Here is a 243,793-nt window from a genome sequence, read left to right on the forward strand (position 1 = left end):
TGATGATAAATCCTAATTTTCTGGTTAGCTGGAAGAGAATGCCACATGGCATTGAGCTCGTCTGTGGTACCACTATTTATTATAGTGTGCAAAATAAAGATTTTAAATAAATAAATGTCATGCCAAGTTACCCAGATTGACTGTAGTCAATCGTATCGATCGTAAAACAGATAATTTGGTATTTTAGACATCCATTATATTCCATACACGTGCCCTTTAAGCTAACTCCATGGCAGACTTATTGGATGAGTTAGTATAAAGACATTTTCTTCCTTTAATGTAGCTCACTAAAGCTTATTATTATGTTCTCTCCACTACCGTTTTAGAGAGCATAACAAGCTTTGTAAAACGAGTTCTCATTCAAGCACTAATCGGCACTGCGCAGTACTGTACGAAACACGTAAAGCGTCTAATCATGACACGATCTAACGTAACTTTCTAGAGCGAGATACTTCAGTGATATAAGCGTACAGTTAACTAGAATACCTACGAGTACTTTGCAAACTCATTTGAATAGAATTAGTTCTAGAGGCAAGCATCGCCGACAGATAACGCGAGCGTGCGTACTAATTGGAGCCACACGGACCGCGGAACGTATATAGCATTTCACATAGTACAATCAGCTCTCAGATCATAGAAGGGAATAGATGTGAAACGGGGGCGTGGCACGTGTCTCCGCGATATGCCCAGAAACGAACATCGCCCGCGACGCCAGGTTAGTCGCGATTCAGTCGTACTGAGGAAATGTTCTCCGATATTGTTGGATAATGCGTCGTAACGTGCAATAACATAAGTGAAACGAAGAACTACAGGAACAATGAAGTCATTTACCACATGTAAGTATTGCAAATCCATTGGTATTTTGCTTATAAATAAAAAAAACTAAACATTTTTACGAACGAATTCAGTGCCGTGACATTTACTGCGATATCGAAATTAGTGGTGATAAAAATTCAAACACGTTGTACATTGACGATTTAGTTAGCAACCACTTTATGTCATGCGTAACTACTGCGCAATGTATTTTATTTCTTCCGATATCCACTGACGCGTGAAAATACACAGTACGGCCGCATGTGCCGGTCGTAACATAGTGCAGGGCTCGTGTTCTAATACGGTTTCCTATTATCGATAAATAGAAGTAAATTATTATTTTCTATTTTCTAATTTTGAATGAAAAAATCATGAGTTGCTTGCGATTTTTAAGTTTTTACAAAAACAATAACAATAGTAGAAGGGATTAGTAACTGTCAACTATGTAATTACTATAAGAGCTAGTTGAAAGCCTAATATAGGCATTATTTTTGATAAACATAGGCGGTACGAATTTCGCCATAATTAAAAAGTTAATGCGCGATAGTATTTAATAATAATTACAGTGATCCTGTTATTATTATTAAAGTAAATAATAATATATTACCAATATTGTAAATACTGGTAAAAATCGCAAGTACCTACTTAACCCATGACTTTTCATACAAACTTTGTCAGTCTATAACTTCTATAATCCATCGATAACGACATTGAGCTTTGGTTGGGGTAAATTAATTTAAGGTAACTTCATTTTAGTCCCAATAATTGATTCTGAGTTTTTCGTCCATACAAAATGGAACTGACTCCTTTATGCAAAAATCGTTAAAGAACATAATAATAACGTATAATAATAAAAAGGTTTTCATACAAGCATTTTTTAAACCAATTTCGAGCCTTGCCCCCAGGATTTAAAGTATCGATATCTTATCGACTCCATTTTATCTTTCTTCTCTCTAATTGCTTTTTTCAAAGTGTGCGTCACATCACGCGGCCATTGATTGGCCATAAGGCACGCCTTCTGGCCAATCACAGCACTTTTAAGCCGGTTGCACATGTTGTCGTAGACTCTCAGTCGCTTTGTTTTTACACAGTTGAATGTGTGTGTGGGAGCTGTGGTGGGGGAAATGTGGGGACACTGGTTCTCGTTGTAGTTACGCGCGACTTCATATCTATTCTCTTTCTATGATCTGAGAATCAGCTGGATTAAAATCGTCCCCGATTACTTAATGTGACGAATTTTTAAAATATTTTCAACCATCATGAGCTGTATGTAAGACGTGGCACGTTCAATATATTATACTCGTAAATAAGAAGCCTGGAGTTGACATTGTGAGCAGAAAAATGTCGACGCCTAAAAAGTACACCGGTCTTTCAGTAAAACTGAAAGGTTATAACTTGGCAAATGACATTGGGAACTTTTTGCCCCACTTTTCGAAAAGTAGCGGACACAAACGAAACCTATCACAGATGATACATACTAATATCCAATGAATTTCCGTGCATTTTTTTTTCTCTCTTATATGGGAATATTGAGAAAATGAAGTTTTAATATTTTATTTTATTTTACATTTAGGTAACATTTTTGACGACCTCCGTGGCGGAGAGGCGCACACACCGGTTTTCAAGGTGTGCCGGGCCAATCCTGAGGTCCCGGGTTCGATTCCCGGCCGGGACAATATAGAAAACGATCTTTTCACATTGTCTCTGGTTTGGGTGTGTTGTGTTCCCGATTTCCATAACACAAATGCCTTACAATAGTGTCTAGACAAACCTAAAGAGGATTTAGGACGCTATTTGGATCAAATATGTAACTGCTCAATAATGAATAATAAATAAATAAATAAAAATAAATAGCTACTTATTTTGTGTTGGAGTAATATATGAGATGTTGTCTAATATTAATTTAAGTATTTATAATATTTTATTTATTTATATTATTTTATTTATATTTTTTATTTATTTATATTATTTTATTTACTTTTATTGGTTACTCTGCAATGCCAAACAACATAACATGTAAAAATATCAAATCATTTTAGACAAATATATTTTCAACTTAGACTCGTCATATCTCAGAATTCCCATATCTCACAACATAGCGCTTTAAGTGAATATACCTACAAGTATAAAGCTTTGAAATAAAATACGTTTCATCTTTGTCCGCCGTGGGGCATTTTCTCATATTAAAGTTCCCAATGTCTTTTATGTCATCATGACCATCAAATCATTAATTTAGGCTAAGTTGCACCACCTAACTTAATCGTAACTATAACCAGTGGTTTTTGTATGGATTTTGACAGATTTTTGACGTTTGTTAAAGTCAAAGTACGATGGTGCAACCCAGCCTTAGTATCTACTGCAGGGGCATCATGACCTATTATTTATTCCCTGAAATTATTTCGAACAAAACATTTTCAACCCTGACTGTACGTCCATATGTCGGGCGCGACATTATTGTGACTGTAGCAGGAAGTTAATTGCATGTTCCTTGTCAGGCCAGGGCTGCGGATGATTTAGGGTATTTTAGGCCTTCACATACGCAACTGAAATGGACACAGAAAATTCATTTTTGCACGAGAAAATTTGCATTTTTGTACGAGAAATTTTGCATTTTTGTACGAGAAAATTTGCATTTTTCCACCCATTTGAATATTACATACAAGTAGGTACAGTTATTTAGGTAGTTTTATTATGGTAAGTTTATATCAACATTCCACGACATTATTTTGAATTTTGAATCATGGTCAAGCTTAGATTAATAAAACCTAGATGGATAGTCTTCATACAAACGCTTCGTCAAGAGTGAGGCAAAAATCTTATGTCATTAGTGTCAATTTTGTTGGAGAGTGTAGACAGACAGTGAAGGCGATTTTCCCGAATGTTCGCGCCTTGCAGACGCGATGGAATTTTCAACCGACTTCAAAAAAAGGAGGAGGTTCTCAATTCGACCCGTATGTTTTTTTTTTATAAATAAAACTCGGAAACTGCTTATTTCGTTGTATTCTTGAGACGTTACAATTTTGATGTTGTTCAATCGGAATCCAAAAGAGAAGTGATTTTATACAATGGTTCTCAATATAAAGTATTGACTGACAAAAGTTATGTGACATTTACATTAGAAGTAGATTTTGCTATTAGAATATGACGAGGCGCGAGTAGGGCCGCAACACCGAAAGTAGGGAAATTTTTAATACGTTTTTAATTATTTTATAATTAACAAAAACAAAACGCATCATGTACTTACTTATTTATTGAATTCAAAGTACCTACCTAATTACAATAAGATAAATCGACTTAAGTCTCGATTTCATAAAAAAGGAAGTGTATTTGTACGGCGAACAATTGGGAAATAAATTTTCTTGTTACTGGTATCATTCCCGTATTTAATTTTTGAAAGCCAAATTCAAGAAAATACGCGTCGAATCAGAGTACTTACTTATGATATGTAACACTGGTCACTTTCTTTCGATTTTCTGATGTATTTAGGTAGACTCCCTTTCACATCACAAACCGTCTTAATTAATTAAAAGTCGTCGGACGTGTTTACCAATTTTTCACTTTGACAGTTCATGTGACGTTTACGAGTGAGCCATTCAGGCTCACTAAAATCTGCCTCACCTTTCGTGCACTGACTATCTATCTAGGTTTTATTAATCTAAGTGGTCAAGATAGACTGGTTTTTTTCAAGTTATTTATAATTTTCAAATTAGACTGGTGAAATTCATCAGTTTGAAGTAACTAATCTACTGGTAACTGTACTATTTTCTAGTTTGTTGTGTAATCTGTAAGTAAATAGATCTAAGAAAGGCTGGACTGTTATGAGTTAAAATGTATTGTCAAAATGAACCACACTGAGATGTGGTAGAACAACATGTACCTACCTATGTGGTTTTTCTGTGTCTTTGTATATTATTTCAGTCGGCTCCGTTTCACTTAGTATTAAACTTTCCTTTTCCCGCCTAATTGACTTTTCAACCGACTTCAAAAAAGGAGGAGGTTCTAAATTCGACCCGTATGTTTTTTTTTTTTTTTTTTTTTTTTCTATGTTTGTTACGCGATAACTCCGCCAATTATGAACCGATTTGAACAAATCTTTTTTCGGCGTATAGGTAATACCTCAAGGGTGGTCCCATTTAAATTTAATAATAAAAAAAACAACCCCCAAGGGTGGAAAATTGGGGATGAACTTTTTTATACGCAATATCTCCGCCGATTATAAACCAATTTGAACGACTATTTTTTTGTTGAATAGGTATTATCAAAAGGGTGGTTTCATGCGAATTTGAAGAAAATATTTCACCCCCAAGGGTGGAAAATTGGGGATGAACTTTTTTATACGCAATATCTCCGCCGATTATGAACCAATTTTTTTTGGTCTCAGTGTACTGCCTACCTTCAGTGGTAACATCAAGGTAATAATTAGTTAACTAAAAAGCAAGAAATAAGTAAAATTTTATAAAAAAAAATAAAACCGACTCCAAAAAACCTACACTAAAACGTAAAAAAATAATTACTAATTACCTACTTATTTATTAGGACGAATTTTATTATTAATATTTATGTAGGTATACCATGATTGATACTTTTGGAGTCGGTGCAGGCAAACTTTACATGTTTCATAATCTTGGCACCGACTCCAGAAGTATCAATCATGGTATACCTACATAAATATTAATAATAAAATTCGTCCTAATAAATAAGTAGGTAATTAGTAATTATTTTTCTACGTTTTAGTGTAGGTTTTTTGGAGTCGGTTTTATTTTTTTTTATAATGTTACATTAACCCTTCCGAATGGAATGTGACCTTAACCCTTAACCGTTTTTTGTATTAAGACCTAATCAGTTGTGTACTTTCGGTATGGTAGATTGGTTTTATTGACCTATCTACAGAGTGTAACAAGTGAAACAAAAGTTAGTACGTTATTTACACAGTTTAGATTTAAAAATATCAAAAGTGCTACGAGTTAAAATCCAAACAAATTAATAATGGAGTCATACATTTTAATTTCAATCTAAAATATTTTTTGACAATTACCGAAAATGCATAAAATCGTTATTTATCCAAATTATTTTATGTGTGCATGCTGTTAACGCTCGGTATCATTGGCATCACCTAAATTAAGAGAATCATTGGTAAACTTTTCTCGAAACACATTCAGAAAAAAAACTTGTAACTAAAGAAAAGGCTGTTAATTTTGTTGGCTGTTACTGGTTGTATATGCCTTTGCCTTTTTCCAAGTCTAAATGAAACAAAAACACAAAAAAACGAATTTCAAATTTTTTAATATCGAACTCCTGGTAAGTCTCCCAGTGGGTGCAGCTGCCTCTGCATGCTCCTAGCCGTGACGTGGATGGGGCTTTCCAAAGCATGATGTAACATTTAGAACCCTTGCCTGTGCCAAGTGGAAAAAAAAAGAAAAGAAAGACAAACATTTCAAACTTTAAATTCAAATATCGAACTCCTGGAATCCCAGTGGGTGAAGCTGCCTCTGCACGCCCCTAGCCGTGGCCGGCTGCTGCGTGCGCGGTATGATGGACATTCGGCGGTTCGTGGGCGCCTCCTCCACGCGCGTGGCCGGCATTATTGAGAAGCGCCTGCAAACGTTTCGCTCGTTAAAATTGTTGCTGGCCAGTATTTGGTGGTCCGGAAAATTGGTTTGCTTCTTTTTTAAAAAATAAATTAACTGCTTTTGTATTTTAGGTGGCTTGGCACGGTTTGTAGCAATTTAGTTGAAGATTAGCTACCTACATGGAGTATTAAATAAAGTAAGATAGAACAAAGTGGAAATCTATTGTATTTTCTAAGAATATAAATAGATTTTCCCCCTGCGAACTAACTGTAAAGTAGGTTAACGGTACTAACAAATGAACAGAATGAGTGATTTCAAAAATGAAATGATGCTCTATTAACACTAGAAAACATTTACTTTTATTAACAACCTTTTTCTGTCCTAAATTTTTCCAGAGCTCTAAAATGTCACCCACATTATGTGGATCATTGTAAATGAACCTAACACCGTCTGTGATAATTTGTAACCGTGCCAAAATACATTGGCCTGCTCGTATGTCTAGACTAGACGTTTAGTAGGCAAATTAGATATTACGTAAAAGTGCCTTATAATACACTCGTATATTATGTATGCTTTTTGCGAGAATAATGTTGAAATTAAAGTACTTTAGGTACATTTTTGCAAATATAATTTAACTTAAAATGCCGAAAAATGCCTTCACTTAAAAAAGTTAGTCAACATCAGCGATAAAAATTGTACTTTACAAGACACAGTTATTGTCTGAAATAAAAAAATAATATTATAGTATCGTAATTTCAGATTAATAAAATTTTATATCAGAGAGAATATGATAGACTACGATTATCAGCAGTTTTCAAAGACCTTTACATTGTTTCTGTTCCGTCGAATTACTTAAAATAACATGGAGCCCTAAAAGAGAGTTGAATAGCGCCTTTTAAATTCGCCTGGCAATGCGACATGGCATTAAGCCCAGTGCCCAGTACCCTTTTTATTGATAAAGTGTAAATAAATAAAAAAAGGCTTGATATTTTTTTAAGTTAAAAAGGCTTAATAGAAAATATAAGTACCTACTTTTCTTTTTATATTCATCTATACTTATAATAAATCTGTAGAGAGGTCAATTCTGTACATGAAATATATTTTCAAAATAACTATCAGGGGGTGATTAGTGATCGATACTGATGCCAAAAATGCAATCAGTAAAATTTTTGTCTGTCCGTCTGTCTGTCTGTCTGTCTGTCTGTCTGTATGTTCCTTATAGAAACAAAAACTACTTGACGGATTTTAACGAAACTTGGTACAATTATTTTTCATACTCCTGGGCAGGTTATAGTATACTTAGGAATTCCCACGGGAACGGGAATTAGCGGGAAAATCCTTTTGTATGAAAAATCTAAACCGCTTAAGTTAGATGCTTGAAATTTGGCATGCAGGTACCTTAGTAAACTTAAAGCTTAGTTACAACAGGATATTGCAAAATTCCCACGGGAACGGGAGTTAGCGGGAAAAAGCATTTGTATGAAAATATCTAAACCGCATAAGATAGATGAAGGGAGTAAACCGGGATCCACGCGTACGAAGTCGCGGGCGGCCGCTAGTTGTAAAATATTTAATACCTTTCAATATAACATCAAAAAGCCTGCCAAGTTCTAGATGAACATGAAATATGAGGGTTCCGTATTCACATTTATTTCTCTACATCTTTTAAGGTTCGGTTCGGCTACTAAACCGACGCGTCCTGCCTGCGTGTGCGATGGCAATGGCGATCAGTAGAAATCAGTAGGATCGCCATCGCCATCGCCATTTGCGTGCGATGGTATTTTTTCTGTATCAAAATAATTATAACAGCTAGAGACTGGAATTCGTTGCCTGCTGCTGTCTTTCCCGAAAACTATAATCCGGGCCTTTTCAAGGCGAGAGTGAATAGGCACTTACAGGGCAGATATGTACCATCCTAGATTGCATCCCACTTAACATTAGGTGCGATTGTGGTCAAATACCTGCCTGTTCTGCATAAAAAAAATGTAAGTCAACTTGAAATAAAAGTTTTCCCACAAAATCTAACTGCAAATGATCAATTTTCCATTATTATTTGTATTTATTAATTTGTGATTCTAGAATCCTAGAAAGACCTAGGTCTTATGACCAAAGCTTTTGATTATATGTATTATCGGGGTGATCCTAATTTTGTATTTTCCTTACCTTTAGTAGTACGGAACCCTAAAAAAACAATAAGCCCCCTAGCTGAAGATGGAAGATGAATATTATGAGAAATCGCATTATAAGGGTATCTTCTTATAAGGGTTTTGTTTCATTGGAAGGATTTTTCTTGTCCCTTTTCAGAGTATCTTTTGTGTGATGTTTTATTTTAGAATTATACCACAAAGCGATTGAGCAAACTGACCATTTTTGCCATTGTTTTACTAATATAGTAAGCAACAAAGACATAATATTTTAATAGTTTCTGAAATTCTTACTATAGGTTTAGGGCTTAACTCAGTCAGTGCCTGCAGTACAAAAAAACAAAAAACACAAAACAAAACAAAAACAAATAAACCGCTCCCGTGAGCGGCACGGTAGAGTTTTTTTGTTACGTCAGAAGTCAGCGAGACTTCAGGTTTGTATTGTATGATCTGTGGGTCTAGACAAAGTGAAAATTATAATCGCAAACCAGTCGAAAAGTGGTCGAAAAGACCCTTTTTTGTATGGAGTTTTGACGGATTCGATTTTCGATTCGATCAAAAAGTGCGTTTTGTCTAGGGGGGCTGTTACTTCATGTCAAAATCACCCCTGCCGTGCCGCTCCCATACCTCAGTCATTGACTGAGTTAAGAGCTAGATCCAAAGACAATTGAAAAAAAAAAAACTAAACTATTACCATTAGGTCAACATCGATTAGATAAGCCTACACCGATTTGCTATCGGCCGATTCTTCATACAAATTAAAATCGGGACCAACTATCGGCCAACTTAAAATCAGTGGCCTGCGCCTAGGCTTAAAATACAAGTACTTAAGCTGAGTTGCACCACCTAACTTTAACGGTTACTATAACGACAACCGGTGCTTTTTGAATAGAGTTTGACAGATTTTTGACGTTTGTCAAAGTTAAAATAAGATGGTGCAACCTAGCCTTAGTTTCCACTCATGCATTTCAATCCTAATCATAACCGGGCTTCAAATTCACATACTCTAATCATAACTCAGCTAAAACTTGTCCGCAGTGAACTTTGCCCAAAGTTTAAATTGTTTTGCCGGTGGAAATCGAACAAGTTGTGACGTGCTGACCACCAATCCTGAATTGTACGATAACCTTTTGTTTACTTTATGAGTATGACCAAGTCAGAAATCGGTTAATTGTTATCTCAAAAAGGATTATACTCATTTCTCTTTTGTCTAAAAACACAAATTGATATCAAGAAACCATTTTAGTTTAGATTGTTTAATTAATTAACTATTTTCCTAGCTCTGGTGATGATGAATCTACACAAAAAGTATGTACCTAACTTCAACTTAGTACCTACTCGAACAAGATTAAGTCTTATGGAAATTTCATAATGAACACTTATCCGACGTGAAAAAATCTGCGCGGCGAAGACTAAAAAATGCGAGAGAAACTTCAAGCTGTTTTTTGCTGCATAAGTAATAAGTAGGTAGCATTCTTGGCAAGAACACTAAAGCGCTAAAGCGGTTCTGTAATCGAATTATTCAGCGCTTTATTTATTAAAAGCGCCAAAGTTAGCTTCAATTTGTGGCTTTGCTCACTCGAAATAGGGTCAGTCTGTCACAGAAGCGTTTTATTTGTCTCATGGGCACAGTTAACCAATCTGCGGGAAGTGGGTCAATTTTGTTACGATCACAAACGAGTAAATCGACACAGAAATAATTGAAGTTACTAGAATACTGCGATCTACTCCGATACTCCGAGAGAATTAAAATAAAAAATCTCGTAGTTGCTGTAAAAAGAAGTAGGTTACTCTTGAAAATGTGAACTCTATAGTCTACTATTCTTATTATTGCTTTTATACTTTTTATCGCGGCTCGCATATTTTATGGCCAGTGACAAGATTATTTTCAAAATTCAAATTCATTGGGTACCTAGCCTACCACCGACTGTAGGGTTACTCGTACTTCGAACTCCGGAGTGACTTTGATAAGAACTTCCTTGGTATGGTAGATTATAACGCAAATACATTATTATCCGAACGCACCTTGCAATTTTTTTTAAATTGGTAGCGCTTATTGTCAAATTAGTAGCGAAATTTCCTCGGCGTGTTACGTTTTAATCTCACAAAGAAGTTTTTATCTAAGGCACCCCAAGTTTCAAAGTAACCCCAATCCACAAGCCCTTTACTATTCAGGTACAGTCGCGGAATGAAAAGGTTCGTCACCTTAGTGTCGGTTTTCGCTTGCACTAGGTACTGTAAGAGTCAAACCTGCCAACATAACCGTGCAAGAAACAGTGCTGCTAACATTTAAATAAATATGACGTTTGCTAACAAATTAATAAGGTTTTGCTAGTTTATTTTTCTATCCCATCAGTGGAATGTTACAAAATGTAGCTTTTTTATTTAATAGATGATGGCAGGTTGAACCAACAAGAAGGTTTTAGTTTATCAATCATAATAATCTTCTTGACAAGTTAAATCGTCAAACAACTTTGATCTGAATAATTTTGAACTTTACTGACGAACAGTTAAAGATTATTTTCTCTAACTCGAGATTATTCTGTAACATAGTTTCAAAAGGTAATATGTGCTAGCGATTCGTTGAAGGAATCAATTTGAAAACTGACGAACCTTTTCATTCCGTGACTGTACAATAAAAACAAATTATATTACCTGGCAGCCGGGATGACAGACATACGTCTGAACAGGTGTTCTGCTGCACTTCGAAGGTCGTCATCTTGCATCAGACTGACCATCGCCTTTTCACGTTTCTCCAGTATCGCTTCCGTGGTTCCAACCTCGCCTTCCAGTGATATGTTTACGCACTATAATTAAAACATCTATTTATACTTACTGTAACCGATACCTTTTTACGATTCTGAGAATGATGAATTTTAATACAGACCCAAAAATACTAAACAAATATAACTTGAGTGCTGTTTGCGTATCTTCATAATCTTTCCTGGAAAACTACCTAAATAAAATACAGGTCCGATCCAAAAACTTAATCCGCTTATTTCCCGGCACCTATAGTTCCATTAAAAATATATCTGCGCATACAAATGTAGGGTTAATAAAGAATAATAATTTTGCCGCTCCCGAAATTCTGACGCTTAAGGCTAAGAACTCACGGCGCGATTTTCACCCGCGTCCGCGGCGGTTGTAGAATTGCTGTTTTATTTCAAAGCTCTTGAGAGCGGTTATTTGCGGGGTTATTCTAAGAACTCACGGCTCGGTTTAAAATCGCGCCACGTGCTAAGTCACTGGTACAAAATGGGCGAAAACCGCCGAGCGGGACCCGAATACAATCGCGCCCGCTGCGGGCGGAAACCGCGTCGTGAGTTGTGCACTCAGATCATAGATATGATCTGAGGTTTTTACATATCTGCATTCTACAGAAGCTGCGAGTGAAAATTGCGCCATGAGTTCTTAGCCTTATACCTCGAGTCCTGCAATATAGAACGGGGTCAGATAGGCGCAGAGGTCAAATTTATGAGAGCTCTCAAGTACGGCTCAAGCACGGCCGTGCGGGTAGACTCGCTATTTACGACTCGGCGTTGTCTAATGTAATTCCCATAATCCCTATTAAGCCACGTTTTCACGGGCCCAAATTAGAAGGAAAATTGGAGTCACCCAATCTGGAGTGGTTAAGCCATTTCGGTATTATTTTTTGGCCGAAACGCTTACGGTAAACGTTATTCCGCATAACGTCGCTTTAAAAACCACTGAAAGTGTTATAGGACTGCTGGCACATTTTGCGAGCGCATAAATATTGTTAATCCGTTATTAACGTTTACTTTTTGCCCGTGGGTTAACAGTTTTGCTCGTTAGCTCGGGGTGGAGTTGGAAAGAGAACAGCAAAATGGGTCCCATTAATAAATTAGGCCAGTGTACTATATTTTACTGTATGACATTCTCTGCGAGCTGGTAGCTTTTATATGACGTGGCCTAATTAGGTATTATAGAAATAACACAAGATACTCGCTAATTTTGTGCCTAATAAATGGAGGCAACGTTAATTTGATTAAAGCTTTATGAATATTAAAGATTTCACTAGATTTCCTAAATTAACGTTGAAAATGTAGTACCAAATATTCAACCTCTTAAAATGTCTCCTATTATTTTGAACTACAATTTTATTGGCAATTACGTAGGTACAATCAGCGTTAAATATTTTGTGACACCCATTGACGCTGACTGTACTGTGTTAAAAATAATTTTTTGTCAAGGATTTCGGCATCCATATTTCTCTCAGAATTAAAAATTATTTGTGAATTGTAAACAACCCAAAGATTAAAATCATCATCATCATAATATACGAACCGTGTCAAGAAACCCAGCAACATCTCCAAAGCCGTACGACCGTGAGAGCCCAACTGCTTCTAACAACGCTGCGCGTGCTTCGGGTCGGTTGTTCTGGAGCAGGTGACAGCGGGCCAGCAGAAACGTCGAGTTCAACAGCCAAATGTGCTGACCAGCGGTGCGCGCTTCTGTATACAGGGTGGAAACGATAAGTGATCTCACTCGATTATTTCTAAACTATACAAGATATCCAAAAACTGGTTACTGATCCTGAAAGTACTTCACGAACTCTATCTAATGGTACCAAAAATAGGTTACAAAATAAACTGGATCTATCCGAAAATTCAATGTTTCCAGCTTCCATACATTTAGTAAAACCACATAATATTGAAAACTATACAAGATATCCAAAAACTAGTTAATGATCCTGAAAGTGCTTCAAGAGCTTTATCCAACGGTACCAATAATAAGTTACAAAATAAACTGGATCTATCCGAAAATTCAATGTTTCCGGTTTCCATACATTTAGTACTACCACAATCATGGCACTCGTGTCTTGATAATATTATAGCAAGTAAAGCCTAAAACCAATGTTTTCCATTAATAAATTTAAATAAGAATGCAATTTATGAGTTAATTTTAAGTAATTTCTTGTTTAATAAAAATAATTAACACTTCTAATAGTGTTTCTGGCATACATTTAGTATGGAGGTTGAAAACATTGAATTTTCGGATAGATCCAGTTAATTCTGCAACCTATTACTGATACCGTTTGAAAGAGCTCGTGAAGTTCTTTCAGGATCAGTAACCAGTTTTTCGATATCTTGTATAGTTTAGAAATAATCGAGTGAGATCACTTATCGTTTCCATCCTGTAGGTAAGTAGATTTAATTACTTAGGCTGAGTTGCACCATCTTACTTTGAATATAACAAACGTCCAAAATCTGTCTAATTCCATACAAAAAACACCGCGGTTATCGTCAAAGTCACTGTTAAAGTTAGGTGGTGCAACTCAGCCTTAGAATGTTCATCATCATCATCATCATTTCAGCCATAAGACGTCTACTGCTGAACTTACGCCTCCCCTAATGATTTCCAAAAAGGCTGATTGGTAGCAGTCATAGGAATTAAAATTTTATTTATATCTAAAAAATCCTCACTTCCGTCTACCGTCACACGGACGAAGGATGAAAATTGTTACACAATTGTATTTTCGTAATAACAAAACGTCCAAGCTACAAATTTTTTTTGACTAAGTTGCAGATTTTGTGAAGGTAGAACTTGTAGAGTGATAACACGTGTAGCGTAAAAATTTGGCTTTACATGAGATCTCTTAACTTTTTGCCAGGACGACGAGCATACAAAATTTCGAATCGATTAGTTTTAATTTATAATTGCCACTACTTCTAACAGAATTATTCAAATTGCAGCCACCTAAGCCAAATCTAATAATTCAACACTGGCACATTAATAATCGAGTTTGAAACGTCTATCGTTGTTAATCACATACAATAGCTAGATCGATCACATCTAATTATGTCCCTATAGACTGAATAATCGATCAGGGAGCGACGGATCTGCAAAGTTGCTGGTTGATACGTCTTAATGATCGCTATTGACATTCAGTGACACCTTGGGGAGGACGCTCTTGCTGACAGGACTAAACAAGGTGATTGATTTACTTAGGTGTCAACTCAAGTTTGAGTTGTGTAGATAGGAAATGACGGAAGCGTGACTAATGACGCCTTCAATTTTATGGTGTAATGTTGGTGAAAAGTTAGGTACCTACCCTCGATTTAAAGGTCCTAAGTTTGATTCCTAAATGTAGTTCGCATAGTACTGAAAATGACTAGAAGTTTAGATTAGTAGAATTCATTCGATTGAACTAAAATCGCCAGCCAAATATACTGAGGATAATTAATAAAATTGCTCGTCGTTTTACTTGTAGGGTCGTTCCACCGGTTAAGAAAATCACGTGTCCGTGGCCAAAAAGTACCCGAATATCATAATATTTTAGTAACAAATATTTTTATCTAATAGTATAACTTTGGTTCTTGTTGTTAAACCACAGAGATAGTTAATAATAGTTAATTAAGTAATTAAAAAAAAAATCGTAAGTCGTCAAAAATTGATTACCACGACGTGTCCGCGCTCCGGATTTCAGAAAAAATTCGCTCGTATAAATTAATCCGTTAATATTACCGCTTTCAAAGCTTATGTAATCGATTACTGATTAAATAGACATTGATAAAATATATACGGTATAACGATATCACTAAAAGGTTTTGTAAAATAATTATTTGAAGTTGTGTCCGAGCGTTAACCGTGATTACCCCGACACGTCGCTAATGTGCGCCTACGTCCCTAGCTACGCAATTTAGGAACGAGCTCTATCCTCCTCCGTGAACCTTTAGTGGTGGCCTGCGTGCCGAGGTGACCGGTAATGCAACTCGTCGCAGGATTTCGGAGTTATCGAGATAAGAATATGATTACCCCGACCTTGGTTCAGTGCACGATTGATTACTCTATCCTGTTTTTTTAGGTTTCTTTACATGGAAAGTTCTTGAGAATGTACAGGAATAATGGTCCATGTAACCGCATTTTTGTGTATTAAAACATTATGGGATTCAACTTACAGATTGGGCAGGGCTCAGGATAAACCTTAATTTTTTGACTACCCCGACCTTGATTACCTCGACTTTTATCACCGGGTAATCAATAATACTGTAATTTTACTAATTAATGATTAACTAAATAACGTTTAATAAGCAAAATTACCCTTTACTAAAATGAAATCCTATCCTATTAATACATTATTATCCCTCAAAATTGGCAAGACCCCTGGACTCGATCTTATCACCGCTGAAATGCTGTAAGCCGATGTAAACTCCGCCGTTAACGTTCTGACACCTGTCTTCGAAAACATCTGGATGGAAGAGGAACTTCCAGATGACTGGCATAAGGAGCTTCTAATTATTATGCCGAAAAAAGGGTAAAGCAAGGGTATCAGTGCCGGAAGACCCAAGAGATGCGATCTGGAGTGTGGAATTGCACACCGTTGGTGCAGAAGATGTCCAACGAGTCCACAATTTCACTTACCTCGGGAGCATCGTTTCAGAGCCTGGAGGTACCGAAGAAGACATCACTTCGCGCATTGCCAAGGCCAGAGCTACCTTCGCACAACTTCGAGCCTTATGACAGTCACGGAAATTGACCCAAGCAAGATCAAAATATTCGGGTCCAACGTCAAACCAGTTCTGCTCTATGGGCGTGAAACGTGGAAGGTCACTAAGGTTATCTCGCACCAGCTGCAGATCTTCTTCAGCCGCTTTCTTCGCCGAATTCTCCAAAATCTTCAAACAACGAACTTTTGGAACGCTGCCACGAAATACAGATCGTTCAGCAGAATAAACGCTGCATGTGGAACTGGATCGGCCACACTCTCCGAAGGGACCCCGATCACATCCCTAAGCAGGCTATAGATTGGAACCCCCAGGGAAAATGCAAACGTGGTTGCGCCAAAAAAACATAGCGGCGCACTGTAGCAGACGAGGCGAAGAAGATCGGCAAGACTTGGAGGGAGATCAAACGCGAAGCTCAAGACCGAATGCGATGGAGGACTGTTGTGGACGCTTTCTGCCCCATATAGGAGACATAGGACATTGAGTCACTAATATTATATTATGTATAAGCAAAAGTTTTTTACTCTTTTACGCAACAACTACTCAACAGATTTTGTTGAAACTTTACAATATTTTCGTTTATACATCAAAATAACAAATGGCTAGTTATAATAACATTTATTTTACCATAACTTAAAAAAAAACCTTAGAAAATAAAATATTTTTTATTATTTTTGATTACTCTGACTCTCAACTTTGATTACCCCGACCATGAAAATTTTGATGTCACATAACTTTTTATTCCTGCTTGTTACAGATGGGCCAATATAAAAAATATGCTCGTAACAATGTCTATTTTGAAATGTTTTACCTAAACTTACTCTAAATTCAAAAATAAAAAAGGTCGGGGTAATCAACTAAAGAATCCAGATCCGGAGAATGACCCTGTAATATTAATCCTGTGCCTCTACCATGAGTTTACCTACCGAGCATCTCGCTATCGAGGGCGTAAAAAAATGTATGGCAAATTGTACAGCGCCTCTAGCGGTTACCCAAGTAACACGCAATCTGTATATTCACTGAAGTTAAGATTGATTTACGTTTTAAAGTCAGACTATCACTTTAAATCAGTTTTGACTTAGTTTAAATGCTTTTGAGTAGAATGCGGTAAAATTTACAATGCATGAAGCTATTATATGGTCTAAAAAATTAAGTTAATTGGCTTATAATCATACTAAAACATTAATTACTTTTAATATACAGCACCTTTAACAGCATTTACACTAACACAAAGGTTAAAACCGTATATTAGTAAATAAGAAAACCTAATGCATTAAATAAACGTTGTCGAAATATTCTATAGTGCATTCAGATATATTAACACATTTTACAGATTGAACGCATTTTTATGATCTTTTCTTATACTTATTTACTGCTCAGCATTAGCCAAACATTTACTAAAGTTTTAGCTCTGTTATCTTCTTATTTTATTGTTACTTTAAAGCTTTTAGCACTATTTAGATAAATTAAAAAAAAAAAAATATTACTTTAGGTCATAATTTGGCCATAAAACCACGAGCCGTATGATTATATTCATTTGTGCGTTAGTAGGTCCTGTATATTCATTAGAAAATTTATGTCGAACGTGTCACGTTATTGACATAAATAAACAGTGGAAAAAGACTTAAGGCCGGGTTGCACCAACTTACTTTAACAAACGTCAAAAATCTGTCAAACCCCATACAAAAAACATCGGTTATCGTCATAGTTACGGTCAAAGTTAGGTGGTGCAACTCAGCCTAAGAAAACAGGTGGAGTAAAGAGAAAGATAAAGACGGAATATTCAAACTTTATATTTGGTTTAAGAAATGCAAAACGTGTTCCAAAAAATGATACACCTCATACACAAAATACAGTACAATCGGTTGTTGTGTGAGTCAAGAAGTTCCGTAGAACATTCCTTCATCCCTTTCGGTCGTTTGCACTATTTTAAAAGGCATCTGAAAAAAAAACAAATAAGCTTATTTATGACTTAATAGAGAAGTAGTTACCTGAAAACTAAATAATTACCCGTATAACGCATACCCTTAAAAAAACGACTACAGCAACACTACTAACTAGTTACAAAAAGTTCCTTTAAATTATTACTATTACAATGAGCGAAAAATAAGATAGGTAGCTATATCGTGTTTTATTACAAATTACAGTTGTAGTGATAATGATTTTATACTTAACACTTGTCAAACTAGGTACCTACCTAATTGGAGACAGATAAAATTGAAAGACGTGGAGTAGGGGATCATGACGTGATTAAAGGATTCTAAATTATTGTTTCGGTACCCTGATTAACACTAAAGCAATCCATTTTTATGACGTTTAAACCTAATGAACATTATAACATACCTAAAAAGTGTTACAGTAATGCTAAAGATATCACTTAGATATTTTATATGTAGGTTGAATGACTTAACCATTTTCTTTTTACTATAATAAGACTGACAACATTAAAAGACACTAGTTGAAAGTTTAAAACATTAATATTATCTGACGCCATTTGCTTTCTGTTTTCTCTAACATAGAAAATAAAATTATAATACACATACGCATGAAATACTACTTATTATCCTTTTCTTACAAGCGGAGTATCGATAGAAGCAATTTTAAAAGTTAAAATTAATCAAATCGTTAAAAAAATCACAAAAAGTGTCATATGTCGATTCTAAATTTGTCCCTATTTTATTAAAAAAAGGATTTCTGTGAGGGCGCGTGAATTATAAACCACAAACATATATATATTTTCACATAAGACTAATACTCCCAGCTCATTTTCATTCTTGAAACAAAAAAAAGATACTTACCTTGTGATAAATTATTTTAAATAAAGACATTAAAACATCTCCTCACAACACCATTGCACTGCAATACTCTAAATAATCAAATCGGACAATAAAATGCGATAAGTTTTTTCGAATACTTTCAAACAAACAAAATAAAACGTTCAGCCTTAGAATAAAACGTAACTTTGGCATTGTAATTCTGAAAGCTGTTTCAAAGCTGTACTAACAACTAATAAAATGCTTTTTACATTAGAATATGCTGTCTAACAACTTTACTAATGTCTGTCTTCAATAACATTATAAGCGCTGGTTAGCAGCACTAATAATATTTAATAATGCTCAAAGCCGTATTATTTGGGGCCCAAATTGCGCTTACAAGACACTTATAGACTTTTATACGGCTGATATAGTGCTACATATGCTGCTCATATACTGCTCTGCACGTAGGTTCATGCTGTTGTACGCTTCTTATAATTGTGTTTTGTGTTACTTGGGTAGTAGCTGAACCACAGCAAAACTAAAAACACTACCATGAGTTCATCTCAAATCGTTAGGTAAAAAACCTATCTTAATGAATTCGATAGCGACTAAAGTTTTTATTAAGTTTCATACAAATAACTTACCATGAGTTGCAATTTTCAAAGATGTCATCGAAAAATACCTTAGCTGTCACAGTAACGTAACTCACTGGCTTATTGACGTGTGAAAAGCAAAATAAAATTAAGGTTTTAGGTCATTTTAGGTGTTTTCTTTATTAAATTATGTCGGAAAGAAGTTTATTACGATGGAACATGTTATCAGCATGTGGGCAGACCTCCCACTAGGTGGACCGACGATCTGGTGAAGGTCGCGGGAAGAACCTGGATGCGGGCACATTGTGGAGATCCTTGGGGGAGGGAGAGGATGCTGCGTTTCCCAGAGATATGCGAGGGAATTGTGTCGTGCGAAGATGTCTAGCTGTGCTGTGAAAATGTGTGCGGGTTTCCACCAAAGCTGTGCGAGGAAAATGTATCGTACGAGGATGTGTAGCAGAGATTTGAAAATGCTCATTAGTGTTGTACAGCCTGAGCCTTTTCCACCAGAGATGTGCTGACCGAGGCGAGGTAAATGAAGCGATTCTACTGGTTCTTTACAAACACATCCTTCGCTACGCATCCTCGCACATCTCTGGTGGAAACGCAGCCTTACGAGATCATGATAGAAAGCTAATCCGACAATGAATATGTATTTTCAGAAGTTGAAATTTACTTTTGTTTTTAATCAGTCTGTGTATTATGTATTATGTTTTGTGAAATAAATAGTCAATAAAAATTTATCATTTTATTTTCAACTAGCTTTTGCCCGCGGCTTCGTCCGCGTGAAATTTAGTTTGTCACAGATCGTCATAATTATAGCCTATATGTTAATCTGGGTTATAAACAATAATACTGTAAAGTTTCATCAAAATCCGTTCAGTAGTTTTTGCGTGAAAGAGTAATAAACATCCAGACATCCAAACTTTCGCATTTTTAATAATAAGTAGGATATGTATTTACTTAATTATTATTACTGACGAGACTGCTACCATGTATGTTTAGTGACCATGAAAGATTAAAACAATATAATGTATTTAATTAATTATAATATCTTAAGTTTTACAATAACAAGGTAGGTAGGTATATCCAATAATATCCATCCAGTTACCCTAGGTCTTTATTATGGATTTAATTTACAAGTAGTTATTTACAAGCACTCTGCTCTAAATCCTTTGGCTTCAGGGAAGAACCTGGACCGCCACCAGTCCAGTGTTCCCTTGGCAGCTCTGTGTATGCGAGTTGCCTTCTTCTTGCTGTTTAAAGTCACTCCACACCTTAACAAATAAACATTACAACTAATAATGACGAAATAAGATAAAAGCAATCAAAATGAATATACCTAGTAGTAGGTATTTATACACACTTTTCTCAATTTCTCAGTAGTTTTCGTGTCGCCGGTGGCATCAGCATTTCACGTTCGCGTGTCCGTTAGTTCCACCCACCGTTGACTATTGTTGGCTCTTTCTTGGGGCCCTTCAGTGGGCATACTCAGATCGCCATATCTATAGAAAAACAACTTTATTGTATCTAGAAAATATAAATCTAGCACTCATATTACTGAATCTAGGCACGTTACTTAGCTAGGCACGTGGAAGTTATGCTGGAAAGGTTGTATTTCTCCAAAAAAACCAGCTCAAAATTATTCGTTTAATTTCGAAATTCCTCCACCACATAGTATGTTTATTTTTACTTAACTTCCCTTTCCATAAATTCTACAATCGGTTTAAACGGATAAGCGCAGGTTCTCATTTTCCTATCCTGGTTAAAATCCAATTTTTTGTGGAAAATTATTCATCAATAATCCTTCAACAAAACATGTTTTGTTATCTGTTGTCATGACAACAGCTGCGTCAAAGTCGCAATGACAAGAAATAAACAATACAAATTTAAAATCATCATGTTAATTCAGCTTTAAGCACTGTTCTAGGACACTTAAATTTTGCAGTGTTATTTTTGACATTTTCGTTATTTCCTACTCTATCTTTTCTATATAGTTAGAAAGGAGCGGCATTCGTTCTTTCATTCATCCATTCATAGAGTGTGAAGTTGGATACGTTTACATGCTCACCAACATTACATCACAAAACCATCGAATTATCGCTGGCGAGTAAAGTATACGGTAATTGAACTCATGGTATGATTTTAAGGCAAACTTCATCGATCCACGTTTAAACTCTATCGACTGTAGTATACGAATACAAGTTTTCGATGGCAACTCATGGTAGAGGCACTGAACTCTTTTAATACTTACTTTGTACTGGTATAAACAAGTAGGTAACAGGTAGGCTACAATTTATTTTTTATTATTGGTTTGGCGACAGCTCAGATGATATTTTATGTAATAAATAGGTATGCAAATATACTCTATTTATTTCAGTATTCAACAGCCTGATGCTTTTTGAACTTAACACCTAAAAATATTATGCACCTGATTGACATTTCAAAGCGAAGAATCGGGCTCTATGCGCTTGCTTCGTTTCCATTAGGAGCCTCGCCAGTTCGTGGAGAATGTAGCAGCGTTCTGGCGCCCGTGTGCTCATTGCCAGGTTCCTTTCTAAGATGCGTAGGCGCGACCTAGACAGGTAAATATGCTTAGAGTATGTAGACAACTAGGTATACCTACTATAACTATAAAAATATTTTCGCCAAAAGAAACACCCCAGAACGCAGTGCCGCTAAAGTATCTACACAAAAAGATTTTTTTTTCTTATTAGTATGTAGATAGATCCCTAGATCAGGGAACATAACACAAGATGTGTTAATAACAAAGTCCTAAAAAGAGCCTAATACTGCTAATACTAAGTTACGATGTTTTTCCTAGCAGGTGTTGTAATAATATTAATCTGCACTGTATGTACCTACATGGAAAGGCTGACAGGACGTAGCTATAGTGACGTCACATCACGTCAATCGTCACGTATCATGTTCAAAGGCGATGTTCAAATAAATGCAGAGGTAGGTAATAGTAGTTTCACTATGGTCGCAAATCCGCAACATTATGGCTGAACAAAATCTCATTCATTGAAAGGAATAACTAATTTATTTAAAAATCACATAAATAGAAACAAACCGTTGATACCAACTAATGCAAATTGCATCGCATCTGTAGTTTCCCAGAAACTAGCCGTTTGTCTAAAAATTTCACTTAAAATTAAATTTTAAAATTCTCGCAGGTAGGACTCACGAATAAAGTTCGCGTGGAAGTTTTTAAGTGAATTACGTCTTACTTTGCGTCTCGGGGTGGGGCTTGCGGCCGGGCCCGAAGCACTGAGTCTCTGCTTGGTTCCCGAGACATGTACATTCCAAGCAGTACGAAGGCCCGCTTCTCCCGGTCAGACTCGCTCATTGTGTCTTTGACACGTTTCTGCAGAAATAAAGGGGACGTTTATTGCTGGAGGGATACTTTTATTTGTTGTAAGTTATTTGTGTCCACTTAAGGCTGTTTGCTTAATAACAATATTTCCTTTATGTAGTAAGGAGCTTGGTTTATTAAGACACTGTTGTTTTTGTAGCTAAGTAGGCCTATTCAAACATTCTAAAAGGAATACTGTGCCAAAACAAGCGATATAAAAAGCGACAGTAGGTACGTGCTTTGTGGTGTTGCTTGGAGGAAGCTTACGTCCGGTATTAACTGCCTTGCCGAATGATTATAATGATGAGTGATAGAAAATGATAAAGTTGATAATAATATACCTAATGTAGTTTACACTTCTAACCTGATCCAAGAACGCATTCGCTACGATATCATACAGCTGCTGCAAAAACTTCTCTTTAGCCGGCAGAAGATTGCTGTTTTTCTTTGCGATCTGGTCCATCGCAAACTCGGCGCTCTCCAGGCATTTAGCTGTGTCTCTTTCTTCGTAGGCTATCTGCGCTGCTCTGACTAGGCGCTTGGCGTCGACCGCGTGTTGCTTTTGCGCACGAGTGAGTTGTTCTTTTCGTGCCCGGGAAAGACGCGCTCGCGCCGCTGCTTCTGAAGCGCGTGCGGCGTAGAGGGGACGTCTCTCGCGAAGGACTGCCTGGTTTTAGACATACACGTGACATAAAATGAATGAGTTTAATTCTGAGTTCCACAAGCTTTCTATCCATCCCTACGATTCATCCTGAACTACCGAAGAGTGCATGCGATTATACCGCGGCGTAGGTTTCGTACAAAATACAAATTCAAAGTACATATTAAGTAAGACACACAGAGAATGTTTAGAGTTGCAACGAGGGCTATCACAAAATTTAAATAAAAACGGTAAGACGCTAAGTAGCTTCTTATCTATCTTGGTCGACTTTTCACCAAAGTAAGCTGGATTACACCTTTAAACGTTTTTACTCTTTAGGTATACCTCAAAAGTGAAGAAAAAGTTATTAAAAAGTCCATTTTTTATCAAGCGCGGCAATTTTCCAAGTTTTTCCATCATTGCTTGTTAATTTTTTGGTGGCTAACCAAACCATTAAAAGACATTTTTTTAAAGATAAATATCCTGTATATTAGTGTTTATTTATTTCGCTGGCATGCTAGTACTAATAATGTTTGGTAGATGTCTCTTGAAAGAATTGACACCATTTTTGAGAAGACTTAGGTAAGTACATAACCGTAGCCAGTAGCAGAGTAAATACAAATGAGTAGGTCATCTTCATAGAAACGCCCGAGCGCGGTTTGTATGTGAGCGCGCCAATACGTATGCGGCACGCACGCACACACTGACAAAATTTAGCGTTGATTAGCGGTGAGTTGCCCCGAATTTTGTCAGTGTGTGCGTGCGCGCCGCATACGTATTGGCGCGCGCTCACATACAAACCGCGCTCGGTGCGTTTCTATGAAGATGACCTACTCATTTGTATTACTCTGCCAGTAGCTTCAACATCAATAGACAAATTGAAATCAATTCTTCTCTTTTGTCTAGTTTCAAAAGTGCACTACATCTGCATACCTGTCTTTTCTCCACATCAGCCAACGCCTTATTGGCAAGCTCCTGCAGCATTTTCGAGCCTTGCTTATTGGCTGAGATGAGCCGCTCGTCCTTACTGAGAGTCGTGAGGAAGTACTTGTCGTGAGCCATCCTCTCCAAATATTTTGACGCCATAAGCCGGGATATTTGCTCGGCCCTCTGGCTCTCTGCACGGGATATTTCTTGTACCTGGATGAATGTAAACAGTTATGAGAAAAGTAAAGAAAAACCATTGAGACAATTATTTGCTTTGGGTCCCAAGCAAAATACATGCAAATAAAGGGAATATTTAAATTCTCTTTGGGAATTATTCCGAATTATATTATGCACTTGAAGAATACCTTATTTAAGTGTCTAATATGACTTTCGTAATTAAAAAAAAAATACTCGTGATTCTAGCAAATTCAATTATGGCACAAAGTTCTTCATAGTACCATCGACAGCTCATAAGGCTGAGTTGAACCAACTTACTTTAACCGTAGCTATGACAATAACCAGTGTTTTTTTTTTGGAGTCTGACAGATTTTTGACGTTTGTTAAAGTTAAAGTATGATGGTGCAACTCAGCCTAAGATTATAGATTTCCTTGCTGCAAAATAGTACTTATTGAAGCGACTTCAATGTCTTATTAAGCTTGATGTACCGATATCCACTTAGCAAATGCGAGAGTGCACGAAATATTTTTTCCTTAGTAGAAGCAAGTAGCAGCCTTGTAAATTATTGCGTACTTCTCCCAGCTTTTTATCTGGTTCTACAGGAATACCGGGAATAAGACAAATAGGAATTCCAGAACCCTTCCACGTCCAAGGTTAAGGTAAGTTATGTATGTACTTAGCGGGGGCATGAGATGGGTACGTGACGCCCATAGAAATATCTTCAGGTGGATCTCTGACGATTTATGAATAGTTTAACATGTCGGTTATCATCGGATAAGGTGGTAGAGACAGAAAGTATACTTAGGCTGGGTTGCACCATCTTACTTTGACTTAAACATGTCAAAAGTCTATCAAAATCCATACAAAAAACACCGGTTAGCGTTATAGCTACCGTCAAAGTTAGGTGGTGCAGCAACTCAGCCATATAAGAAACAAAGTTGTTGAGAAATAGTAGGATTTCTTTAATTTGTTTCTTAGCTTTCAAAGAAGTGTATTTCATTTGTTTTTAATTGCGTGTTTTTCTGAATAATTTAATAAGGCACGTTTTACTCTCAAACGAATGAAAAACAACTATTCAGTATAATAGGTGGGATTTTCTCATTTTCTCGGGAAGATAGGAAGATTAGGTATTTAAGTGGAACCGATTTCTTTTCAAAAGTGGGTCTAATGTACCTTTTTACTTTTTTTTTGGCAGCGTTGTGTGAATAGCTAAATCTATACCTATTTAGCTTCTCTAAGCTTTTTAAAACGTTTATGTCGGTTTAATCTAGAAATCTGTGTACTAGATTGAAGTCAAAACGTTGGTTCACCCTTTTAACCGTAGTTTACACGAGCTTAACGACGCACAGCGGGAAATTAAAAACTAAGTACTCGAGTAAGAACAAGCCGACGATATTACACGACTTTAAAAGTCTGCTGCTAGCTGCAACCAGAGCGAAGCATTGCAAGGAATATATGACTCCATTACATTAAGTCGTTAGATGCATTCGGGTAGCGTGGGCAAAGCGAACACGCTGTTGACATAGGCTAGATAGAAAAGCCTGATATCTTTTGATATAGCTGGATGAAGTAGACTAAAACTTTTTGACCACAAAAATTTGTTGAATGTTGACATGTTTTTGTTGATTGTGTAGGGAAAAACACGCGCTGGAGACCCGGCTTAACATCTTAGAAAGTCCTTAGTAAAATGTTGAGGAACTTTGTGTGATCTGCTGTGGTAGTAAAAGTATTTTTCATAATTCATTATGAATTGTTGAGCATTAAATGTGAGTTTTTTGGAACAAAGCCCTGTCAACCAGGATTTTGGTACCTGTGCCCACGTAAGCTTGGACCTCTTACAAGGTTTAACTCTCATTATTACACGCATTGAATTGGTTGCAAGTGTAAAAACGTTCGCCTTTAAAGACTTATCCTAAAAATGAGTGGAACCAGTTCCACGCTCAATTTGTATTTGAAAGAGTCTGTTGTAATACTATTCACGATATGAATTGAGGTGGCTTTATTCCCTTTTATCTGGTCTTCTTCGTGTAGCCCGTGGAGGCATTAAGACCATTTGGCATTTTTGCTCAGACACCGAATGCAGTCGTCTCGACGTAAAACTACACATTTCCAACATCTGCTATTGGAGAATGTTATGAAAGATCGTCTCGTTTTACTTTGTTGGTTATGAAACATTTTTAAAAACATACCTTAAGGGAATTTTGTCCACATCAGTAGATGTAAACACGGCTTAATTTCATACTGAATGTGTCTAATGTGTCTATGCCTTATTTTTATGATTAATGTTGGCAACACTAAAAATTATATCTCTCTTCCTCATCACACTCTCACCAACTCGTACTGGTTTTTGTAAATATTGTGTTTTTATAAATAAAAGTCAAGATTAAAGTACAAAATCTTATTATTTGTATGTTCCACGAACATAAATGGTGCCGAAACAGTATAAACAAGCTTCGACAATAAACTTCGAGCAACGAAACCACACCTTCGCCGGCCGGCAAGAAAAGTAAGCTGATTTCACTGCATATTGCTGAACATACACTTGCACAAGAATAAATAAATCGAAGGCCAATCAATACACTATTGTGCCATATTGATTTGCAAGTCGCAGTAGCCAAAAGTGAACAATTTTATTCAACTTTGCAAGAAAATAACCGTCCGCCATTTTGGTTCCCTTTACTTTGCATCGAGAAAAAATATCACCACGCCCTGCCATTTTTCGCCATGACCATGGATAGCGATTCGGCTGAAAAGGAAGTGGACAAGAACGCAAGGAAAGGTATCATAAGAAAAATCGCACAGTGTAAAGCGTCGTTGACAAAGGCAGAAAATTTTATCCGCACATTGGAATCGCCAATCAACAAGGACGTGGTATCTGCGCGGCTACAACAACTGCAGGAGGTGCTGCCAAGGCATGAGCAGCTACTGATCGAATTAAGTACTTTGGACGACACCCTTGATGAAGACTATTTCGGAAACGACGCGTTCGAGGACCGGTATTTGGCGATCGTGGCGAGCCTTCGAGGCCTACTGGCGCCGCAGCCGCCGTCACCGGCTCCAGCATCGGGCGCGCAGCAGTCTACAGACGCGTGCGCTACCAGCGTGAGGCTGCCAGAAATAGACATTCCTGCGTTTGACGGCAAGGACTACACAAAATACCACTCGTTCATCGAACTCTTTAGTGCAGTGATAGATAATAATTCTAAATTAGCCGCAATTCAAAAGCTTTTTTATCTTAGAAAATACTTAAAAGGTGAGCCATTGTCATTAATCGAAGGATTACCCGTCACCGGGGACTCGTATGGAAAAGCTCTTGAATTGTTGAGAAATAGATATGACAATAAGTTTCTTATTATCACTAACCATGTACAAGAGCTGCTAGACTTCAATCCACTAGTAAAGGGAGCGGCTACCAATTTAAGAGAGTTAGTGTCACATGCTCGCCAGCACTTAGGTGCACTGAAAACATTAGGACAACCGACTGACAGCTGGGACATGATAGTTTTACCCATTTTGTTGCGAAAGGTCGACCAGTTTACTTGCAGAGCCTATCATTCGGAGCGTGACACCACAAAGCTGCCCCTACTGGATGACTTCTTCGCTTTTGTGGAGCGGAGAGCTAGCAGCTTCGAGGAGAGCCAAAGAAGTGAAGGTAAGAGCAACAATAATAATAACACTTACAAAACTAAAGTGTCAAACTATGCAAGCAAAACTGCCACACAGTCGTGGTCTTGCAAATATTGTAGTGAGCAAACACATAGATTATTCAAATGTGACAAATTTCTAGCCATCTCACCAGAGGAAAGGCTCAATTTCATTTCACAAAATAATTTATGCAAAATATGTTTCAATTCTCACACAAATAAATGTAAATTTCACTTCAAATGTGAACAGTGCAAGGACAAATCGCATAATACTCTCTTGCACTGCAATGAAAAAGTATCAATGCACAGTAATTCTAATGTTAGCACAATATTGCTGCCCACCATCAAGGCCAAAGTGCTCTGCCGGGATGGCAAATCACACAAAGTAGTCCGGGGACTAGTTGACAGTGGCAGCCAAGTGTCATTTATGACAGCTGACTTAGCAAAAGCATTGCAATTATAGTTCCAAAATACTGAACTGTCCTATGCATGACATTGACAGTGGGGCGCCACCGTCAATACCGGATCGCTAGTTCCGATTTTTGCCATGTTGGAAACCATATAGTTGAACGATGGTAGCGCCCCCCTGTCATTGAGTTTGGCGGGACAGTTCAGCGTGGGTCATCTATACCGCTAATTGATAGCAATTTAAATATCACAGCCTTGGGGAAACAAAACAAAACAACCTCAAAAGCTGTCAATGCTGAATTTGTGTCACTTCAAAATAATTATAAGTGCCAAGTTAATTATTCCATAGTGGACCAAATTATAGCCTGACCAGGAACATAAAAACCCTCGCCATGTTGCGGAAAACTAATGGAACTAATTTCTTTTAATGGCAACAGTAACTGAAAACTTCATTGTCATGTCACCTTGCATGTCAGTCTATTGCTGTCAAAGTGTAAACAAACTTTATTTTAAATGTGCGCAATTGATTTTGTGAATTAAATTGCTAAAATCTTTTTATAGTCGTGAAAGAAAAGTGGTTCACAATGTGTTAAAGTATTTGTCGAAGAGAAATACTAAGGGTTTGGACAATATTTTCATTGAATAATGTTTTCGACAAAGGTTGTCAAATTGACTGACATGTTTATCGTATAGTACAGTCCACTATGAAAATTAGCTGTGGTTTGTTTCAACTACCTATTTTAAAATTTTTGTCACTTTCTAAGTGTTGAATTTTATGGAATTGGGAAAGAAGTACCGAGTTTGAAGCGTTCATGAGCAGGCATTTCAGTTGAATATTCAAGTTCTGAATTTGATTATTGATGAATAATAAAATAAATCCTACTAACTCGATTGATGGTTTCATTTAATTTATTTAAACCAGGTTACCTATAATAATATTTTTTCGTTAATTTATGAAAATATCAAATTAGCCCGTAATCCTGAATCCTGATACATAAAGTTAGCCTATTAATTTAACACAGGTACGACTGTACTCAGTGTTGCACTATCAAATGCAATTGACGCGCCTCTATGCCAGGGTTTTTATGTTCCTGGTCAGGCTATACAACCAAGCTGCCACAGCAACAAGTAAGCTGGCAAAATATACAGCTGCCAGACTCTGTGGTGCTTGCAGATAGTGATTTTGACACTCCGGGAGACATTTCATTTCTGCTGTCAGCGGACATATTCTTCCAAATATTGCTGCCTCGCAAAATCAAGCTGCAAAATAGTAATTTGTATCTTATTGATACCCAGTTTGGTTCAATATTGTCAGGTGAAGTAAACAATAGTGAGTTTTGTGCATCCAGTCACCACGTCACCTTGCATGCTATATGTGACAACAATGTTGATCACCTCCTACAAAAGTTTTGGGAGACTGAAATGGTCCCTGAAACGAAATTGGAGGTTACAGCAAAGCAGGATGCCTGCGAAGCCGAGTTTAAAAGCTCGGTACAGCTCACCAGCGAGTTTCAGGTGTCCCTCCCGCTCAAAGTCCCCGTAGATCAGCTAGACCTAGGAAATACATTTCCTATAGCATCAAAAACATTAAATGCCATCGAAAAAAGGTTAGCCAAAGATGATCAATTAAATAGAAATTATAATGACTTCATGAATCAATACATAGAAATGGGTCATGCAAAGGTCATCCCACTGCGCCAGTCAAATTTAAAAAATGCATATTTCATGCAACACTTGCCAGTCATAAGGAACGATAAAAAGACCAATAAAGTAAGAGTTGTTTTTAATGGTAACACAAAAGCTAGTTCGCAGCATCAAAGTTTAAATGATGTTTTGCTGAATGGCCCTAAGGTTCAAAAAGATCTCTTTGACATTCTGATTTTATTCAGGTCATTCAAGTATGTAATGTTAACGGACATCAGACATATGTACAGAGCTATAAAAATTGATCCATCATTTAGGCATCTACAAAATATATTATGGAAAGATGAAAATTCAAAGAATTATTCTGCAATTACAGACAGTCACCTATGGACTCAAGAGCTCAAGCTACCTGGCCACCAGATGTCTCCAGGAGTTAGCAGACCGGTTTGGGAGCAATATGCCGCTGGCTGCTGAGGTCATCCGGACAGCCATGTACGTTGACGATGCTCTTTTTGGAGCACAGACCATCGATGAAGCTCTTGAGGTAAGAGATCAATTTATAGACCTGCTAGGACGTGCCAATCTGCAGCTGCATAAATGGGCTGCAAATGATGACCAATTACTGGCTGGCATACCAGCTGACAAGCAGCTTTTCGAAGAGCATGAGCTCTGTAATGAGGACCTCTCAATGAAAGCTTTAGGGGTCTCATTCAATGTTAGAGATGATGTTTTTAAAGTGTCATGTCCTATAAAGCAGGTGCAGTCCTGGAATAAAAGGTCCATTTTGAGTGTCATAGGCTCTTTCTTTGACCCCTTAGGGCTCGCTGGGCCAATAATAGTTCGAGCAAAGGAATTTCTACAAAAAGTGTGGAAGGAGAATCTCGAGTGGGACTCGCCCATACCAATGTCATTGCTTAAGGCCTGGTTAACATTCTATGAACAGCTAGAACAAATGCCTATAATTTCTGTACAAAGAAACATAAATATAAATAATGCGCAGGTAATACAATTGCTAGGATATTGTGACGCTTCTAGCGTCGCCTACGGCTGCTGCATATATATAAGGGTTATTCAAGGCAGCAAAGTAACCACAACACTTTTGTGTTCAAAGTCTAGAATTGCTCCAGTAAAAAACGCCTTGACTATACCTAAGCTAGAGTTAAATGGTGCAGTGTTGCTAGCCAAACTGTATTGCAAAGTCAAAGCAATCTATGCTAAAATTAACTTCAATGCTGTACATTTATTTTCTGACTCCCAAGTTGTTCTGTGTTGGTTGAAGTCTAGCAGAAATAATATACCGGCTTATGTCAAAAACAGAATAAATTTAATAAATTCAAGTACTACAGAATGTAAATGGTTTCACATAGATGGAGCTTCCAATCCAGCTGATTGCTTGTCTCGAGGCTGCAATCCCCAAGACCTGCCATCGAACACCTTATGGTGGCATGGGCCTCCTCAACTTGACTCACTGGAGTATGAGCCTTCACCATCATTGGCTTCATGCAACCACTTGCTTTGCGAGAGGGGACCTGCCGAGAGCGAGCAAGCAGCTTGTTTGGTTGTGACACAAGAACCACAATTGTTTGAAAAATAGTCTTCATGGTTCACTATGCAAGGAATTGTAGCTTGGATATTAAGGTTTAAATTCAATTGTTTAAATAAACATAATAAAATTAAAGGAAATTTGACTGTAAAATAATTGTTAAATGCTCAATACAGAATAATTTCTATAACGCAAGGCTTGTATTTTCCTTCGGAAATATCAAAAATAAAAAACAATTTGCCAATAAAATCTAATTTAAAAGCCTTGGCTCCATTCATAGATGGAAATGGCATAATGAGGGTTGGTGGCCGGTTGCAAAACGCCCCAGTGCCATACACGCAAAAGCATCCGATTATTTTGCCCAATAAGTGTCATGTCACGAATTCAATTATTCGAAATGAACACTGTGTATTAATGCATGCTGGTATCACCCTCGTATTAAGTAGTCTGAAACTTAAGTATTGGATCATTAGCGCCGGTCGCGAAGTAAAGAAAATCATTAACAAGTGCTTAAAATGTTACAGGTTTAAGGCTCAAGTAGCCAGCCAGTTTATGGGATCCCTGCCCTCCGATCGCGTCACCGAGAGCCACCCGTTCGACAAGGTTGGAATCGACTTCTGTGGTCCGTTTCAAGTAAAACAATCGGGCATGCGGAGGGCCGTTGTCACCAAAGGCTACACACTGGTAATTGTTTGCTTCGCCACTAAGGCTGTCCACCTTGAGCTAGTTTCAGACATGACAACTCAAACATTCTTAGCAGCCTTAAAAAGATTCATTGGCAGACGCGGTATTCCCGCCATTATTAATTGCGATAATGCACAAACGTTTAAAGGAGCCGACAACGTGCTCCACGACTTGTATAAATTAGTCAATTCCAAAAAGCATCAATCTCAAGTGAGTGTGGCTGCTGTAGAGAAAGGAATAACCTTTCGCTACATCCCCTCCTACTCCCCCAACCACGGAGGCCTCTGGGAGGCCGCCGTTAAGAGTTTTAAGTTCCATTTCAAAAGAGTGGTGGGGGAGAATAAATTCACGTACGAAGAATTGACCACTATTTTATCCGAAATAGAGGGTATCCTGAATTCCAGGCCCCTCACGCCGCTTTCAAGCGACCCTGCAGACCTAACAGCCCTAACCCCAGGACACTTCCTGACTGGTCGTCCACTCATATGTATCCCTGAGCCGGATCTAACCGATATCCCTCTAACTAAATAGACTAAGATTCTGGAGGCGCTGTACTCAGGTCAAGCAACATTTTTGGAAAGCCTGGTACAGCCAATATTTATCGCAGCTAAATGTTAGAAACAAGTGGACCAAACAGTTACCAGATGTGGAAGAAGGCAGTTTAGTTTTACTAAAAGGAGACAACGTTCCCCCGCTGCAGTGGCCCATGGCGCGGGTGACGCGGGTGTTTCGGGGAAGCGATGGGAGGGTAAGGGTCGCGGAGCTCAAAACCGCTACTGGTCTAACCTGTAGGTCTATTAATAAAATGTGTATCCTTCCCATAGATTATTAAGTAACAAGCCATTTTAAAACTGTTAAATAATTTTTAACCATAGGTTTTTAAGCAAATGTTAACTTGTAGTTATGACATGCGAATTTTATTAAATATTTATGGCAATTTTGAGTCTGTAAACTGTGATAACTAAGTAGTAATATGTATAGGGTGTTACTTAAACTTAAGAATAAAGATTTAATTAAGATATAACTTCAATTGTATCATGCAAGTCATTACTAATGTAACTTCATGACTATTACTGTAACTGCATAACTATTAATGTAACTGCATAGCTATTTTTGTAACCTTTTGCCCGGGAGAATGTCCACATCAGTAGATGTAAACACGGCTTAATTTCATACTGAATGTGTCTAATGTGTCTATGCCTTATTTTTATGATTAATGTTGGCAACACTAAAAATTATATCTCTCTTCCTCATCACACTCTCACCAACTCGTACTGGTTTTTGTAAATATTGTGTTTTTATAAATAAAAGTCAAGATTAAAGTACAAAATCTTATTATTTGTATGTTCCACGAACAATTTGATCACTAAAGGATTTCACATCCTTGTTATCTTAAAATTATATTCGCTTAAATCATTCTCTACATTTGGACGGTTGGACGGAATTCAGGGGACGGAATCTGATACATTTTGCCACCCTCATTATTGCTTATTCAGTAGTACTTTTTACTGTTAATATAATTTGTAAAACTATGTGTAAACAAACAATGTACACTTACTGATAAGTTATGTTTTTGTTGTAGTAAGAATAATGGATGGCTCAATAAAAATATTTTTGATTTTGATTTGAGTTAAAATGGTGGTTAATCATTCTTAGAAATTATCTTTAAATCTCTTTTTAAATCTCTTTCAGACGTAATCACTAATTAGGTAATCCATTTTGTTTTATGAGACATGTTTTCACCATTACAAATACTTTTAACTCTTTAGGTGCATTTTGTAATTCTGTAAAAGCGTCAATCCAACTCTAAAAATGGTCAAGCCTTTCCAATCGTGTAGACAAAGTCGCAAAAATTCGCAGGAACTACGCAAAGGCTCACGAGCTTCGATGTCAAAAACCAGGCTGAAAACCGCGAATGCAGTGAAAAGTTTGCACAATCATTTGTCAATGTCATACTGCACTTGTGGGTTCATGTATTCGGGTGAATGTGAGTGCTGGTTTAACCTTCTACAAGTCTGGATATTTATACGAGTATACGAGGCTATTAGCGTGGAAAAAAATTCCAATTGAATTCAATTAACCTTAGCCAAATGGCGTCCAAAACTGGACAAGAAGCAATATCTCCCGCAATTTCCATCCAGTTTCTTCATGAGGTTACTTCTCTATTGAGCAGGGAAGATTATTTGGTGCAGACAGCCAACCGGCCAATATGTAAAAAATATGGGAAGGCCTTATTCAGCAGTCGACGTCCTGTAGCTGAAGTGTTAAGATAATGGTAATGAAAGGGCAGCAAAAGCAAGCGAGATTATTTGAAGTAAAGTACCCTAGGTAATATAATTTATAAACTTCATAAAGAGAAATAGGTACTAAAAAAATATTTTCTAGTCTTTGTAGAAGGCAACATTGAAATAATTTCATAAAGTTCAAGGAGAAAAACCTTGTATCCGAGATAAAATATTACATCAACATTAATTATGACAAAACACTGCTCTTTGTCTAATAAATATGCCTCGAGCTAGATAATAGCAAAGATTTTATCATACCTTCTTTAATTAGTAGCTGATAATAGTATAAACATTTTCATTATCTGAAGACAATATCTACCTGTATAGGTTAATTCAGGTAATTTTGTTTTCATAAAAGATTTCAGCAACCTAGACAATATCGTAATTTCCTTAGCTATCTTATTACTATCATAATTTTTGTAAATTATTTTTAAAAAACATTTTATGATAGCGAGAGGAATGTACTATCTAAAAAGCTAGAGGATTAATAATGTGTACGTACAGACTTTTCTAACGATTAGGTAGGTACAACCACTTACAATAGAATATCTTAATAATAAACCACGATGATGAAGCTTTAATACTTAATTATTTTATAGAACGTCAATTTAAATGACTGACCACTGTCCAGTCATATCTGCCTACTAACGCTTCAGTCACCTATTCTGCCAAAAACACCACCATTATACAGTGACATTTAGTCAGTGAAGTCCCATCAAAATTTTCAGGAGCCATACGCCATATCTTTTTTTCCAAGAGTTGAAGTAAGGTTCTTTTTGAGGTTTTCTGTATTGCATTCATTGTAATCCCATTTGGCTTACCTGATGCGTAGGTTTCGGCTGCATACGACTTTGGCGCACTATGACCACAGGTGCGTTAGCGTCCATAGACTCTCTCTTCAGCTCCACACTACGGTATAGAGACGCTACGGATGAGAGCATTTTTCCAGCGCTTTTCCCTGCACATTCACGAACCTGTTTTGGAAAAAAAATAAAGTTCATAGAGGTATTAAAATAAATAATTAAAATAAAACTGCTTGTTCAAATAATAAGATTTATTTGAACAAGCAGTCTCTTTCCTTTCATATTTGTGAAATGCACCATGTATCATGGTAAGAGTCTTAGTTTAAAAATATGCCAACAATTTAAAATTCAACCTGTATAATTCATGTTCATTTCGCTTGTGTTCTAAAGACATAATTAAGAATCCAGTCTCTCTGTATACACTTTTTAAGGGGGTAATGAAAACTGTATACTCACGGTCTCAATGTAAAGCTTAATGTATTATCTTATGAACATTGAGTAATAGTTTAATAATACCTGAAAGTGCTTAACTTACTGAGAGCATTCACATGTAATGTAATAAAGCAAAATTAGATTTTGAATATAATGGCATGCCGTAAAGCTCAAAATCGAATCATGAATATTATTACATTTACACACGAATGCTCCCGGAAGCACCTTATGGGAATTCCCGACAACATCAAAAAAATCCGCCTACGAATATAATGTGCATTTATTTTTCTCATGTTTTATGTTTTATAAGGTGTAATGGACATGATAATAATGTCCTTAAAGACTTTTGAACTATTTTTTTAGATTTTAAACTCAACTTGCAAAATAATTACTAATTTGAGACTGTCTATGTGTCCAAACAGCACAATTTCATAATAAAAAGAAAAAATCTTACAGTAAAACTCTGATAAATCTATGTCACATCTTCAAAAAAAGCTTATGAATTTCTTCAGAAGTTTTCGGGAGCGTGCCAAACAAATTAAATTAGATTTTGTTTTACTTAAACGTTCGGCGCTTCGTTAGATATTTACGCTAACGTTTAGAAGTTAATCCGGGGTTTGAAATTGCTTAGTATTCAATAGATAGCTAATTGAATTCGCCTCCAATAAAGGGAAATTGCTTAATCTGAGCTTATATAAGTTGTCGAAGGGATATGCCGGAGTTAACTGTGCGTTAGAAAGGCCTACACGAAGGGCTAATTTTGTTACGCTTGTGTCAATTTCAGATATTGAACAACAAGATTCTATCTTGTGCTTTTCTTTGTACCTATTTAGAAAACACTCTTCTCTTTATTCTAAAACTTACACAGTTTTCGTTTATGTGAATAAATAATACATATTTATTACTTACTACTTTTTCGCTATGGGAAGAGCGCTTGCTTATCCTAAAATACAGGGCTCTGCCCTAACTTAGGAAGCAAAGCTCAATGTTTTTAGAATCATAATATTTTGTAAGATACATTAATGTCTGTACTTAAACATTTGTTGCTTGTTTTTATATGCATGTACTTACTTTTGAATAAATAGATTTGTATTTGTATTTGTATTTGTATTTGTATTAGACGTCCTTAGGAAAAATAAATACTTTTTTACTTACTTAAGTTACGCTCAGTTTTTTTTACGCATAATAAGGCAAGTATTTGACCACAATCGTATCTGGCGTTAAGTAGGATGCAGTCTAGGATGGTACATATTATTATCTGCCCTGTAAGTGCCTATTCACTCTCGCCTTGATGAAGCCTGGATTATAGTCTTCGGGAAAGACAGCAGCAGGCAAAGAATTCCAGTCCCTAGCTGTTCGTATTATAAAAGAGTCATCGAAACGCTTAGTGCGATTATTAAATTGAATTGTTTAGCGTTTTAGAATTAAAATTAATATTTTTTCACGCAAAATATTCAAATTATGTAATTCAATATTTTCCTTTATTCTCTCAACCCTTAAATCTTTTGTCTCGTAAAAATTAGATTTATCCGAAAGTATCTATAAACCAATATCTCGGGAAAACAAGGAAAATATTTTCTCGGCAAGTTATAAGGAAAAAGATTATTTTTACTGACATTTTCACTTTCCAATGTAAATAAAATATACCCAAGATGCTACAAACACTCCTACTCGTATATTTATACTTTATACAAAGCCGTTACCCGGTGCCCGTACTATCTATGTATAACAGATAAATAACAGAGTAATCAAAATAAAACTGTGGTGATAATTAAGTTGTCGACTGTAACAGAAGCTTTGTGATCTATGACATCTTATGTCGTCGTTATGGGTGCTATTTTGCAAAAAAATGTGTCTGATATATGAAACAATGACAACATTTCCTTTATTATCTGACTGCTCCAGGAGAATGGTTAAATGGTTTTTTAATTAAATCGATCATTTGTTTCAGCCGAAAGACATCCACTGCTGGACAAAGGCCCTAACGATTTCCACAGCGACCGGTCCTTTTTTTTTACCCAGGAAAATGGCCTATCCATACCTACCGCCGGGGGACGGCAGGTTATGAGGGGCTCGAACCCACTAAAAACCTGGGGTGTTCCCTCTGCCGCATAGTGGTCGGCGCCTTGGGTACTAGAAACGACCAAGGCGCCTTCCGCGGACGTCCCGCCCTACACGGCGGGACCCAACACGCTCCCACCTAGTGGGGGGCCGACAGGATTAGCCGGGACCACGAGGCCAATCCCGTCCGACGGCGGTGGTAACCTGTGCAATGCAGGGGGAGGCGCCCCCGCGTCTCCAACCTGCTGGCCACCACCAACAACGACCGGTCCTGCACCGACCGCATCCAAGCACCTTCACCAGATCATCGTTTCACCTAGTGGTGGGCCTGCCACACCACATCTTTCGGCTCGTGGTCGCCCCTCGAGAACTTTAAATTATTTTTCTTAAATTACCCACCGTTTCTTCAGCATGCCTGGCGCACTCGGCAAAGTTCGGTGGCAACCTGCGCAAACGCTGCCCTTGGTGAGCCAATACCAATGCGCGCTCAAAAGCACATTTTTCGTAGTTGGTTTGCGCTCGGATTTGCAATGCTGAAAGATTCTCCGGCTCCAATTCTAGAAATAGAGAAATTCGTTAAATGTCGTTAATACGAGGCACCCTCCGACTAAGTGGTGTGCTTTCGATGCCTAATATAGGTACCGTGTAGATTTTTACTTACTTTTTTGACAGTCGATAGTTAAATAAGCATGAAAGTAGTCACAAATAATACTAGCCAACCAAACTATAGGCCGATAAAAAGTCTGCAGTCTGCCGGGGCTCTTAACCCTTTATATGGTAGTGGGAATATAGATCCCCACCATATTTTGAACTTTATTCCCTTGTCTTAAGGTCCAAAAACTAGGAACAATTTGGACTTATTATGCCCGTTATAGGTTGAATAAATTATTTATACCTGCAGCCTTGGCAGCATCGTCTAGCGCCTGGCTGTAGTGAGTAGTCTTGACGCGCGCCAAACTACGGCCGAGCAGAGAACGGACATCTGAACTCTGAGAACAGAAATTGATAAAGGAGATAATATTTTAGTAACATTTCTGTCAGATAAACTTCTACTTTTGGTTTCACAACTCTCGGATTTGCCAAATGAGGTCACCAGAAACCAACGGTATTTTTAGTAAGCAGCAGGAATATGCCAGATAATTTTGTACAGTAGGGAACCAGTGAGAAGGCTCATTTCGTCGCTTGCCTCTCTAACTGACGTAACCGACATTTAGCAAAATTTTTAGGCGATTAGACAGATCGATTCGTCTTGCGAAATTGATTAAGATGGTGTAGATAACTCAGTTTCGAAAAAAATGTCAGATACGTCAGTTAGAGAGGCAAGCGACGATTTTATAAGAGTCACATGAATATTAGTTTTATTCTATTTTAGATGGAAAATGGAAGTAGCAAACCTCTATAAGTTTCAGTTCGTATCTACGAATAAATGCTCTTGCAAATCATATTTGATCCCTTACCGATTTGACTGAACGGTAATAAATGGCAGTAACAGATCGATTAATGCATAGATTAACTCCTGAAAGCTCCCCAGAGCTATGCAATAATGGCTATTGTTTATTAAGGAGACTCGCAAGACATCAGTTAGCGAGGTCCACATTAATCTCCAAGGTAATGATCGTATTGAAACCTATTTGGATATCAAGATGGGAATATAAGCACAGGTTATAAATTAAGGTTTAGGCAGACAGCCGATTTAGGCTGCGTTTCCACAGAAGATGCGTCAGAACGGAATGTCGTTATGGCTTCTGACGTTTCGCATACTTAATGTATGAAATCGATTTCATTCTATAGGTCTAGCTCTTAACTAAGTTATTTCCTGAGGTATCAGAGCGATATATGATGTGATAGAGCAGTGTTTTTCAACCTTTTTCATGACACAACCCTCCTAGTATGAAAAAATAATTGGCGACTCCCCCGGCTGTTCGCTTTTTTTTTCATGAATTTTATAATGTTAAAAAGATGTTTGTAGGGACCGAATACTTCAATCCATACAACATTTTAATGCATTTGCATAATTCGATTTTGGATTTTGTCTTTAGTTATAACTAATGATTTTTTTTACTGAGGTAGTTTTTACGACCTCTCGCAACGCGACCCATAGGTTGAAAAACACTGTGATAGAGCATACAAATATGAAAGAGATCTGAAGTTTCGCTGACGTTTGACGTTTCAAAAACACCCTCCCGCGCCGCTCCCATACCTCAGGCACTGACTGACTTAAACGCTAGACCTTTAATTCATCGTATTATGTCTCTTCGTTTGTGTCATTAATCAAGAGAGACATCATTACATTAAGTTAATAGCCATTTTTCAAATAAAACAAGATTAAAAAGAGATAAATCACTAGTTGGACAGCTCTTAAGTCAATTTGTCTATTCTGAGACTTCGTTGAAATTATTGGTTTAAAGTCACTGAAAAATTTAAATTAATCTTTGCTTTAATGTTCTTTGTTTGCTAAGTAAGATATTTTCTAAGTACTGGCAATAAACGTGCCTAAAATTGTTTGGGGCATGTATCAACATGTCCTAAAGATAGCTCTACCACTGCAGTATCAAGAATAACTTTAACCATGCCTTCCAAATCACAGAGAGTTGTTTGAGGATGCTTCTAAATATAGTCGGCTTCACAACCTATTTTAACTTTCCGCTGATTTTAGACTAATTTTATTTCAACCAATAGTCACTTCCGTGTAGTCCAGTAAAGAATTGTATGTAGTACTATACGATAAATATTTAAAAATGTAAAAGTAAGGCTGAGTTGCACCCTAACTTTGACCGTAACTATAAGAATAACCGGTGTATTTTGTATGGAAGTTGACAGATTTTTGACGTTTGACAAAGTCAAAGTAAGCTCATGTATTCGTAATTTTTAGAGTCTAGTAAAGGGTTTTGTAAAGCACCAATCGGTATTTCTAAAACAATGTAATAGAAACATTCGTTAATTAAGATATTCCCCAATTACCGAATGGTGGTCGTACCACTTAATCGGGTGATAAATTGCAACTGTTTGCGAGAGAAACTTCAGCAGGGATCCGTTTAGTTAGAGGACGATAACGAGGTGTGTGCAAACATTATCAACGTTTAGGCATCGTCTAATTGCCCGTTTGTAAATTGAGACTGTCTGTGTTTACGTTAAGGGCTCCTACAGTAGGTAAAACATCGCTAACAAGGACTTAAAGCTGCACAAAGTCACAGCAAAAAGCTCTAGCATTACAAATAAGACGCATCTGTCAACATTATTCTTTGAAGATTGAAAATGAATTCAATATTTTGCTTTTGAATGTGGAAATGTAGAGCCATTACCTAATTTGATTTGATAGACCGCTACCGTTAGTTCGAGGTTGAAATTCTGCAATCCCACTTGCACTTTGGGAGATACGTCCATAATAAATTAGTTTTTACCAAGTTAGTAGTAGCTTTTGCTTAATTTAGAGATATGACTTTTCTTCTTTTATTGTATAAGTGCTCTAGAAAGGGCCTATGTAGTAAAAAAAAATGTAGAGCTGAACACAAGTCTATTCTGACTTATTAAATCACCAAAGGTATCTAATTCCCGTTTTCACCATCAATCCCTAATTTTTAAGTGACCCCTATGGTAACACATAACTAGAATTTTGTTTTCATAGGGGTTGCTTAAAAAATAGGTATGGATGGTTAAAGCGGGCATAAGACAACTTAATTAGACTGACAGTTTAACTTGCCATCAGAGCACGAAATCTTATTTATTTTATCTGTCAATCAAGTAGATTCCAGCCTTCAATATTCTAACCTAACTAGGAACAAAATTATATGAATTGTTCGACACTACACAAAACATTCACCTGAAAATCCGAGTTCACAAAAAATAATTCTATTGGACCAGGGAGACTATAGAGTATAGATAGCTAAAGAAAAGTGTAGCTAAATGTACACACGGCCACACTGTTAACTATCCATTACGTTTTTGCTCTCGCTCTCATCAAATGGTGATTCTTTGCTATAGAACGAGATGACAAGACTGACAATGGGCATTGGGCAGTTAACACTGTTGCCGATAGTACACTACATTTAACTACATTAACTATGATTAATTCTATTCATCAGTATCTCACTACTATTATTACCATGATTGGACATCAATGACGTCATTAACGATCGTTGATGGATTAGATCATTTCTAAGTGCTGTTTGAATGTAATCGTAAAGCAACTATCTCATTCTACATCTATCTAAATCAAACCAATCAATCTTGAGCTTGTAGATAATCTATGTAAGCAAAACTAATTAATTTGATTATATCGAACACTGGCAAGTACTCACTTATTGCTATGTAAGCTAAAACTAAGTAATTGGGCTATTAACCAACTCTGTAAACGCATTACTCACTTATTAATGCTAGTTAAAAGAATTGATTATATAATTCCAAATTATTTGCTGGCATATTAAAGTATTATATCTACAACCAAAGTGTGTTTAATTTTATGATTGCAATATTTTCAATCCTTCTAATAAATAAAACACATAGCATTCACAATACATCTTTTACACTGACGATGAATAAATAATAACTTTCTTTTTGAACATTCATTACGGATTAAAATAGCAAAGTAAAAACAATACCTACCTACATTGCGCACAAGTAACTGAATCTCAGATTTAAAGAACTTTTTTTGATTTTGTTTTGATTTGAATGAAAAATATACGAAAAGCATTCTATCAACATTCAACATACAGATCTAATTGCACGTTTGCGAGCACCGAGACTATTTGCTTTAGGGTTCCGCAGTAATTGTACAAACGGAACCTCTACTTCGCTTCTATCTTGGCTGTAGAGGAAATGCTAGTAGTATCTATGGACTTATTATACCACTGCATGTATCGCAGTGTACAATGTGTATGCATTTCCTTGATGGTAATGTAAGGGAAATCTATGCATTATGTTGTGCCCGCACGACACATATTTCAGTTATAAAAACCCATTAAAGCAAATTTTAAAAGTAATCACAATATTACAACAACAAAATACAGGGTGACTGGAACTGAACCCGCCATAGCTAATACGCGTATAGAGGAGGTCATTTGCTAATTGTTGAACCCTACTTTCTATGACTAAAGTTTTATAGTTTAGGAGATATGTCAATTTTTATACTTTTTTTAGATTTTTCCGAAGATCATTGGCAATCCATTATCACCATTAGCTTTTTTTTAAATCGAATTCGAACTTTAATTTTTTATCGTGGTTTGTACTTTTGTTGAACTTTGGGGGCTCGTGGCTAGTTATTCAATCATTATCTGGATCTGAAATTTATTTTATTTAACTAAAAGTTTATTCGATATTAGTATCAAATAAAAAAATCGGTTAAAATCATGCGAGAAAATAATTTAAGCAGTTTTAGGTAAAATTTCGGAAAAATCTGAAAAAAGTTTAAAAATTGACATATCTCCTAAACTATAGAAAGTAAGGTTCAATAATTAGCAAATGACCTCCTCTATACGCGTATTAGCTATGGCGGGTTCAGTTCCAGTTACCCTGTATAGTGTTCTGTGGTTCACAATGGACGAAGTGTGGATTAATGATTTTGATTGGACTCTATCAAGCAATTTTTTTCAAATTACTTTAATAACTAACAATTCATGCTGCTCAACTACTAGACTTGTGTGTAAAAACTTAATTTTAATAATGATTTTTTTTAAATATTTTTCCTGTATTTTAGACTTGATCCTGGACTAAAATGCTCATAACCTCTATCTGCGTGAATTTCTAAATTTTTAATGATATTTTTAATGTTTTTTGTATTTTTTAGTAAAGCTTCATATTCACCAGAGGGCATGTAATATCTCGCGGCATGTGACATTAAAAATGTTCTGCCTAGTGCGACTAAGGCTGATATTTCTTTAACCCTTAACTGGTATCGTGGGGGCCGCGCGGCCCCCACGCATGACGTTTTCTTTGATTTCTAAGAGGCTACGCATCGTGGGCAGCCAATATTTTTGGTATTCTCATAACGGCACTACTCGCGTCTGGTGCAGGTGTTTCAGCACTGCTTCATTCACTAGGACGAAGTTATGCACGTGTTGGGGTCCGCGCGGCCCCCACAATACCAGTTACAGTCCTATCAACTTAAGCTGAGAATTGCATTTGTGTGAGTGATCGCCAAAAGTACCGTTAGTAAAACACATACAAATAAAATTAATGTTTTATTAAAAGGAAGTCTATAAAACACTTGCTACCAATTGGGCCGATGTAACGACACTTGACACACACATCCTTTTAAATAAATAAATAAATAAAAACAGGTCCTCGCTCAGCATATGCCAATTGCCAAGGCACGAAGTACCTCGACGCTGATATTCTGCGAGCACCGTTTATAGAGAGGGCGTCCAGCCAGCCTTACAAAATACAACAAAAAGACAAACATTTATAAAATTACAAAATTAAAACAGACTAAAAACTTTTCGTTCACACCTTTAAAATACGTATTCAATTTGCATGAAATTTCTTTCACTTGGCTGCTTAATGGATTTCGTACAGGAAATTCACTTACAGTAGGAGCCATTTCACTAATATTTGGAACACAATAACATAAAATTACACGTCTATCTGCTACCAGTACCGGGGGTGAAGTGAAGTATGTGAGCGTCAGGGAAGCGGCGCGTGGCGGACGCGCCGCGCTTCAGGCCGCTTGCTATAAATAAACCGGTTTAAACCATGCGCGGGACGCGCCGCGCTTCAAGCCGATTGCCACTCTACACTATCGGTGTGCACTCACACAAATGCAATTCTCAGCTTAAGTTGAGAGGACTGTACGTTAGTTTTTTTTCATGGTATTTTTATATGTTTTTTGTTTTTTCGGTATTGATTCAAGATGCCATGACTTTTAAGTGATAAAACAATAGAAGATACCTAAGAACGACGTTTTTGATTCCAAATTAGCATGCCAGAAGAAGGATATAGTGATAAAAAAATATCGGTCATTGTGAAGACCTAGTAACCATTTTTCGGTCGATAATGAGGAAATTGATTCTGATTCTCAAGTTATTTCTGCATAGAGTGAAGATGATGAAGTTGTAGGACCTGGTTAATCCAGCTGTTATGATAAAATAAATACAATTGGTCTGATAATCCATCATAAAATTTACATTTTTATTTTTATGAAATGCTAATTATTTTTTATAAAACATTACTGTAAAACTTTATTTATTATGAAGTTCACATATTTTGGATTAATTAAAATAATAATATTTTTGGTTATGACTTTCGAAACGATGGGTTTCATGGATATTTGTAACGTTAAAAAAATATTGCGTAAAAAGTTCTTACTATTATGTAATCTCTTGTAGTACATACGTAAGAAGGTTAATATAAAATAAAAACTAAATGATTACGTAGAACTAGCCTGATATATACCATTTATCAACATTTATTATTCAAGTATATGGGTAAAACATGCTTGCTGGAAGCAAACATAGTATGGGGGCCGCGCGGCCCCCACGATACCAGTTACGTATGTCCAATTTACGATACCAGTTAAGGGTTAATAATACGAGGTTCATTCTAAGCATGTCATATGAATAGGTATGAAGCTGCTGCTAGGGTACTGTACTCGTATATAATGTAGCTTTTAGAGGGTTCATTATCACTGCTACGGGATTTTGCAACAAAATAATTTGTAATAAAGGTAAATATTATAGAAAATGCAACATACCTAATTGTTAAAAATATTTTAGAGGGTTTACCGATATCAGCTCACTGCTCTAGTGATAAGGCCAAAGAAACCATTGAACCCAATTTTCGGATATTCTTCATGAATTTAAGGATCTCAAAATAATTAATTGCACTACACACAACAAGGACTAAGAAGAGCTGCTGCTATTTGCCAACTTGTTCGATAAGGGTACCAAGAACGCTCCAAGAAACATACTTTAATAAATGCGGAACCTTGCCGCAAATGTGCTAAATAACATAGTTTTCGCACTCACGTTCCATCGCAACGCCTCGTTGTACGCCTGTATCGCTTTCTCGAACTGCTCCAAGCGCTGCAAGTAATTCCTGCCGACAATAAAGCGCGTCAGAGGCAGACGTTTCTCTTAAAGGATGATGGGCACAAATGGATGGAAAGTGGTACCCGCTCCAATAGCCATAACCAATATATATTTTAAAAGGCCTTTAGATGTAGGAAAATGTCTGCTATGGGGCCAGATCTAATTCACGTTTTGAAAGCAGTAATTCCACTAAGTATTATAATGAAAGTATAACACAATCATCCATGTATACGAGTATGTATTATGACTACAATCTATTAACATAATTATAAGAAGCATTGAAAAGGAAAGGATTATACCTACGATGAACTACCCAAGCTATTAGACCTTTATTCGCTTTCATCATCATCATCGTGATCATTTTAGCCATAGGACGTCCGGTTGAACATAGGCCTCCCCCAATCATTTCCACAATGGTCGGTTGGTGGCGGCCTGCATCCAGCGCCTTCCCGCTACCTTTGTGAGGTCGTCGGTCCATCTTGTGGGTGGACTTGTTGGGTCTTGTGGGTTTATTCGCTTTAGCAACCCATAATAAAACCCTTAAGAAGAAATAAAACTTTAACCCCTTTATTAATAAAAGTTACACCCTAGTTGAACTCTGGCTTAAATTGTCATTTGGTATGGAAATGTCATTTTAATCCAAGGTTCTTCCTAGGTGTAACTTTTTATTAATAAGGGGGTAGTACTTCTTTAAATAAAAATATTTATTTCACAATCATCCCCATCAATAAGTAATTATAGAGTTAAGGAAGGATGCTGGAACAGTAAACCCTTCCTGACTCGCATAACCTAAGTACCATACGATGGACACGTATGATACTTCTTCTTTTTCTTCCTCGGTCTCTTCCTCCCTCACTGATGAGGACCGCGACCGCACGATGCAAACTCCCGCCCACCGTCTTCCTCACCGCGTCCGACCATCTCGTCGGTGCCCTGCCCCGAGCGCGTCCCCCTTCATACTGTATGATACTTAGGTTACACAAAAAGTATCTTTATCTTCGAACGCAACCAGATCTGAGACAGGTGGCCATAGTAAATGTTGTTCGTCTTGGTAAGACCTTTCAAATGACACTACAAACATTACTATTGGAGCCGGGTACCATTCTGCAAAAAAGTATGTATATCTTCGTACACAACCAGATCTGAGGCTGGTGGTCATAGTAAAAGTTGTTCATCTTGGTAAGACCTTTCAAACGATACTAGACTCATATCTATTGGAGCCGGGTACCATTTTGCCCATTGTCCTTTATCGCTAGACTATTTGCTGTCAATTAGTCTGCGTGCTAAGTGGTATTTGTTCTTTGCGAACGTAATATTCGTACACTTATTAGTGACATAAATATCAGATTTCTTGTGCTAGTAATGTTTGTCTTATGTTATCGAATGGGGTCTTATGTCAAGAACCTAAATTATAACGACGCTAAGAGATGTTACGTTACTTTGTGATCACATTAATTTTGGAGACACATTCCAAAAAGAAAATATCCAAGACAAGTTGTAAATATTAGCGATTTATAGCATAATCACAAGATAAATAGTAGATTGTCTTTTGTTATTAGAAAACAATAGTTAGTAAAAAATTCCTGCTACAAATAAGATTTACGTTTCATTTTTTTAATTTTTGCAGTAGCAACACTTTGACACAGTGCTCTCTTTAAGTAAGGCGTCGGTTATTACTCAAAGTAAAATGTAACACACGCCAGGTGTGTCATGCTCACTTAAGTTCCGCGGCGACCCGAGCTAGGCTTAGGGTGAGAGTATGCTGAGATGTGGTACAATGCAGAATGGCATAGAAAAATAAGAGCAAAAGGAACTTTCACTGTAGAATTGATTTAAATGGTAGTATAGATACTAATTTCAATCTAAAAGTCTACTAGCTTTGCTCAAAATAATAAAATTGCAAGTTTTAACAATTATGCGAAATCTTTAAGCAGATTTTTTTGCCATTCTTCATTGATGAGCTCTGCACCTTACATCCATTCATTGTTTAGCTAATTAGATTCTAGAGACAGTTCTGCTCCTTGCCGTTTGCATCTTAGCATGAGCGCACCCTTAAATTCGTGCATCGACGTCATGCTGCGCACAGGTGCAAACAGCCTTTTCCATTACATTCATTTAACTTATAGCGTCCGTAAAAAGCAACTACATAACTTAAGTAGAAATAGAATACATTCCTATTCTAGTATTTCACTGAGTATTTTTATTTATTTGACTTATTTTTAAATAAAAATTTCAAATATTGATCTTTAGATTTTGATGTATCCACATGCAACATTCTCCAGAATGTTTGGTTTTAAAAGATAATATTCCCATTCACCCCTTCAGGTAAATGTTATGATTATGTTAGGTGGTTTTAGAGATACAAAAAGACAATTTCCTTGAAGTTGCAAGGTTTATTTTTACTGGGATGGAATCTTGCATTAGTGAGACAAGCCATTGGAAGACAGACAATAAGTACAGCTGCTTAAATGTTTGATATTTTTCCTCTCTACTTCCGATGTTGCATAAACTTAGCATCTTACAAAGAAATAAGACGCTGTCTCATTATAATATGCGAAAATAACGACGTTTATTTGCCGTTCCTGCATTTGCTATAAGCTGTGCGCTGACCAGGAAATAATAGTGCTCAGTATTGCCAAGTCAGATAATTCAGCCATGACGCTTTATTGTACAGTTCATAGCACATCAGGCATAGGAAATAATACAGACGACAGCACATATAAGACTATAATTTTTGTTGGAAAATCGTCCATATTACAACTGTATAAAATTTCCACTGTGTTAACTTGATGTGCCGTCGTCGGTATCTAGTGTCATTAAATGCCAGATTCTTCTTTTGATGCCAAAAAATCGTTTGTACCTTAAAATGTATTACTACTTTGATTTCCTCAGTATGACGCGATTCAAAACCTTTTTCTTTTTGAACAGCTTAGTTTTCTTTCAGGTTGTGTAATTTTCTATGGCAATAAATAATAGGTAGTTTTAGTTTTCCCAGGAAAAAAATCACATACTTACCGGGTCACATGTTCACTAGACGCGCTTTAGAAGAATTAACTTTTAGCTTTTTCAAATATTTTACTGATACACTAAATAATAATATGTAGAGTTGCTATGCTATCTCATGACTATTACATATAAATACAAAAACTTTTCAATACAATCTAAACAAAAACACACGTACAAAAATCTCATTTAGCTCCCATTTAACATGCTCAAACTCAATTTGTACTAAATCTATTTGCCAGAATTTAAACCTACCCTCGTTCCCGGTACACAGCGACTGCGTTGCATATAGGTCTCTCCTCTGGCACTAATTTCTTCCTCATTCCGTCTTTGTGCACTGACAATTGTTATGTGTTAGTATGTTGCTACGCGAGGAACAATCTAGGTGACCCCGATCCACATTTTGAGCTACGAAGATTGTAATGGCCTTTGCTTTGCGAGATACCTGACGAGCAATTTCGGGAGTGGAGTATACATGAAGCTGAAATCTTCTCTAATAAATTGTTTAACTTTTCAATGATTCTGTTTTAAACAGAAAATATAAAATTGCTGAAATATTAATCGTGGTTAAGTTGAAGCTCAGTATATTTAAGAATTAAACATTAATGAAAAATAGCAATAATGTGACTGAAAATGTTGTTAGGTATTAAAAACTGACATGCGTCCTTTGCAAAAGCTTTATTTTAACTGAAACTTAAAATCATTCAAATATTTATTAGCACTCTGAATAGTAGCTCTGAATTATTAGTCAAAATCTTTTCTACTTGGTTAAAGTCTAATAGATTTGAAAGGTCGAAACACAGAATTAAACTAATATTTCAATGTAAGCCAATCTCAGAGGGTTTATACCCTTGTATTTGAACAGTTGACAAATAAGTTTTATAGGTAGGCACAAATTCTATGTTTTTCCTACATTATTAGCACTGCCTTTACATCAATAAATATTGTTTCGTAAGTACACAGAACTTACAAGAACCGTGCACTAGACACTTCGCAAAAGTCTTAGCAGAGTGTCTGTAGGAAGCAAGTTCGACGTGTGTACATGAGCCGTGTACTAGTTTACCGTGAAGTTTACAGTGCCCCTATCGGGACAAGTTGTCTATCGAGCATAATAACATTATCCTGATTGGAACGCTCGATAAATTTACCTAGGAAAAGCGCGTTATTTAGGTTGCATCGAAGGTTGCATACGCTTAAGGAGTGTTATACAAAATCTCATTTATTTTTGCAAGTTGGCTTTTAAAAAGAACTTTTACAATTCCTCTATTGAGTGGTTCAAATAACTTGTTTGTTAATACTTCTATGTGTGTTTATGTGTCTAGAGGGTAGTAGTTAAGTCTCTTTGTATAAACAGTTATATGAAGTAGGCTTAGACTTGAGACTTGCTATAAAAATCAGTAGGTGCATCATGAAAAATTGTTTTTATTATTATTCACGTCTAGGCCCAGAGTAAAATTGTCAATCTCTGAAAGCATATTTTAATGAATTTTATGCCACCAAAAATTCAAGTAGAAACCTACCTGTAAAGCTAGCAAAATGGACTTTCTTTTCTAAGAACAATTTGGCTTAAAATTTCACTCGTTCCAATGTTAATAGGAAAAGGAAACGTTCTATCCAATAAAATACAATGTAACAATTTTTAAGACCCAAATAATTTTCCTTGAAATCTCCTCAACTTTGTGCTCGACAAAAAACAAATTGCAACCGTTTCATTAAACTTCTCGGAACAGATGATTCCAAAAAGTTTCGTTGTTCGAAAGAAAGAATTAAGCAGTGAAATCCCCAAGGAACGAGAAGGGTTAACTACAGTACAAGATTACGGTCTCTGATTAGAGTTCCTTCAACCTTCATTTTATGATAAAGGCGGTGTAATGAGAGGGCTTTCGCACAGAATGGGCTACATACGAAAACACACACCGTTCCCTCACTATATTGCTATATTGTTATCTCAGGGAACGTGTACCTGAGAATAACTCCCCGAGGTTCCTCTGTTTTGAGAATAACTCTCCGAGATTCATCTGTTTTATTCATTAAACAATATAGGTACATTACCTCTGTTTATTGTATAAAACTACCTTATAAAATGATTTATTAGTAGTTTAGACAGACAATAAAATATTAGTTATACTCACCCCCGTTACAACTAGTATTATTAGACAATTAATAATAAGCGTTTTCCAAGATCTCATCATCTTCAATGACTGTGGTGATTTTTGTTGTGCGTTGAATCACCACAATGATCAGGCTGCCGTAAAAAAGTTAGTTGAAATAACAAAAAAAGTAACTTGAAATAATTTTGATGGCTTTAACGATAAAAATAGCCTGAAAGGAAGAAAAAAACAGTTTTATGAAACAAAGAAAACTTAAACTAAAATTAATACTTTTTCCGGGAAAAGTTGTTACGTTTTCGCAAAGTCAGTTACGGCGTTTTCTCAGAAACTGTTGATATCGAGCTTTCGTGTGTGGTACATTAAGCAGCAAAGCTTTACTTCTTTTGGTGTGCTTACAATAGAGTTGTGAAAGTGACGAAAATTGTGTTACATTTACGCTCTAGAATTTTCCAGAAAAGTGTCGGTCTCATCAATGCTATCTTTTCTTGAGTTTTCTATCATTAGGTATACTCGTCGTCGTCGTCGTCGTCGTTTCAGCCGAAAGACGTCCACTGCTGGACAAAGGCCTTCCCCAAGGATGTCCACGAAGACCGATCCTGCGCCGCTCGCATCCAGGCACCTCTCGCGAGGTATTCTACGTAACTACATTTCAGCATTGCGTAAGGTATGACTGACGAATGGCAGCACATCAAGCTACACATTTTTCTTGCAAAATAGCCCTTCTTACAACTACATAAGATGCTATGGATCGTTTCATCCACGACGACGCGTCCCACCAATTTTTGGTCGAGGGAAGCGCGGGGTGCGGGGTGTTTGATCCGAGCGTCATTATTTGTAGTGTGCGTGTGCACTGTGTACTAATGGATAATTTAGCGTGTACGGATAACACTCAAACATTAGCTGAAGAATGGTAGGGCGCGTCTTCGTGGATGAAATGACCTAGGTATATTCAGTATCTGTTAGATTAGCAAGTATTATAACGTATTTCAAGTGACAAAATACATAACCTAATACTTTGTAACAAATACATACGGTTTGCTACATCTCTACTTACACTAATAATGCGGCTTTCCCGCCTGCCACTATAACTTATTACCCACTCCAAGCCATTTTGTTACGTATAAATTTACAGAACAACTCCAGTGTGTAACACACCTGGGTACTGTTAACGGGGTGTTTACTGCTGTGTCTGATAACTCTTAACTCCTGGTTAATTAGGTCTAATTCATTTAATCAAGATAATGGATACCGATACGACCTTATAAAGCTGAAAAATATTCAACAGCAAGAAATCTGTTATTTTATCTAAAAAAAAAATTGTTTTTATTTGGAGCGTGCCTCAGATGGGACATGAAATAAATAAATAAAAATATTAAATACCTAGAGGTTTTAAATTACTTGACCTTGGTTAGCAATTCAATTTGTATGATTTTAAACATAAATTGAAATTAATAAAATCTTTGAAACAGCTTGTGTAAGTAAAAAATACAAACTATTAATTTTGAATTTTACCAGGCTTTCATTATTAATTAATTAGATCATAAATAATCTCGCCGACAAATACGCAATTAGTCTTTGGTTAATTGATTTGGGTTGCAAAATTAATTAAGCTCTTCAATTAAATATTTATCTGCAAGTTTCAATTAAGTATTATCTTCAGTGCTCTTTATTATTTTATAAACGAAACCATCAATTTAGTTAATAGATTTAGTTACTTATGCCCGCGGCTTCGCTTGCCTGAATTGTCGTCTGTCACAGAAAAGTAATATTAAGTTTTTTAGGTAATAGTATAAAGTACCTTTCTACATGTGAAATAATTTTCAGCAGTTCTGGAGAACGAAGTGTAAAGAAGATATTACAAAAAACTCATCAACTTACAAGCTTGACCTCTAATATGATATTAGTGTAGATGTTTATACGATTGTTTTAGTCACTGTTACTGTTGTTGTACACTGTGATAAATTGTTTAACTGTTTTGAGACAAATAAATACTTTCTATCTATCTGTCTATCAACTTTATTTTAAAGACTAAATGAAGCAGAAAGAAATAGAGAAAAACTTTTAGAAGCTCGGCCGTACCTATTCGAGAATCACCCTCACTGTAAGTAGAGCCTAACTACCTAACAATATGTGAGTTTATTTTGTTGACAACTGTGATAATCGTAAAGAACTTCACTCGTAAAGGGGAGATAAGGAAATTTGAATTTTACTGTTGTTCTTTCAACATTAAAATACCCCTATAAAGTGTATTCCCAAACATTTGGCTTATTAAGTATTATTATGGAACTCTGGGTAACGTAACTTAAAATTAATTGATTTTTAACTAGCGATAGTCAATCAGGAACTGAATATTCATCAATCGATTTGATTCCCTGATAAAGGTAGGTACTCGTAGTAGGACATCGAATAGTCCAGTCATTATAGTAAGTTCACCTCGGAATTCGAGATACCCAGCTGTAAGTCTGTAAATACGTGTATATTGACACCCTAAAAGTTGTCTCAAAACCTACATATGGTAGGGTGTAAGCAACTATTAAATTTCAAGGTCAACGGTCACAAAAATCGGTTTTTTGCGCTTTTTTTTAGAAATATCTCATTTCCTGTGGGTTTTTTGCTATTTGTATTTATTATCAATATTGTAGAATACTAAATTCTCTACAAATTTTGTTTAAAAACTTTTTTTATACGGTGAACCGTTTTCGAGATAGAGGGCGGAGAGCGCGCGGTCACTGCATCACTTCAGGTCTACTTAAGCGGTTTAGATTTTTCATACAAAAGGATTTTCCCGCTAATTCCTGTGGGAATTTCGGGAATTCCTTGTTGTAACTAAGCTTTGAGTTTACTAAGGTACCTACATGCCAAATTTCAAGCGTCTAACTTCCGTTAAGCGTTTAGATTTTTCATACAAAAGGATTTTCCCGCTAATTCCTGTTCCCGTGGGAATTCCTAAGTATACTATAACCTGCCCAGGTGTATGAAGAATAATTGTACCAAGTTTCGTTAAAATCCGTCGAGTAGTTTTTGTTTCTATAAGGAACATACAGACGGACAGAATTCTATACATGAAATATATTTTCAAAATAACTATCAGGGGGTGATTAGTGATCGATACTGATGCCAAAAATGCAATCAGTAAAATTTTTGTCTGTCTGTCTGTCCGTCTGTATGTTCCTTATAGAAACAAAAACTACTCGATGGATTTTAACGAAACTTGGTACAATTATTCTTCATACACCTGGGCAGGTTATAGTTTACTTAGGAATTCCCACGGGAACAGGAATTAGCGGGAAAATCCTTTTGTATGAAAAATCTAAACGCTTAACGGAAGTTAGACGCTTGGGCATGTAGGTACCTTAGTAAACTTAAAGCTTATTTACAACAAGTAATTACCGAAATTCCCACGGGAATTAGCGGGAAAATCCTTTTGTATGAAAAACCTAAACCGCTTAAGTTGACCTGAAGTGATGCAGTGACCGCGCGCTCTCCGCCCTCTATCTCGAAAACGGTTCACCGTATAAAAAAAAAATTTAAACAAAATTTGTAGAGAATTTAGTATTCTACAATATTGATAATAAATACAAATAGCAAAAAACCCATAGGAAATGACATATTTCCAAAAAAAGCGCAAAAAACCGATTTTTGTGACCTTTGACCTTAAAATTTAATAGTTGCTTACACCCTACCATATGTAGGTTTTGAGACAACTTTTAGGGTGTCAATATACAAGTATTTACAGACTTACAGCTGGGTATCTCTAATTCCGAGATTCTTACCTAATTTAAGCTTAAATGACTGGACTAGAATGGAAACATTCACGTTTTAATATTAGAATGGATTTCAACGATCGAATTCCTTTAATTTCACAAGGTAATCAGAACAGAAGTACAGGAAATATAGAAAAAAATCTGCATTATGTATTTATTTACAATTTTATAACAAAATTTAATACAAAGTTGAAAAGCTTACAATGGTAGCTTTAGATGTCAAAGAAACAAAATGAATATAGGAAGTTTCTCCGACCAGAGAAGTTGGGAACTAATATCGCCTAAACCATTTACGTGCCTGTCGTAGGAATTTTGCTTCTTCAATATTGTTACTTGTAAAACTTAGGAACTAAGTATTCAAGCTTACTATCTGTAGGTACTAAAGTCCAGCTGTCGTGCTTAAGCCGACTATGTGCTTCTTCTTCCTTTTGTGCTTCTGCAGAAGGACATGTCCTTTGATAATTATGTTCTTTTTTTCCTTTTAAGTACAATATACTCTAAAAAGGTTCTTTATAATAATTACTTGCGGCCGCCCGCGACTTCGTACGCGTGGAAACTTCCCACCCCCGTTTTACCCCCTTAGGGGTGGAGTTTCGTAAAATCCTGTCTTGATGAACACCTACGTTCTAAAAGGAACCCCCATGCAAAATTTTAGACACCTATCACTTGTAGTTTTTGAGATTTCGTGATGAGTAAGTGACTCAATCAGTCCTTTCGCTTTTATAAATATAGATTTAATGATAGATCGCCCGGTGCTTTGTCCTGCTGGAAGCTCTTCTGGAAGGACTGGTCTTTTGTTCTAAACGTCCTGCCAGAAGATTATCGCAAGTCCTGCCCGCAGTACGCAATTTGTACGTGTTTGCTTGCTGGTCCTTCCAGCAGTACGGTGACCTTCAAATTTGAACTCATCCTCACCAGAAGTAGTAAACACTTGGTTAGTGTTTATTAAATAAAAAGTCATGTCGTAGAATCATTTTGTTTAACCAGTATTTTACTTTTCTTAATATATTATAAACTTGTTTATCTTCTTTCAACTTAACTAATAGGAACTATAATAAGGAACTTTAAATTAATTACTTTGGTACGTCACTTTGTATTAGAAATTACACCGATCACTTACAAATACACTACAAATTAAAAACAAAAAAAAGAAATAAATTATAAATGTTTGATTAGGCTGGAATACTTCACATTCATTATAATATTATCGCCAAAATGTTGCCGACTCCACGCCCGGCGCGTCAAAATGTGTCGCGCGAGCGCGAACGCGCTGCCCCCGTGTATACTCGTGCGCCATCGGGCTCCGACTAACGGTTAGTCGCGTTTTTCGATCTTGGGCACTATTGGGTGAAAGAGAGAGAAACACTCTATTTTTTCGTGTAAATTTGAAATTTGTACAATGTATACTTACGAAACTGTGATCTTTTAATTTTGCGTCCTACCGGAAGTACTTTAAGTCCTGCTGGCAGGACTCCGGGCGATCTATCATTAATTGGACTTTGAATCTTAGCATACTGTTACGATTTACGACCTGCTTAGTGTTTCTAGAAAAATACCTTTTCCTGAGGCTTTTATTCAAATACCTTTCCCGACTTACCTTGAAGAAGTCTATAGAGTAAAAAGATTAATTACTTTTAGGCATGAAAACAGGCTCGACATTGAAAAGTCAGTCCTTATCTTCAACTAATTGATGTGCCGAATCGCTTAGTAAAAGGTAGATACTAATTACTAAAATATTTTTTTGGTTTCTTTTTAAACCGTCCAACTTCCACATTTTTTCAAAATCAAATCAAAATCAAAATTATCTTTATTTGTACAGACTAATTAAATTAGTAGGTAGGTACTCACAAATCCTCAAATGCTCTTAAGGAGCCTATAAGTAGGTACATGTCTCATTCTTTTTTGCCCTACCAGCGCTTCGAGACAAACATTTGGCAAGTGCTGAGAAGAAGCGACGCAACAAACTCAGTCACCACTGTCTGCCGGTTTATTATCCTACATCCAAGTACCTACCTTACATAAGACTCTTACGCCCGTATTCACAAACATTACTATGAGGTCTCACATTGCGCGTGGATACACAGAGGCATAGGATGACACATGAACCAATCACAGAGCTGTATTCAACACTGTGCGTTCTATTTTCTTCTTCACTTAAGCAAGCATCGTTTGTGAATACGGGCGTTACTTTAATTTACTCAGTACACAATACTACATTACCCATTACCTTAATTATGTTCGTATACGTATTGTGAGCATTTCCTGCAAATTAAATTCCTAGTAACAAATCGATCTTTCCCCTTTCTTAAGTAACGTCTAATCCGAAAACTCATCAACTTTAATCTCACTTAACAAACTTGTTGCTTTGCATTCTCCGGGTGTAAGGTTACGAATAATCAGCCTTAAAGACCTTTTGGGTGTTTCTAACTAGAATCACTATGAAGGTTTGAAAGGGTTGGACTAAATAGCGAGCGTTTGTCCGGTTCGGCGTGAAAAGGGCTGGCTTCACATGAAGTGAGCCCTGATAATAACGGCCCGGGTAACGACGGCCGAGTCTCTTTACCGGGTCAAAAGGACCTACGACGTTGAGGACGTTTCAGCATAATGGAAGCAGAAGAAGTTAACCCACTACCTGAGTATGTATACAACTTCATTTTATATTGCTGGATTTAAGGCACTTACGCTGTGTGTACATGATATAACTTTACGGTACCTACGATTTAGGTGAGCTACAGGAGCCCCAAGATCATTAGCATCTCTTGTAATGCTGCTAAGACTCTGGTGAATGCAGAACCCTTAACTTGACTGGCAATAAAAACCACCCAGTGATAATCCGTGTTCTGGGTAAAGTGAAAGTACCATTAGACCTTCGATAGGATTTATAATAAGGTAGGTACTAAGCTGTTAGTTATTTGTCAGAAATATATAAACCGCTGAAAAACTTTTTCCTTGTTTTGATAAGATTAATATAACAAAATAGTAGAAACAGATGTGCGCTCATGCTTACAAATATCAGTCCCATAACGAATAACAGTAGGTGCTTAAATACATTTCAATGCTCTGCATTCTGTCAATCACACCATTTGCCAGGTTGGCTCATAACATTGACCCCTTAGTAGTCAAGTCACTGGTTGGATAGATTATCCAGCCCTTAGGCTTCTTTTATATTAGTCTTCTTCTCTTTCTACCCATTTTAATTAAAGTCATCTCTTCTCGTAAGTCAGTCTTTAGTTGCTGTTCCTTGATCTAGTTTAATTAACTGGTCTGCTGAATAATTTAGCCTATTTGTGATACTACTCAATGTGCCTTCATTGTCCACCCATGTTGAGTACCTACATTTCTGTGGATGATTACTTCTTATAAAATATGGTCGATTAATCTTTGCTTTCCCCATTTTTCTTTTAGTGTCGATACGTCTAGAATGTAATGCGAAAAATGTTCAATGGAATATTTGAAAGGTTTCATTACCCTTCATCATCAGTTTTATTACGATGAGTAAGATTAAATTTACGGGCAGGGTCTTTTATCTAAGGAAATATTAAATTGCGATTATTTTTTACAGTCTTGGAAAAATCGGTACCTCGCATGTCTATGTGATAGGTTTTGACTGTATTATTATCTTCTTTCCACAATAAAATGGTCAAATGAAAAATAATCCACTTAAAAAAGATATTATAATACCTAATATTTTAACGGCAACGTAACTCCATTACACTGCAGTAAGGCTATAAGCTCTTATCACATTTTACACGTTTTCTTGATACCTAGCCAAGGCGTAATTGCATAAATTAGCGCTAGCACACGATCAAAGGAAGCCAAATGGGGTACTAGTGCCTCCCACTTGTCTAATTGAAGCATTCCATTACGTAATAATGGCCACTGAGTAATTATATCGGTGTCAAGCTCAAGCTATACAATACAAAGTCGGGGTGCTGGAAATAAACTTTAAAGTTGAACTTTGCAATGTAATTTGATAGCTGAAATGCAACCTACGTTTTTAGGAGTAAAGAAAAGATAAAGTAAAATAATATGGCATAATTTATTGAACAAACAACTTTAACTTTCTTATGTGAAAACTTTTCGTTTTTAGGGAAAGGAAATTTTAATCAAATAAAAGGATAATTATAAATAAAGTATTAACGTTTTCGCATTTTAGAATCGGCTGCTGGTCTACTTGCACCCCCAGGAGTGTAACCTGTGCGCTTAACTTCCTCCTGGACAGTCTTTTTGTACTCATCCTCGGCTGTCTTAGCCAGTGCCTCTTCGTCAACATATTCCTCAACCACAGCTGTCACTCCCTCTTCTTCTGCTTTACGTTTCAACATAATCTCCTTGATGCGAGTCTCTAGAATGTGCTCTCGTTTTGTTTCTCGATCGAATATCTGAGTCATTAGCTGTTTATCTTTATCACCAGGATAAATCAAGTTTTCAGAAAGAGAGAGTAAGTATAGAACACCTTTTATATCAGCCATTGCTACCAGCCGACCTTCGTCGTGAGGTTTGATTTTCTGCAGCGGAAACTTTGACACAGGCATAACAATGATTGGCTCTCGGTACTTTCTTAAAAGATCCCATAACTGAAAGTTCCCGGCAGAATTAACGGACATAAAGCAAGAAACCCTCTGCGGTGCCCAAATTACATCATTGATTGCGTGCCTTTGAGGAAATCCTGTAACAACAGGAGATGTGTGGACGTCATCACTCCACAGATTTACGGTCCAATCCCCACAGGTGACAAACATTTTAACGATTAATGGACTCCTGTGCAATGCTTTTACTGGGCCCCTCTGAGCACTAAACACCGCACTCATTATTTCATTAAATGTTTTACCTTTTCGGTTAACATTAATCACAAAACCAGTATCAGTGCCACATAAAAACTTAGTTGGAATTGTACGCTCAAACTGTAATGCACTTACGCCTTCTACATAAGCTAGACTTGCTTGTTCACCAGGTGGTACCCTGATAGCCATCATCAGAGAATCTGTCGGCTGTGACATGTCTCTTAGATCCCACCACATACATCTACCATCAGTTGAACCGCTGAAAAACTCAGTATTTGTGCGTGAAGCAATATACAAGACTGAAGTAACAGGATCTCTGTGGGCCAGATGCATTGGGCTTAACAAAACTGGTTCTTTTTTATCTCGGATGTCAAACATACAAACCCTTCCATCATTGAGTCCTGCTACAATCACAGTTGGTGATGCAGGTGAGCAGACTAATTGCCAAATAGCTGTTGGGGGGTAAAATTCTTGATATGGAGCATGTGGATTTTCTAAGTCCCACAAGTAACAGGTGTGTACGGTATTTACTGGAGGCATTATGGGTATAGGATACTTTCGGTTACAGTATGACACTACCATCTTAGAATCGTCTTCGATCGTCCACGCAATCGATGAGACAGGTCTAGTGAATGGATCTTTGTATACATTAGTCAATCTGATCAATGATTTCTCAAGAGGTTCTTCAGGCTTCATGCCTTTGAAATACATTTCATATAACTCAACAGCATTGTTTTGTTTTACAAAATGTTCAAAATCAGAGTAAAGCTTGAGAACTGCATCTACATAGTTATCGTCACGTTCTACGCGTCTACGGTATCTGGTGGTTGCTTCCTCATCCATGAAGTTCACCTCTTTCGGCCAACCGCCTTCTCCATGATTTGCACCAGAGTCCGTATACACTACCCTTTTAGTATTTATGTAGTGTTCCGATTGGTTTAGTGAGACTTGAGCTTCACTATGCACTGGATTTCTTAAGCCATACTTTTTTTGTTCAGCTATATTAGGATCAATGGAGTCGAGTAACTGCACTGGAGCCTCACAGAACATAGGCTGCCTTCCGAAGTTTTTGCGTATTTTATTGTACGAATACGATATATCCATTTTGAATAAATTAACTTTGCTTGCTAACTTTATCAGTCAAAATTTTACGAAGGGAACTTGTAAATAAAATTGTCAACCATGACAATAACTTGACAATGTAATCAACATCGATCAGTATTTTTTAATAGCTGTGACTGAAATCGTAAAGTTTTTATTTGATGAAATAAACAGCTAGGTACCAAAGAACCAAAAGCTATAAAACGTGTTTATTTCTGTCTCAAGAAAATTCTTTTAAAGATACGAGAAATCGAAACATAGTAAATAGATGCATGCCTTTCAAAGAAAGTCTCCGAACATAACAGCTTTAAGAACCATTAAACCAAATGACATGGTCTCAAACTAATGTTTCACCCGTAAGGCTTGGAGTTCGCTTTACATTGGTAATTCAATTTACGTAGGAACGGTTTACACACATTGTACGTCTCTCGTGCGACTCAATTTCGTAGGATAGGCGCCGACATTGCAAGGATTAAGAGACACAAGTTTACGTAAAAGCGTTTATTTACCAGACAGTACGACGCCTAAACTTACTGGAATCACAAAACTGCTGACACAATATTTCGTGCCCAAAACATTTATTTTTTTAGCTTAGTTCACAGAAAATCTTTCTGTAATCCGAAAATTGTACGGTAGGATTTTCTGGGAAATAAATAACACATTGTTAGACCATTGTAAACCAACTATAAAAGAGCGATGTAATCTAAAAAATAACATCGTACGATTGCTTTTTGTGCAAAAGAAGTAATAATGTGGTAATAGCCAAAACATTTCAAATTCCCAGTAAAAAGTTACCATTTTAGATTGAAAGCGTTGAAAGTATTTATTTGCAACTTTCAGCGATTTAAAACTTAGTATGGTGCTCCAATTCTCGCAGCATGTCTGTTTCGTAACTCATCCGTGTGTTATTGACCAAATTTTTAACTCTCAGCAGCCATATCTTTGGAATTTTCAACACCCAGATACTGCAAAATTTCATTATGTATGGTCTACATTCGCTTAAAAAAGAAAATGCTTCTTTATCGAATTGAATACTCTGTTATGCTAATCGTATATTATTATGTCCTTTCGTCAACGAGGCTATCGTCTGAAATCAAGGGTAAGCTTATTATGTAAGTATTTTATAATTGATTGATGGCAAAATCAATATCGTACTTTTTAATTTTCTCAAAGGAACCTAACCTGAAAATACTTGTAGAAAACCTTAACCTTTAACCAGTGACATGACTATTTTATAACACTATAAGGGACATGACGTCTCACAGGCTACTACTTCGAAATCAAAAAATTGACAAAATTGCATGTGGATTACTTTAAAATTGTATTTGTATTTAACTATTGGTATGTCAATTAAACAAATGTAAACGAATTCAATCATTTTTTTTATAATTACATAGAAAAAAACTATAGTTACCAATTAGTGGTAATTTTCAGCCTCAATTGACATGAGGTCCTTTTTTAGCATTTTAATAGACTTTATATAAATTCTTTGTCAAATTTAATACTTTTTACTAAAAATCTAATAATATAGACACCGAAAAAATATAAAAGCCACTTCTGAAAACTAAAAATAAAAATTCTGACACCCGCTCAATTTGGCATAAAATCAATGGCAATTTTTGCACAAAAGGCGAGAATATTGCAAACATATGGGATTGCAACACCCCGACACACGTGTACTGTGGCGGCGTAGCATGGCTTGGCACCCGGAGCGAACCCTTCCCCCCCTCCCCACCCCTCATAATACCATAAGTTGGGTGTTCATATTGCAGGGGGCTAAGGTTCCCCAGAATGGTCTGGTGTCCCCCAGAATTTTCGGGTTACAGATTTGAAGGCGAAAGATGTTAGTACTAAGTCTGAGCTATATTATTATGATGAGATGATACCAATCGAATGCACCCCCTTATCATGACATATCAGATGCGCGACGTCCTTGTCATGCAGATGCACCTGTGTCATTCTGTGTAGTTTAGGCAGACAAATACTGCATGCCCTTCGCTTGGCTTGACTTTTTTCAGGATGGAACAAGCGGTCCATCGTTTGAACCTTGACGAGGTTCGAAAGGTTCAAATTATGGACCGTCAGTTCGTAATATTTTATTCTTTGATGTATTCGTGGGCTGGAGTTATCGTCTCCTAGTCTTTTCTGCCAATTTGCACTAAAAATAAAAAGTAGAGTGTAAAAGTTTTTGTATGACAACTAGGGACATGTAGCCTCACAGGCTACGATCGATTTTCTAATTCGTATAACTTACGTGCAAAACATCCGATAACACGTTTGCCTTTTTCGGTGGTCGTTTTAGCACTAAAACAAAAGCTACTAAGACGCTGGGTCGCAGCAAGCGAGGGGAAGTAGTCAATTCTAAGAATTTGAAAAACATGCGACGCCTGTGAGACTACGTGTCACTGGTTAAAGGTTAAAAGACCCTGAATCCTTTATTATGCACGTAATAAGGAATATTGGCATTCCAACCCTACGTTATTGACCTAATTTGTTACCCACACTTATGTTAATGTGTGCTCACGCACACACATCCGGTCCGTATTTGCACTCAACGCTAGTGAGTGTAATGAAAATATTTCATTATCCGACGCCCGCTGTTTGCCGAGCCGTTCTCCTGACTAGGTAATTTTCTTTTGTTCCTTTCTAGTCCCTTATTAGTTTATTTTGGCTTTAGAATATTGCTGGGTGAACCGTGAACGATTTTTGTAAAAAAAAAAAAGAAATTGAATGACAAAGACAATATTTTTATTTTTTTATCTTTCTTTTTACTTTTTTGAACTTAAAAGAATTCGCCTGTCACATACAATAGTTAAAACAAACTTGTTTAGCCTTGAAATAAAATGAGCCAAGTTAAAGTTAACCTATTTCTCCAGGCCTGTCTAAAGCAGAATGCTTCTTCATTTATTTGTGTCACAAGGAAAATTGTAGGATTTAGGTTGAATACGGACGTGAATGCTTTCAGCAAAATGTGATTATTTTATCAACACTGTATTAAGATGGCGCCCGCTAAAACTAAACTTGTATTAAATTAGAAATGATTTTTGTTGTAATAAGTTAGTAATATACAAGATACAAAACGTAAGGGATCAATGAAAGATATATTTCTTATCTCTAATATCGTAAATTCCAATCTAATAAAAATATTTTTATCAAATTACAGAAAATATTCCTAAACTCCTCCAACGAACCTTTCAATCGCAAACACTACGAAACGTAATAATGGAATATGAAAAATATAAAACCCCTGCAATTACATTACGGGAACATTTTTGTCTGAACACAGATCTCCCTGTGGGGAGAGCGTGGCATAATCAACATTATTGCAAAGTATTGGGGTACATTTTCATTAGTGAATGTCAATACGTTGGTATCTCGCCGTCGCGGCGTCGGTAAAAACTTTTCCTAATATACGGCACACAAATATTATGCCATCGCAGCCATAAGGTAGCGTCACAGAATAAGTAATAGTACAGGTAGCGTCTACCATTCATAACTCACACACTCCATGTCTAAATGAGATTGACAGTCGAAGTTTTGTGTTTTTATCCCCCCCCCCCCCCCTGACGTCTGAATTTTAAGTTTACTGATTTTTATCTATTTTATTTAAATATATTAGCTCCATGACAACTACTGTAATAAATTTAATTTTTAACTTAAGTAAATCAAAATATTTAGTAAAAATCTAATTGTATTGTCTCAATGAATGAATCAAACATCTCGTTGTAATCAAACGGACGTAGTTTGAGAAATACCTAGCTGTCTATTTTTGCGGACATAATTTAAAATCTATAGTAGGTAGGTAACTTCACACCTTTACACACAGGAACAAGGTGTAAAATGTGAACATAAAAATACATAGCAAGCCTACAAACGTCAACCTTTAAGATTTGAATATAAAATTCAATTCACATTTCACAGTTTTGTATAGGAAGGAAATAAACTTTTATTCCTATTCGCAACTTTTGTAGTTGTCTCCCATAGGTTGGGTGCAGAGTTTTAAATTGAAATTTCCGCGGCGAAGGTACAGAAAACTGCACATCTGACTTTACATGTTTGTTGTAAAAATGCTCTTATTGCAACCAAATTAGATGCTGATTTAAGTTGCTGTGACATCATTACAAGAAGTGTGAGTCGATGGTAGATGCACAAACAGAAAAAGTGTCGTAATAAAATACCCAAATCGATTCTAGTCACGTTCGTCCGGATCACGTTCTTCTTTGTTTTCTTTTTTTGTAAGTACCTAATCTGTGATTTTTGTCCGCCACACATGGTCTTGATAAATCGCCGAATCTCGCTCCCGATCTACAAAAACGTGTAAGGTACTTGATACAAATAAGGCCTACGTTCTAATAAGGCCTATACATCAGAAAACACAGATAAACAAATCCAACCGGGATAATACTTCAAGGACACGTACTCATATGCCTTACAACCCGGTAGAGTGCAAGAGCGTCCCGATCCACGATCCCAGCACCAATTGGCACGCGTTCTTCTAAGGTGGTGGGTGATTTCGTGCTCTCTTATAAAAATCTGGCGATTTCATCTTAAATTTTCGGTAAAATAACGCTGTTTTTGATTAAGCTTTTCTTAGTAATCGTTTCTAAATATTTCTTACTAGCTAATAATTACCTTAATTTGTACTACTGGCTATAGATGCATTATTTGTAAATTTTTAAAGACAACAAGAGCGAAATATCTAATAAGGCCTAGGCCTTATTTCAGCATGGTAGGCCATATTGGATACTTATGTCAACACCTGATTACGGACGGACAAATTCATTAAACTAAATGAGTCAAAGAGTAACTAAATATTTATTTAATAAAAATGTTACTAACAGCACAGAAAATAAAAAGAAAACAGAGTAAAAAAAAAAACTAAACCTGTAAAAAAAAGAAACAAAATACAAAACCAATAAAAAATAAGAAAAAAAAGCCGTATGTATAATTCTAAAGGATTAAAGCTGATATTATCATGCCTGTCTTGAAGACAATATAGCAGATATGCTACCATAAAGGACTGCTTTTGGTGGTATCATAAAGATTGTGTAGGAGTTCGTAAAGATGATTCAGAAGCCTTTTTATGCCCTGGTTCTAACAAAAATTGAGATCTCATTTTGCTTACAAAAAATCAAGATTAAATGATGTTCCTAAACTGATTTATTTAAAAGATTTTATGTGTAGGCCTTATTCGAACACGGTGTTTTAATAAGCCCTATACAAAAAAATAATATTGTTTGTTTTTGATAATTTAAGTAAGGAATCATTACTTTGTTACTATGAATATTTAATTTTATCTATAATTTATGTATTACTCTTAATAAGTGGAATTTAAGTTTATCTAGAGATATACAGTATATTTCTGTTTACTTGGTATGTAAAATTTTGATAACGCAAGCAAATCGACGTGTTTAATGTTATAAGACCGCATTTTGTTTAATACAAGCTCAATTTTAAGGTCTACAGGCATTTGAATCATATAGGCCTTATTCCGTGTAGGTGATTTAATAAAGCCAAAATCAGTGGTTTCGTAATTTGCTTATTTTGAATAGATTTAGTTAAAAATTGTGTTATTTTTTGTAATATTGCTAAAATTAAAGGATGGAAGAAGTTAATTAACCTTGTTTTTGTTGACTGGCGTTAATATTTATTGAAATATAAGCATTTAAAGTTAGGTAGGCCTTATTTGTATCAAGTACCTTATATGAAAAATTGATCTACAGATCTGACTGGAATTACAACACAAGTTGCTTCTCCCCACGTTCCTCGGGGATTTCGGTGTGATGATATGTTGTTGTGAATCTTGTAAACAGATGGGTAGGTATTATTTGATACAAGTAAAACCACAGGTAAAACTCATTTATAAACAGTCAACATTTGTTTTGATACCAAAGAAATGTTTATTATACTTAGAAGCTAAAAGTACCATAATAGATAACAACCTAATAAAATGGGTCCGTGGCCGAGTCCCCCAGTATTTGACGCACCCGTGGTGGACGCCCCCGATTTAAATAAATTTAATATCATATTTTTTTCGGCTTTTGCACTAAGTACAGTCAACGAAAAAAGTTTCACAAGCTAATTATTATACTAAACTATGCATGTTTGACGCTATTTATGCAATCTGGGAGCAAAATTTTAACCCAAAACCAGCAGTAGTAAGAAACAAAAAACTTTTGTAGGAATTATTTTCATTTCATTAGATTCATTTTTGTGTTTAATTCTACTGGCCTAATAAATATTTATTCGTTTATAAACATTTTTGTGCCTGACTGTACATTTGATTAAAAATTGCTTCAAATCGAATTTAACTGACCGGGGGCGTCGACCACGGGTGCGTCGAAAACTGGGGGACTCGGCCACGGACCCAATAAATTATGTAAATCGATTTCGAATTTTAAATATAATTATAAATAACAATGTATTACAGTTTTAATGAAACTATTGTAAGATGAAAAGAAAAACTCATAGATATTTAAATGAATAATAATATTTTTTATCCGTATCCAAACACAATATTTTCACAGCTGCAGTTTAGTGCACTCCCAATGAAATTTATGGTCGTATAAATAACAAACTCAATATTGCACTGTAAGCTTCATAAAATATCCGAGAAGGCGTGAATAAGCTCTGTTAACTTATGGTACCTATTTACTACAATTTAAATCGAATTACATTTGCATAGTTTTACACGAAATCTACGATTACTTTGACAAATTCGTTTTCGAATTCATTGTAAGATTATAATTTTGACTTTTTAAATGAGATAACTTACTGTCTTAAATAAAAATATGAGACCCTTGTAGAAATCACATTCAACACACAAATCAACATTTCAGCCACAGGACGTCCACTGCTGAACAAGGCCTCCTCCCCCAATGATATCCATATCGCCCGGTTAGTAGCTGTCTGTATCCAGCGCCTACCTGCCTATTTTGCTTCATCACCGTCATCATCATCATCATTTCAGCCATAGGGCGTCCATTGCTGTACATAGGCCTTCGCCAATGTTTTCCATGTTGATCGATTGGTAGCGGCCTGCGTCCAGCGCTTCCCTGCTGCCTTTATGATGTCTGTCTACCTATTTTGCTTATTGGGTTAGATTCTAAGTGAAAAACATAATAAAAGAGTACAATAAGTGTTATTAAGCACCTTAAACATGTTAAAATCATTACTGACATTATGATTATTTGTGATAAATATTATATTTGATAAATTATCGTTTAACTATTTGTGTAAAATAATGTAAAAAAGTGTAAATTAATTTAAAAGTATTTAATTTGATTGTGGCGCCACAATCTCGCTGTTAGTGCCCCACCGATGACGTAGTTGTGGCTGGGAGGGGAGAGCACTTGATAGCAGCGAGACCGTGGCGCAGACATTCGGTTGTGCACCGTCGAACAGAACAGACGTCTAAGACGAACTTCTTGTCGAACTTATTTTGCCATCTGTACCTATTTATAATTTATAATATTAATAATTTTGTAAGTTGTGCCATTTAATTCTCAATGTGATTGTGATAATAAACGATGAATTTGCCCACTGAAGTTGTTTGATTCGAACAACTTCAGAAGTGGGATACCGAGAGTTTACAAGAATAAAACTTTCGCTCCACGCCCATAATGGAGGAAAATGATGATCATGGGAGAAACCTGGTCAACGATGATGATGAACTGACCCTTCGACGACAGCTTTTAAGAGAACAAAATGAGAGAAGTTCTCAATCGAGATTCACGGATAGAGATGGAGAACGTCCGCGATCTCGACCCACGAGCGGTGAGCTAGAGCGACGCTCGCGGTCAAATAGCGCGGTTATTGAAGTGGAACACCCTTCGTGTCCTAGGCACATAGATGATGATCTAGAGCGAGGTCCACAGTCTAGACACTTGAGCGATGAGCTAGAGCGACGCTCAGTGTCAAGATTCAGGAGTGGTGAGCTTGAGCAACACTCTCTGAGCACACAAGATCGCCGTAGATATGATGATGAGCTTGAGCGACATCAATCTACGCTACGAAATTTTGCCGATAGCCAACTGAGCGGTGAGCTAGAGCGACGCTCTTTTGATGCATTACGAAATTTTTCCATTAACCAATTGAGCGGTGAGCTAGAGCGACGCTCTTTTGGCAACTTAGACAGACGCGAAGAGAGATATGAAGATGAAACAAGGAGGAAACGCTTAAGAAGCCGCACACCTGAACCTGAAATACCTAGAAGACATCGCAGCTCTTACACCAGACGAGAAGATTCTCCGCCACCTGTACGCCGTACTAGGTATGATAATTCTTTAAATTTATCGCATGCTTCAGATAACATACTCAGTCAGTTTGTAAATGCTCTCAAAGATATCGCTAAGTCAGGTAGCCATAAGATTACTGCCAGCAATAACGTAGTGCCTGAATTTGATCCCTTATCAAAAACTCAAAATATTGTTAATTGGTTGACCAAGGTTGAAGAATGCGCGGATATTTATAACTGGGACGAACGCGAGATCATACACTACGCTTTGCCCAAATTAAGCGGTCTAGCGAAATCGTGGTATCAGAGTTTGCCCAGCGTACGTTTCACATGGGCTGAATGGAAGACTAGGTTGATAGAATCGTTTCCTTGTCGCGAAAATTATGCGGAATTACTATCGGATATGTTAGCCCTAAAAGCACGGTTTGGGGAACCGTTAGAACAATACTTCTATTCAAAATTGAACTTATTAAATCGTTGTCAAATTAAAGGTAGGCAAGCCGTTGATTGTATTTTACATGGCATAGAAGATAGAGGCATACGCCTAGGTGCACAGGCCGCGCAATTTGATTTCCCTGAGCAGGTTCTTAAGTATTTGAAGACTGTAAAAGTCGGTAATTCTAAAGAAAGTACTTCAAACTCCAGTAGGGCTCGATTTGATAAACGACAGACGGCTAGTAACACATCAACATCAAGTAGGAATAACGCCGGTACAAGCAAACCCCCTATTAAGTGCTTTAACTGTGGGATGGAGGGCCACCCGAGTTTTCTTTGTAAGAAACCCATAGAAAAGTGTACCAATTGTCATATGATTGGTCATAGAATCACATCTTGCCCAAATGTAAAATCAGATAAATCTAAAAATAATGATCAATTCAATTCGAAAGAAAAACAAGTTCTAAGGGTTTGTGTGAGCGACCAACCAACAAATGAAATAACTGATGATGTGAGAGATGCTTCTCCTTCGAATAAAGAATCAATTGATGAGAGTAGTAAAAATAAATATTACATGACGGTTGAAGTAAATCACAAACCATTAGAATGTTATGTAGATCTAGGCAGCGAATGTTCTCTTATCCGATATACTGATGCATTACAACTAGGTGCTCAACAATGTACTAAAAATTTACCACTACTAAGAGGTATAGGGAATAATTGCATCCAAGCAATTTCTTGTATAATGGCAAACGTAAATGTCCAAGGTATTACGCTGCTGATTGAAATGTATGTCGTAGGAGATGACGCAATAAAACAACCCGTCCTGCTAGGTCAGAATTTCACGGAACATCCTTGTATAATGATCACTAAGACTCCTTCTCAATTGATATTTGAAGATTCAGCTAGTACTAAAAAAATATGCCTTACCATCCAAGAAACTGTTATCATTCCCCAACAAGAGATCAAAGCGATTCCCGTTATATCTAGTGAACTTTATTCCGGAAGAATATATGTTCATGGTTCCGTCAGAGGTAAAGCCGGTAGCGAATATTTTCTCTTGCCAGGGGAATATGAACTCATTAGGGGAAAGGGTAAATTACTAGTTCAAAATGTAGCTTCAAGTACAATAAAATTTATGTCAAATTCACTTATAACTCGCTCAATGCCTGTTTCAAGTACGAAAGAAATTTTCAATCTCTCAAAAGATTTGCCCGTACACGACGATAATCTTAATTGTGGTAATTTGATCAATGACGAACAAAAGCGTGAACTTCAAAGCCTCTTGTGCAAATATGCCGATTGTTTTTCTACCAGTCTAAAAGACTTGGGATTCACATCTGTTACTGAGATGGAAATACAACTGTCAGATACCGACCCTATCGTTTATAGACCCTATAGAATGCCACTTAGTGAGCGCACTTTGGTTAGAGACATGGTGCAGGAGATGTTAGATGCTAACATAGTCCGCGAATCATCATCCCCATACGCAAGCCCTATAGTCTTAGTCAAAAAGAAGACTGGAGAAAAACGATTGTGTATTGACTATAGAGCTCTAAATCGCAAAACAATCAAAGATCACTATCCTTTGCCCAGAGTAGAAGATCAGTTAGACCTTCTTTCGGGGCATAAATTCTTCATTACTCTTGACCTGGCGTCCGGTTATTACCAGATTCCTATAAAAGAAGACTCTAGACACAAAACTGCATTTGTTACTCCAGATGGACAATTCGAGTACCTTAGAATGCCGTTTGGTCTCGTCAACGCACCATCCGTATTTCAAAGGACCATCAACAAAATTTTAGCAGAAGCTAAAATTAAATATGCAATGGTATATATGGATGATGTGTTGATCCCAGCACATGACTTCGCCGAAGGCTTAACACGTCTTCAAGAGGTTTTAGACTTGCTACGTGCTGGGGGACTGACACTAAAGATGTCAAAATGTTACTTCTTTTATGAAAAGATTGATTATCTTGGATTTGAAGTAGGTTCGGATGGAATTAGTCCTGGCCTACGCAAAACCGAAGCTGTTGGAAATTTTCCACAGCCTCAGAACCAGCATGAGGTTCGTCAGTTTATCGGATTGGCTAGTTTCTTTAGACGATTTGTTCAGGATTTTTCAATTATTGCGAGCCCTTTGACTGATTTATTAAAGAAAAACTCCCCGTGGCAATGGGCCGATAGGCAAGATCATGCCTTTCAAACTTTGAAAAATGCTTTGGTCCAACGCCCTATATTAGCATTGTACGACCCATCTCTACCTACAGAGTTGCACACTGATGCTAGCAAGATAGGCGTTGCTGGCATAATTTTCCAAAGAAATGCTGAGGGCATATTAAGACCAATATCCTTCTATAGTCGTAAAACTACATCAGATGAGCAAAAGATGCATTCTTTTGAACTTGAAACATTGGCAGTCATAGCATCTTTATCTAGGTTTAGAGTTTATTTACTTGGCATACCTTTCAAGATCTACACGGACTGCAATGCATTACGTACTACAATGACAAAACGTGACTTGATCCCCAGGATAGCAAGATGGTGGGTGCAACTGCAGGAGTTCGACTGTAGTTTCGAATATAGACCGGGAGCCCGTATGGCACACATAGACGCATTGAGCCGAAACCCAGTTGCACCCGCTATCTCTGAAACGCATGTCTTGGATGTGTTAGTTGTAGAAAAGGACGATTGGATTAGTACTGTACAGTTAGCGGATGATGAAATTAATTCCATCAAAAATATTCTTTCTAATCCCGAGTCTGACAAAATTCAGGATGTATTGAATAACTATTCTTTAAAAGACAATCGCGTTTATCGCAAAGTTAATGACGAACTTCGATGGGTCGTCCCTAAATCTGTAAGGTGGCAAATACTAAAAATGAACCATGACGATGTAGGGCACTTCGGGTTTGAAAAAACACTGTCTCGCATAAAAGAATCTTATTGGTTCCCTAAGTTACGCCGCTTTGTAAAAAAGTACGTTTCTGCCTGCTTGGAGTGTGCTTATCATAAGGCACAAGGTGGGCCTCGTGCCGGTGAGTTACACCCTATTCCCAGATTGGAAATCCCTTTTCACACTATTCATGCTGATCATTTAGGTCCTTTTGTACGGAGTAAAAGGGGAAATTCCTACTTATTGGTCATTGTAGATGGCTTCACAAAATTCATAAATATAACCCCCGTGCGAAATACAAAAGCAATTACTACAGTAAGGGTCTTCCGGGAACATATTAGTTATTTCGGGACTCCTACACGGCTTATAACTGATCAAGGGTCCTGTTTTACTTCGCAAATATTCAAGAAGTTTGTTAAAACGACAGGCATAAAACATATACTCAATGCGGTAGCTTCACCTAGAGCGAACGGCCAGGTGGAAAGGTTCAATAGAACTATACTGGATGCTCTTGCCACTAAATCCCATGGTAAGGATGATAAAACTTGGGATGAGTATATCCCTGATATACAAATCGGTATGAACACAGCGATTCATAGCACCACAAAAAAAAGTCCTTCTGAACTTTTATTTGGATACAAACTAATAAATACTTCTGAAGCAATTCTTAGTGACGTAATTAACGATACTCTTCATGTAACTTCAGCAGAAGAATTGCCAGGTTTGCGACAGGTCGCTGGGGAAAGAATAAGGGAACAGCAGGCGAAAGATAAATTAAGGTTTGATAGAACTAGGAAAAGTGGACAGACATATAAAGAAGGACAATTAGTTCGTGTTGAACGTATTGTTAACTGTAATGATGGTAAATCAAAAAAACTAGTAGCAAAATATCAAGGCCCGTACCGCATTATTAAAATACTCCCAAACGATAGGTTTCTCATAGAGGATACACCACTAACTAAAAAGAATAATCGCCGTTATGAAGCCATAGTTGCAATAGACAAAATTCAACCTTGGTTAACATTCTCCACTAACTTTGATAGTAGCGATAATGAAAGCAGTAATGAGGATGAAAATAATTCTATAGAGCTCAACTCTAGAAATCGTAATGATAACGTTGATGTAAACATGAATGATGCGACTGAGAATGATGATCATAATGTTACTAGTAATAACAACGACGTCATTGATAGTGATAATACTATTGTTGATAATAACAGGATAAGTGACAATGTACAAAGATAATTAATGAATGTATATAAATCGCCCATTTGCGACGACACTGTGACATCTCGAGATATACGATTTTTTGTTTTACCGAAATTCTGAACCGCGATCTTGGGTTCTTTTATCTCCAAAAACAGGGTATTTGTTACTCCAAAAACAACAATACTATGAGAGAAAGAAACAAAATATTACGTTATAGCGCTGGCTCGTTCGGCGATATAGTTAGCTTCGACACTGTGACAGTTCAGTTGCCACCTGCGCTTTGAGATGTGAGGTCCTCTTTGTTTTTAATAAAAACGTGACATCTCGAGGATACCGCGGTATTGATGACAAAGGTAAGTTTTTAAAATATTTTTATTTTATTCGACAATGTGGCATGTCATACTTATCACAATGTTCTTGTAAAACAAAAAGCAAAGTAAAAGAGAAATTATTTATATGTCACGTTATTCTTGTAAGAAAATCGAAGTATCATCGGGACATCTTAACTAGTAACGTTGTAGATGATGAAAATTTTTCCTATAATGGAAATATGTTGTAGGTCATTTGTTGATGTTCTGTTATTGCAGAATGCATGTTATTGAAATTGAATGGTATATCTACTTGTCACGTTGTATACGCTAAACAGTAATACTAAAGTCCAGATATCATTACAGATGGGGACTAGCAATGCGAAAAAGCAAAGGTTAACATTTGTGGCGATGCACTGCTTGAAGGAATTCCACAACCTAATCCGACAACATGACTAACAGCGCTATGTGAGCGCTGTGAAAGGTCTCGTTGAGCTACAATAACGTCGGTAATTAATAATATTAATAACTAATACGAGTAGATGTAGACTGATAAACATACATTCGTTTTGAAGAATAGTTCAAATACTAGTAATACAGTGCAAATAAAACATACTTATACGACTGTCTGTTTTTACAGACACAACAAGCAAAATAATTTATATTATCATACGATAGCCTTAGATTAGCTTAATCTAAGACGATAGCTAACAAAATTATCTATCAGTAGAAGTATGCTAGAACAGCAATGCGTTGGATGACCCCAGATATTTATTTATTTATTATTATGTAATTATTCAATATTACTTAGCTCTATTGGCTATGTTTTGCTTTCTGCAAAAAAGGTATATTAATGTTTTAATGTAATTACAGATCATCAACAATTGACTGAATTTTACTTTATCGCTTATTGCCCAAATATACTTTGGCGCAACATAGTTTTGTATAATAATATTGCTATATAACTATTTCAGAAAAACTACGCCAATAAAATGGCTACATTATTTATAAATAGTGGTTGTTATTTTTCTCTATTAATACATTGTTTAAATAATTATCTTTTATAAATTTAATTTTAAATAAGTATAAAAAATTAAAACACCCGAAAAGGTACCAAAATGTCGCATGTTTGCCATTTTATTCGCCGGGGACGGCGATTTTTGCGTTGATAATTTTAGGATTAGATTGTCATAACTAGTCTGTTATAAAATATCTATTTACTAACCTAGTAGGTACCTACAATTTTTTCTTCTGCATACATACAATATACATACCTACTTAGTACAGTTTCTCTTAAGTACTGTGTTTTTTTTTGGAGTAGTTTACGAGATTTTACTTTTGAGAGTTTTTCGTTTATTTTGATAAGCATTAGTTTTTAGAATAAGAAAACTTAATGTGAGCTTAATATTGTATATACAGGGTGACTGGAACTGAACCCGCCATAGCTAATACGCGTATAGAGGAGGTCATTTGCTAATTATTGAACCTTACTTTCTATGACTAAAGTTTCATAGTTTAGGAGATATGTCAATTTTCATACTTTTTCCGAAATTTGACCTAAAAACTGCTTAATTTTTTTTCTCGCATGATTTTAACCGATTTTTTTATTTGATACTAATATCGAATAAACCTTTAGTCAAATAAAATAAATTTCAGATCCAGATAATGATTGAATAACTAGTTACGAGCCGCCAAAGTTTAACAAAAGTACAAACCACGAAAAAAAATTGTACTTCGAATTCGATTTAAAAAAAAACTAATGGTGATAATGGGTTGCCAATAATCTTAAAAATATCTCCAGCTTCTCTTCTTTCCAATGATATATCACACGTTGTAATTAGATATTGAAATTAGTCAAAAATTCAAAGTTTATGGAAGAAAATGGAGTAATAATACGAAAATTATCCATACAAAGTTTCTTCAAACATCTCATATTTTCTGCTATACTCCTTTTCATAACTATTTTTGTGTGTTTTTTGAAAAATTAATTTAAAATAATAATCACATTATGAAGAAAAGATTTAAAAAAAATTCAAAATCAACTTTGTATGGATAATTTTTGTATTATTACTCCATTTTCTTCCATAAACTTTGAATTTTTGACTAATTTCAATATCTAATTACAACGTGTGATATATCATTGGAAAGAAGAGAAGCTAGAGATATTTTTAAGGTTATTGGCAATCCATTATCACCATTAGTTTTTTTTTAAATCGAATTCGAAGTACAATTTTTTTTCGTGGTTTGTACTTTTGTTAGACTTTGGCGGCTCGTAACTAGTTATTCAATCATTATCTGGATCAGAAATCTATTTTATTTAAATAAAGACATATTCAATATTAATATCTAATAAAAAAAACTGTTGAAATTACGCGAGAAAAAAAATTTAAGCAGTTTTTAGGACAAATTTCGGAAAAATCTGAAAAAAGTATAAAAATTTACATATCTCCTAAACTATAAAACTTTAGACATAGAAAGTAAGGTTCAATAATTAGCAAATGACCTCCTCTATACGCGTATTAGCTATGGCGGGTTGAGTTCCAGTCACCCTGTATACAACTGTCTGTCTACTTAGATAATATTTTTATAAGTGCAATTTAACATAGCAAAGCGAAATATTCGCCTGTTCCAATAATTACCTCATTTTTACTGATTGTAATGTTATTAAAATAAAATAAAATTTTTCAAGATCAACGTTTTATCTAAATAATGACTTATATAAATATAATTTTTTACATCATCTTCAACGTGACAACTGAACTTACCATCTTCAAAATATTATGTTTTTACTAGAACAATGTGATAAGTTGTCTCTTTTTTTTTTCAATCGCTATAATTTCATCAATTTAGACGCAAATTTATGTCTTACTATAAATATTTAAAGGATGATGGGCACAAATGTATGGAAAGTGGTACCCGCTCCAATAGCCATAACCAATATATATTTTAAAAGGCCTTTAGATGTAGGAAAATGTCTGCTATGGGGCCAGTTCTAATTCACGTTTTGAAAGCAGTAATTCCACTAAGTATTATAATGAAAGTATAACACAATCATCCATGTATACGAGTATGTATACGAGTGTAATTATGACTACATTCTATTAATATAACTAAAAGAAGCATTGAAAAGGAAAGGATTATACCTACGATGAACTACCCAAGCTATTAGCCCTTTATTCGCTTTCATCATCATCATCATGATCATTTTAGCCATAGGACGTCCAGTTGAACATAGGCCTCCCCCAATGATTTCCACAATGGCCGGTTGGTGGCGGCCTGCATCCAGCGTCTTCCCGCTACCATTATGAGGTCGTCGGTCCATCTTGTGGGTGGACTTATTGGGTCTTGTGGGTTTATTCGCTTTAGCAACCCATAATAAAACCCTTAAGAAGTAATAAAACTTTAACCCCTTTATTAATAACAGTTACACTCTAGTTGAACTCTGGCTTAAATTGTCATTTGGTATGGAAATGTCATTTTAATCCAAGGCTCTTCCTAGATGTAACTTTTTAATAATAAGGGGGTAGTACTTCTTTAAATAAAAATATTTATTTCACAATTATCCCCATCAATAATTATAGAGTTAAGGAAGGATGCTGGAGCAGTAAACCCTTCCTGCCTCGCATAACCTAAGTACCATACGATGGACACGTATGATACTTCTTCTTCTTCTTCCTCGGTCCTTCACTGATGAGGATCGCGACCATAGATAGTGTTTCTCCACAGACTGCGGTCATAAGCTGTGTGGACTGCACGATGCAAACTCCCGCCCACCGTCTTCCTCACCGCGTCCGACCATCTCGTCGGTGCCCTGCCTCGAGCGCGTCCCCCTTCATACTGTATGATACTTAGGTTACACAAAAAGTATCTTTATCTTCGAACGCAACCAGATCTGAGGCTGGTGGCCATAGTAAATGTTGTTTGTCTTGGTAAGACCTTTCAAATGACACTACAAACATAACTATTGGAGCCGGGTACCATTCTGCAAAAAAGTATGTATATCTTCGTACACAACCAGATCTGAGGCTGGTGGTCATAGTAAAAGTTGTTCATCTTGGTAAGACCTTTCAAACGATACTAGACACATATCTATTGGAGCCGGGTACCATTTTGCCCATTGTCCTTTATTAATAGTTAATCTTTAAACGTTTCATACACAATTAGGTAATCCTAACCTTCTTTTAAGAGTTATGGTCATTCAAAAGTTAAAAAGTCGTTTTCTGGAAAACCACTGTTTTTGATATATCACAGTGTCGTCGCAAATGGACGAAATATTTTATTAATATTATTAACATTTGTCCTTTACATAGATGATTGTCTTGACTTCATATTATTATTTGTTGTTTACACAGATGATTCTTAACTTCATGCATTTTAGCTACTTATTTGTTGTTTACATAGACTATTGTATTAATATCATGTGTTTTAACTACTTATTTGTTGTTTATATGGATGATTATCTTAATTTCATGTGTTTTATTTACTTATTTGTTGTTAACATAGATGATTGTCTTAAATTGTCTGAAGTATTATGTTACGTAAGACAATAAGCAAGAGGACTTGCTTTTTAACGGATGGCCGAGCTGTTAAAATCATTACTGACATTATGATTATTTGTGATAAATATTATATTTGATAAATTATCGTTTAACTATTTGTGTAAAATAATGTAAAAAAGTGTAAATTAATTTAAAAGTATTTAATTTGATTGTGGCGCCACAATCTCGCTGTTAGTGCCCCACCGATGACGTAGTTGTGGCTGGGAGGGGAGAGCACTTGATAGCAGCGAGACCGTGGCGCAGACATTCGGTTGTGCACCGTCGAACAGAACAGACGTCTAAGACGAACTTCTTGTCGAACTTATTTTGCCATCTGTACCTATTTATAATTTATAATATTAATAATTTTGTAAGTTGTGCCATTTAATTCTCAATGTGATTGTGATAATAAACGATGAATTTGCCCACTGAAGTTGTTTGATTCGAACAAACAATAGGTCAAAGATAGCATCTTGAGATCCTTGTCTAACAAATTCTTTATGAAAATGACACCTAAACAAGAAACTTTCTATACCTAGTGAGTATGTGACCTTAGCATTTACATACGCATCTACATAACAGGCATAGTTAACCGTCCGTTACAGAGCCTGTGTCCACACCTTCAGTGTACCTTACAAGTGTCCGCCTCAAAAGCGATGAGGATATTACTGTTGACTCAGGTCTCCGTGGACCACGGAACGCAAATAGCGAAAAAAACATTAATTGTGACTGATTATAATTATCAATGTACCTACCTAATTAGTTATGTATCGCTGAGTGTCGCCGTTGCAGCTATTTAAAGAATATTCTGCGAAATATTACGGTGGTTCAATTTAGCAAGTGGTCCAATATACCCGACTTTCCCCTATAAAAATGACTCAACAACAAACTTCCTATAGTGAATATCGGCCGTATTCACAAACGATGCTTGCTTAAGTGAAGCAGCAAATCGAACGCCCAGTATTGAATAGAGCTCTGTAATTGGTTTGTGTGTCATCCTGTGCGTCCACGCGCACTATGAGACCTCATAGTAATGTTTGTGAATGCGGGCGTATGTGTCCTTATCATTTACATACGCATCTACATAACAGGCATAGTTAACCGTCCGTTACAGAGCCTGTGTCCACACCTTCAGTGTATCTTACAAGTGTCCGCCTCAAAAGCGATGAGGATATTACTGTTGACTCAGGTCTCGGTGGACCACGGAACGCAAATAGCCGTGTTTGTGTAAGGCTTACTCGAGTGTGCTGACAGATCAGACCTGCTAACATCGGGTGTCAAAGGCCGCTGAAAAAACCCTGTTGACATAGGAAGTAATTAAGCAGACTGTACTTTCAGTGTAAAGTAGTGCAGTAGGTTTGCACATTCACCCTATTGGCAAAGGACTTCGGCAACAAAGGAATTATGATTAAATTGTAGTGAATTCAGCATGAGAAATGTCACCCCAAAAAGGAACAAAGATAGAACTTAATATCTATCTTCTAAAATTAAATATTTAAAAGAGGAAACCACTCTCAGCTCCATAATTATGTTACGAATTTCAATAACGTAACTTTCGCACGCTGCGTAAGTACATGTGCGTACTGAATAAATTAATTGAAGTACGAGTAATGTTACACATAATAACTTAATGACGGAAATCAAAGTATAATCAGAATAGTTTTTCCGAGTACATGAAAACATTTTAAGTTTTCCAACAGGACATGACAACTACTAGCAAGTAAAATTATTTATAGTAAAAATTCTTCAATCACAGTTTTAACTTTACGTTGTGTACGTAGTTACTAGTAAGTATGGTGCACTTGCATCAAGAAAATTCTTCAAATGATTTTGATGCTTATTGTAAACAATTTAAGTTCCAAGCCCTTTGGCTATAAATACCTACCTAGAATGTAGAATACTCACTGCTCTTCATTATACTGTGCTTCCACGCAGGTGTTCACCGTCGTAATTATTGGACCCTCCGCCGTCTTATTTGGGAGATCGATGTGTGTTTAGGGCAGGCTTAATGAAACCGTGGCAAAGAAGGTGCTAAGATTACTTACGTTGCGTTTCCCTCGGTCATATTACGGGTGGAGAACTTTTTGCTATGCTGCTTTTCTTAGCTTGGCTCTTCTAATGATGTATCTTGGATATCCTAGTTAGATAAAGATTAGATCTTGAGATCCCACTTAGCTGATGTTCTTGATGATAATGACTTGATTACTTCAGATCCAGCACTAAAATCTCATCATCCTTTAATAGGTTCTAGTTTTTTCTTCGATCAACAATACAAAATTTACACTTTATAACTTACTTGACTACATTATTGAGCACTTCTACGAGTAGGTATGTTACGACTTACAAAGTTTAAAGTAACTGACTGTAAAACCAACCATGTGCTTTGGGAGATACGTTACATTCGTTCGTTCGTTCGTTTTAACGGAAAGACGTCCACTGCTGGACAAAGGCCGCCCCCAAGGGTTTCTACAAAGACCGGTCCTGCGCCGCTCGCATCCAGGCACTTCCCGCGACCTTCACCAGATCGTCGGTCCACCTAGTGGGAGGCCTGCCCACGCCCGAAATACCGCAGTGTCTCAAGTCAAAAGTCTTGACCAGTGTGTGTTGCCAGTGATGGTATACGGATCTGAGACGTGGTCGCTTACTATGGGCCTCATAAGAAGGCTTAAGGTCACCCAAAGAGCGATGGAGCGTGCTATGCTCGGAGTTTTCCTGCGTGATCGAATCAGAAATGAGGAGATCCGTAGGAGAACCAGAGTTACGTTACATTACACGTTATAAAAACTGTCTGGCCTATTAACATACCTACATGATACCTATATTAATGTCAAATGCTGAACTTCAGAGCAAAGCTAACAAACTATATTCAATCATTTTTAATTTTTCAATAGCTAACCAAACCACAGAGTATTGAGTTAAAAACCAATTCCGAAACTGCTCCACAACGTCGTCAACGTCAAAACGTGTCTCAAATTGCATTGTCACGTCTACAAAAGCTGTGGTTTTAATTAATTTCAATCCGGCTGTTTCCATTTTCCGCACGTTTTTTGAATTTTAATACGTACGGTTTGCGGGATGTTTATTGTGAATTTGATGTAAATTAATCTTGTTTGAGGGTATCATTTGGGGTCGTGTTAACAAAGCGGCAGCCCGCAGAATTAGGATGTGGGGAACAGTCTTTGTGGGTTTATGAGACCCGATTTTATTGACAAATTGAGTTGGTTGTGTAAAAAATACTTCCTCGTAATTATTTACATGAAATGAGCGAGTTATTTTAAAGAAGAATATGATCTTTATTGACTGCTGCCTCTTTGTGTGAGATTTTTTTTTGGCTTTTATAAAGCGCTTTTTTGAACGTACCTACCTAAGTTATTCAGGATGATCCTTCTTTACTATGAATGCAAGAAACTACTGTAAAATATTTTTCAATTTATGAACTTTGATTCTTTAACCTACCATTTACCTAAGTGTGCCAGGATACAGGATGTACGTGAAAGTTTATCGAAACCTGGAAATTTGGAAATAAGTGAAAATTGCTACCGAAGGATTCACCATTTTTCCAGATCATCATCTGGAAAATCATACATTGACTACTACATAATTATTAATGTTTGGCTTAATCTAACGTTCCCATTAGATTGAGATGTTAAAAAACATCTTTTATTTGCAGTGAAAATATGACCGAGTTTCAGACAAAAAGCACGTCCAGTACTTCAACAAAATCTTCCTAAGGCTTGAGCTCCAGTCATCAGCACGTTGGTTTTTTTACCATACCGAGGCTTAACGACCCTATCTATCATAATGCCGTAAGTAATAATAATTTATCATTCCCAAGCACACTTCGCGAAATACCTCGCCCAGATATAAAGATAAGTACCTATCTTTAAATATGAAATTCAAATTTAAGATTGTGTCGAATTATTTAAATGGAGGCAAGCAAACAAGATTATTTACTCTCAACTCTAGAGACATTCAAATTAGGGATCTTGAGATAATATTAAAATTTATATCTGAAGAATACAACATTAAAATTATCTGAGGTATCCGGTACATTAAGTCGATACTTTACCAAGATCTGTAATGATACAATCTCAATGATTCGTTATTCAAAGGTTAAACAGATGGTGACCTACATTTCTAAAACTTTATTACCGAGTGTTCTGAGTTGAGTTTTAAAAAACTTGACCACGCACTAAAACAACAGCACAGCTCGTAGAATTGTGTCGGATCTGTTAATAAATCAAAGAACAATACAATGTGTTGAAGTATCAATTATCATTTTAGATGGTTTGAATACCCCCAGGTTTTTGAGGGGGCGATTATGTTTTTTATTCCAAAAAACATCTTACCTAATTCTGTTGCCATATCAACAATGTTAACAGCACTGTTATGTTTCTTCAGTTGCAGGTAAGTTACCAGTTCACCTTCGTCGCCTGGTCATCACTTTCTATCAGGTGAGATGCATGCTAAGAGCGATCTCGTTGTTCTATTTTAAATGTAAGAAATTATTTATAGGGAAAAGGGGCAAGGCTGGCTGGCGTTTAGTAACAACTCAAACAAAGATAATAATCAGTGCTGCAGTGTTCCAAACTCTACAGGGTGTTAGGTAAATGGGTATATGAGCCGACACTTGCCCATGTTAACATGGGCATATAAATGGTATGGTGAAGTCAGAAATTTTTGATATCATCATTTTTTTTATTTTAATACAAAATAAATTTTATAAAATCCGATTTGTATGAAAATTTAAATAATTAAAATGAAGTTATCAATTTTCTGACTTCATCATACCATTTATATGCCCATGTTAACATGGGTTAGTGTCGGCTCAAATACCCATTTACCTAACACCCTGTATATTATTAATATCATTTTTAGGCTGTCTAGTAATAATTTGTAGAGTAACATCCGTATGCATCGCTATGCGAAGTCGAACGCACAGCGTTGAACAGAGGCTCTGTGATTGGTTCGTGTGTGTCACTCCGCCACTCAAGTTGTCTATGAATAGGTTTTTGGGACCCTGTGCGTCCACGCGCATTGTGAGTCCTCATAGTAATGTTTGTGAGTATAAAACCGATAGAAATAAATGTAAACGCGAAATTCGGAGCAAGTAACACTTTGTTTCTGTCATCTCCCGCTCTACTGCATCATTTCACACCCGTTCTAGAGTCTGCAATTGGCAGCGCGAGAAATGCGGTGAATAAATCGCCTTATGTAACACTGAACCGACCAAACTGTTTTGAGAGGAAAATTGAATAGCGCCGGAATACTAGCAATATCAAACTACGAACTGAAACAGACTCGACAGAGTTTACGGTCGTACATTATACGAGGTGAATATTCGAAGTATTTGTAAGAGCGCTGTCGTTATAAGAATTTGTCACTAGAAAAAATATAGTAGATTTTAATAAAAGTAAATCTACTTTAATGTAGAGTCTAATACATTGAATTGAAATTAATATACTGATGCTTATTAATAATATTCATGTTTTCTTACAAATATTTAATTTTAATGTAGGTACCAAACTTCCCTAAACACAAAATAACAATTTGCGTGGAAGTAATATAAACAAGATTACATTTAATATCAACATCAATCCAATTCATCTACCCGCATACTTTTTTTATTACGACCCATAACTATTATGAGGAGGAAATGAAACAAAATATTAAGTTCAAACATTTTATTTGCCACCGGAAATATCTGGGAACATGAATACTTCAACATGAATGACGTGCTACAGAATGTATCCGGAATACAATAAACGTATCGGTATTGTGTTAAAATTACCACTATTATGAAATAAACAAAAAGTTATCTTCGAATATTATGAAACAAAAGAAAAACATTTATTTAAAAACAGTTGAACATGAGTTATAATACACAGTTCCATTAATAAAGCATTACAATTATTGTGGAAACTAAAGCTTTATGAATTTATCAGAAATCGGAATAGAATAACAATATTATTAGAATGAAGTGTCTAACATAACAATACAATATTTTCTCATATTTATATGAAATTTTCATATGAAGACATAATAACATATTTCTATTTGTTATGGTACCTAAATACTCGTATTATGGTTATAATTACAATTCATTATTTGGGTAAGAAATTGAAATAATTTATGAACACATTACCCTTTATTATTCACATTTTCTTGCCAAGTTAGCTAATCATCATTGTAACATTTGCGTAAATGAATCAGAAGGCTAATTAAGACATTAATTAAGATTCTCATTTATCTAAAGTGTCTGTATTTAAATGAACCGAAGTTTTCAAGCGCGTAGGTTTTACAAACGTTTGTACAATGGGCCTGATTGGGTTTATTTTATCCTCTAGCTCCCCCAGTATTGGTCCCAGAGTCTACCAAAAATAGATTCTTTACATTTACTTCATCATTACCATCCTCAGATGTCTATCTTACAGCCGATACGGCCACAACGACGTTCCGCCTACTTTTGCTTTTATTCAACTTTACAATCCTATAGTGAAACTTGTGTTTTTCATGGAATTCTATTTGGTTATCACTATTAACATCGTCTGTATCTTTTAATTTCCCTTTCACTTTTATCCACCTGTCGTTTTTCCAATCGTACTTTTTGCCCACTTCAAGTAAAATATCTTCGAATTTAGGCCACTTACGAGTTTCAACTTTATCTAATTTAGAATTTAGTGCATCATTTGCATCTGATGTCACATCAGTGCTTGATTTTACATCATCAACATAATTATGAATTGTATGTTTATGTTTAACGTTATTATTAAAAGAAGAAATAAATGGTTTGTTTGATTTAATTTCAAAGTTTGTGTTGTTTTTTGGTTTTCTAACCCAGTTTTCTTTATATTTATGTTGCAAACTGTTAAATAATTGCTCCTTTAACCATTGGCTTGAGTATTCGTCGTACGCGTCATCGAATTCATGTTCGATTTTATCTGAAAGAAAAGGTAATATTTAAAAAAGATTGTTTTATTTTAGCAAAAGTTTTTCTTTTTGGGATTACCTGACCTGACAGACTATGTGCCTGTACAAAATGAAATTTCATTTTTCGATAGTTTTCATGGAAATGTTAACGTGAAACAGAGGCCATTTCTGAGAAACATAATACTTTGTTGGTAAATATTTTTCGCATAATCATAAAAACCAGAAGAGTACGTTACTCTAGGAAAAAATGAAATTTTGAAGTTACAAAAACATTTGTTATGCCATAACAATGGAACTTACCTGCCATTTTCCTGAATATCTCGATATCATGTTGGAGATTGCCGTCCTTTTTCTTCCACCGTCCATCGCCGCGTTCTGGAAACAAATTAACGTTATATTCTCGTTTAATCCGATAATAATTTCCAATGAATAGGTCCTTTGTAAGAGTACACGGGATATCTTGATTAATAGATAATAAATGTTCCAAGGAAAATTGATCATTGCCTTCCCTAATCTGTGACCGAAAGTAGTAATAAAAGGCTGACTTCGATTAGAAGAAATCTCCTTCCACGATAATAAGAAAGATTTTTAACAAATAGACTGAGATCATGTCCTAATGGTACTAATCAATAGGGTATAGTTTTATGCGTCTGGTTTGGTGGCTTGAAATTTCGTCGGAGGAATGGGGTAAGTAACTTGTATCTGAGACCAACATTGAAATTGAAAAAAGCTTCCCCACGCAAATTCTATCAATTAATTTGTCAATTATATGGCACAGTGACTGTAGTTTAATATTCTTAAAGCCTTGGAGTGGCCATGACAACTTTCGGTAAATTTTACCAAAAGTTAACCGCTAGTTCTAAAGTATTCTTCCATCTATATCTATTATTATTTTTCACAATCTAATTGTCCATAACTTACGAGTGTGTAATCTAGACATAGGCCACTCCAAGGCTAGATCTAATACTGTAAAACTCAACTTTTACTTACCTACAAATATTGTAAGTACTATCAAGCAGCAAGTTTGGACGAAGCTATTCGCCATAAGTGCCCGGCCCGATCGGATCTGTAACAATTAAACTGATTGGTTACAAATTCTAGAGATACACCTGCTAACGCCGCAGTTACGGCTATTAGAAAGTTCCTGGAAACAGAGTTTGAGCTCCTACATAGAAGAATAGTAGGTACTAATCTTATTTCTTGTTTAAAGTAATCAGGGAGTTTATGCTCTAAAAATCCCAAATAATGTGCTCTGTTATTTTCTGTATAGCACAACAAAATAACCTCGTAAGGTCCAAGATTGAAATTAGATAGAAAAAGTTATTTACAATAAGTAAACTAAGTATTGTCACCTGACAAAGAATAAGTTATTTCGCAATATTGTCACTTGACAATACATTTTATAAATGTAGTAGTTCTTTATCACCCACGTCAAACATTCCACGTGGAAACTCAAGTCTAGAGGTCATCTATAGCCACGCTTTTTTGCTTGTTGTGCTGTCGTCTGTAGGTACAAATATACGACATTGTACATTATTTACGTCTCTTAAGTTAATATAGAATAGTAAGTGAGCGACGAAATATTCCATTAAAACACATGAAAGTAGTTTCCATTATGTAGCAAACAGTCTTACTCGTATATTCATGACCTTACTTTATTTTACCAAATGGAAAATATCCGATTATTTTTTCTGTATTATAAATTCCTGGCTTAATGGATTTTTTAATCCTTTAGTCAATATTCGTTACATTTTTATAATTCGTTGAAGTTGATGGATGTAATATGGCCATTATTTTTGAATAATGGATAACCTAGACTTATACAAAAATGTGAAACTAAAAAACACAAAAGTAAAAAGTAGGATAATCTAGAAAAATACAAAATTTGAAAATACAAAAGTAAAATATAGGTACCCTTTTGTCACCCCCTAGCCTCTTCAAACATTGGAAAATATCCGATTATTTTTTCTGTATTATAAATTCCTGGCTTAATGGATTTTTTAATCCTTTAGTCAATATTCGTTACATTTTTATAATTCGTTGAAGTTGATGGATGTAATATGGCCATTATTTTTGAATAATGGATAACCTAGACTTATACAAAAATGTGAAACTAAAAAACACAAAAGTAAAAAGTAGGATAATCTAGATTAATACAAAATTTGAAAATACAAAAGTAAAATATAGGTACCCTTTTGTCACCCCCTAGCCTCTTCAAACATTGGAATATTTACTTTCTCAAACATTTTTAAAAAGATGAAACATTCAAAGTATTTGGTAGAGCGTCGGATCCCTCTTAATTATGCGTAATTAGTAAAGCGGCACGGCCACTGTATAAAATTATGCCCTTTTTAAAAAATGGGTTAAAAATGTTTTTTTTTACGTATATAAAGAAATTGCGGCTACACGATGTGTAGCTTAGGTTCATTCATAAAAGGATGTTGTTCTTCATGTAGCTATAGGCTGTGCTATAGGTACCTATTGACATTTAAACAAAGACACGCAAGTTTTCGCCCTTTTATCCATTCCAAACGTTAAGTAATTTGATTTGACATTTGATATTTACATTCTGAATTTATGTAATATTTTTGAAAGTATGATCTCACTGTATGATATCAGCTATTTTCCCATCACATAATTGTACATAATATTAATGATTAAACGAACTTACCTTAAGTGATGTTCTATCATAATTATACGAAGGCTTCGTCTGAAGAGATTAGAATACTTGTAGTAGCACGTATTGTGTGGCCATTCATACGCTATAGTTGAGAGATAAATAAAAATATAATGAAAAAAATATTATGTGCAAGCTGTACTTTTCGTATGGCAACATCGGGATCGCCATTTTCATTTAGTTCACAGTATGATTGGTTTTTCTTAGTGCAGTGGGATAAAGGGGTTGGGAGGGAGCTAATCTCTTCAGACGAAGCCTTCGTATAATTATGATAGAACATCACTTAAGGTAAGTTCGTTTAATCATTAATTATACTTTGCTTCGTCTTCGAGATTAGAATACTTGTAGATCTTTAGAGTTAAGAAAAACCAAGATGTATAAGATAGTTTATTATTATTTGGATAATTACAAAAAAAAATAATAACACAAACAAATTCTTGTAATAAATATTTAAAATATTAAACAAAAGTTAGATATTTCAGCATTAACAGATTATAACATAAATAAGCATTGTTATTTAATCATTTAAACTTTATATGATAATAACACCTATTGAATTATGACAAATCATTTTGATTTAAAATTGATATGGCAAAATCATTACTATTATCAGTAATTATCGATTTATGGTAAAATCTGGCAAATACGTTAGATGAATCAGACCAACCAGCGGTTCTTCTTATGACATCGATACTAACGCCGCAATTGTGAGCGGTGGATGTTGACGCATGTCTGGTTGAGTGGGCAGTAAAAATATTTGTGTCGATGCCACTTTTTTGTAAAACTTCCTTAATCCAACGACTGATTGATTGTGAACATACAGCGTTATATGGACTTTTGAAGCTGATAAATAACTGATCATTGTTTCTAAGGCAATGAGTTCTGTTTTTATAATCGAGTAATGTAGTTGCAGGGCAAATTTTTTGATTTTCCTGAAAAAAGGGTAATACCTACTAAAAGTGGTTGAGTAGTACGAGGTCGTGAAGTTTTTATCAAATCTGTTATTTTTATAATTATTTTTTCATCTGGAATGACCTCAATGTTTTGAACTTTTATTTTACTTAAAGTTTGTACACGGTGTGCAGTAACAAGTGCTAGTAAGGTTACAACTTTTTTAGTTAATAATTCTATGCTAATTTCATCATGTGGGTACCAATTTTCAAGAAAATTCAAAACAGTCGTTGGATTCCAGGTTATATCATATTTGGGCATTGGTGGACGTAAACGATAAAAACCCTTAAACAATCGAGTTATTCGGTCATCAGTTCCTATTTTTGTGCTAATAATTAAAGATAATGCAGATCTATAGCTGTTTAGCGAACCGTATTGAACACCTGTATTAAACATTTCTGTCAAAAAAAATATAACTTGTGGCACTGATGCTGCGAATGTATCAATATTATGTAATTTACAAAAATTAAACCATTTTTTGAAAGCAACGCCATATTGTTTTGTTGTGCTCTCTGACAATGAAGCACACATTATGTCTAGGGCACTTGCTGGAATGCTTCTTCTTGAAAGTGCCGAGCGGATAATTTCCCGGCTATTAAGGTGACTTTGTGGTGCAGTTGTCTGTTAGGAACAGATAACAAAACGTTAGAATTAATTCCGAGAGTAAGCGTGTCACTACATAAGCTTTTAAATATAGGGAACCACGGTTGAGTGGGCCAAAGGGGAACAACAACTATGCCTTCTGCATTATCTGTGATAATTTTTCGTATCGTTTTTAAGATTACTGATATTGGTGGAAAAGCATAAAAATTTAATTGACTCCAATTTATAGTAAAAGCGTTAATTGCTAGCGCCCCAGGGTCTCTGTGCCAAGAGACATACTGTTTACATTTAGTGTTTAATCTCGTTGCAAATAAATCGATATCTGGTTTTCCGAAGTGTTTCTCAATTTTGCAGAAGGCATCGTTGTTTAGCTCCCACTCGGTATCAGGATGTGATCGCCGTGACTCCACATCAGCAACTTCGTTGTCTTGTGAACTAATATAAGATGCATAAACATAGATATTCCTTTCTTCGCACCATTTCCAAAGTTTCCTTGTAACGCTTGTAAGATGTGGAAAACGTATACCGCCCATTTTGTTAATATATGAAATGGCGGTAGTATTGTCGATGCGAAGAAGTATTTGACAATCTTTAAGTTTTTGTGCAAAAACTAATAAACCAAAATATGCAGCCAAAATTTCTAAAAAGTTTATGTGCATATTTCTTTCGTCCTTGTTCCATTGACCATTAGCTGTTTCCTTGCCACATGCTGCCCCCCACCCTGTTTTGCTGGCATCAGTAAAAATTTCCAAGGTATAATAATCGTCCCTTATTGGATTAACAGAACTTACGATATTCGTTTGCCACCATTTAAGATCATCAAATAAATATTCGGGAATTGTCATAAAGCTATCATAATTTTCAGTTTTTTCTAAGGCTAAATATTTGCAGCGTTCTATATTTTTGGTGTATAACCAGCCATATTGAATTGCGGGGCAAGATGAGGCGAGGAGACCAGCTAATCGAGCGAATTGACGTATAGTACATCTTTTCAGTTTTAAGTAGTTTGATACTTCTTGTTTTATTAAAATCCTTTTTTCCGGTGTGAGAGCAATGTGAAAATTGTGCGTATCGATTATGAACCCCAAGTATTTACACGTATTACTAGGTGTCAATACACTTTTTTCATAGTTTATAATAAAACCCAGTGATTCTAGAATGGATACTGTTTGCCTAACATTTTGCTCACAGTTTTTAAATGAATCAGCTATTAGACATAGATCATCTAAGTATATTGATGAGATATATCCTAGAGATCTTAGTAAATATATCACAGGCTTCATCAATTTGGTAAAAACTAACGGTGCTGTATTTAGCCCGAACGGAAGCACATTGAATTCATACAATTTTTCATTAAATGTAAAACGGAGAAACTTTTTGAAGTAGGCATCCTTTAAATCAATTGTACATAAAAATGAATTTTTTGAAATTAATTTTATCGTAGTTCTTAGATCTTCCATTTTAAAGTGATTGGTCGGTATAAATTTGTTTAATGATTTTAGATTTAATATAAAACGTTTTTTCCCATTAGGTTTAGAAATTAAGAAAATACTTGATATATATTGTAATTCACATGATGTACATTCAGATATCGCGCCCGATTCTATAAGTTCATCTATAGCAAATTGAAAATCAATCAGTTCGTCATGGGAATAATTTTTTGGTAATGGAATAAAATCCTGTTTAGGAATCGTAAGAAAAGGTATTTTATACCCTTCTTTGATCCACGATAATATTAAACTATCATTAGTAAGTAAGCGCCATCTTTCGTGAAAATAAGACAATCTGCCGGCGGTATGACGTACCTCGTCTACCGGCGTGTCTGAGTCTGCCCGCGCGAGCGCTGCGGCGGCGCTAGCGGCGTCCGCTGGTGCCCGGAGGCCGCGCTCGGCGGGGGCGCTTGCGTCGGATGAGGAGCTTGGTATCGGCGAGGTTGCTGCGTCGCAGGTGTTGACCTCCTTACTCCCGCCTGCCTCGTAAACGGAAGCGGAGGCTTTGAGTTTAAAAAACGTTGTTGACCGGGTTTATTTTGTGTATAGTTTGCAGGTCTAGGCTGGCTCGGTGCTGAAGTCTTCATTTCAGCTCCAGATTTATTTATTGCTTTTGCAGATCTTAGAGTGTCCGATAGCTTTTCCCCAAATAGAAAACTGTCGATATCCGTGGTATATAAGTGGTCCTTAATATCCTTTTTTATGGTAGAAGTTACGAAACTTCGACGAGCCATAGACTCGACATATTTAGAATCGCATAGGAGCCTAATCCCATCGATCAGTAACTTAATAACCTCAGCATCCTTGGTTTGACTTGCGAATATTTTCGTCAAGGCCTGACTAATACAAGATATTGCAGTTGCTTGTTGGTTTTGTTTCGATTCGATAACCTTGTCTTTTTTAACCAGATTATCGGATAATGCAGCTTTTACTTCGGGATTTAAACTTGGGGCGCCAATCTTCAAACAGTTTTCCGGTAGATGGTGTTTTTCAAGTAGATCCTTTTTCATATCTTTAGAAAGGCCCGTAGTGGCAATATGTTCCCAACGAACGGCGAGTTCAGCTTGTATGGCCGGCCCATAGGTTTTATTTTTGGAAGGAGTTTCACCTAATAGTTCCATAATGCTTTCATCCAAGACAATGGCAGGTTCTGATGATGCTGTCGATGTCGTAGGTAGATTAGGGTCCGTGCTTAAAAGGTCAGGTTGTGTGATCTGTAACGTGGAATCTTGGATTCCCGTAGGAGATAACTCAGTTGTGTTATTTCCATCATCAATAATGTGTTCATTTTCGATAGTACACTCCGCAGATTCTTCATGGTGGGTGTCTAAAAAAGAGAGCAATAGTACGTACTTAGACAAAAAAAATACTATGCGCTCGTAAAGTAGGTCACAGGCTCATGACCTGTACTCAATAAAAAGTTGCGAAGGTATCATCCTCATAAGATGAACTCAACGCTTATTTTAATTGTAAAATAACATAATACAAGGCGATAGTCTTATAAACTACCCTCAAGTATTTTTATTGTGAAGGCTGCACTCTCGACCGAAGTGCGCTCAACACATACATATTGTACACATACGAGAACTATGTATTATATTAGAAATAGTAACAGTATAAATACCTTCTTGTAATGACAACGCTAGATTTGAATCCTCAGAAGTTACACTCGAAGACCTCTTTCGAGTACGTCTTTTCAACTTCTTTTCTAGCTTTTTTATCTTCCGTAGAATGTAATCATCACTATCACAATCCTTGTTCTTGCGTTTAGGCATTTTTAAACAACTTTTGGATAGTAACTTGACGGTTTAAACAAAAAGAAATAGTGAGACGTAGTGAACGGCCGAGCACTTGAACGCGAATGAAAATGGCGATCCCGATGTTGCCATACGAAAAGTACAGCTTGCACATAATATTTTTTTCATTATATTTTTATTTATCTCTCAACTATAGCGTATGAATGGCCACACAATACGTGCTACTACAAGTATTCTAATCTCGAAGACGAAGCAAAGTATAATTTTGGAACACTAAACATTTATTCAATTAATTATCAAGACCAAGAAGATTTCTTTTCAAACAAAAACGAAGAAAGAATGAGCGATACTCGTAAATTAGATTATTTTTGGGCCAGCTAAAAATATGGGTGGCTTTTTAAAATAATGACACAGCGCAAGAAGTTTTCATCATTATCATAATGGAGGTCGTTTGCTGACGACAACAAAGATAAAAATACTTGGTATACCTACCACAAATAAACAGTTAGCTTCAAGGGCTTCAACTTCAAATATTACATGGTCTTATGCGACAAGCGGTCATTATGACCGCGTAACAATTGATATTATCTATTTGGTCTCACGGGGTTTGAAGGGCTACTGTGATATTGATATCCATGCTATGTATTTAAGGATGCAAAGCAACATAGTCTATCTTATATTTAGTACGTTTTGAAGAACTTAATATAATCGATAAAGTTGAGCATAGTAATAGAAAAACCTGGTAGAAGTTCACAGACTAAAGCCATTTTGAGGGTAAACGTTTGTAAGGGAGTAAGTTTTTCAAGTACCTACCTACCTAGATTAGATTTACGCAGTCGGTTTGATTGGACTATTTCAAACGCTATGGGGCTCATAAAATCTGACATTGCCTTGTGACCCCGTTTGTTACAGCCCACACGATACAAGCTTCGAGGGAACTAAATAATCAACCCTTTTCCTGGCACGACAATTCAAGACATTTTTTTTTCTAATTAAATTTCTCGTTTTCCTGGAAGTTATGACCAGCGGGCGTCAGTTAAAATTAGATTTATAAAAAATCCCTCGACCCCGGCAGAAGTTGAGCCGTGGTGACTTTTTAATTTGTTCCCGCATTTTTGGTTGGCGGCTCAGATATTAAAATGTGCCTTCTTTCTAATGTTTGTAAATATTTTGCATCTGTGCACACCCGTTCCGAGGGAAAATATTCTTCTTGATTCCCATTTAAATTGTACATTTCTCTCAGAGGTTTTTGGCCTAAAATGATTTGCTCGGTTAGGGTGTGTTTTCACTGGACACATTTTACACTTTAAATTAACATCGTCATTTCATTCTATGGCAGTCCACTACAAAATGGAAGCCCTAAGCAGAATCTCCTGCTTTTTTCATCAAGTTGTTGCCAGTATCTTCAGGTCATCGGTCCACCAAGTATGTTACGTTGAGCTATGTTACGTTACGTTGCAAATAAAACTTATTACAACTACGTAAGCACAGTGTCTTGATGTGCTATTGTCTTTTCAATATTTATTAAAAATATCCCTTATTATCTTGAAGTCATCGGTCCATCGGGCAATTGGGCTACGTTACGCTTACTTGCCAAGAGTTTGATATCCGTTCGAGAACCCGTATATTCCACCTTAATTAGGAATGCAATTTTAGCATGAATAGAGTGTTCACAATACCTTGCCCGTGCACTAACTTGGCTCACATTGTTAGTTAGCTATTATAATACCTAGCTCAAGTTACATAGTGGTGGAGCTAAAAGTAACACTAGCTCGTCTCCTGGCAGTTATAATAATAATTAGGCTGAGTTGCACCACCTCATTTTAACCGTAACATTAACGACAACCGGTGCTTTTTGTATGAAGTTTGACAGCTTTTTGACGTTTTTCAAAGTTACAATAAGATGTTGTACCATCTTTCCAGCCTTATGCCCATTTCACCACCGATCCCTAACTTTTAAGTGACCCCTATGAAAACAAAATGCCCGCTAAGTGTTACCATAGGCGTCACTTAAAAATTAGGGATTGATGGTGAAAACAGGCATTAGTATCTTATTCTGAAAGTTCATCAAAATATGAATAATGTCTAATAATATCTCTCAAAGTAAAAAGACCTATCAGTACAAGCTATGCTATCCATTCATGTTCTCTACATAATACTTGATTTCATACCAAAATCTCTGCAAAATTAATTGAACCTGACAGAGACATTAATGCATGAAAATGTAACAAAAAATCAGGTTAATTAAACTTACATTAATTTTAATTAAATTGTAATAAAATAGAGAAAAATTTAAAATTCTTTATTTATTTATTAAGATGAACTTCGGTTTTAACGCGAACTACTTCAGCTTTGGCGCATATTGCAGAACTATACTTCAAAGCACTGCGCAAAGTAGGTATTGTTTAGTAAAACAATGCATTTTATTAACGCACTCTATTGTGCACGCTCGACTGCGAGACAGCTTTATAGAGTCGAAAGTTCGAAGATATTCTTAAAGGAATAAGAACTCTCTTTGAATGGTAGGTACATACCTAGAAAAACAATACTTATTTCTATATAATCACTTATTTATTTGATGAACTAAATGTACAGGAAAACATTATATGATTTTGGATTTTACATTAGATGGTCTAACATGAAACTTCTTTTTACATTGATAGTTTTTTATGTTAATGAAATTAATAATATGATTAAAATTATGAAGTTACTTTGTGTCTTGTTATTATTTCGTCAAATACAATGTAAAAGCATGGGTGATGACCCCGACTTTTCCTTTCTTTAAGTCTCTATGTTTTCTACTATAAATCACTGTAATAGACACATAATATTTTGTCAAAATATTAATTACCCGGCTGTTTATCTAAGACATCATTCTCATTTGTAATGTATCGTCGTTGGCTGAATAAACAAAAACAATATTGTCCAAACATACACCTGATTAAACGCGTATATCACATTACGTTAATTAAGCGCGCTACGTACACAAACATTATCATGACAACGCTATCCTGGAGATAATCCTATCCAGAGAGAGCCTATAACCAAAATAAACACGCTTAATAATTCGTGACCAAATTCCATTTCATTATCATTTTGCGTGGATTGATCCTCTTCAATTATGCACGTCTTCAGTTTATATAGGAGCCTAATTCAGCATTAGACTCGCTCCGTAAACGCTCTTAGAGACCCAATCTCGTTCAAGAGGCCTCGTAGATAAACGCTAATGCTAGTAAATTCTATACAGCTAAGTAACGAAGGAAAGTCAAAGATTTTATCGCTCGGCCCACCCTTGTCAATTCAGATTAGAGATTTGTTGCCTAATTTTGACTTAGCGTTAATTTGAATATCCCTTAACAGCTATTCAAACAAGGGGGGTTTGGATAAAGAATGGTGGGGAAAGCTATTTTATCCTTTAGATTTAGAAGCTTGAGGTATTATGAATACCTTTATTAACATACTGCTCGGAAACTTATCATATTTTCATCTTATTAATGCGATGTAAACTAAGTAGAAGATGAGCAAGAATCTTTAGCTGTATAGAATTGAAAAGATCGAGTTTCTTTTCAAGTAAACCGAACTAAGAAACTATTTTGGTGTAAGGGAAGGGAAATGTTATGTATAAGTAGGCTATTAAAAACTTATGATAATTTGTACTTAATTATTTATTAATTATTTGTTATCTGATGATATCGTAATAAGTATAGTATGATGTAGGTACTGTCCACTGTTAGTAACTTCGTTCATACAGACAAACTAGATTGTACTATAACTTGAACTGTGTGATATTCCCAGAAAATATTTCTGAAACAAAAGAACGCAGATAAAAAACCCTAAACAATATCCATCCCGTCAAGAGCCGAGGGTAATGTTTAAAAATATGCCGAGCACTAATTGACGTTGCACGAGAACCCTTAATCCGGCGTGCCCGAAGGTATCCGACAGTTTCAAGCACTTTCAGTTCAAGCCGTCACTCATCCGTAGCTATGGAAAAAATAATGAGTCAAAAACGATATTCCGGCCTATAAAAGATAGCGATAAACTATATTATTGAATATTAATTTGCTTGGACTTCATTTTTGAGATGATCGAATGAGATAAATGGTTATGTTTCGGTATTTTATCGGTTATTTTCAAAACGATATTACACTATACAGTGTGTTTGGGATAGGTTGTGATGTCAATTTTATCGACAAAAATGCCCCTATATGTGGGCCCACACCCCTCCTCTTGGAATGGGGGGGGGGTTAATTTTTTAAATATATATTTAAGTACACACTGTATACGGAAATAGCTATAAGAAGTCGATGAGAATAAATCGTTGTATCTTATCTTACGTCGTAAACGTTTACGGAACTTAGTTTGCAAAAATAAATAGAAATGTTTGGGAAAAAGTCGTAGTAACTACGACGTAGTAAAGGAAGGGCTACGAAAATACCTACGTAGCAGTCTCTAAAGATATTTTTGTCGACAGTGAAGCTTTAGATTGTAGTATGACGTCAGCACGCAATTAAACTAAGGGTAAGGTCAGATAGCAAACTACGGTTCGTAACAAAATGGATTTCGAGGTTTTTAGAATATTGATAAGTAATTTTAAAATACGTTAATATTTCCTACTTAAAAAGACGAGTATGTAAAAAAATGTGACTGTTTGTGAGGATGTTTATTACTCTTTCACGAAAAAACTTCAGAACGGATTTTGATGAAACTTTACAACAATATTTTTTATACATCAGAATAATATTAATACTATAAATTAGGCATTTATTAGAGTATGTTTATTTTTTTACATAAAGCACTTAGGTATTACATCTTCAAAGGTACTACATGCTACAGAGTTTAGCTAAATTAGCTGCCTACTTTATTCTAATTCTGTAGAGAAATCAAACCAATACTACAGTATCTGTTGTAATGTTATTACTCCATGTATATTTCCACTAATGTCTATAAAGCAATAACATGTTCAGAGTCAAATTTAATTAGATCCCAGCAGGTTCAATGCCATCAGGGTTAATTAGACTAATTGAAAACAGATAATGGTCTAACAGATCAAAGTATACAACCTCATGTATACGGATTCAAAGACTGTGATACTAGTAACGTAATTAAATCAGACTTTGAAGTTTGAGCTAAGAAAATACATAGATTCAAATTGACAAAGGAGACTAGTGCCTGTTTTCACCATCAATTCCTAATTTTTAAGTGACCCCTATGGAATTTTGTTTACATAGGGGGCACTTAAATATTAGGGATTGATGGTGAAAACGGGCATAAGTTTCTTCCGCCACTTCTTCTCAGCACTAGCCCATATTATTACATTGTCCCGATGTGGTGGTAGGGCTAGCTGTAATATTGGGACGTGTATTAAATTAAGCGCCCTCGAAATGGCCTAAATCTGTGTACACTGTACATACATCTCGTATACGTACTCGTAAAAGCAAAATACCACTCATTGTTTAATCACAAAATCTCAGAAACTATTTACCTACAAAAATGAAATTTGGCAGGTAGGTTCCTTATAGCATGTAGACATCCGCTAAGAACAGATTTTATGAAACTCCACACCTGAGGGTGTAAAACGGGGTACACGCGAACATAGTTGCGGGCGGCCGCTAGTACCAAACTAGTACTGAATAGAAGTTTTGACTTTGACAGTTACAATTGTCTTTGTGTTACAATTGAAACCTTTCAAGTTACAAAGACAGTCTCATTATTATTAGACACGACAAGTTGTATAGAAAGAAGCTTACACGTAAGGCCTCTTTTTTGGGACACCCTTATTGAGGTTCCCCTTGAGCCTTTAAAGCTGAGGTCTTAGGGCGGTATTCGTTGAGCCTAGGGACTTGGTGGCTTGAAATCATCTTACAATAATGTTGATCACTTGCTGTATGAACCGAGTTTATTAGAACTTACACTTGATGTATGAACCGCGCCGAGAGTTTATTAGAACCGTGGATTATTTAGGCTGAGTTGCACCACCAAACTTTGACCGTAACTATAACGATAATCGGTGATTTTTCTTTGGAGTTTGACAGATTTTTGACGTTTGTTACAGTCAAAGAAAGATGGTGCAACCCAGCCTTAGTCTTTCAATTTGATTATCATTTGTATTTGTTTATGGATTTTTTTAATCTTACGCTAATCTCTATACCTAACTATAATTGAGCGGAAACCTAATATAACGTCCTGATGAGTCTTAACGAGATTCAAAGAAATAGTTAATTCAAGAAAAGGTCGATTCAACGCCATAAATGCTTAAATACAATAAAATTATTAAATTTTCATTAAGTACACATTTCTTCTCCAACACTACAGTATTTAAAACAGTTTGTTTGCGCAAATAATGTTCAGTTACGTGACGTCTATTCCCTTTAGTTGTATGCAACAATCATCTTTAAAGCAACTTTATAATTTATTCCAGAAATTATTCCGTTTTCATTTTCAGGTTTTTCAAGCATCCATAAAATGTTTACCTTATAACGTTACCTAAATTAATAAAATAAAACTTAAAAGACAGTTCCAGTTACAGATAAAGACCCACGAACATTTTAATGATTTGTAAACATGAAGTTCTCTTTGTGGCACATTTTAATTACAGCATGATGACACATTTTAAATTCCGTGTACCTACAAAGATTTATCTCACAGTTGAAGTAATTACGGTTTTTGTGAGAGATGAAAAGTTGATCCAAAAGCAACTTTGTTTTACTTTAAAATGAAAATATATTTTACTGTCCCTCTAGTTAGCAAAAAAATATTATTGTATGTTACATTTTTGAAAGTCATTCATTTTATTATTTTACTTATTATTTATCCATTATTTTCAATTCTCCCAAAATTCTTTTCTAAATAACGTGATTAAATTAATCGTTGCCAACTTTTGAATTTTTTGTATTTTTTTTTTTAAACGAATATTTCCTTTTTGCAATCGTATCCATGTCGTATAACACATCAGAGTTTTTTAGCCCCAATCGGAAATTAGAGACAGAAAAAAAAATCAACGAAAGTAACGAAACCAAAAATCTGACCTACCTTAGATTTCAATAACGAAGCACTTCCAAGCCCGAACAAATCAAAAAACTTGCGTCGATGGTGCCGTCTCAAAGAACTACGAGTTCACAAAACTTTATTACGAGTATTATTCTCAAACCGAACGCACGTAGCTCCCTGTCCGCGTCTCGATCGCTACTACCCGAATCCATGAACTGGCCAATACCAAGTTCCCAACCATATAGACAACCCCTATTCGACGACTACAACGAAACTGTCGCAATCCACCGCTGGCTGAAGTCACAAGAAAAACCGACTACAGTGAATCTTACCAGCGATGTATACTGAATGGGGAGAAAGTTGTCAGATAGTAGAAGCCGATTCCGGCCAAAGCATAAGCTAGGCTATTCACTTGTAGTGTGTATTTCATGTCTGCAAGGTAGCCTTTTCAATCAAACGGCCTTAAAGGCTGGTATAGAAATTGGCTAGCGCATTTATTTCAGAGTTAATTAACCTTTTCTGCTGCAGATACCTTCCATAATGCGGACGTCATTCATAAATTATGTTGGGATGGGAATGAAAATGTATCGAATTTTTATTCATCCCTCTTCCCTTTTTGTTTGTATAGGTGAAGCTGTCAGTCCCGGACTTTTGTATGGAATGTGATTTGCTGTCCGCTTTATATGTACGTTTCATTCTGTCTCTCGTGGATTGCTTTAGTATTTCTGTCCATTTTATGTTTCACGCAACTGTATTGGGGGATCTCATCAATAAAAATGCGAATAAAATTGCAACTAGTTCCAAAAGTGAAACGTGTATGGATTCAATATACTCGTAAATACCTGAAATACTGACTAAATTGAAAAATAAAATCGACTAGACTATGGACAGGTATTTGACCACAATCTCGTTTTAAATTGTGTCTACATTTCACTAAATTAAAATCATTCGAGACTTTTCGTTTACATCATTTTTATTCATCACATTTATTTTATTATCATCAAGATGTTCAATTTCCATAAAGTGATCGTTTAATGGAAAGTGTTATGGCTTTATGGTTAACATGTCCTGTTGCACGTGATTAATGGTTAATTTTCTACCAGTAGCTTTTTTCAACGACCCCTGTGATTAAAAACTTTAAAAAATATCACCCAAACATAATCCAAAATGCATTTCATCACGTTTTTACCCAAAGCTTTCCCGCCTACGCAAGCCTTCGCAAGTTTCGTGATAAAATATTTTATTGCGTTGCGAGTCTCAAGATTTTAATATGAATATTCGAGCACTTCTGTTTAACATGCAGGTTTCGTCGCGGTGTTTCCATCAAGCTGTGTGATGTTTGTACCGTTAAGTAATCCATTTTTGTTGGGTTAGAAGCCGCTGAGTATAATATATTTATGTAGGTAACTTTCCTGAAATGAAACGCGGAAATTCGATCTCATTATCTACATAATTTATACCTACATGTTAATAAGTTCATAGGTATTTCTACTGTTTAAAACTTAAAGCTTTTAACAGCGGTGTTAAACTTTAAAAAACTCGCTGTCATTGATGAGTAATTTTGACAAAAAAATAGTAAATTAATTTATCATTTTATGTAGGCATTAAACTATGTTGGCGGCATTCTCAGATGCCCTCAATTTGCGATGGGGTTTGCCGCGAAGATCGGCTACTTAAGCCATCTTCGGGCACACCAGCGCCGCCAAGACAGCTTGGAGTCGGAGTGGTCGGATGGATCATCATCATCATCAAACTTATGACTGATATTGAATATACGGATGCCGGATTATCAAGGTAAACATAATTGTACGATTAATAAGGTGCTGTTTTGCAATAAAACTGTTTTACTCTGAATCATACTTCAGACGCTATCAACAGTAGATGCTGTGAACCAAGGGCGATAACCTTCAATCATATAGATGTTAACATACCTTTTTTATTGTACAAACGTATACAACCCGCTGAAAGAAAATGATTCATTAAAAGCGGCTACAAAAATGTCCATTTACTGCTACCCTCCTCAAACTCTATCTAAGCCAGAGGCTTTGTCTTCGACGATTTTTTTTTTCGTGCCACTTTTCGGGACCGTCGACTTCTGTTATTCCCCTCTTTTGTAAAGCCTTGCACGCAAATACGGGACTTTGTGAGTAATGCTTAGATAATTTACAGGGTACCTGGTATTACGGCGTATTGTCTTCGTAGGTACTTAATGTACGTGTGCCGGTTTAGGAAGGGTTTACACCGTTTTTATTATCTATCTCCCACATTGGAGCCAAATATGAGCCTACACTACACATGCTTCGCAGGTTTTCAGTAATTCCTTTTAGCTAGAATTAGGGAAGAGAAAAAACTGAAACAAATATTTCCTGGAATGAAAAACACTTTCTTTTATGCCTATAATTATTGATGTATTTAGATATTCAAAATTTTACATTTTTTCACTTTGATTGAAACTTGTCACGTTAAGTTTTTTTTTTTCTAGATTTGTAAAACATACATATTATCTGCTAGGCACTTTTTTGTGTAAGCAATATCCAAATACCCAGTCCATTTATTCCAAATATGTTTTCAGTTTAGTAAGCAGATAATGCCAAAACAAAAAACGATAGCGTCAAATAAATGGAGTTTATTTTTATTTCATGGAAATTCAATTGCCATTTTACATTTGGATGTGCCGTTTAAATAAAAAAGCAAAAACGGTGACATAAAATCAGCATTTCGATAAAATGTTTTGTGATATCAACCTACCTATTTTAACCCTTGACAATTAGTGTTATACGGTTATTATCAATCTTCAAGTAATACTGTTGATACTTGCTAATAATTGCTGATAAAACTCTAACCCAATTCAGAATTCGGGTTTGTGAGATCGCACAATGGAGTAACCAAGAGTCCCAATATAGTTTATCGCTGCATTTCCCATTTTCAAAACTCAGTTAACCCTTCGAGAATATTGGCTGATGCCTGATGGGCCATGCCCAAAACCTATTTTGGTAACCGTTAATCAGTCGCCGAGGCGGAAAACTGATAAGGCGGACCTTTCACCAATTAACTTAATGGTGATTCTTTTTCTGCGGCATCGGTGTAAATGACCCTTTTACTCGGCCGACCGAATCTGGCATATGTCGTCGATATAGATTGCCGATATAATCCTAACAAAGCTATATTGGGGGTAAATAACGTTTGTGTTTTGGACGGTGATTGGACTCGCTAATGGAATGTTGGCAATTTGGAATCTTGCGTAGCCATTTAATGCTGTCTGTTAAAATTTCGGGTGGAATTGCTGATCTGTGATTTTTTTACCTACCTTTTGCGATTTCATTCGTAATAGTTTTTACATTCAAGTTATAGTTCCATGCAGATGTGGTGCATTTTAGTCGCAGTTTATCACTTTAAAGGTAAAAAGCATATTTTATCTTAGGTAACTAAATGATGAAGTACGGAACTCTCTATTAATTTGAATTATCAAAGATTTACGACCACGGAATAGTACTACTAACTATCCGTTCTTACGCCATATCCTTCTGTTACTGATTGGTTTATATGTATCAATTTTCATATCCAGTGTGAAAGGGTTAAGTAAATACATCGAATAACATCCCTTTCGCGAGTTATTTACATTAATATAAAAGTGTTAGTGCTGCCCTCTAGAGTGTTGCGAATGTTCGTGAGCCTTGAGTTATCGCCTGAAGCCGAACCTCTAAAGAATTCAGCACATTGAGTAGTTTCTTAAAGCGATCGGAGTCAGAAAAATAGTTCAGTTTGTGAATTTATTACACACTAGCAATAAAAAATAGCAATTGCCTTTTACATAGAAAGGAAAGAATTTATTGCGATCCTTTCCAGAAAATTAATTTATAAAGGTTATAAGGATAGAACTGTTAGCTGCGGCTTTGCACGCGCGTTTTATAAAAACTTGTTATAGTCTTCCGACTACACTTTGAATTTAACCAACTTAAAATATAAATTTTAGTTTCCTACACTCATAAAATTTTCGTAGAGGTCCTTCATAGTCAGTCAGAAATAGGCAAAAATTCTAAAAATACAATCATTAGAAGCACTGAATGATTTGAGTTAAATATTTTGTCATTGTAAGGATGATATTTTACTTTCAATCAATCGGTTAAGATGTTGTAATCACACTCCTCAAAGTTACGCATTTCATTTTAATGAACTACTTCTAATACACTTGAAAGGAAGCCTAATTAAAGGTTTGATCCTAAAATCTGTCTGTGTTCTCGCTTTAGAGCTATTTCATGAATAACATTATCTAAAATTCTAAATAGCTAGGATTGCTTTGTTGAAATACTCGTAAGTACCTGCGGAATTCTGTGTAATCAAACTGGATCTAGCTTGAAGCAATATTTATTCGCAAATCTAGCTCTAACTTTGATGATTAGGTAAATAAGTGGACTGAATCTAGTATATATTATATTCTTCTTATTTATCATCAGGCTTTGTGATTATTACCACAGAATACATAACTATTATACAGTAAACCTATAAACAACAAGATCAATTCTTTATTATGTCATCATGTGGCATATGAATTATTAGTTATTACAATTTGCAAGCCATATTTACCGCTAAAGTACCTATTGCTTTATTGTACGCATTGTCAACTAATTGTGAGAACCTCATTTTTTAATTTCGACGATATTTATTTGTCTTTGAACTAAAAAATCTCTGGGTTTCTTCCCAATGTTTCCTGGCTAACTTTTTAAGCCAAACTGTCATCTAGCTACAAAACTTATTTTATTTCAATTACTCTACGTCTTAGATCTTTACGAGTTACGACGTCTCGTTACATTCACGCACAAGTACAACAGGGGTTAAACTCGGATTATTGTTTTCGTTAATATCTGGTTTAGTTTACTGTTATAGGTGCCGGGAACTTGAGATAAACCTAATCTTTACAGCTTTGTTATGGCAACGAAATTCATGGTTGACTGTAACATCCACCGTAGATATGGATTGCACAGTAGATTCACTACAATTAGCTTGATTTACATCACATTCTGTACACATAGCCGGTGAAATTGCTTTTGATTTAAATTATTTTTTAATTTATCAAAGTTGAATGTGTTTTTCTTTTGATCAATTTAACATTTTTAAATAGCCGACCAATTTCGATCTTCGATTATTGTTTTTTGTTCTCAAACTTTTATAATATTTTCCACGACTGGAATATTTTAATCGAATCAAATTGTTCTAAATTGCTTTGTTCAATTTCTATACTCATGAAATCCATTCAAAAAGTCCTATTTACCACTTATTACATTATGTTACTATTTTTTGTACACCAATGTGGAAGAAGAGAACCAACTGTGTCAGCCTCCTTTACCTGCCTCTAAGGGGGTTTGACACAGCAATAAAAGTGTCAATTATTAGTACCCTCATCAAATTCCTCATAAAGTTTAGGACTTTATTCCAGAACATTTTACAATTTAATGAACTCCTTTACCGAAAATATATTGTCCTATGAATAAAGTTGCCCAAAAAAGGGTATTTAAATGTACGCCGTATTTTTATAGACGGGAAAGTTCGTATAATGCTAATGCTGGTCTTTTAAAAAAATATTATTGTCCTTATTATACGGCTTAGGCTGTGAATATAAAATACTAGAAAAATACTTTTAAAAGGCACTTAAATAAGGTATTAAGCCGTGAGCGCTCTCTCTATATTATTGTCCCTACTAATATTATTATGTGAGAATAATCCTTTAAATTAATTGGTGCACAACGCAACGAAGCGGGGCTCGAATAAATACTTATCTTTTTGTGCATCGTTGATATACATAGGTACGGCTTAGGCTGTGAATATAGAAAAGATAGAAAAATGCTTTAAAAAGTAGGTACTTAAATAAGGTATTAAACTGTGAGCGCTCTCGCTATAATGTCCCTACTAATATTAATATGTGAGTTTAATCCTTTAAATTGGAGCAGCGCAGCACAACGCAGAGGCGCAAATTAATGTCTTTTTGTGCATATTTTAAGTCTGCAGTATCTACCTACTAAACTAATAGTCGTAGCTTTAACTGAATTAAAAAACTAAATTAATAGCCGCAGTTTTAAGTGAATTAAAAAACAACATGGTTTGGTTTCCACTTCACAGCGCAGTTCTAAGCAATTAATTCAATTTGTTCAAGTATAATTTTCTGAATATAGAATTTTAGTTTGTTAAGTCCTGGAGTTATGAAACAGTAAAACATTTTCCAATTTTACTATTACATATTAAAAGTGAGGTAAACATACTCTCTTACTGTAATAAAAAGAAAGCATGGTCTATCATCGTCAGCAAGGATCCCGGGAAATCATTTTTTAAAGATTATTATTATGGACTCGATATTCTGCTAAAACACTGCGTCTGCTTCATAAATTTTAAATCCTTAATATTCTGCTAAACTAGAAATTAGGTAGGTATATTCGTAAGTAGTTTTACCAACCAAAAATTCAGAATATTTCGTATATTCAGTTGGCTCTCTATTCCGACTTCGGTTAATTTGGCAAAACTAAAAAGTTTTCAGGCAATTTATTTATTCAGCTCGCTTACCAACACTTAGTAACATGGACTTTCCAATGTATTCACTTACCCAAAGACATTAAAGCCCCAAATAAAATAAAACTTAACTGCGAAATCAGTGGCTCTGCGGTCCAACTTCACCGTTTGTCTACTTCACTTGGAATGAACGTGGTGGTTTTTAATTAAACCGAGTCGCAATGGAAAAGTCAGTCGGACTTCTTGCTACGTCATTAAAGCGAGCACAGAGCCGGATCCAGTGGGTCCTGGTTCTTCAATTATTACTTCCCCGGGTGTAACGCCTAACGCCTCTGGATGATACTTACGTTTTATCACCTTTCGTCGCAAAAACTCGTTGACGATGTTATCCTTGTCCACAAATGAAACGGAATGGACCGGTTTTGGATTTTTTACTTGAAATATATCTCCTTTGGTTGTATGAAAAAGTATGAAAAACATCCGCTTTTTACGTTTTATGGGTTTCTCCTTGACACGGCTTATTCAGATCCCCAATTTATATCTCTTTTCATTCGATCACTTTCATTTCACAATATTAACCTTCGTATACCCGCGCCAAAAAGCATTACACATATACCCGCGCACGGTATCTCAGACCGAAAGTTGAGCTCGTGTTTTATAGTATAATTGTGTACTGTATTGTACTAAAATTTACTTTAAATTATACGATAAGGTTATAATTGCATTAAAAAATTAAAACAAATTTTATATTTATAGATATTTTGATTTAATCAGCCTTTAAATCAGACTTAAAATTTAAACAAAATTTTACATCAGCATAAATTTAATAATAAAAATAAACTTTTTTTTCTTTTGAAGCCAAAGAAATTACTATAAAATATAATAAATGGAAGTATCCTTAGTAATATAAAAGAACAAAACAGTATTTATCACTAGTGGTTTCAGTGGAATAATAACCGGAACATACCATAACTGCATGCTCGTATAATGACAAAAATACTTTTTGCATCTGGCAAATCACCCTTCTGCTCAGAATCGGTGTTGTTCTCCTGCACTTCTAAATCATCCACCACCTCATCACAGTCACTCTGGTCATCATAGTTGGAGTCCGAATCTTCACATTCTAACAGCGCCCTTATCCTTTCTTCGTTCATTATGACGACAAAAATGACTATAACAAATTAATAATAATAAAATACAGTAATACTTAATTGATATGAAACGCCACTAAAATATGACAATACATTTTATTGAGTAATATTGTAAAATAAAACAATAGTAACATACCTGAAGTAGAAACACGTATACCCGCGTCGGTCTCACAGACCGAATAACAGCAAAAAGTGACACACGTACACTTGGCTGCAGCGATCGCCCAGCACTAAACAATGGCAGGCCACAAATCATGTAGCTACTAAAAACCGCAAAGTCATAGAGTTAATACTTTTTGAAAAAACTTCGAATTATTAGTTCGTCGGTCTGAGAGACCAACGCGCGGGTATAGGAAGGTTAAAAGAAATAAATAACGTAATTTTCAATTGTGTGTCTCAAGTGGGAGTCTAATAAAATGTTGGTATTCTAATGAAGTAAAATGAAAAAAAAAAAAAGAGGTATCTTAACTACACAATAATACACAACCGCACTTGGAAAGAAGGAGTTTATTGATTGCTGGATAGGACTGCTTCATTTAGACCTCACCTGTCCACTCTGAAGCATAATATTATGTAGAAAATACTACATATTCACGATAAGTCTTCAGTTAAAAGCACATGAACGTGAGGATTATGTCGGCAACTCGGACATAGGTATTTAATTTAGGTATATGTCTCTTTAGTCCCAGACTTCATTATCCTAAAAGTTTAAACTGAAAGGACTCATACAGCGGTTCGTAAAGGTGAAGTTCGTCACTCGTAATACTATTAAGTTGAGTCGATTAATGTGGACAAGTTAGATGGAGTTATACCAGATTTTGCTTTTAACACGTTATACAAACGAATGAATAGAAATGTTTGCACTTTCCCTAAAAATTACAGTTTAAAAACTAAATTATCTAAAATGAAGCGCCTTCTTTTTTGGATACCTATTTTCAAGAATTATGTTATTATTCAGGGCTAATTAACTTTCAATCCAAACTGTGCAACTAAAGGTCAGAAAGATATTAATGATGTCGATGAAATTAATAACTTTAATAAAATATCAAAGCAATTAACAAACCCATTCTAAAATACCTTTAAATCTTGATAGCACGATAATTAACTGTTTATCGTTAAAGTTTCGAAATACGTTTCTGTTTTGTACCGATCCAAATCTGATAGTCCGTTAGAGAAACTTTAAACGAGTACAATTCGTTAAGTTTTAAATAAAGGACACCGTCCAATACGCCGTTCGAACGCTTACTGAGACTTTATTGAGTCCTTCGTATCAATTCGGATAAGTGTTAATACTTTTTATGGTAAATCAAATAAAAAGGGGTTCTATTTGCCAATTATTTAAATAGGCGTCTGCCTTTAAAAGGATGAAAATGTAGCAGGATTCGGTAAATATTCCGACGCGATCTGAATTAAAACGACCCCGCCAGGATTTGGGGCTGAAAGTATCGAATTTACTTATGCTAATCTTACGTCACCCCAAAGACAAGTTTATTTCGGCACTAATTAACTTTCTATTAAACTGCCAACGTTGTCTTTGCATGTTTTTGAGGATATCGTGCTTCGAAATGAAATTGGGTAAAATTATTTTAGCAGTGATATTTAGGCTATGGCCTAAATAAATAAATTGCGACTAAATTGGGGATTATTTTCATTAAAATAAATGACAGTCATTGCAAAAATCATATTTCAGAAGATAAGTATTCGTTTCTTTTAAGAATAGACAACCAGGTGCTATCGCTTTTTAAAAGGATCTATTGCGAAAAATATATCAGTAGCTTCCGAGAAACTTCTATGCACGAAACAAAACTCGACAGTGCAACCCCTCGATACGTTATGTGAAAACATGAACAATATAAACGTAGGTCTGCAGCTCGAAATTGATTCCAGTAACAGAAACTTGTCAGTTATGCATTAGTTCTGCAAACACGAACGCCATCAATTTAGCGGGGTGAAGTGGATATCAATTACCTGCCCCCCTCCACCTTATAGTGATGCAAGTCGTTCTTGGTTGAGTCATTGGAGTCAATATCAAGTTTGAAGTAGGTCGAGTTGCAGGTTTCAAGAATTCAATAGCTGCTGCTGTCTTTCCTGAACACTATAATCCGGGACTTTTCAAGACGAGAGTGAATAGGCACTTATAGGGTAGATAATTATGTACCATCCTAGACTGCATCTCACTTCACCTTCCTTGTCTTGCATAAAAAAAACATCGAGCTAGGAAGGAGACAATTAGATACAAGTTAATTTGGTGTTCTCAAATTGGTCGTGGGGTCCAAGCAATACCCCTGGTATCCCAGGGGACTACTAGATATTTTCTTAAGTAAAAGGAACTCCATTACTGGACGTGTCAAATAAAATTATTTTATCTGAGTGATAAAAAAATTGTTTGCTATTTTTGGTGTTACCATGATTTTTATACTAACTAAAAATCCTATACTTTTAACCTACACATTAATTAGCCCACATAATAAAACAAATGGGTATTCCAGCAAAATGCTTGTACATTTTGTCATTATCTTACAAAACGTGCGTGTAAAAGTTTCAAGTAGATAGAGGTGAAAATGGATGAAGTTTACCTACTTTAAAACACCGTTCAAGTTTTCACCAGCCCAGTAAGTTCAACCTCTGCACATCACTAGTCGTTCGAATCTTCGCTAAACGATAGTATAAGTCGTAGTGATTTCAACTCACGTTACTGTTAAAAGCAAGTACGAGTGGAAGGACTTGCGATCTTTCATCTTGAGTGCAAGAAGTTTTAAGAATTGCAGTTTAAATATCTAAAGGTAGAATACTTCGTCAAAGGTAAAACAGGTAATTCGATATATTTTAGTATCGTACCCAAAGTGGTGGCCCTGGAAAAGGCCTAAGTACTGAATAAAGGCTTTGACTTTTGTAGTTGAAAGGAAAATTACAGAGCACCCATATTTTTTGATGATCGTCTATCTATTGAATTTCTAACTGTAAATAGTTACTAACAAAAACGATTAATCAATTCCATGTTACAATAAAAACCTGTATACCAATGCGACAACAAATCCCAAGCCTATTTTCAATACCGACGACCGATTCACTGTATACAATGGCACTTTAATGTTTCTATTTTAGGAAGCCCATTCAGTCTATGTTTAACTTTATTTGTGTTTTCATACAAACCTTTTTCCTCCATAGCTACGGGTAACTATATAAAAAGTAATCGTCGGAGTTTCTAAGGTACAGGAGCTCTTATAAGTCAATTTCCATTCAGGGACGGAGACTGAACTTACGGCACGAGGTATTGAATACTAGTTCATTGGCATTAAAATAAATTGCTATAGCGTTTCAACACTTTCATACAATGTGGGTGGACGAAGTGTGACGAAATAACTTTTTATTACCAAGGATAACTTGATCCATTTTGGGAATAATATAAATCATAGAGCTTCCTATCATACATTCACCTAGTCCACACAGATTAGATAAAGGTAAAACATAGTATAGACGAACACGTGTAAATATCCACGGCCTTGGCTGCGTATAGGACTTATTGTTGTTGCTTATCACTATGACCAGTATTTAACTTCTATGCTCACGTGATTGGTAAACGTGGAAACACAATAACCATAGGGGAGAAGAAGAAGAACCTGTGTTATGACACTTTGCCCCTGTGGAATTCATAACCTAAAGGTATGTAGGTATGTTTCTTTAATAAAGATAAATAATAAGTACTTAATGTCAAAGGAAAATATTTAATGAGCTTATGTACAGATATTTATAAAAGGATGTATTCGATATAGGTATTATTAACAGAAAATATTCCCTTTTTTACCTGTCAGATAACGTAGCAATCTCTTTAAAGAGATTAAACCAAAACAGGTTGACTACCAAATCGTGTAACGGCTCGGAAACGAAACCTATAAGTAAACATCAGCAGACCATCTTCACCACAATCGTCTAGACAGAAATACGTCCGTATTTTCCTTGAAAGAAAGCGAGCGCGGCGTCGAGATTTATTTTTTTAAAGCTAGCGCAAAACACCGCTGCGAAAATGGCATTTTGATGGATTAAGAACATCTGTCCGAACAAATGAGGTTTACAGAGATAAGGTAGCGTCATCTTTCACTTTTTGTTTGGCCCCACGTTCGCACTCCGCGCTATTCTTTAGAGGATTCTCGGGGACGTTGAATTTTATTTCCGTTATAGTCACTGTGACTAAATTATCTCGCGTTTTGACAAGGGTTAGGGTTTTCCGCCTCCTAATAAAATAAAGAGCCCGGCTAAAAGCCGTTTTAATACTTTAAAACAGAGCTTTTCCTTGTTGATTATATTGCTCCGCTAAAAGTACTTAAACGCCTGTCGGAATATTGCTGTTTGTTTGTAATTGATGTGCTAAATATAATTAAAATTTCCAAATTGAAATTTCCAAAATTTGTACATTTTAATGTTTGTCACCAACCCCTACTCTTCCCGCGGGTGTCGTAAGAGGCGACTTAGGGACTACACATCAAACAGAGAATGGGCAGCAGCGCTCTCTGAAAAACATCAATCTTTTAAACTGCGATCTCCAACCCGCCTGCCTAGCGTGGAGATTATGGCAAAACCCTCCACTATAGTGGAGGAGGCTCATAGTCCAGCAGTGGACTGTAAAGGGCTGATGATGATGATGATGAATGGTCTGTCACAGATAAGTAGCACAAAAGTAGTCTTTATTAATTAGGATAAAAAATATATTTAATTTTCCCCTGAATCACACTAAAACTAAGTATACCTTTCTATATCTCATCTAATTGGTTCAGTATTATAATCACGAAAGAGTCACAAACATACACATCCTAACATACAAATCCAAATATTAAAATTTCACATTTTAATATTAGTAGGTTCAGATTTAACCCACATTTATAGAACCCATGAGTCGGGTATTTTAATAAGGTTATTTCAAAATGGCTGTTTATTTTAGGAACTTTCAATTCGTCGGAAGTTTGCATTTCTTGGAACGAAAACTTTAGCGAATTGAAACTGCGACCGACGAATTGCATACTGGTTCTACTTTGCAAAACAGTTTCAAAAATCGGCGGTAAGTGCTATGTTTCTCTCTTACACTCATGTTAGCTTTCAGCAAGTATGAAAGAAATAGGTATAGTCCAATCCTATCGAAACAGTTTAACAAAATAGGACGTCTGAATTTCGTTCAGAAACCTGGAACCTGGGATAAGGAATAATTAAACCGACACTGAAGTAATTTACTAATTTTGATTATCTTTGCGGACCCAAAAGACTTAAGTCTTGCCTCATCTTGCTATTACTTATTGCTTCCATAGAAGCTCATGAAAATGAACACTTAGGGTCACAATAAAATAATAACATCACTCAACACTTTATTATAGAAAAAACCTTATAAATGTTGTCCAACACTGAACCGTCCGTATAGCTATGAAAATAACCGATTTTTGCCACTTGACGTTCAGAATCGGTCAAAAATACCTAACCTTTTTTTAGAAAATGATTATTTTTAACGATTGAAATGAGAACGACCCTCAAAATACCTCTTAGCTTTAGAGGGATGACTTTGCATGTTCAGTACTAGCAGGGCACTGCAGACTATTGAGGGCACAGATAGTTTCAACTTTTAATAGACCTGCACTGTCTTTGCAGAGACGACTATTACGGCGAATGCCTACGTAATTATAAAGTTTTGATGGATATTATCGACGTTAATTAGCAAAATACATTGGCAAAGTTAAAATGAATCTGTTGTAACTTGGTAGTTACTTTCTATAAAGGTCTACTAGCAATTTTTTTGGTGATACTCGTACAAATTAAGAAAGAATAATGATTAATTACAAAACTTTTAGTGTTCTTTTTGATGTTATTTTATCTTTATTCTGAGGTTACTTTTTCTTTCAAAACTGGTAGGTTACCTGTATAAAATAATAGTAAAATATTTGAAAACTCAACAATCTACCTATTTCATATTTTTTATGCTTAAAATTCACTTATTTTATACTTGAAATTGAATTCGGAACCTAATTCGAATATAAAACGAAGTAGGAACAATAATATATCAGCAGAACTAGAACAATATTATGTCGTAGCCAAGCAAATAGCTAGGCTAAGACAAAAGCCCGCTTGCCGAAAAGCTTCAGCAAAGCTCGGCGAACTTTCGCGAGCTCTCGGCAGAACTTGCATATTTCCCTTTAATCCGGAAACATGACTGGATTCTTAGTATTTGTAAAGAAAAGATAGACATAATACGAAATAGGTCAAACATTTATTTACTGCAGCGCGAATAATTTACATACCTATGATTTCTGAACTAACAAGGAAGTGAGTTATGAAATTGTTCAAGGAAAAGAAAAAGGGAAATAAGTAAAGAACACGTTCTTCTTAGATATAAAATGAAAAAATAAAATAGTTTGTTTAATTTATGGTTTTATTTGTAGTAGGCACCTATGAGCACCTTCGAAATATTTTATATTTCCTTTGACTGTTTTTTACGAGATTGTAATAATATATAGAATCCATTATTGGCTGTAAGAACAAAAATACCTGTTTGTATTATTATTATAAAGAGCTGTGGTTTTCTGAATAAAGAAAAATAAAATAAATAAATAAAATATCTCACACTATTAATCTTATAAACTAGTGCCTAGTGCAATCCTATGCTAACTCATGAATTATCTTCTTTGTTTGCTTTCATCACAGCAAAAAGCAACTTCAGGCAGCGATAGCAAATTCAATATAAAGTACCGTTGCACGGTTTCCTTTGTTCTATACCTACCAAATGTCCTTTCGAAGTTTGGACCTATAAGTAAATGAAATTACAATGTATAATCGATGTTATATCTAATGACTTCAACAGGACCCAAATGTCACCCCTAATGTCTTTACCAATAGTCATAACGGTATCTACAAATGGGAAACCTAACAATTACCTATAGGTACATACATGAACAATATTGTGTTACCAAGATGTTAACAAAGCTCTAAAGCTTAAACATCAAATAATTTTATTTAGTAAATGTACGTTTTACAGATCGTTATTTATAGAAATCTAAAAATAAGTAATAAGACTTTAACATAAAAGCCTTTATTTGTCAAAACTCACACAATGATTAAAATAGAGAAACATCTGATATCTCGAAGAGATTCATAGTTTATTACGAGACGATTTTCTGAAAGAAAAAGTTTGTTGCTTCTCACAACGGACTCCTTTTTGAACTGATTCAAAAGTTCACGGTACGTTTCGGTCCGAAGAGAATTATGTTCCCGCCTATGCCATAATCACGTTAGGGAGAGAAGAGAAACAAATTTGTCAACCAACGGCTTGTTATGGTACAATTTTCGGGTGCCCCCGGGGACAAAATGGCGGTTAGGCGACGTGTGGCGCAAAATTAAACTCGATTTGTGGCTCTTCGATTGGCTTTTACTTAAATAACCATGTAATTTTGTTGAAAGCTCCCATTGCGAATTGGACGAATGGTTTACGTGGAAAATAATTGTGATAATTACTTTACTTATCAGATTTTTGTTATTGCTTTCGAAGTTTTAAATAAAGTAACTATAAAATGTGTGTACTTTTTGTAGTTGTATTTTACTTTATTTTATGGATTCGCAACTAAAAAACATAACATAAAAATTTAAGCTAGCACAAAATCAAATATCGCTTTGACTACTTTTGCTAAACAATAATAACATGCAGTCTCATGAATAGGTACGGCAATTTACTCGTAAATATTCAAAAAGTACAAATCTGTTGTTTGACTCTCACCAACTTTGTATAGTTGGTAAAAACAAACAAAGTGCAATCAAAAAGTGTTGCACAGACTATTCTAGGTCCAATAGATTCTATCTATTTGGTAATTGCATTACCATGTCGCGTGTATTTTTCATGAAGGTAGTTTTACCGTATGACTGCGGTTGAAATTTTGTCTCTATATTTAGTGAAAACGAAGTTTAGATTGACGGAGATCACCCGGCTTTGTGGCTTAGATCGAGGTTTGCGTAGGTAAATATAAAATACAATGCATTGGATACTATTATTTTGGCTCACATAAAGCTTAGTCCACAAAGGCTTGGGCTTTCGATTAGTGCTTGGTTAGAGCCTAGCTCTACGTTATGTTCTGGAGAAACAATGCATAGTGTTGCTGTTGCAACGGTCACTAAAGCATTGTGAGTCATTGAAAACCAACCAGTAAGTTTCCTGGTGATAAAATTATATATTTAGTTGAATTACTTTGAAAAATAGTGATACTTTACAACAAATTAGTGTACAATGTCAGTTCTATATAGCCAGTAAGGGCTATATTTCACCAGGACACCATGGCGGCGCAACCAGTCGCCGGCTACCAACAAAATGTATACAGCTCTATAGAGAGTTACTCACCTGGTGTCCGTTTGGTTGCGCAAAGCTGCATACATTTTGTTGGTAGCCGGCGACTGGTTGCGCCGCCATGGTGTCCCGGTGAAATATAGCCCTTATAGTGATACATTTATACATTTTTAGATACATTTGGCTTACAGATAATGTACATACATACTCAAACAAACATTGACCATGAAACATTTTTATCTACCTAAAACCTTTGTAGCGTTTCAAAAATCTATATTTATCCACGAGTGTAGAGCTAGAACGCGAGACTCGCAAACTAACACGAGCGCTAGGACAGCGTTCAGAAAAATTCAATTATACACTGCCGCTCCACTCTTTGTTTTGTTCTGACAACCGACAATATGGGAACTATGTCTATGATTTCACTATGGATGGAGTGCTGCGGAGTTGTAAGCGAAAAATAGAGACGTGTGAATAGATTTTTCGAACGGAAAAATCACTATGCCTTTCTAAAAAACAAAGAGGACCTTGTTCAAGCCAGTGGCACAAAAATTGAAACAATTCAATATGTTCCATCATGATGATTTGCCAGGACTATATTTTACCGGTGATCGCGAGCCATCGTGATTTTAAGCACAAATTGACCGATATGTAAGTAATAAATACGAGTATACCCGAAAGACGTATAGCGTACCTAAGTACTTCAATAATATCTGACCGTAATCTATCTATGTTATACTCCTTTACTCAATATCTACATGGTAATCTCTATTTATACGTTAAACACAGACGTATTTTGCACTTGAAAATCCCAAAATCCTTTAAAATAATACACATTTTGTAAAGTGTACTCGTAGCTTAAGATTACCTAAGTGACGATACTTTTACACGCTTAGCGATGTCATTAATTAAAAGTTAGGCGATTAACACGAAATACGCATTCGGAGCGACTCCCAACCCTTTGTCGTTCAGGTCATAGGACCCCAACCCCACTAATTGATTCATTTATTCTGCTTTATTCTGAAGTCAAGCGGCAATTGATCGATTATTTGCTCCGTATAATATTATTTTGAATAACAAAGGCCTTAAGGGCGCCGTAAAGCGAGCAAAAATAGGGATGTGCGTGCAATCGATTTGTAATCAGATAAGTGCGTTTTGATAATCGATTGTAAATGTTCAATTGCATGCTCTGGAATACTTAGCAAAACCTCCAAGTATATTATAATCATAAATTTATTTAAAACTTCATATAACAGAGACATAGGGGAGAGTTCGGTATATTGTACCGCCGGGTAAATTGTACCACCCTCATATTTCGTAAAGTATTTATTGAATGTCTGTAATTGCAACACACAGCGATACACAACTAAATTCAATTAATATCGGCCATTTGGTTTTTGCCGTGACAACGAACACGTGTGTTTTATTTTGAAAAGTATTTTTTCATTGTTTTCAAGTAACATTTGACAATGCATGTTTAGTTTGTAATTTTGTTAAATTTAATCTCAGGGTGTTTCTAATATATTATTTAGAAGCGTAAATTAGTGTGGATTACAATTATTTGAAAAAAAATTCGGTATTTATAAGCTATATTTTTTACCGATTTTTTAAAAGCACTATCACCTAGTCGGCTAAATTGTACCACATCAAGTTGTATGGAACTTTACCAAAGGATTTTGAATTTTTTTTTAGTTAATCATATTTTGAAGTTATAATAGCGTAGTTATGTTTGACTAACAATAAATGAAAGCAAAAGACTGGCAAAGTAGATTAGGTACAAGTGTGGGTTACGATAATTGAAATTACAAAACTTTTACTCAAAATCGTGATAACGTGTAAAACAATATCGATTGTCTATGTTATTAACTACTGTTCCTTTTCGTTACCTAATTTGTTAAGAATGTATCGTATAATATTTTGCCATAGTTTTTTTACAGGCTTGAAATTTATTGAAATCCAATTTAGTAACCCTGTGGTACAAATTATCGAACCGGTTGGCTAATGCTGGATTTCTATATTCAATCCTAATCCAAATTGGACGGATTTGGATTGTCAACTGTCAAATTTTAATATGTTTTTGGCCAAAATATCTGCGGTTTTTGATGTTTTTACATTTTTATATTGTTAATAAGACTTTTAAACAATATTAAAGTGTAAATGCATCGAACATTTTGGAAATATAATTCAAAACTGAATTCAATTTGACAGTTGTAATCCGGATTTGGACAAGGATTTAATATAGGAAACGAGCGTAAATTGGACCGATGCTCTGAACTCGTATTTTGTTGATTTGTGCTAAATATACAACAATCATGTTGATTCATACCTATAAAATAGTAAGTTGAATAATTTCTCTTTAATTATGTACCATGAACATTAGCAAAAACAAAAGAAAACTATGTGTAAAATGGGATTGAAAAAAACTGGTCCAAATTACCGGACTCTCCCTTAAGTAGTGCACCTGTGGTTGATTGGCAGAGAATGCCACCTGGCATTAAGTCCGCCACTGGACAGTTTTATGTGCAAAAGTATAAATTAATAAATAAATAAAAATAAAATTTCAATTTAAAAATTTAAAAACATTGCAAAAATATTCTTAGTTGCAAAAATGTTGGTTGAATCGTAGATTATTACACGAGTAGTGGGCAGCCCTATTTAATAAGATAAGACAATATTTTCCATGATCGATAAGTCTATAATGCAACCTAATATTGACGAAGACAAAAAACAAATTTCATTTCTTCTCCATAATCTTTTCTGGGGAGATAAAATTATGTTTGAGTGTTGTTTTACAATGAGGTACTGAATCTATAATCTTGGGTAAACTTCTACATCCCTAATCTCGAATAATACAAGTATTTTGAGGGCCATTGAGCCCAAATATTGCCCCGTTTATTTGAAGATGCCGGTTTCGTTGCTACAGCGCTCTAATCACAAATTGCAATTTGTTACGGTATCAAGGTGCTTTACAAAACTTTGTTAACGAGTACTTTTAATTGCTTTTCTGTTTTGGTTAAGTGTTCCAATCAACTTGTTCAAAATTACCCCCATTATAATTTATGATCCTACTGTGAAATCTGAAAGCAGATGCACGAAAATAATATTTATTTGCTTGTGAAATCATTCATTAAACTTTTTTTTATTAATAAGTAAATAACAAAATAACCTAATTAAACGACTGCTAGTAAGTCATATCTGATAACAACATTTTAGATCTGTTATTGTGTATGTCCATTTGGAAATAAAGCAAGTTTAAATACACGTCTCTTTTATAATAAAGAAAAACCCTACTTGTGTTTTTTGTAATTAGTTTTTATTGACTGAATTTGAATGTTAATAAATAATCTAACTATTTTATTGCAAAATCAACACTTGTGTCACTCGTGCGTAAAAACTCGCCTACAAACGAAATCATAAACCATTATTAAAAGTACACGAATCATTTCCCCTAAAATTTTTGTTGGCTGAAAAAAAGAAAATACAATAAAAATCTTTTGTCCGTTTTTTGAAGAAACCTCTAATTGCTGTAAAGCAGGAAGCGTCGCCAATTAGCAAACCCAGTGACGTGGATAACCGCCCAGACCGGGGCACGGTGGGCTGAAAACCCACATTTCTGGACTTAATTGAACAGTGTTTAATATCTTGGATATTAATACGAACTACAAATAATATTTTTAGTATAAAAATGTATAACTTTAAATGATTAGAAACATTTTGGAATTAGGAAAACAACAAAAAAGAGAGGGCGTGCAAGATGCCTGGCAAAAGACTTGATGTTTTGAACATAATTATAAAAATGACCATGAAGCCTACTTCATATAAGACATATTGAATTAATAGAATAATACTCAATATCCATTATCTACAGCAAAAATAAAACCGACTCCAAAAAACCTACACTGAAAAGTAGAAAAATAATTACTAATTACCTACTTATTTATTAGGACAAATTAATATTTATGTAGGTATACCATGAGTGATACTTCTGGAGTCGGTGCCAAGATTATGAAACATGTAAAGTTTGCCTGCACCGACTCCAAAAGTATCAATCATGGTATACCTACATAAATATTAATAATTCGTCCTAATAAATAAGTAGGTAATTAGTAATTATTTTTCTACTTTTCAGTGTAGGTTTTTTGGAGTCGGTTTTATTTTTTTTTATAAAATTTTACTTATTTCTTGCTTTTTAGTTAACCTTTAACCGACGACGTGATTTTTTTGTCACGCCGTCTGCGATGTGCGGTCTGTGGGACCGCTATACTGTTTACTCAAAAAGTAATATTTTTTTGTACAAAAGTATATTGATTTTATATTTTTTGAGAACATTAAAGTATTACAAATAAACATACGTATAATTTGTGAGGAATCAATGTATATTATTTATTTAAATATGGCGAAAACGTGTTTGACGCTTAATTTCATTGAAATAACACTAGAGCTCAATAATACCTATATAACTTGTAAATTTTAATCAAAGCAAGAAAAACTATACTCCTTCCTAAATATAGTGAACATAATGAACAAAATAAAAATAAATGACATGTACATTACATGCACAAAAAAATTTTTGACGTAGGGTAAACATTAGGCACAATCAGGACATTTTTTTTAACCGCATGCTAAGCATTTCCGGTATACATAGATAACACCTGTAAGATAATTTCATTTTCAATTTAGGTGGACTAAAATGTACGTCTTTTTTGCAGCTGGTGCAATGACATCAGGTTGATTTGGCATGTCAGGACTTAGAGTACATGTCAGTGTTTGCTTTACCACCCGTTTCGCGGTATTTTTTTACAGACTACCATATTTTACATAATATTATGTCCAAATATCAATATATCATTAGGAAATGTTTTTTCCTAGGTTGTGGTGGCCCAGGATCCATAATTTTTACGAAAAATGAGTCGTCTAAAACAAAAACGCAAGTTTTAGTATGGTACAAAAATGTCACGTAGTCTGCGACGTACGGTCCCACAGACCGCTGTTGAACTTTAAATCGAATTATCTTATTAAAACTGCCCTCATCGATATAACCGCTACCTGTAATGGCGTTTGGGCAACTAAACTGGAAGGTACTGAGACGCTCGGGACACGGAAGTAAGTAGAACATTGCGATCCAGAAATTTCAAAAACCGGAGCGGTCTGTGAGACCGCACCTCGTCGGTTAAAGGTTAACTAATTATTACCTTGATGTTACCACTGAAGGTAGGCAGTACATTGAGACCATATTCTTCATGTCTACTGTAAAATAATATTCCCTACAAAATACAGGTTACCATATAGGAAACCTAAAAAGACCTTAAACCGTCAGCCCACCTTAAAAACATGAAAAAATACAACTGTTGGTCTATTTGTAACTATAATATTTAAAGAATTATCCTCCAACTCCTAAGCATTAAGGAGTTGTACCTACCATGACCAGTTCATCATGATGAGATGATGAATATCTGATGTAAACACTTGAATAACTTTAGAAACTATACTTATCTATTTAAAAGAATTATCTTCCAACTCCTAAGCATTAAGGAGTTTTACCTTCTATCATCAGCTCATCAATATGAAATGATGATTTCCAGGAGCAAATACTTCAATAACTTAAGAAAAAGTTTGAAAAACGATATACGTGCCTATAAAATTTGAGGGTTGCCCTCGATTTCCCTAGGATCCCATCATCAGATCCTAACTTGGTGACAATGGGACCATCTCAGAAGTGTACCCTATCGAACAAAAAAAGAATTTTGAAAATCGGTCCACAATTGACGGAGTAATCGGTGAACATACATAGAAAAAAAAAATACATACAGTCGAACATATAACCTCCTCCTTTTTTGAAGTCGGTTAAAAAAAGTAAGGTCTGCTTGTTTGCCTCCTGTCCTATTGCTTTATTTAAATGAACTTTATTTAAAAAAAAAAAGAACTGAACGCAGTCCGAGCTAACGAACGCAAAATGTAAAGGTTTTTATAATAATATTTTTTGAGTTGAAAATGTTGCTGTTAGGCCCACTGTGTGTAAGTACCTGTGGCTTATTTTTTCATCCCCGAATTTCCTTTTCCGGAGTCCATTTTGATCGCGTTACGTACGGTATTTTATTCGAACTCAGCTTAAAAAAATACACCCACGATTGTTTTTAAAAAGAAAATTCATTTAGAGATAAATTATGAATAAACCACGAATGAACGTTAGCTCGGATTTCAGTAATAAAATGAGATGTAAAAAATAACGATGGTCTAATTTTTCTGGACTTTCATGCATACTCCTACATTTTTATTTTATTTATATTAATTTCCTGGTAGAGTACCGACTACCGTTTCTATCATATTTTCACAGTTGGTAGTTGTTTTGATCACTGATTAATGCCTGCCTTACCACTCCATGAATCCCAGTTCATGATAACATACTCTACATAATAAAAGTAAGATCTTAGAGAAAGAAATCACTTCTGGTTTATAATCGAGGTTGTGTAAGTCCCAAAAACCTACACGAAGTTATTTCGGCGACTCATTTACGAATTCATGTTGACCGAAACGAGAATATAAGTCATTCCATTTCACACTAACGACATTCGTAGTCCCCAATGGGCGAAATTTCCAAAACTATGTCACACCCGCGGAAACAAAAGTGCTTACATAAACAACGTTGCTAAAATTACTTGAAAATAACGAGTTTACTCGGAGGACACTGTCGAAACAAACTTGGATCGTTTGTGGACGCGATAGGGACAGATGCTGCCAGAGATAGTATAGTGAACGGTGAAGCAGTAACCTAACTTTCTTTAAGTCTTTTTATAGCGCGAGCTTAAGGGTTACAACACAACCCTGGCGTCATTTAATACGATGATGATAATGATAAGACACGCCTTAGCCCTTTTATATGGCTAATCGGAACGACAACTTACTAACATAATCTACTATTTAGTTGGAAATGTGTTCTAGAAATTCCTAGAACACCATTTTATGGCAACTAGAAAATAATATATGTAGTTCGTGAAATATTTTTTAAATTGCATCTGCAAATGAACTTAGAATAAACAAATAACGTCTATAAATATAACTAGTAACTAGAACCTCATGGGTTCTAGTTACTAGTTATATTTATTATAAATACATTTTAAAATAAATATTTACATTTGAACGCTTCAGCACTTAAGTTGTTATATTTTTTTTAATTAGCCGCTCATTTCAACCATTACAGACCTGAATATAGTAAAAGTGCTCTTTAAATGCTTACTTAGAGAAAATAAGTAGATACTTACTGACTTTTTTTATTTTTTTATTCGACATTATTATTTAGTTTTTCATAAGGTGAGTCGTGGTGGAAATCATTCGGCTAAAACGAACGAACGAGTTCATTTCTTTTTTTTTCTTGAATTATCTAAACTCGAAAAACCCACCGGTTTCCTTTGACTGTTGGGATAGTTTCCTTAGCGCCCTCTCTTTATAATGCGACATAAAAGTCGCAAGTAATTTTGAAGAAACGAAAGTTTTGATATAAAATGACGCTCAGCTGTTATTGCTGATGCGATCGAATCGGGGATAGATGGACAGGGGATAATTATTGTTGTCGGTTAGCAGGTTCATATTTATTTCAGTGTTTATGGTTTGATATGTGTATCTAACGAGTCTTCCTTTGTAAACAGTCATAGATGTTATCTAATACATTCTTACTCTATTCATAGCCTGCTTTTGATTTTAAGTCCTCCTTATATTGTGACTTTAAAGAAAAAAACCTGAATATTTATGCAAAATTAGAAACAATAATGTCTTTTTTTCTCACTACAAAATCATTTGCATTGGTGAATGTGATTTGTTCATTACTTTCCTCCAAGAAACTGCTTAAGCATTCATAGGAAAAAAAGTTATCACAGATTATAACATGTAGGTATCTAGTTTATAAAAGAACACTAATTGAAAAACATATCTACGTTAAACCTAAGCCTTCAAGTGCTCCACTGGCGAAGCGAACTCAAAAATAATTCCAGACTTCTTTCTCGAGAAATGAAGTGGAAAATCTGAAGATTAACCGAATTAACTTAATAGGAACCATACAGGGCGGATGAGGTTTGGAGCTCAGCCAGAAAATTTTACAATATCTCGGTAACGGCTCCGGAAGAAAGCTCTAAAAAGCTCTACATAATATCAGTACTTGCGATGAGCTCTTAAAATTTTAGTACAAAATTTCTTAACTGTTCCCCCACGTTATAAATTCATGACGGCTTAATTATGAAAAGTAAAAACTAGACAGGGGAATTGTTACTATTAAAAAGTTGAATAAACAAGAAACTTTAAACTTTTGGTACTGACCTGTCTGCTGCTATTTATGGTTCCAACAGTCACTTACAAACTGGGTGCGTCCAATTTCAAACATAAGCTTACCAGTTATACTACTAGTTACCTTACAATTTTCCTTTTACCTATTACAAGACATACAAAGTCAATATCGCCAATTTGCTGTGGTTATATTATAAAAAATACTATAATTTTTATATAATCAGAGATTCAGGCAAAAACGAAGTCACGCCTTCGTTTTGTTTATTTATCCTAGTTTTAATTAAACCCAAACCAAAAATACGTTACAGCGATGATCTACAGTTCAACAATAAATAACCCTATATCGTACGCTTCACGTCAGTGCGCAATGATTTATCGTGTGAGAAATTCAACTCACGGGCGGGCCTGCGTGATGGTGGGCGCCGCCTAAATAAGGCGGATAGGGAATTCTTTCGGTGTACCTTGGTGCGGTTGAGTGCTGGCACTTGATGTCGATAGGATTTTGTTTCGTTTATTACAAAAATATTTTTTTAGTGAATAACAAAAACATTCAGTGGAACATAGAACCTCCTTCTTTTTAGACGTCGGTTAAAAACAATGCAATATTGCTTTGCGTGATGGCGGGCGCAACCTAAATAAGGCGTAGGTACCTATAAGGAATTCTTTCGTTGTGCCTTGGTTGTGGAGTGCTGATATATTTGATATCGATAGGATTTTGTTTTATTTGTTACAAAAATATTTTTGTTTTGTTTTGTTTGCATGAAATAAACATCGGTTTTATTTAAATTTGTACATTTAAAAAAATTGAAGACACAGAATCATAGAATGTTTTACAAAAAAACTTAACCTTGGCCTATAGCGAATAAATTTTGTATATATTTTAACTATTGTTATATTTTACATATAACTATTTGTAGAGTGCAGAGCTTGTTAGCTAGAGGGGTCACATTTTTAATTTCGTCTCGGTTACTAATTTTTACACTGAAGCGCTTTTTCCTGCTTTCTAATTTTTATCATTTATGACAAAACAGCCTTCTCCGTTATGGTCCGTGTAAGAACGTTTTACTAGAAAACTATTTTTATATTACGATTGTGCGACAATATATTTCAATATGACTTGTTTACACCCTTCTTGTGTAACGCGTCGTAAATGCGATACAAATTCATCGATACCTTAACATCACTACCTGATTTGGGATGCCATAATAATGAAGCGCTTTTCGTGATAACGACTTGATGCGAGAAAAATAATGCGAATGTAATTATCACCTGAATGTGATTTTGAGAGCTGTTTTGTTTTTATACGGATTTCAACAAGGTTCCTATACATCTCATGGCTACCTTTAAGAATATCTCATGAATATATAAAGTTATGTAATAAGTATAGAAAACTCTATTTTATTTTTATTCTAGTCAGAAATCGTAGAACTAAACCAGTCACTTTTCCGAAATTACATAACCTCGGTCTTTGTTTTCGAAACATTCTAATACCCTTCAACTGGACCATGAAAGTCTTTCACAAAACCTAGAACTAAGTTCTAAGTAGTATCTATAGGACAATGTAAACCAAACAAAGGCTCAATCTTTTACAAAACTTTCGCCAGTGTTATTTACTATTTCGGGACACTCTTTCTCGATTTGGACGGAAAACTTGTAAAGGATAATCTATTTTATTGAGTCATGAATTAGTAAAGTTGTAAAGAGAAGCGTCGACCGCAGATGGCGCCCTTGGATATAGTTCCGAAGTTGACCATTGGGGTTCTTTGTGTCGGACACAAAAACCCTGGCAACAGTTTAAACTTAGACTTAGCAGAGGCTTCTGTAATTAATAATACTGTTGTCAGTCCGAGTTCACGCAGTTACGGCCAAAATCGTCTCTTAATATTCCTACTTCATAATAAACTTAGCGACTCGCCCCACTCCAGTCATAAATTAAACCCAGATCTTGCTAGAAAATTGGCCGAACTACAACAATCAACTGTTTCAGTACGTTTTACTTGATCTATAGAAGTACCTACCCTGTAACAATAAGTAGATTAAGATGGCGTGATAAATAAAAGCTACGATCCTGAGAATTTCTGTTTGTAAATGAAAGGGTTTATTACACAAGTACAATAATAATTTTTCATGCTTTGTAATTTCAAAGTTAAAGTCCATTGAGTGTTAGTCCTAACAAACAGTTAGTTTGAGAGTCTACCTGTAAAATTAAAGACAAATATTTGATGAAGGAGACAACTGATTAACTCACGTACATTTAATGGAAATCAAGTTTATACGGAACCCAATTAGATACCTACATAAATTCGTCATTGACTGCTTTTTTAGACCCAGTGAATCCCACTCGGTGACATATGGTAGCGCTTATCCCTCCAAACTACTGCAATTTCAGAGATCCAATTGAGGGATTGAAATAAAGGAGAGAAGGTTAGTAGATATTTCATTTCAAATGAAATAATTTTACAGAGATTTATAGGTGATATATTGAAATATGGGTGGACTATCAGAACTTCCCTTGTTGATTTGTTTCTTGTGAGTTTCGTAGTTTTTTGTTTTGGGTTCATTTGGGGGCCTATGGACTTAGGCATGATTTTAAGGTAGATCTGTTGTCAATTTTAATACAACGCAATACAAGTATTTTTCTTGGATATTAAACATACTACTTGAAACATTATCTATAGGTACTAATATTATAAAGAGGTAAAGTTTGTGTGTTTATGTATTTAAATTTGTTAAATTGTAAGGGGTAATCTCGGGATCTACTGAACCGATTTTAAAAATTATTTCACTAATAGAAAGCTACATTATGGCTGAGTGTCATAGGTTATATAAAAACCGAAAAGTTCCACGCGGGCGAAGCCGCGGGCGGAAAGCTTATTATAAGCTTTCCGTGGAAGTTAGTTAGCTTAGTTAATTATAGGAACGTATTTTTAAATCGTTATTGTAAACATTTCCCATTCCACCTGGGTTCCCAGAGATAAACTTTCTTAGGGCTAAAATCTTTCAGAGTATTTTCCATTCGCCACTCATTAGTTATAAACTTTGAATTATTAAGATTATCTTACTATCGAAATGCAAACTATGAGTTAGATACCTGCCTTTAAACATTAAAGCTCTACCTTCCCGACTTACTGTAAAAACTCCACCTTATGAAACTCAATATTTCTCGCCCCCAATAAAGACTTGTCGTGAGAGGACTGTCACTCGGCAACACATTGACTGTGACAGTTTTATTGAATCCAACGAGGCGGAAACGAAGTTAGAATCTTATTTGTATCTTCTAGGGTACAATTACAAACCTAGTTTACGGCACTTCTGGATTTGATGTTTTGCATGTTCTTTGAAACTCCTTAACGTGTGTGGGCAAAATGCTAAATCTAAGGTGCCCCTATTAATTGTTTAACTATAATAATTTACTATTTAACTAGCTACATATGATTTCACCTGAGTAGAGTTTGATAAAAGTAGCCAAACTTATCACCTTTACTTTTATCTCAAGTGCTATTTTTATGTAGTTACCTAAAAGCTGTAAAATTGAAAAGATACATTATGTCAGTTTTGAAAATCCATCCACAATATTTTTTTCCATGAAGAATGAGAATATCATCCTAGACAAACTATCACTTTATGACATAAGGAAGATATCGATTTTCCAATGATGATTTCCAATGATGCTTGGTTAATATTGATTTGGTTTCCAATGATGAAGTAAAATAGATGAAAGCGTGATTTAAAAAAATAGATTAACTAATATTCAAAAGCGTTAACCAAATTCGGTAATTAACCGGTGCTAAGTAGGTACATATCTATATCTACACCGGCACCCCGTCGGAAATATAAGCCGAGGGTGATAAATGGTCCCCCACCGGGGTTCCCAATGTCTCCGAAGGGGTTGCTTTGTTTACTTTGGAAATTTCCAAATTCCAAGTAATTGTGTTATCCTTTCTCTATTTTTAAAGCTCATTGACGGGACGAGACAAGGTTGAAGAGGGAAAAAGTTATGAAGGTGTTTTGACTGCTTTATTTTTAGACGGTTAAAAATAGGCTATAAACAGTATCAGGGAATATTTTTGCACCTACGCAGCTACCTATCTAAAATGTATACTACATTTTATGGAAAAACACACGTCAAACAACAAAAAATACCCTATCTTTAAACGTGTTTCATTATACTTTTTATCGATTTCTGTCAGGTTCTTTTTAATTTGAATTTTAACAAAATTAATGTCTAGAATACGAGTATAATTAAAATTAAATATAGTCAATATTGATTCCGAATATAAAGTTTGAGTAAGTTTTACTTAGGGTAGCTTACTAAAAGTGTATTTTAATTTTTAAAATCAATCTAAAGTAATAATTGCTTATCCCTAAGTTAAAACTTTACAGGTGGTCTTGAAATATTCTTTTGCTCAAATGTTTTCCAGTTTTCTCTCAGGTCTTCATATTGTAACCGTGGATCTAATTAAGAGCACAGTTTCACAAAACTTTTTCGCGAAATGAAGATTTCTTTTCAGCTGTAATGAAAAGACTGAATACTAAAAACTGACCGTGTAAGCTAATGAAATAAAAATATATTCTAGTTATTTTATGAGCGAAAACAGACTATGACTTTTTTAGTTTTATTTATTCTGTGCTTTTATTTCTTAGTTTGCTCAGAAAATTAATTCCAAACGATATGATATTAGACCTGATCTTATTAAGGGCATTAAAAAAAACTTGTAATTAATATAACAATATCAGAAGAGGCAAGCAAGTATCTACTAAGTATCAATTTCTTGTATCGCCACATGAGAAATAAGAGCAACAATTTACCGTCTTAATGAAATAAACGACGCGTAAGAAACGGTTTCGCTTACGCCAACGTACCAGTATAAGTACATTGTTAACTTGGGTACTAAAAAAAGAACAGCCCAAACGTACCTACGTCAAAAACGGTATATGAACTGAAAAGCGACAAAATCTCCCAGATTAACTATGAACTTATAAACCTCAAAACATTTTTCATAGGTTACAAAAGGTTATGCTTAGTTTTATCGTATATCTTTGGACGTGAGCTTCCTTTATGGCTCTCCAGGAAATATCTCGAAAATTACAGATAAGAATAATTTTATAAATACTAATGTGGTAAAGCAATACCTCATGGCAATTCGAATCAACACTAAGCACAGCTCCAAATGATTTTGTGGCCCGAATTAACTCTACAATGACCGTTCAACATAGAAGTATTCTTGACTGAATAAGAAATAAATGAGACCTAGAGTTGTATGGGAGAATAGGTAAGGTAAAACCACCAAAGCTAGTCCATTAAATTAAATAGTCTCAAAATAGCTCAAAACGTAATTGGATTCGCGAAACAAACATTCAATAGAACCTAGTCTAAAATGTATGGAATACTTGATTGTTTTTTCCCGTTTTGAATGTTGGCCCAGTTGTAACAGATTTTCATATTCATGAATTCCAAATAAATCGTTTGAAAGTTAACTACTTCCAATTCAAATTTAAATCACACATGGCGCGCGTGTTTATTTATAATTTCTTTTATTAAAGCCTATAAATATTATTCTGATGCTTAATCAATAATACTGTACAGTTTCATCAAAATCCGTCCAGTAGTTTTTGCGTGAAAGAGTAACAAACATCCATCCTTACAAACATTAACATTTTTGATATTAGTAGAATGTAGGTAGCTGTTTAGCCTCAATATTTCCAACGTCTTTCTAAAAACAGTAATAAGTAAAAGGATCCGTTGTTCTGGCCCTTAGCACTCTGATTACAAACAACAAAACATTAATTATGTTTTTGCTTCGGAAGATACTCTAGTAATTTACGTGACCCTGTTTTTCGGAGAAATAAATGTTGGTAATAAGTTTGTGGTGAATGCCGTCTCTCTTATTTTGATCCTGCAATATGGAGGGGAAAGATTTGTTTTAATGTAATTAGGCGTCAGAGACTGAATTGGGGTATCAATAGAAGGGGATGAAAGAGGGCTTTTGAAAACGATGCATTACCTAAGTATGTACTTACATAATTATCTACCTACCTATGTATTATTGTAACGATGTGTTTAGTTTTCAAAATAAGTAGCAGATACAAAATCAAAAATTTGGTTTTCATGTTAGGTTGTTCACAAGAAGGGAGAGCAAGTTATTGAGCATTTTGTTTAGTTAGTTAAGCATCACATTATTTCAGGATTAAGTAAGTATGTACCTGATAATATTTATAGTAGGCAGATGTAAACTATGTATATTTGTGAGGTAACTAATTATAAAATACATCAAACAAGGAAAACGTCGTGTCATGATAGTAATCTTAATTATCCTCAAAGGATATCTTGGACAACATTTTATGTGCCCATAAATTCGTAGTAAAAACCGCATGGCCAATTCCCACGCTCCTCTCATATCGGGCAAACGTCACTACACTTGTAAATGGGATCACATTCCAATTTGGGGATTCCAGAATTCCAGAGAAAAATAAAACAAAGAGTCGTTCGGTGGTCGGGCGGGATAAACGATATGTTCATTCTACTTTGGAGGGTAAATTGACGCATTCCCGAACCGGGCGATATCTGCAACTCTCCCCAAATTGAAATGCCAATCATTGTCTCCAAAAAAATCTACAGATGGGACATTATACTTTGAATTAAACAGGATTTTCGATTCTAGGTTCGTAAGCGGTTGCCGAAAATAGAATGGATGGAGGCCCTGTGACCGTAGAAAGGACGTGTGTGGCGTAATGTTATGATTTACCGGCAAAAAATTATTTCAGTACCTACTTCGGAGGAAACGTTACGTCATGATCCAATTGAGCTAAATTAGACGACTATGTTGATCCATCAAATCTGACCAGCTTTGTGTATTAGCTCTCAGTAATGAATAGAATGTAATCCCTAATTCTTTAGAAATTTCCATCGATGTAAACAAACACTTGTGCACACAATTACACTATAATACTCACGTTTTCTTAATATCATACACATTATTTCACAAGCTCATGAAACCAACTTTATTCTCATGATGAAACAAATATGAAATCTAACATTGAAAACAAAATATTTTAACAAAATATTTTGATGGTGAAAATTTGTGCTACATGTTAAAATGTCAAATCGACATCTGGCGTTTAAATTTAGGTCCTATCTCTGGAAAATCTGTAAGTCATAGACAATATTCATAGATAATAATCTGTAAATTTAATCGATTTTATTTCAAGTATTCAATTATTTCAATTACCAATTATTTTGATAATATTAATTTAAAATAAAATATAAACGAGGTTATATTCAACAATGTATTTTTTCTTCATTAAATGCAACAACACACTTTGCGAAGAAGTCTTTGAATTCAGCTTTATTATAACAGACGAGTGTCACATAAAAAAGGCCTTTCGACCACTTTTCGACTGGTTTACGATTTTATTGTGCACTTTGTCCTATCCTATTTTGACGATCACATTACTGATCTCAACATCAATCAGAAGAGGGATTGATCTTAATAATTATACAAACGATCTTTGAAAATCTAATAATTGTCTGTTGCAGTCCGTAAATGACATTTACAGAATTGCGATTAACGAGAGATTTTGTCGCATCACTAGTAGATCAACTGACATAGACTAAAAATTCGTCAATGTCAGTTGGCCATATTTGTTTACATTTAGGGAAATTTCTAAAGAACTAAGGTATATAGTACGAATAAAAGAAGGAAGTAGGTACTTTAATATCTTACTTGCTGACATTTTAATACTTACATTAAAAACAAAAAGAAACGTTGTTACAATTAAACATAGTCAAATTCGTAAAAACGTCTAGCAGCGATTTTACGAGGATAAAACATTTGAACTTTTATCGATATACTCGTATCTACCTTCCGCTGATTTCCGAAAAAATCGGACTCCATTTTATTCGTTCAACTTTATTATACCCAGCCATCGTGCATTTTCAATTTCGTTATGTAGCAGTAAAAAATTGAGTGTGAAACGAGGCTTGCAAATGGGAAAAATCCGGAATCGCAAATGAAGGTATTGCCTATCTCCGTGATTTTACCTCGCTTTGTCAATTATCCAAATCGCTGACTAGCAGAAACTTCTTTGTGTCTCAATTCGCGCCCATTGAACAAGAACCCAGAGTTCAGCAGATTAAAAAGCTGGTTAGGTGAGATTTTTACTGGTAAACGTTATTTTGTACTTGCAGCATCTTTAGGTTTTCTTTATTGTAACGTTATGAAATAGGAACCTGAAGATTATTAAAAGCACCTATCTAGGTATTTCAGATCTGCATATTATCATACTAGGTATCTACTTACATAGGGCGGGAAAAGCCTTTACTCCACTTGCCCGACTTTCGATTCGCATGCAGCCAATAATGCAAACGAGCGGTAAGTAATATTAAACATAGGATTTATTATTCACCAGCATCATCCCATCCGCAAATTTAAAGCTTACCAATTAATTTTCCAACAGATTTTATATTTGCTTGAGATTTCGATCGGGTTATACCGACCGTGTAACCACCGACTCCTTGACAAGCAAAGTTGTTTTCAACAAAAAAAAGTCCACTGCTGGACAAAGGTCTTCCACAAGAATTTCCATTGAGAGAATGGTCCTGCTCTGCTCTTCCGTATGGATGTCCAAAAACACGGTCCTGCGATGTCCGCACCGCAACCCTCACTAGATAGGCGGTCCACCAAGTGGAAGCCTCCTTCTATGTCTTCAGTTGCGTGGTCGCCACTCAAAAACTATTCTGCCCCAACAGCTATCAGTTCTAAGAACTAATATTTATCTCATGTTATTCTATTGTATAGCAAATCCATACATGACTGTATCTTTTAAAAACTTTCACATTTATAATATTAGGAGGTACCTAGGGACTTGCTTAACTTGCGTGTTAAAAATACTACTTAATAAACATGCGTCTATAACAAAAACTTTAATCTAATTTCCTCCAAGAGGAAAATGAAGATCGTACAAGGTCGCGTATTATATTCTGTGCCAAACTTTTGTAATGATACCTAAAGCAGCCATAATAATGAAACAACAAAAATAAATAAAGAAGAATAGTTAATAAGATATTTTCGCAAAAATACCGGCATTCAAACCTTGATAACTTACAAAGTCTGGGAATCTGTAGATAACATAACTGTAATCCATAATTTCATTTTAATTACAAAATCAAAACACTATCTAATTCTGTGATAATGTCGCGTTTTATCAAAGATTTACGATTTCATTATTATTAATTACAGAATTTATTTTAATGATAAAACTTGTCACATTAATTATAATCACAGTATCACCCGTTCAATAAATAAAATTAATTAGTCCATCCTACTTTCAGGATATTTGTGTTTATTTTCATATTTTACATCAGTTACGAGGAAGTTTTATATCGGTTTTACTGGTCATAAATTTCTATAACCCCTTTCCTTTAGACTTCGTGAATTAACGGACGCTGCCCATAAACATTGGAAGCATCGGAGCACTCAACAAAATTACTGGTATCTTGATGCAATCTACAGTTACTGCCTGGGTTAGTTCAAAAGTTCAAATGTTGTTAAAGGCTACTGTGATTTAAAAAGTAAAACCCTAAAATATAAACTGTTAAGACAGTTCATCATCAGCTTAAAGCAGACCACTACTGGACAAACGCGTCATTTTACGATGTCTTCAGCTTCTTCCAGTGTGCTTCTCTTTCGCGAGTCTTCAATCCACCTAGAAACTCGACTCCCTCGAGAAGTTGTTTACTCTTATACGATTTATAATTCATTAAGGCCCGATCGACCAAACTTTTATCCGAGAAGAACTCGTGGTGCAACTGTTACATTGACAGTTTCAGTATCGGAAATATGTCAAAATGTCGAATAACTGACGATTTATTCTGAGGATTATATTTACTCTTCTTTGGTCGAACTCACCCTTAAAATGACTTCTATTGACAAAAGGCACAGACTATTTAAAACTTTATTACATTTGTTCAGGGTACAAAAGGCTTACTTACTCGCATTAATATTCACGAACAGACCCTCGACGAAAGGCTAGTGTAACTTTATTGCTGTTCGGTAATGTAGATAGCACTCAGCACTTTAATCAGCCTCTCATACGACCGAACTAATTTAGCGCATGACTAATTATTCGCAGCACTTAATTGCCTCGTTCTACCTAGCCCAACGATTACAGATTTTGTGCGAGATCAGCCATAATTTGGCCAATAAGTAGTTCGTAAAATGTGTGAGTTAGTTCACTGTTTGAGAAGCAATTAAAATATGATGAAACCACAGATCACTGAAACTAAAGGGAAATGTGACAAGGGGGCGGGGCCGGTGTCGCAGCAATATGCCCAAAAATAAAACACATTGCTCGTGACAGCAATGATGACAGCAGCGACGTCATTGTCATATGTGTACTTATACAGTTTTCATTGCTTGCGTAGTAGCACAGAATAATAATAAGTACTACGTACAGAAGTTTTACTTCGCGAAGGTATTTAAAAAAATGTATGCTCAATGTCACTAACAATATGGTGTAATTTAGCCTGTCTCAAGAGTCAAGCACCATTTTGTTGACAAACGTCAGTGATCGGCACTGCGCCGAAGCTATAGGGCTGACTTCGGTAAAATGATGTGACGTGAGGTGCCAAACTGCGGAAAATGGCGGAGGAAATACATGATTTAGCATGAATTATCATGAATAATATTAACTACTTATTTACCTCTCAATGTATTAGGCAACTTACAAAAGTACATTCTGTGTTTTCATTATTATTTAGGCAGTTAAATACTGCACAGTATTTAGTACACCATTTTCTTTATTTTCTTCCATCATAGGTACATAAGAATAGCCGTGCGTGAGTCAATGTTCGCTCTTATGTGAGGCCTTGTCAAATAGTATCCTGTAGGTGGGCCATCGTGCGTGTTTTGTTTTCAATGTAAACTCGCGGAGATGAACAGGCCTGGTAGTACCTACTAAAGATTATTCGAGCGTTGAGTCAGTTGAGTATTGATACCGCTGCTAATGAGCACACACATATTTTGATTACTTTGTGTGTGTGAATTTCTAATGCGACACTTGAGTTTCGAACTCAGCGCATTAGTTGGCATCTCTCTATATCTATAAGGATGAAACTATCATGATGTTATATGGTAGGACCTACTTCTCTTCAACTTTATTTTAGTTTGAATATTTACTCAATATGAAACTTCAAGGTTACTTATATTCTGACTGCTTTATTTGAAAATGAATTACCTAGTTAATTGAAAAATTGCTAGCAAAAGTTTGAAACTAAATCCTGGTCTCGAATATCGCCTAATTGATTCCGAAGCCAATCATCGTCTGTACAAACATTTACTTAAGGAGTGTCTAATATCTTACGCCTACCAGTAAAAGGGTACAAAGGTTGTCAAACAAAGGAGATAATATTGCGGCAAACACATCGCAAGATGAATAAGGTGTGGCTGCTTTTTAGTATTCGTTGCGTTCAGCCCACGGCTGTATTCTGGAACCTCTCTCAGTGTTGAAATTTAATTAAAACGAATGCCTCAAGATCCGTGAATACTGGATTTAGGGGTGTGACGGAATGCTCATTTTTAAGCGTTGCCTATTTTGCTAAATAGTACGATATAGATTTTTTTTCTAGATGGCAATGAAGATTATTTGTGTATTTGCAAAATATAGAGACCATTACACACATCATGGTTTCAGGCGTGTTTTACAATCTGTTTTTACCTGCGATTGCTTTGCTGCATATTTTATGTACATTGATTGCGTTAGCTTAGCGTCCACATCGCGTAACTAGTGCATGAAATACGTGTGACAGCGCCTGAAAAAGTGAAGTGCATGGGCGGAAAACTTTATTGTGATTCATACCATGAGTGTTCTTTGGACGATTGGGTAAAAGTTTTGTTAAGATGAACCACATGACTCAATGACGCCTTCTCCATCATCATCATCATCATCATTTCAGTTACAGGACGTCACTGCTGAACATAGGCCTCGTCCAATGATTTCCAGGTTGGCCGGTGGATAGCTTCCAACGCCTTCCAGCTAGTTTTATGAGAGCTTTGCCTTTTAATATCCATATCCATACTTATGTGACAGACTGAAATGCACGCAAATCACCGGGAAAAACTAGTTTTTATTATAAATTATAGTACAAGACGTTTAGAAGCAACAGATTTGAGCACAACCCTCTAACGCTGCAGGTGAGAGAATTAATATTCCATCCGCGTCGGTCTACTTCCAGATTTAACTACTGAGTCAGGGAGCTCGCAGCTTTGCCGCTCTTAATAATATTATTTAGTACTATTAACCGATACTCGTAATTATAATGCATGTGCATCGATTTTTATTAGCTTTTGTTTTTAACTTGAAAAGCCTGCAATTTGGTACTCGTGCATGAAATGCTATGCATGGTGCTATTACTAGCGTCACCATTAGACAAACCAGTTCCTTATTGACTTTCAGAAACCATATCGTGTGTGAGCTTGTTAGTTTGGTTTTCATGAGGACTCCCACTAGGTGGACCAACGATCTTGTGAATTCCGCGGGAAGTGCCTAGATGCGACAGGTGGACGTCATTTGGCTGATATGAACGAAAGCTCTTACCACGTTAAAAACATAAAGCTAGTTTTTTAAAGTTATTTTCTATAAATAAACTATTACGTAACGTACCATAAAAGTACTTAACGAACTCATTATGGTTTGATGATTAAACATTTTTGAAACGCAAAGCTATGAATTCCTACGAATAAATCATTATTTAGGCAAATTTCTGGGTAAAGCACTATTGCGGGTGGTCCCTATTGGGCTATTCAAATAATATATGGTTCAATAGTGTGAACATTAATGTGCGGACGATGGCACTTTAAAGTAAATACTATGGTAGATATCTTGTGTGGTTACAATAGAGTCGAGTTTGCATTAAAAACGTGTAGTGATGTACGTGCTGCGTACCGAATTGGGTATTGGGTACCGAATAATATGAAAAGAGGAACTTCCGTAACTAGTTAAGTAGCTGAATATCAGCAACTCAGTATGGACCAGATACCGAGTTTTCGAAAATCGCCATGGAATGTTAACTTGAAAGTTCTAGGCATGATATTATCAGTATTGCGGCTAATATTCTGTAGCTTATTACTATTAAAAATCACCTATTCACGACAAAAATATTCGCGTTCACCAATCTATTATTGGGTAGGTAGGTACTTTAATTATTATGTTAAAATTAAAACAAGCATCTAATAAACGCAGATTTTATTTATGAAATTCATTAACAATGTAGAACACATGACACACACCTGTCCTTTAAAAACAGACATTAAATAAAAAAATCCATGTAGCTAATTAGATTCTACCGCAGTTAGTTTAAAACAAAAGTGCTTTCAATATCTTTATTACCTATATTCTACCTTAATCTTCCAGTTAAAAAAATAACTCAGGAATTCGAGGGAAATCTATTTAAAATTATATTTTTTAACCCATTCTGTTGTATTGGGTACCTATATTATAAAACTCTTGAATGATGCATCAACATTCAAGAGTTTTTGACACACGTTTTTTAGTGGCAAGTATAAGGTTGTCCTATTTTGCACAATATGTTACGATCCACATAAATCTTCATCGATTCTTCATCGTATACTTTAGTCCCGTTATCATTATAGTTCAAAGCTTCGCAAACCCTGCAGAGTTGCAGAGACGTCGTCCCAAGGAAGCCATGTTCATTAATAACGCTAAAGTAAAACCTCCATTTGTGGAACAATTCGAAATATTCGTCATTTATACTGAGGTATAATATTTCCATTGCGAGCTCTCGCGGGGAATCGTACGCGCTAACGTGCAAAAATGAATTGGGAGGCAATAATTTCACGCAGTCCGCTACGGGAGGTCCCATCACTATTGGTATGGCGCCTTTGTCGTATGCATTGTGATACACTTTCTCGGTAAGGTATTGACGACATTTTGAATTTTCAAACGCTAAATAAAAGAGATACTTGTTCAACTTCGGGCAGTCCGCTGCTGTGTGACCAGGGCAACTGTAACAAATGTCAAAACTGCACTTTATTTTCTATTTACATAATCTTAAAATATTCACATTTGCGTGTACTTTGAACTGCGGCAAAGTAGAGAATATGTTCACAGAACTCACAGAACAGCTCACATGGATGGTTCCATGCCCATATTTAGATGGAGAACTGTCTCCATGTTCAGTCAAATCTGTGGTAACGCCAAACTATTTGGCCACTTACTATGTTAGTCTATTATGTAGATAAATAGCTGCTGTGTACATGTATGCACATTATAATAGATTGTTTTTGTTTTTGTATAATATTTTCTATAGGTCTGATTTACCTGTTTTTCATTTTCAAATTGCTTGCACATCCTCCATAAATGTCCACTTTTATATACTTCTCCAGTTCGCGGATATAGTTCATACGGTGTGGTACGTTGCAGTGGGATATCAAAGCGGCCACCAACACCTTTCTTTGCTTCTGCTCCCAGTATGGGATGTGCTTGGTGATGGGGTCGTAGGCCATCTCATGCATCAACTCCTCGGGTATAGGCACAACGCGGCCATATGGTATAGGTACATCTGAATCACTTCTGTAAAAAGTTCGTTAAAATATCACTCAACGATTGGGAAATGGTTTTTTGACATTCCTTTGCTTTTGCTATGCCATCTAAAAGTTAATTTTTTGAAAAAATAGCTGGCAATAGTGACTTTTTTGCTTCTCTTCACATTATTGTCTCAGAGCTAACAATGTTACCATGAAACTTGTAAAAGTGCTGTCAACCAATTCACAAAAAAAAAAAAATATCCATTTGTTCGTGTTCTTAAGATAGCAGATTGTCTCGTAATTTTAATGTCCCTTACATTAATCCTATAAAGTAAAATTAACTAAATACACACCTGTATGTCATAGACCAGTTGTAAGTGTTAGAAATATCAGATATATTTGGATCAGGGTGAATGAAAGTGTGAATCGGGGACTCCTCCGTCAAAAAGACCCATCTTTGAGTTGTGTTCCTTTTATCCACCCAAGGGAACTTTTTCTGCTGCATATGGACTACCACTGCATCCACTGAGTTTATGAGCTTGTCTTCACCGATGAATTTGCAATTGTTTACACTGCACGTAGCAAAGGATTTTTTTCTGTAGAACCAAGAATATTTAAGAAGCAACAATTAAATAGCCCAATGATGATGGGGTCGGACTGACCGACTCGAGGTAGCACCAGCATGCACTAAGCGTTTCGATAACTCTTTTATAATGCGAACAGCAAGGGACTGGAATTCGCTGCGTGCTGCTGTGTTTCCTGAAAACTTTAATCCGGGCCTTTTAAATGCGAGACGCGAAAGTGAAAAGGCACTTACAGGGCAGATAATTATGTACCATCCTAGACTGCATCTCACTTAACACCAGATGCGATTGCATCAAATACCTACCTGCCTTGTTATCCATAAAAAATAATCCGAAGAATGCTAGTTCGAACCCTGCGCCGTCGTTCGACTATCGTGCTGAACCAAGTAACTCAATTAAGCACACAATAACAACCTGAGAGTTTAATCAAGTTTAACACTATGGTATCTTTTTTACAACAAAAACGATTAAATAATCTAAAGCCACAGATAATTTAATACTAGTACTAAAGCGCAGACTTATGTGTAAGTAGATGATGAAGTTATTGGGCAAGTCTACCTCATCCTAGCTAAATTAAATTAGTACAGGACAGTAAAGATAGAAGATAGATGGAGTTACTCACGTCATGTGTCTGTGTTTGAACCAATGCCAGTGTTTATAAACCAACACAGTGAATGTTCTGTTCTGTGGTTTATACTTTATAGGCTGGTTTTTGAACAGAATCGTTCCTAAATTTGATGTTACCCAATGCTGAAAAAGACAAGTGAACAATAAATATAATAACTCTACTAATTAATTTATCACTTACCTGGTAATAATACACTCAAAACTAATAGTTTTGCCACAATTTAGTAAAAATACTAGAACCACAAATCCTACCCAGTACCTCAAATTGCTATAAAAAATACAATTTAATTGCATAATATATTTAGATGCTATTCACTCTTTAATAAACTCACTTTTCGTTTTTCATAATATTGTTCAATTGTTAAGTTGTACATGAGTATACGTTCACCAACTCTTTCATAATAATCTTGTTCTTCGCGAGGCACTTCAACATCAAACAATGTTAGTGGCCCTAGAAATACTATGGTTATGAGAAAGCCCTCTACAATATTTCTTATTGCACTAAAAGGTTTGTATTGTTTAATTCGTCTGTATATAAGGGCCATAAGTAACTGAACTTTTTAATTACTTATTAATTACTTTAATGATTAAAAAAACTATACAGCGTGCAGAATCCTATCACTATCAACGCATACTAACGGCCTAAGTTTCAAAAACTATAATTAAAAATAAAATACACACGTTAATTTTCAATAGTAATTACAACAGTTACAATGTTTCTCAAACAACCCAACGTCTAGGCCGGATCTTAGTTCACAAAGGATGAATCATAATGAGGTAGACATAGTACTCTGAGGTCATCTCTTATCGATTGTTTGATAACGTGAGACATTGGTTCTCAAAACTAAAAGACAAAATTTGTTCCTTCTAACTCTTGAGTATTGTCAGTTGAGTATTGTCAGATGTCTAACTATGTTGTGTAAAATCTCAATGTACCTACTTATCAATAATTCGTTTTTAGCTCGTAGAGCTGATTACCGTTAGGGCAGAAAAGTCGAATGGCGACCACGGCCCGGAAGACATAATGTGGGCAGCCCCCCACTTGGTAGACCGACCGAAGAACCTGGATGCGGGCAACGCAGGACTGGTCCTTGGGGGAGGCCTTTGTCCAGCAGTGAACGTCATTTGGCTGAAACGAACGTACGAATTAGTTTGTAAATTAAAGAAAACTAGAATGCGATTTTCGTAATTAAATGTTATGCAAAACTGTTACTCAAAAAAAAGCAACAGAAAACAACAAATATTAATAAAAATCTGATTAAAATTTCAGCTGTAGTACTTACTGCTTAAAATACACGTAAATATTCTAGATGAATAGGTACTTCTACATAAAAGCAGCTTAATGAAAATACTTCAGTAAGTTACCGGTAATATACGCCAATGTGTGGCCGAATAGATTAATGACAGTAATTCGATTTTATAACGCGGTTCCGCAGCGGGGTACGAATTTAATTAACCTTCTTATGAATTAATCGCGTCTACGGTGTGGAGTTCGAAAATCCCAGCATTAATTACATAAAAGTTGGGTGAAACAGATCTGGAAATAGCGTAAGACTTTGTTGTTTAAGTAATTTGAATGAAAAAATACAATTTGCTTCTCGCCTGATAAATCTTTCCCCTTGTTTGGGTGGTTCCAGTGGAAGAAGAATGCACAGAAAGACTGCAGATTCAACTAAACAATCTTCTCTTCAAAATTTTATCTTAACAGTCTGACATGGCGTAGTTTTCTTCAGATTTTTATGTTAGGTTTGCAATTAGCAAGAATACAGCCTCTGAAGAGCTAAATAGTTCAGATTGAAATTATTTTTGTAGACCCTTTTCAGGACCATTTCAATAGGTAGGTAACGCTTGCTCTACCATCCCTTCCAGATAACATTAGGCTTAGGCTGAAACTTATAGACCTTTTCGAGCCTCTTAGGAAATACCAGGGAGTTTTATCCTGAAAATTAAATTATAGCACATTACCAACATATTTTCAGAAGCTACTGAGCCTGTCTGTATTGTAATAAATGTATTTCTACCTTATTGTATTATGCCGCGAGCTCATAAAGTGAAGTCTATTAAAAGCGTGAGCGGTTTTAAATTAAACAACGCTTTGTTTATTGCTTTGGGCGTCTAAAAAATCATCAAATATTTTTTTTTGTAAAGTTTTTCAAAGTAATTTTATGTTAGGTACGTACGTATGCAAAGAGAGAGAATGCTGTTACGTTCGTGCAGTTTGCTGAAAAAACTGGCAATAATATTCCGAAATTAAATTAAGTATGTATTTCAGGTAAATATGAAATCACTCAACTTTCACTCAAGCATGTAAAAAAGCTACTTTCTCTCTCAAACTTTTACATAATATTATTATTATTAGAAAAGTAAGTTAGCATTTTTTTCTCATCAGCGTAGGAAAATTATATTTCAATGGAAAGTAGAATTCAAATTCTTCCCATTGCGGTTGACTAAACATGTCTGAACTGAACAGCGGGTATGTACCATTTTTGGACAAAGGTCCATCTGTCGCGAAGCCACGAATGTTGGGAGTTGATGCAGTATATTTGCATTGCAGATACGTGGGAAACTAGTGAAGCGAAAGAAATCGGTTTTTGGGGCGGAAAAATCGGGATATTCGGAGATAGACACGTAACCCTATTAAGACGGGATAGATTGAAATATTTTCCGAGCTAACATAATTAAAAAGACTTAGATTGGGTGGTTTAGATAACGTTCTAGTTTGCTTTTTGCAGACTTTACCACTGATAAACGGATAACGGCACGTCAATCTAAATACTGCAGCTTTATGTAGTAGGTAGTACTTATTATGTACGATCTTGCAATAACAAATAGATTGAATGGAGACCACTTATTAAAACTGGATTTTGTCATTATACAATTCACCACTAGTCTGCGCACTAGCCAAATATTTTTTACAGAGAAAAAAAAGATTTGACATAATAATAATATTTAATTTTATTATGTCAAATTTTTTTTTCTCTCTGTAAAAAATTTAGGCATTACGATTAATCTAAATGGGTAATTTAATTGTTGATTTAGCACGCTTATCAAAACATCGACATGTAATAGGTATCTTTTATGCGACGGGCCATCCCTAACGGCTACTATCTCCGCCTGTGCCACGTACGTACAGGATTTAGCACTCAGATTATGGCAGAAAATTAGCATGTTACCTAAACAAGCGCTGCGATACGTTGGAATGCTAAAAGGTTTTTCATTGAAACTCTCCTGCAAGGTGTTTGGATTTGTCGCTAGAATTTCACAGCCCTACTTTATGTAAATTATTACACCAGAGTTTGGGTGATGCTTGTGTGCTTTATTTTCTATTTAGGACATTAAATTCTTCTCAATTTTTTGGTATGAATACTGTTCTTATTAAATAAAGCGCTTCTTAAAGTAATTCCTTACTTCTTACGAAAAAAGTTTTCCATATCTTTATTTGCCTTTTTGAAGATAGAAAATTCAAAATTTTCTCTGATTTTTCACGCACAGAATGTTCAGACTTCGCAAGTGCTCAGAATATTGAGTATTGTACATCGTTGGAGTAAGTAAATATTGGTTTACCATTTTGCTAAGACCTGACTGCATTGCATCAAACAGTTGAATAGGTAAATTAATATTTATTCGGCATCATAATATATCATCTTAAAATCAAAAACTACTGGTAATTATCGAATCTATTTCGAACAAAAATGGTTTACGTCAAAAGTCCGTATCCTAACCTTTGTCGAGATCCTATCTATCTAAAAACCAAAATTCATCTATTAATAGGTACAGTTATTAAACGTAAAAAATGAAGTAGGTAGGTACTTTGTCTATTCTATGTATTTAAGTTAAATACAGTGTTCACTTTTGTAGAGGTTCTCTGAAACACTGAGTCGAAGTTTCGTCTGTATTTATTTTCCCAAACGGTTTCATTCGCAAAATTGAGCAGACCCAAACCGTTACCTACTTAGGTAAATACCGGGAAGTTGCAAACTAACACCTCACCACTCACCTTCTTACCACTAAGCTGATTATTTACTTTGAACAAAAACCCCCGTTCCCTCTCCCGTCTATTGTGGGAATTTTAAGTATCTCCAAAGTAAATTCTATACCCACGTAATCACCTTACTTCTGTGTAATTTTATACTTTTAGGGAAATCTACCTGTTTGTTGTCAACTTTGACAAGCTGTAGGTGTAGATATGTACTAGGTGTTGTATGACGAGACATAATGATTTTCGATTTACAATTTATGATTTGAGGCTTTTATTTTAAATCCTTATTACAAATAATATATTTTCCAGGTGTCAGCTGAAAGAGATTATTTTAGCGATAAAACTGTTTGAATAGTGCCTTATTCTAACTATTGAAATTTTACTTTGAAGACTACTCATTCAACCTTTTCTTCCTTCTCCTTATTTTCCTATTTATTCTTCCTTATTATCCTATTCTGCATAAAAAAGTTAAAAAATCTGATGAACAGTATATTTTTCACAAACTCATCCGATTCCACCTCAAAACCAGGTAACGGTGGGACAAGAGAAAATGGAATTCATTGTACTTTAAAATCGTTTTCGGGTTTTCCGTAAATCACGAGATTAAAAAGCTGAAAATGGATGGGTCAGCAATATTTTATCTCAACGAGGTCAGTTGCCTATTGAAAAAGCAGGGCCCGAGATATTGTCTTGTGGCGCCATCTGGTAACAACGTGAAACTAATTTCTTCGGTATCCAACAAGTTGGTAAGTAGAAATTAAATCACAGAGCTTAAAGTTATTATCTATTTTGATTTTCTTAATGTGTTTTAATTTTAAATGCAATTATTTTTCGTTTATAGGTTACAAAAGTGAATAGGTACGAACACTATGATATGTAGTCTGTTCCAATGAGGGTTTTGGCGATTGAAAAATCCGCCAGATGGCAATACGTAGACGCGAGGTCCAAATGCTGCGTGATTGGTGGATTTTGACATATCTGTCAATGTCATGTCAAAAATAACCAATCATGCAGCATTTGGACCTCGCGTCTACGTATTGCCATCTGGCGGATTTTTCAATCGCGAAAACCCTCATTGGAACTGATTTTTTCCTCACTTCCTCTTCCATTTTTTTCACACCGCTGGGTTTGAGACAGATGGTCTGAAAGACTCAATTATCATTAAGGTACTCCTACAAATCTATTTAGTTCAGTCATATGATGACTCTACCATAGCTTTATTTATTTAATTATTAACATTTATCCTGATTTTTATATTTCAACGAAACATTGATCGATTTCAGCATATTTTCATGTATTTCCCGGTCTCAATACTTGTAGCAATAGTAATAAACTAACAAATATTTTTTCCTTTACCGCTTTTCACACGTATTGTTACCGAAATGGATAGTTTGCTTCGAAAGTATAACACACGAATACGCACCTAATCATTCGAACCGAATGCGGGTGTAATTCAGTCTACACAAACCATTGTTTGCTGACCCTCACGCCTCCCTAGCCACGTTAGCTCACGGCAGAAAAAAAAAGAAGTTTTTCCTGAAATAACAGCTCAATACAAAGTGGTCGTGTTTCGCTTCTGTTTTGCAGACTATAAGTGTGTAACAGCCACTTTTTATTGCTCGGCCGTAAAGTAAAACAAACATCTGGCCCACAAATTACCAGGACTCGTAAATGGCAATAAAAACAAAATTTATTTTACATCATAATATGCCACGGAAAAACACTTTAGCCCTCTTCATAATAAAGTTGAATTGCTTCTTAGTTCGTTAAAAATAAATTGTTTTATGTACATAATTACATGGATGATGCCACCAGTTATAATGAATTCCATTGTAAGATGATTTATGATTATGTAGGTATCCTCTCTTACGTAGGTATTTCCATTTGCTTCTGTCTTTGTAAATACTATTGATTAGTTACTAAGGTTAAAAATAGTGACGTCACTAAAGTGATATTACCTTAAGTATTCTAATTGATTAATAGTGTTATTATGTCATTACTTATTGTTTTATTATTCTTCCGTCTGGTATGCTTAGTTTCACAAAACCTAAACTTCCGACATAAACACAACTCTTGTTTAATACAGCAGAAATGTACTGAAACCTTGTTATGAATAAGACGTGTGTGAAGTTTTGAATCAACTCGTAAACCGTACTTCCAACATTTGGAATACGGTTGTTCTTTTACAATAATCCGAGTTAGGCAGGTATCCCGCAGAAACTCGAAACTTGCTCCTAAGAGCAATTTCGCAAATCGCTCGAACGAATACGCATGACTTGAAACTTGGTGAAAAGTTTCTACGAATGGCGTTTTAATGCCCTCTTAGTGGGAAATTGATCGCAAACCTTCGTAAAGAGGAACAACATTGGAGAGCATTGGGCTCGTTAAGGTTTTGCCCCTGAGTACTTTACGTGCACAACTTCTATACTAATTGGCAATCGAATTCTACCGAACCGTTTTCATTAATAATTTTTAATAATAATAATAATAATAATAATAATTTATTATATACTCCTGTTTACAATAATCTCTTAATCTAAGTACATAATGGAGCTTGAACAACATTATTATTACAAAGAGGTTAGCGTTGACAGCTGTACTAGTATACACTGTGTCACAGCTGCCAGCGTCTTCCACCCTAGGTTTATAACTATTTCAGATGTTGTTACATTAACTTTGAATGGGGAGAACTTATTCCCAAACATATGAAATTGCTTTGACAGTTGTGATAGATACCTAGGGGTTTGAAGGAGCAGAACCCTCTCTAGTTTACCAGAGGTAAAGGATTTGTCCTACATGTAGCATGTTTGTTACTTAGTCGCATATTACGACAAGACATCCACGGGAAGAAAAATTTTAATGTGGTCTCATTGTATGTATGTACTCTACTTACTTCCTCTTCTTGTAGTGTCGACAACAAACCTACACCACGGTAATACTAGCCTACACAGTGTCAGCCCAAAACTCTGCTACCAGAGTGACGTTGTCAGTCCTACTCCACTGAAACCACGATTTATTAATGAAAAATACTTTTTTTTAACTTTAACTTTAAGTTTATGTAAATTAATGGTAGTTAGTCATCACAAAATATACTTTGTAACTTCAGTAAAGTTCATCCTCTCACGTAGTAAGGGAATAAACTGACGACGAAAGATGGAGTTCGCAAAATGAGTTAATCAAACAAACTTCGCAAAGCTTGAAATATGAAAACGAAACGGGAATCCGAGTAAATCTACATTTATAAGAAACGAGCACCTTTTCTGGCGTGATATAACTTATTCCTCTCAGTAAACTAAAATAGGCATGTTATACAGGCGAGAGCTCATCGCGCTAAATATACTATGTCAAGTTATTTTTATTATTTTACTATAACTATAACAATAACCGGTGCTTTTTGTTTAGAGTTTGACAAATTTTTGACGTTTGTCAAAGTTTAGTAAGATGGTGCAAACCAGCCTTAGATTTAAACAAATTCGTCTACGTTATACAAATCAGTAATGAAATAATACTGAAGATGTCACCTGAAAAGTAATAGACAACTTATTCGTATTGAAAACTCTACTTCGAAAAAACATGCATAATCCTAACTTTCATACGAATATTCATGGATCTAAAACCCACTAGCAGACTGCAGTCGAGTTGCGCATAGCATACAAGTTGCATAGTCATTTATCGAAAGGCCTTTTCCTGGAAAAAGGAACGATTTGTTTTTTTATAACGCAACGGTATTAGCATATTGCGGATACCCACATAGAAATTAAATCCGGGTGGAAATCCCGGTAATAACGCTTAACGACATTACGACGGCGTGTGATGATGTAGGCGCTATTTTATTAAACCCCTCTTTTATTTATGTCCGGTTTACTGCCCTTCAAATCCGACCATTTTTAATGCATTATCGTGGGCGCCTAAAAAACAAAATGAATCCGTTTCATTTGAAATTGGATGCATAGAAATTATGGAGATAAAATTATAAATTGAAATGTTCTTAACAACTTTTTTTTCGCCTAGTTACAATAAAATTGCATCTGAAAAATTTTCAGAGGAAAATCGTTTGTACTGACTCTTACTCTTTGAATTATTTAGTCTTGTGCACCTGCTTGTAGGTAGGTACAATAAAAATATTTTAAAATTTATTATTCATTTTATTTTAGTGCTTTGCAAGTTAATTAAAATGTGGTACCTGCACTAGTACATTTTAATTTAATTTATGGAACATTTAAGTGACCCCAAGAAAAATGCTACGCAATGTTACATCAATTCGTAGTTACTTAACTTAAGGATAATAAAACCAATTCTTTACTTGTATCGTAGGTTATCAAATTACTACAATCCAGAGACTTCAGTCACTCTTCCACTCGTCTGCAATAGACTTCACAGCGAACAGACTCATCACTAAGAGCTTTCCTCCCAGTATTATGGGTAATTCCCGCGCTAAAACCTTTATAAACTCACTCAGTTTCTTAAAACAATTACCCTTATTCCATACCAACGTAACAACGGGCGAAGTCTTCCAAACGACTTAACAAAGCTGTCTCTTCTCCTAGGGATTAGCTAAGCTACTTCGTTAGTGTTGTTTCTACATTAATATTTGTCGAGAACTAACAGGTCTAATTGGATTCAGCAGCCGTATGATCTTAATAAAGCAGAGTTCGTAATGTTGTGTTGGTACAATCGGAATTTTTCATCATGAAAGAAAATGTTTGAAGTAACGGAATACACTTGGTAGTAATCCTGATTCAATGAAGGTTTATGGTGACAGTAGGTAGTGTTTATTGAACAAATAATTTGCAGATTAGCACTGAAAGGTATTTTTGTAATTCGAAATATTTAGGTAAATATTTATAAAATCTTTTTAATTTAGATAGAGTTACGACGATTGTAAAATACAGGCCAAATTCTTTTTTAAGTAGTATCTTATAGTAAGTATAATATTTATACTTATCAAATAATCATAATAAAATAAGCAGTGTTACTTAGTAATACCAATTCTCATTCTGAAATTTAATAAATTCATGAAATTTCGTTTATGATCGTAAGACTGAGGCCTCTTTATAGCCAGGACTTTTAAGCAATTAAACTAACTTGTATCATAATTCTAACAGATTCGTTCTTCTGAATAACAATGCAACAAAATTTATTACTCAATGAGCTGTAGATTTATTTCCAAGATTCGCTGGGGAGAACTTTCAAACTCTCAAATGATTTACGGACTCTGCTAAACTCCGCGGCAGAACGGTTTGTGTTTTGGATTTACACGTTTAGAGCTGTTTTTTATTGATTGTTGAAAAAACCTTTCTTTTGTAGAAAATAATTATACATGTTATCACTATTGTATCTGCATATATTACAGGTGCTGGAAGTACTACAGTATTTATTTATTTATTTATTTTTGGGAAACATACAGTTACAATATAATTTAACTTAGGTGCAGTAAGAAAACACATAAACCAATTAAGTTTCCACAGTTAAATATACACATAAAGTTGGGCAAACCATTATGAATAAAATTATGTTGTGAAAAATATAAACTTATATAAAAAAAAGTAAACAAAGTGACAAAAGAAAAATTATCAACTACCTAATTAATAAAGGAGCGAACTGCAAACATCACCCGACGCTCGCAATTTAGTTGCCACAAGACAAATCCCGGATTTGTTTTTTAAACTTACTTAAATTAGTATAAATCGTCATCTATTGGACACCTAAAGAAGGACGTTTTTTTATGCAAGACAAGGCAGGTATTTGACCGCAATCGCACCTGGTGTTAAGTAAGATGCAGTAACGTGCAGGTAAACTAGCTCTACACGAGCTGTAAGATTATTCTAAATATTTAGTATAGTACTTAAACAGTTAGGAACACAACAGAATTATTTCCCACGCTTTGGTTCTAACAAATGTAGCTCGCATTTCGTTTCTCATAACATTTAACTAATATAAATAAATTATCATTGTCAATTAACGTTGTTAAAATGATTAATCTTTTCACTTTTCAATGCACAATGTGTATGAACTGCAAATCTCCTTCTTTTTTATACTTACTGGGAAAAAAAACAAACATTAGATTTTTCATTTCCATGCTTAGGTTTGTTTTTCATGTATTTATTCCAAGTTGCAGAATCAATGTTAATTAGTTACGCAAATGTTTCATAAAGGTAACAACAGATATTATAAATGCAAATATTGCGGATCATAATAGAAACCTTATAAAGTTCCCATTAATTAATGAACCATAACGTCATTAATCTATTTATTAGATTTAGTACACAACAACTTAGGTTCCAAATACAGTTTTAAAGTATCTTCATCATATTCTTTATTATTCTTATCATTAAAATTTAAAGCTTCGCATAATCTACAGAGGTGGTATGATTTGGTCCCAAAGTATCCATGTTCATTAGCTACTTTAAATTGATGTCTCCATTGATGGAACGATAGTAATTTTTCTTCGTTCTTGCTAAGTTCTAATATTTTCATCGCCAGATCTTTAGGACTTGCAAAATCGTCGACATGTAAGAATGACTGGGGAGGCAGTAGTTTCTCACAATCTAATATTGGAGGCCCCATCACGATCGGTATTGCACCTTTAGCGTACGCGTTGAAGAACACCTTTTCAGTAAAATATTGCCTGCATCTAGTATTCTCAAAAGCTAGGTAAAACTGGTAGTTGTTTATTTTAGGGCAGTCTGCTCTAAAGTGGCCGGGACAGCTGAAACAAATACATAAATTATTTTACCAAGACAGGAAACACCCAAAAATAATTATGACGTAAGAAAGTTCAATCCACTTTAGTTTTATCAGGATCTTTTAAACGGCATTAATGTGTTTTTTAATGTAACTAAGTGACACCTGGACACCCGCAGCTCCGGGGGACTATTACAAATGCATTTCCGGCCTGAGTAAGCTCTCTTCTTGAAAATTCTTATCGGTCCGGGAAAACCGAAATAATTTACATATTTTGATTTTTTTATTTATTTACCTTTTCCCCTTATCCGATGCACATTTTCCAATGATATCTACATCTATATGCCTTTGCAACTCACGAATATAATTCATGCGCTCTGTCACTCCGCAGTTGGATATCAATACTGCAACCGGTACGTCTTTTTGTTTGCTCTCCCAGTAAGGGATAGACAGAGAGGTCAGATTTCCCTGGGGAGAATGTGACAAAGGCACGGTGCGGCCGTATGGGACCGGCACATCTGAATCGCTTCTGTAACATTTACATTTAGAAATTAATTTATAATTTATTACTATTTAATTAATTTTTAGTCTGCACTCTGTATTAATTTTAACTGTGGAAACTTTGCTGATTGTGTGATTATTTGTCTGTATATCAAAATTGTTTGTTTCCCTAATATAAATAAATAAAATAAAATCAAATAAAACATACGTAATACACAATGTGAAACCTGAAACATTCTAACATTCTAGAATCTATTTATTTATTAAAATAGAATGGCAGTAGACACACATTTATGGCATAATTCGAAATCGATCCGTCCCTGTTTCAAAAACCGGGATAAAGACTATCCTATGTCCTTTCCCGGGACTCAAACTATCTCTATGCCAAATTTCATCAAAATCGGTTCAGTGGTTTAATCGTGAAAGTAAGACAGACAAACAGACAGAGTTACTTTCGAATTTATAATATTAATGTAGAAGTAGGTATAGATAGTATAGACTAGTAGAGATATTAGTAGAGACTAAAACCATATCTAAAGTATATGACCATTGCTATGAATATGACGTTATCTAATAATTGTAATGTCAATCTTACCTGTATGTCATGGACCAATTAAAAACATTAGCTAGACTAGAAAAACTTGGCTTAGGATGGGCCATTGAGAACGTGTTGAATGGCGACTCGTCGGAGAGAAACACCCATCTTTGTGACGTGTTCCTCTTCGGAACTTGTGGAAACACTCCGTGTTGAATATGAACCAGTACTGAGTCCACGGAATTAATTTGACTTTCGTCACTTGTGAATATGCAGTTCTTTACGCTGCAGTCGTCAAGGGGATCGTCGCTGAAAATAAACAGTAAATAGGTAACTCGATGAAAACCCTGTATAGTTGGTAATAGTAATGCATAATGTAACAGTTGACAGTGGGTCACACAAGCGGAAAAACACTATGTAGAGTTTTCGAATTTGGGCTTCAATCAACTTGATACAAAGGTGATGTGCCTTTAAGGACACTTTATTTATTCATTGAGTGAGAGCCTATGTGACACGTGGATGGCCTCTAATAACATCCCCACAGGTAGAGACATTTGGAGTTTTCGGTATTGGGTAGAGTTACTTTTCCTGTTACCGTACTCTACTGTTTTATTTTCATCATGGAAAAGTTTCGGTAATGTTTCACCTGTTTGTATATTATAACACGTTACATGTGTAATACATATTATGTTCTTAACAAGCCATTAGCACGCGCATTAACTAACCATTCATCTCCGTGAAATGATGTCATGGTACATTGCTTAGATCATCCTACTCGTACTACCACATTGCACGATATAAATAATATTACGCCTGCCCTAGGTTCTCAAGGTAGGCAGCTTAGTCCAATAAATCATTTATGATTATCATAGCCCATCACCATCACAAGCGCCATATAGAAAAGTCTCGCGCTTTTTTCAGCCAGTTCTTCCATTTTTAACCGACTTCAACAAACGGAGGCTCTTCTCAATTCGGTTGGTATTTTTTTATCTTCTCGCCAGTCGTTAGGCTCGGTTTTCGCCACGGCGGAGCGGTGCGAAGACGAGAGGAAATATGCGGCGAAGATGGCTGGTTATTTCCACCAAAGTGGAGCGAGTGATTGGTTATTCAAAACACTTATTATCTGCTCCGCTCCGCAACGGTTTGCCTTGGTGGAAACCTTGGTGGTTTAGTCAGATTGGCAGGCTTAGTACGCTACGTTTGCTAAGACCTGTCAAGATCGATACATTTTTGGGTAAACTGCCTCAGGTTGGTTAATCAATTTTAAACCTACGGATGTAGAATTAAGTATTATGTAAGTTTGTTTATTAGGTATGTAGAGCTATCTCTAGAAACCTTTTCACTATTAGATAAGTGATATGAGTACTGCTTTTAGGCCCTTTAATATTACATTTAGGTCAGAAGAAACTATATAGGTAACAACAAGAAGAAACTAGTTTTTGTCCTATGGCGTAGTCTAATCCTACCGTTGACATACATAAATATGTCTAAAGATATTAATGCAAATGACGGATAACGATTAGCTGAAAACCTTGAAAACAAATGAGACCTATTTTCATTAATTAATACCTAGAAGTTGCCGTAGTGAAGCAATTTAATTGAATTAAAGTAAAAAAAACACTCATTCAAGGAGAGAACAAATATCGAAAATTATTTACTTAGAATGTCCACCAAGGTGCCGAATCTTCAGCCAATTCCAATATTTCCATACTAACACGACAAACGTCCTGTTCTCTTGTTTTCTCTCTATAGGCAGGTTTTTAAATAGAGCCGCCCCTAGAACTGATGTCTCCCAATGCTGAAAACAACAATATGTAACTACATCACCTTTATCCTTACACCTACTTCCATATCGCTGCTTAAAAATAAATAAAAAAGATTATCTTCATTTGTTTTGACTAATTAAATTAATTCTTACATATCGTCAAATACTCATAAGGTGCCTTTACACCATGTCTCATTATTTTTTACCCTACCAGTGCTTCAAGACAAACATTTGACAAGCGGCAAAAAGAAGCGTAGCAACAAACTCAGTGATCACTGAAACTACCTAGTTCTAAATAAAAAAGGCCACGAATTAAAAAAAGAAATATTTGAAAATTAAATTTAGATGATTCTAGCAACATTTTCATATTAAAAGTGATTTTGGATAATTTTCGTTCATGGCTCTGACGACTTTACATACTTATAATACACGAAAGTATGAAGTATTAATATACTAAGCCGTGTAGAACAAAAATTGTGACTCTCTAAGATTGTGATTGCTATCACCACAACCACAACCTAATGTAGTCAGTTTCGAGTGTATTGTAGTGACGTAATGTGCCGAGAAGTTTATAGTTAACAAATGAACTCTTATCTTTTAAGGTGACCGTAAAAACGTTTCAGTTAATTACATGCCAATTTAGTATAACTTATACTTTATGAAGTGACATAAATTGTATTCTGAACAATTCTAAAACTAAAACTACCTACTTATCTTATTTACCTAAATGATAAAAAATGACTGAGTACTAATTTGATTAGTGTCGCGACAAAAACACAGCTCCGATAAAATCCGATAAGATTGATATCTACATGACATTGGCAAGAAAACCTAAGCCAACTAGCAGTAGCACCAAAATTGCCGTGGCCCAGTAATTTATGTACTATCAAAGTAAAATAATGTAGAGGTTACTGAGACAGCCCAGTCTCTGATGCAGACGATTTTTTAGGATGGTACTTGACTTGGTGCATACAACCCGGTGAAGTGTGGAGGTGTGCGAGGGAGAGTCGCATTCCAGCCAGGTGCGCAGTTAACATCTCCGGATTTTGTAGGTACCTCCTACAACTTTTGGTAAAGTGACAACGTTAACCCCTCAGGGATCATAAGACCGCCGTTAACCAAATAAAGGTTGGCACCAACATTAGGTAATGTTAACGTTAAAGACTTAGGCTGAGTTGCACTACCTGACTTAATTATAACGATAACCGGTGTATTTACTCGTAGTATGAAGTTTGACAGATTTTTGACGTTTGTCATAGTTAAAGTAAGATGGTGCAACCCAGCTTTAATTGGCACTTAATTGACATTTAGATGTTTTAAGTAGCTACGTATTGTTACACTTACGAGTAGTTACTAGTGGTTTAGATACAGGAAGAATGGACGACTCTTCAATTCGACAATATCAACAATAGTCGGCATTTTCATAACATCAAACAAACTAACGCAAACGAGTTCCGTTTGTTTGTTTGAACAACATCACTTATGATTTAATTAGGTACAACATACAACTAGGTAATCTACCTACTTATGCTACATAAATAATTGTAATAAGTTACCTTAATCAATTAAGGCTCTATCAGCTTAAATAAAGTAAACTAATTTCGTATATTTATCAAATAAGTGCTATGTACACGTAGTTTTAATCTTCCAGACAGTTTCCGTAATATTATGAATTAAAACAAATGAAAATATAAGTTATTTTATAATTTTAATTAAGTGGAAATACTTAATACTTACTAATGTGCCTAAGTATAATCATTAGAACTAAAAAATAATGAAACATGTTAGCGTTGTAACTTACCTTACGTTTCTCGTAATATTTGGTTACAGTATCATTAGTTAACAACAAATAAGGCTCTTCTTTTAAACTTTCTACAATTTCACGAGAACACACGTAATCTATGAAGGTTTGAACCACCACATACACTACAGCTATAATGAACGTTTTTTTAATGATTTGCAACACAGTGAAATTCCCTCTCAGGCACATTCGAGTTTTTATTGCCATACCAAATTATACCGTATTTGTGTTTTATACACTTTTATTTAAACAGTTGCATAAACATGGGACACGATTAAACACGTTGTATGCCTATCACAATCAACGATAAAATACCACTATCTACCGTGTTCCAAACCATGAAATAGTATTAGGTTACGTTTGTTTACAGCATTGATAGCAGAAACAATTGGCATAACGATGTTTCTTAAACAGCCGAAAGTTTGTAAAATGGTCTCAATACTGCCATTTAACGTACTAAATGATATTTTATGATTACATAGGTACAATGACTAATGTAATATCGGGTTTGTTAAAATATAACCAATAAAATTATAGTTTCCTCCATTACATACCTAACTCGTAGAGCATACGAGACTAAACATTTAAGGATAATACTCATAACAAGATTACCTCAACCTAAATTAGTTAAAGTACCTGGTCCCAGGAAAAGTTAAACAAATAGACCCCTGATAAAATAAATATTTTTTTTTACAATAAAGGCGAACTTAATGCTGTATTGCAATCACCTAACAGTAAAGGAAAATCCCAAACTATCGTTCATGTTAATGTTAATGGTTAATGAAAAATTTGTAAATAGGCACTCTATAGTCATTTTGATAACTCTATCCAACGCGATAAGAACGTTTGTAATGTTTCAATTGTAAATTAACAGATTAAATCTCGCTTTTTCCTAAATGAACACAATGGTCATGACGCTTTTATAATTTACATTACAACAAGGTCAGTTTTTTATTGAGCCACTATAATGCAATCTGATACTCTTCATCTCGCTATCATTATTCACAGAATACATACATAATGTCACATTTAGGGACTTTGACCGAAATTAACATCACAAAACAGCCCAAGCTATGTATCTGGGGGCACGGCAGTGCCCCCACCAAGTCGAGCAAAAAAGCGGCACGGCCGTACCATCCTTTTCTCGAAGCAATTCAGGCCATTTTCGACCGCCTGTAACTTCGTTGTGGATAAAACTAGAAGGCTGAATTTTCATTAGCTATGCAGGCATTGTAAAGACACGGTATATTTAAAATTTCATTCAATTTGAACCAGTAGTTTAAGAATTATAACGGGTCAAAGTTACTTAATTTTGTCACTCACTGACTGACTCACTGACTCACCGATCATCAAAACTCTAAGGCACTTCTAGCAGACCTAGAAGCTTCAAATTTGGAATATAAGTAGTGTTTGGTGTATGAATCAAGGAAAAACTAAAATATTTGGGGGCACGGTAGTGCAACCGCCAAGTCGAGTAAAATTTTTCAATTTCGGTCCAGTTTTCTAGATACATAACTGCTGTCTACAAAATACAAAAAGAAATGATATTTGGGGGCACGGTAGTGCAACCGCCAAGTCGAGTAAAATTTTTCAATTTCGGTCCAGTTTTCTAGATACATAACTGCTGTCTACAAAATACAAAAAGAAATGAGATCCCATCAAAAACAATACTTGTCAAAAAAACCAAGTCTCGCAACTCAGTTGTTCTACGGTAAAAAGTTGTGAGATCCATGTAATACCAAGTCCAGGCCAGGAAATCTTTAATTAACGTTTTACATAAATATATTGACTTGGCCATCGCATGAAAACACGTGTAAATTAAATTATTTAGTGCGATGGCCAAGTCAATAATTTATGTAAAACGTTAATTAAAGATTTCCTGGCCTGGACTTGGTATTACATGGATCTCACAACTTTTTACCGTAGAACAACTGAGTTGCGAGACTTGGTTTTTTTGACAAGTATTGTTTTTGATGGGTTATTTTTGACCGCATGTCTTCAAGTATAGATTTCATCGTTTCAGCCAAAGCCGTTCACTTCTGGAAGGGCAAGGATTTCCATAACTAAGTACTGGTCCTGCAACTGCCCGCATCTAGGTGCTTCCCGCGACTTTTACTAGATTGTGGGTGAAGACATAAATACATTACTTATTAGATCGAAGGTTTTTGTTGTCTTTTGATGGTAGTTAACACATCCTTTAATTATGAACCTTTAGTAATTGCTAGTATTAGAAGTACAAAGTAAAAAAGGATCCAAATATACTTCCAGGGAATTCTTATCATAGATTTTGGTTTCATTGTCGTTATAGTTCAACGCTTCGCATAATCGGCAGAGCTGCATTGAATTAGTCCCAAAGAATCCATGTTCGTTCACTACTTTGAAGAAACGCCTCCATTTATGGAACATCTGCAAGTACTCGTCATCCTTGCTGAGATTCATTATTTCCACTGCGAGATCCCTTGGGAAATCGAAGCTGTTTACATGCAAAAATGAATCAGGTGGGAGCAACTTGGTGCAGTCCGATATTGAAGGTCCCATCACGATGGGTATGGCGCCTTTGGCAAACGCGCTATAAAACACTTTCTCGGTAAGATATTGGCGGCATCTTGCACTTTCAATTGCCAAGTAGAAATGATAATTGGCTATTTTCGGGCAATCGGCTACTGGATGATCAAGGCATCTGTAACTAAATTTCATAATAAGCATTTTGCAGTTTTTACTTTATTAAAGCTTACACTTTCACATCATCACCGTTTTTACCTTTTGGTTACTTCGGAATCTGCACACTCATTCAAAAGATCAACTTTTATATATTTACGCAATTCCTTCACATAATTTATTCCCTCTTCATTGGTACAGCGGGTTATCAACGCAGCCACTAAGACGTCTTTTTGCTTGTTCTCCCAGTACGGGATATACTTAGTGATAGATTCAGAGGATATCTTATGCATCAGAACCTCGGGTAGAGCTACGGTGCGACCGTAAGGTATGGGCACATCTGAATCGCTTCTGTAACAACAACTTTTGTTATAGAACTCAGAAGGGCGACTTTTCAGTCCTGAGTCCCTTTGGTTTCATCTGCATACTTAGGTCAGCCTTCCTAAATCCCGATAAAATACGAAGTTTGGAACCAATCTTTAACTTAGCCAAATTAATTCTGTCCTATGTCAACCAGAACTATTGAAATAGAATACGAACTTTATCAAAACACACTTTAATTAAGTACAACAAGTTACCTGTATGTCATAGACCAATTATAAATGTTAGCTATTTTGGATAAATTGGTTGGATTGAGAGACGTAGCAACAGGGGATTCATCAGACACAAATATCCATCTCTGGGTTCTTTTCCTTTTATGAACCCAAGGGTATGAACTCAATTTTGCATCAACGACTACTGCATCCGATTTATGTAATTCCATTTTATCGAAAATGAATATACAGTTTTTCACACTGCAGACGTCAAGGGGGTCACTCCTGTGAATCATGAACAAAAAAGTATAAATGTATTTAAATAAATAGTAAATACTATCTAATCAAAACAAATAATATTTATAGGACATTTAATATTGCTTTAAGCAACAATGCAACATAGGTACTTACGTGATTTGCTTAAACCAAAAATTCCACATTAAGACAGTAAATGTTCTATTCTGAGGAATATACGTTAAAGGCTGATTTTTGAATAAAATTGAACCTATGTTCGATGTTACCCAATGCTGGAAAAAATAATTAAAATAAGAAGTACCTAAGTACCTAGTAATAACTTACCTACTTTAATTATATATTACTTCTAGAAAGTACCTACAGTAGTAACCTAAAATTTTAATGCACTTCGGGGCTTACCTTTCGATTTTCAAAATAACTATCAACTGTTGTTTTGTACCATACTGAACGTTCTCTAACTTGTCTGAAATATTCCAATTTTCTTCGAGGGACAGCATAATCAAACAAACTTAGTAATACCAAACACAGAACCGCTATTACAGGTGCTTGTTTTACGAGTCGAAATACAATAACTTTTTTTTTAACTTGTGAAAGTGTCTTTATAACCATTTTGAACATCGTTAATAATATTAAAAAACGTTTAATAACCCACAGCTAGAACTTAATTTCTTCCTTAGTCTTATATTTAGGTACTGTGTTGTGTTTTCAAAAGTCGAAAACAAAGTGATCCTTATGTATCAGTACTTTAATAAGATTCTGTACTATAGCAATAATAATCTTTCCAATTTTGGGCTACAGAAGGTTCCGTACCCACTTAATTACCATTATGTAGTTTTAAAAGAATTAACATCAATCTTGTTGGGTGCAAATACTAAAAAGAAACAAGACACGGCAAAAATATTTTTGGAGATTTTTAATATTTTACCTAACAAGTAACTAACTAATACATAATCTCGGTCATTAAATTATCATACTTACTTTATACAGACGTAGCGTGGGCAGGCCTCCCACTAGGTGGACCGGCGATCTGGTGAAGGTCGCGGGAAGTACCTGGATGCAAGCGGCGCAGGACCGGTCTTTGTGGAAATCCTTGGGGGAGGCCTTTGTCCAGCAGTGGACGTCTTTTGGCTGAAACGAACGAACGAACTTACTTTATTACATTTATGCACGGGACCCTAAAACATTATTTTGTTATTACCATCGATAACAATCATTATAATGTTTCAAAACATTAAAATGTTTACTAAGACACCCCGCAACCTAGGTACAGAATTTCTGTCGGCCGATAGTTTCTGTAGTCTGCATGGTCTCTAAGTAAGCGTTTAGGTAGGTATCTGGGTAATGTCTAGATCAAAAATCCATACTTACAGGACGCTTACAGGCAAATTACCTACCAACGCCATGTGAAGGGTTAGGGCGATGCAGCCTCTAGTCTAGACCAGGCGCGAATGTATTTTATATGAGACCTCACGCCAACTCCAGAGAATTTAAAATGACCTTAAACTGTTTTGTTTTACGTTCACAAACACTTGTTTATTAATCCACCAATATTACACATTAATTCCAACAAATTGTTTAAAATAAAAATAACTTTAAACTTTACTTCACTTTCCCGCCAAGAAGTTTTTGGTTCAATCCTTTCCTTTTGCAGGAAAACGCAAAGGCATAAATGTTACACAGCCAATAACTTATACGAAAGTCGTGGCGTGTGGCAGGCACGTGGAGTGGGGAGGGCATTAAAATGTTTGTCTTCTATAGAAGACCGTGCCAGTGAAAAGGTTAAGTTTACGATCATTATTGTATTTCTAACAAATATACAAAACTGTAGATTTAGCTGAATAACGTAATGCTTTTGCTTTATCAAAGCAAAAAAAGTCAGGAGTAAAGCTGTCTTGTCTGTCAGTGTCAATGTCATCCATCATCACGTCACTCATGTCAACGATCGTGAACAAAACAAACGTTTTCTGGTATTTTCCACGTATTTATTATTCTTTTAGACGCAAGGAATACGAATTATGTACTTACATAATTCGTACTCATGCTTCTAAAGTACAACGTTAATAAATCTGAAATAAAAAATCTACTATCGCGCGACAAAAATATTGCAAAATAATTTTCGATTATTGCGTGTTTACCGTTGATACAAAGGTTCGATCAAACATTGCAGTGCTAACTTGAGTAGGTACTTAATATTCACATGCAGTTACATTAGTTAAACAATGGAAATCGCAAGAGTACCGGAGAATCAACTTGATGATAGTCCCGAATTATTGATATCTGATGACGCAAACCTCATTGGGCACAATGGAAGTATGATAGGCCTTTCTCCTGTGCAAATTCAACAGGAATACTTCGAAAATCTGGCTGATTGTGACTGGGTCAAGTAAGTTTATTTTCCATTTTCCATTCATAATGATAAAACTGTAAAAGTTTTGCTTATTTAATAACTTTATAAAAATATCATAAACATTCTTTATTCCTTTATAAGATACACCTATACTTTATTAATTGTTTGTGCGCTTTAATCTTATTAGAAAACTTGCTTGCAGGTATGAAAAAAGTAACAGAAACTATTTGCTTCAAAACATAGCATTTGCACTATATGGCGGGCCCAGCTGTGAAGGAGAACTATCCAAAGTCATTGAATCTCAAAATGCACACTTAGAAGGATACACGTCTAGACAAAAGGAACAAGTTATGAAGGTCTATGAAAAGATATGTGAACAAAGTATGTATGTTTTGTGTTACAATACTTTAGTATTATAACTAATTTATGGATGTTTATGATGAAAAACATGAAACATCTAAAAAACTATGTTTTCTTAAAATATTGTCTAATTACAATTTGTATTTAAATCAAGCTCATACCATTCAAACCTCTTAACTGTAGCCCACAATACTTATGCAAAACATAGTTTTCTAAACCCTCATTTTGCTCTTTGATTTATCCAAACTATTGCTCAATAACTTCCCTAACATAGGTAGTTAAGTAGCTGTAATAAATTTTCATATTACGTTTCATTATATTTTCCAGGCAAGTACTCTCAAAATGATGAAGACATCGTGTTGTCTATTCTCTTAGTAGTATGTGCGAGGCCTAGACCAGTTAAATTCTACCAGTTGGAACCGTCCACCCACTGGCTCGACCTGCATCAGAAGAACGACATTGACATTTGGTGCACTGCAGTTTTTAGAATCCGTAAATGTATACCAACACTCGTTGGATGTAAGTACATGTTTCAAATATTTATTGGTATATAGGCATGTAAATGGTGTATAGTTTCTTAAGCAGTGGTTAATCTATTATTGTTTCACTGTATGTTTTCCAAACAAAATAAAATAATAAATAATAATAATAAAATAATAAAACTAGCTTAGATTTCAAGGCCAAGATAATAATATAGTAGTAAGGCCAATAGTAGCAAGACTAATCCAATTATACTTTGTTATTAATTATAATAAATAATATGTCGAAACAGGACACAAATGAAACTGGAGATATTTATTGGAATTAAGCACTGATAAAACATTTTATCTTATCAGGATTTTTAATCGTATTGCTGACCAATGATTGCATCCGTTGACCGTGTCCGGGTTAACAAGATTCAAGATAATAAATAACCTAATGCAGTACCTAGATTGAAATCCAGAATGTTTTATTTTACTGCAGTTTAAGTCATAGAATTAATTAATCTTTTTTTAACTTACAATTTAATCAAATAAAAAATAGGATTCTTAACTAGATGTAGATAATATAAGTTTCAATATTCTACACTGGATGGAACTAATTAATTAGGTAGACAGTATGTCATAATGTGATAAAAATATTTTATTTTATTTGTAAAATAAAACTACTTACTCTTTGTGAAGGAGGTACTCATTTTGCTTATCAATTAGTTAACAAGACACAAAATAGCAACATGTTACATGACTCAGTAGATATCACAAGCTGCTCTTTGTTAAATAGGAATCAATATGTTGCATTACTAAATTATCTTTTAAAGAATTTTGAAATCTATGATATTACAATCTCAGTTTGCCCTGAAAAAACGATGCAGTCTTCAATAAATTTACCTTTTCCATAAATCTTCTCTGAAAGAGCACAGATTTTTTATAGCAATACTTAAACAACCATTTTAATGAATATAATCATCAAAAATATGATTGAATTTGAGATATTCTAAAAAGTACCTTTAATCATTTATTATCTGCTACAGCATCATCTTGCCGTGTCTACATTGACGAGAACGCAAGAGTATATCATGACTGGGACTCATATTTAACCAACAATACACTGCCGAAATGTGTTATCATTGTGCCTGAGAATGGAGAATATTCCGGAACTATTATTGAGGTAATAATTGTAAAAAATAAAAGATATTAATATACTAGCTGTTGCTGTAATAGGACCTCTGTATCATCCAAGAGAATTTTGGAAAAATCTTTTTAACGGATGCTTTGATTTATAATTTAGCATAATAACTATCTGCTTGCCATATTATATTAGCGCGATCCATTAGTGGTTTGAGCTGTCTAATGATAGATCAGTCAATAACGGCACAGAAGTGCCTTTTTATGTAGATTTTAACTAGTTTATTAACTTAATTTTTTTTTGCAGGGTGACGAAACGTTTGCTGTGAAGCTTACAGTCGCCCCCACTCCCACTTTAGGGCTCAAAGCTAGAGTGTTGAGCTCAGTAGACACTGCCAGTACGGTCGCTTCCATCGGTGCTATAGGAGTGCTAGGAGTCGCAGCGTTCACCCCAGTAGGCCCTGCTGTATTGGCTGGTGCTGCGGTGGCAACAGTGGCCACTGGTTTGTACGGCCTTGTCCGGTCGTCGTATCATCTACATGACCGAAGCGTGCATGAACAGGTAGGTAAAATAAGGTATAACGTCGCTTTAGAGAGAAAACCTTGGGAATGCATTTTTTTCATATTTGTGCATTTCAGTCAATCTTACAAAATAACAGTTCTGGATAAAATATAAAAGCCGGTTAATTTATTTATTTTACATTTAAGAGGTTTTAGACCCAGAAGCTAATATCATTAAGTTAGCGTCCTGTATGTACCTTATAGTTATGTGCAATAAGGTTTCAATTAGTAGTAGTAATCTGTTACACCTTGTATAATTAATTTGCAGAGAATTTTGAGAAAATGCCATATAATTTAAGTTAGCATTCTGTACCTTATTGTGTGTGCAATAAGATTTCAATTAGATTGGCAACTTTCAGACGATCAGCCCAACGGATCCTGAAGCTAGGGGTAGCTGGCTGAATATCGCTGCTTCTAGCGTCGGCCTGGCCGCCGGCGCCGCCACCAACTTGCTGTCGAAATCCGCGGCCGCTGGCACTAATTTGACAAAGGTACGCCATTGCTAATCGTGAAGCGTCATGTTCAGCAGTTTTATTTAGATTCTAAGGCTGGGTTGTACCATCTTACTTTAACTTTGACAAACGTCAAAAATCTGTCAAAATCCATACAAAAAGCACCGGTTACCGTCAAAGTTACGGTCAAAGTTAGGTGGTGCAACTCAGCCTTAAACTCGTGTTTAGCGAACTATTCATGAATAATAATGATGGATTTTGTTATCCATTAAATGTCGGGAACGTGCAGTGTAGACTAAAGAAACAAAACAGTAGTGCAATATCACTTTTAAAATTCTCACAAGATTCAAAAGATGGCCACATCATCATTCATTCAATTAACTTTTGGGTTATCTATATATATAAAAGAAAGTCGTGTTAGTTACACCACTTATAACTCAAGAACGGCTGAACCGATTTAGCTGAAAATTGTCAGGGAGGTAATTTAGAGCCAGGAGAAGGACATAGGATACTTTTTATCCCATTCGAAATAAAAAAAAAGTCTGCTTATTTATTGCCATTAAGGCGGAACAAAGTTCGCCGGGTCAGCTAGTTAGAAATAAAAACTAAAAGGTTATTAGAAACTAGCTTTTGCCCGCGGCTTCACCCGCGTGAAATTTAGTTTGTCACAGATCGTCATAAATTATAGCCTATATGTTATTCTGGGTTATAAACATTAATACTGTAAAGTTTCATCAAAATCCGTTCAGCAGTTTTTGCGTGAAAGAGTAACAAACATCCAGACATCCAAACTTTCGCATTTATAATATTATAGTAGGATTCGCATTTATAATATTAGTAGGATAATTAAAATCTGACGAATTGACGATTTTATATTTCCAGACGGGGCAAGCCCTTGCAGTATCTGTTGAAGTGTTGCGACACGCAAACATGGTCACCGGTGGCGCTGGTGTCGTTAACAGCCTCATACACATCATCCTCAAGGTATGTTGTTGAAGTCTGCTGTTCACTTTGACTCTTAAATGATTACGTGATGTGTGTTATAAAATCCCTATGGTCATTTTTTATCATTGTAACAATGATAATAAAAAAGTGTCTTGTGACTTGTACATTAAAATCACCTTACTTTTACCCGACTGCGCCAAAGGGAGGGTTATGTTTTTCCACATAGTGACATTAATATAATAATTACATAAGCACTTTTTTAGCGGAAAACTATTATCTTAAAGTAAAAACCACATTTTTCTTTCACTGGCTGTTATAAAAGAAAAACGTGGTTTCTCCAGCTAAAAATACACCTTATTTTAAATGTTTTTATTTTTCCAGTACCGCAAACACGGTGAAAGGCCAACTAACCTAGAGTTGTTCCAATTCACGGCAGCTACACTGTTCTTCTGTCATGCCGTGATGTCCAACCGGACTGCACAATCGATAATCGAAGATGCGCAGGCGCGAGCTATCAACGAATACCGGGACACGCTTAGGAGTAATCGTCACAGGTAAATTTTTCACTGTCGTCCGCACTAAAATCTTGTCCGCACTAGTCATTTATTTATTATTTATTTTACCTCATAGTAATGTTTGTGAATACGAGCGTTAGTCGAGTAACTCGCCTTTAGTAACTAAACTACTCGCTACTGACAAAAAAATAGTTCCTTTAATTTAGGAGGAGTATACATATAGTTTATGTACTCGACTAAACCGCTATAAATTACTCGCCCATCGACTAAATTACTTGACTAGTGCGAACGAGGCTTTCCGGACATAGCACGCTCATTAAAAAAACTTAGTTTTACACTAAACTAAATGCCTTCTTTCAAACATAATTGAATGGTATCAACGTCTTTTTCCATCACACTAAATAAACATTTGCCTTTATTTCAGGAAAATATTTGACAAACTGAGCGCGGAATCCAGGAGAGTGCAAGGCTCCGTTCAGGGTAACACCGAAGTCATCCGCGGTATCAAAAACATCGTCGATAAAGATCAATATTTCGCGGATGTGCTGCGCATCAACAAGGACTTGAACCAACACAAATTGAGGATCTCAATGACCGCAGACGGCCGTGTCAACCTCAACGCACAACACAAGTTTGATCCATCTCTTTTGTCTAGTATGGGGCCAGAAGGACGCTCTGAACTGTTCACATCGTTAGGGCCAGCTTCTTTGTCGACTCAGAACGTCCCTACACGAGTGCTGCCCTCAACTACGGCCGTACAAGCTTACAATTTAGAGGAGGAGGATAGAGGTATTTTAGTAGGCATTCATCCTGGGGAAATCTTGCGCATAGGCACATTCCTAGTCCGAGTTAGCTCGACCGGCGCTGAAAACGTGGCACTACTTTTAGAGAACCTCAGCCAAGATGTATACGCGAACCTCATGACTGTCTCATTCAACGTGATCTCTCGACTAATCCCAGAGGAAATCGGTAGGTTGAGACTGCTGAGCCCTGACGAAGATTTGATCGTTCAAGTTGTGAAATTCGTATTTAATTACATGAAACACCAAAGACCTTTGGGTGAACCTTGCCGGAATAACGATAACGGTATTGTTATTGTGCTCAAAGAGTTCTTCCAAGAAGGTGTTGTTAGGCAGGAAACTATACTGCTGTTGAAAGAACGACTGGTTGGGTGGGTAGACGAAGAAATAGATCGCAGGCGGCTCGAGTTTCCGAACAAGAAAATGATCGTTTGCGATAAATGCAGAGGTGTGAGGTCCGCTTGAGCGTCATTTTAATAGTACGTATGACCAAATGCCATAGAAGCGCTAATTTTGAAATATGTTTTACTTTCGCAATGAAAAATATATTGGACCATAATATTGTATTGATAGTCTGTTCTATGTTATCGAGTAAATTCTACAAAAATGTCTTATAACCAAACATATCAGAAACGGCCAATTTTGTATATTAAATATACCAGTAAAATATGTATAATAGAGTTAAAATGCGCATTTTGCATTGCATAATAAATTATATTTCCATAAGAGATTAAATCGGGCTTTGGTACACTATTTAAATCTGTTTACATATTACACAAATTATATAATAATCTAAAAAAATATTTAATATTATTGGATAGTATCACGGGAATAAGTGACATATCATAACACGCCTTATAATAAAATATTATTGTTCTTGTATATTATTATATGTATTTCAAATATAAGAAAATAGAATACAGTAAGTACAAAAACACGAGGTAGGTTTTTTTACCTAGCTAAATTATATTGGGCGGAATCCCAAATTTTACAAATTATTTTTTTAATAAATTACATTGCAAATATTCAGTATCACACTTTTGATATAATCAATAAAAAATATCTTATCATTACTAGGACAAATGATTTGAGTATTGATACAATTTAATCTCAATAGGTATGTAAAATTCCACACCGCACGGTTGGTAGCGGCCTGCATCCAGCGCCTTCCTGCTACCCCTATCAGGTCGTCGGTCCACCTTGTGTGGATGTGGTGCGATGTGGAAGGCATTAGGCTCCCTGTAGGCCTCCGCCTATGTTCAGCAGTGGACGTCCTATGGCTGAAATGATGATGATGATGTAAAATTATTACCAGTCATTTGCGTCTCGCAGTCGGGTAATAACCTCGTTTCTTCGATTCTAACGTCATATTCATCTTTAGTGTTTACAGAACACTTACTAATTTTAAAAGCAGGAAGTAAAATACATATTATTATGTGTATTCTAAAACAGAATACATCTTGTTATCGAAACAGAATACATTTCGTTAACAAACTCGACAGCCAATATAACGCTTCCAATAATCAAATTCTTGTCAAACGAATGAAACACATTTTTTTAACATCTACTTTTATTGATGTCATTTCTGACTTACAAACTTATACAACCTTTATTAATGAGTGTATTATATTTTATTTTAATTTTACCTTTTCGAAAATTCTCTTTCCTTTTTCCATTCGGTTAAAAGTCTAGAGAGAAAAATTCGAACTATACCTGAATGAAGCTCGCTTTTATATTTTTACTGAAAATGCTTATGAATTAAAAAAATATACTAATTCTGTAAATTTTAATAATATTTTATTAGTTTGTAAGAGCACATAGCTGTGATAAATTAGAGACTAGTAAAAAAGCACAAAAACCAAATTAATTATTACTTATAATATTGTTATATTATTTTACTTACCTGTACTTATTGATATTTATTCATAAAATATTGTGCCTTCATATTCACTCATTTTGCTTACACTTTATTAGTAAATAGTTAAGCAGAATAATTTCTTGTTGCTAGAAATAAATAGTTATTAGAAATAAAGAGTTATTCTGAAAATTCAAATCTTTTTATACCCAAAATTATATCCTATTTATTTTTGCATCTTTACCAGAAACAAGCACATAAAAACCCGTTTGGAGTAGGTAGGTATTGTGCCAAGGATAAGTTGGTACTTTTATTTATACCAAAATTGATCGAAATATTATGTACTGTGGAGCACGCACTTCACTTCGCTTCGCCTCGTCCGATCGATTTCCGAAAATTGACAGTAAATGCGCTCGAGTAAAATAAAGAATTCGAAATGCCCGAAGTAGAATACAAAGCGTCTGACTACAATCTCGGATGCTAAAACTGCATAATTCAATAAATCATATCAAATTATTGATTAAAAATCCAGTCCTGTTGTCTTCCCTAGCCAGGGGGGGACAACAGGACTGCACCCGAATTACACAAAATAACGCATATTAATAAAAACACCACTAAATAAAACTTTTAAGTTAAGAAAAATAAACAAGATTCTTGTTCAAATATGGCCTAAGAGTTTTATTTAAAATTAATTAAACTATGTTGCACCTTAGCTAGATAGACAAAACTTTGAGGTTGAAAGTTGGCACTCATTTGAAAAAAAAACTGCGATTGTACTACCAAAGGAAATCATTATACAGGGTGTTAAAATTTTTATTTTTTATTTTTTTCCATCATGGAAGGTAGTAATAGAGCTGTTGTTTTTTTATATTATTACTATGAGACACAACTACACCTGTGCAAAAATTTAAATTCGTCAGTTACATAGTTTTGGAGAAAAAATAAAACAGTTTTAGGTATAGTTGGGTGGCGTGGCTCCCTGGGGGGTATTGGGGGGGTGAAATTTTGCACATTATACTATCTTTATATAAAGTATCGTTTGGCCACAGTTTCGAACTTCAGGCTCTGGGGGCACTTTTTCCAAGACTATCCTGCTACGCCCTTTACAGTACCTACTTAAATGCGCTCGAGTGAAATAAGGATTCGAAATGCCCCGAAGTAGAACACGAAGCGTCGTGCGTCGGTTTGCGTCGAAACATTCGTCCTTAGGAATCTGAACTTTGTTATAATGACAGACAGTGCAAATTGTAATGGCAACCGCCGAGATATAGGGATATTATCTATAGTAAGTACTACCAAAGATGATAAACTTAAACGAAGCAAACCATAATACGGGGAATTCCCAATAAAATGTTCATTGCGTGCGTAAGTAGGTACAACTATAAACACCTACTTATGAAGGCACTTTGTCTATGGTTGGTAAAGTACAGTGCGATAGTGCGAACAACAGTTTATTATCCTTTCCAGTCTGACTTAAGAAGTCAGTTTCAAGTCGCATGTGGTGCAGTAAGCAGTGTTATTTTAGTGTAGAACTAAAAATAAAATTAATATTGACCACATGAAAAATATTGAGTGCGTGATTTCTTATCTGAATTTATCGTGAGTACCTACTTAGATTAATCTTATTATCGGTACCTGTTTGTGTCATTGCATCTATTAATAGGTTGTCTAGAAAGTATGTAGTAGTAACTAAACGTAAAAGTTCTTTTTATTTCTATATATCTATACTTATGCTGCTTTTATTAAGTGTCTACATCAATATTATTTGTATTTATGCTTTTCGTAAATGATACGCTCTACTAGACTCGTTTAAAACAAAACTGAGTTTATAAAAATGTAGAGCTATCTTTTAACCATTTTTTGATGGATTTTTTTTCTCGCTCATTTATGTAGGTACTTACCTCGCCCGTACCGACGCTCAAAGTAATTGATAACTTCTTTCTTCTTCAAATCTTTTATTGGTTGAACTTTATATTTGCCTTAGGTAAACATGGGTTAAAAACGTAATAGAGTTTTACAAACTTGTAGTAGAGTCAGTCTCAATACAGGTTACATAAATTAGAGAGAGGAATTCCCTAACAAATTGTAGATAACAAACTAAGTTTCAATAAAATTTTTTTCTACTTAAGTCGTCTTCTATAATTATTTTAATTTATTATCATGATGATTGTACTAGGTAACTAGGTACCTATATCAAGTAGTATTTTATCATGAATGTAGAATACAATCGTACCCTTTTATACATTTTACTACATAAGTAGTACACTAATATTTATTTTATATCCTTACAATGCAACGACACAGTCACAATGAATGACCATTTGTTTGTATAACAAGGCCTGTTTCGAGTGCTATCGCTACAAGATGGCATCGCTAGCGATTCGCGAGGCACCTGCACCACCTCCGATGTCGGCCGTAGAGATTCAACAGGAGTATTTCGAAGCTGTAGGGAGCGTGGACTGGGAACTGTGAGTACTTATTTGTGTATTTTTTTTATTTTTAGCTTTATTTGTAATTAGATAACCATCAATCCCTAATTTTTAAGTGCCTCTATGAAAACAAAATGTCTGTTATGTGTTACCATAGGGGTCACTTAAAAAATTGAGATTGATGGTGAAAACGGGCATAAGTATGTTGCGGGCGGCGCAGGAAGCAGGACCCGACCGGTCCTTTCTGGAAATCCTTGGGTGAGGCCTTTGTCCAGCAGTGGACGTCATTTGGCTGAAACGAAACTAGGTCACACGCATTGATTAAGATAATTAATAATAGTACTAAGTGATAAAACATTTAGGTAAAATACTAATGTTAAATATAAATATTGATTAATTTAAGAAGGAATTCACTCCCGTCTGGGTGTTTTGCATAAAGAAATTACAAATAATACCTACTTAAGTAGGTATCCATCCATCCATCCGGTGCATCCTCACGAACTTTTACACTTACAATGTAATATTTTCATAGGAATTAAAGTATTTTTTGTTTACAGTTATGAAAAAAAAGATCGAAAATATTTACTTCAAAAAATTGCCGTAGCGCTGTGTGGTCCGCCGACCAAAGAAGGAAACCTGACTACTGGTATGTTGATTAATAATGTTAAAATACCATAATTTTTATTCGGGAATTTTAAAAATGTTGTCATATTAAACCTTATAGACTATTTTTGTAGATGGCCACCTGAAACTTCAAGGCTATGAACTTCGCGACGAGGAAAGCATCATGAAAGTGTTCCAGAAGATATGTGAACAAGGTGAATTTCTTCTATAATTTTATTATTCCCACTTAACGTTGCTGCTGCAACTCTTGTGCACACAGGATCTAAAAACCCAAATAGATAAAGACTGAAAATTCGCTTTTCTTTCTTCTTACCCATATTTCGTTGCGGGTTCAACCACTAACAGGCTGACGCACTTGCACTGGAGGGAAGTCAGAACGTAGTAACGGAAGAACATTAAGGCCGGCAATACACAGACAGGTCGAGCAGTTAGTCAGTGATCAACATACACGGACCGCTCTTGCAGTCAAGAGTCAACAGCTTGAAGCTGCCAGTGATAACTCGAGCAGTTGGTATTAACTGCTCAACAAATCACAAGCGCGCGCGCCGTGGAATGAAGAAAGTGGGCGGAGGTCACTGCGCGAGACCTGTCGACAGCTCGAGCAGTCAGTGTATGGCTGGCGACTGCTTGACCGCACGATGAAAATTCACCGTGCTGTCGACCGCCCGAATCAGTTGCAACTGCTCGAGCGGTTCGTGTTATGTGCGTCCATAGAACTCTGTAGTTCACTGTGCAGTCGCAGCTTGAAGCTGTCGACCCTGACTGCTTCAAGCGGTCCGTGTATTGCCGGCCTAACTCCTATGTTCTTCTGATTAAGTTCGTTGCGGGTCCAATGACAGTTAACTTGACCTTCACTGGTTGTGTTTTTATTGGCGGTCAAGCTGTAGATCCTGACTACACAGGAGTTGCGGATGGATGGATGTTGTGAACATTTAATATCGTTCTTTTTTTATTTGACTAAAAACCCTTGTGCAAACCAGTATTGTGCATACCGGCACACCCTTAACCGTATGAGACTACAGTAACAAACAAATTTTAATGATTTCTATTGTGTCTCGATTCGCTGGCACTTGAGGGGTTAAATTAATGCACTAATCGTTATTTTATTACAGCAAAATATTCATACAATGGCGACAATATTCTCATTTCAATATTGAGAATAGTATGCGTAGTTCCCAAGGAAGAAGTGCCGTTTTACCTTCCAACACCCTCGGACTATTGGGTTGATTTGCATGGAAAAAGGGAGGAAGTTCACACATACATTTTTCACGTTTTTTCTTTGAGGCAGTGCATTTCTATGAAGCCTGGAGGTAACTAACTATAAGTATTTTAAAACGTTGTTAATCCAGTTTAAGCTAAATCAGCACGAAAATAACAGACATACTAGCTCTTAAGTAAACAAATTAATGTTTTTTGTTGTTAATAAGTTCAAACATTTACGTGCATGAACATAGGTATTTGATTGTATTGGTCTGGGTGTTTTCTATCATAAGTGCGCTATTATATTATTTCTCGAGATGTATTTTTTGCGCTGACCCGATATCTAGTTGGTATTGTTGATCGAAGATTAATCAGCTTTTTTATTTTCTAGTAAAGAGTTGTCGAGTGTACATAGATCACGACGCACGAGTCTATAAAAACTGGGAAGATTACTTATCTGAAAACACTTTGCCGAAATCTGTCCTCGTGGTTCCAGAAAATGGCGAGTACAAAGGCAGAGTAAGTTTAAGTAAATGTATACAGGGTGGAAACGATAAGTGACCCCACTCTTATTATTATATCTATAGCTATACAAGATAAACGTAAACGAACTAAAGTCGCTGACAAAGCCCGATGGATTAGCAAGCTGAAATGGCAATAGGCAGGGCACATAGTTCGCAGAACTGATAGCCGATGGGGCAGCAAGGTTCTGGAGTGGCCGCGTACCGGAAAACGCAGCGTGGTACTTCCACCCACAAGGTGAACCGACGACATTGTAAAGGTAGCAGGAAGGCGCTGGACGCAGGCTGCTACCAACCGGGCAACATGGAAAGCATTGGGGAGGCCTATGTTCAGCAGTGGACGTCCTATGCCTGAGATGATGATGATACAAGATATCTAGAAACTGGTTACTGGTGCTGAAAGTGCTTAACGAGCTCTATCAAACAGTATCAATCTGAAAATTCAATGATTCCAGCTTCCATTTGGTAAGTAAGTACAGCCATTTGAAAAGTGTGTTATCTTTTCAGAATATTCGCAGGCAGGGAGTAGATGACATTGACATGCCAAAAGTTAGGCTGACGGTGGTCCCTTCACCAGCATTGGGATTGGGAGCAACAGTGATTAGCGCTACTGATACACTAAGCACAGGTAAAATGTTTATGCAGTTTTATTGATTGTATATTTTTTAAATCACAATAGGGTACCTATTTGCCACCACCAATCAATTGACGTATTTTTTAAAACTGTCTAAACGAGAATCCCATAGATTTTGTATGGAAATACCTACTAGCCAGTGACCTCACTATTTTGTCAACTCAATTAAACTACTTTTTTCAATTACAATGCAACCAAAAATGTTAATTTACATGTAATTTAAAATTGATTAAGTTTTTAAAACCAGAAAGAAGTGCCTTTTTAAAAAAGTTGTGCTTTAGAATTATTGGGGAGTGGTGGCAAATACCCAATTTAAAAAAATAAATAATGCTCCGTTACGTGGCTCAGGTCACATTTTCTTTTCTTTTTTCATAAAAAAGCTGAATAAATATTTTTGTGTGTGAGATCTTTTTTGTGATCGTAATAAAATTATCTTTCTTCTAAATTATTCAGTGGCCAACATTGGCGCCCTAGCAGGAGTGGTGGGTGCACTTGCCGCCCCAGCAATTGCGCCCGTGGCGCTTAGTGCAGCGATGGTAGTAGGTGTTGCTACCGGCAGCTATGCTATCGTACGGTCTTCGATCACTTTGGCCGATAGAAATAAACACGAGCAAGTAAGTCACCACGAGTTTGTTAGTTTTGTTACTCTTTCACGCAAAAATTGAAAACTGGTTTGGTGAAACTTTAGTGCCTTTTTCCTAGGATGCGGATTTCAGCACGCGTGCGGATCTGGTCTCTCCATAGAGATATAGAGAGATGCCAACTAATGCGCTGAGTTCGAAACTCAGTGTCGCATTACAAATTCACACACACAAAGAAATCAAAATGATGATGGGCACTTTTCTATGGAATCTGGGCGTAAAACCAACAGAAATGTAACTACTATTATTTGTTAGGACTTAATATCAGAAATATATTTTCATATAAATAACTACCAAAAACTCCCGGGTTTGCTTGGAAATTGACATAATGTGTAATAGTAATAGGTGCTTTATTACGCAAACAAAAAATATTATTAATTAATATACTTATCTACTTACATTTCAAATACATTAAGTTATTTATCCATTATTATGTCCAACAGTTCAGGAGTGGGGCCAACAAATGGTTTATTTAAACCATGTTCTACATTATAAGCGTAGGACCATATCTAGGTACCATTTAGAGAAATGACATGAACACAGTCATGTTTCAATGGGATTTCTACCAGTTAAGTTGTTGTGTTGTCGCATAATCGATCACGGATCGATTATTAATCGAATTGCCAAAAAACGATTTATCGATTAACAATTCGATTAATCGATTTTATTGATTACCATCATTACTGTCATTTGATTGTTAATTCAATTCCTTATTTTCAGCAATATAATCGATTATTGCAATCGAATAATCGATTATGGTTTATTCGGTATACATACTTACTAAATCGATAGAATTGATAGTAAGATATGATACAATACTCTCAATATGATCGATAAAAGCAATGTAATTGACCTAATACTATTTTTATTACCCTAATGTGATGTGAAATACTATGGAAACTTTGCATATTCAACGACCTCTATCTCCGTATCCCCGCGTATTTCAGGGTTGTTGTCATACTATGAAATGAAGTACTAGTATTAAGCTTTAATTTAGTATACTTTTTGTTTCTGTTGGTTTAACGCCCAATATGCCCATCATCCTTTGTGCTTATTATCCACTGCGGTATCAGTACTCAACGTTCGAATAATCTTTAGTACTACGCAAGCAATGTAAACTGTCACTGCTGTCATCATTGCTTTCACGAGCAATGTGTTCTGTTTTTGGGCATATTGCTGCGACACCGTCCCCGCCCCCTTGGCACATCTCCCTTTAGTTTCTGTGATCTGTGGCGTGCGTACATTATAATCACGTTGCTGGTTGCGTTCTAAAAAAACGTATGAAATAATAAAATGCGGGCAGCCCACGAAGTTAAAACACCATAATGTTTTGTATAACATTTTCGAACTGCGGACGAAGACACGTTGTTTTAACGCTACATTTTTACTAACCCTAAACCTGTCGTCAACTTACTTTGTGACGATACGTTAGGCTAGTAAGCTGAAGATGTTTTCGTACTATCCGTTCGCTTTAAGTTTGCCGCTGGCGATATGGCGTCACTCGAAGGGAAACGTCTATAACTATAACAAACTATATTTAAACAATTTTTTTATTTATAGCGTAAAATAAGACACATTAATTACGTTTAATCACTAACTAATTGCCTTTAATCGCGGTTGGGGGAGGGGACTCCCATTCCACGGACCGGCAAACTTAGCGCGAACGGGTAATAAGTAGTTGGTTGTTCATTAAAATATTAGTTCGTATTTTATATTTTTTGTTTCAGAGTATAGGATTAGAAAACTCAGAGGCCCGTGCCAGTTGGATTAATATACTGGTGTCCAGTGTGGGAATGTCATGTAGCGCTGCTGGGAAGCTGTTGTCTTGGGCAGCCGAATCTGGTACTAACGTTAAGGTATTGTCTCAAGATAGTCTTTGTCAGTTTTACAAGTAGATCACCATCATAATCATCATCATCTCAGCCATAGGACGTCCACTGCTGAACATAGGCCTCCCCCAATGCTTTAAATGTTGCTCGGTTGGTGAACCTTTGCTGCCCAAATGCCTCAAGGTTCCAAAAAATGGCCCGTAAACAATACAAGAACACTATTTCATAATAGGTACCTACTTGCCTTTTAATAAAACTAATTGTATCTAAAACATTTCAGATTCTTATGAACGCCGTCCAATTTTTACAATATGCAAACCTGGGTTCTGGATGTATAGGAGTCGCCAATAGTCTAGGAGACATGATATACAAGGTTTGTCTTGATGATTGAGTTAAACATAGTTTTATTAATAAGTTGGAATTTAATTTCTTTAATAAAATAATTATTTTACAGTATAACAAATACGATGAAACGCCGACGGGCTTGGAAATATTCCAGTTTACGACGTCAGCCTTATTCTTAGGTATAGGCGTTATGTCCAACAGAACTGCGCAGGATATCGTACAAGACGCTCAAGCGGACACCATCAACAAAATGAGGGATGATCTTTCAAGCAATGCGAAGAAGTAAGCGATCTTAACTTAATCGTAAAAATTGGCACAGTCAGCGTCAAATAGTTCGTGATAGTTGATGTTTTATAATTTTTCATGTTTTTGTAATTTCCAATACGATAATGTTATTGTTTATGGAATAAATGACTATGACCCAAAGTGGCCAAAAAGTAGGCAACACAACCTTAATCCAAATGTAACAAAGACGTGTTGCGAACTTTTTGACTACTTTGGGTGTCACGAACTATTTGACGCTGACTGTACTAATTGAGCACTTACTAATTTAAAGCCAATTTCTAACAATGTTTTAACTTTTGTCACTGTTTTGTCCTTTTACGTCATTCCGAAATCAACCTTTGATTGTGAAGGTGCGTACGGATTGCGCATACCCTGGTACGCGTACCTACTCAGTTTACGCGTACCAGGGTACGCGCAATCCGTACGCACCTTGAAGAGACAAAGTGATTATTTTATAAAATAAAATAGTCTGACGCAACGTTCGAATGTTCCTCAGGAAAATGTTCGATAAGATGTCTGCAGAAACTCGCAGAGTCAAGGGAATGGTGCAAGGCAATGCTGACGTGATACAGGCTGTCAAAAACATTGAAAACCCTGATGAATTCTTCGCGAAACTTGCAAGAATTAACAAACAACTAAACAAGAACAAACTTCGCATTTCCCTATCGCCAGACGGGCAACCACTGATTAACAACAATTATAAAGTAGGCGTTGGCGACTTACAAGCTCTCGGTAAACAAGGTCGAGACCAACTATTTGCCAAATATGGCCCAGCAAATGTAAACACTAAGAATGCACCAACTAGAGTGTATGCCTCAAATTCCTCAGCTAACAGTTCGTCGTTGTCCCAACAAAACACATCTTGGACCGTAAGACCCGAAGAAATCATCAAGATCACCACATTTCTTATCAATCTAAGCAAAATAGATCAAGACCAAGTCGCGGAAATTATTTCGATTTTAAGTGCCGATATTCACGATGCGTTTTTACTTCTATGTGCTGAAATGATAGCTTCATTAATACCAGCAGAAATTAAAAAACTTTTGGCCTTAGATTCCCACTTTAAAATTCGCATTATCCTTTTCATATTCAATTACATTAGATCACAAATAAGCGTAGACGATCCCAATTCAAATCTTTCTTTTGCGAACATACTGAAAGAATATGTAAGAGAGGGTAGAATAAACAAATTTACGCTCTTGAGACTCAAAAAGAAGCTGATGGAAAAAGTGGACAAATATAAAACCGATCCTCGTTTGTTTGACGACATGCACAGTTTTCGAAACACCTACAACAGCAGCGAGCTATCGACAATCCGGACTGGAGAAGTCCTCAAAATAGGAGCCCACGAGATTCTCATAAAAAATAACACAACAGAAAAACTCGAAGAATACCTAGAAATGTATTCTCAAAGCCAATGCGACAAGTTTCTAAGCCTGTGCTTTGGATTAATATCGTCTTTGTCTAAAACGGAGCTACAGAGTTTGAATAAAATTAATCCTGATGAAGACGCAGTTTTGCAAGTTTCGTACTTCTTAGTTCACGAAACTGAAGGAATACTATTTGACTTCTTAATTGAAGAAAGTATGGAGACAGAATTATTATTAGAGGATATGATTGTGTCTCTTAAAGATGATTTGATGAGATGGTGTTATAAGCAGAGGGTTCGCCCTCACAAAACTTGTGAAGTGTGCAAAGGAATCCGTTATACCTAAACTAGCGACCCGCCCCTGTTCGCACAGTTACAATGTATTAAACTTATGTACCTAAAAACCTTCCTCTTGAATCACTATATCTAATAAAAAAAACTGCATCAAAATCCGTTTTAAAGATATAAGCATACATACAGACAGACAGCGGATAGACATTTGTTTTATACTATGTAATTATAATGATATGGTATAATGTGGTGCTCGTAATTATATCGCCAAGTGCCTTATAGTATTATCAATTTAAGTTAGCTCTAAAGATACAAATACATGTCAATATAAATAAGAGTATATTTCAACATTTCGTTGAATAACATAAAAATAATTTAAACAACAGTGAATAAATAAGTTGCTAAATTTTATTATACTGACTTTCATTTCAAAATTACACAAGAAACCAAGTTTTGATAAAGTTATGTACTAATAAGTAACTTCTATAATGTACCTAGACTGAAAATACAATAAGTTTATTGGGGGAGAGTTTTCATAAGATTTTCTTTGCCTCGTTCTTCGGTAGATGACGGTGGGTTATACTCAAAAAATTTTGCAATAAAATACCTGAAAAGAATAATTCACTACTTAGTTCAAACATTACTAGCTTCTTACTTCTTTGTCCATTATAGTAGAGACAATAGATAAGTAAAATAAATCGTAATACTCGTACATACTTGACGCGACGCGACCCAACATGAAAAAATCAAGTAGGTACTTAGTCGTTGTATTTATTACTGACCTACACCACAATACACGTCGCGTATTACACAAATCACGTGAAGTATTTGGTCGCATTACGTTGCATCGCGTCGCCTAATGTAGCATTAGCGTTGCGTCGCGTCGCGTCACTTAATGTCGCGTTCCGTCTCTTCATGTCACGTTCTGTCGCTTTAGGTCGCTTTCCGTCGTTACTCATGTCGCGTTCCGTAGCTTCCATGTCACGTTCCGTCGCTCACTTAGGACAGTAAGCGAAAGCGTCTCACCAGACCAATATCTCGGCGGTGACTAGTACGGCCACGGCGGCGGTCTGCGCGGCCACGCGAGCGGGGTCGGTGGCGCCTCGCAGCGCGGCCGCCAGCATCGCGTCGCCGGCGTCCGACGCCGCCTCGAGCGCGGCCACTAGCAGCGCCGGCGCCGCTAGCCACCGAGCCCCGCGGCGCCACCAGGGCTGCTGCTCAAAGTTCAAATCGAAAGCGTCTCACCAGACCAATATCTCGACGGTGACTAGTACGGCCGCGGCGGCGGTCTGCGCGGCCACGCGAGCGGGGTCGGTGGCGCCTCGCAGTGCGGCCGCCAGCATCGCGTCGCCGGCGTCCGACGCCGCCTCGAGCGCGGCCACTAGCAGCGCCGGCGCCGCTAGCCACCGAGCCCCGCGGCGCCACCAGGACTGCTGCTCAAAGTTCAAACAAACACAATAAAGGCAGGCATTGGGTATTATGGCAGACATCTTTCCCCAATTCTAAAGCACATTTTTTTTAAAAGAACACTTTAATTATAAACTTAATTATTTTTAAATTACCTGTAAATTATGATTTTTGGTTGCATTGTCATTGAAAAAAGTAGTTGAGTTGAGAAAATAGTGACGTCATAGGCTAGTATTGCCATACAAAATCTATGGGAGTCTTGTTTTGACAGTTGTCAAATATCCAATTAGTACACATGCCTAACTTATCACACATGTTTATGTAAATAAATATCTTTATCTTTATGCTCATAAAATAATAAAATATAAAAAAAAATTAAGCGATACAAACCTTCGACATAACGGCAATAAGGAGCAATAAAGAGGTGGCGGCAGTGACGAACGCACTCAGCTTCCCATATCCCATCACAAGACGAATGGTAGGTTTCGTAATTCTGCAAATAGAGTAGAGGTACCAGCTACCATCAACTGATTAATCCATAAAGGGATTATTTTTTGCATTTCCAAAATATTCTTTTTTTTTTTAAATGTAAATTAGGTATAGTTACCCGACTTTAGACCATAAAGATTGATAAAATTATATCGTGGCGTGCATCCGAACCCTATACTTGTAATGAACGATAGATTTAAAAAATAGGTTTACGGATAAGTCTATTCAAATTTGCAAGATTGCAATATCCTAATTCTACTTATTTTAATTTGTGTTTTAGGGCACTTTACACGTCCCATTATAGCTAAAATATGTCCCGGGGGAAAGTTAAACTGCCATTGGACCCGCAACGAAATTAATCAGAAGAACATACTTAGTTAGGAGTTCGAAATTAAGGTTCGACTTCCTTCCATTGCAAATCGGGTTAGAGGTGACAAAAAAAGGTTTAGAGTAGGCACACACCGTTGATTTTTAGTTGGCCGATAGTTGTGCCCGATTTTAAATTGTATGAAGAATCGGCCAAATCGAATCGGCGTAGTGTGCGCACTCCCATACATGCCCATACTGATCAACTGCCCGACTAAACAATCGGCCGACGAAAAATCAACGGTGTGCGCCTACTCTTAATAACCTCTAAAAAAGATATTCACCACTGACAATAAATCAATTAAGGGGGCCATTCATCCATCATTGGCGTGGGCTAGTGCGTGATTAAAGATTTACCGTCTAGCGAAGCTGACGTTGTTAAGCCGCTGTGCAACCTCGTCATCATCAAGTTCCAATTCCACCGGCTGCGAGGCGAAGGCACAAGCAGACATGGACACGCCCAGCAACGCCACCAGAAGAGCTCGGAGCTTCATACGCACTCCATCGGGACCTTCACCGTTCATGGATTTCAACTGGGAAAAACCAAGGTTAGTCACATCAATTTTGTTCCCGGTAGTTGAAAAGACGAATGTTATACTTTTCGGATATGAGTTAAACTCAAGGACAGCTAAGAATTACTCATTGAAATTATTTGAGACTTATTTATCTCCGTTTTTGGTGTTAGATGAGCCCTAAGGGCGCAATTACGTGTACCTATTGTTTGTTGTTGTGTAATACAAGAAACGTTTTTGTTGCATTAGAAAAGTAATCGGGGGACACGGCAGTGCCCGCGCCAAGTCGAGCGTAGTATTTTACAGATAGGTAGTAACGGCAAACGGCTTTCAATCTTGTGATAGCTAACTACCTACCTCTCGATTACGAGTTTGAATCGCTCATTGCCGATTTTAATGTGAGAAGCTGCTCAGTCTAAAAAAAATTATTCATGACATTATACATGTTAAAACACCCGCCCGCAGAATCGCTAAAATCAAGTGGAAGTGGGCGGGGCACATAACTCAGAGAGCTGATGGCCACTGGGGCAGGAAAGTTCTTGAGTGGCGACCACGAGCCGGAAGACGTAGCGTGGGCAGGCCTCCCACTAGGTGGACCAACGATCTGGTGAAGGTCGCGGGAGGTGCCTGGATGCGAGCGGCGCAGGACCGGTCTTTGTGGAAATCCTTGGGGGAGGCCTTTTTCCAGCAGTGGACGTCTTTCGGCTGAAACGAACGAACGAAAACACCAATAATAACACAATTGTTAGAAAACCAGTGTCTGTGGTCAACCATATCAATCACAATCCTCAAAGATTTCGGATGAAGCTCGATTCCATCTTCGGTCTGATCATCACTCTTCATCAGGCAAGATGCTAGCCCAGAGCTTCCCTGTTGTTAGTAAAAAGGAATCCCCGAATCCTATTAGTTCCCCGTTATTTTGGAATGTATGCTTGGTTTAACCTAAATTTAACTTGAAACCTCAAATTTTACTTGATTTATCCCCAGATTAGATTTCTTTAGATTTATTTAAAGAATAATGTGATAGAGTTTACCTTTTCCACCGCATTCGCGTGATTCTCATGTTTGAGCCGAAGTTGATCTAACAAGTTATTGCTTTCGGTCTCCATTTTTGCTTGAGATGACTTCAAAATCCATTCATTGTAATCTTCGTTTTTGCATCAGAAATACATAATTCCATGAGTATCACACGAATTGTTGCTTTTTTGAGTGTAATACAATTATTGTGACATAATGCCGCTCAGTCGGCTGAAGACAGACAGACATTTCTAATTTTATTTTTTAATTTTATATGACTTGTTTATGTCAATTTTATGTGAATTTATTAGAGGTTTTATCGGGCTTCCTACATAGTTTTGTTCTTAGAGGTTTTGTTTGGTTTTGTTCCTATTCTAAAGAAATAGCGAGAAGATTAGAAAAAAAACCTGCTTCGAATGTCTTGCTACCTTAACAAACGCTAACTTAATTGCAATATCTTTACAGTATAAAAGGCGAACTTAATGCCAATGTGGTATTCTTTACCAGTCAACCTTTGGGCTAAATAGAAAACTTTGAGTAGGTAGGTTTTAGATTAATACAGACATATTAAATGATGATGCAAAATCTAATGAAGAATTATCGCTATCCGAATGTAATGAGAACCAGAATAATTATTAGGTATTCTGAGTATAAATGATTAAAAATTCGATTAAAATCCGCAACATCGTTTATTACATTTGATTCACAGATCACAAACGCAGAGGTATTGTCTGAAAACGCAAAACTCTTGACACCAGTTGAACGTCATGAGCATTATGGCTGGCACCTTGTGCTTCAGCTTTCCCATCGACTTGAGGTTGACATGGGCCAGCAATAGTAAGACGTTGAGGGTCTTCACGAAAACAATAAAGAGCTGGCCCGCTAGATGTGGCAGGAATAGTGCGGGATTTTCCTGTAAGAATACAATCATTATTAGATTCTCGTACCTTTTTGCCCTTGGCGATATTGTAACGCAAAATTATGGCTGTAGAAAGCGAAAATAAACTTAAATAATATCTCTGCGTATAGACACCTATGATTTCTCTCTCTCTCTCTCTCTCTCTCTCTTTTATTGAACTTTTGAATCTAAATTATCTAATGCATCACACACTAGATTGTGCCTTAAACCATTCCAACCTAATATTTCTGAATTCATCAATCGTTATAGGTCGAGGCCTGATGTTCGCATTTCTTTATATCAATCCCATTTCTGTACCCCCAGTGAAAAGGGATCTAACTCGACTTAGATCAAAATTGACTTTATAACATAATGTGAATCTCTGAAAAATTAGCTATTTTTGTATCTAATCGGTATGTTTCTACGACGTATAGAAAAGAAAATAACTTTGTGCCAAATGATATCTACAAGTGAGGCTTTGTGAACCAATTTTGAGATTTCTTTCGTGTATATTGATACATGTCTACTTTTAACAAAGTGTACCGGAGGCTTCTTTCACTTTTTTATTGTGTCAAGAGGTATGACTCGTGTTACTACTTTTTACACGATGGAATTTGTTCAGATTGAGTTTGTGATTAACAATATAAGATGACTCATATTAATATACACAAAAAAAACTATGTATTGTTGGTTAGTGAAAAAGAATGTAACTTAATTTATAGCACAAAAAGTAAAAGACAAAAGATTATTTATTTTGTGTATAATGATTCAATTAGACTAATACCATTAACCACAAAAGTTTTGTACATGTGTAAAATGTTATAAATTACTTAGACCAAAAATATTTGAAAATCGCAACTAATAATTTGGTTAATTATTTGGTGTAAAATGATATAACTTAGCCCAAACGTCAGACTAAAGGAAAAAATAATGTCGTAGTTTTGAAATCAAAGAATTTTAGTTAATAGTTTTAATAAATAATGGTGAATATCTACTAGTAAAACATATAATTGAATTCATAGTGCCTAACGTTGTCAATAAAAGTACTTAATAAGTGCATTATCGAATTCACAAGAGCTCCAACTACCAGAACTCTTTATAAACAAAACTCATCACCTTTGACAACAAATTGAACTGGGCGAGTAATGTCGAGAACAAAATAAAAATGGCCTATATAGCATTCCAGCAGTGCAAGAGACTCATTGGTACTAGATGAGGTCTCAACCCAAAGATAACACTTTGGCTCTACACGTCGGTTATATGGCCCTCTTACACATATTATTATGGATCACTTGTGTGGTGGCACAGAACACAACTATCCACAGCAAGATCAAAACTCCAAAGCCTGCAACGCCTAGTAAGCATAGCGGCCACTAGTTGTATAGAACCACTCCATCGACATCACTTGAGTACCTTCTGAATCTTAGATCTTTAGACCTCTTCATTCAGGAGGAAGCGCAAGCAGCCGCTCTAAGGCTTAAAGGTAAGAACGGCATATAGAAGCAAAACAAGGAGACAGGATATTCCACGATCCTGCACAAAACCCTAATAAAATAAATACCTCTCACCGAGGCACCCATCGACAGAATTCCCTGTGTTCACATCTTCGACTGGAGATATAATATCCAGCTTACGGCGGAAACGCAAGATTGCTCTGGAATCAATGAAGTTAGGATATACACTGACGGCTCCTAAACCCAAAAAGGTACAGGAGCTGGTGTCTTCTCGAATTACCTAAATATACTAAGAATATCAACATCACTAGATAAACACAATACAATTTTCCAAGCAGAATGCAATCAGAGCAGCACAGGTGGTTGCAACCATAGACATCCGAGGTCTGAATATAAAAATAATCTCAGATAGTGCAAGCAATACAAAGCAACTTAATATACTACATTATAATACTTATTTTGGAATGCCATGACGCGCTCCTAAGTCATTGCAGACGCAAGTGGCGTTACCCTGCACTCCTGTGGATCAAAAGGCACAGTAACTCCTTGAGCAACGACGCAGCAGATGAACTGGCCAGAAGGGGATCGTACACGACGGTATTTGGTCCGGAACAATAATAATGCCGATACCATAAGCACAGATCAAGACCTGGCTGCGCTCCAAAATAGAAAAATAACACCACACAGAATGGAAAGATTGTGAAAGATGCAGGCAAACAAAAGATGCAGTTGTGCATATATATCGATAAAATTCTCCCGCAGCCTCATAAGACTAAACAGGGACAACATCCGCAAGGTCCTAAGTGTAATAACAGGTATGTTAAACCAACACCTACACAATATAGCTGTTGCAGACAGCCTACTGTGCAGAAGATGCATGGAGGCAGAAGAAAAACCGCAGCACGTGCACAAGGAGTACACAAGCGTAGCAGATCAACAGGCTCAAATTCTCCAATCACCAGGGTCGCTGCAGAAGGCCTGTAGCGACTTAGATAGGCTGCTGCTACCTGGGGGATCTGGAGTGGTTGGAATAGGAAGATAAACTACAAATAGCGCACAATGGTCTAATCAAAAGGCTAAGTGCAATATTCGATTGTCCTGCAAAACTAACTACGAAAGACCTTATGAATGGATACTATGTATAAAGTAAATAATTATGTAAATGCCATTTGTGGCTGGACTTTATCTGCTTAGCTCGCAAGTATAACATAACTTGTTATTCATGTCATTATTGATTTAAGAAGATTCCCGCCTTAGGCAGTTCGATGTTTTCAAGTTATTTATGATTTAAGAAGAGGCTGACAAGGGTGGCTAAATTTCTTGCGCTGCTTCTTCTCAGCACTGGCCCATTTATGTCCCAAAATAAAAGTAGGGTTCAAGTAATACTAGGACGTGTTAAAGGGTTTTTTAAAAGCCTCTTTGTTGAAAACAAATGCATTTTATGACTTTACTTTTATATTATCCTTCTGTAGCCAAAAGGCAATCAATATAGCTTGACATCACCATCTCCGGTCCAGGGTTTGATTCCTAATAGGTTAATTGTAGAAAACAAACTTTTCTCTGTCTCCTGTCTAATTAGTTGATGTGAAACCTTTGTTGTTTCTGGTCTTTACTACACAATTGCTTCAGCTATACTTTCTTTAAAATAGGAGATAATGTATGTGATTTAGGCCGATATCATTCATGGTATATGGTGTAATAATTAATAAAATAGTAGTTTCAGATCAGAATAAACATTTAAGGAGTAAATAATTAGAATTCAGTCTCAAATTCTAGCCTTATTCCTATACAATCGCCACTTATATAACTTTACACATAATTATTTGGATACTTAGATCGCTGTTATGTTAGTTAGATCAGTTTACACATTTATTTTCTCACCAAAAAATTGGTGTATATTGATATAAGTAACAATTTTTGGACGATTTACCCTAAATAACCTGAAATAATGATTCCTCATAGTGTAATTACTTATGTTTGTTTTACAACTTTTTCTAAAATTGAAGAAACAAAAAATTATCAACAGAAATGGCGGAAAACGTATCACTTTACACTTGATAGCGTGTGGTCAATTCAGTGTGGTGTAAAATGATTTATGTCCCATTACATCACTTTACACGAATGTAAAGTTGTCGTGCATGGTGATATAACTGTGTTTTTATTTAATTACGAAAAAACCACATGCTATATTTCCCAAACTGGCACACTGCCTAATTATATCTAACATTACCTTTCACTTCACCTAAAAAATATTTCACCAAGTTATCTCTAATAGCGATGAAGCAGGATTTTTTTAACTTCAAATGCGATTTCCCAAAAATCACCATTTTCGACTTAACTCCCTTTTCACTGGGGGTACAGATTTATCGGACCGACTTATACTTTATCTTTTCTAAATATGTAATTAAGTCAGGGACAACATTGATGTATGTTTTACTAATCAGTCAGAATTGATATCAAACGTTGTTTTCTAGCAGCACTGAAGGTACCTACTTCGGCCACAGTTCCAGCTCCAGCTATCCATTTCCATTTTTTCTCTCGCTCTCATCAAATGGTGATTCGTTGCGATAGAACGAGATGACATAACCGAAAATGGGTAGCTGGAACTGTGGCAGTTAGTACAGTGATCTTACAGTCAAGCATCCCACCACCAGACAGGCATATTGGAATAATCCCATTGAAGTTGCGATGATTTTCAGGTCATGTGTGAGCATAAAGTTGCCATCTTGCTCGTCTGTAGTAAGTGGAGTTTCGCCTAAGTGCTTCCTTAAATGGTTTGCATTAATAAACTGCGAAAAAGAAATAACGAAATTAAGAATTAAACGATAATACTACTAATATTATAAATGCGAAAGTTTGGATGACTGGATGTTTGTTACCCTTTCACGCAAAAAGTACTGAACGGATTTTGTTGAAACTTTACAGTGTTATTGTTTGTAACCCAGAATAACATATTATAGGCTATAATTTATGACGATCTGTGACAAACGAATTTTCACGCGAGTGAAGCCGCGGGCAAAAGCTAGTAGTAAGTATTTTTTGGAACCATTATTATTTTCTTGACACGAAAAGAGCGATAAATTAAAATAATAGCTTTATTAAAGACTTAGGTAGTTAAACATTTTGTAAGAACAAAAATATTCCATAATACTCCCCAAAGCTAAAAAAAAACTACAATATCAATCAGAAATCTAACTAAATAAATAGGTAATAAAGTATGAAACTTACGAAGCCAAGTGTCCCATAAAAATAAGTATAAAATACGCTAATACCGAACGTGGGGTGCTGACAAAACATTCTTGTGTTACCTAGATAGGGCTTCAGGAACGGTGATATGATTTTACTGAAGGGTAGTTTCATGGCGTATTTTTTAATCGATTTACATTGCTAAGCATCATCATTTGAAATCAGTTCTTTGTTGTTTGTAATTTAATTATGCTCATTGTAGAAATCAACACTTGCAAAACGTCGATTTGAAATTGTTTTTTTTTAAATAAGTTCCAAGTTTACGGCTTCGGACCTTATCACATTTTTTTTTTTTTTTTAATATAGTTTTTCACGGCTCTGGGTGCGTGCCCTTTTAAGCCAGTCTTTGAAGTCCGTTGAACTTTTGTTTGAATTTGACACATGACAACTTTGTTTGACACTTCACTTCACTGATTCACTGTGATTCACTGATATTTTCTTAGTTCTTACTCTTCTCAATTTCTCAAATAGTTCCCAGAGTTGAAACCACGAAAGTATATATGGGTTTGAAAAGTTTCGGATCCTTGAGGAGTTCGTCCAACGACTGTGGTACACGTTCACTGTTACAAATGAAAAGATACGGCCTTCAGAAACTAGGCTTTATTCAACTTAATAAATGAGCTACATTTCTGTTATATAAGATCAAGATATTTCCCACAAAGATGTCACTTGTATCATTCTTAAAGTACCATAGACAATTTGCAACAGAGGAGGTTCATATCATTCTCCCTCGCTATATTTCAATGTCCAGGTACACTTTAGTCATTATCACAAACGAAATCTTCTAGATAGCCTGGTCTTCTGCGAGCCCTGTGGGAACGCCGGCTTAGGTTTGCCTCTGGCTCTTCAGCAACACCAGTTTCTTGACCAAGTTCAGGCTGCTGAACAGATTCAGATTCCTGAACTATTTCATCTAAGTCTGATGGCTCTTCTTGACAGGAATCATCCTCTCCATCCGGTAAAGGAGCCAAATGTCTGTTTGAAACGGTGGTCTCTCTACCATCTTGTAATCTTATATACGAATATGATGGATTTGTTTGTAAAAGTTCGACCTCTTCCACTAAGGGGTCGTACTTTGAAGCACGAACATTCCTTTTCATGAGAGCGGTCCCAGAAGACGATAACCATGATGGTATCGACTGCCCATTCATTGTTCGTCGAGGGTGGAAAAACAAACGTTCGTGAGGAGTGCAATTTGTGGCCGTGCAAAGTAAAGAACGTATAGAATGTAAAGATTCGGATAGCACTTGTTCCCAATCCGTCACTTCCAGGCCCTTAGATTTTAGGAAAAGTTGTACTGTCCTCCACAATGTCCCGTTTAAACGTTCAACTTGTCCATTACCTTGTGGATTATATGGAGTAGTCCGGCTACTTGCCACATTTATAGAAAGCAAGAACTGCTGCACTCGTTCTGACACAAAAGCAGAGCCTCTATCAGAATGGACAAAGAGAGGAGTGCCGAACATAAAAAAAATATCTTTAAGGCATCTGATTACAGTGTCTGCAGATAAATCTTGACAAGGATATGCGAATGGAAATCTAGAGAATTCATCGATAATAGTGAGGATGTATTTATTCTTGCTCTTTGAAGGTAATGGGCCTTTGAAATCAATGCTTAGTCGTTCAAAAGGAGCTATCGCCTTAATAAGCTTTCCTTGAGTTTTGTGAAATTGTGGTTTGATTTCAGCACAAATTCTGCAAGCAGAAGTAATCGCTTTTATATCAGTGACAGAGTATGGCAAATTTTTAGTTCTGATCCAATGAGTCATACGAGTAATACCAGGGTGTCCAAGAGCGTTGTGCAACTCAATTAGTTTATTTGTGACGTTGGTGTGTATCTGAGCACAAACGCGAGACAGTGCATCAGCGGCCAAATTCTCCTTCCCCGGTCTATATATAACATCATATTTGTATGCTGATAGCTCGAGTCTCCAACGCTCTACCTTTTCATTCTTAATTTTGCTTGAATGGTGAGCTTGCAACATAAATGCTACTGACTGCTGGTCAGTGATTAAAATAAAATGCCTTCCTAAAAGGAAGTGGCGCCACTTGCGAAGTGCTTCAACGATGGCACACGCCTCCTTTTCTATTGAAGAGTGGCGTCTCTCAGGTGGAGATAATGAACGAGAAAAGTAAGCTACAGGTCGTTCGTCCTGTGATAAAATGGCTCCAATCGCATATTCTGATGCATCCGTTTCGACAGTGAAAGTAGCTTTAAGATCAATTGCATGTAAACTAGCGTTAGCGAGCTCAGTCTTTAAATTGTTAAAGCTTGATAATGCTTCGTTAGAAAGAGGAAATTCGGTACTATCTATCAATGGCCTCAATTTATGAGAAAAGTTTCTTACCCATGGGCTATAATGTGCAAATAATCCTAAAACCCTTTTGAGTGACATTGAATCTTTAGGCTCAGGAAGATCGAGTAAAGGTTGTATTCTTGATTTGTCAGGTTTGATTGTCTGATTGGTGATGGTGTGACCCAAAAGATTGATGGTTTCCGAACAAAAGGTGCACTTTTCTTTATTCAATGTAAGTCTATACTTTTCAGCCGCCTGTAGAAAGGCATTAAGGTTTTTATCGTGTTCGGCCTTAGTCACGCCACAGATGGTCACATCATCGAGATAAGCATAGGTTCCAACTAAATTTTCCTTTTCTATGATGAATTCTAGTGTTCGCTGGAAAGCGGCTACGCCGTTAGTAACGCCAAATGGGATTCGAGTAAATTCGTACAGTTTTCCACATGCTTCGAAGGCAGTAAACTTCTGTTCTTTTTTCAGTATGGGCACTTGATGATAAGCGCTTTTCAAATCGATTTGACTGAAAAAGTTGAATTTGGAAACTTTTGAAATTATTGAATTTATTTTTGGCAAGGGATAGGCGTCCAGTTCGGTAAAAATATTGATAGTTCTTGAGTAATCAATAACAAGTCGCTTTCTGTGGTTGCCTCCTCCAGCGACGAGAACTTGTGCTCTCCAGGGAGACAGATTGAAGGTCATCGATCATGACCAGTCTCTGGATTCCAAAACTTCTACATTTCAGGATTATGTGTTCCATATCGGCAAGCTCTTCATTGCAATATGTACATTCAGCGCTCGGAATCAAGTTAAGCCTCTTCAGGTGAGTGGGAGCGTGGCAATGGCCAAATCTTAGCCTATTTATTATGGTTATGAACTTCCTGTTATCTATATTCTCATTCCTCCGATGGTACCAAGGTTTGGCGGGCGGGCTTCCTTGGATCTTAGCATACCATTTTCCCTTTTCCATACTAGTAATAGTCCAGTACTCATGCCATATCTTTTTCAGGTCTTGACTGATTGCGGCTTGATAGTCAGTGTGAGGTAACTTCAACAACGTAGAATGGTCAACATCAAAGCCATTCCTTGCAGCCAGATCAACAATTTCATTCCCCCTGATGCCACGGTGCGATGGTACCCAAAGGAAGAGCAGTGTCTTACCAGTAAGTCTATATATGTTATTAATTAATTTCTTAATATCATAAACTATATAATTCAAATTATATTTACAAGAGTTATTTTCCAGAGCTAGTAATACGCTTTTAGAGTCAGTTAGAATAATAATATTGTCAGATGGTGGATTACATGTACAGATATGTTTAAGTGCTAAGAGGATAGCATAACTTTCTGCAGTAAAGATACTACAGTGGCTTTCAATTTTATGACTTTGAGTAAGTTTAAGTTGTGGATCATAAAATGCAGAGGTTACACTATTCTCTTTCTTTGAACCATCTGTGTACACTTTATAATAAGACTTATTTAGAAATTTATTAAGATCAATTTGATTGGAGATCTTTTCCCTTAAAATGGTGAAATTATTTACAACAAGATCTTCATAATTAACTTTGTACATGGGCCATGGCTTATCTTTATACATATTTACAGTGAGAGAATCAATATACAATGCAATTCTTAGTAAGCCCGGAGTGCGTCCAGATATTAACTCATTACCTGTAATTGGAGGAGGAGGAGTAGAGCATATTTGGGAAGATAAGGGTGGCATGATTCTATCTAGTACTGGTTTGTTAGTTGAAGTTATTAGTTTGAGACAAAAATTTGCTGCTAGTTGAATACGTCTCAGTACTAAAGGAGGAATGCATGTTTCACATTGCATAGCATTGATAGGTGTTGAACACATAGCTCCTGTTATTATTCTAAGTGCTTTATTCTGAATAACATCTAATTTCTTTAATAGGGTTGGACTACAATTCATATATGCTAAAGTACTATAGTCAAAATGACTACGCACTAAACTCTTGTATAACATTGATAAAATCTTAGGATCAGAGCCCCAAGTTACACCGGCTAGTGAGCGTAATAAGTTTAAAGCCTTAGAAGAGTTGCGAATGAGAAGCTTGATATGACTTTCAAATGTGAGTTTTTTATCTAGACACACTCCTAAAAACTTTTTTTCCTGAATCCATGGAAGAGGATTATTATTATAATAAATATTAGAATTACACTCATTATATTTTTTCGAGAATAACATAACGCCGCTCTTATTGGGACTAATATCAAGTTTTAATTTACCAGAATAAAAATTATGAATTTCAACTAAAGCTAGGTTTAAACTGTGCACAGCAGTATTTACATTTTTATTTACAGTATAAATTAATAAATCATCAGCAAATTGTAAAAATTTTATATCCCTTTGTGTTAAATACTTATTAATTTGACTAGTGTATAAATTGTACAATAATGGCGAGATCGTAGCGCCCTGCATTGTGCCTTTATATACATATCCGGGTCCATGAAAAATGTTATTAAATTTTATATACATTATTCTTTTATACAAAAAATTGAAAATCCATTTACAGACTACCCCGGGTACTCCAATATCACATAAGATGGCTATTAAAATTGAGGGGACCACGTTATCGAACGCGCCCTGTACATCAAGGAAGACACAAGCTGTAGCAGAGTGACCGTCAAGAGAATTCCTAAGATCTGAGACCAATGCTGTAAAACTTTCTGCTGCACTTCGGCCTTTCCTAAATCCGAATTGTTCATTTGGTAAGATATTATTTGATTCGACATAATAATCTAATCTTGTCTTTAACATGCACTCAAATACTTTACCTATACATGAGGACAGAGAAATTGGTCGATAAGAGTTACAGTCATCAGGAGGCTTATCTGGTTTAAGTATAGGGATGACACATTGAGTCTTCCATGAGTCTGGGATGACCTGTGTTTGCCATAGTAAATTAAAAATGTACAGTAAAAGTTTTTTGGCATTACTATGTAGGCGACGAATAAGTTCATAAGGAATATTGTCTAAACCAGGTGTAGTGTTCCTACGAGACTTCAAGGCAGTCATAAACTCTTCCCAAGAAAAATGTTGAGATAAAAAAGCTGCTTTTTCGTCACCAATTTGACAGAAATATGCTTGCAATAATGAATTATTTACTTCTTTTTCAGGAGGAGATGCAGGGGAATATTTCTCAAAAAAAGAGGGAATCCATTCATCATTCTTCGGCAGTTTAGGAATTGAAACACGCTTAAACCTCTTCATATAGTTCCATACTGTACTAACAGGAGTATATCGATTAAAAGATTCACATAAAGATTTCCAACCTGTTTTCTTTTTTTCTTTAAGAGTTAGTTTTTTAGCAGCATCTAATTTTTTATACGCAATGTAGTTGTCAATGCTTGGATTACGTCTATAAAAATTTAAAGCATCTTTACTTTTTTTAACTGCACTATTACACTCATCATCCCACCAAGGTACAGGCTTTTTCATTAAATTGGGAGAGGTTTTGACTACTTTAGGTACACATTTGTCTCTAATATTAATCAAATGATTATAGAAATCGTCATAAATTCTTAATGGATCTGTATTATCTAAATTAATATTAACTACCATGTTTTCTGTTTCAGTATGAAATTTAAACCAATCAGCTTTATTGTAAATAAATTTGTGTACTGGTTCACCTATCTGATATTTATCAACAGAAGTCTGAATATCTGTTATAGTGGGATAGTGATAACTTCCCATTGGATCATCATAAACTTTCCAATCACATAATGGAGCTACTGAAGGGCTGACACATGTTACATCAATAGCCGAAGGATTATGAACAGATCTACCAACAGTGGTTGGCGCCCCTGAGTTGAGGATACAGAGGTCGCTCTCGTCAAATATATTGTAAACTTCATTACCTCGACCGTTACTAGTAGCACAGCCGAATGCGATGTGGTGAGCATTAATATCACCTGATAGCAAAAGTGGCTTAGGTAGTAAGTTAATAATCTGTTTCAGTTTGCTACCATTAAATCTTGATCTATTTTCTTTAGGTGGTGGACAATATATACATAGAATACTTAAATTACCTATGCCAGTTCGCAGATTAATAGCTACAGGTTGTAGAAAATCATAAAAGGGAAGCTCTATTACTGAATATTTCAAAGTGTCTTTGACTAGGATGGCGACTCCACCCCGGCCTTCTTTTTCTTTACCTATTTTACTAACTAGATTGTAATTATGAATACGAAAAGAACTGTTTTCTTTCAACCATGTTTCGTTTAACAAACATATATCAATATCATTATCAATCAAAAATTTTATAAGCAATGGCTTTTTGTTAATAACACCTTCGACGTTAAATTGAGAGATTCTTATGAAACTTTTATCCATTTAAAGCCCTTTGAAACTTTTTATTAGAATTTCCTGTATAATAGAACTATTAACTGCCCTCGTTTCGTTGCCAATAGCGACAAGGGCGCCTACAAGGGCCTTGCGAATAAAATCATTGTTTAATATTTCATCTATTAATTGTTCATTGGTAAGTGGTTCTTTTTCTTTAACTTCCATCGAGTTAGTTGAAGTGGAAGAGGTCGCTGTTGAAACCGAGCTAGCTTGTGGCTTCCTTGATGCAATAGATTTTAAGTTAGTTTTAGGAGCAGCCAGTAGAGGAAACTCGCTTATGTAGTTTTTGATAACTGGGCTACTCTTAGTAGCCGCTGCACTGCTGGAGACCATATTAGCGTAAGTTAATTTATTTTTTTTATCTTCCATTTTTTGTTTTTTGACAGGACAGTCCCGTGAAATCGCAAGATGAGCTCCTTGACAGTTTATGCATTTGGCTATTTTATTTGAAGTACAGTCAGAAAAATGATGTTCTTCAGAACATATTGAGCATTTTTGCACAGATTTACAAATTTTAGCACCATGGTTGAATTTGAAACACTTGAAGCATTGCAACAATGGAGCGTTGTATGGGAATACTCTGAACCTAAAAAGGTCTAGATACACATGTTCGGGTAAAACAGTTGATAAAAATGTGATAGACACAGATTGGAAGGGCTTTATTTCGCCGTTGTCTTTTTTGGTGAACCTACGTACACCTATGATCTCGTAAGATGACGAGAGTTTCTTAAAAAGTTCCTCATTGCTGATACTAGTGGGTACAAAGCGAAGCACGCCGACTGTTTCTACTGCTGTGGCTGGGATGTATGCCTTGAGTTGGTGTTTGGTTAGGAAGGGATCGTTTTTCAGGAAGTTATTGGCATTACTAGACTGGGAAAATGTGACACATATTTTATTGGCGTTAATTCTTTTAAGATTGGTAATGCCCTTGATTTCATTTTTGAAAAGGTTGGTAGTCAGGATGGGATTGTTGTTCCCGATCTTCTCATTCTCTTTCGTGCTTTCCACAAATACAGAAAACTCGCCACTCACCGTGTTCTCCGCGAATAGCCTTCTATACCCTGGTTTTACGTACGGTTTGTAGAAATCTTCATCTGCACTCGTATAGGTGTGATCTCTATTTGGTGCCTTCCTTTTTTCCTTGCCCCTGGGCGGGTCCTTACCGTCCCCGTCCGGCATAGTCGAGTTTTAAGTTGACTTAACGACTTCCAATAGATAGATAACTATTTATAACACAAAAAGAGAAAAATACAAAATTGGCTTCGAAAATCGCGCCTAGTGCGTTCAAAAGCCCGCCAAAAAAGCGACCTTATCACATAAATCCCTTGACCACAGATGATATTTATTATAATATTTTTGTATTTATAGAAATTAATGTTTACCTCGATCGAGCACGACTCGTATAAACAGGGTGTGTTTTTTTATAGTTGAACAAACAATAAATACAACTATTTTCCTTTAATATTAAATTCACAAAAACAAATCCATACTCAACAGGGATACATGTACTAGGTACTTTAAAATACCTACTCATTCGGTACACGAGACTTGAATGAAAAATCATTAGGCAAGCTTAAATACTGAGAGAACTAGGAGAAATTAATGATCCAAAATGATGAGCAATTTAGGAAAAAGTAATTAGTGTGTCATCAAACAAACAAAAAGCCACTTATTTGCTTTAATAAACTTTATTAATAATACGAACAAATTACATTACAATTTTAGATAATTCGCAATAATATGTTGTTTGTTTTTGTAATTAAAATTAAACGGTAGTAACACGAGCAATATTTTATTGATGTTCTAACAACTTTCAACTACAGTAGTAAGACGGGTAAACACTACCGGTGTTACTACTGGTAGTAAGAATGGTAGTAACACGGACAAAAGGGAAAAATCATTAGGCAAGCTAAATACTGAGAGAACTAGGAGATAAAATATGATGATCCAAAATGATGAGCAATTTAGGAAAAAGCATTAGTGTGTCATCAAACAAACAAAAAGCCACTTATTTGCTTTAATAAACTTTATTAACAATACGAACAAATTACATTACAATTTTAGATAAATTAAGCTACAACACACTAAACAGCCATACAATAAAAACAAGAGTAATTGAATCCTATGAAATAAACAAAACAAAAAATATTAGGCTCTAAATAAATTAAAACTAAAATACATAAATGTTGCTACAATAGACATCGTCTTTAAATATTGAAGAGCATTGAGATATAAGCGCATCTTGTATTGCAAATCTTGGAGGCATTCGTTGACATCCAGCTGAAAGTATATGACCTAAGAACGGATGCTGTTTTGACATAGCCGCGACAAAGGATCCTTCCATCGTGACCGACAGAAAATATGACGCTTTTGGTACAGAATCGACGACATCATGATTAGTGGCATGTGGTAGAGGTAGATTGTTCTGCATTGATTCAGGGAAAAGATATGGTGGCCCCATATTGTCAGAAAATATAGAAAAATCATACAGCAGAACAACTTGCGGACCATCGGATCCATTTCTGATCGGCATATTCACAAAATTTAAAGATGACGTATTCTTTTCTGGCTGTCCGTTTTCTTTTTGTGCAGTATCAAGTTCAAACGACTGTGTTTTATCAACAGAGTTATTCCTCACAGATACGGTATCAGCATTTTTATAGATAGAATCAATTATAGTTATTTCCGAAGTATTGACAAGTTGCATTTTTGGAGTAACAGTCGTAATTATATTGTCGCCTGAAATGTTTTGCGTCTTAAATATAACTTCACGTTTGTTTCTATGTTTTCTTATTACTGGTTCAGAAATTATTTCTTGATTGAATGATAAGGATCTATTTAAAAACGCTCTAGTTTCGTTGAGAATTTGATGCACTATACCATAAAACAATCCGAAAAACTCGTTTTGTTCGTCTCGATCGATATTATTGAGCGTTTTTGCGTATTCTTCAGGTTTGCTTCCCAAATCGTACTGTTTTAATATGGCAGTGATTCTTCGATCAGGCATTTGTCGCCTTTTGTACTGATTACTAAAACAACTAAGATCGATTCCTATTCCTCCATTCTTCCAAACGGAGAAAACTCTCGCGTAGAATGTTAGATAGCCAAGTGGAATCGTTCGCCATTTGTATTTTAGAGGTGTCATTGCCATGAATTTACTCAAAGGCATAATAGTGACGTTCACGTTTTCATTTTTTAAATGAAAATCTCTCAGTTCTTGTTGGTTTATTCCGTCACATATCCCACTTTCTCTGATTGAATGGTGAGGTAGCAATTTGTTCATTAGCCGTGAATGTCGTTGTCCTCTATAGCCGTATTGTACCGAATCGTCTATTAAGAAGAATACGCTGAAGTGTAAGAAAGCATATTGTGTAGCCATGTCGGATAGGTATTCAGAAAATTGGCTGAATTGGACATGTTCTCCTCTTTGCACAATTTGATGGTAGTAGACTTCGCTGTCAGATTTAGATGCGTTGCAGTTGAGAACAAAAATTGGTTGTCTTCGGATCACACCCAACGTGCCCAAGCCGTAGATGATGAGAACAAATATGCCCAGGAGCATTCCCGTCATCCAACACGCGGAAAAAAGTTCTGAAAAGAAAGTTAACAACGCTTTATTTTACAGCTGAAGTATTAGAACTATTAAATAATTTCTCTACGTCTCTCTTAAGTTCGATGACATTACAATTATTTTCATTTATGTAACTTGTACAATAGTTGCACTTACAAAAATTAAACTGTTTGGTACATTTACTAACCTGGCCATCGTTCATACCACGACCTCTTAGGGGCGCATGTGACGTTCCAGCCAGGGGCGGCAGCGGGCTGGGCGGGCGGCCGCCCACTGTCCCCGCCGCCAGTCTCCACTTTCAAAAGGGGGTATTCTTCGTCGTTTTTTCGTGGTGGAGAATCCACCATATTTTTTTCCTGTGAAACAAATCAAGTAAATTATTTTTTGATCACTAATAGTAAAGTTTTAAGTTGTTACTGAGAAGTAAGCTCTTTTCGTAGACAGGCGAAGAGTGCAAAAGAACTCTACCTTTCTCTATCGGCTAGGTATCTTAATCTAGAGGTCGTCTACTGGGCTAAGGGCATCCTACACTACTTTGCCGCTGTCGTCTCTTCGACTAGCTAGGAAGCTATTCAGGAACTCTACCTTTTCTACATGGACCTATAAAAAAAGGCGGACGGAACTCGCGCTACAACAAAACTGTGACTCAAAATTTTGGCGTTTGTCTATTGTGTGAGTGAATTTAGGGATGCCATGTTAGCCAAAACATTTTACCCATTTATTTTAAGAAAAACATAGATCGGCAGATGTTACTTGGAAATGTAGACAGAATTATTCCGTGCCATTTTAAAAGGATGAAAGGTGAATGCGTTGAGGTAGGCGCGAAATTTTCAATGTTCAAATTTTCTTACATTGTTTGCAAGTCAGTGTGTCAGGGTATGTAGTTATGTACATAATGTTGATCAAAAATGATTCACGCAGTTACAAATTACGAATCTTGTGTACATTATAATCATAATCTTATGCATCATCAATATGTTATTTTTATCTCTGATAGATTTTTTTTAACATACAACCTGACACTGACTTGAAATCAATGTAAGAAAATTTGAATTTTGCAGTTCCACATTTTTGGGAAGGATCAAATTTGCCTATGAAAATATATCCCATTAAAACACAATTATTATGATAAATTATTTTATTTCCATAGTATGCGTAATAAATAACTAAAAAGTCCTAAAATTATTATTAATTTCCCATATTTCGGGTAATTTTCCCACGTAAATAACTGAGAACACTGGTCTTTGACGTATTATTTTTTCGAGTGAATGACGTTTGATTTCAATTAATTTCAATATTTTAATGTCGGGAAATAAGTGATTGGATTATTTTGCCTGTGAGGTGTGATTCCTTATTTTTTGTTTGTTCGAACAGAACGGTTTTTACACAATTTCATCACACAAGACAAGTCGTATTCGTGTTGTTTTTTCGCTGCTTAAATGTGTCAACTGTGTGAAGTTTGCACTCGAAGTGGTGTATCAGGGTGTGAATGTGTGCGTGCCGGCCTGTACGTACAGGCAAGCTGGTGTATCCTAATGTCACAGTATTTTGTTGATGAGAATCCGTCCGACTTTTTTTATAGGTCCATGCTTTTCTACCTCTCGAACATGACCGATTTTTAAACAATACATGAACAATAAGTTTCTTTTACTTACTTGTTATTTCTTATTAGACTGTCCGGATGATAAACCAATACTGAAATTAAAATAATCCAGACAAACAACACGAAAAATTATTTTAAATTTTATGAAATCCTCTGAAATTTTGCGTTTCCAATTTTAAACTGAATGTCAACGGACATTTTTCAGTTTATGACATTTATGAACTATTTTATTTCTTGAAAAAAAAGTTTTTATCAATGTTTTTGGTAGTTTGAGAACAAATAATATTTAGAAATAATGATAGACGAGAGATGGCACGTTAAGTTAAACTCCGTTGGTAGTGTTGGTACCACATACACACGTACCTATTTAAGTTGTAAAGGGTGCATTTTTGATGCATAATGTACAAATTCAATGTTTTAAAGGGCATCAGTGTTAGAAGAACCTAACAAGTTTCTAGCTTACATCCACGTCTGGGTATAACTTTGCGACCTTAGTTTGCGACGTGGTTCTTAAAGTTTGTAAAACACAATTAACTGTTCTTAGTCATGGTCTCAGATTACATACCACAAGTTGGTGAGTCATTGATATGATAAAGGGTTACATTAGGTAAGTACTCAGAATACAGAACAATTGTTCCGTATTCTGAGGGTAAGTACTAGCTTTCCGCCCGCGGCTTCGCCCGTGTCGAATTTTTCGGTTCGGCAATAAGTAATGTGGCGTTCACACACACAAATAAACACAAACTTTACCTCTTTATAATATTAGTATAGATTTAAAATTTAGATAGCACGTACCTGAACCATATTTACATTGATCAATAGCCATGCTACCTACTGTTGTACATCCTACCACTTTGATAAAGAGCTATGTAATCTAATCTAATAGTTAATGCAGTGCCGCACTTCCACCTAAAACTGCCCCCTTTGTTCTCACGAGTATTCTTCTCTTTATACTTTACATAACTAACGTTATTAAGTCATTTGTCTAGGCATTATGAACAACACTATACGCTTACCCCTAGGAATAATGGGTTCCGTTCCACCCGAAAAGTTTTAATAGTTACCTACTTACTATAGGTATACTCGTACTTATCGACCTATGAGGGGTGGATGAATAACCAAATTGTATAATGGTGTAACAGCATGTTATAATTAGACCTATCATTATTGATTTGGTGGACAGTTTTTAAAACTTGCCTTGACATGTAATTATTGCTTAGTTTTTAATATTCAGTAATTACGCCGAGAAGCACGCCAGTACGTGAGACAAATCAGTTGTTGAATCAACAAAATTAAGCCGTAAAGGAAAAACATTTTCACGTAGCACATATTCAGTAACGTTTCAAACGCGTTCTTGTACGTATTAATAAAACATGTACTGTTTTTCAAATAAGTTTTTGGGATAAATGGTAAAGTGAGGATACATGGTGTTCACAGTGCATGGAAATTGATATGGTAAGCCTACATATTTTGTAGCCGATATGGAAATCATTGGGGGAGGCCTATTTGGCCTATATTCAGCAGTGGACGTCCTGTGGCTGAATGATGATGAAATACTTCCAAAGTCATGAACAATTTTTCACACAGCAAAAACTCATTCATAACTAATCTTTCCACACTTTTGTTTCAAGTTTGGCATACAAATTTTTGTGACATTTGCGCTCTTTTATGACATTTTAGATTTACTAATTTTTATCCTTTGAATAAACTAGTAAAGGATATATTGATAAGGTGTTTTAATTCTGTCAGGAAACTAATGGATAGTGATGAGTGAGTCGTATAAAGAACAACATCCGTTGTTGTACGAAGACCTGTCTGATGAGGAGCAGTTCAGTCCTCGATACCAGAGACAATTCAGACCTATGGTGTTCAGAGGAAGAAGCAGGAGCAAAGTGAAGGGAGCAGCAGCAGTCATTCGACTTTGGCCAGGTAAAACATGTTTTTAATTAGTTAACTATAGTATGACATGCAACTTAACTCTTGAAGAAGTTTAAGGCTGGGTTGCACCATCTTACTTTGCAAACGAATGTCAAAAGTCTTTGAAACTCCATACAACAATCTTCTCTCTTCATACAAATTAGAATTGGGTCCAACTTGCAGGCCTATACTTATGGCCTAATAGCCAGCTGGACATATATTTTCTGTTCAAAATGTAAAAGGACAATGGGCAAAATGGTACCCGGCTCCAATAGATATTAGTACGAGAGCCCACGACCAAAACCATGTGTCATAGCAATACGGCAAAAACCCTATAGAATCGTTAGATTGTATGATTCTGAACCCGACTAGGTGTGTAGTAACGGTCGAAAGTGTAGCAACTGAGTGGGAGGCCATTTCTGCTGTGTCAAAAAAAAAAGACAGTCGGTATTATAGCAATACGTCTGATAGTGAAAATGTACATAGATATTATAATTGTATTACGAAAAAGTTTGTTTTCAGACATTTTGCGCGTAGCATATAGCCTGTGCGCATTTTTGAAAATGTCAACAAATTTAGCCGACCTGTATCATAGCAATACGGATAATTATTTTTTTTAACTTTTCGTATTGCTGCCATGATTACCAAAAACCTGTTTTCAGACACTTTAGGTGTATCAAAAAGTTGTATGATAGAGAAGGTGCTACACTTAATTTGTCTGATATAAATTTTTTGCACATGTGGACAACTTATTTTATCATGTCCAACAATTTTCAGACATATTGCTATGATACCGATCGGTAAAATTTGTTAACATTTTCAAAACGGTCTCAAAATGTAATGCGTTCACATTTCCGTCTGAAAATTGTTTAGTTCGCATCAAATAACCAAAATTTACTAATAAAAAAGATTTTCAGACGTATTGCTATGAGACATTTTTTTTGTCTCATTTTTAATTTTTTTAAGTGATTTGACGGGTTTGCGCTACACCACTAACGTCTGAAAATAATGTTTCCGGTATCTCAGAACTATCATTCAACTACAGTCTGCAAATCAGACATATTGCTATGATGCAGTACGGTAAAATTCTTTGACAATTTTGAAAATTCGGTCAGATCAAACGCTACGCGGAAAATGTCTGATATTGGTATTTTCGAGTTCAGGATAATCGTATCTATCGATTTGATGCGGTTTTGGCCGTATTGCTATGAGACAAAAATTTTGGTCGTGGGCTCTCGTACTATATGTGTCTATTATCGTTTGAAAGGTCTTACCAAGATGAACAACTTTTACTATGACCACCATCCTCAGATCTGGTTGTGTACGAAGATATCATACTTTTTTTGCAGAATGGTACCCGGCTCCAATAGTTATGTTTGTAGTGTCATTTGAAAGGTCTTACCAATACGAACAACATTTACTATGGCCACTAGCCTCAGATCTTTTTGCGTTCGAAGATAAAGATACTTTTTGTGTGACCTAAGTATCATACAGTATGAAGGGGGACGCGCTCGGGGCAGGGCACCGACAAGATGGTCGGACGCGGTGAGGAAGACGGTGGGCGGGAGTTTGCATCGTGCGGTCCACACAGCTTATGACCGCAGTCTGTGGAGGAACACTATCTGTGGTCGCGATCCTCATCAGTGAGGGAACGAGGAAGAAGAAGAAGAAGTATCATACGTGTCCATCGTATGGTACTTATATTATGCGAGGCAGGAAGGGTTTACTGCTCCAGCATCCTTCCTTAACTCTATAATTATTGATGGGGATAATTGTGAAATAAATATTTTTATTTAAAGAAGTACTACCCCCTTATTAATAAAAAGTTACACTTAGGAAGAGCCTTGGATTAAAATGACATTTCCATACCAAATGACAATTTAAGCCAGAGTTCAACTAGGGTGTAACTTTTATTAATAAAGGGGTTAAAGTTTTATTACTTCTTAAGGGTTTTATTATGGGTTGTTAAAGCAAATAAACCCACAAGACCCAATAAGTCCACCCACAAGATGGACCGACGACCTCATAAAGGTAGCGGGAAGGCGCTGGATGCAGGCCGCCACCAACCGGCCATTGTGGAAATCATTGGGGGAAATGGGGGAGGCCTATGTTCAACTGGACGTCCTATGGCTAAAATTATCATGGGCTAATAGCTTGGGTAGTTCATCGTAGGTATAATCCTTTCCTTTTCAATGCTTCTTTTAATATTAATAGAATGTAGTCATAATACATACTCGTATACATGGATGATTGTGTTATACTTTCATTATAATACTTAGTGGAATTACTGCTTTCAAAACGCGAATTAGAACTGGCCCCATAGCAGAAATTTTCCTACATCTAAAGGCCTTTTAAAATATACAGGGTGTTTGGCGCATCGTGTGCCAAAATGATTTGGCGGATAGAATGGGTCATTTCCTATATTTTCAGCCCCCATAACACGTTCCATGCCAGGCGGCTACTTTTAAATTAATTTTTTTAGTAATTTCACCAAAATACCCAAATCGCATCATTTAATTTCGATTTAAAAAAAACTACTAGGCGCAGCCCTAAAGTAAATATTTTGTTTTGACGTGCATTAATGTAGGGTTGCATCAAATCTAAATTTACTGGCAAATATCATCTAGTTTTTTTTAAATTCAGCTTTGAAGTTTTCCGAAAAGTTAAAAATGGACTGAACATTTAAGTTTACATGGGTATAATTTTTTTTTTAAAAGAGATAGCGATCTTCGGATTTTATCAAAACTTCTCTAGTCTATCCTCATTCAAACGGTATACTAATCTTGTTTAAATAATAACAACAACTTCACAAATTCCTTAAATTAGTGCATTGACTCTACTCGGACTGATTTGCGAAATTTGTGTTTATAGCCCCTTTTTGTGTGAATAGCACGTTAAATACCTACAGGTAAAAATTATGTATCTTATGCAATGTAAAAACCTTTTCCCTATCGTTTTTCAATGTGGATTTCTTGAAATTAAAGACGAAAATAATTATTTTGATCGTTTATTAATTATTACAAATTTTGTTCAAAATGTCCGCCTCGGCAACGTATACACTCAAGACATCTTCTTCTAATTTCGACGGTTGTCGTATGCAGCCACATTTCTCTTTTTATTACTAATAAGGCGTTTTCTATTCGTTGTAGTTTTTCTATTGTTTGAATCCGTTACGTACACCAGTTCTTTAGCTTGTCCCCAGACGTAAAAATCGAACGGAGTTAGGTCTGGGGAACGTGCAGGCCACTGTATAGGGCCATCTCTTCCAATCCACGAGTAGAAAACGCCTTTGTAGTAATAAAAAGAGAAAATTAGAAGAATATGTCGTGAGTGTATACGTTGCCAAGGCCATTTTGAACAAAATTTGTAATAATTAATAAACGATCAAAATAATTATTTTCGTCTTTAAATTCAAGAAATCCACATTGAAAAACGATTGGGAAAAGGTTTTTACATTGCATAAGATAAATATTTTTTACCTGTAGGTGTTCAACGTGCTATTCAAACATAAAGGGGCTATAAACACAAATTTCGCAAATCAGTCCGAGTAGAGTCAATGCACTAATTTAAGGAATTTGTGAAGTTGTTGTTATTGTTTAAACAAGATTAGTATACCGTTTGAATGAGGATAGACTAGAGAAGTTTTGGTAAAATTCTAAGATCGCTATCTCTTTTTAAAAAAAAAATATACCCATGTAAACTTAAATGTTCAGTCCTTTTTTAACTTTTCGGAAAACTTCAAAGCTGAATTTAAAAAAAACTAGATGATATTTGCCAGTAAATTTAGATTTGATGCAACCCTACATTAATGCACGTCAAAACAAAATATTTACTTTAGGGCTGCGCCTAGTAGTTTTTTTTTAAATCGAAATTAAATGATGCGATTTGGGTATTTTGGTGAAATTACTAAAAAAAATAATTTAAAAGTAGCCGCCTGGCATGGAACGTGTTATGGGGGCTGAAAATATAGGAAATGACCCATTCTATCCGCCAAATCATTTTGGCACACGATGCGCCAAACACCCTGTATATTGGTTATGGCTATTGGAGCGGGTACCACTTTCCATACATTTGTGCCCATCATCCTTTGTGTATTCACTTCTTAGAGTTAGTCCTTTAATATAAAATATAGTTAGGTACCTACTAATGTTTTAATAAGAGTGTTTTTTCATGATTGAATTGATCGGATCAAACACACAACGAAAACACCTTCGAAAAAATTAAGGCACATTTTAAAAGTAGGAATAGATCTAATGTAGTTAAATAATTTGTTTACTTACATTTTTCAGAACACTGGTCGTCTTCAGTAGCATACTGGTGGATGGGAATCGGAATGATCGCGCTAATAACCTTCGTGGTGTACAACATTGTGGCCTCTGCGGCTGTCCTACCGCCTGCCACCTACAAGGAAATGCGCATGCGAGCGCTTAACGACGCCGTCACCCCTATACTGGACAATTCCCTAACATTCTTCAATGTTTACATGCATGTATTTATCGAAAATAACCAAGAAATAGATCTGAACAGTTATTTACCATACATCGACATTATAGCCAATAAATATTTAGATTTTAAATATCATCTAATTCTAGTACACAACGACACAACATCAAATACGAATATTCTAAGCGCTGAAGAAAATAATGAAAAAGCATTCGATTCGCTTTGGGCCGGGAACAGCGTACACCAATCCCCGAAAAATAATGTCAATGTTGAACACGTTGCTCTAAGCAAACTTATGGAAAAGTCTCCCCTTCGACATGATTGGAAACATATACCGAAGCAATTTATAGAATTTTTGACAAGAGCTACGTCAATTTGGGACAAAGGCGGCATAGCTTTCAATCCCACAATCCTAACGCCCAGATCACCGCATTCAATTTATATAGAAAAACTTCAAAATATCCTGAAAAACTTTCACCGTGTTGCTAAAAAGACTTTAAATGAACGAAAAGCTATCAAAAACCACCATCCTATTATGAAGAAGAAAGTAAATAACATTCGAGATATAATAGATGCCATGGAACATGATGACGATGATCTTCCTCTACACAGCTCCATAGATTCAGAGGTCAAGAAAAGTGCAAGCGTTGGCCCTAAGCAGTCACGTGATTCTATGCATTCCAATGGGTCTAACACTAGTAATCTTCAGAAACCTCATCCAAAATTAGCTATCATTGACTTCAAAAATAAAACTTCCATGGACAGTAAAAAAGTGCATGATTCACAAGAGACATTAATGATGGCTGAATCAAAAAGCAATTTTTCAATTCAACCAGCAGAAAGTATTAATGGCACGTTTGGAATTCTACCAATGTTTTTGGAATTTTTGTTCAGAAATAAAGCTGATTTGAGTACACCAACGAGTGTAAGCCGCGATGATTCAATAACTGTTACTAGGAAACGTAAACATGTATTACCTGATCATATGAATAGAAGTTTCGATCAAGAGCCTTCTGATAATCTCAAGAAAGAGACCAAGAATTTAGAAGTGGTATTTAATTCTGCTAAACATACCCATGCTGTTGATAATGAAAGTTTTATTGAAACGTCCAAAGCAAATAACGTTAATCAGCTTACTATTGATTTGAAAGGAAATATTGTATCGTCTGAGGTCTCATGTCATGCTTTCTTAGGAACCATGTTTAGTAATGCTGTTCATTCAAACCCTCAAGAGTCTATTACAGATTTTATTATTGCAGAATTATCCATCTTTTGCAGAGGAGTATTATCATCATGCAATGGAATTGACGTGATTTTGCCATAGACTCACCGTTATTGATATACCTACTTTTATTGTTGTACTGTTAAACTATTATGTAAGTTTTTTAATAAAGTAGATTTATCCAATATCATTTCTTTGCAATTGAATAATCATATCCGGATAAAGAAGGAAATAATAAAAATCAATTAATTTAGGCATTCGTATAATTTTAAATACTAAAATTCAGTCGTGCTCAAAATATTGTTCAGTTAGTACAATATTTTGTTCACAAGTTTGAGATTTTTTTATCTTAACATTATGGCAGCTTAATCATTGTTACTCATCTTAAACAACACATTTTTTAATAGACTAGACTAGTAAATCATCTAATAGGTAATATTGGTCTGTTTAATTATTTATCATTCCATAATTATTAATTATACTAAAATATTGTGGTATGTTTAAGATCTAATCTCATGCCATTATGACAATCCTACATTATCTAACTTACTTAGAACTTATTATTAATATGTACAACATGAGTTCTTAAAAGTCGATACTACAAGTACTTGCAAACATTGATGCTTACTAGTTTGTGTCAGTAAATTATACATCCCAATATCACTTGGCTATATTCTTTTTCTCTACAGGGATTTCCCATCGTTCACGCCAACTTTTATCCGATTGCTTGCAGCCCTTCATATGGCTTCTCTTTTCGCAACGTTTGCTTATGGACCAATAGGTGTATCCTTCAGGGCATCGGTACACGTAGCCTCTAATTTTGCCCACTTTCGTTGATTCGCACTTAAGGAATATTCCAGAGCATTCATTTTCTTCGTATGGATAATATCCCACACCAGAACAAGTGTGCTTGCTGCGGCTAGCCTCGATCTAAACAAACAATTTTAACAATTAAAACATTTTAATTTATAGTCCAGGCTCAAATTCAATCAACAGTTAGCTAAACAATGAAAACTGGAACTGGAACTACGAAAAAATACTCTTCAATTTTTTAAATTAACTACAGTCTTATGTAACTAAGTAAAATTTTATTTTAAATGTACGAGTATTTGCATAACACTTACCGGTTCTTTGTAATTTAAGTTCAATCGTTTGACTCTGTGCCGCTGCGCTCTTTGACCATTACATTTCTTATCTGCCTTATCTTCTTCTACACATTGTGATTTGCTTTCATCATAAATTGTGTTATTTGGGCATTTGAAACTAGCTATTTTCACGTCATGACTATCATTGTCTTCTGTGCATTGATAAAACATGTTACAGTATTTAGGGTGCCTTCTGAATGAGGTTGGGCAAACATACAAATACTGGTCATCCTCAGTTTCGGGACAGTCTTTTTCAGCCGATGTTTCTTGTGATGTCGTGCCTTGACTACTTTCTGTGGTCGTACTTTCAGTAGTGGTGGTTTCTTGTCCAGTTGTTGTTTGCTGCTGGGTAGTACTTTGCTCGCTAGATTTTTCTGTAGTAGTTGACTGCTGTTCTGTTGTCATTGATTCTGTTGTAGTTTCATCTGTGCTTGAAGATTCTTGAGTCGTAGTTTCACTTGTTGTGTTTTGCTGTGTAGTAGTTGTACCATCAGTTGTCTGCTGTGTCGTAGTTGTTACATCAGTAGATTGCTGGGTAGTAGTTGTTCCATCAGTAGATTGCTGGGTAGTAGTTGTTCCATCAGTAGATTGCTGGGTAGTAGTTGTTCCATCAGTAGATTGCTGGGTAGTAGTTGTTCCATCGGTAGATTGCTGAGTAGTAGTTGTTCCATCAGTAGATTGCTGGGTAGTAGTTGTTCCATCGGTAGATTGCTGGGTAGTAGTTGTTCCATCGGTAGATTGCTGAGTAGTAGTTGTTCCATCAGTAGATTGCTGGGTAGTAGTTGTTCCATCGGTAGATTGCTGGGTAGTAGTTGTTCCATCAGTAGATTGCTGGGTAGTAGTTGTTCCATCAGTAGATGATTGTTGGGTAGTAGTCGTCGTTGTCGGTACTTGTGTTGTTGTTGTAGTAGTTTTTTCAGTGGTAGCTGATTCACTTGTGCTTGGTTCTTGAGTTGTGGTGTGTTCAGTCGTCGTCTGTTGAGTAGTTTGCTCACTTGAAGATATTTGTTGAGTTGTACTTTCTTCGGTAGATGATTGAGTTGTAGTCGATTCTGTTGTAGAACTCTGTTCAGTTGTTGTGGATTTCTGTGTTGTAGTTGAAGTTGTTTCTTGTGAAGCGTTTGCACTTTGACTTCCACTACAGTCACGTGGTGGATACACTGAGTCTTCGTGGTTGCATGTTTCTAGTTGTGGATCCCAAATTGTACCTTCTCCACAGTCAAAATGATAAATTGAAAATCGCTTTCCATCACCATCCCAATCAACGCATCTATAAAACTTTTTGCAATCATTTGGATCTGCAAAGAATCCTGCTTTCTCGCACTTTACACTTTGACTTTCAGGTTTTTTAGACGAAGATTCTTGAGAACAATTAGATGATCCTTGATTACTACTTTCAGTTGTTCCTTCAGAACTTTGGGACGCAGTTGATGAAGATGAAGCTGAGGATGACGATGAACCCTCTGTAGACGATGACATTTCTGAAGATGACTGATTATCTTCATCACTTTTACACGATGGATTAGCCACGTCTTGTGGGTGGTTACATGTTGTAAGATCTTGGTCCCATATGGTTCCTTCCCCACATGTAAAGTCATATTTTGTTAACCCACCATTACCGTTATCAACACATCTATAGAACTTAGTACAGTCTTGGGAGTTCCCAAAGAAGCCTTCTTGTTCACATTTATCTTTACTTGGAGGTTTCGAACTAGTGGGTTCATTACCTGTACTTGTACTTCCTGTAGTTTGTGAAGATCCTTCATCATGGCTTGCTTCAGATGAACTTTCTTGGTTGGTTTTCTGACAACTATCAACTTCACTTTTATGATTACAAGTCTGAATATTTGAATCCCACGCAGTACCTTCGCCACAAGTAAAATCATATTTTGTGTAACCACCTTGACCATTATCGACACATCTATAAAATCGAGTACAATCGTTTTTGTTTCCGAAAAAGCCTTCAGATGTACATTTTTCATCTGTATTTGACGGTTTACTAGAACTTTCGCTTGGATACTCATCGTCTTCCTTATCTAAAGGTTGAGAATCTGAAGTTGCTTGTCCTGTTGGGGAAGATTCTGTAGGTACGGGCTTTTCTTCTATAGTCTGAGGATTTGAAGAGCTATCTTTATTGGTACAACTTGATATATCATTATCGTAATCACAAGCTTGTATTTCCTGGACCCAGACAGTACCTTCCCCACATGTGAAATCATATTTGGTGAAACCGCCCTTTCCATTATCTACACATCTGTAAAACTTCTTGCAATCATTTGTATTAGCAAAGAATCCCTCCATTGCACATTTATCGCTACCTGAACTAATACTAGTCGTTTCAGGTTTGGGAGTTGTTTGATTTTCTTGTGTTGATGATGAACTGCCTGAGCCAGTATCTGTAGCTGCAGTTGTAGTTGCTAGATTCATGTTACTACTCGTACATTTGCTATTACTGCTTTCATGATTACATGCTAAAATTTCTTGGTCCCAGATAGTGCCATCACCACAAGTAAACTCGTATTTTGTAAAGTCACCTTTGCCGTCATCCACACATCTATAAAACTTTTTGCAATCATTTGGATCACCGTAAAATCCTTCATTTTCGCATTTATTGCTAGGTGATTGCGGTTTTTGTGAAGTATTTTCACTATGTGTTGTTGAGGATTCCAGCGCTTTTGTTGTAGACTCTGGTGACATAGTGTCCTGTTCATAATTTGGCTTCGTAGTCGTAGGTCCGGGAGCTGGAGAACTGCATTTACTATCAGAAGTCTCATAGTCACAAGTTTGTACATCCTGGTTCCATACTGTACCTTCGCCACATGTAAATTCATACTTAATAAAACCACCTTGTCCGTTATCAACACACCTATAGAATTTTTTACAGTTATTATTATCGCCGTAAAATCCTTCTTGAGTACATTCATATCCTGATGGTTCAGAATAGACAGTCGAAGTGGATGTTTTTTGAGTAGTTGGCTTATTGTAACTTTGATCTTCTTTTTCTGTTTCAGAACTTGAAGAGTTTTGGGTCGTAAGTTCCACATTACCAGATTGATTATTATTCCCTTCATCGGCACAGTGTCTACTTACAGCCCAAGCATGGTTACAAGCTTCTATGCTTTGATCCCAAACAGTTCCTTCACCACAAGCAAATTCGTAGCGAGTATATTTTCCATTACCATCTTCGACACACCTATAGAACTTTTTACAATCTTGAGTATCACCCATGAAACCACTGTTTTGGCAATTATTGTCTACATTTGATGAGGAGGTTGTTGATAAAGAAGTTACCGTCGAAGTTGTAGTTTGGCTTTGATACTCATCACTTTGTACAGGATAGTTATTAGAATTTCCTTCGTTATTAATAATTGGGGTCGTTGAGCTACTTGTAGAAGTAGTTGACGAACTTGTACTTTCACATTTCTCGACTGCCCATGCATGATTACATGCATCAATTTTAGAGTCCCAAACTGTGCCTTCACCACAAGAGAATTCGTAACGCGTAAATGTACCATCGCCATTATCAACACACCTGTAAAACTTTTTACAATCATTTGGGTCTCCCATGAATCCACTAGTTGAACATTTATTTGTGCCTGGTCTCTGATTTTCAGGATGATATGTTGTACTAGTACTAGGTTGTGGCTCTTGACTTTGTTGTCCATATCCAACATCGTTATTATCATCTGGTTCATTGGATTGGGTTGAAGTTGAAGAAGTAGGACGTGTCTCTTTTTGGGTAGTTGATTCTACTTTATTTACGTCTTCCACTGAGTTACCTCCACATTTTTCAACCGCCCAAGCATGATTACATGATTGGATTTTAGGATCCCACACTGTGCCTTCACCACATGAGAACTCGTATCTGGTATACCCACCGTTTCCATTTTCGACACATCTGTAAAACTTTTTGCAGTCTTTGTTGTCTCCCATAAAACCACTTGACGTACAAATATTTCCAATACTAGACTCAGAAGATGATGATAATTGAAGTGTTGTGGTAGTTGATTTTATTGTAGTTGGTTTAATTGTAGAAGATGGCTCATCATGTGATGGCTGTAGCCCATATCCCGTGTCATAATCATCATTTTGTGGCGATGTTTGGGTACTTGTTGTAGATAATATATTTGTAGTTGTAGAATTATCCGTGGGATGTTCGAATTCAACATTTCCACCACAATTTTTAACAGCCCATGCATGATTACATGCTTCAATGGTTTGATCCCAAACTGTACCTTCTCCGCAAGAAAATTCGTATCGAGTGTATCCTCCATTTCCATTGTCCACGCATCTATAAAACTTTTTGCAATCTTTATTATCACCCATAAACCCACTTGATTTACATTTATTATCGCTAGGACTTTGTGGTTCTTTATATTCAGTAGTAACTTGTTCTGCAGGCTTAGCTGTTGCAGGTGATACAGGTTGGTTTCCGTAACCAATGTCATTATTATCATCATCTTCAGACTCTGTAGTCGAGTAGTAATTTTGAGTGCTTGTTGAAGTAGTAGAAGATGTTGTTGTAGATGAAGTTGATGGAATTTCAGAAACTTTAGTCGTACTTTGTGGTACTTTTGTTGTACTTTGTGTTGTAGATCCAGATGGTGCTTTTCCACCACATTCTTTAACAGCCCACGCATGATTACAAGCTTCAAGATTTGGATCCCATACAGTCCCTTCTCCACAAGAAAACTCATATCGAGTAAATCCACCTTTTCCATTGTCAACACAACGGTAAAATTTCTTACAGTCTTTTGAGTCTCCCATGAAACCACTCTCAGTGCACCCATTATTGGAACTTGTAGTTGAGACCATTTGATGGTGACTATATTGAGTAGTTTTTGTAGTACTTGAAGTTTGACTAATTTGCATCTGGGCCTGACTAGCTTCCTTTGAATGATCTATTTGCAACTGTGTTTGTACCGCTTCGTCGCCATAATTAATCTGAGTCTGTGATTGACTTACTGCGTTTCCGTGACTAATTTGTGTTTGATTTTGAACAATACTAGGCTTATAATTTTTGATGTTTGTATCGATTCCATAGTTAATTTGGGTTTGATTTTGTACAACAGACCCATTACTTATTTGAGTTTGTGTTTGAGTTACCTTCGAACCGTAATTTATCTGTAACTGCGATTGAGATGGTAAACTGGTGGTTCTGCTAGTGGTGGTGAGTTCAGACCGAGTTACTTTCATTACAGTTTTTTTGAACTCACTTTTATCATCTATAAAACTTTCCCTGCCACATCTTCTTGTGACAGCCCAAGCATGGTTACAAGCTTTCTTATCTTCATCCCAAATCGTGGGATCGTTACACAAGAACTCATATCTAATGAAACCACCCCGTTGGTTACTTATACATCTGTAAAATTTGCGACAGTTCTCGCTATCGCCCATAAAGCCATTAGCTGTACAAAGGTCCCCAGATTGTAAATTTGACGCTGGATACTGAAAATCTATTTTGGCTGTAGTTGAATAAAGTTTCTGGGAAAACGGCGTTGTAAAATAACTAGATGGGACTTCTCGTTTTGTCGATGGTGCTTTAGAAGATTCTGTTTGCTGTTGTTTATTTACAAATGGGGCCAATGTAGAAACAGCGGCATTTGAATACAGATGAGTCGTTAATGCCCACGGGTATTTCGATGCAAAACTCGATGTCTCAGGCCGTGTTGTTTTTTGTGTAGAAAAATGATGTATGCCTACAACTTTTTCAGTACTTTCCGGATGTCTAGTACTTATAGGCGATGGAACTTCTCGATTTATCTCATTATCGAAAGCAAATTCAACGCTTGGGATATGTAAACTGCCACCGCATTCGGTCCGCTTTGTGCTTTGTGGATGATTACATATTTCAGTATCTGGATCGTATATGGTTCCTGGGCCACATTGGAACTGAAAAAATACAAAATGAACAGTTTGAGTCTTGCAGGCGTTGTGCTAATTTCAAATTATTAACTGAGAATATTTAAGGAAAACTCACCTTAAACGACACATATCTCCCGTTTCCATTTTTCATGCAGCGATGGAAGATGGTGCAGTCTGCAGGGTCTGCTTGGAAGCCTTCATGTTCACACACGATCGGTTTCGGCCTGGTACCTGAGTATAACCTCACAACTCGCTTGCTTGCCCTTGCTTCGCGCGCATCTTCGGGTAGCGTGCCTGTAAATGAAACTTTTAATAACAGCTGTAAAGGACGTACCTTTTGCTTAATTCGTAGGTTATTTATGAAAATATGCTACGGTTAATACATTTTGGTTGGAAAATTTCAGTGCCCTGAGCACGAAAAAATATAATTGTCGTTATTATATTGTTTCAGCCGAAAGACGTCCACTGCTGGACAAAGGCCTCCCCCAAGGATTTCCACAGCAGTAGACGTCTTTCGGCTGAAACGTACGAACGATTATATTGTTATCGTTTATTTTGAAATATTTTGTATGGAAAATTAGACAGCACCGCTATTACAAGTTAATTCGTGCTCAGGGCACAGCTATAACAATTACGATACTGCATTAGGAGCGATGCATAAAGTGTTTAGCTTCATAATGTAAAGTTATTTTAAACTTAGTAAAGTTATAGGCAGTATTTCTACAAGAATTATGTAGAAATACTTACCATAATATGTAGCTTAAAATTAAATAATAGAGGTTGTACACACGAATCACATCATCGGAACACTTGTTGTTGAACTTGATTGCGATATGTTTTATTAATGATTAACAAACCAACCATTTCTTAAGTCTGCTCCTTTTACGGGTAGAACAAGTAGTAGCGGCAGAAGGAACCCCGCAAGTGTCATCCCCATATTTGCCAATCCCGTCCGGTTCTGTGGTTATGATGAAGCCATTTTGCGTTATCTTCGGACCTGGAACAACATCAATCATGTCATCATCTTTGTAAGGAAATTATAAAAGCATTAAAATACTCTTTTTAACCTGTTTAAGGCAGATACGAGTCTTAACATATCGCTGTAATTTATCCGACTAGTTAATAAAATAGTTTGCTTTGACTGACTGTAAGATGCATATTAAAATGTTTGGAAAGTTCAAATTCTACAAACACATTTAGGCTGAGTTGCACCATCATACGAGTACTTTAACTAACAAACGTCAAAAATGTGTCAAACTCCATACAAGAAACACTATTGTTATAATTAAGTAGGTGCAACTCAGCCTTAGAATGTGCAGAAAGTTGGAATTTCACAAAACGCTTAATTTTATAAAATATTTTTTAAGTAAGAAATTAGGGTAATAAATTGGTTTTATTGAAAAAAAAATTCAATAAAAGTGCGTTATTTTATAAAATGTTGTATAATAAAATTTAATTATCTCATTAGTTATTGAGCTAAAGACTTTCTTTTGATGGTCTTTATCGTGTGGAACAATAAATAAATAATCATTGTGGTATCTGTAAATGTGCTGCCTTGCGATATCACATTGTGACGTAACATCATAAGGAAATGCAAGCAAAGGGCAGTCAATTGAGGTCATTATCGCTTGCACTTGTGAATCGAATGCACTCCACTGGCACGATCTTGGCAGAGATGCCCAAAGCTGTACAATGAACGTGATAAGATTTTATCGTTCTATATCGGCGATAGTGGAGATCCGTATCTATGCCCCCATTTAATTTTACCTCCGAGTTTGCGTAGTTTACTTTACACGCTAGGTCTTACCCTCATGTGGAAGAAGGTTTATAGTAAAAATTCAGTAAGCAATTAATTTATTTCAGCAAATAGGTTTTTTAAACGCGCTTAAACACACGTCCTATTATAATTTTAAAAGCTTGAATGAAAATTGTACCTTATTCCAGACTATATTGAACCGCCTATGGCTACGGTATTACATGCGAATACCGTTGATTAGATTTTTATGAGAATTAGTATAGGTGTATTTGTATATTTTATCCACACGTTTATTATGAACCTACCTGAAAGAGACTGATCGGGTTGTCAAGATATAAATTTCAAGTCCTACTTCGAACAGGGACTTTTGTTACCTAGCCATTACAACTAAAAAGCAAAACAGTGCAGCAGTAAGTCCGTACTACAAGGCAGAATTTGGCTCATAAAGGAAATGCACTTGTAGGTCAAGAACATTGCGTGGCCCAATGCTAACGGCCTCGATTGACCCATGCATTGCTTACGTAAGCGATATACTAACATACTTTCTGCTGTGAATATCGTCAATCATAAACAAATGTTTTAGAGTTTCGCACCCAAAGGATAAAAAACGGCACCCTATTACTACGACTCCACTGTCTTACTAGACTGGTCTCATGAACCGTGATAGCTAAACAATTAAAATTTTCTCACATTATGTATTTTTTTTGCCGCTATAACAAGAAATAACAGAATAAAATAAATATTGCAAGGGGGCTCCCACACAAAAAGAAAAGCGTCGCGTCGTACGGAACCCTTCGTGCGCGAGTCCGACTCGCACTTGTTTACAATAAAAGGTACGGTGAATGTTTATGTACCTACTTACCTAACCAACTAATTAATTAAATAATTAAGGGCTACTTTTTGTAGCGAAAGTAAAACTTGAAGGGAGTGAAAGTTTGAGGAATCAATCATTTCTAATCTTAGCGATATGAAACATATACGTTAAGGGTTTTTGAACAAAATATAATAATACTAGTGAGATCTGACTGTGTGATAGGCCTAAATTCTTGCAGGCGAATCCGTAAGCAAAAGCTAGTATACTAACTGTTCATCTATGACTCAATAATTTTCATTAAAACATCTTCACTATCTTCTTTAATAAGTTATCCTAAGTCTCTTCTATTCATTTTTTTCGTTATTTCTGTTTGATACCAAGCACATTTTTTGTTTTGCAATAGTTCTTTACAATTAACATGTTATTCTTATCATTTCAATCGATGGAGCCTGTATCCCACAGGCGATGTGAGGTTACCAACCCTCTCAAGGACACCCACTTTATTTTTACTGTGCCAATCATAAATTATAGGGACTATAAAATATAAATAGCAATTTAATTGAACAACTCCTCAATTACAATCAACATCCATTATTTTTCACTCTGAGGTGTGTTGGGTGATTTATAAGAAAGGTATTTGCTGCGTAAACAGAGTTGGGAACACGTTTTTTAATAGGACTTTTGACACGTTAATATTAAACAAACGCACACAAAATTTCCGATTTTTTTTATCTAAATTAAACAAAAATCATTTTTGCATGGAGACCTTAGTTATTACTGTTTTCTCCAACTCCATCTTCCTATCGTCTATTCCATCCATTCTCCCTAACTTTGGTGAATATGAGAAGATCGTTCTTCTGCAGTGGAGACTAATTTGACCTCATGATAATGATGACATAGTGTCCCATATTTTTTATGCTTTTGGATTTAAATAGTATTTTAGAAGTTGGTAAAAGTTATATACAACGTGTCCCAAAATTCAAGGATAAGCCGACGCCACAGGACGGACATAGTCATGACTACTTTAGGAAAAATAAGGAAAAAAATCTATCTCAATTATTTTTTACTTACACAATAAATTATGAAATTCGACGAAAATTGACACCCCTTATGATATTTTACATTACCACGACCACAATTTTTCAAATATTCCTGCTTTTCTGTTTATATCGACAACTTAAGTAGTGCTGCTGTTCACCCCAACTCTTAAAACCCCCAGAATCCTTGCAGTTTTTACACAAAAGTTAATCAAAATATGTTATTTCCTTAAAATTTTCAACGATTTTTACTTTCACTCTACTTTGACTCATCGTTTTGTAAAAAAAAAGTATGAACACTATTGCGGCAAGTTTTTTATAAAGTTGACGCAACTATCCAAGATTCCAAAATGGTATAATACTCTAAGAAACCTAGTCGCAAAAAAGATATGCGTACCATTTTTACAAGCACTTCGCTTGTTAGTTAGTATGGGATAAATCTTGCAACTGAATTTAAAACCAGTTCTCCTTAACCAATTGAGCTAAAATTTGGTATACTTGTGTAAGTACGATGACAATGCAATATTATGGTATCATTGAGCTGGATGGAGTCTGGAGGTGGCCATAGGAACTCTTAACGAAACGGCGGAATTGCATCTAGTTTGGGTTCGTTGGACTTGTCTTTTAGAGCACTTTAGTGCTAGATGATGTCCAGGGTCCTGATAATGAAGTCAAGAGGTGGCAGAAGCTGGCCATAGGAACTCCTAAACGAAACGTCGGAAGCTTATCGAGTTTGGGTTCGTTGGATTTGTCTTCCCAAGCACTTGGGCCATGAGATTGAGAAACAACTGAAAAGTTTAAAATAAAGTTGTAATAAAAAAAGACTTTTTTTAAAAACAAGCTTGACTTCGTTTGAAAATTGTAACTGACTTCATCATCAGAACCCTGGACATCATCTAGCACTAAAGTGCTCGAAAAGACAAGTCCAACTAACCCAAACTAGATGCAATTCCGCCGTTTCATTTAGAAGTTCCTATGGCCACCTCCAGTCTCCATTCAGCTCAATGGTACGATAATATTGCATTTTCATCGTACTTACATAAGTATACCAAATTTCAGCTCAATCGGTTGAGGAGAACTGGTTTTAAATTCAGTTGCAAGATTTAACCCATACTAACTAACAAGCGAAGTGCTTGTAAAAATGGTACGCATATCTTTTTTGCGACTAGGTTTCTTAAAGTATTATACCATTTTGGAATCTTGGATAGTTGCGTCAACTTTATAAAAAACTTGCCGCAGTAGTGTTCATACTTTTTTTTTACAAAACGATGAGTCAAAGTGGAGTGAAAGTAAAAATCGTTCAAAATTTTAAGGAAATAACATATTTTGATTAACTTTTGTGTAAAAACTGCAAGGATTCTGGGGGTTTTGAGAGTTGGGGTGGATAGCAGCACTACTTAAGTTGCCGATACAAACAAAAAAACAGAAATATTTGAAAAATGGTAGTCGTGGTAATGTAAAATATCATAAGGGGTGTCAATTTTCGAAGAATTTCGTAATTTATTGTGTAACTTAAAAAATAATTTAGATATATTTTTTTCCTTATTTTTCCTAAAGTAGTCATGACTATGTCCATCCTGCGGCGCCGGCTTATCCTTGAATTTTGGGACACGTTGTATTTCTAGGACAAAGAATATTTTTCCTAAATATTCCAGCACTGGCTCATTTATTGTCCCGAAGCAGTGGTGTAGGGTTAAGGTGGTGAAACGTGTAAAAGTGCTTTTGCAAAAATAAATGAGTTTTCGGAGTTTTTAAATTTAGAGTGAATTTTATTGTATAACCTTTATATTTAAAGCTACAAAGAGAAGAAAAATACGGGCAAAGGTACAGTCATAAGATAGATATGGGTAAATACCTACAGATTTTTATTTTGTCATTAAATGCGAGTTGAATCCAGATTAATTCTTTTTCATTTGAGGTAAAGGCCATATCCAGCTCTCCGGGTAAGTAATTAGTCATTAGTGATACAAAAAGTATAACTTACGTTTAAACCGTGGTTATACACTAAAAGGATTCCCTGCATGAACATAGTTAGGTAAGTGCCTACCTAAGTCGATGAACGAAATAAAGGAACTGCAACTTTTTAAAGAAAATAATTATGCAGGTTTAATGCGTGTTTATTCAAAGAAGAAGAGCCATTTCATATAATTTTTTGTCTAGGTACTCCTTTTAAAACCTAGCCTTACAAATTCGTATAAATCGGTGAATATGTTAACATAATGAGTTAAAACATAACAAATAACAATAACAAACACGTTCAGATTATCTTTATCTCAGAGCAAAAAACTATTACGAGAAATCACGCAATAAACTTGCATGTACATAACTATTTATGTCAATGCAAAAAACATGGTTGCTTACAAAAAGAGTGGACTGTTTTTTAAATTGGCACCCATAGTACCTACCTACTGGTGGGCTATTCTCAACGGATTCCTGGTGGTGCCTCGGGCGATTCTTTAAAGGTCACAAGTGAATAACCAGCCTTACACGAAGGAAACAACTGAAGATCGATCCCAATTCAGTGTTGTGTTCCGTAGCTGACTTGCATGTTGCGTTAGTTGTAAAGGTTATTGTAGCACCGCTGTAAATAATTGAGGCTATGCAATACTGTGCATTTAAAACAGTGTTTTAATTTTATTAAAAAAAATCATTATACCCTCATGTCTGATGGTGGGGTTTAATAATTTCTCTCTCGTTTTCCAAAAAAAATAATGAAGGAGAGTCGTTAATATAGTTGAACAGTAGTTTAAAAGTGTCAATATACCATTCTAAACGTGACTTTAAGTTCAACGAGTGATTAATATTTATTAGTGAGGGAGTTTAATATCTTTTTTCCATTAAATTCATTCTAGCTAGCTGTTGGGACTGGTTGATTAGGTACAATACAATGTTAATCATTTTAGAAGGGTTCAAGGTTTGAGTCCGGGGTAGAATAAATCGAGGGACTCTACATTGTATTTACTGTTTTAATGTTGTAACATAATGATAGAGTTTACAAGATAACTAACAGTGGTACCTATTATCTACAGTTTCAGAAATCAAATTACTAGAAAATTAATAATCGTTTAGGTACATCATAGTACCTAAGATAATAGACACTTCATCAAAATCATATTAACAACTTGCTATTTTCCCATTGAACCCTAAAACAAACGCGTCGGTTCGTCGTATAATTACATGGAGATGCAACAATTACACTGGACATCCCAGCTGGTTCTACCATCAGTGGCACACTGACTGGTCTAGTTTGTTATGTATGTTATGACAAGATAATCTACGCTTTTGGACGTAACGATGATTGGACGATCGACAGATCTATATGGGTACTTCTCATTTACACTCAAACTTGATGGTCACACGATAATAGTTCATAAACGGTATAAGTTAGAACAATAACTTTGAAATCAGATGATAAAATATCTATTTAGCTACATACAAAATAAATTTTATCGTAATAGAAGCAAAAATAATACGAAAAAATCACATGGAACGATAAAAAACGGGGTCATTTTTCGCATTCTCATCGTGTCACACCTTCGGTTGCAATGAAACATTTGGTTACTGCATTCACAATTTTCATTCAATTTGTGTGTAGCATATACTAAAATCATCGTAATGAAATATACTTTCCACACAACAGTCAAAAAAATATCTTCTTACAATTATTTTGAATTGAGAAAGCGAAATACGTTGGTCACACGATTTTAGGTACCTAAAATTTTGAGTAATAATACAAGATTGCCGTTAAACCGAACACCAGCAACCAATCACAGCGTTCTATTCGGTTAACGTCAGTCGCGCTTCGACCATTGGGGAGGTGAGGTAGGTCGATCGTCGTTCCGCGAAAAAAATACGTAACTTTTTGTGATTATCCATAGATATACCGTCGCTTGCTTGAACAATATTTTCTACCTCTAAAATTTAAACAATTTAATTGAAACTTTGCCATTGAAAACTTAACATGTTAGACTTGTTTGTGTAGTATTCAAATTGCACCGTTAAATTCAAATTTAAGGATAATTCATAAAAAACTAAAATTTTCGTCACCTTCGTGGCATCACCTTCGTGGTGTTTTATACACGAAGGTGATTTTAGGCCACGAAAGTGATTTTTTGCTTTGGTTTATTTTAAAATATAGTGACTGGTGTTTATGTTTTTACAATATTTTAATAACTAATAAATTATACGTGGTAAGTAGAGATCAGTACATCAATAAATAAATAAGGGCCTCGTATTTTTGTTGTCTGTCTGTATGACTGTATGTATGTCTGTATATGTGACTGTGTTTCTGTTTGTAAGATAAATTTAATCTGAAGTTTGAGTTAAAAGTTGTACACAAAAATACGAGGCCCTCTGGCCTAAATAATAAATATATTTTTGTTGAGGGACTGATAAATAATCAGTTAGAGTTCTTTTTTATTGAGGTACTGATAATCCGTTTTTTGCTTCTTGCATTTCAGAATGCCACCAGTGTCACCCTTAAAACCAATTGTGTAGAATCTTGTAACTTAGTAGGTGACGTAATCGGTAAAATTTTATCTTGTATTTAAGTAGGTACCTATTTATATTATGTTATTGCTATTTATCTATGAAAATAAGACAAAATATATGTTTTATAAACACTTAAGAGTCATATACAGTTGTAAAGTTTGAAAAAAAAATATTGCTGTGAAGTACAGAATCACTTTCGTGGCATCAAAAAATTCAAAACGTTAAAGCCTCCAAACGAGACTCACTATTTGACTGATTTACTGAGAATACAATCTTCACATCAAGCGCTACAATATTTGTTTACAAAAAGTTGAAATGAAATTCGCCACGAAGGTGACGATGAGAACCGTGGCGATGAGAAATACCCATATAGTATGCTGACTACAAAGATCGCGGATTCGAGTACTGTAAGGGACAATAAATTATTATGTGGCCATCGTTTTGATCTTTAATTTACTATTAAATCAGAGAGCCATTATTAAGTACCTACATACATATTCTATAATAAGCATACCGTATTTTCTTGGATGTTTATAAATCAATCAGCAATTTCAATGTACCTACCTACCTAGCAACATGTAGGTACATGCCCACTTTTATAAATAATCCTTTTTTCATAAATTACAACGCAAGTGTGTGCTAAGCACTTTTAGGAAAATAATAGCCCAGGTGAAGGACGTTCATGTTATTATAGCCCCTATTTGTAGTTCAAGTGAACTATAATCAAGCATTAGTGTACCATTATTAAATTTATTATTATAGGTTATGTTCAAAGCCACCGTAGACTTTTTATTGATCTAAAACTATCAATCAACAAGTCTTCTAAGATTTAAGGTTGACGTTTGATAATGACCAATAAAATTCGTTTAACTATGAGAGGTAACCGACTCGTAGGTACTGACTCGGAAAACTAGAAAATATTAGATTCACTGACTTTTCAAACCAAGTTTTCATTAGTTCACTATAAGTTCGCGGGTATGGTCGAATCTTTTCGTTCGCCTCTTATTAAGAGGCAAATGTAGAGATCTAATCGCAAGCGATAACACCTGGATTTATGGACTTTAAATGGTGTGTTTATTCAGTATAAGATTATCCTTTACATTGCTGCTAAAGCTCGCAAAAAGCTGCTGAATACTGTGATAATATAGCAACGTCCCGATGGCGGCTCAGGCTCTATAAACTTTTCTCGCAAAAATTTGACTTACCTACCTTGTCCATAATGGCATTTTAATTAAGTTTTTAATACCAAAGTCACTGACAGTGAAATTGCATAAGGCTAAATAGTAATGTAACTCGATTCGATACAAATGTAATACTTCCACTTTTGAAGAGCGAAGATAAAACTGGTTCCAAGGAGATTCCCTTTCCAACAGTCGTGGTCAGGACGGCATTCTTGTGGTGAGCTGATGGTTCCAGATAATGGTGTCTAGGAATACATTGTGACTACCCTCAGGTAGGTTGAGTGTAACAAAAACCTTAACGCGATAACTCGGCCTGTCTCGTTAGTTTCTTAACTAGGATTTCTAGAGGCAGTTGTTTATTTTAATTGTTCTAATGTTCTATTTGCTTAAGGCAGAAAAGCATGAACAAGCTGCTACTGAGTGGAGTAACACACAATTTGAGAATATCTAAGTAACTTTCTTGTTGTAAATTAATTAGTAGAATTTATTTCAATTTCCAATTTATAGGTAGTGGTATGTACTAACCTATTTATATAATATCTTTGGTAACTAACAATCCATGTAAATTTATCAAAACTATCCAACTGCCGTGAAACTTAATTTCAGTTTTTGTCTTAAGACGAATTTTTAGACAGTAAGGTAACCGCTTTTCCATTCACAAACTTAGTTACCTAATGATGCTCAATATTATGCCAATTCATGTCGGTTCCTAGGATAGCTGTCAACGCGGGGTTTCTGCAACTCATCATGCAAGTCCTGACTCCCACATACTCAGGGATCACCGGACAGAATCTGCCGAGTCCTGCACTTAAACAATGGTAAATAAATCGTTCCGCGGAAACATCTTGGATAGAACCTATAGAAATGCCATTCACCTTCTAAGATTCGATACTTGAATCGTGAGCGAATCTCAGCCTGGTAAATCGTGCAAGTTGGTTGCGCTTTAGAACTAAGAAGATTAAGTATATCTTCATATTAAAGGTATTCAATATAATTAAAGTTTTCTTTGTTGTTCACTTGCTGTTGCCCGGAGTTTAGCCATACATTTTCCGTTCCTAACCTGTGAAGGATGGATAGCCCATTAAAATATCGCCCCCTACTTTTTTTTCGTTATTTTGAAGGTTTTGTAACAAAAGGTTTCTGCAGTTAAAATAGAATAATACCTAATTTGCTAATGCTTGTTTATGCGACATAAGTTTTTACTTTAAAACCACAATTCTTAACGCGTCGTGAAGAACAAAAACTTGAATAATCTCCATTAGCAACTTCTTCATTGGAAATATATTTTTTGTTGTAAGTTTTATACCTACCCTTACTGTTATTTCATTATCCTAGTGGTCTCGAAAAGTATTTATATGTAACTTAGAAATTGTCCCTTTTTTAGAAATTGTACATTTTGTATTCCTGATTAAAACATTAAACTAATTAAGTAGGTACCTATTAGGTACGCATGATTAAAACGTTAAACTATGTACGAGTATTAGGTTAACTTACATAAGTTAACTGAACTCATCAACATCTTATAACACACTTTTGCGATAGCTGTACCTTTACATAGGTACTATTCATAGACGATTATCCTCTAAAAACGTAAAATAATGAAGCATTGACGCAAAAATATAGGATTTCCATAATAATCATCCATAGACTGGTTTTATAGCATCAGAATAGCCGGCGACACATTGAGATGTGTTATGGGAGGGTCCTGGTTCATCATTATGGACCCTGCATGAAAATAAACAGGTACGATAATGAGGGTGGGTAATTTTCTCGTCCTAATGGAATAGCAAATTAGCAATTCAGACCTCTACCTAAGTAGAGAAATAGAACACAACTTTAAAAAACTAAAATGTGTAATTTTTAAACATTATTCAACTATAGGCAGGTATTTGACCATAACACTCTGATAACGTCTGGACGCAGGCCGCTACCAATCGATCAACATGGGGGAGGCCTATGTTCAGCAGTGGACCTCCTATGGCTGAAATGATGATGATGATGATGACTCTGATAACACTGACACTAAATAGGTAGAGACAGTCATAGTCAAAGGTATGTATCACCTTAGCTGGTGCCTTAACTTATTCACTCTTTTTTGGTAGGTCCCTATTCGGGGAAGACATCAGTGTGAGTTCCACCGCTCTTATCTTTTCGCGACTCGCGATAGAAGAGTTAGTGAAGTGTTTTGTTTTCAGTTAAGTTTAGGGTTAGTTGTAGAATGGACTATTAAATTAGTTTATGGACTAATTATATTAGTCCATGGTAGTAGATATCTTTTTACGGTTTTGTCTCCTAATAATGCTCACCATCAAGTAAAGTTAATCGAAAACATCTATTTTTTGTCGAGGACTGGTGTTCTTCCAGACAACGACTGTTACATTTTCCCCGACTTTAATTAAAAACTTGGCTAAAGTAAATACCAGGTGAGTGTGCGAAAAATTGATGACTATAGCTCATATTGGCGGGCCCATACTGCCCATAAAGGCTTTAAAACCAGCTATCCATCGATGCTTATTTAATCGTTTTCTCAATAAACCGGCCACCCATCATCTCGCACGCTCGTAGACCCGTAGTAAATGAGTTCACGGTTTCTCACGGCCAAGGCTACGGCGCCAGGCTGCGCGCACGCAACACGCTTGCATAAGCGATGTGCGCGCGCCTTAAATGATTGCCCGCTTTGCTATCGAAGCAAGTAGCCGTGCCGAAGATAAGCTAAATGTTTATTCAATGTATGCGACTTCATTTTCTGCCTTTGTATCGAATCTCTTTTCGCGTAGGTTGTAATCTATCTACTGGGATTACTCGATATAATCTTATCGTGGGTCGATAAAAAGATTTAGATGCACTATCGACTGCATATTTTATACTTAAAAAAGTAAATTTATTTTACAAAGGTATGTTTTGTGCCCGGATAATGTCAGAAATTAGTAATAAGACTGAAAAAAAGCGAATGGAAAAAAGCGAAATGAATCAGTCCAGTCTTATACTCGTAACATAACGTCTCCTGACTCTCTGTGGACCAGTCCTAAGTGATTGAGACTCTCACATGTCAGAGGTTCTGGGTTAAATGGCCTGGTTGTAAACAAAATCACTAATTACATTTTTCCCAGTTTGACAGGACTTGCAGGGCATTCGTTTTAGAATTGAACTGATCAAACTGGATACACCTACAAAGTGATTTGTCCCATCTGTAAATCGAACTTAGGACCTTATTGTAAATAAGATAACGCGCACTAAGATGTGACCTTACATTTAAAATTGCATTTAAAATATGCAGGAACTAGGTGCTCTTGTAATTGACCGGATGACAGCTACATGCACGTAATCTTATTATTGCACGTGCCTCTTCTGATTGCGAAATATAAAGTTATCTTGATTGCAACATGTGCCTACATTAGTTAAGATTAACTACAATTATAATAAACGGTTAATAGCGTTACACTATGTTATACTAAGTAACAACAGAAGCAACTAATAGGTAATTAGGTACTAGATAAACATCATGTTATTTGTGTAAAAGCTCTGAATGATTTTATTTCTAAAACGAATCAGAAAAATAGCTAGCTCATTTCAATGAATCTTATTATCAAGTCTATGAAGGTCTAATAGAGCTTTTAGTTATGGGAAAGTTACTGCACTGAAATGGCACATGCACTCTTATCAATCGTAATCGTAATTTAAGTTTTTTTTAAATAAGTAACTTGAAAAAATCGAACCATATAAGGTGGGAATCGAACCCACTACCTTTCGCTTGCCGGGAGAAAGCTCGTGGGTTCGATTCCCACCTTAGGCAGTTCAATTTTTTCAAGTTATTTAAAAATATTTAGATCGAGAGGCGACTCTTAACGACAGTTTTTTTTATTTAGTTAAATAATTACTCGACGATATTTTTAATAACATTACTTCTTATGATCAAATCACGCACCCCAAATCTTTATGAAACAAATTAACGGTCATAAGACGCACGCGCCGCTTATAAAGCGTCATCTTTATGATACTCCAAATTTAAATTTTAAATGCCTTCAGCAAAAAAATTATCGCCGAACAAAGGAATATTTAGGTACCGTAACGTCATTTATCACAGACTTATACCAAAGGTAATAAAGTTCAAAATTCATTGGAATAATCCGTCATTTTGGGGTAGGGTGATGTGCTGTCGACTCTACACCAATATTGTGAACAATGACATCACAAAAAAATGCTATTGTTTTTTACCTTTAACTACATCTTAATAGTCTGTATTTGAGATGATATAATTTGCTACTGAGGAAGTGTTAATTTATTGTAGTTAACGATTTTATTTATGCCGCTCTATTTCCTGATGTATGATTCGTTTTTTAAACAATAAAATTAAATAATTGATTGTGGATATTAGTTTTATGGTGATGAGCTACCTTTTAACTTACATACTGCCTTATTTGTCGGAAGGGAGATATTATTTTTCGATATAGGGAGTTTTTATATCTGTACAAATCGTGACCTCCTATAAAATAAAGATAAATTGATATTGATTTCCAAGGAATCGACATTTTTATAATCAAAATATCCAAAAGTAATTATAAAATTACGTAACTTGTTTCAAATGATGTATTCTACTTATATTTGAATTTGGTTCATACTTATTACAAATTAATGTTCAAGACTCGATTTATTTAAATCTTAATTTCCATCATTTAGTCGGTCGTTTGGTGTAGTGGTTCGAAACGGACAACTATTCCGGAGGTAGCGCGTTCGATTCCCGCACAGTACAAACATTTGTGTGCATGAACATATTTGTTTGTATTGGACTGGGTGTTTTCTATGTATAATAAGTATGTACAAAAAAAAAGTATTTAAGTATGTTTATATCCGTTGTCTAGTACCCATAGTACAAGCTTTGCTTAGTTTGGGACTAGAAGCGCAGTGTAAAATGTCCAAGGATATTTATTTATTATTATCATAAAAGGTATCAGTACCTATCGTCGTTTAAGTTCTATCACCACGTAAGTCATTTTTCGCAACTTTTCAGGAGATTGGACGAAACGACGCGTATTTCTTCGATTCTCTAGCGAATGGCATCAAAATCGCAAAACCGCCAAAAAATAGCTTTCGTGGTGATAGAACTTAAACGACGCCATTCCTAGAATTAGTCTAAATATACAATCAATTAAAGCCTTGAATTAATTAAACTGAATCGAGTTCGGAGACTTCTGAGTCACATTTTGTAACGTCCACCTTAGCATAGTACGATTAAAAAATATCTGCATTAAAATTGCATAGGTGTTTAAAACTACGTCATCCTTCGAACATCTTGATGGTATCGGATAAGTACTACTGCCGATTAGTATCGTAGGTAAAAGGTTATTGATAACCTTTTTCAATTATTATAATTACCTTGACCCACGAACTGCAAGGATATTGAATACCAGGATTCAATAATTATGGTGTCAGTTAGTTTTCCCGTATCATCACGATTTTCATGCGCATCTAACGTGTGCACGTAATGTGTTCTGGCGCGATGACTTCATGTCGATCATTAGGGAAGTTTATGAATACACAGTTAAGAATGAACTAGAAGGTCTAATGTTTAAGTACGGCCGTTAAATTGGACAAAACCTTAAAAAAAAATACAATAAAAAATCAAGAAACAATAATAAGAGTCATCAGCTCCACGACGTTTACGTGAAGCTAATCTAGTTGCGAAAGATTTTTTGCTCAAAAACTGAAAAAATATTGAAACCTTTATTATAATTGCTTACCTACTTATCAGAAAAACCTGAACAACATGTAGACTATAATTTATAAGGACCAGCGGCCTCAACTAGTTAAAAATAAAAATCAATAATTGTTCATCTCACTATCTATTTAACAAATTAGACCTCTTTATAGGTCCTACTTATAAGATTGAAAAACAAAAACCTGCGTTTTTCTGCTCACGGCTTCCAATATTTCCTTGCGCCGGCTATCTGGCTATAATGAAGCTATTAGTTCCACTCGGCGATAGAGTTAAAGCGCAATAAATCAAGTCTATAAAGGCTTTAGTTTGGTAACGTTACGGCCTAGGATCGCGGAGATGGTATCTGGCCATCCGGCGATTCTGATGCTGCATCTTGCACAATCAATACGCCACTTTCTTATTGTTCCATTTTAATTATAGGACGCAGTTTCCGAATCTAGTTCAATGTGAAGTGGTAAGGTCATGTAGAGTTCACTGATTCAGATTTTAATTGAGTTATGTCTTGTTTTTATCATGATAAGTTCGGGTACCTAAAGCCTTCACCAGTTGGGTCTTTTTAGCGGTCAAACTGTAGATATTGGATTGGATGTGCAGGGGTGTAATAAATGAAAGAAGCTTTAAGCGTCCACTACTATTACCTATTTTGTACTGTTCAATAATCTGAAAATAGAGTAGTAAAATAACAAAAAATATATCAGCTGTAGGTTGCCGCTCCCAAGTTATTAAGTATCTTAAGATAGATGAGTTATCTATTCATAAACTGGATGAAAGAAATATTTACTTAGTTAACAGGATTATAACTTGGCAACTTATGGACTGAAAAAAATTAAAAAGGACCGAACTTATGAATAAATAAGGTGCTCATCCTGTTTTACAGTTACAATGTGTTCGTTGAAGCTTGATAATATAGTATTTAATTTTATCTTTACTTGTCAGAAAATTGTTAACAAAATTGTCGTGTTTGATTAACGATCCAATTATCACGTTTCGTGGGTTCTTAACGGTTTTTTGCGCGAAAATATTTCTCCGACATTTCTTCCTTCAACACTTATATCGTAAACTTTATAAACAGTTTTTTATGGGTGGTATAAAAATAATTCAAACGGTGCAAAATTAATTTGATGAGTTAATTTTGACTCCTATATGACTTTAATTACTCCAAGTTGCGATTGGGGACTATTGACCTTTTCCAGCAAACTTTTTCATTTTATATTTCGGCATAGGCATCTTGGTTATAATTACTTTGTAATTAGTGAGTCAAGTTGCTCCAGAGTTTTTGTGAGAATGTTTAGCTGGATATTTAAAAACTTATTAATCACGTTTTGGTTTATTTATTAATAGTTATCTTTCCAACAGGTCAAATACCTAAAGGCCAAATGCTTCCTCGTTATTGATAAAAAATAATAATAATTTGCAACTCTTTTTTTACAAAAATATTTTAGTGTCTAAAATTAAAATATGGTTTTGCAATACCTATGCCTAATTTATGGAATCTCCATTTAAAATTGCTGAAGCGACTACACACTTGGATTTTCCTTATTTTCAGAGATAATAAACACTAGGTAGCCGTAATAAAAATTAACAAAACAAAGCGCTACCGATTGCATTGTCTATAAGGGAGACAAAAAGTTTATTGCGTACCATATGGAACAAAACATCCTCATTTGTCGGTTGTTCTGATAGGATCTTGTGTAATTACAAGTTTGGATTACAGCGGTTCAGTGACCTGCTTGGGACCAACAAAGAGTTACCTCATGACGGCTTTACCTTAGGGCTCTTATACACAGTAGCGGACTTTTTTTACTACTATAACTGTTGTATAACTGAAAAGTAACGAAAAGTCAGCGAAACGGACACACTGATTTTGAGAGGTTATGATGAGTTAGAAACTTGACTCTACATTAGACTGACAACTTTTCAGTGCGAGTTGGTTCGTCTTAGCAACATTTAACATTCAAATGTTTATGTGGGGTTTTAATTCCTTTCAACTTATACTTAAATCCCCATTTAAAGCATTTAAACCAACGTACAAAAACCCAGTCATTTAATTTAAAATGTAACAAAACCTTCATCATTCTAGTGTAGAAGAGCTTTTAGGCGCACCTAATTGGTGGGTGTGTTCCATGTACTGGCGAAGGATCAAAATGACGTACTCCGTCATACCATGATGATGACTGTGTTTAGTAATAAATTATTACTGACAATTGCCAAAATTGGAATGATACCGCTTAAAAATAAGTATCGTATAAGCTCAAAGCATCATAATAAGCTCAAAACTTATCGTTAAACTGTTAACTTGATAACAAGTTTTTTCTTAAACCTGCATCAACAGATACAAAATAATAGGACCTTAAATTAAAAAAACATAACAATGGTCATGATCTTCATAATGTGTAACGCGCTTAAACGGGAGTGCAACGTTTTCCCATCTCCAGGATACAAGGGCACCCATTGGAACAACGCGGGATAACCACGTACCAGAAAATGAGGATCGAACCGCAATAATAATGCGAAACACTTCCCGATGTTGTGCAATCATAAGTGTTTTGATGCTCTACAATAAAAATATTGAAAGATTGCAATAGCAAGAATCTACCTAAGTCTGTGATTGCAGTATCTAAACTTCTATCTAGTAATATTATGGCGATTTATTCACAAGCTTATGAAAAACCTCATTTGGGTTCTACAGTAAGACACAAGACATACAGTAAGCAACGATTTATAATTGGAAGTGAGCTTTACATGTGTGGTGGCTTTTTCAAAAGTTTTGATAGACATTACACTATCGTTATGTGCATGTACACGTACACACACAAGTTAAGCTAACTCGCCATCGTGAGTTGCAAGAACATAACATGTTTATACATTCAAATATTTGTTTTCTGCGGGAATCGAACGCGTGACCTCTCATATCTCGACCATCGCGTCAAATCGATCGTCAGTTTTTAACCATTAATCAAAATGCCATCTTATATTCGAGTTTCCTTGGACTTGCAGGATCATAACGGTATCGTAATACCTACTGTAAGGAGACAATGACTTGTTTAAGGCGCGGTAAGTCGTGGTTCCGAATCGTGTACGGTGGTCGAAGAAAACGTAGAAAGAAGTGACGACAAACTAAGTGACCTACAACTACAAACACCTAGATTTTCATTTAATCCAAAGTAAGTTTTTTGTTTAGAAATAAATTAACACTATGCTGAAATACTTTAAATCGGTATACTTACCCATAAAAAGAATTTGAGGTCCTGAAATTCAGGATTCAAGTAAATTAAAAAATATCAAGCTTGTTGACAGACCTTATTACCCTAAATAAAATTGAGTGTTCTTTATTTTTGCTACGTCAAGTGTTTTAAGGCTCTACTAAAGCCTGGTCCGTGAGCACGTAGAATTTTGTCCAATGACCCCGCGCTATCCATCCTTATCGCTCGCGCGTAAAATATATTGCTGTCGCGACGTGCGACGGGCGCCCGCAGTGAGCGTGCGAGCGCGACAGCAACATAATTAGGCGCGAGCGATAAGGATGGGTAGCTTGGGGTCATTGGACAAAATTCTACGTGCTCACGGACCAGGCTTTAGTGATAAAATAGACTATGAACCTACCTAGCTTTCATCTACATTTTTTGATAAATTATAAATTAAAGTTTTAAATGATCGGGTATTGAAACTGGAGCCGTTTGATCTTCAATTGAAATAAAAGTTGCAATGGAAATTAGAGCTAGATTAAATGCATGCAAAATGGTTTCTGTTCATAGCGCTGCACGCTGCTTGTGAGCTTTTTCGTACCTACGTAGGTACCTCGTATGGGGGCTATGTCAACAATCGACCGTGTGTCATCGGTTAGATCGTATCAACAATATTCGGTATTAAGTTCGCTATTATTCGATGTCTTGGCGTTTTTTGTTCTGTCAGTTTTGACATGCCATTATTTAATACCGGCTTTGATATCGCGCATGTATTTGTAACGTAAAGTCAATTCAAATCAACTCATCACTTTTTTGTTGCTACTCTGTGAACCAATCATCGTGAAATCTTGTTTGAGATTAGTTTTATTGCTATTAGCGTGTTATTACTGCTAATTAAAGACTATCTACATCTGTTGCTTATTAGCAAACACACCATGGTACATTCAACTTTTTTTCTGTATAAAAGTATTCATAAGATACTCGATATAAAATGCCTACTTCTTCTTCTTAGTCATTTTTTGATTAGATCTAGAAGTGGCAGTATTTTCCTGTCCAAAATCTGTTTTATTAACTCTCTACATCACGATCTTTAAGTTCCTTCTAGCTAGACCTACATTATACAGCCGGCAGAGCCATTTGAAGTAGATTTCACCCAATCGTTGTTTAGGTAGAAATTTCCATTACTACCTCGTTCATTAAGAATTATCTTGCCACATAAAACTGTCATTTAGAAGAAACACAGAAGATCGAAGGACAGTCTTATCGTTAAGAAGCAATTTCTTCCAGACAACCCGCGAAGTAAAAATAGTTAGAAGTTGACCTATTCAAGGTTACAGATTGAGTCCGCTACATTATGCGTACCCTAGTGGTTTTATTGACTAACAGAGCGTTGGATTCTTGGCAATGAACTTGATGAAAAGTTAACCGAACCTACTTGGCATTTCTGCCAAATAGCTCATTACCTTAAAACCTGCATTGCGTTATAAATAATGTAACACTTTCTTGCTAATCATGCAAAATAACAGTTAAATCACGCGTAAGTATTTTTTCCGGTTCATTCAAATTTAAAAGGTGTTAAAAGTAAGTACATATTATGGATAATTCTAATACCAACTGCAAATTATGTTAACACTTTTTATTCAGAGCCACATTATTTTATCTACTCGCTCTAATCCTAAATTCTTTAGAAATTTCCATCGATGTAAACAAACACTTGTGGACACAATTACACTATAATACTCACGTTTTCTTAATATCATACACATTATTTCACAAGCTCATGAAACCAACTTTATTCTCATGATGAAACAAATATGAAATCTAACATTGAAAACAAAATATTTTAACAAAATATTTGGATGGTGAAAATTTGTGCTTCATGTTAAACTGTCAAATCGACATTTGACGTTTAAATTTAGGTCCTATCTCTGGAAAATCTGTAAGTCATAGACAATATTCATAGATAATAATCTGTAAATTTTATCGATTCTATTTCAAGTATTCAATTATTTCAATTACCAATTACTTTGATAATATTAATTTAAAATAAAATATAAACGAGGTTATATTCAACAATGTACATTTTCTTCATTGAATGCAACAACACACTTTGCGAAGAAGTCTTTGAATACAGCTTTATTATACAGACGAGTGTCACATAAAAAAGGCCTTTCGACCACTTTTCGACTGGTACGATTTTATTTTGCACTTTGTCTAGACCCACAGTATAATTTAAATTATATTTCCTAAACAAATAAAAAAGGGAAAATTACATTTTCTTTGATTAAGAAGATCCTATTTTGACGATCTGATTTGATTACTGATCTCAACATCAATCAGAAGAGGGATTGATCTTAATCATTATACAAACGATCTTTGAAAATCTAATAATCGTCTGTTGCAGTCCGTAAATGACATTTACAGAATTGCGATTAACGAGAGATTTTGTCGCATCACTAGTAGATCAACTGACATAGACTAAAAATTCGTCAATGTCAGTTGGCCATATTTGTTTACATTTAGGGAAATTTCTAAAGAACTAAGGTATACTTACCCTTTAATTTGTTAAACATTTCAATAGCACCTACTTACAATAACTTCTCATATCATTCTACATTTTATTTTCTTAAACATTTTAATAACGCCTACTTACAGTAACTTTTCACAGCAAGATCGCGATGCTGGGACAACTATCAAGTCTATAGAATAGAGCGAAGTCAATGACTGATAAGGATAAAACTTTTAGATCACCGTAGTCAAAGAATAACTCAATTTGCATAATCCAGCGCAAATCGGCGATCATTGTTCCGAACAATTCATAAATATTATTTTGTAAACTGTGGTACACCTCTAAAAGAGTTTGACTGATAGCTTTTGTAGAGAACCTATAATTAATTTATCACGAGCTTGATTGAGTATAGAAAATTGATTTTTTTAGAGCTTTCAGCAATCGAAAAACTCTAGGCTCGGACAGACCTTAGAAATATTCATAAAGTTTGTTCAAAATAGTTTTATTGTTTAATGAAATCATAGAAAGTTTAATAATCAACTTTACACGTAACAAAAAAATTGCAACTTATGTCGGAATATTACGAGCTTATTACGAATACTTACATATCAAGTATCATTGGTACCTATGTACTAAGTTAAATAATATAATCTCCTGTCAGGGACCAATGCATTTGCGGCCGTGAAACGAACTGGTTTGTCTAGATCCAATGATGATGCACTGTAATTTCGGTCTTATAGCTTTTATTTATACACGAGAAAAACACAAGTGCATTCAACCCTATTTTATTTGTTTTTTGTTCGTTACGTGCTAAGGAATAAAGATGGTATTGCAATCAAACTGTGTAAGGTAAAAAGTAGAGTTAGTAAAATACTCTGTTGCGAATATTTTCTGTCAGCGCACCTGTCGCGGTGAGAAAATTATGTCCATACTTTAATATGTTAATAGAAATGGGATGCGAATGATGTAGAGATGTGGATGGTGGGATCTGAAGATAGCTGGGTGTCCCTTCAACACTTTGCGTTTGCATACAATTTGCCTCTTAACTCGATGCAGACGTATTTATCTACTTATTTGTGGATTGTAAGCTCAAATGTTTGAATCTGAATTATTACATTATTTGCGGATGTGGGTGTGAGGAAGCGCTATACAATAATGTGTGTCGTAATGTTTACTTTAAATCATTTGAAGACGAATTTTATGCTAAAATTAGATCAGAAAAAATACTGGTTACAAAATAATAACTGACTGAACGCGGACATTTATTTCCACTAATTATGCCTTATTATTAGAGCAAAAACTGTAACGTGGACTATAAAAGTTTTTACAGTAATTTATGGTTAGCTTTACAGTCATTATGGATTGTTCGTCATACATGATGATACATGTAATCATTATAGTGCTAACTTGGAAAATAAACTACAAATTATCAAAATTCTGATCTAAGTGTATGTAATTACTAAAACTACAGTTAAATTAGTAGGTTTTTAAAGTTTAATACTCGTACAGTTAGTGCTTTAAGTTTCATTTCAATTAGATAGGCTTGATAGGCGAATATACCTAAATCAGGCGGTCTCATCCATAGGAAGAGACCTCTTCCAGACAGCCCCAGCAGAAGTAAAAAGGGAAGGTTTACCTATCCCTTTCGGACCCGCGCTTAAACTAGAAAAAAAATTGTAATTTTGAAGATGAATTTTAGGTAATTTGGAGCCGCAGATTACGATTCTGCAATAATTTTCCAGATTTTCCGCCGCCATCTTGGAAAATTCATATACCAACAATTGTATCAAACTGGGCCCTTCACTTCCCACGTACAATTGTGAGGGTCAAAATTGTAAGGGTTTTGGAAATGTTATCAATGGCATGAATTCCGAAACACGTATTTATTACCAGTAAGGAATAAAGAGGTTTAATTTTTATACCAGTATTTGCCATTTAATGTTGATTTGTGGGCAAAACCATCTGTTCCATGAGCTCAACAGTAAATATAGCGCTCGAAATATTCCTATGAAGTTTTAATATCTCCTGGATCATGAACAGCATCTCCTGGAAGATGTTGACGATTGAAGGGCTTCGTCAGCTATGCCGCTTGCATACTCAGAGGTATGTATCGTCATGAATGTCTGAGCCTTCATCAGAAGAAGAGGAGTAGTTCATCTGAAGTAGCCGAAACTAGCTTTTGTCATTGTCATCGCTCTCATCCCCAGATGTATTGAGCATCTCTGCGATAGTAGCGTCGTTTAAAATCGGAAACATGGTGCGGAAACCATGAAAAATTAATCATTATGAGAAACTTAAAATACGCATAAGGTATTGTAGGGCCCAAGTCGATACAATTGTGTCAGTAAAGTTCGTTAAGCCGTTATGCCAAAGTCTTTGCTTACAAGTTATCACAAAAAGTGCGGGTTACAAAATCGAGATTATCTCTTTAGTTTTACATCGGAAGTGGATGGGCTGAGTATCGTACGATTGTGCGGGATGCGTTCTTTCACCTCCCGTGCAAATTTTGTCCGAAGCGCAGTTGGTGAGCAGGTTACAACCTGTACAGTTCATGACTGATTGCGCTCCCCGACTTGGCGAAAGAAAGTACCTACTATGGTTTTATTTTGTAATGGACATGGCGCACAATTTTTGTACAAAATACACTTTACCAATTGTATTGGAGCGGTCCGAAAGGGCTATAAACCTTTGTTATTTATAACTAATTAACTATTTATAACCAATAAAGTTCTCTATAAGTACCCTCTATTATTTACTCGAGCAAATTTTTGTACTACGACCAGATTATGACAGGTAGGGGCATAATTGCGTAAACAATAAATCCTCATCCCCAGCTCTCAATTACTCGGACAAGAAAGAAAATATATTACAGTAAAAAGACAAGAGCTATCTACAAACGAATGCCAACGCAAGCTTCGTATCGATGGAATTAACATACGCTGTGCGCCTGCGCCTGCTGCCTATCGGCGCATCTGCGTACAATGTTACAATTAAGGAACCGAGTAAGGCTTGAGCGGGACATGCAAGAAAACGCTTCGCAAAATAATTAAGGATCCGAAAATTAACATCGTTTTTAGAGACAATGATTTATTGAGAGGTGAAATGGCAGGACAAGAATATTGCTGTGAATATGCTGTAATTACCTAATTTCAGTTGGACTTGGGAATTTTTTATTAATTTGAAATATTTAATAGTTGAAGGTAAGATTTTTTTTTAATATTCTGGGCGCAGATTTCATTTATTATTGTAAATATGGGCTCTAAAGAAACCTACTACAGTAATAAGTTGGTAGCTATAGAATGATCATAACCGCAGACCGCGAGTGTAAAGTGTAACATAGTATTATTCACGATGACAAAACGGAAGCATTCTTTTATAATAGAGGCCATTTTCAATTAATCGATATCTCGTTCGAAATAATTACAGGACTATTAGATTGAACTTGCTTTAAAGAACAAAAAGTAAATATTAGGTAGGCATTTTTGTTTCTGTAAAATATCCCATCATCTAATCAATAAACAAAGCTTTACTTGGGTACGTTTTACTTTCTTTCATAAAATATTAATATCAAAGTATGGTAGGCCATATAGGGCGCTTTTCATGTCACATTTTCTTTTGGATTCTACCATGCTAAGTATTAAATAAGTTTTTATAGACTGCATCAAGAAAAAATTTGCACACCGCAGGAAGCAACTACTGGCTTCGTGATTTTACAAATCTCGACCAAAAAACAATGATTCCGTGAGTGATTCTACTGGATTGTTAAGAAGCAAAGATTCAGCTGAGTAATCCCAGGTCATGGTAGCTCGACAATGGCTGCGATTATTCAAATCCCTCAGTCACGCTTTGCAAGACGTAGTCAGGAACATCTTAGTCATGACTGTAGGAATTTCACAGGTGCAAGTTGCATTCCGATTTCCGATAGTTGTTTGTATGAAAAAAAGAAATACGAAAACTGATATCATAGGATTTCCTTTTTAACTTATGTGTGAAATATGTGCAAATCAACACTTCATTACTTGAAGTAATGTATCTTGAAGATGGTAAGAAGATTTTATTGTAGGGATTTTCGTAATAAATGAAAATTAAAAAACATTTTCAGTTTCAGTTTTCCAAAACATTAACCTAAAATAACTCTCTATTCATACAAGCTTTATCCCGAACTATTAATTATCTAGTACCTAAATTATAAGTTACCATTCACAAAAACAATTTAAATCGCTCAAACTTCTTAAATTTAAATTCCACTAAAATAAACTCACCTTAAAAATCTGGATAACTTTACTATTCACATACACTCCAATTTGTAACCACAAAAAGTTTACGCGGCAGACGCTGCAACTTTCCCGCGCTCGCGCTCGTTTGAAAATGGCGGGCGAATTTTCGTAGGGGCTGCGCCAGCGTCCTTGCGAAGTGGGCAAGGTCTCGGCTAGGCTGTATGTGGACGCGCGTCGCGGCTCCCTCGCCTCTTATATGCTCGTACGACTATTTTAACAGATGCCCCGAGTTGGCAGTGACCTGTGCAGTCGTTTGCCTCTTGATGTCCTGGAATCCTGGCCGTGTCTTATTTTTTGCATTGGCGCCTGCTGCAACTAGTTACAAATAGGGAGTTAAAGAAAAGGCCGTAATTTAATTTGCGGTGCTAAAAATAAAACTGTAGATTTAACACTAAAGTCTATGAAGTATTTGCGGAATAAATTCTACTCTCAGACTGCCTTTAGGGTCTTGGGTCTATAAAATTTTTGATAAATAATGAAATTGAAATGTAATTCTACACAAATACAATTAGTTACGAGTACCTTCCATTTCGGCTGCTAATAAATTAGTGACATCCAATGAAATGTTACTTTGACGTAGATAGTATGTAGGAGATACTAAGTGGGGGAGGAGGGGCATGATGGGGTACATACCAAAGGTTTGGACGAGAGTTCGACTATCTTCATATACATACAGGGTGGAATTTTGAAATGCCACCTGGAGGGAAAGTACTCTTAATACTGTAGATAGAAAATTTTACTGAAAGAATACATTCCTTTATTTTTGAAAAGAAAGAGAACTGCATTCAAAGATTTTCGAAAATTCGCTACCATCCCATACAATTTTCTGTGACATAATTAAAATAATTTAAGATTTCATGGTTTTCCTTTCATTTGATCTAACATTCTAACAAGTACCTATGTTAGAGAGATTTCATTCTTATATTTAACCCTAACGATCGATGTAATAAAAATACAGGGTGTAATTTTTAACAGATTTTAGTTGGTTCGATTCCCGGGTGTGGCAAGCAATTTTTTGGAAATCTTTGAATGCAGTTCTATTTCTTTAAAAAAATAAAGGAATGTTTTCTTTGAGAAAAAATTTCTATCTACAATATTAAGAGTACTTTCCCTCCAGGTGGCATTACAAAATTCCACCCTGTAGAGTCGTTCATATATGCTGTTGCTGGCGTCCTGTAGAAACTTTAGGAGTCTATGGCGAATTATCAAGTCACGATTGTAACCTGGATTTTAACAAAAGTAAACACATTAAAAGAGGAGAAACCTTTAAAAATGAGACGGTATATTTGCATCTAAGAATAGATCTGATTAATGAAAAGGGCTAAGGGCTACAATCTTGCAACCAGGTCACACTTGAGTGATTCATTTTTATTTTACAGCGGGTACAGTTACGTGAACATTTAGGAAGATGACTTTGGAGTGTCACGATTTAACCAGATATCTTAGGTATCGCCTGAGTATCAGTAACGTGCACGACACGATCCTTCTCGTCACAAGATTAAAAATCACTTACCGCCCCAAACTGATTACAGTTTATTGAACAAACCGTTATGACACAGTATAGTTAGATGTAGTAGAGTCATCACGTACCAAAGTGTACAATAAGGAACTGCGCACTTTATCGGGAAGGCACGGCAAGAGATTTTTAGGCTGCCGCTTCGGTATTCCAAAGCATGCCATGGCTTGCTAAAACCAGTAACATTGTAATTTACCGTAGCATTATAACTATAGGGACTAGGGTACATTATTATTCGTCACCTAAAAAATCCCTTACCGTGCCCTTCCTATAATGCGCGCAGTCCCTAATAGACAGCATAATTAGTTCCAAAATGAAATCTATTACAACTACTTATGATACCAGTGTTAACATTGATATGCCTTTGTCCGTATATAATTTCATCTCACGCACTCACGCATCGCGCGAAGCAGCTTACGGAAGCTTTAGAATGCTTTTGATGTGCGAATAAATGCCTGCAAATCGATTTCACATACTTAATTACTTATATCCGGATTTAATTAATTCATCACACATAAGCTAATAATACTAAAATACGTTTTAAAACATGGATGGATTGAAGAATCTAATCCACTGTTGTTTCAACCTTGATATTTTAGACAGCTCTCTATACAGTGCGTTTTCAGGCAGTCAAGTTTTTGCTTTAATTGAATTTGTACACATCAATCCAATAGCACCTTTTGCAAGGCATAACAAATGATCATTTATAAAAAAAAAATGTTTAATCACTTCCGGTGTTTATGAGATAACTTTTAACTAACTCTTAGAATGTCAATAATTTATTAATGCATTTGCCACAAATCTAGTTAGACACTACCAAGTACCTACATCATAAATTATTAAAATTATGGTATTCTTACGTCTTAATCTTACTACATATTATACCTGCACTGTGGATAGTGGACAGTGGTGTTTTGGAGCCATTATAATGCCCCAATTTAACATACTCGCTTGCAACAAGTCATATAATTGGGTGCAATTTTTCACAATAAACACTGTATTATGCAATCTGAAAGGTGCATCTTTGGTACTAAAAAGAAAATACTGCATTAAAACCTGACCAGCGTGCAACATGGTTAATGTTTTGGCTGTCGAGTTAGCGTAAAGAAATGCATTTCTTTAAGAAGTCGGTACATTGCGCCGCAGGTAGCGAATATTTTGTCATTTGTTATGGAGCCTTATACGCGAAGGTAGCCATTTCTCCTGTTAGCGGTAAAGTAATTAGTTAAATACAAAATGATACGCACAAGTAGGTATTTCAAAGCTTCGATTCTTTGATTTTATAGCAACAAGAGGTATGTTGTGTCAAGAAATACATAAGTAACCAACTCATATTATTTTTCAATTGATTTTTTAACATCTATTTTAGTCAACTGATGGTTTGATCCCCCAACCCTCATTAATCGTTTATGATACCAAAACACACTTTTTGCGGATTCTTAAACGATTCAATTTATCAGGCGATCCTTTTAATTTTTGATATTTTCCTTAATCGACAAATTGGTAGCTCTTAAAATTCCATAAGTATTTTTATCGATATAAATCAATCACTTTTGACATTGGTGACTTATTAAGTATCGTATGTTATCATATCAGTGATCCTATAGTTAGGCTTAGTTCATAAAACTGTTTATTTTCCAAACTGATAGTCGCAACATTGGGTAGGTATATTTTATCAATCTTGATTTAAAATTATGGCGCAAACATCATAGATTCAAGTATGATTGTTAAAATTTTATTTTAATCAGGTCCAAGCACTCATAATGATCGGTTTTTACAAATAATAAAACATAGAATAGGCTATAGTACAGGGTGTTAGGTAAATGGGTATATGAGCCGACATTAGCCTATGTTAACATGGGCATATAAATGGTATGGTGAAGTCAGAAAATTGATATCTTCATTTTAATTATTTTAATTTTCATATAAATCGGATTTTATAAAATTTATTTTGTATGAAAATAAAAAAAATTAAAATGATGATATCAAATTTCTGACTTCACCATACAATTTATATGCCCATTATTGCCCATGTTAACATGGGCTAGTGTCGGCTCATATACCCATTTACCAAACACCCTGTATACTTATTGTGTGTCACCAGGCCTGTTCATCTCCGCGAGTTTACATCGAAAACAAAACACGCACGATGGCCCACCTACAGGATACTATTCGACAAGGCCTCACATACGAGCGAACATTGACTCACGCACGCGTATTCTTGTGTATGAGGGAAGAAAATAAAAAAAATGGTGTACTAAATACTGTGCAGTATTTAACTGCCTAAATAATAATAAAAACACAGAATGTACTTTTTTAAGTTGCCTCAAGACACTGAGAGGTAAATAAGTAGTTAATATTATTCATGATAATTCATGTATTTCCTCCGCCATTTTCCGCAGTTTGGCACCTCACGTCACATCATTTTACCGAAGTCAGCCCTATAGCTTCGGCGCAGTGCCAATCACTGACGTTTGTCAACAAAATGGTGATTGACTCTTGAGACAGGCTAAATTACACCATATTGTTAATGACATTGAGCATACATTTTTTTAAATACCTTCGCGAAGTAAAACTTCTGTACGTAGTAGGTACTTATTATTATTCTGTGGTGTCACACACAATTTGCAATCAATAGAAACAATTAATGTAAAGTACAAAAGGTTAATGCCGCATGGCTTGTCTTCCAGTCAACCTTTAGGCTTTTGCCTTTAGCTCTGCTTGCAGAGATTAACATTATAATAAGTCCTTGGATACATATTTTAGTAGAAAATGAGCACACTCAACCTTAAAATCTCAATTCAGAAACCGGGGGTTAATGATGTGTTAAAAATACACCTTCTGATTGAATTCCCGATTCTTAAACTTTAAACACTGCAGACTTCTTAATTAACCAAACAATAAGGACCGCCAAAAGTCCAGGCTGCAATTAAGTGTCTCCGCGCTCTCCTTTATTAACTGATGCATTGTAAACAAACCGTTATTTAAAAAGAAAAATAACTGCGAAAGCATTCATCCTATAAAATCTGATGGACCTTTACTTCACGTAATGAGTTACGACGAAAATTTTAAACCGGAATTCTAAATGATATTACTTAATAATACAGCCTTTGCATTTTGAGAGTAATTATTATGAGAAGGCAATGACCTTTCTTTGAGTCAGACTAGAAATGATGGTTCTTGCCTTTTTTATGTAGGTAGGCACTTAGAGAAGTGTAGTTTTTTTCATTTAATTAAACAGTCTAGTCAAAGAGCTAACTTTAGTAAAGTTTATCTAGCCAAATTAGTTAGTCAACTTTCAGATCGAATACTATCAGTCTACCCCAGATACTCATTTTCAAAATTGACAGTTTCTATTGACATGGAAATAAAAAAAAAATTGCTAAGTTATTTCCTTATCCTAAATTCCTATTAATGCTATTACAATGTTAATGTTAGAG

General features: G+C 35.7%; 13 protein-coding genes and 3 long non-coding RNA genes across 19 annotated transcripts; 5 read left to right on the forward strand and 11 right to left on the reverse strand.

The window, feature by feature from the left end:
• Window positions 1-6,205: 6,205 nt before the first annotated feature.
• On the reverse strand, window positions 6,206-49,319 carry LOC135074586 (uncharacterized). Its single transcript, XM_063968925.1, has 12 exons — window positions 49,226-49,319; window positions 45,905-45,974; window positions 38,842-38,935; window positions 38,346-38,503; window positions 35,472-35,624; window positions 24,271-24,477; window positions 23,062-23,364; window positions 22,573-22,709; window positions 21,774-21,919; window positions 12,833-12,999; window positions 11,183-11,334; window positions 6,206-6,408 (listed from the first exon to the last, which is right to left on the reverse strand). Exons 1-12 carry the CDS (start codon window positions 49,291-49,293, stop codon window positions 6,261-6,263), a joined length of 1,803 nt encoding a protein of 600 aa, XP_063824995.1. The 5' UTR covers window positions 49,294-49,319; the 3' UTR covers window positions 6,206-6,260.
• On the reverse strand, window positions 17,771-18,119 carry LOC135074983 (uncharacterized). Its single transcript, XR_010257933.1, has 2 exons — window positions 18,019-18,119; window positions 17,771-17,933 (listed from the first exon to the last, which is right to left on the reverse strand). It is a non-coding gene; the product is annotated as an uncharacterized LOC135074983 (long non-coding RNA).
• A 34,769-nt stretch (window positions 49,320-84,088) lies between the features above and the next one.
• LOC135074984 (uncharacterized) lies at window positions 84,089-99,932 on the reverse strand. Its single transcript, XM_063969355.1, has 4 exons — window positions 99,793-99,932; window positions 86,273-86,348; window positions 85,583-85,657; window positions 84,089-85,293 (listed from the first exon to the last, which is right to left on the reverse strand). Exons 2-4 carry the CDS (start codon window positions 86,325-86,327, stop codon window positions 84,776-84,778), a joined length of 648 nt encoding a protein of 215 aa, XP_063825425.1. The 5' UTR covers window positions 86,328-86,348; window positions 99,793-99,932; the 3' UTR covers window positions 84,089-84,775.
• A 37,282-nt stretch (window positions 99,933-137,214) lies between these two features.
• LOC135074575 (glycoprotein 3-alpha-L-fucosyltransferase A-like) lies at window positions 137,215-143,392 on the reverse strand. 3 transcript variants are annotated; one of them, XM_063968913.1, is made up of 5 exons: window positions 140,714-143,392; window positions 139,731-139,858; window positions 138,878-139,120; window positions 138,319-138,570; window positions 137,215-138,002 (listed from the first exon to the last, which is right to left on the reverse strand). In XM_063968913.1, the coding sequence occupies exons 1-5, from the start codon at window positions 140,858-140,860 to the stop codon at window positions 137,528-137,530; spliced, it is 1,245 nt and encodes a 414-aa protein (XP_063824983.1). In that variant the 5' UTR covers window positions 140,861-143,392; the 3' UTR covers window positions 137,215-137,527. The 3 variants fall into 3 exon arrangements, with proteins under 3 accessions (XP_063824983.1, XP_063824982.1, XP_063824984.1); XM_063968912.1 differs by lacking the exon at window positions 140,714-143,392 and adding an exon at window positions 140,068-140,650; XM_063968914.1 differs by lacking the exon at window positions 140,714-143,392 and adding an exon at window positions 140,417-140,649.
• Window positions 143,393-149,926: 6,534 nt separating this feature from the next.
• On the reverse strand, window positions 149,927-155,382 carry LOC135074587 (4-galactosyl-N-acetylglucosaminide 3-alpha-L-fucosyltransferase FUT6-like). Its single transcript, XM_063968926.1, has 5 exons — window positions 155,001-155,382; window positions 153,093-153,232; window positions 151,495-151,743; window positions 150,694-150,927; window positions 149,927-150,423 (listed from the first exon to the last, which is right to left on the reverse strand). Exons 1-5 carry the CDS (start codon window positions 155,205-155,207, stop codon window positions 149,961-149,963), a joined length of 1,293 nt encoding a protein of 430 aa, XP_063824996.1. The 5' UTR covers window positions 155,208-155,382; the 3' UTR covers window positions 149,927-149,960.
• A 1,597-nt stretch (window positions 155,383-156,979) lies between these two features.
• Window positions 156,980-158,739, reverse strand: LOC135074985 (4-galactosyl-N-acetylglucosaminide 3-alpha-L-fucosyltransferase FUT6-like). The gene is made up of 4 exons (XM_063969356.1): window positions 158,603-158,739; window positions 158,237-158,476; window positions 157,761-158,009; window positions 156,980-157,686 (listed from the first exon to the last, which is right to left on the reverse strand). The coding sequence occupies exons 1-4, from the start codon at window positions 158,629-158,631 to the stop codon at window positions 157,212-157,214; spliced, it is 993 nt and encodes a 330-aa protein (XP_063825426.1). The 5' UTR covers window positions 158,632-158,739; the 3' UTR covers window positions 156,980-157,211.
• A 1,638-nt stretch (window positions 158,740-160,377) lies between these two features.
• On the forward strand, window positions 160,378-168,077 carry LOC135074585 (uncharacterized). Its single transcript, XM_063968924.1, has 9 exons — window positions 160,378-160,829; window positions 160,996-161,174; window positions 161,481-161,672; window positions 162,664-162,800; window positions 163,065-163,319; window positions 163,678-163,809; window positions 164,653-164,754; window positions 165,097-165,269; window positions 165,655-168,077. Exons 1-9 carry the CDS (start codon window positions 160,666-160,668, stop codon window positions 166,493-166,495), a joined length of 2,175 nt encoding a protein of 724 aa, XP_063824994.1. The 5' UTR covers window positions 160,378-160,665; the 3' UTR covers window positions 166,496-168,077.
• Window positions 168,078-169,349: 1,272 nt separating this feature from the next.
• LOC135074577 (uncharacterized) lies at window positions 169,350-172,940 on the forward strand. Of its 2 annotated transcripts, none has more exons than XM_063968917.1 (6): window positions 169,350-169,484; window positions 170,223-170,353; window positions 170,872-170,960; window positions 171,052-171,132; window positions 172,051-172,248; window positions 172,530-172,940. In XM_063968917.1, exons 2-6 carry the CDS (start codon window positions 170,250-170,252, stop codon window positions 172,697-172,699), a joined length of 642 nt encoding a protein of 213 aa, XP_063824987.1. In that variant the 5' UTR covers window positions 169,350-169,484; window positions 170,223-170,249; the 3' UTR covers window positions 172,700-172,940. The 2 variants fall into 2 exon arrangements, with proteins under 2 accessions (XP_063824987.1, XP_063824988.1); XM_063968918.1 differs by having other exon boundaries at window positions 169,355-169,457.
• A 160-nt stretch (window positions 172,941-173,100) lies between these two features.
• On the forward strand, window positions 173,101-178,464 carry LOC135074576 (uncharacterized). Its single transcript, XM_063968916.1, has 6 exons — window positions 173,101-173,287; window positions 173,747-173,907; window positions 175,662-175,790; window positions 176,044-176,136; window positions 176,218-176,390; window positions 176,890-178,464. The coding sequence occupies exons 1-6, from the start codon at window positions 173,200-173,202 to the stop codon at window positions 178,106-178,108; spliced, it is 1,863 nt and encodes a 620-aa protein (XP_063824986.1). The 5' UTR covers window positions 173,101-173,199; the 3' UTR covers window positions 178,109-178,464.
• On the reverse strand, window positions 178,444-179,354 carry LOC135074578 (uncharacterized). Its single transcript, XR_010257859.1, has 2 exons — window positions 179,299-179,354; window positions 178,444-178,660 (listed from the first exon to the last, which is right to left on the reverse strand). It is a non-coding gene; the product is annotated as an uncharacterized LOC135074578 (long non-coding RNA).
• A 3,160-nt stretch (window positions 179,355-182,514) lies between these two features.
• LOC135074987 (uncharacterized) lies at window positions 182,515-187,699 on the reverse strand. The gene is made up of 3 exons (XM_063969357.1): window positions 187,425-187,699; window positions 186,830-186,985; window positions 182,515-182,757 (listed from the first exon to the last, which is right to left on the reverse strand). The coding sequence occupies exons 1-3, from the start codon at window positions 187,554-187,556 to the stop codon at window positions 182,548-182,550; spliced, it is 498 nt and encodes a 165-aa protein (XP_063825427.1). The 5' UTR covers window positions 187,557-187,699; the 3' UTR covers window positions 182,515-182,547.
• Window positions 187,700-188,112: 413 nt separating this feature from the next.
• Window positions 188,113-190,413, reverse strand: LOC135074579 (uncharacterized). The gene has a single exon (XM_063968919.1). It carries the CDS (start codon window positions 189,836-189,838, stop codon window positions 188,201-188,203), a length of 1,638 nt encoding a protein of 545 aa, XP_063824989.1. The 5' UTR covers window positions 189,839-190,413; the 3' UTR covers window positions 188,113-188,200.
• A 17-nt stretch (window positions 190,414-190,430) lies between these two features.
• LOC135074580 (uncharacterized) lies at window positions 190,431-193,028 on the forward strand. The gene is made up of 4 exons (XR_010257860.1): window positions 190,431-190,559; window positions 190,746-190,899; window positions 192,274-192,469; window positions 192,878-193,028. It is a non-coding gene; the product is annotated as an uncharacterized LOC135074580 (long non-coding RNA).
• A 3,131-nt stretch (window positions 193,029-196,159) lies between these two features.
• Window positions 196,160-199,468, reverse strand: LOC135074988 (uncharacterized). Its single transcript, XM_063969358.1, has 3 exons — window positions 199,332-199,468; window positions 197,864-198,032; window positions 196,160-197,696 (listed from the first exon to the last, which is right to left on the reverse strand). Exons 2-3 carry the CDS (start codon window positions 198,021-198,023, stop codon window positions 196,276-196,278), a joined length of 1,581 nt encoding a protein of 526 aa, XP_063825428.1. The 5' UTR covers window positions 198,024-198,032; window positions 199,332-199,468; the 3' UTR covers window positions 196,160-196,275.
• Window positions 199,469-200,359: 891 nt separating this feature from the next.
• On the forward strand, window positions 200,360-207,049 carry LOC135074582 (uncharacterized). Its single transcript, XM_063968921.1, has 2 exons — window positions 200,360-201,208; window positions 205,486-207,049. Exons 1-2 carry the CDS (start codon window positions 201,046-201,048, stop codon window positions 206,961-206,963), a joined length of 1,641 nt encoding a protein of 546 aa, XP_063824991.1. The 5' UTR covers window positions 200,360-201,045; the 3' UTR covers window positions 206,964-207,049.
• Window positions 207,050-207,106: 57 nt separating this feature from the next.
• On the reverse strand, window positions 207,107-239,008 carry LOC135074581 (mucin-22-like). Its single transcript, XM_063968920.1, has 5 exons — window positions 238,823-239,008; window positions 214,733-214,868; window positions 213,987-214,165; window positions 207,986-213,898; window positions 207,107-207,791 (listed from the first exon to the last, which is right to left on the reverse strand). The coding sequence occupies exons 2-5, from the start codon at window positions 214,806-214,808 to the stop codon at window positions 207,522-207,524; spliced, it is 6,438 nt and encodes a 2,145-aa protein (XP_063824990.1). The 5' UTR covers window positions 214,809-214,868; window positions 238,823-239,008; the 3' UTR covers window positions 207,107-207,521.
• Window positions 239,009-243,793: the final 4,785 nt, after the last annotated feature.

Source organism: Ostrinia nubilalis, chromosome 9 (assembly GCF_963855985.1).
Source record: "Ostrinia nubilalis chromosome 9, ilOstNubi1.1, whole genome shotgun sequence".
In the NCBI taxonomy this organism is placed as follows: domain Eukaryota; kingdom Metazoa; phylum Arthropoda; class Insecta; order Lepidoptera; family Crambidae; genus Ostrinia; species Ostrinia nubilalis.

Excerpts from the sequence above, each read along its gene's own strand:
- LOC135074586 (XM_063968925.1), bottom strand. The coding sequence starts at position 49,293 with ATGAGGAAGAAATTAGTGCCAGAGGAGAGACCTATATGCAACGCAGTC. Across the intron at positions 45,975-49,225 it reads GCTGTGTACCGGGAACGAGG|GAATTACTTGCAGCGCTTGG; the intron begins GTAGGTTTAAAT and ends TATTGTCGGCAG. Across the intron at positions 38,936-45,904 it reads ACGAGGCGTTGCGATGGAAC|AGTTCAGATGTCCGTTCTCT; the intron begins GTGAGTGCGAAA and ends TTCTGTTCTCAG.
- LOC135074585 (XM_063968924.1), top strand. The coding sequence starts at position 160,666 with ATGGAAATCGCAAGAGTACCGGAGAATCAACTTGATGATAGTCCCGAA. Across the intron at positions 160,830-160,995 it reads GCTGATTGTGACTGGGTCAA|GTATGAAAAAAGTAACAGAA; the intron begins GTAAGTTTATTT and ends ACTTGCTTGCAG. Across the intron at positions 161,673-162,663 it reads TATACCAACACTCGTTGGAT|CATCATCTTGCCGTGTCTAC; the intron begins GTAAGTACATGT and ends TATCTGCTACAG.
- LOC135074984 (XM_063969355.1), bottom strand. The coding sequence starts at position 86,327 with ATGGCGAATAGCTTCGTCCAAACTTGCTGCTTGATAGTACTTACAATA. Across the intron at positions 85,658-86,272 it reads AGTACTTACAATATTTGTAG|AACGCGGCGATGGACGGTGG; the intron begins GTAAGTAAAAGT and ends ATTTGTTTCCAG. Across the intron at positions 85,294-85,582 it reads GATATTCAGGAAAATGGCAG|ATAAAATCGAACATGAATTC; the intron begins GTAAGTTCCATT and ends CTTTTCTTTCAG.
- LOC135074582 (XM_063968921.1), top strand. The coding sequence starts at position 201,046 with ATGAGTGAGTCGTATAAAGAACAACATCCGTTGTTGTACGAAGACCTG. Across the intron at positions 201,209-205,485 it reads AGTCATTCGACTTTGGCCAG|AACACTGGTCGTCTTCAGTA; the intron begins GTAAAACATGTT and ends TACATTTTTCAG.
- LOC135074587 (XM_063968926.1), bottom strand. The coding sequence starts at position 155,207 with ATGGCAATAAAAACTCGAATGTGCCTGAGAGGGAATTTCACTGTGTTG. Across the intron at positions 153,233-155,000 it reads AATATTACGAGAAACGTAAG|CATTGGGAGACATCAGTTCT; the intron begins GTAAGTTACAAC and ends TGTTGTTTTCAG. Across the intron at positions 150,928-151,494 it reads AATTGGTCCATGACATACAG|AAGCGATTCAGATGTGCCGG; the intron begins GTAAGATTGACA and ends TAAATGTTACAG.
- LOC135074576 (XM_063968916.1), top strand. The coding sequence starts at position 173,200 with ATGCCAAAAGTTAGGCTGACGGTGGTCCCTTCACCAGCATTGGGATTG. Across the intron at positions 173,908-175,661 it reads ATAGAAATAAACACGAGCAA|AGTATAGGATTAGAAAACTC; the intron begins GTAAGTCACCAC and ends TTTTTGTTTCAG. Across the intron at positions 175,791-176,043 it reads AATCTGGTACTAACGTTAAG|ATTCTTATGAACGCCGTCCA; the intron begins GTATTGTCTCAA and ends AAAACATTTCAG.
- LOC135074581 (XM_063968920.1), bottom strand. The coding sequence starts at position 214,808 with ATGGGGATGACACTTGCGGGGTTCCTTCTGCCGCTACTACTTGTTCTA. Across the intron at positions 213,899-213,986 it reads GGAGATATGTGTCGTTTAAG|TTCCAATGTGGCCCAGGAAC; the intron begins GTGAGTTTTCCT and ends GTATTTTTTCAG. Across the intron at positions 207,792-207,985 it reads ACTTAAATTACAAAGAACCG|ATCGAGGCTAGCCGCAGCAA; the intron begins GTAAGTGTTATG and ends TTGTTTGTTTAG.
- LOC135074985 (XM_063969356.1), bottom strand. The coding sequence starts at position 158,631 with ATGTGGAATTTTTGGTTTAAGCAAATCAC. Across the intron at positions 158,477-158,602 it reads TTTTGGTTTAAGCAAATCAC|GAGTGACCCCCTTGACGTCT; the intron begins GTAAGTACCTAT and ends CATGATTCACAG. Across the intron at positions 157,687-157,760 it reads GATTCCGAAGTAACCAAAAG|TTACAGATGCCTTGATCATC; the intron begins GTAAAAACGGTG and ends TATGAAATTTAG.
- LOC135074579 (XM_063968919.1), bottom strand. The coding sequence starts at position 189,838 with ATGTCACTCAAAAGGGTTTTAGGATTATTTGCACATTATAGCCCATGG.
- LOC135074575 (XM_063968912.1), bottom strand. The coding sequence starts at position 140,280 with ATGGCCCTTATATACAGACGAATTAAACAATACAAACCTTTTAGTGCA. Across the intron at positions 139,859-140,067 it reads AATATTATGAAAAACGAAAA|CATTGGGTAACATCAAATTT; the intron begins GTGAGTTTATTA and ends TGTCTTTTTCAG. Across the intron at positions 138,571-138,877 it reads AACTGGTCTATGACATACAG|AAGTGATTCAGATGTACCTA; the intron begins GTGTGTATTTAG and ends AACTTTTTACAG.
- LOC135074577 (XM_063968917.1), top strand. The coding sequence starts at position 170,250 with ATGGCATCGCTAGCGATTCGCGAGGCACCTGCACCACCTCCGATGTCG. Across the intron at positions 171,133-172,050 it reads CCAGAAGATATGTGAACAAG|CAAAATATTCATACAATGGC; the intron begins GTGAATTTCTTC and ends ATTTTATTACAG. Across the intron at positions 172,249-172,529 it reads CATTTCTATGAAGCCTGGAG|TAAAGAGTTGTCGAGTGTAC; the intron begins GTAACTAACTAT and ends TTTATTTTCTAG.
- LOC135074987 (XM_063969357.1), bottom strand. The coding sequence starts at position 187,556 with ATGAAACTACCCTTCAGTAAAATCATATCACCGTTCCTGAAGCCCTAT. Across the intron at positions 186,986-187,424 it reads TTTATGGGACACTTGGCTTC|TTTATTAATGCAAACCATTT; the intron begins GTAAGTTTCATA and ends TCTTTTTCGCAG. Across the intron at positions 182,758-186,829 it reads TGGTGGTGGGATGCTTGACT|GAAAATCCCGCACTATTCCT; the intron begins GTAAGATCACTG and ends GTATTCTTACAG.
- LOC135074988 (XM_063969358.1), bottom strand. The coding sequence starts at position 198,023 with ATGGTGGATTCTCCACCACGAAAAAACGACGAAGAATACCCCCTTTTG. Across the intron at positions 197,697-197,863 it reads GTGGTATGAACGATGGCCAG|AACTTTTTTCCGCGTGTTGG; the intron begins GTTAGTAAATGT and ends CTTTCTTTTCAG.